The sequence below is a fragment of the Bufo gargarizans genome, chromosome 2 (assembly GCF_014858855.1).
Source record: "Bufo gargarizans isolate SCDJY-AF-19 chromosome 2, ASM1485885v1, whole genome shotgun sequence".
Classification (NCBI taxonomy): domain Eukaryota; kingdom Metazoa; phylum Chordata; class Amphibia; order Anura; family Bufonidae; genus Bufo; species Bufo gargarizans.
Window position 1 is genome coordinate 692,458,750 of NC_058081.1, and position 288,358 is coordinate 692,747,107.

At 44.4% G+C, this 288,358-nt stretch overlaps 4 protein-coding genes across 4 annotated transcripts; 3 read left to right on the forward strand and 1 right to left on the reverse strand.

The window, feature by feature from the left end:
* The first annotated feature begins 815 nt into the window (after window positions 1-815).
* USP2 (ubiquitin specific peptidase 2) lies at window positions 816-106,997 on the forward strand. Its single transcript, XM_044282349.1, is given in 14 exon segments — window positions 816-971; window positions 48,629-49,307; window positions 70,649-70,699; window positions 71,780-71,900; window positions 73,856-73,911; window positions 73,913-73,968; window positions 78,682-78,792; window positions 84,881-84,945; window positions 92,263-92,366; window positions 98,667-98,747; window positions 100,596-100,674; window positions 104,485-104,592; window positions 106,132-106,252; window positions 106,428-106,997. Coding segments are annotated over 13 exon segments (1,677 nt in total). The 5' UTR covers window positions 816-971; window positions 48,629-48,671; the 3' UTR covers window positions 106,516-106,997.
* Window positions 106,998-118,367: 11,370 nt separating this feature from the next.
* Window positions 118,368-203,803, forward strand: LOC122926313 (membrane frizzled-related protein). The gene is made up of 14 exons (XM_044277686.1): window positions 118,368-118,383; window positions 118,760-118,904; window positions 118,993-119,191; window positions 148,597-148,699; window positions 155,816-155,929; window positions 159,480-159,584; window positions 169,949-170,156; window positions 170,236-170,366; window positions 170,438-170,563; window positions 178,011-178,236; window positions 179,108-179,238; window positions 179,456-179,590; window positions 189,087-189,214; window positions 203,258-203,803. Exons 1-14 carry the CDS (start codon window positions 118,368-118,370, stop codon window positions 203,480-203,482), a joined length of 1,992 nt encoding a protein of 663 aa, XP_044133621.1. The 3' UTR covers window positions 203,483-203,803.
* Window positions 203,804-216,761: 12,958 nt separating this feature from the next.
* Window positions 216,762-227,433, forward strand: C1QTNF5 (C1q and TNF related 5). Its single transcript, XM_044278529.1, has 3 exons — window positions 216,762-216,847; window positions 221,818-222,032; window positions 225,769-227,433. Exons 2-3 carry the CDS (start codon window positions 221,822-221,824, stop codon window positions 226,305-226,307), a joined length of 750 nt encoding a protein of 249 aa, XP_044134464.1. The 5' UTR covers window positions 216,762-216,847; window positions 221,818-221,821; the 3' UTR covers window positions 226,308-227,433.
* Window positions 227,434-253,029: 25,596 nt separating this feature from the next.
* RNF26 (ring finger protein 26) lies at window positions 253,030-255,076 on the reverse strand. The gene is given in 2 exon segments (XM_044278530.1): window positions 253,030-254,543; window positions 254,545-255,076. Coding segments are annotated over 2 exon segments (1,317 nt in total). The 5' UTR covers window positions 254,800-255,076; the 3' UTR covers window positions 253,030-253,481.
* Between the last annotated feature and the right edge of the window lie 33,282 nt (window positions 255,077-288,358).

The following is a 288,358-nucleotide window of genomic DNA, read 5'->3' on the forward strand; positions in this document are numbered from 1 at the left end:
TTAAATCTTCTGTGGCACGGTACCGCAAAATGAAAAAGAAAAACAGCCACAATTTTTTTTCCTATATTGAGTTTTCAAAAATACCACTTTCTGACCCAACTACCCCTTTAATGGAAGTACCAGTAAAATAGATGGAACGTATCCATCAGCAGCCATTACATTTCATACATTTCAGGGCTCACACGCACGGCCATAGTTCCTGTCCGGATGTAAACCCATTCATTTCAATGAGGCGGCAAAAGATGTGGACAGCAAACAGTGTGCTGTCCGCATCCACACTCCTGTTCCGTGGCCCCGCAAAAAATAAAATAAAACATGTCCTATTCTTGTCCGTTTTATGGACAAGGATATGACATTTCTACAAAGGTTATAAAATAAATCGTGGCATCCATGTTTTGCAGATCCACGATTTATGGGCCACAAAACACATACAGCCGTAATGACATGTAAACATAGTGACACTTCGAGACCAAACCTCTCCTCCTGAGAGAGCAATAACTCATAAGTGAGTGCACGGTCAGGGTGGTTTGTAGAAGCTTTTTACAGGATCAGGAACTGCAACTCACATTAGGAATAAGCAATTGTCCTCGCAGTGTATCTGCTATAAAGTTGGGAAAAACTAAGTAAACAGAACTGACTCTGATTTTTCTTAAAACCATAGAAGTATTTTTTGACAATTATTTGAGGGCCTCTGTCTGGAAGATGAGTGGTTAATTACCGTGAAAGGCTGGAATTTGAGATAGTGTGCAGAGAGTCAGCGGCTATATATATCCTCACTGTAACCTGACTCAAGGATTCCAGGGGGAAGAGCAGATCTTAGTTGCCAAGGCAGACCCTAACTGGACAGATCTGGGGTTACGTATCTGCTGGAGATCCTTCACTTTGCTATAGATTTCTTCTAGAGAAGAAGTGAATGGCGTTAAAGGAGTTTGAGATCTAACCACAAACTGCTGCTCGCTCCAACAAAGAAGGTGAGATCAGACATGACCAAACAGCATCTAACCTCCTGGACTCACTGCTCGTCTTCTTTTTTTTCTTGGGGTCAAATTTAGTAATATAAATGTTAAAATAGTACCATGGAACTGGGCAGCCAAACAATATCATTGGCTTCAAAAAATATGTAAGGAATAAGGGTGCTTTCACGCATAGCTTTTTTGCTGGTGTTTTTCTGTACTTTTGCATTTTTAGTGGCTTTTTTTTGCAAACTTCTTGGCAGAAAAGATGTCATCTCTAGATGCCACCTGAAAGTCTAAGGAATATAGGAAACGCGGGACAATAAGTGTTTTTCGCCACTGGGGTGTTTGTTAGGGCGGGTTTACAGGACCATGTATTACGATGGAGCAAAACGGAATGCCTGCTAAAAGCTTCCATTTCGCATTCTGTCCTAGAATTCCATTATGTTACGAGTTATAACGGAACCCACCCTTAATTTGTTTTTGTTTTTTATCTTTTTGGCTTTGTTTCACAAATGCAGCAAGCTGTAGCTTTTTGTGGTTTTTTTCAAGCATTTTCATAACACCTTCTCTATAGTTGAAACGCTAGTGGTACAACACAATGTTTGCAGAAAACCACCAAAAATTCATGTCTGTCGGGAAAAATTTTCAGAGTTACTGACATTTAATGGAGATATACTGTATGTGTGAGCATATTTTAAAAAATTTGATTGGGGTCTGAATCGGCCAAACTGACCATTTGGTTTGGTCGTAATAAATTCGACCCTAATCGAAAGTGCTCTGACTGCCTGGAAAAGTCTCTCTTCCCTACCCAAAATTTGGATTCGGTAGAATCAGATCCTTTTTAGAAAAAATTGCATCAAATTTTTGAATTTTAGAATCTATTCTCTGGTATACATCATCTCATTTCCATTCATTTATTCTAGGTTCCACTAAATATGTAATATCCCTTTACTATATTTTGGGAGCACTGTGTTAGGTCTAATAGATGCCCGTTGCCAAGTGTAATAATCTAATGAGGCAGCCGGAGACCTCAACGTCAGAGGGGGCATGAAAGTATTATTGATGTTACAGGTGCATTTATAAATTAAACAACCATACAATACCATTTAGAATGGGATCTCGCAGACATTTTCTAAAAAACGAAATTCAACTGTTTGCATTGTAGTGATTACATAATGGGAATGTTTCTTTGGATTGTAGCTAGGAATCTACATGTGGATCTGAAAAGGTAAAGAAATAAATGACTATTTTAGGTGACTTTTTTATATTTATGATGATGAACACTATATATCGTCTGAATGGAGTCTTGTTGTGCTATTAATAGTAGCTGTTAGAGCCGCTGAATTGTTATGCAGGGTTACATTCCTGCGGCTACTCTTCTGGGTAGAGCTGGCAAACATGCAAACAGAGCTGAATGGTTATTTGGCAGCTATTTCTTCCGACCCCCTAGGCACATGCATGCTCAGGTAATTGCCCATGTCCGTTTTTTGGGGAGGATCAGTTTTTTTCTCCGGATCCCTTGTAATAAATGCCTATCCTTGTCCGCAAATGTGAAAAAAGTAGGACATGCACTATATTTTTTTTGCTGAAGGGGAAACACGGACAACGGACGCGGAACACAAACGGATGAACTATCAGCATTTTTTTTTCCTATCCGCAAAAAAAAACGGAACAGAGGCCGAGAAAAACAACTGTGGTGTGCATGAGGTCTAAACCAAGCGATTGTTGGGCCAACAAGTGTTCGTATCTGGAAGTTTAATACTGCCGCCGATTACCTGATGAATGAGCACGCTCAATCATCGGGCAATCCAAATCTTTTGACAGGTTTAAAAATCCTAGTTTTCTGGCAGCAGATCGTAGTCGACCGGAGTGATGATGTAATCTCGCGCCGCACGGGATTTTGGCCAAAATTGATGTGGTAAATAAGAATTTTTTCAAATTTTTTTTTTTATACTATATCAGGTTAAATCGATTCGCTGACACAAAGCACGAGAAAATTGGGCTTCTAGGCGAATAGAATTTATCCAGAAATTTGGATCGAATTCCACTTGGTGGGATTCAATTCGCTCATCTCTAATCGTAGTGTCTAATCACGATCTGCTGCCGGCAAATAAATAGACAACATGGGGACGAGGGATGGCATAACGATCGCTTCTCCCAATGCTGCAGAGGAGATCACTGCATGTAAAAGCACCAGTCTCCTCCACTAGCGAGCAGGCAATTGCCTGGAGGGAATGCTTCCTTCATGACAATCGCTGGCAGAATCGGGCTATCTAATCCAGCCTTTAGTCACTGCAAGACACCGCCGGTGGCAGCTTATTACCTTTGAAAACAATTTCCATCAGAGGAGAGTCAGGACACCTCCCCATACACATCAGATAACCAGCCACTCTGAATTAAAATGGAGGTTTCCTGTCAGCATCCATCTAATATGTATGAACACCCTAATGGCTATGGAAACCTTTGGGGATATTTATTTTTATTATTGCTGTCACAGCTTCTAACAGTACATATGGCTGGTGACAGTTGAAGATTTATGCTGAGCATGTGTGACCAGCTCAGTGATCTGGACAAGAAATAAGGAAAATAACAAACAGCAGGTGGCGCTATACAGATACATTTTATTGAATAACTCGGCGGCTATGCTACATTTTTAATAACAAGCAATTTAAAAAGTTTTCAGATCCAGGTGCTGGTTTTGAAAATGTAGAAAATTTTCCTTGGCACAAACCCATTAACAGGATTTTCTCATCGTAACCCCATTCCAGTCTGAAGCCGATTCAGCGTCAGAATGTATCAGAAGAAGGGTCAGCCAGCTATTCATTTCTCCTGGCTGTCCATATAATATATGGTTGGATCGGGTCAACTGGAGCAATAGCTGTTCTTTGTTACATGAGACATTCAGTTTCCGCTTTAATCCCAAGGTTTAATAGGATGCTCCAATAATCAGCTGCTTATGATGCAAATTGACATCAGATAACGTAATATCTATATTTGACTCTGCTGCTGTAAGGTCAGCGTCACACACTACAATCAGTCACTGGCTGCAGTGGTGACCCGCCTCGGTCAGTGATTGGCTGAGCAGGTGGTCCTAGCCATTTCCGACATGTCGACCCTCAGACCAGTAAGTAGGGAGGAGCGGGGAAGAGCAGCTGAACAGCAATGGTGCAGGATCGGTGAGCTGAATACTAATGGCTTTCAAAACACCTTTTCTTAATTAAAACTACCCCTGTCAGGTGATCGGCTGCACTTTTAGATAGGCATATTGTCGGGAACGAGCGTTCGTACGGGGACGTGTAAACCTGCCATAAATCTACTCAGTCCAGCGTGTCCATCAAACTGACCAAGCCAGAATGTTATCCAATGAAAGTTGCTATTGAATGACTGCAAGCAGAGGTTTTGAAAGCTGAGAGGAGTTGATAAAGAGAGAATATCAGAAAATGGTGGGAGTTTTCATTATACAAGGAAAATCCTTAAGGCTGCATTCCCACGAACATGTCACTGCCGTGTCCGTTTTGCAGACTGCAAACTGCGGATCTGCGACACAAGGGCACTAGCCACGTGCACCCGGCATCGCGTTGCAGACCTAGTGACTTCAAGAGCTCTGCAATCTGCAACATGCGGCCAAAGATAGGAAAGGTTCTATCTTTTGCAGCGTGAAGGCACAGATCCGGAAGCACACAGAAGGCTTTTTCCTCCCGCTCCTGCAAATCAAAGTGCAGTGGACGCGGCAGTTGCAGAGAGAGCAGAACTTCCAGGTGTAACGGTAACGCCCCCGTTGCTCCTAGAGGCTCACGTGCATATATTAAAACCTCATTTTTCTCAGCGGGCACATATGGACATGGGACCAACACAGATGCCTTCAGCTGCCAAGTGCACATGTAACAGGTCAGCCAGTGTCATAGGTACAAAACTGCTGACAGATGCCTTTTAAGCAAGGCAGCTTTAAAAATATGTATGCCACAGGTAATATTCTTGCTGTATGAGTCATCCAAACTACAGTATGTATGTTAATTACTGGTGTCCCAAACATGTTGTAGAGGGCCCCAATGCCTGCGGTAGTATTGGCCAACCTGGCTGGCACATACATACATTAGCAACATAGGGCTGGCTTCACACATCTGTGGCATTATTGCAATGTTTTAAAAAATTTGTTGTTTTTGTTTAGCAGCGTTTTTTCCTGCCTTTTTTTCGTTGAATTTTTCCATGCTGGCAAGTAAAGGGCATAGCTATAGTGGGAGCAGACGAAGCGGCTGCCACAGGGCAGGGTTGCCAACCGTCTATAAATTTCTAGGACAGTCAGTAAAAATAGGACAACTTTTTTCCTGTGGCCATGAAAAAAAAAATATACAAGTGTCCATGATTTTTTTTTTCAGGCTGGTGGTACTTGACTGGATTATTTTGGTGGTAATTATAATCAATGTACAGCTCACAGTAAAAGCTAATAGTGAGTTCTATCAGTATATTGAGCTATAGACATGGATTACTTATAATCTTTATCATTCACAATGGTTTTCCTATTTGTCCTGTGAGACAGTGACAGGTCTCACACAGGTTAGAGGCAAGGAAGGGGTGGATAGTGTGGTCCACACCCCTATTCCACCACAGGATGAGACCAGCTGGAGGTACTCAGCCTGGCATAAAGCACCTCCCAGGGTGTCAGTAAGGGGGGAGTGTGTTACCCGTGGACAGAGGGCTGGAGGCTCTGCGAATGTGGCCTCAGCTGGGCAAGGCTGAGGGACCAAGAGGCTGGGAGATGGCTTTGTTACAGCGTGGAAGTGAGCTGGACTACGGGCTAAGAAAGCCGCACCTGTGTGTGAACAGTGAGGTATACTTTAGGTGAGTCAGGTTATTATATGTTTAGTTAGAGCCCAGCTGGGCAGGTGTTTGTTTTTGCTGAGGTGCCAAATAAAAGCAATGTTTGGACCTTTAAAACTTGGTGTTTGTGAAGATCTGTGTGGTTGCAACCCCCTGAAAAAGAGCTAACCCCCCCCCCCACAGTCCGGCAAAAATGTTGATTGTCTGTGATTTTGGGATAAATTGTCCAAAAAAGTAAAGTCTGGTTGGCAACCCTGCTACAGGGCCTGAGCTTAGAAGGGGCCCACCTCGGAGGAGGACTGCAATATTTTATTGTCAGGGCCCCCTCAACAATATTATATACATACAGTATATGTGTGTATAAAACGGACAGTGTGGCCGCCGGGCCTGGTCTGAGAGAGCGATCATGACCAGCTGCAGAAGTGGGGGTTGCACAGGAGGAGGGTGTTCCTGGGTGGGGGGGGGGGTGGGGGCCCCCTTCATAAATTTGCTCTGGGGCCAAGTCAGTTCTAGTTATGCCACAGAGCCAAGTCTATAGTGTTTTTTGAATGGCATTTTTGTAAAAACACAGCAGCAAGCATGGCATTTCTTCAGGCTTTTTCCTATCAGGAATCTGAGTGGGAAAACTCCTGTTCTAAGTATACACTTGGAAAGAAAAAAGCGCAAAGAGTGAATAAAACACATTGCCACCTGAAAGGAAAGTCAATAAAATAATTGTAAATCATTTTTTAAATGACTGTCATTTTACAGCATTTGTCAGTAATATACAGCATGGTATGTCGTCATTGTGATAACGCACCTTGTAAAGTCACACGGTAGTTTCTACACACAAGCATATGGTACATGTGGCGTCACAACCAGTCTCATTTATCACTGATTATTATTACGGTGGATGTTGATGGCTTACTGCACCTTGGACTTCTGCCTGGCGGCTATAAATCTCAGTGTTCCCATTCTCTGGGCATACAGGCTGCTACGTATAATTTCTTACTATAAGTACAGGATGCTGTTGCTGTATTGCAGTACCAGGCACGTTGGTATTATCACGTTCCCTGCTTGACTGATGACTTTGTGCGTCATTCTGTTTAGTTTTTACTGACGCCAAAGCTGACTGACATATATTCGTGATTTCATTGTATGTGGCTGGTCTGTGGACCACAAGGCCATAAGTGAAAATTACAATTTGGGTAAAACGACTGACTGACCTTTGCAGTAATCTGTGACCTAGTCTGGTCTTCTGTTGACGGGATGCAGGTTGTTCGTCACAATCGACTTTTCATCCACATCTCCTGACGACTGAAAAATTTGCAGTCCACTACCTGTTCCTGGTAACAGTCAGAAAACGACTCCCAGGAAGCGGAGACGTGTCAGAGCTAGCTGGGATCCTGAGCCTGATAACAGAACTGCTTCTGAATTCACAGGAGCGTTCTACCTTGCTGTAGGTGTGATATCCTTCTCCTTATCTGTTCTTTGGGCTCCGGAACTGAAAACATAGTGGGAAAGGATGTCAAGACAGTATAATGCTGGCAGATTCCACAGAAGGAAGACGCCCCCTGCTTGTGGGAGAAATGCATCTAGCTGTGCAGCTGAAGAGGGGAATAATTAGGCTGATAAAAACATTAGGGGAAGCCCAAAAAAGACCTATAGAAGCACAGCCATGATGCAAACTCTTTTTGAAAAGTCGGGTACACTTTAAAGAGTATTCCAGTTATATCAAGTTATTCACAGGATAGGGCATAGCTATAAGATCAGTAGTTGTCCCACCATTGGAATCTCCATCGATACACAGGGGCCTCCAAAATGAACAGATTGGCAGGTAAAGCATGCACACTGCCACTCCATTCATCTCTATAGATGGTACTGGCGTAAATAGCCTCAAAGCTGTGGAAGGTCAGTAGGCATGCTCAACCTGCCGTTTCACTCATTTCAGGGGGCACCGTGGAGTCCCCTGTTCTCATGATTGTGCGGGTGTTTGGTCAGGTTTACACATGGGGGAGGTGTAGATGTATGGCGAGAACTGTGTGGGTATGACATGGTTATACACAACTATCACGCTGCTGTTGGGAAGTCGATGACTACTGTCCTGCAGAACTATGTGAACACTGCACCAGAAGATGAATGTTTGGCGTTCCATTTTGAATGTGACTGGTGTTTTAAAGAAGAAAAAAAGTTCTATGACAGGTTTCTAGAACATTTTTTTTATATTAAAAAAACAAACAAAAAACATTAAACTAAGTTCACGATAGCAATATGTGCTCAATACCACTAAAATATCCTGCTATTGTCAACATTGGATGTCGGCACTGATATCAGTGCCGATCAACGCAGAAGAGAGCAGAAGGCAACTAGTAAGGATTCAGGGCTTTCCCATTTTATTTATTTTTTCCTTTAATTTGGCTGAAACACTAGAATCAGTGGCATCCAGAAGCATTTGCTTGTATAATATCAGAATTAGCAGTAAATGGCATGCGTAGCCCACAGGGCAGTGCTGTAGAGGTTTAGTCAGTGCATAGTATAGTGCCTTTTGCACTTCAATTTGCTGTTCCATATAATTCTGTGCACAATAAGAGTAATCACATTTGTGCTCAAAGCCCTGCTGCAAATTCCATCACCGATTATTCTTTCTGTCAAAAATATGGACACCAGGAGAGATCCCTGATAGACACCGATGTAAGTCAATAAGGTCTGCGGACACTGGTGGTATCTGTGATGCGACCATCTGGAGCTGCATTGTCCCTTCCGATAATGGAATTTATAATGCAAAGATTAGAGATGAGTGAAGTTGGCAAAAATTCGACTCTGCTGCTTTGCTGACATTCACAAAGAAATTAGATTAGTGATCAATGACTTGGTCAGAAATCAGATTCCATTGTATGTAGCGGGCGCAAGGACTGGGAACGGCAATTGCGCCACCCACCACCTTTGAACCCCTCAGTTGCCACGTTCAACCCTGATCACTGCATCTGACAGTCGCACTAAGGCCTCATGCACATGACTGTTGTGTGTTTTGCGGTCCGCAAATTGTCTCCTGTCCCTCTCCACTGCTCCCTTAAAAGACCATTGCTATGGCTCATCTGTCTCCGGCTAGGAAGACAGAGGGGTGGTCCTTCACACTGCATGACTGCATTAGGCTTCAGAGTGAGGAGGCGTGTGTGACTAATACCGTACCCCAACTGACGTCAGATGTCAACTACGTAGAGCCTGCGAGATACAGTATGGTCACGGGTTACCAAGGCGTGACATTACGTCCTCCTGGAGGAGCGGGTAAGGTCAGTCTTGGTACAGTTTTCAGACTCCTCCCTTCCACACGGGCACAGAGAGGCAACAAGCTGAGAGCCTTTTCACTGCCCCAGTGAAACGGCGCGGTCTCAGCCAGGGTATCTGCCACCAGTTTCTTGTTTGACATAATCCCGGTCCGTAAACAGGATTATATAAGGTAAGAAACCAACCCGCGGTAGCGTATATCTAGGCCGAAACACTGACATGGGGATTCGTGATCGAGGTACAAAGCAGCACAAAATTAAATTATATATTTAATCGCCTAAAGGGCTCACTAGAAATAACACTATACACACAATATATACAGTGGTCTGAGGTTACAAATACAGATGGCGTGGTACAAACAGGGTTAAGCAGAACAAAAGTCAGTTTACCAGATGGATGAGTCCTTTTGGGTTGTGATGAGTCCTTTGCTGTAGATGTAGCTTGAGAAAGACTTGGATGTCGAAACGTTTTTTTTTTAAGTCTATCTACGGTTTTTGGGGGATCCCTGAGGCCGGAACCTGATGCCACGAGCACCGCCGCAAGCACTGAAGTGTTTTCAAGTAAGTGGTGCTGTCCTACTTAATTTTTTTGTTTTGAGTCCTTTGCTGTAGTCACATGGAGGGCAGCAATGTCAGCAGGTTGCAGGTCCCTCTAAACACATGGCACGATGTGACCCTCCTTCAAAGAAAAGACACGCCCGCTTGCTGGCACAAGCCTTTTAACCTGTAGCCGGCCCCTCCCCTTCCAGCCTCAGGGAGGGGTCCACTCCCCCTCTTCTGGGCTGGCAGCAAATGACCCATAACACTTTAGGGTTCATAGCTCCAGAACAGAAGGTCACAGGGAGATGGTTCTGGGACCAACAGACCCGCCTGGGTTCCAGCTACCAGTAGAGTCCAAGCAAGGATTATTTGGTTTCTGTGGGGAAATATGTATAGCCTAGCATCCCACCACCAAGCTATGACCACGGGCCTGTTCATCGTGGCCACAGGGACACATATGCATCTGGTTTATGTTTGTGATGGACGGGCGATTCATAATTCCTTATAAATCGCCGGTTCTGTGATGTCTGATGTGCATTGAACTGGGGAATGGCCTAGACCCCTGCAGAGGTTTTTCCTGTTCAGTTAGCTGGGTTCCTGGCTGGCTGAATGGAGGTGAGAAATTGTAAACAAAGGTGGACTGCTAGAGGTTCTTTGCCATATGGCTGGGCTTTGAAGCAGGGCCCTCCTGTGGAGTTGACTGACTGTGCTATCTTACAGCTGATGGCTGGTGTGGGAACATGGCTGACAGTAAATATTAATCCATATTCCTCAGTGTGTCTCAAAGTAATCCAATCTGATTGGCTGACAGGAAGCTGCTGGCTACAGCAAGTTTGTACGTGTCCTGAGGGAATGCACTGGCAGAGGAGCCATCTTGGGAAGATTCTCATAATGTAGCATTCAAAACCGCCATAACTAATTGAAAACAGTGGTAAGTGAAGACACTAAAGATTGCTTTATGTATAATGCTGCTGCAGCAGTAATACAGATGTAGCAGGGTTAGCACACCAGCTCTTAACACGATGAGTTAAGAAATTTGAGTTATCTTGAGACAAAAGCAATTGAAGGTGTTTGCTGAGATTAGATAACACAACTCAGAAAACAGGAGTGTTAACCCTACGCAGGTTGATATATAGTTTTACGGGAAAAGATTTAGTAAAACTATGTTATCTGTATTTTATTTAAACCACTTTTCTTCCATGCTTAGGAGTAGGCTTGAGTGAATCGAGCCCGGATCATAGTCAATTTCTTAAAAATCCGTTCCGTAGCTACTGTACTGTCAGCATAAGAGGTGTAATTTATTGCCGTCTACATCACTGTGCAGTGCACCAAGATCCATAGCTAATCCATTCTGTTAAACAAAAAGAAAAGCATACAGCACCCTTCAGTAAAGCCAAAAACCCGTGCACACCCCTGCAGGAGCTGTGTCCAAATGGCTCCTTAGTGGAACAAAATATAGAAATGGAGGCAGCGCCAATAAAGTAGTGGGGGGGGGGGGGGGAAGTTTGTTTAATGCATGTTGTGGCAGTCCAAACACATGCTTTTTAATTACTTCTGTTAGCTGTAGATGTAGGCCTCCTGCACACGAACGTGTGCTGCCCATTGCCGTATTGCGTACCGCATTTTCGAATCTGCAATACATGGGCACCGTTCTGTGGGCATTCTCTATCACTGATGCGGCTCCATTCACTTCAATGGGTCCACACTTCCAGAGATGCGGAATGGAAGCACGGAACGGAAACCTACGGAAGCATTACGGAGTGCTTTCATGCGGTTTCGTCCTGTACTTCCGTTCCGCAAAAAGATAGGACATGTTCTATCCTTTTTGTGGATCGCGGACCCATTAAAGTAAATTGGGTCAATGTTATTGTCCGCTCTAATTTAACACTGTGGACTTAACCGTGCAGTGCCCCAAGATTTAAGTAGTGGCCCCATGACAGAATGGAAAGTGGCAGTACGAGTGACATTAATGGCCTCATGACAGAGTGGGGATGGGGGGCCAACAGCAGTGGCAGTAACACAGACAATAGTGGCCCCATGACAGTGGGCAGCAGCAGTGGCAGTAAGTATGTGTTCACATCAGTTTTTTGTTTTTGTTTTTGTTTTTCATTCTGATCTGTCAGAAGAACAGAAAAAAAAAAATCCTGTGTTTTGAGCATCCATGTAAGCCAAAACGGATGATTAAAATTTGGAGGGGGAGGGGGTGATTTTAATTATCTCTTATTTTATATATTTTTAGAAAACTTTTTTACTATTCTCCATCTATTTTTAGTCTCCCACAGGCAAATCTTAAAAGCAACTTTACTATGGCAGGCCTTGGAGCCTTCTGAAGGCCCTAGGCTGCCATAGCAACTGAATGGCTCCTGCGATGCCCACTCAGATGTTGTGATCGCAGTTGACATGGCATCTGAGGGGTCAAAAGTCCGTGATTGGAGCCAGGGCCGGTGCAAGGATTTTTGCCAACACAAGCGAAGCTACATTTTTGCGCTCCCCCCCCCCCACCTCGCAGTTTACCTGGCCCTGGTCCCGTCTGCAGCAGCTGGCTTCTCCTCTGTGTGGTCCTGGTATCTTCTCTCTGCTTCAGACAATCGCTGGTTTGAGGAGCGTATTTTACGCCCTCTAAGATGCACCTAGGTTTTTTACGCTGGGTTCAGACCTGAACGTTCTGAAAGGAGCGCTCTGTATGCGCGATTGTACCGGCGTTTGCAATCGCGCATACAGAGACAAGCGAACGCCCATTCCCAAAAGTCTATGTACGGGAACGCGCGACAAGACGCCCCAAAGAAGCTCATGTAACTTCTTGGGGCGTTTTACAGCGCGATCGTACGTACTGTAAAACGCCCAGGTGAAAACCATTTCCATAGGGAATCATTGGTTTCTCCTTGTTTTAGCGTTTTACAGTGCGTAGGAACGAGCTGTAAAATGCTCAGGTGTGAACCCAGCCTTAGAGGAGGATAATAAGAAAAAAATATTTTCAATTACACCTCAGATCAGCAATCGGACCTCCAATGCCTCAGATCATGCCCCCCCCCCCCATGTCAGCCATCATGCCACTCCATGTCATAGTTCTCCACCTCAAGGCCTCAATGTCACACATTTTTTTCCACCTCCATGTCAAATCACCCCTCCTTGTCACAGTTCTCCCCCTCCAAACCATGTCACATCACCCCCTTCGTGTCACATCATGATTACATCATTACCACCTATTGTGTCACATTTCAGTCCCCCCCCCCGCCCAATTCCCATGCTACAGACATTGTCTCCCCCCCCCCCCCCCCACACAGTCATGTCACGGTCACCCCCCCCCCCCCCCCCATCCTCCATTTATGATTGTTTGTGCAATTTTTTTATACACTTATGCCGTGCACTCTGGTTCTAGTGCGCTCATCGGTGATCAGCTACCCACCTGTCCTGCTGCTACGGCAATCTGGCTGTGAGTCAGACACGGTCAACTCCCGTCCCTGCTGCCGCCCACCGCCGCTGCACCACTCGCTAGTCACACCCCCCCCCCCCCTTGCCTGACCCCATGACCATTTGCTGTGCTGCCGGGCCCGTGCCACACTGCGAGTAAGGGCTGGGGCGGGTGCACGGCGGCGCTGCGGCGCAACTCACAAGTAAGTGATTTAAAAAATAAATAAATAGTTTATTTGTGCGCCCTAAGGACTCAGCCCTATTTCACCTTAAGGACTTGGCCATTTTTTTTGCAAATCTGACCAGTGTCACTTTAAGTGCTGATAACTTTAAAACGCTTTGACTTATCCAGGCCATTCTTAGATTGTGTTTTTTGTTTTTTTTGTTTTTTTTCCCCCGTCACACATATTGTACTTCATGACACTGATAAAATTAAGTCAAAAAAATTTATTTTTATTTATAAAAAAAATACCCAATTTACCAATTTTTTTTTTAAAATGGCAAATTTCCAAATTTCAATTTCTCTACTTCTATAATACATAGTAATACCTCAAAAAATAATTACTTTACATTCCCCATATGTCTACTTCATGTTTGGATCATTTTGGGAATGATATTTTATTTTTTGGGGGATGTTACAATGCTTAGAGGTTTAGAAGCAAATTTTTATTTTTTTTTAGAAATTTTCAAAAACCCAATTTTTAGGGACCAGTTCAGGTCTGAAGTCACTTTGTGAGGCTTACATAATAGAAACCACAAAAATGACCCCATTCTATAAACTACACCCCACAAGGTATTCAAAACTGATTTTACAAACTTTGTTACCCCTTTAGGTGTTCCACAAGATCTAATGGAAAATGGATACAATTTCACATTTTTGGCAGACTTTTCATTTTTATTTTTTTTCCAGTTACAAAGCAGTTAACAGCCAAACCAAACTCCATATGTATGGCCCTGATTCTGTAGTTTACAGAAACACCCCATATGTTGTCGTAAACCGCTGTACGGGCACACTGCAGGGAGCAGAAGGAAAGGAATGCCATACGGTTTTTGGAAGGCAGGTTTTGCTGGACTGTTTTTTTTCACCATGTCCCATTTGAAGCCCCCCTGATGCACCCCTAGAGTAGAAACTCCCAAAAAAGTGACCCCATTTTAGAAACTACAGGATAGGCTGACAGTATTGCTGGTACTAGTTTAGGGTACATATGATTTTTGGTTGCTCTATATTACACTTTTTGTGAGGTAAGGTAACAAGAAATAGCTGTTTTGGCACTTTTTTTTGTTATTTACAACATTCGTTTGACCAGGTTTTTTTTTTATAGACAAGGTTGCCAGGGACGCTGCAATACCTAATATGTATACTTCTTTTATTTATGTAAGTTTTACACAATGATTTCATTTTTGAAGCAAAAAAATCATGTTTTAGGGTTTCCATAGTCTGAGAGCCATAATTTTTCAGTTTTTGGGCAATAACCTTGGGTAGGGTATGATTTTTGCGGGATGAGGACTGTTTTATTGGCACTATTTTGGAGTGCGTGTGACTTTTTGATTGCTTGCTATTGCAGTTTTTATTGATTTACGGTGTTAATCTCAGGGGTTAGGTTATGTGATATTTATAGAGCCGGTCGATACGGACACGGCGATACCTAATATATACATACCAAAAGTTTGGACACACCTTCTCATTCAAAGAGTTTATTTTCATGACTATGAAAATTGTAGATTCACACTGAAGGCATCAAAACTATGAATTAACACATGTTAACACATAACAAAAAAAGTGTGAAACAACTGAAAATGTCATTCTAGGTTCTTCAAAGTAGCCACCTTTTTGCTTTGATTACTGCTTTGCACACTCTTGGCATTCTCTTGATCAGCTTCAAGAGGTAGTCACCTGAAATGGTCTTGAAGGAGTTCCCAGAGATGTTTAGCACTTGTTGGACCTTTTACCTTCACTCTGCAGTCCAGCTCACCCCAAACCATCTCGATTGGGTTCAGGTCCGGGGACTGGGGAGGCCAGGTCATCTGGCGCAGCACCCCATCACTCTCCTTCATGGTCAAATAGCCCTTACACAGCCTGGAGGTGTGTTTGGGGTCATTGTTCTGTTGAAAAATAAATGATGGACCAACTAAACGCAAACCGGATGGAATAGCATGCTGCTGCAAGATGCTGTGGTAGCCATGCTGGTTCAGTATGCCTTCAATTTTGAATAAATCCCCAACAGTGTCACCAGCAAAGCACCCCCACAACATCACACCTCCTCCTCCATGCTTCACGGTGGGAACCAGGCATGTAGAGTCCATCCGTTCACCTTTTCTGCTTCGCACAAAGACACAGTGGTTGGAACCAAAGATCTCAAATTTGGACTCATCAGACCAAAGCACAGATTTCCACTGGTCTTATGTCCATTCCTTGTGTTCTTTAGCCCAAACAAGTCTATTCTGCTTGTTGCCTGTCCTTAGCAGTGGTTTCCTAGCAGATATTCTACAATGAAGGCCTGATTCACAGTCTCCTCTTAACAGTTGTTCTAGAGATGTGTCTGCTGCTAGAACTGTGTGGCATTGACCTGGTCTCTAATCTGAGCTGCTGTTAACCTGTGACTTCTGAGGCTGGTGACTCGGATGAACTTATCCTCCGCAGCAGAGGTGACTCTTGGTCTTCCTTTCCTGGGGCGGTCCGCATGTGAGCCAGTTTCTTTGTAGCGCTTGATGGTTTTTGTGACTCCACTTGGGGACACTTTCAACGTTTTCTTAATTTTTCAGACTGACTGACCTTCATTTCTTAAAGTAATGATGGCCATTCGTTTTTCTTTACTTAGCTGCTTTTTTCTTGCCATAATACAAATTCTAACAGTCTATTCAGTAGGACTATCAGCTGTGTATCCACCTGACTTCTCCACAATGCAACTGATGGTCCAAACCCCATTTATAAGGCAAGAAATCCCACTTATTAAACCTGACAGGGCACACCTGTGAAGTGAAAACCATTTCAGGTGACTACCTCTTGAAGCTCATCAAGAGAATGCCAAGAGTGTGCAAAGCAGTAATTAAAGCAAAAGGTGGCTACTTTGAAGAACCTAGAATATGACATATTTTCAGTTGTTTCACACTTTTTTGTTATGTATATAATTCCACATGTGTTAATTCATAGTTTTGATGCCTTCAGTGTGAATCTACAATTGTCATAGTCATGAAAATAAAGAAAACTGTTTGAGGTGTCCAAACTTTGTCTGAGATATATATTATACACTTTTTTTTTTTTTTTTTTTTTTTTACTTTGGGGAAAATTTAAGTTTTTGTTTTTACTTGAAACTTTAAATTTTTGGGGGGGAAACTTATTTTTTCCACTTTTTTTTTTTTTTTTGTCCCACTTTGGGACTTGAACTTTTGGGGGTCTAATCCCCTTTACAATGCATTCCAATACTTCTGAATTGGAATGCATTGGCTGTATGAGTAATACTGTGTGTATTACTCATACAGCTTCTGGCCTGAGATTCAGGGGGCTGGATCTCACAGGCACGTCACAGGAAGGCAGCAGCGATGCCTCAGGAAGGCATTGCGCTGCCTTTCATGCCACCGGGTCCCCCCTACAGCACCGCCAGATAAGGTCAAACCGCAGGTTTGAATTGACCTGCGGTTTGTGGCGATTGCCGATGCGGGGACCCCCCCCCCCCCCCCCCCCCGGCGTTGACAGGATTCCCACTGAATGATTTCAGGGGACTTCCTGTTGCGATTAACCCCCGCTGCGCCGCAATGCCGTTTTAAAGTTGGGACGTACCGGTACGTCCTGGGTCCTTAAGTACTCGGCAAACATGGTGTACCGGTACGTCCTAAGTCCCTAATGGGTTAAAGAACTGAAATCTCCTGCTCTATATGCCTGTGGATAGCACTATATGTTCCCTTCAACAGTTCATATTATAGATTCATATTAAGATGCACAGATGTGTCCACCCTTCACCTTTGCTCATGAAACAGATTTAATACAATATCACAACATGCTAAAACCCTTTGACAGGCTGCAACACACATCACAACCACTGGGTGGCCACACAAAGACAAATATAGCATGGACGTCTTGTGACACCATATTGTAAAATCATGTTTTTATTTACCTATGGTCCTGTTGACCCAAACTATCAGGATCATAAAGATCAATTGCACAGTTCAGCTCATTAGAACCAGAGGGTGTAAAGGAATATATAGACTGAAGCCGAGGTACAGGCACAGGTTTATCAATCTGGGAACATGTCTGTATGCCTAGCTTTACATTGAACAGGGAATCTGTTCCCACTGACTGATGCTCATTGGCCTGCGCCATTCCCTTAAATTAAACTATTAATGTCACTGCTTGCTCTGGTTATATCCTGATAATCTGTCGTCTGCCAGAGTGTTTACTCCACAATCTTGACAACAGAACATAGTGTACTAAACATCATCTTATGCAAAAATCCTCCGGCAAAATATCCTAGCAGTGTGACAGCTGGTTTTCCCCTCATCGAATTCTCCCTCCAGACGCCCACCCTGAAGATTTCAATAACTTACACCTCCAGTCATCTAACTGCTCCTACAGAAACCACCCACTGCAAAACACTCAAGTCAAATATGCTTATAATAATTTATTTTCTATGAGTTCACTACACTTAATAATTACTTTCCATTGATTGCATACTGTTTTATACTATATGGATAAAAGTATTGGGACACCTACACATTACACCCACAGGAGCTTTTATGACATCCCATTCTACATCCATAGGCATTAATCTGAAGTTGATCCCCCATTTTGCAGCCAAACACACCCAATCATGCCTTAAAGGGAACCCCTCACCATGAAAATGCAAAGTAATCTGCAGGCAGCATGTTGTAGAGCAGGAGGAGCTGAGCAGACTGATATACAGTTTTATGGGGAAAGATTCAGTATAACCTGTATTTCATTCATTCTGGGGTTTGAAGTCCAGGAGGCGGTCCCATCAGTGATTGACAGCTAGCTCTGTATACACAGTCAGAGGGCAGGCCGTCAATCAATGACTTGACTTCAAAGACCAGAATGAGCATGGATATCAATGAGTAAATTGCAAGTTTTACTGAATCTTTACCAATAAAACTATATCAATATGCTCTGCTCCTCCTGCTCTATAACCTGCTGCTTTCTCTCAGGCACCACATTTAATATGTAAGGTTCCCTTTTAATGGACCATGTTTTAATGCTGGAACAGAAAAGGGCCTTCCCCAAAATGTTTCCACAAAGTTTAAAGCATATAAGGTCCCTTCTCTAGGGCTCGTAGGGTGTATGCGCTCTCCCTCCAGCTCCTAAAAGGCCTGAGTGCATGCCCCCCAAATCTTCACCAGCCTGTGAATACTTAAGGCACCTTCCCCAGTGGGATGGTGCCTAACCAATAGGTGTTTTGGCTTGCTAAGCTTCAGCTAGGTGTGCTGCTTCTTGTTTACCTGTATTTGACCCTCTGCTGTCTGACCTGTTCCTGTTAACGGTACTGATCCAACACTGCTTGCCCTGACCTTGGACCATTTAACTGTATTGCATGTGCTCTGCCAGCCCAGACTTCAGGCTGTCTGAGATTGATTCCCCCTGACGCCTCAGTGACTGGCACTGGCGTCTCTAACCATTGTGGGTCAGCAGTTACCCATACAGAGCCTACTCTAAGAGGCAGAGGCCTGGTGGCTTCCCTGCAGGAAAGTCCAGATCCCTGTATTGAGGTTAAAGGGTGAATACTAGCAGGCTGCCAGCACAAAACCCTTAAGTTTACCATGAAGACAAATCTGTTGGTTAACAAAGTGGCCCCACACCCCCTGCCATAACATCCAAACTGCATTTTTATATTGCAGCATAGAGATTTCCACTCACTGGAACTCGGGGGGCCTAGGCCAACAACTGAAAAACAACCCATAGAATTACACCTCCTGACCAAAATTTACAGGGGGCACAATGCAGTCAGGCAGGTAAACTTCTCCTGGCATTTGCCAAACCTAGATTTGTCCATCAGACCGCCAGTTAGAGAAGCATGATTCCTCCCTCCGCAGAACATGCTTCCACTGCTCCAGAATCCAGTGTCAGGGTGCTTTACCCCACTCCATCCAACGATTGGCATTTTGCTTGGTGATGCAAGGCTTGCATGCAGCTGCTCAGCCATGGAAACCCATGCCATGAAGCTCCCAGAACAGCACCGTTTTTGTTATTGCCAGAGAAGGTTTGTAACTCTGCAGTTATGGAGTCAGCAGAGCATTGGTAATTTGTATGTACTCTGCGTTTCAGCACTCGGCGACCCCACTCTGTAACTGTACGTGGTCTGCACTGAGTCGCCGGGGTTCCTAAAAGCTTCCACTTTACAATAATACCACTCAGTCGACAGTGGAATATTTAGGAAGAAAGAAATTGAATGAGCTGACTTGTGGCATTCCATTACAGAACCACGCTGGAATTCACTGAGCTCTTTAGAACGAGCCAGGGGCAGGATTTTATACTCCTGTGGCAATGGGACTGAATGAAACACCTGAATCTAATGATTAATAGCAGTGTCCAATACTGTCTTTGAGGGCAAAACTATTCTTTGTAGACATTTGCTGCTGCCACTAGTGTTGAGCGTGAATATTTGAATTACGAATATTTATCGCGAATATTGCAACTTCGAGAATTCGCAAATATTTTGAATATAGTGCTATATATTAGTTTTTTAGAACATTCGTCTTTTTTTTTTTTTTTTCCATCTGAAGTCATGATTCCGCCCTGCTTAAGTTGCTTGACAAGCCACTTAAGCAGGGAGAATTCATAACTTTAGATGGAAAAAAAATGCAGAATATTCAAAAAAAAAGAATTCGAATATGACCCCTACCACTAATCACTAGCTGTCACGTAAGAAGACTATGTAGCAAGGAGACAACTTGCCAGTTATTTACTGTCATGTGTTTCCAACATTTCTGTGTACTTGAAGATGTAAAGTGTTTCATGAATAACATGTCTTAATATGGTTAGGAGGTCATATTTAGACACCCAGATAAAATGTCTCGCTTTCTCATGTGTTGCAATGTTTTTTAAAAATTTATTCCAATGGATGATTTGTAACCCCTTCCTGACAGCCGATTTTTAATTATTTTTTCCTTTATCATTATTCACTCCCTGCCTTCCCAGAGCCTTAACTTTTTTTTTACTTTTGTATTCAGATAGCTTGTATTTTGCGGGGGTTGTACTTTCTAATGGCACCATTTTAAAAGTGTGTGTGTGTGTGTGTGTGTGTGTGTGTGTGTGTGTGTGTGTGTGTGTGTTTTTTTTTTTTTATTTTTTTTTTTCTGACTTCTAACTAATGACCTACCCTTTGGATAGGTCATCAGTATCTGATCAGTGGGGTTCCGATGCGCTCACAGCCAGGGAGAAGAGAACCGCTCCAGTCTCTGCCTAGTATAACCAAGTTGGCCAATTAGAATATAAGGCGCCAAAATCAGCGGTGACAACAGCGGACGAACAGGGGAAGAGGGTCTTTGAAAAAAGAAAAAAAAGTGCAACGTCATCATTGGGAGCTGCCCTATAAGTTAAGACCCTAATTAGACTAGGGCTAAACAGATGAAAGATCCTCTTTAACCTCTTGGGGACACATGACGTACGGTACGTCATGATGCCCTTGTACTTAAGGACACATGATGTACCGGTACGTCATGTGTATTTCAGATCACCGGCGGGCGGTGATCGGAACTGGGTGCCTGCTGAAATCAATCAGCAGGCACCCTGGGTCAATGCCGAGGGTGGGTCCTGTGACCCCCCCCCCCCCCCTGTATCTGCAATTGCTGCAGATTAACCCCTGCTGACCGCGGCATAGAAGGTGTTTGTGTCGGGTGAGCGCATCAAGTCCCCGCGCCGCTAGGGAACTTCCTTCTACGGGAGCCGAGGAGATCCAGCCTCAGACTGGGTCTCCTAGGCAACCTGTTTGTGTAGTCAGTGTAGTACACGAACAGGCAATGCATTACAATACAGATGTGTAACGACCGGCTCTATAAAAATACCACATGACCTGACCCCTCAGGTGGAAAAAAAAGGTGGAAAAAAAGCCATTTTGTTACCTTACATCACAAAAAGTGTAATAGCAAGCAATCAAAAAGCCATACGCACCCCCAAAATAGTGACAAACTGTCATCTCACCCCGAAAAAAATGAGCCCCCTACGCAAGACAGTCGCCCAAAAAATAAATAAAACTATGGCTTTCAGAATGTCGAGACACTAAAGATTTTTTTTTTTTATGTTTTCTTATGTAAAACGAACAAATAACCCAAAAAAGTTGTCATGCTCTATAAAAATTTCACATGATCTAACCTGTCAGATTAATGTTGTAAATAACACAAAAATAAAAACGGTGCCAAAACAGTTATTTCTTGTTACCTTGCCTCACAAAGTGTTATATAGAGCAACCAAAAATCATATGTACCCTAAGATAGTACCAACAAAACTGCCACCCTAGCCCGTAGTTTCCAAAATCTGCCTTCCAAAAACCGTATGGCATTCCTTTCCTTCTGTTCCCTGCCGTGTGCCTGTACAGCAGTTTGCAGAAACACCCCATATGTGGCCGTAAACTACAAAATCAGGGCCATAAATATAGAGTTTTGTTTGGCTGTTAACCCTTGCTTTGTAACTGGAAAATCTGCCCAAAAAGTGAAATGTTCCATTAATTCTTGTGGAACACCTAAAGGGTTTGTAAAATCAGTTTTGAATACCTTGAGGGGTGTAGTTTGGGGTCATTTTTGGGTGGTTTCTATTATGTAAGCCTCACAAAGTGACTTCAGACCTGAACTCATTCTGAAAAAAGTGGGTTTTAGAAATTTCCGGAAAAATTTCAAGATTTGCTTCTAAACTTCTAAGCCTTGTAACGTCCCCAAAAAATAAAATGGCATTCCCAAAATGATCCAAACCCGAAGTAGACATATGGGGAATGTAAAATAATAACTATTTTCGGAGGTATTACTATGTATTATAGAAGTAGAGAAATTGTAATTTTGTAAATTTACCCAAAATTTTGAAAAGTTTTATTTTTATTCTATAAATAAAAATGAATTTATATTTTTTTTACTCCATTTTACCAATGTCATGAAGTACAATATGTGATGAAAAAACATCTCAGAATGGCCTAGATAAGTAAGAGTTTTAAAGTTATTCACACATAAAGTGACACTGGTCAGATTTTTCAAAAAATGGCCTAGTCCTTAAGGGGTTAACAGTGACCTCACAGTAGCCAGCTGCCTTAACAGTGACCTCCACAGTGCTCGCCCCTTTAACAGTGACCTCCACAGCAGCCTGACAATCGTCCAATCGAATCCCTTTTCTTTCGGGGCATTGTCTTTAATTGACAGTATATAAAAATCCACAGAATTAGTATACACTTAAGGTCATGTGAGTTACATCAGCCTCTACAACAACGTTGGCTAAACATCGCAATTGAAATCATATTAACTCACACATCAGCCGTCTTATACGAAGAATGTCCTTCACTGCCTATAGTAACCAATCAGGGCTCATATTAATGACTTGTTGCAAAGAAGAAGCTGAGCTGTGATTGGTTGCTATATGCAACCTGATGAATATCCATGCTAACTGCCACAACAGCCAACTGCTCCTGGAGTTTGGCGATTAGGTTACTAAGCATATTTTTTGGGCAAATGATTAAAAAGCCCGGGGTGAAAATTTTCACTGAAAACAGTCTGACGAGTCCAGGAGGTGGCTGTGCAAAATTTAGTGGTTGTAAATGCAACAGAGCGGATTCCTTTATATAAAAGATCTAAAAATAAATATATATATATATATATATATATATATATATTATTATTTATTTATTTATTTATTAATTATTATTATTTTTTTAACCTTTCAAACTTTCTTTACGTCCCCTAGGGAGTTTCCACTATGTTCCTATGGAGACCTGGCACAAGCAGGGCTCCAGAGGAACTTTGCTATGGCAGGCCTCAGAGTCTTCAGAAAGCCTGAGGCTGCTATAGCAACCAAATGGCTCCCTCAATCTCAGCACAGGGGAGCCGCTTGGGCCCCCGGGAACACAACCCTCTCTGGGAAAACTCCTCTCAGATGCCCTGGCCGCAATTGACTAGACTTTGCCTCCAGGTGTCTGCTGCATAAAACAGGCTATGACCCCTACTCGGCTCCTCAGGAGGTTCAATCATTTAAGACCCTACATCTGCCGTACATGTACGGCTGATGTCGATAAGGGGTTAAGTATCTGTTCGTGTCATGGCGGCATGTGACTATCTACAGGGTTTCTGCGAAAGACAGCCTGTTCATTCATTTATGTTTTACACAGAAATGTTCACACAGTAAACCATTGTAGAATTTTAATAATTTACTTGCGCTCTAAAAATGCACATGGCAGAGCCTTAGGCACTCCATGTGACTCCAGTGATTTCCCGCATGGCAGAAAGAAGCAGAAATTTCTGCAACTGTTCCATTCATCTGAAAAACGTGCCTGCTGCAGAAACGCCCTCATTCAGATAAATGGAACTGATTTTCAGTAGCAGACATTTTTGCTGCAAATTAACGGTGAATTCGCTCAAAGCGCCACAGTACATCAATGCATCATGGCGACATTTTCTTCTAGAAGCAATATCTCTATAATACAGCATCTGATGGAGTATGTCGGGATTTTTTTTTTTTCTCGTTTTCGATATGAAACCTCCCATATTACAGCTCTATACAACTCGGTAGTGTATTATGGTTGCATTTGGGATCTCTATCATAGATGTAGCACTGGAAAGTTAGATGAGAACAGAAAAGATATCTTGCTATGACCAGTAATGTTACTTTCACTCTAGCGGCAGCCTTTTCCCCTGCCAGAACAGCCTGCCGGATCCGTTCTGCCGCTAGTGCACCGCATTGACTATAATGGGGGCGGGCCGGAGGTCCAGCCGCAGCACGGAAAACCTGCCAAGAGGCGGCCGGAATAAAACTACAACATCCTACCTCCTTAAAATGGGACTTCCACAGCAGCCCATGCCCTTAACTTTGACCTTCACAGCAGCCCGCCCCTTTAACAGTGAGTTCCACAGCACCCCAACCCTTTGACAGTGACCTCCACAGGGGCCCACCCCCTTAACAGTGACCTCTACAGCACCCTCCATAGGGGACAGTTCCCTCAACTATGACCTCCACCATTCCCTGTCCCCTTAACGGATGCCTCCACAGGTATCTGTACATGTCGTAGTTTTATTCCGGCCACCTCTCTGCATGTTTGCCGGACTTCCGGCCCGCCCCCATTATAGTGAATGGGGTGGGAGCGGACTTTCAGCGGCATGCGTGCGCTAGGATGCCGCTAGTGTGAAACTAGCCTAAGATTTTTGCATTAAAAATTATTGTAATCATACAAAAAAAGCATGACAATTGTACAACTTGAACAATTTTTGTTACCCCCTTCCAGACAAATCTGACATATGTCACTTCATGTGGTAATGACTTTGGAATGTTTTCACTTATCCAAGTGATTCTCAGAATGTTTTTTGTGACCCATCCGACTTCATGTTAGTGGTAAACGTTGGTCGATATGTTTTACCATTTTATTTGAAAAAACAAAAATCCAAAATTTACGTAAAGTTTGAAAAAAATTACAATTTAGTACATTTGAATTTCTCTGCTTTAAGACAGATAGTGATAAATAAAATGGCTATTAACATTCACTACTTGTATACAAAATGATAACATAAAGTAGACATCATTTTATTATTTTTAGGACATTAGAAGGCTTGTAATCGGGGTGGGTTCCGAGGTACCAGTCGGAAACAAACCTGAGTTCGGTTTCCAGTTTTAAAGTGGTTTTACACTTTAAAAATCAATTTCCGAAGTTATTCAGTCATGCGTGACTTCGCAAATAATTAACTTCGGCTCATCGGAGCCCATACATTCTAATACTGTAGGGAAACGAATCTCCATAAAGTATCAATCCGAAGTTTTAAACAAAGCGAAGTCTGATGTAACATCTGAAGCTCGTTTTGCTTAACACTACTTATACCTTTTTAGAAGCAATTATTCAAATTTTCAAGAACCGGTTCAGTTCTAAAGTTTGTGTATTTGAGGCCCAATATGGTGACAACTGTAGAAGCTCTATGTTGAAATAAAGTGAATCCCCAAGAGGTGACCCCATTTCAGAGCCTACACCCCTAAAGATTTTTTTTTTTTTTTTTTTTTAAGGGATGGAATGAGCATTTTGACACCACAGGAATTTTTCAAAAAAATACTGAGCATGGGACTATGCAAAAATGAAAATTACAGGTCCCCAATAAGCTGTGCTCAGCTTGTGTCATCTGAGACACGCCACTTCCCTTAAATTGTCCCTTAAAATGCGATAATTGTGAATGTAAACTGTTCAGGTATACTGTAGGGTTCAGAAGGCAAGACCAACTTTTGGCTTTATCCGTGTATTTTGATGGATTGATTTACGGGTGCCATGTTTTATTATCAGCCTCTGTGGGACTAGTACAGCTATTTTCTGAGAACCATATTTTTTATTTATTTTTCCCTCGACATAGCTGTATGAGGGCCTATTTTTTGCTGGATGAGTTATCATTCTCATTGTTTATATTTAGGAGTACATTTGACTTTTTGATCATTTTATTTTGGAAGCAGGACAAAGAAAAGGAAGCAATTCTGCCATTACTTTTTGGGGATTGTATTTACAGTGAACACCGTAAGGGAAAAATGACGTTATCTTTATTCTCCTGATCAGTACGATTAAAGAGATAACGATAAGGCTACATTCACATGAACGTATTTTGTTTCATGTCTGTTCCGTTTTTTTGTTTTTTGCAAATTGGATGAGGATACATTCGTTTCAATGGGTCCGCAAAAAAATGCGGACAGCACACAATGTGCTGTCCACATCTGTATGTCTGTTCTGCAGCCCCGTAAAAATATAGAGCATGTCCTATTATCCATTTTGTGTTACAATGGATCCGCAAAAAAATGGATGCAACACAGGTCATCCGTATTTTGTGCAGATCCACAATTTGCGGACCGCAAAATATATACGGTTGTGAGTGTAGCTTTATATACTGTAGTTAGTTTTACTACTTTCACACAAAGCTAATTTTGAAAGAAGAAAGTCATGTTTTTGTGTCTCTGTTTTTCATTAATTTTTCTGGTGATTTGTGTAAGAGTTTGAGTTGATTATTTCATTGGTACAATTTTGGGGTATATAAGGCTTCTTGATAGCGTGATTTTTTTTTATTTTATTTTTTATTTTTTTTTCTTAGAGGAAAGGTCACCAAAAAAATGAATGTTCTGGCATTATTTATTTTTTAACCCGAGATCAGATTACGGTGAGCCGATGGTATGAGAGAGGAAGCCCCCTCCCTCTATAAAGCACTTATATGTGGTGGTCAGGCTTGACCAGCACATCAAAGGGGATAAACAGCTGGCATCGGCGTTGCCTCCTGTCAGCCACAGTTTCCATGCCCAGAGCTGTGGGGAAAAAGGCACAATATAGAACATGCTGAGATTTTTCCTGAATGCAGAGATAATGCGTGAAAAACGGTGCTCATGGACATAGAGCCATGGAAATGGATCGGTCCGGATTAAGCCGAATGCTATGCGTTCACTGCCTAAATCACATCGAGACGGAAAATGTGCTCATGTGAAAGAGCCCTAAAGCTAATGTCGCACAAGCAAGTTTTCTGTCCGAATGCAATGCATGTAGCAAACACATAGCAGTCGTACTGAACCCTGACCCATTTATTCCAATGGTTCTCTGCACATGAGCAGAGTTTTTCACGCTTCATCTCTGCATTCAGGAAAAATCGCAGCATGTTCTATATTGTGCCTTTTTCACGCAGCCCATGCCCAATAGAAATGAATGGGCTTGTGTGAAAAATGGAGACCTCTGGATGTAATGAGTTTTTCACTGAGCTAGGAGAAATTGTTCTTCGCGTGTGGGAAAAAAAACTGATTGCATCCGCGCGGAAAAAACTGAAACGCTGAATGGAATCATAGACTAAACTGATTGCATTTGCATTCAAAACCATCATATTTTCCCTGAACAAATCCTGATACAATCCGTATCGCTTATGTGAAATAGGCCTAAGAGCAACTTTCTCCCCTCTCCCTCTTCTGGATTGAGCTAAGAGGGCCTAAACATGGGGAAGTCGGGAATACAGCTGTCGAGGCAACAGATATTTAAAGCGCATCTGTCAGCAGATTTGTGCCTATGAATCTGGCTGACCTGTTACACGTGTGCTTGGCAGCTGAAGGCATCTGTGTTGGCCACATGTTCATATGTGCCCGCATTATATTAAAACATCATTTTTCTTTGTAGGCAAATGAGCCTCTAGGTGCAACTGGGGCGTTGCCGTTACACCTAGAGGCTCTGCTCTCTCCAACTGCCGCGCCCTCTGCACTTTGATAGGACCAAGTGTGGTGATGTTTTCACTGCCTGGCCCTGTCAGAGCAGAAGGTGCGGCAGTTGCAGAACCTCTACAGGCTCATTTGCATATATTAAAACCTATTTTTCTCAGCAATGCGGGCGCATATGAACATGGGACCAACACAGATGACTTAAGCTGTCAAGCGCACATGTAACAGGTCAGCCAGTGTCATGGGTACAAAACTGCTGACAGATGCCCTTTAAAGCGTATGGCAAGCCTTATCATCGTTCGAGCTACATTTACCATTATAAGAAGAGAAGTATGTGTGTCACGAGATAACATGTACAGTGCGCGCCTACACGTCAGTCATACCTCGAATTGTTCCCGCAGTCTGGAAAGATCTGTAAATGAGGCAATGACGCCAAGTATCAGGAACTCTATACTCTGATGGCATTTGGAACTTGAAAAAATACCATCAATGTGTACGTAGCTTGGTTGTAAAGATATAATATGCTATGTCCTTAAGGATCCTTTAAGCGCCCTGAATCCCCCTGTTTATTTGTAGGACAGGTCTCTACTTGTTTGACTTGGTAAACAGTAGGTAGACTATGGTAAGTCACTTGTGTGCTTTCAGCTCTTTCAATGAGCAGCATGAAAAGTGTTTGTAATCAGGGTCATTCCCAAGGTAACAGGGACTCAGCAGCCATGTGAGACACAGCGGCTCCTCTTACAGGAGTGAGGAGGAAAACAGGCAGGAGAACCACAGAGAGACAGGCAGACTAACACGCACATAATACAGGGCATCTTAAGACGAGAAGATTCTACGAGAATCCATGGGGAAAAGGAGCTCCTCGGAAATCTGAAGGATGGTAGACTTTAAGATCCAGAAGAGAAACTCAAAGAACTTCTGCATTCACGACACAGCCTAAGAAGACATCAGTCTAGAGGTAAAAAATTTGGATGTACATGAGCAGCTAATATCTTAGTGTCATTAGTCGGGGCTTTAACAAAAAATGTACAGGACATGGATATAATCTAATAGCGGTTGAAGATACAGAACTAGAATTTAAGATTTAGGGTCTGAACAAAAGAAAAGTTCATCCGACGCTCTGTGAAGAAAGTGAGAGGCGTCCATGTGCAGGACAAAGAGTTGAGCTATAGCACTGGAAAAAGGGCCTACAAGAGGGGGTGAGTGTTGTTGTGGATGAAGCCTTCTCCTTCTGGATTTGCAGGCCAGGAGCACTAGCACCAGGGGTAGGTCAGCTTATTCTTATCGTAACATGATGCCACAAAACTTTCTCATATGCAAAGTTGTGTTCAGCAAGTATCTCGGTCAATCCTCTGTTTTTCAGGGACATTGTTTATGCTAGAATGTGCAATCATCTCACGTGGACTTTCTATTTGTAGCTTTGCGAGATTATTTTTTTTCTGAACGTGAGGGTTACACAAGTCTCAGGTTCACGACAGGGTGGGCTGCTTGAAAGCACGCCAGGGACTGTAATTTAGAGCTACTAGATCTATTTTGCTGCTCTCACTTGCAGACTTGAACACTTTGTGACGATGTCAGACTTGTACTACTGCATAAAAAGATGCCTTTTTTTTTTTTTTGGTCAATTGGAAAGATTCACAGATGTAAAAGAGTTGGGACTATCAGGGGACGTTTAGTCTGGGAAAAAAATAGTCCAAAGTTTTATAACAAGCTCCTCATATAAATAAGGCTACTTTCACACTAGTGTTAATAATTTCCAGTATTGAGATCAGTCATAGGGTCTCCATACCGGAAAAACGCTTCAGTTTTGTCCCCATTTATTGTCAGTTGGGACAAAACATAACTGAACAGAATGCTCCAAAATGCATTTCGTTCTGTTCTCATGCTGCGGTTCGCTTTCCGTCCTCTAATGCGGAGCAAGACGGATCCGTCATAATACACAATGCAAGTCAATTGTCATGGACGTTCCTGTGACAGGTGCCAGGAGATCAGTGAGACAGGTTCCTTGTGGATCAATTTGTGTCTGTTTCTGGTAATGGCCACACCCCTTGCCTCAGGTGTTGCTCGTGTGGTCATTTTAACCTTCCCTATTTATTGTGGCTTCTCCCACCATGCTGTGCGGTTTATAGCTTCAGCCTTGTGGATTGCTGGAGTTTGGATCTCGGCAGAGTTCCTGTGCCTCCATAGCCATTTGAAGTTGTCTTCTTCCTCTTTTGTTTATTGTTGGGGGTTTTCTTGTGGTGTTCATTTCCCTGTCATTTGTGTTTAGGCCTGAGGGAGACTCCTGTTCGTCCTACCTTTTTGGAGGAACAGGTTGTCTCTTGTCCTAAGTACCAGGGTCCTAGAGGGCAAGTTAGGACTTTAGGTTCCTGTGTATGAACTCTCATACCTCTGGGGTCAGTTCATACATGCAGTCAGTCAGGACTTTGATTAGAGTTTCTCTAGGAGGTGACCTGCTCCTTTCCCTAGTTTCCAGGCCTTTTCCCCCTCACCCCTTTCCCTCCTAGGTGTGGGAGGGAAACCCACACCAAACGTAAGTGAGACATCAATGGGGCCAGATGCATTATCTGACACGATCGAAAGCAGATCCGTCCCCCATTGACTTTCAATTGAGTTCAGATGTTTGAGAAGACACCGGCCGTCATGATCGGCAGGAGTCCCGGGTGTTGGATCCCCACTGATCAGATACTGATGACCTAAAAAAAAACTTGTAAAACCTCATTAAAATTATTTTTTCAGATTTAAAGATGTCTCCTGACAATCTGCCACCACTGTGTTCTATATGTCTGTAAACAACTAGTCACTGATCAGATTGCCTAATGTGTATGTTACAATTACAATAATCAAAATTTCATAGTATGGCCTCATGCACACGGCCGTTTTGGTCCACATCCGAGCCGCCGTTTTGGCGGCTCGGATGTGGACCCATTCACTTCAATAGGGCCCCACTCCGTGTGCTGTCCGCATCCGTTGCTCCGTTCCATGGCCCCTCTAAAAAAAAATATAACTTGTCCTGATCTTGTCCACGCTTTGCGGACAAGAATAGGCATTTATATTGAAGGCTGTCCGTGCCGTTCCGCAAATTGCGGAACACGCACAGACGCCATTCGTGTTTTGCGGATCTGCGATTCGCGGACCTGCAAAATACACCACGGTCGTGTGCATGAGGCATATGTCAAATAGCTTGAAAGAGGCTGCATGTGGCTCTTAAAGGGGTTATTCAGAATTACAAAAACATGGCTGCTTTCTTTAAAAACAGCAACACCTCTCCATGGGATGTGTCTGGTATTTCAGCTCCAATGAAGTGAATAAGTCTGAGCTGCAATACCACACAACCTGGAGTGGTGCTGTTTTAGGAGAAAAAAAAACACTGCTATGTTTTTCTAATCCTGGATAACCCCTTTAAGCAACACCATGGCCAATCTTGGCATATACATAAGGTTGGGATGACAAATTCCGGTTTTAAAAATTGCACAAAGTGTACTTCAACATGGCTATGTGCACCTGGTATGTTCTGAGGAAATCTTTGCTGGTTTCTCAGGTGTTTCAGAGATGCCAATATGGGAGAGCGCTTCACATGGTAATACTCTGGTGTTGTGAACCTACAACAGGTGTAGTACGTCAGGATAAAGTAGTAGTATCCAATCTATGCTCAAAAAGGGTCAATGAAAACTATTTAAATGTTTTAAATGTCTCATATTGATTTAGCGGATACTTTACTGATATTTTTCCAAGCATGAAATCTTATTAAAAAAAAAGTTTTTAATACAGAAATCAAAAGTATAGACATCAGTTTTGAAATTCTACATGTACAACTTTTCAAAACTATTTATACAGACCAATTAAAAAGTACGGTAAACACTTAAATCCACTTTAGTACCTATTTTTTAAATATTTTTTACTTAATCTACATCTCTTGATGGGTAAATTTTGTAAGAGCTTTACTTTACCTTGGTATTGTTTGCCACATGCGGCCCAACCCGTCTCAGACCCTCTCCAACACTTGCCGTCCCTAGCGGTTTTCCTGTGCTGTCCTGAATGTTGGCACCTTTTGGCATTCGTTTCTTTCAGTTGTGCATTCAAGCACCTATATCGAAGACACTACTACTGTGCTCCCTTTGCCTACCAGTTTGACCCACCATAATGTCCCTCAGAAAAAAACCTCTTGCTGCGCTTAGTCGCTTATTAAATGTACTGTCTCTTCTTAATGGGGTATTCTAGTTAGATTAAGGTATCCCCAAAACCACAGGATAGGGGATAACTAGATTAGATTGTGGGGGGTCGAATTGCAAGAACACACACCAATCTCGAACAAGGGCCTCACACTTTCAAAATGAATGGAGTGGCAGGTCGAGTATGTGCACTGCTGCTCCATTCATTCTCTATGGGGCTACTACAGTACAAGTGTTTGGCTATTTCATACAGTCCCATAGAAATGGAGTCCAAAGGATATTTGATCCCCACACACTGTGTAGAGCTGGCTGGGGTGCCCATGGAGGTCATGCCAAAGTCAGTTATGAAGATAATCCACAGCACTCCCTTGATGTGATGAAAAATGATATGAGCTTTATTGATCCAGACTCAATAGACATACTGTAGTAGAAATTGTATCGTATAAACTATAAAGGGCCCAATGTTCTAGACATTTCGGTCTATTAGACCTTCCTCAAAAATGGGCCTATATAGCGGAACAAAATATTTGATATACAGACAAACATAAAAAGAACATTAATATGATTGGTGAGACTGGTACATCACCGGATCTCGAAAAAAAAAGAAAAGCCTTTGCCCTGGGCGATTCAGCACAGGTCAAAGGAGAGCATGAAATATCAGAGGGACTGCCTCAGTGAAAATGGGGATATGTCTGGGTTCAGCACTGAACCCGGACAACCCTTTAACTGAATCACCCCTTTATTGATGACACATCCCAGCACAATCTAATCATGATGTCGTACAAAAGTGTGACTCCACAGAGGCAAGTGAATTGTGGGTTCAGAGAGACTCCATCTATTTCTTTATTTTAAAGCCAGTTGAGCCTCGGAAAAGTATGTCATAATATCAGTCAGGGGTGTGGTTAGGTCAAAACATTCAGGGCTTCAGCCCCGGATGTTTAGTCCAGTGCCCTGAATGTTATGCTGGCCCGGTAGCATTTTTTTAAATTTATTTGGCTATTCCAGGGCCCTTTTATATTGATTGGACCTGGGCAACCCACCACAGATCATCTCCCCACCCCCCTTGTACTTGTTCCGCTGATCGACTACTTGCGGGAGGCGCGGGCATGGGTTCAGTCACTTCGGTGTGCAAACCCGGGATTATGCGCCACAGGACAGGATTGCGCACCGAAGTGACTATACTCATGCCCTCGCGTTCCGCTACTTGCAGAATGCGCAGGCAAGTACAAGGGGGGGGGGGGGGGGGATGATAATCTGTGGGGTTGCCCAGGGTCCACTCACATCAATATTAAAGGGCCCAAGCAAAGATTTCTGCAGTGGTGAGGAAATGAAACCTAACAGATATTGGAAAGTTACCGAATGTTTTATTATATAATGAATGCAGTCTGCACTTTATTTGCGTAAACCAGAACACCCCTTTAAGCATGCCTTTAATGTGCAATGTCAACAGTAGGCTTGTGCCCCGTATGTTTTCAGACCCTAGCAACGCCCCAGATACCAGTTATGGTTACTAGATTCTGGAGATGCATTTTCAATCCAGGGAGGTCTGATTGAGTAAAATTGGATTCTACCTAACAACAAGGTTTTTTTTTTTTTTTTTTTGCCTTCTTCTGGATCAACAGGCTAAACTGGATGGACACGTCTTTTATGTCCATAGAAACTGTTACTTTATCATAAACTCTGATCATGAAAATATCCCGGCTTTCTCAATCTGCTTTTGGTGTACAATGTACGGCTGTGATTTGGCTCCTCTTAGTTTACCACCTCTGTACATGGCAATCACAGACCGCAACTCCAACATGACTGACGGGTGAAAGCACTGTGCGCCTCACTGTCATTCAACCTGATAAGTATATAGGTGCAAGAAGCTGAGATATAAGATATACAGGAGAGTTGTTTGTGACCACAGATTTTGGGTGAGATTTATTAAATTTTGGCCTTTTATGATGGTCTTTGATATTACTTGTGCTGCCGGAGGATGCGCCTAAATTATGAGGCCCAGCAGTCTATGCGCCAGAATGAAATCAATGTAGCTCCAAGCTGCTGTAGATTATCTTCATTTATGCCAGAAAACTGGTGTAAATCAACATAAATGTCCAGGCCTGCTGGCTGCACCGCCTCCTTTTTTGGAAAAGTGGGGAGGGTGATGTTTAATAAGTCACAAACACATGATTTGTGACTTTTTTACTCCAGAAATCTGGCACAAGGAGATCTCCCCTTTTTGTGTTCTTTGCCCTACAGAATACAAGTTGTTAGTTGATGTAAGAAAATCTCCACTGAAAAGCAGCTCATCCATGCAGGGATCCTAGCAAACAACTGATTGCTATGACTGCGTGAGGGTGATATTGGGAGGAGGTAGATATTGAGCTTTACTCTACTCTAGGGTATTTTTCTGGGGGGTTTGCATAAAATGAAGGCACAGTAAGTGCTTCACTGTACCATACAGTAAATCACTCATAGCTGCACTCACATGGGTTGACCGTCGGATATCCCTTTCAATAGGGCTAATCTGCGTGTGGACACCCGAGAATCGATATGCTCATCCTCTTTTGTCCGCATCCAAGTTTTTTGCGGGTCGGATGCCGACCCATTCACTTCGATGGTGCCGCAGAAGATGCGGGCAGCACCCCGTGTACTGTCCTCATCTGTTTGTCCGTTCCGTGGCACCCGCAAAAATATAGAACATGTCCTATTCTTGTCCGCATTAGACAAGGATAGGACTGTTCTATTATGGGCCGGACATTCCGTTCCACAAAATGCGGAACGCACACGGCCGGTATCGTGTTTTGCCGATCCACAATTTGCAGATTGTGCATAAGCCCTAAATCAGTGGACAGTTAATGTAAGAAGCTTTTTTTTTTTTTTTTTTGCTGTGGATTTAAGCCCAGAAAACACATCTAAATCTGCTTCTAAAAATGCAGCGTGAACATGCCCCTATATCTGCTGATCAAGGTGGCCTCTTGTCCATACCTCGAATATTTCAGTGCAAAAGAAAGCTAAAAATACAATGCAGTTTCAAAGCCTACAAATAACAACAACAAGAGGTTAATTTTATAGTTCAAACTCAAGGAAAGGCCTTATAAAACTTCACCGTTACCTTCCCATCCCTCACTTGTTGCCTACAAAAAAAAAAGGTGAGATCTGCAGCTAAAAATATTTGTTTAGCATCTGTAGAGCTCTAGTAGTTTTATGGTAATTGCTTTACTTTGTGAGGTTGTTGTCTTTCGTGACGTTAGTGAGGATAAAGTTGGATGTAAGAAAAGAGTCACGATGTCAGATGGTGAGAATTCACATTTTACAGGTTGTGCTGCAACACTTCTACCCCACATAGCAGAAATAGACAATGGGGGTCATTTATTATCCTGAAATACACCTACGCCAGGTCTGAAAAGTGGTGTGGCATGGGAAGGGGACGGGCCGGGACCTGTTTTAGGTGTAGAAATAGGTCTAAATGTAAGACAGCAATGAAGCTGGCTTATATTTAGGCTAGATCTACACAACGACATTTACATAGTAACATAGTATATAAGGCCGAAAAAAAGACATCTGTCCATCCAGTTCAGCCTGTTATCCTGCACGGCGCAGGCGCGGGATTTAGACAGATGCAGGCAAATCTGACGTCAATCAAGAGTTGCGGGGCGGGCTAGAAGAACTAAATGGGCGGCGAAAATGGTCAGTAGACGGAGCCTCTAGGTGCTGAATCGACGCCCACATAGCACCTAGAGGCTCATTAGCATATGGATAAAAGTATGTTTTTTAGGTGAACGGCTGCAGACAAAAGTGAACAAAGACTGTTATGTACTGCTGACACTAGCACATCGCTAGTGTCAGTCAGCTACATATGGTAGAAACCCTTTAAGTAGGCTAAGTTTTAGATGACTAATTCTGCCCTAGAATTTTGTGGCAAATATCGGCAACATTAAAGTTGTATATTGGGCTACTCCACTTTCCCGCTAAACCATAACCTGTTCCTGGTAAGTTGAAGAGCTAGGTGCAGTGGATGTTTCTAAAACTAGTTGTGCCAAACTCTGGCACATTTTACAAGAAGGCCTAGGTCCTATCACGTAAGTAAATGTGGGCCATTGTATAAGGGTTACAGAAATCGGGGCAGAGCTTGAGGAATGTGCTGGATCACTAGGATTAAGATCTTCTACCCATCTCTGACCGAGTGCCTTGATTATATATATTTTTTTCCATTATTTCCCTCATTTGACATTTTTCTCTTTAGAATGATTAATTCTAAGTAGCCTTTACCAGATATGTGACCATTTGTGATTCGTTCATCCAAAAAATGGTGCGGAGCAGAGAGCATGGGAGTAGTCGTTGTGGTCCTGAGAGGGGCAGTAGTCCTCACTGTGGTAGTCCTCACTTTGGTGCTTCCCAGGGCCTTGCACTTTGAATGAAGGGCACCCTTTTTCTACCTTCTAGTCACTTCCTGACTTTTTGGGGCTCCTGCCTGATGGTAATTGGGTTGCCCTTGAAGTTAGGTGGTTGTCAGGGTGCAAGGCAGGAGCATGGATGCAAGGTCAGCAGATGTATATTGCAATAAATAGTCTTTCTTAACTAAACTGATGATGGGAGTAGTTGTACATATAGCAGCAAAAGGCACAGTCCTGAAGTATATTACAGTATACTCCCCTCCCAATAGCTGTATATGGGCAGCAACAATGGCAGTAGTCGCCAAACAACCACATGCATGCTATTCCGATCTTAAACTCCAGAGCTAAGGGGTGCAGAGTTTAGATTTGTATGGCCAGTCTGTCTCGAAGTGGGTAGTTGCCGGAGGCGGTACCTTAATGACATTATTTTTCACAGCCTTGAAGGTTATGAACCTTCTAAGATCACTGATCACTTTCTTTCAGGGGTACTCTGATGATATAATATCATCTTCAGCAGCTGTAGAGAGATATATATATATATATAATATATATATATATATATATATATATATATATATATATATATATATATATATATATATATATATATATATATATAATTATAATGAAAAAAACGGACAGCACTCCAGACGGTTTCTTCGGTAAAGCAAGTGGTGTTTAATCACCCATAAGGTGGCAGCAAAAAAGCAACGTTTCGGCTCTACATGAGCCTCTCAAGCTTGAGAAAGGCTCATGTAGAGCCGAAACGTTGCTTTTTTGCTGCCATCTTATGGGTGATTAAACACCACTTGCTTTACCGAAGAAACCGTCTGGAGTGCTGTCCGTTTTTTTTTTTTTTTTTTTTTTTTTTGTTTTTTTCATTGTCTTTAACAACAACATTTAACTCATCAATATTAAATGAACCCTTTTAGCAGCACCGAAGAGGGCATTTCTAGAAGGTAGACTATGACGTGGGGAGGGGGTGGAACCGTTTGCCGGGCTGTGGGAGGTTATTTGAGGATCAGCAGGCGTTCTTGGGCACTGCAGGGGGGCGTCACTGGGCACCGGAGAAGGAAAACAAAGCCCCTCTGGACACCTTGGAGCCTCATTAGCATATCATAAAAAGCGCTTTTATATCAAAAGGACAAAACGAAATAAAGTAAAAAGAAGACTGCTGGAAATAAGGTACTTGAGTGAACATGGTGGTGGTGACAGCTTAAAATGGTAAAAGCAGGTGACAGATTCCCTTTAACTAACGACTTTTAAACTGAAATGACAGACTATTGTAAATTAGGTGAACGAGGTCAGTGGATCTTCAAAGGTTCTCAGGGCGGACATTTTTACTTTTATAACTATGCACTACTGTACTTTGTGCTATGCCAGTGATGGCCAACCTGAGGCTCTCCAGCCGTTGCAAAACTACAACTCCCAGCATGCCCAGGCTACCTACGGCTATCAGCCTACAGCAGGGCATGGTGGGAGTTGTAGTTTACAACAGCTGGAGAGCCTCAGGTTGGCCATGCCTGTGTATTGCTATCTATTAGTCTCTAAAACAACTACAATTAGATATATACCATAAATAACTTATTGTCCAGTACCACGGCTGCATCAGTAAGTAGGCAAGAAATATTATATAAACCCCTGCGTCTTGGTAGAACCAATGTCCTGCGTTCTGGTAATAGGGGTAGAGAGTCCCTTTAAATGAAAGCTGTTCATTCAGAACGAGTATTCCAGGACATTGCATGTCATTACCACATTCCTCTGCGTCATCCAATTCAGAGTCAGGGAGGTACTTTTATATAATACATAATTTAGGAATTTAGACTTTTCACCTAATCACTGGTTCATGTCGCCTCTAACCAGTGTCAGACTGAGGTACCTAGGGCACACCAGTGTAACTGATTCTGGGGCCCACTATAGGGGTCCTGCACACAAACTTTTTTTTTTTTTCGTGTCCGTAGCTTTTTTTTTTTGTGGCCTGTATGTGAAACTATTCACTTCAATGGGGCCGAAAAAACCCAGGAAATGACTCCATGTGCATTCTGTGTCCGCATGGCCGTTAGGATATGTTCTATAATTTAGCATATCGTCAGCATTACAGACAAGGATAGGACTGTTCTATTAGAGGCCGGCTGTTCTGTTCCGCATAATGTGGAATGCACACACCCGGTATCCATGTTTTGTAGACTGCAAAACATCCAACAATCGTGTATTTCGGGCATAAGTCCAACCCCCTTAGCAGGTCACAACCTTTAACAAAGCCCAAGCAAAGGTGCTAGAGGATCAAAGTGAGCAAAGGGCATGAACTGAGGGTCATAGCTGAAACAGAGGCGTTGGGGTCACCTGAGGCAGGGTAATGGTGGGGATTCTGGAGCAGGGGTAACTGGAGAAGAGGGAATATTAGTGGTCCATTTAGAGTGGGGGCATCTGGAGCTGGGGCACTTATGGGGGTGCACCTAAAGCAGAGGCATTAGGGTCACCTGAGGCAGGGTAATAGTGGTGATCCTGGAGCAGAGGTATTAGGGGGGCAACTGGGGAAGAGGCAATATTAGGGGTGCATTTAGAGTGGGGGGGGGAGCTGGGGCACATATAGGAGTGCACCTAAAGCAGAGGCATTGGGGGGACCTAAGGCAGAGTCCCCCCCCCAATACCACTCTGAACTCTGCAGAGAGCAGCACATAGTCATAGATCTGTGTCTACTATAAACAAATCCCCTATTCCCCCTTACAGTCTCCTACAGCTCACTACTGTCACACACCTGAGAAATCAGCCCAGCACCGCAGAGGAGTCCTTCTCTCCAGCAATCAGTTTCCTGACAGCAGGGAGGGCAGGAGGACGCAGACATGTTCTCTCCTCCTTCACTGCCAGCAGCCCGGGAAGTTTAGAAAATACTGCGGGGCCTCCTGTACAATGTACACCAGTAGGAGGCTGCATCACTGTGCGATACTGCCACCTAGTGGTTACAATAATAATCTCTCCTGAGAGAGGAGAAATAATTATTCCTCCAATCTTATCTCTGGCGCAGGAGACTGGGGGCCCACCGATGACTCCCCGGTGGGCCAGTCCAAGCCTGCCTCTAACACTTATTTTTCAATCATTAATTTATTTTGCCAACCAGGTCTTTTAACTTGTGATTACAAAGCAGATTAACGTAACCTCAGAGAAACCGTAGAAGACTGTCCTTTGTCATGTCCGAGAAGGTATAAAATAACCACAGAGGACTGGTAATTAATATTATAGCTTTTGATAATGAGAGTTCACTTTTTATAACGCTATATTAAAAGTCAATAAAGTAAAACCTAACCTTCCAATATTTTACATTGTGGGGATTCGCTCTGGTAAACAGGATAAGCGGCACCAACCAGTTTGTAAACCAAAAGTTCAGTGTTTTTATTCACACGTTAGAAAATTCACAGAACAAAAAAACACTTTCAAGCAAAAAGTCACCTTGCAGTATTGGTGTCAGTTCACACCATGCAGCCTGTTCTGCCAACAAGTCCATCAGCAGGCTTTAGTCGGCCTGTTTCCCCGCACATGGGTCTCAGCCCTCCACCCTGGCACAAGCCTCAGATCCCAATACAGAGATCCCCTCTGCATGAACCCAGCTGTCTTTTAAAGGGATTCTGTCACCTCCCCTAACCCAAAATCCGATTTTAAAGCAGCCATGCAGCACAGCTTACCTTGATTAGGCTGTGCTCTTCTATCTTGTAATCCGTCCAGTAGTTTCTGTAAAAAACGACTTTTATGGTTATGCAAATTAGCCCTGAAGGTGCCCAGAGGGGCGTTTTGTTCCCCTTAGTGAGCCCAGTAACGCCCCTCTTACAGTGCCCAGCCCGCCTTCCTTGCGACTGTCTAACCGCCCCCAGCCTCTCCTCTCCCTCCCTCACGGCCGAACGAACTCTCGCACAGGCGCAGTACCCACTGAGGGCTGCGCCTGTGCGATCAGCAGGAGACTGAGGGCAGGAGCTTCATCCTCGTCACTGGGCATGCGCCGAGCCCAGTGACGTCCGATGCTCGCTCTTCCCTGCTGACTGAGGGAAGAGCGAGCATCGGACGTCACTGGGCTCGGCGCATGCCCAGTGACGAGGATGAAGCTCCTGCCCTCAGTCTCCTGCAGATCGCACTGGCGCAGCCCTCAGTGGGTACTGCGCCTGTGCGAGAGTTCGTTCGGCCGTGAGGGAGAGGAAGGAGAGGCTGTGGGCGGTTAGACAGTCGCAAGGAAGGCGGGCTGGGCACTGTAAGAGGGGCGTTACTGGGCTCACTAAGGGGAACAAAACGCCCCTCTGGGCACCTTCAGGGCTAATTTGCATAACCATAAAAGTCGTTTTTTACAGAAACTACTAGACGGATTACAAGATGGAAGAGCACAGCCTAATCAAGGTAAGCTGTGCTGCATGGCTGCTTTAAAATCGGATTTTGGGTTAGGGGAGGTGACAGAATCCCTTTAAAGGCAGCTAGGTGTTAACAAAAACCCGGACCGGCACCTGCGATCCAGTCCGGTGTTTGACCTTACCTGACTGCTAATTAGTCCAGCAGCACACACTGGGAGGAAAATACCTGCCTCCACATACAATTCCCTTTACTGTGCCACAATATCTACAAGACCCTTATTTGTGGCAAATCTACAGTATATTTGGACTTTGGAATTTGTGTTATGGAAGTATTCAGACAGTGCGGTTAAAATACATCACTGGGCTCTGGAGCAGTAGTACCATGTTTTCTGGAGTGATGAATGGTGTTTCATTATTTGGTGGTCTTAAATTCGGTTTCCAAGTCTGGGTGTGGTGGACTCCTCAAACACTAACAATGGACAGTGCATAATGTAACATTTGGTGGAGAAGAAAATTTGGCATTGGGCTGTTCCCAGACACACTCCAAATGGTTATCAAAACTCTTCTCAGACTAGGGGAGGTTGTTATAGCTGCAAATGGGAGCCCAGCCCCAAATTTAAAGGGGTTCTACAGAAATTTCATTAGTTATAATGGCTCATTTTGTCTGGGGCGCAATCAGGAGAAATAAAATAACCACTGTCCTATTAGTACACGCAAAACCTGTCCTACTCACACAGCAGGACAAGTTCCTTCACAACACTGAGGTAAAGAGCTGCCTCATCCTCCTCACTGCTCTTCTTGTCAGGGGATATTATAATGAATACAGCTGATAAGATCTTCTGCTCAGTCTCTGTAGGAATGGAGTTTGAGGAGACATGAAGTACAGAGAGGATGGACAGGACAGACGGTGGCAATGTGGGGCTCTGGTAATGGGGACTTCATACAAATGCTCATTACCACATCCTCTCTGCATTTCATGTCTCCTCATGAACTCCATTCCTACAGAGATTCAGCTAAAGATCTTCTCAGCTGTATTCAAGATAATAATCCCTAGATTAGTGCAGAGAGGAGGATGAGGCAGCTCTGCAGCTCACTGTTCAGAAGTATTAGGACAGGTTTTGTGGTACTTATAGGACGGCAGCCATTTTATTTCTCCTGATTGCTCCCCAGACAAAATGATGAAACTAATGAAAGGTATTTGGGAATATATTTAGAATAAAGTAATTATTTTAATTTTCTTAATGAATGAGAACCCCTTTAACATGATTTTGAAACAGGATGTCCAGCAAACTCGTATAGGTGTGATGTACAAGCTTTTGGCCACATTGTGTATATACTGTATGCTAGAGTGTAAGACCCTCTTTCAACAACCATAGCAGAGAAGATCTATGACCTAATACAGTGTTTCCCAACCAGTGTGCCTCCAGCTGTTGCAAAACTACAACTCCCAGCATGCCTGCACAACCAAAGGCTGTCCGGGCATGCTGGAAGTTGTAGTTTTGCAACAGCTGGAGGCACACTGGTTGGGAAACACTGACCTAATACATAGAAAAACTATATTTCATTGATTACCTTATTCCCTCAGCTGTTGGCTTAGTCCTGAGGCTAAATGAAAGGGCAACTACTCCTATTCATTCTTATGGCTCTCTCAACAGTGTTTGATACTAAAGAAAGCATACTTCAATCTACCGGCCTCAAAGGGGTTGGCATATCACTAGGATATGCCATCAAAGTCCAATAGGTGAGGGTCTCCGCACCTATCTCTAGAAAGGGCCCTGGAAGCATGCTCTCTATTCATTTCTATGGGAGTTCCAAAATAGCTGAGCTAGCGGACGTTCCATGGAAATGGAGAACACACTAGGCAAGCGCGACCACCACTCCATTCTTTTCTATGGGACTGCTGGAGACAGCAGAGCAAGCACTCTATTTTCGGCAGTCCCATAAAAATGAATGTAGGGCAGCTGTGCATGCCCTCCATTCTCATCGCCTCTTCGGGGGTCCGGTTCTGGAGACAGCTACAGGTTCCACTTCTGAGAGATGCCACCAATGTCTATGATGAGACAACCCCTTTAGGCACAATACTCTTGTTTTTCTTCCTACTTTGACTGCTTATTCAGTGTTTGCTGGGTATACCTTTCCTCTTCCCCTTGCTATTGAGGTTCCTCAGGGTTCAGTCCTAGGTCTTCTCCACTTGTGTCTCTACACTGCTCCTTTTGGACAAACTATCAGCAGATCTGGCTTTCAATACCATAGATAAAATAGTAAATGAGGGTTGCTCACTGCACTGCACTCCTCTGCATGCCCCAATGTATACATGATATTTCCACTTTGTGGGGCTACCATAACTCCTATGCAGCATACTTACTGTCTTAAGGTTATGCATGACTCAGATCTTTCCCTCCTTATATTCAATCATTTGCTTGCTTTTCACCCTTTTTCTTACTGTGGAAACGGCAAGAACTCTTAGGCCTCTTTCACACTACCGTATGGCTATTTCAGTGTTTTGCAGTCTGTTTTTCACAGATCCGTTTCGTTTTTTTGTTTCTGTGTTTACGTTTCCTTTCCGTGTTTCCTTTCCATTTTTCGTATGCCAGATACAGTAATTACATAGAAAAAATTGGGCCGGGCATAACATTTTCAATAAATGGTTCCCCAAAAAACGGAACGGATACGGAAGACATACGGATGCATTTCCGTATGCATTCTGTTTTTTTTGCGGACCCATTGACTTTAATGGAGCCACAGAACGTGATTTGCAGCCAAATATAGGACATGTTCTATCTTTGCACGGAACGGAGATGCGGAATGCATACGGAGTAATTCAGTTTTTTTTTTTTTTTTTTTGCGGACCCATTGAAATGAATCGTTCCGTATACGGACCATATACAGAACGCAAAAAATGGCCCACAAAATGAAAAAAAAAAAACGGTAGTGTGAAAGAGGCCTTAAGGTGCCCATCCAGATTAGCTGGAAGCAACTGCAGCGCCGTTCAGCTCCATTCCCTACAATGAGGACCGGTGGAGATCCGGCCGCAGCCCACCAAATATGGTCGGAATTGGCCAGACAAAAAATGCTGTGCACAGTGGCTGTTGTCCAGCCAATTCTCGCCATGTTTCCCGGGTTACAGCCAGATCTCCAGTGTTCCCCATCATAGTGGATGGGGCCGGAAGGTGTCAGGTAGCGTCCAGCTATGCCAGATCCAGACATCTTCCGGCAAGCTGCTCCATGTCTAACGTTGGCGTGAGACTAGCCTAAAATAAATCAAAACGGAGAATTTCAATCAAAATGATTGTTGGGTGAAATTTATGAACGATTGCTTTAGAATAGTATCTTCTGAAAAGAAGTTGGCTGTGTTTAAAACATTCACACAATAAGCAGACAAAAGATCTTTAGCTCAGAAAACGATTATTGTGGAGGGAAGATCTTTCTTGCAAAGAATGTTCTCAAAAAGATTGTTCATCCTTCACCCTGTGTCAATGAAAACACAAGGGAAATTTGAACAACTGTCTGCAAAATGATCATTCATTAGATGATCATTCATTCCATCATCAATTTTCTTCTACCTGATGTGTATGGGCACCTTTATTGTGCTCTGATTCATTCTTGTCTTGATCATGCCCTAAAACCAAATCTTTTAAGGGAGGCCTAACATTCCCTAATCTAACTCTTTTTTTTTTTTTTTTTTTACATTTTTCCCTCTAATATCTAAGAACCAATTTCCATGGACCAATCTTTCAGCCAGTTGTTGAGAACCAACTAAAAGTTAGTTATAATTACTTTATTATCTTCATAAATGAGAGCTGCATTTATATGCAGCAATCACTTCTGCTGTATGGGGACAGGCAATTCATACAGCGCTCGCTTGTCCCCATAGCAATTCATTGTTCCTATGCAGCAGATTGCTCTTTAGACAGTGCGGTCTTCTGCACAGCAACAATGATTTTTGGGGCTGGCAGAATGACATGATCACCCCATGAACGAGCGCTTGTTCATTTATCAGGTGATCGTTGGAACCCTTTACATAGGCAGATTATCGGGAACAAGCATTTACTGTATGAGAGAAGTTATTCAATAAAGTCACGCGCGACCGCTCATCTGAGCCCATACTACTCCCATCTCTGTACAGTATTAATCAGAAGTTATGAAGCGACTTTGGATGTAACAAAGGCTCATCCCCCCCATAATTTGCCAGATCATGGGTCCGTGTAAAAGAACCCTAACTCTTTATTTACCCCCCTTCTGATCCCTTCACTAGATAGCGGTGCATATAGAGACACACTGGCTGGATGACTGCAGCTGTATACAGTTGCAAGAAAGTATCTGAACCCTTTGGAATGATATGGATTTCTGCACAAATTGGTCATAAAATGTGATCTGATCTTCATCTAAGTCACAACAATAGACAATCACAGTCTGCTTAAACTAATAACACACAAATAATTAAATGTTACCATGTTTTTATTGAACACACCATGTAAACATTCACAGTGCAGGTGGAAAAAGTATGTGAACCCTTGGATTTAATAACTGGTTGAACCTCCTTTGGCAGCAATAACTTCAACCAAATGTTTCCTGTAGTTGCAGATCAGACGTGCACAACGGTCAGGAGTAATTCTTGACCATTCCTCTTTACAGAACTGTCTCAGTTCAGCAATATTCTTGGGATGTCTGGTGTGAATCGCTTTCTTGAGGTCATGCCACAGCATCTCAATCGGGTTGAGGTCAGGACTCTGACTGGGCCACTCCAGAAGGCGTATTTTCTTCGGTTTAAGCCATTCTGTTGATTTACTTCTATGCTTTGGGTTGTTGTCCTGTTGCAACATCCATCTTCTGTTGAGTTTCAGCTGGTGGACAGATGACCTTAAATTCTCCTGCAAAATGTCTTGATAAACTTGGGAATTCATTTTTCCTTCGATGATGGCAATCCGTCCAGGCCCTGACGCAGCAAAGCAGACCCAAACCATGATGCCCCAACACCATACCACCATACTTCAGTTGGGATGAGGTTTTGATGTTAGTGTGCGGTGCCTCTTCCAAACAACTCAACTTATGTTTCATCTGTCCACAGAATATTTTGCCAGTACTGCTGTGGACCATCCAGGTGCTCTTGTGCAAACTGTAAACATGAAGCAATGTTTTTTTTGGACAGCAGTGGCTTCCTCTGTGGTATCCTCCCATGAAATCCATTCTTGTTTAGTGTTTTACATATCGCAGATTCGCTAACAGGGATATCATATGCAAGAGACTTTTGTAAGTCTTTAGCTGACACTCTTCACCTCATTGAGCAGTCTGCGCAGTGATCTTGCAGTCATCTTCACAGGACGGACACTCCTAGGGAGAGTAGCAGCAGTGCTGAACTTTCTCAATTTTTAGACAATTTGTCTTACCGTGGACTGATGAACAGCAAGGCTTTTGGAGATACTTTTATAACCCTTTCCAGCTTTATGCAAGTCAATAATTCTTGATTGTATGTCTTCTGAGAGATCTTTTGTGCGAGGCATCACTCACATCAGGCAATGCTTCTTGTGAAAAGCAAACCCAGAACTGGTGTGTGTTTTTATAGGACAGGGCAGCTGTAACCAACACCTCCAATCTCATCTCATTGATTGGACTCCAGTTGGCTGACACCTCACTCCTATTAGCTCTTGGAGATGTCATTAGTCTAGGAGTTCACATACTTTTTCCACCTGCACTGTGAATGTTTACATGGTGTGCAATAAAAACATGGTAACATTTAATTCTTTGTGTGTTATTAGGTTAAGCAGACTGTGATTGTCTATTGTTGTGACTTAGATCAAGATCAGATCACATTTTATGACCAATTTGTGCAGAAATTCATATCATTCCAAAGGGTTCATATACTTTGTTTTGGTTCATAACCTTGTTTAATAACAGGTAGCTAGATCATTGTACAAAACAAGCACTTTTACATTTGTGTTGCGCTACTTTCAAATCTGCAATTTCCCTTTCCGCTTTTGAGATTAGTCATAGGATCTCAATAGCGGGGGGAAAACGCTTCTGTTTTGTCCCCATTCATTGTCAATGGGGACAAAACTGAATGAAATGGAATGCACCTGAATAACGCTGCAAGCATGTGGTGCGGAGCAAAACGGATCCTTCATGACTCAGTGTAAGTCAATGGGGATGGATCCCTTTTCTGACATAATAGAAAACGGATGCGTCCCCCAATGACTTTCAATGGTGTTCATGACGGATCCGTCATGGCTATAGAAGACATAATGCAAACGGATCCGATCATGACGGATGCATGCGGTTTTATTATTGCAATGGAAGCGTTTTTGCATGATGGATCCGAAAAAAAACGCTAATGTGAGAGTAGCCTTAGCCTGATGCCAGCAAATTGTATAAAACTGAAAATAATTCTATACTTATCTTTTTGTTTCTATGCAGTTCCCAACGCCATTCTTTACAAGACCTGAGAGGTGGCATGACCACTGTTGCTTATCACTGGTCTCAGCGGTGTTGTGCCATATTTATTATTAAAGCACCATTCATCGCATGGCAGTGTAAATATGATAAGGGGTGTAGATACATAATACAGACAATTGCAATAAGCATAAACGAGACGCGTTATAAACTGGTACAGAAGGAGAGGGCCCTACCCGCAAGGGCTTGCATATACTGATCAGGCTAGTGGCCTTGACATAGACCTTGAGGTTGCTGTGGTCCTGTATACAAAGAACGGGGGGAGGGCCAGTGGTGGGACACTGAGAATGGTGCAATAGAAACGGTATAGGATTTTCTGCCATCAGGCTACATTTTAAATAACTTGGACAACCCCTTTCAGAATTTCTCCTGCCATCAGTTTACTAAAAATAAGCTAGCTGGCGAAGTATAAGGGCCAGTTAACAGAGTTTTTTGGAACTGATTTTGGCATGCTTCTGCCTAGTGTTGGACTGGGGCGCCTAGGGCCCATCAATTAAATGCATTCTAGGGGCCTGCTGTACAGCTGCATGCAAGTATCGCCGGCCCCTCTTAAACTATACCACCACATGTGTTTTTTTCAGTAGTGGTCCACTCTCTAGATCAGGGATGTTCAACCTGTGGCCTTCCAGGTGTTGCAAAACTACAACACCCACCATGCCCGACTAGCTGTAGGCTCTCCAGGCATGCTGGGTGTTGAAGTTTTGCAATAGCTGGAGGGCCACAGGTTGGGCATCCCTGCTCTCTAGATGGTGCCTCAGAAGTACATTTCCAGGAAACCTAGTCAGTTTCCTGCTGATTGGCTCCTGCCTAGCTATTCGTGCCAGGAACACCCTAGCTGTGCTACTGTACGCTGTATGTAGTGCAGTTGGTTTACTGTGCCATATGTCAGTTGTGGGGGACTAGGGGCCCACCTTGGCTCAGGGCACACCAGGGGATTTACCTGGTTTCCTGTGGGCTAGTACGAGCCTGCTTCCGATTCAAAATCTGCAATAAAAACATCTCAAAACCGATTCATTTCAATAGGAAGCAGCAATAGTTTTTTTTTCAAAATGGGGGGGGGGGGGGAAGCAGCATGCCCTATCTTGGGGAGGAATCGGTTTATTCTGAATACTACAGTCCGATATACTATATCTTCCATGTACTTTATGCTTTAGCTATAATAGCCTGCCTACATTCAGTGCGCTGCCTGTGCCAGTCATGGCGTGCCCTAAGCTGATGAATGGCATGAAAAGTCTAAGGCATATTAGTACACCATAGACTTTTTCCAGGGTGCGGGTGTCCACAGAGAGGGCTCTAAGTGCCGCCCAGGGCACCCGTGCCATAGGTTCGCCACCACTGACCTAGACCAATTGGAGCAATGAATGTGGAGCTCTCTGGACCCATGTGAGGTACGGGCTGGTTCTAGCTTTGTTGGAAAGGTATTGTCATGTCCAATATGATGTCTACTTATCATTTTTTACATCAATCACGGCTTAACCCTTTAAATGTTGCCGCTTTATTTTACATCCTGAGTCATAGGCCTTGATATATCATAGCTGGTGTCAAAAAGTCACAAAAATAGGGCTTTTGCAACTTTTTACCACTCACTCCAGTTTTATAATGTGGGTGTTAGCTATGTTAATAAGTTTGACTCCAGATTTATCATAGAGACTTTATTTTTTTTAAGTCACAAAAAAGTCGCAATCTCACTCCAGGAGGAGGATGGAGTAGGAAAACTGGAGGAGCTTCTCTAGACAAGTGTTTGGTCTAAGAATAAGCCAAATTTATGAAGTAACATGAGATATTTGATAAACGTGGCATAAAGTACTACAACACAGACCCCCCCCCCCCCCCCCCCATTGACTTTGTGTTGAAATCTCAAGAAATATATCCTAATGAGCTGTTACTGTCAAATGCAAATTAAAGAAGTGATACGTGTCAATCTGTTAATTTTACATCTTCATATAATCTACCAAATTCTCTTCCTATAGGCCAAGCTGGGACTTCCACTTGCAGCGCTTGTTCGCTTCCAGTATGTCTCACACATCGTCTACCCTCAAGAGATATACGGACACAGACTACTCAAAAAGTTACGTTGGATATGGTTCCTATGCTTCCAACCACAGCTCTTCATTCAGTGATCGAAATAAACTGTCTTACAAGTCCACTATGAACAGCCCATATTACAGCGGCGCTCCTCTTCGTTCTTACGGAGATCTTGACCGAAGCCTTCCACCCTTGGACTTAACCATAAAAAGGACAGACATCTTAGCGCGTTCTCCATCTAAATATACACCGAATGCCTACTCTTTCGGCTACAACAGCAGTTATTCTATCTATCAACCATCCCCCATCTCCTCACTGACTCGTAAAAAGTCATCTAGTCATACAGACCTGTCTCTTGGGTTCTCTGAACTACGTACCTCTGATGCTTATTGCCCTCGTAGCCCAGGACTGACACGATCACGCCATGATTTGGATAGTACTTCTAGGACTACCCGTGCATCCAACTATGCTGAGTATAGTGATATCTATGGTAAAAAAAGAGGCTCCACTAACGGGTTTGGACTGTCTTGTGCAGCAGCACCAGAACCTGTCACTTCACTCGCAAAGTCCCGATTCACATACTCATACGAGAAGAATGAGGGATCCAGTGGTAAAGAGGCGCCGGTATGTGCAATTTCCTTATAGCATGAATGTGTGTAAAGAAACTAAACATAAAAAAAACCCACAAAATATTACTATAACGCAATCGACTACTTGTACTAATGAATATATACAAATGTGGCTTTATTTTTTTCAATGCATTTAGCAATAATCAAAACCTGGTGTAAAGTAGAAATGGCTGAGGCTACTTTCACACGTGTTTTGTGCGGATCCGTCATGGACTGATCCGTTCAGATGATACGAGCGTCTGCATCCATTCAGAACAGATCCGATTGTATTATCTTTAACATAGATCCGTCTTGAACACCACTGAGAGTCAATGGAGGACTGATCAGTTTTCTATTGTGTCAGTGAAAACTGATCTGTCCCCATTGACTTACATTGTGTGTCAGGACGGATCCGTTTGGTTCAGTTTCATCAGATGCCTCCAAAGCGGAATGGAGATGGAACTGATGCATTCTGAGGGGATCCTTTTCCATTCAGAATGCAAACTAATCAGTTTTGGACTGCTGGTGAGAGCCCAGAACTGATCTCACAAACTGAAAGCCGAAACGAGGGTGTGAAAGTAGCCTTAGTTGCTGTATCAATCAATCAATCAATCAGATTCCACCTTTTATTTTCCAACAGAATTCTGAAAAATTAAAGGTGGCAACTGGTTGGTTGCTAAGGGCAACTAAGCCAGTTTATACCAGTTTGATAAATCTCTCCCTAAGACCTCATGTGCATGAGCATATTTTTGGTCCACGTTCGATCCGCATTTTTGCCATTAATTTGCGTTTGCATTTTTTGTGGACCCAAAAGTCCTGCAAACTCTAGAACATGTCCTATGCTTGTCCGTTTTTTGGACAAGAATAGACATTTCCAGTATTGGGCTAGTGAAAAACGCAGCATGCACATGGCCGGTATCCGTACTTTATGGATCCATGGTTTGCGGACCGCAAAATACATACGGTTTTGTGCATGAGGCCTAACTATATCACGAGAATCGGGCCTCAAGCACATGACTATCTTGAATCCGCATTTTTTGGGCGGATCACACACGGACCCGTTCATTTCTATAGGTCTGGAAAAAAAAAAACTGACAGCACATATCATCTCTGTGCTGCCTGCATCCGTGTGTCTGTCCCCCAAATTATAGAACATGTCCAATTTTCTCCGTTTTGCAACTGGGACTGAGAAAAATGCAGCTTGCACATGGAAGGTCGAATAAGTAGAGGGCCACAGCAGCATATCCATCCAAGCTTCTTTATTGTGCGAAATTCCAAGGCACAGTGTACAGAAAAAATGTTTCGGCTAGACTAAGCCTTGATAAATTTCGGGTCATTTATTAACCGCCTCCGGACCAGCTAACGCAAGGATGCGTCCTGGAGGCGGTCGATTCATTCCTCCTGGACGCATCCGTGCGTCATCTCGCGAGAGGCGAGACTTCCTGTGAACGCGCGCACACAGGCGCGCGCGCTCACAGCATCGCAAGGTAAGAGACAGGATCTACAGCCTGCCAGCGGCGATCATTCGCTGGCAGGCTGTAGATGCGTTTTTTTTTTTTTTTTTAACCCCTAACAGGTATATTAGATGCTGTTTTGATAACAGTGTCTAATATACCTGCTACCTGGTCCTCTGGTGGTCCCTTTTGCTTGGATCGACCACCAGAGGACACAGGTAGCTCAGTAAAGTAGCACCAAACACCACTACACTACACCCCCCCTGTCACTTATTAACCCCTTATGAACCCCTGATCACCCCATATAGACTCCCTGATCACCCCCCCTGTCATTGATCACCCCCCTGTAAAGCTCCATTCAGAGGTCCGTATGTGTTTTGCGGATCCACGCATCCATGGATCGGATCCGCAAAACACATACGGACGTCTGAATGGAGCCTTACGGGGTGTGATCAATGACAGGGGGGTGATCACCCCATATACACTCCCTGATCACCTCCTGTCATTGATCACCCCGCTGTCAGGCTCCATTCAGACGCCCGTATGTGTTTTACGGATCCACGCATCTATGGATCGGATCCGCAAAACACATACGGACGTCTGAATGGAGCCTTACAGGGGGGTGATCAATGACAGGAGGTGATCAGGGAGTGTATATGGGGTGATCACCCCCCTGTCATTGATCACACCCCGTAAGGCTCCATTCAGAATTTTTTTTGGCACAAGTTAGCGGAAATAGATTATTTTTTTTCTTACAAAGTCTCATATTCCACTAACTTGTGTCAAAAAATAAAATCTCACATGATCACCCCATATACACTCCCTGATCACCCCCCTGTAAGGCTCCATTCAGAATTTTTTTTGGCACAAGTTAGCGGAAATAGATTATTTTTTTTCTTACAAAGTCTCATATTCCACTAACTTGTGTCAAAAAATAAAATCTCACATGAACTCACCATACCCCTCACGGAATCCAAATGCATAAAATTTTTTAGACATTTATATTCCAGACTTCTTCTCACGCTTTAGGGCCCCTAAAATGCCAGGGCAGTATAAATACCCCACATGTGACCCCATTTCGGAAAGAAGACACCCCAAGGTATTCCGTGAGGGGCATATTGAGTCCATGAAGAATTTAAATTTTTGTCCCAAGTTGGCGGAAAGGGAGACTTTGTGAGAAAAAAAAAAAAAGAACTATTTCCGCTAACTTGTGCCAAAAAAAAAAAATTCTATGAACTCGCCATGCCCCTCACTGAATACCTTGGGGTGTCTTCTTTCTAAAATGGGGTCACATGTGGGGGTATTTATACTGCCCTGGCTTTTTAGGGGCCCTAAAGCGTGAGAAGAAGTCTGGGATCCAAATGTCTAAAAATGCCCTCCTAAAAGGAATTTGGGCACCTTTGCGCATCTAGGCTGCAAAAAAGTGTCACACATGTGGTATCGCCGTACTTGGGAGAAGTTGGGGAATGTGTTTTGGGGTGTCATTTTACATATACCCATGCTGGGTGAGATAAATATCTTGGTCAAATGCCAACTTTGTATAAAAAAAATGGGAAAAGTTGTCTTTTGCCGAGATATTTCTCTCATCCAGCATGGGTATATGTAAAAAGACACCACAAAACACATTCCCCAACTTCTCCTGAGTACGGCGATACCACATGTGTGACACTTTTTTGCAGCCTAGGTGGGCAGATGGGCCCACATTCCAAAGAGCACCTTTCGGATTTCACAGGGCATTTTTTACAGATTTCGATTTCAAACTACTTCTCATGCATTTGGGTCCCTAAAATGCCAGGGCAGTATAACCACCTCACGAGTGACCCCATTTTGGAAAGAAGACACCCCAAGGTATTCCATGAGGGGCATGGCGAGTTCCTCGAATTTTGTTTTTTTGTCACAAGTTAGCGGAAAATGATTTTTTTTTATTTTATTTTTTTCTTACAAAGTCTCATATTCCACTAACTGGAAGTTTTAATTTTTTGTCACAAGTTAGTGGAATATGAGACTTTGTAAGGAAAAAAAAAAATTCATCATTTTCCGCTAACTTGTGACAAACAATAAAAAGTTCTATGAACTCACTATGCCCATCAGCGAATACCTTAGGGTGTCTACTTTCCGAAATGGGGTCATTTGTGGGGTTTTTCTACTGTCTGGGCATTGTAGAACCTCAGGAAACATGACAGGTGCTCAGAAAGTCAGAGCTGCTTCAAAAAGTGGAAATTCACATTTTTGTCCCATAGTTTGTAAACGCTATAACTTTTACCCAAACCATTTTTTTTACCCAAACATTTTTTTTTTTTATCAAAGACATGTAAAACAATAAATTTAGGGAAAAATGTATATATAGATGTAATTTTTTTTGAAAAATTTTACAACTGAAAGTAAAAAATGAAATTTTTTGGCAAAAATTTCGTTACATTTCAATTAATAACAAAAAAAGTAAAAATGTCAGCAGCAATGAAATACCATCAAATGAAAGCTCTATTAGTGAGAAGAAAAGGAGGTAAAATTCATCTGGGTGGTAAGTTGCATGACCGAGCAATAAGCGGTGAAAGTAGTGTAGTGCAGAAGTGTAAAAAGTGGTCTGGTCATTAAGGGTGTTTCAGCTAGGGGGGTTGAAGTGGTTAAGGAATTTGCGACTATTTTAGTACAAAAATAACAATATTAAATACCAAATAACAATACTTAGTTGCAAGGCTGGTTTCACGCCGTGTTTGGCAGTTGAGCAGGACTGGGGCGTGTCCTGGCCCCGAAAAATATACTAATATTTAGGCGTCGTCCACATTTTCATTTTCCATGGACGTGTGCTCTCTGCATTTTCTGCGGCCAGCACACGTACCCATTGATTTAAGAGTGTCTGTCTGTTCACACACGAGTATTTTTTTTTACTGCCCATGGGTCAGTAAAAAGATTACAGAAACATGCACTACTTTGGTCCGTGATGCGGACCAAGCATGCCCATTGAAGTCTATGGGTCTGTGAAAATCGGACACAACACAGATAACATCTGTGGTGCATCCGTTTTTCACGGAAGACAAAGAAAATGCTCTTGAAATTGTCATCTGAGCAACGTCCATAGATTACGGATGACACATGGAGGGTAAAAACGGACACACGGACCAACCACTGATCCTTCAAACATGGAGCTGCCATAGATTCCCTGAATTACTGATGAGGTGTGCACTAAATTAGCCAAATCTTACAGCAGGGGAAGTAAAAAGCCAGTCTTAGTAAATTATCCTATTCTGTTTTGCTGTGTTCTAAATTTGAAAAAACACCATAAACGCAGGTATGTTGTAAAAACCATATTCGTTTTTCAATGCATTTTTCTGTGGCGCCGTGTAGTCGTGACCTAATAGTTTCCATGTAGACAGGCATGTAGTAGCCTTCTAGTGTGGCTCTGCAGCAGGTACAGTCCGTCCGGTTATGGATCTAGGACATCCTGTCACCACATCTGGATCTTTCTTACATAATACATAGCAGAATGAGCAGAGCACGTTTACGAGGCTTTTATTGCGCATATTAAACTGACAATTCATGCGCTTGTCCTTGATTCTGAATAATATGTATGTTTGAAAATCTAAATTATGCCCAAAAACTTGAAATGCCCATTACTCCAGATGCTTACTATCCAGAAAGAGAATAAAAGGGTCTTCTGAGCTAAAGAAAAGTTTCACCACAGGCAGGGCCTGATGTTAAATAACAAAATAAGCAGCACTTACCCACTAAACCATCCACCTTATTTTTCACCCTATAAGATGCACCTGCCCTTAAGAGGAAAGTAAGAAAAAAATGCCCCAATATTAATCAGTTATGTTAATACCCCCAGTCAGACCTCAGATCAGACCCACATGTTAATTTAAACCGCAGTGCAGACAAAACAAATCGACTTACGGTACCTCTCCTGCTCTGACTCTGCGGTCGCACCTTATATCCAGCACTATTCCTATCGAGCTACGACGCCACACAAAAGGACACAGAGCACGCCGGCGTCCTCTCGCTATGCACAGGATACAGCACAGTGTGTAGCCGAGGAAGACCGTGAAGCGCTGTCTTCACACCTCCCCAGTCCTCCTGTACGAATGAGCGCTTCCATTATTTATTTATATATATATATATATATATATATATATATAATTTATAATCTCGACATGGAGAATTAAAAATAACCACCAAAAATTCTTAAAAAATGTATCATAAAAACATGATTTAAACAATAGGTAATTTTCTGACACCTTCTCTGTTGCAAAATAAATTTTAAAAAAATGCCATCAAAGATACTTGGTCTGGTGTGTTTTTTTTTTTTTTTCTTTTATAGTGTGGAGACCTTAGGGTACATGCACACGTTCAGGATTCATGTGCGGAGAATCCGCAGGTGTTCGCAGGCAAATCTGTGCGGTCAATCCACATCAATTGGTGCGGATTTTACTAAGTGAATGAAGAAAATCCGGTCAGGAAAAATAAAAAAAATTGACATGTTGCGGATTTTAAAATCTGCACCGCAGGTCAAAATCCACGCAGAAAAAAAATCTGTATCGTGTGCATTGAGAATTTCAAATTGTCATAGAATACAATGTACATGACCTACGGTGCAGATTTTCCGCACGCAATCCTGATGTACATTTTTTTTTAACGGCCATCACAAGTCTGTTTTAAGACCAATGGTAGTCTATGGGGTTATTCAGTTTTTTTGACCATCAAAAAATAGAACATGTTTTATCTTGTCTGTTTTTCACTGACAGACTGCCCCCATACAATTTAATGGGTCTATTTTTAACGTCCGTTTCTCAGAAAGGAATCCGTGAAATAAATGTCAGTTTTTAACAGACCATTTTTATTTTGTAGCCTTACAGTGATCATGGCCCCACTTCCGCTGCGTTTAGATGCCATTCTGCGCTTGGCAACAGGGAGTGAGCTGCACATTGGCAGACAGTTGGCGCCCGCTCACATGCCCCTTCTTCCTACAGATCAGTCTTAAAGGGCTTCTGTCACCCCACTAAAGTCATTTTTTGGCTACTTAAAATCCTTATACTGCGATTTATCAATGTATAGTCCTCTTACTCTTTCGTTCAGCAGTTTCTTCAAAAAATGCACTTTTATAATATGTAAATTGGCTCTCTACCAGCAAGTAGGGCGGTAACTTGCTGGTAGCAGCCGCATCCTCTTTTCAAATAAACGCCCCCTCCTGTTGATTGACAGGGCCAGCGAGCGCTCTCGTCCTCTGGCTAGCCCTGTCGCCTTCTAAATCTCGCGCCTGCGCTGCACCGGTCTTCAGTCGGCGCAGGTGCACTGAGAGGAGGACGCTCGCTCGGCCGCTCCATCCTCAATGCGCAGACAGGGCTAGCCAGAGGACGAGAGCGCTCGCTGGCCCTGTCAATCAACAGGAGGAGGGGGCGTTTAGGCTAGGTCTACACGACTACATGGTAGATGGTGCACAACTACACCGCAACATTTGTCGCTCAACATTTTGTTGCACCAATGTCGCGCGGCAATTTTTATAATGGCAGTCTATGGTGTCACACTGCAACATGCTGCGGCTGCAACGTGACAGTCGCAGAATAATCCATCTCGAATGGATTTTCTGCGACTGTTGCGTCGCAGTATGTTGCAGTGTGACACGATAGGCTGCCATTATAAAAATTGTCGTGCGACAAATGTCGTCGTGTAGACCTAGCCTTATTTGAAAGCAGGATGCGGCTGCTACCAGCAAGTAACCGCCCTACTTGCTGGTAGAGAGGTAATTTACATATTATAAAAGTGCGTTTTTTTTTTTTTTTAAAGAAACTACTGAACGAAAAAGAGTAAGAGGACTGTATATTGATAAATTGCAGTATAAGGATTTTAAGTAGCCAAAAGAAGAAAAATGACTTTAGGGGGGTGACAGAAGCCCTTTAACCACTTCAGCCCCCCTAGCTTAAACCCCCTTAATGACCAGACCACTTTTTACACTTCTGCACTACACTACTTTCACCGTTTATCGCTCGGTCATACAACTTACCACCCAAATGAATTTTACCTCCTTTTCTTCTCACTAATAGAGCTTTCATTTGGTGGTATTTCATTGCTGCTGACATTTTTACTTTTTTTGTTATTAATCGAAATTTACCGAAATGTTTGCAAAAAAAATCACTTTCAGTTGTACATTTTTTTTAAAAAAACGACATCTATATATAAATTTTTCTCTGAATTTATTGTTCTACATGTCTTTGATTAAAAAAAAAAAATGTTTGGGTAGAAAAAAAAAAAATGGTTTGGGTAAAAGTTATAGCGTTTACAAACTATGGTACAAAAATTTGAATTTCCGCTTTTTGAAACAGCTCTGATTTTCTGAGCACCTGTCATGTTTCCTGAGGTTCTACAATGCCCAGACAGTAGAAAAACCCCACAAATAACCCCATTTCGGAAAGTAGACACCAAAGGTATTCGCTGATGGGCATAGTGAGTTCATAGAACTTTTTATTTTTTGTCACAAGTTAGCGGAAAATTACGAATTTTTTTAATTTATTTTTTCCTTAAGTCTCATATTCCACTAACTTGTGACAAAAAATAAAAACTTCCATGAACTCACTATGCCCATCATGAAATACCTTGGGGTGTCTTCTTTCCAAAATGGGGTCACTTGTGGGGTAGTTATACTGCCCTGGCATTTTAGGGGCCCAAATGCGTGCAAAGTAGTTTGAAATCAAAATGTGTAACAAATGGCCTGTGAAATCCGAAAGGTGCTCTTTTGGAATGTGTGCCCCTTTGCCCACCTAGGCTGCAAAGAAGTGTCACACATGTGGTATCGCCGTACTCAGGAGAAGTTGGGCAATGTGTTTTGGGGTGTCATTTTACATATAACCATGCTGGGTGAGAGAAATATCTTGGTCAAATGCCAACTTTGTATAAAAAAAAAAATGGGAAAAGTTGTCTTTTGCCAAGATATTTCTCTCACCCAGCATGGGTATATGTAAAATGACTCCCCAAAACACATTCCCCAACTTCTCCTGAGTACGGCGATACCACATGTGTGACACTTTTTTGCAGCCTAGATGCGCAAAGGGGCCCAAATTCCTTTTAGGAGGGCATTTTTTTAAATTTGGATCCCAGACTACTTCTTGCGCTTTAGGGCCCTTAAAATGCCAGAGCAGTATAAATACCCCACATGTGACCCCATTTTGGAAAGAAGACACCCCAAGGTATTCAATGAGGGGCATGGCGAGTTCATAGAAGATATATTTTTTTTTTTAGCACAAGTTAGCGGAAATTGATTTTATTTTATTTTTTTTTATGACAGTCTCCCTTTCCGCTAACTTGGGACAAAAAGTTCAATCTTTCATGGACTCAATATGCCCCTCACGGAATACCTTGGGGTGTCTTCTTTCCGAAATAAGGTCACTTGTGGGGTATTTATACTGCCCTGGCATTTTAGGGGCCCTAAAGCGTGAGAAGTCTGGAATATAAATGTCTAAAAAATTTTACGCATTTGGATTCCATGAGGGGTATGGTGAGTTCATGTGAGATTTTCTTTTTTGACACAAGTTAGTGGAATATGAGACTTTGTAAGAAAAAACAAACAAAAAAAATCCATTTCCGCTAACTTGTGCCAAAAAGTCTAAATGGAGCCTTAAGGCTCCATTCAGAGGTCCGTATGTGTTTTGCGGATCCGATCCGTGGATCCGTAAAACACATACGGACGTCTGAATGGCGCCTAACAGGGGGGTGATCAGGGAGTCTATATGGGGTGATCACCCCCCTGTAAGGCTCCATTCAGACGTCCGTATGTGTTTTGCGGATCCGATCCATGGATTCGTGGATCCGTAAAACACATACGGACGTCCTGAATTGCGCCTAACGGGGGTGATCAATGACAGGGGGGTGATCAGGGAGTCTATATGGGGTGATCACCCCCCTGTAAGGCTCCATTTAGACGTCCGTATGTGTTTTGCGGATCCGATCCATAAAACACATACGGACGTCTGAATGGCACCTGACAGGGGGGTGATCAGGGAGTCTATATGGGGTGATCAGGGGTTAATAAGTGACGGGGAGGGGGGTGTAGTGTAGTGTTTGGTGCTACTTTACTGAGCTGCCCGTGTCCTCTGGTGGTCGATCCAAACAAAAGGGACCACCAGAGGACCAGGTAGCAGGTATATTAGACGCTGTTATCAAAGCGGCATCTAATATACCTGTTGGGGGTTAAAAAAAAATCGCATCTACAGCCTGCCAGCGAACGATCGCCGCTGGCAGGCTGTAGATACACTCTTACCTTCCGATCCTGTGAACGTGCGCGCGTTCACAGGAAGTCTCGCGATATGACGCGTAACTGTGCCTGGGACAGCCGCCTCCGGACCGCAATCCTGCGTTAGGCGGTTAAAGTAACTGTCAGGCCACTGACCCAAACGTGCCACTAATGCAGCGTATAAATAGCTATTAGTGAAGTAAAATTTTGGGTGAATTTTATTCCTTTATTTCATTTTCTGCCTAGTGAATTTTTATAAACGAGCTCACAAGCAATTCTGATTTCCAAATCGGCTGTGTGCAGCTCAGGGCATTTCTATGAAACGTAAAGTCACGCGATCGCTACTAAGCGCATACTCTGAGGCACATGGAAAACCTTTTGTTGTCCGTGCCCCTGCACCGCAAAGGATAGAACACGGCCTATCTTTCACCACATCTTGCTGATCGCAGACCCGTTGAAGTCAATAGGTCCACAGTTTGCGGTCCACCACAAGGGCACAGCGGCACCACGGTCGTGTGAATGGACGCTTATAAGTAATGTCTATAGCTCAGTATAGTGATAAGATCTCGGTACCAGCATTTACTGTCAGTGGTAAAAGAATAATTACCTCAGAAATAATCTACTCAAGTACCGCCAGCCTAAAAAAAAAAAAATCAGACATCTATTTATTTATTTTTTTTAAGCCGCCTATTTTTACGGACTGTCCATAAGTTTCGTGAATGTTGCGTGGTACCTGTGGACCAAGCCGTTTCATGCATATGGATATCTTAAAGGGGCGATCCCACTTTCCGTTTTTAAACTTACCTGCTGCCACCGCGCGTTCACTTCCTGGATTCTGGCTGGGGGCGGGCTTCAGCTTGATTGAAGTCTTCTCCCGGCCGTGCCGCGCGCTGGACTGAATGCGCACGCCGCCGCACATTGGTGACTTATTCCTGCCCAGTATAGTACAGAGCCGGCGTGTGCGTTCGCAGCTCTGTACTATTCTGGCCGGGAAGAAGTCACCGTCGCGCATGTGCGCGTTCAGAACAGCGAGCGGCCAGGCCGGGAGAAAAGGAGTCTTCTGGGCAAGCGTGACCATCGGGATTTTGGAGAAGAGCGGTGGTCGTAACCAGGGGAGACCGAGTCACAACAATAAGGTAAGTGGGGATGAATTTTATCCTAATCGGTGGGAATTTGTTAAAGTATATTTACAAAAATTATCACTGTCAAATCATTAACAGATTTAACAGTGATCATTATGATGGGATAACCCCTTTAAGGGCCCAGGTAGAACTGTGGATTCACCGTCGTAACTACCATAGCGGCAAATCAGGCGACCGCTATGGGGCCCAGGGAAAGAGGGGCCCAGTCTTAGTTGGGATCATCTCCTCTTCTACTGGAGGTGAAACCTTGGTCAGGACTCTACCCTCTGAAGAAACAACTTTTAGCAAAGGAGGGGAAAAGGGTCATTGAAAGGGGTTTAGGCGGAAACCCTTCTGTCCTGTGTGGGGGGCCTGGTTTGATCCTTGCTATGGGGCCCTTCTCCATGTAGGCCACTGCTCAAGTGTATGTGGAGCCCCCGACTTTCCTCTGACAGATGACTATCGGCTAAAAAGGGTGCTCCATTCTTTCACCCAAAGCAGGACTGTTTAGTGGTAAAATAGTCCGTTTTGACCGACGTTACGGCCACCTATGAGGTAAATGTCGGTGCCCTGGTCCCTTGTGGACATCCTGTGTGAGCTCACAGGTATCAGTATGTGCGCCACGCGTGTTGTGGGACATTTCTCTGCGCCTCGTCTCCCTCAGGCGACAGGCGCCTCTCTGGGAACATCGGAGGATTTCCCGCCCTCTGACGTCACGTGACACTTGTCACACTCGCCGGCCGCTGGTGGTGGGAGGGGCGGGCCAAGGGGACTCAAGTACCGCCGCCTGCACCACCGCACAGTACTGCCCAGCTCTGCACTGTCTGCAGCACCGGGGACGTTACCGGCATCAACGCCTCTCCTAATGCCTTCCGTCTACACTATCGCCATGACCGGACTGGGCTCCCGCAGCCGCCACCAGCAGCACAAGCAGCCGCCGCCGCTTCCTGGCGCAGTGGTGATATCCAGCCTGGTGGACTTCATGCTGCACAGGACCAAGGTGAGTGCCTGGCAGAGGACACCTACCGCTCCTAGGCAGTGCCAACTACAACTCCCAACAGGTGCAGCATTGAGCCCTGACATGTACCTGGGGAGGATGGCTCAGAATGATTATTACCTGTGTATTATATCATATATGCAGTATTATCTATATATAGAGTATTACATATCATATATGCAGTATTACCTGTGTATTATATCATATATATGCAGTATTACCTGTGTATTATATCATATATATGCAGTATTATATCATATATATGCAGTATTACCTGTGTATTATATCATATATATGCAGTATTACATACCATATATGCAGTATTCCATGCGTATCATAGAGTATTACATATATATTATATAGAGTATACAGATGTATGCTGTGTATTGAAAGTATACAGGGGTAATGCTTTCACTTGGCTTTAAAGGGAACCTGTCACCGGGATTTTGTGTATAGAGCTGAGGACATGGGCTGCTAGATGGCCACTAGCACATCCGCAATACCCATAGCTCTGTGTGCTTTTATTGTGTAAAAATAATACAATTTGATCCATATGCAAATTACCTGAGATGAGTCCTGTACGCGAGGTGAGTCAGGGACAGGACTAATCTCAGGGTAATTTGCATATGTATCAAATGGTTTTTTACACAATAAAAGCACACAGAGCTATGGGGACTGGGTATTGTGGTTGTGCTAGTGGCCATCTTGCAGCCCATGTCCTCAGCTCTATACACAAAATCCCGGTGACAGGTTCCCTTTAAAGCCAAGTGAAAGCATTACCCCTGTATACTTTCAATACGCAGCATACATCTGTATACTCTATATAATATATATGTAATACTCTATATATGATACGCAAACCTGCCAATTTCAGCAGCGGCGGCCAACCATCTAATGTGTAAGGTGGCACGTGTCTGCGCAGAGAAGGATTGGGCTGTCCGATGTCAGCATGCCCAGTCACTTTGTTCTCAGGGCAGGCACACCAGGTTAGGGTACTTTCACACTAGCGTTAGAAGAATCCGGCAGGCCGTTCTGTTGCCTGGAACTGCCAGCCGAATCTGTAAATCCGTATGCAAACAGATTAAAAATATAATTTTTATTTTTTTTCTTTCCCAGATACGGATCCTTTAGACTTTTGCATTGAAATACCGGATCCGACTTTCTGGAATAACTACTCCGATACTTATCTTTTTCACATCTAGAAAGCACTGCGCATGCACAGATCTGAAAACCGCAGTAATTTCTGGAACACTTAGTACCGGATCCGGCATTAATACATTTCAGAGGATCCGGCAAGTGCAGTAGTGTTCCGGGATTTTGGCTGGAAAAGAAACCGCAGCAAGCAGCGGTATTTTCTCCAGTCAAATACCGTAAAAGGGACTGAACGGAAGACATCCTGATGCATACTGAACAGATTGCTTTCCATTCAGAATGCATTGGGACAAAACTGATGCGTTATTTTCCGGTATTGAGACGCTGTACCAGATTTCAATACCGGAGAAGAATAACGCTAGTGTGAGTAGCCTTACTCCCCTCTCACTATGTAGTACCCATTCATATTCCGCTGTGAGGCGGCAGATACGGGCTCGGCGGTGGCTGCTGTGTGGAGATAGTCGTCATCTGCCCCCCACCGTCGGGTGTGTTGCTCAATCACTATGTTACAGTGTGTGCACAGAGAGATTGTGATCTGGAGAGTGACTTGGGTGTAATTTAGGGCACACACGTGGCAACGCCATAAGTGACTGTAGACTATGGCACAGGATTATTCTTTGGCCTTGATCCAGCGACCCGCATGAACTGCGCTCTGAGACCTGTTCACACTAGCGGCCGGCGCAGCATTATCAGCTCCCGTGAACTTTTATCACCTCCTTAGTGTTTGAACTGCGTGACTCCTCTGTTCCTGCTAAGACCAGTGCATTCCAGCTCCAGTGTCATGAATTGGGCTGGGATACTGGGAAGTGGAGGAGGAGGAGAAGCAGTTTGTGGATCAGCTGACTGAATTAACCCCCGGAGCTCTAAAAAGTTTCATCATTCAGATTACGGCAGGGACATTAGGGGTTAGATATATAAGAAATAAAGAGGGACTAGTACATACTGTAACCTAGCTTTAAAGGGGTTCTCCGGGTTCGGGCTTTTAATATTGACATCCTTACACGTGGGAATTTGGTGCGTTTATTTTTTAGGGCACAGTTTTTTTGCCTTTGTGGATTTTTTTTCAGGCATTTTTTGCAAAGAGAACGTGATGTGACATTCCTCCTGCAACAGCATGCTGCATTTTGGAAAAGAAACCAAAAAGACAAAAAAAAATTCCACGAAGGCTACATGCACACTAACGTTAGGGCTCCGTGCCTGTGCTGCGGCCGCGGACCCGGTCTGCACTGCAAAAAAAGTAGTGCATGCGCTTCTTTTTTTTGCAGTGCGGAGGCACGGCCAGAAATACCAAGGAAGAACTCCGTAGTGCTTCTGTGGGGTTCCGATCCGAGACTGCAGACCCATTCAAGTGAATAGGTCCGTGATGCGGAATGCACATGGCCGGTGCCTGTGTATTGCAGACCCGCTGTATGCAGGCCGCAATACGGCCACGGAGGGGACCCGGTCGTGTGCATGTAGCCTTAATGAACAAACGCCTGTAGCAAAAAAGGAGAAAAAAAAACACCCTCGTTTGTCCAGCAATTCATATTTCCCACAGACTCCAGCTAGTATCTGGAGCTGGCATTTTGACTGCAAAAAAATAATGCAAAAGGGCATAAAAACAGCAACAAAAACCTGTGAATGCACCTGTGTAGTGGTTTTAGTGCCATTTTTAAAGGGCCTATCCAAGACCTATAATGCCCCCTATATTTCCCTGCCCCTCACACAGATAGGGAGGGGCAGGGACATCGCGGATGAAGCTAGGGAGGCTCATTCCCGTCGGACTGCTATTGGCTGCACCATGACCCTCACTGTACATCAGTCACATGGCCTAGGCGCAGCTCAACCCCATTGAAGTGAATGGACTGAGCTGCAATACCAAGCACGGCCACTATACAGTGTACGGCGCTGTGCTTGGAAATCCTCCGGGAGCCGTTTGCGGTCACCAGAGCTCCAGTGAGTGTGGCGGCTCCCTGAAACGGCTGAAAGGTGGGGGTCCGATTCCCAGCACCCCCGCCAATGTAATAATGATGATCATTATCATTTCCTAGATGATCCCTTTTAAAGTCTATGACCAGCCTCAGGGCTGTATGCAGATGAATGATTGCTCTCATGATCATTCATCCCCATATATTACTGCCGCTGGCGAACAATTTTAAGGGCCCTTTACACAGGTTGAGAATCCGCCAGATAATCGCTGACGAGCATTCATAGGAACGCTCATTAGCAATTATCTAGCGGTGTTAAAGTGCTGCCAATTACCCAATGAACGAGTGAAACGGCAAGCGAGTCAGTATAGGGATTAGCGATGGCATTAGCGATCACTCTTCCTCGTAATGTGGAGGAGATCGCTGCATTAAAATGCAGCGCTCTCCTCCACTGACGAGCAGGAGATTGTGGGGGAGGGAAGAGTCCCTTCCCCACAAACAATTGCCTGCTAAATTGTCCCATCTAAAGGGACCTTTAGTCCCATACTGTCCCTAATCACGATGAAAAATATTTTTCGGATTGACGTAACTACAAATTACCCCTAGAAATAGGGCTACCTGCTGTTGTGTTACGATACATTAGTTTCTGTGGCACGACATCCAGCAAGTTGGTGTTTCTTCGACTGTCGCGGTTACAGCAACTTGCGGGCGACAACGCAAACCCGTCTTAGCCTTAGGCTCGGTCTACATGACGACATATGTCGCGTGACAGAGGGCACAACTACACTGCAACATTTTGTCGCTCCAATGTTGCGTAACAATTTTTATAATAGCTGTCTATGGTGTCGCCATGCGACTGCGACGCGACAGTGTGACACCATAGACTATCATTATAATTGTCGCACGACAAATGTCGTCATGTAGACCTAGCCTTATGGAGACCCTGGCAAAATAATGCCGCCATATCACCAGATGAACATTCGGTTTCTAATAAAACTATAAACACCTGCCACGATGCAGTTGTTTTTAGAACAGTATAAAGTACAGTACGTTCAGTAGCGCAGTCTCATAAAGCCTGTGACAGTCGCTGTGTGCAGTATTGTGGAATGAGACACCGCATATCTCATCCTGCAGGCGACAAGCATATTCCAGAAACACAATACTCAGAAAACAAAACAATTCATATCTGAAAAGCACATTTTTAACGTAAAAATATAAGCAACCATATATTAAAATATCGGGCCACCACCGATGGCAACCCACACTTCGAGGAGGACTGTCTAAACTCTTCTGCTGGCATCTGGAGCAGTGGAGCCTATAATATAAAACACTGAAATATAGGTACTGGAGAGGGTACTTTTCGTGTCCTTAAACACTAGAAAACAGTTAACAAGGAAAAATTGGACCCTTAAAACATAACTTTTAATAGAGATAAAACTAAGATTGATAATCGTGGGCCAAACTGTGTGTGTATATGTGTGTATGTATATATATATATATATATATATATATATATATATATATATATATATATATATATTACACATACATACACATCTATAACAATACCCAGACGCGTTTCCTCAGGGGCTCGGTAATGACTGGGTACATTTCATCAGTAATGATGGCATACTCAATCCAATAGATCTGACCCAAAAGATATATAACAGATAAGGCGGACTTTACTATGAGTACTGGATACATCACATGTTCCTCGTGGCTAATGGGGGTGGATGCAACAGGTGATGTGCCCCACACGTTACCAGACTACCTCGGGTCGGGTGCCTTATCGAGCCTATAATATACAGGTGGGTAGACTGAAATTGCCCATTATAGAGGTACCGTATGCAATGGGGTATCCTGAAAAGAGCCACTCAGATACCAGACCAGATCCTCACCCTGAAGATTCCCAGAAATGAAGCTCACATTTTGTCCCTGATGAGAAGGTTGGTTTCATGGGAGATGAGCTTGCTTCTACGGTAGGGTAGGGTCTTGAGTGGCAGCACAATGCACTGTCACCACAAAGGGGTTAATAAAATGGCCTGGAGATGGTAAATTCTTCAGATGTTTGCCTTACAGGACATGCCATTCAGAGGTTACCTCAGCTCCTCCTTTCCTTGTACCAGCACACATACTGAACTTTGTTTGAGAAGTTCCTAGAATTCGCCGGCTATTCTAGTGCATTTCCAGCAAAAGTATCTGAAATTCTTATCCTTACAACCTAGGCCATTATAAGCCGGACCCAGACTGAGGCGGAAGGTTTCGCCTGCAGCCTATATATGCTACATATGGCTATAGCAAGCTTTATTGGGATCTCTAAGGGCCCCCGAAAAATGACGGCAGGGACCTGGCGCCTCTATTCGTGGCAATAGACACATTTTCATTATTAAATCGTCCTGGACTTTGCCATCTCTTTGTGATTTCCGCATCATTGCGTTACTTGGTAATAAATGTACTACTGCCAGACTCGTGTCTCCGGGAGGCTGGCACACTGGCTCTGGGGTGGATCAGTATTTGAGTTTCGTTATTCTGACATGGTATTTTTAGTGTAGTCTGATTTATTTTGGCATATGGCATTTTTTGACTTTGGCTCAGTGGGGCGTGCGCCCATTTAGTACGTTTAGAAACTACAGAATTGGGCATGTCATGAAACTAGGTTCTTTTCGGCACCAACATATATGTGGGGGGGGGGGAAGCCATAAAAGAGGTTTATTTCACGCCAAAAAACAGACCTACATGGTAATAAATCCTCCATTGTATGGGAAGCCATGTTGGAAATTCCTCCTGAGTACTTGTGCTGCAGATGTGAAACTAGCCTAAAGCTGGATTTACACAGGCCGACTGAGCGGCCGATTGTTGGGAAGGAAGCGTTCCTTCCCAACAGTTGGCTGCTCGCTCAGTTTTGCTGTCCGCTTGATGAAACTGAGCCAAACGTGACACATAATGTAAGTCAATGGGAACGGATCCGTTTTCTCTGGCACAATAGAAAACTGATCCGTCCCCCATTGACTTTCAATGGAGTTCATGACGGATCCGTCTTGGCTATGTTACAGATAATACAAATGGATCCGTTCATGACGGATGCATGCGGTTGTATTATTGTAACGGATCCGCCCAAAACGCAAGTGAAAGTAGCCTAAATTGTATGGAGAGCTCCCTAGTCCCTACTGTCCCCCCGACAGGTGATGCTACTTCTGTTCTCCTGCCACTAGAGGCTTTTTCATCCTTCCACATCAAAATCACATACACACGTGACCAAACACGAGTGCATGAGTATGGGGGGCCAGGAGAGGGCTGTCGGTGGAGGGAGAGTTTGGCTGACGGCTATTGCAGGTTTATGGGTACCTTAGGACTTCATTATATCATTGGCTGACTTCACTGAAATTGATGGGATCGTCCAGAAAATGTCTGAAGTCTTTTTGCTGCCTGTGTTTTGCCTGGGAATCATGAAAACGATGAAACTGGGCTTTGTAGAAGAATGCAGCAGTAAAGTGTAGTGATATCTGTACTGGTGACTACTGTAAATGAGATGACGGATAATACTGCGGTGAGAACAATAGGGAATTAATGGCACCAGGTTCAGTGCACTAGAAAGTGATTGTTCTGCAGACAGCAGAAACCTCCATGAGGAAGGGGAGTTCACATGCACACGACCGTATGTATTTTCTGGTCCGCCAAAAATATGGATGACTTCCGTGTGCATTCCGTATTTGGCAGAATGGAACAACCGGCCCCTAATAGAATAGTCCTATCCTTGTCTGTTAGGCTACTTTCACACTTGCGTTCAGGGCGGATCCGTCTGGTGTCTGCACAGACGGATCCGCACCTATAATGCAAACGCTTAGATCCGTTCAGAACTGATCCGTTTGCATTACCATGAACAAAAAAATATATATTTTTTTTTATATTTTTTTTGTTCATGATAGTGCAAACGGATCCGTTTTGACTTTACATTGAAAGTCAATAGGGGACGGATCCGTTTGAAAATTGAGCCATACTGTGTCAACTTCTAACGGATCCGTCCCCATTGACTTACATTGTAAGTCTGGACGGATCCGTTTGCCTCCGCACGGCCAGGCGGACACCCGAACGCTGCAAGCTGCGTTCAGGTGTCCGCCTGCGGAACGGAGGACAAACTGTGCCAGACTGATGCATTCTGAGCGGATCCGCATCCACTCAGAATGCATTAGGGCAGTACGGATGCGTTCGGGTCCGCTTGTGAGAGCCTTCAAACGAAACTCGCAAGCGGAGCCCCGAACGCAAGTGTGAAAGTAGCCTAATGTGGACAATAGGGAATGTTCTATTTTTTTTTTTTTTTGCAGAACAGATATACAGAAACGGAATGTACAGAAAGAAAATAGGCCTCATGCACACGAGCGTATCTCTGAGATCCCCCTTTTTTTTTTTTTTTTTTTTTCTGCACGCAGTACTAGTTTTTTACAGGATGTTTTTTCGTTTTTTCTTTCTGTTCTTCTGACGCATCAGAAGAACGGAAAATAAAACGGAGATGTGAACGCCTCCTTAGCTCGGTAAGGGCACTTTCACATTAGCATTATTTATTTCCATTCTCCTGCTCTGTCGCAGTGCGACACCATAGACTACCATTATAAAAATGGTTGCGCTACATTGGTGCGACAAATGTCGTCGTGTAGACCTAGCCTTATAGGAGCAGAGCAATGAAAAAAATGGGAGTGTTGGATTTGGCACATGACTGACAGGAATGGAGCCAAACACATCCTGTTGACTATAATGGGGTCTGTTAAGTTTCTAATAGGTAGAATGTTTTTTTTTTTTTTTCTCCACTGTTTTTGCCAAACTCTGTGACTGAGGCCAAAACGGAGCTTCCATCGCAGATGTGAACGTAGCCTTAGCCGTGTGTGCAGAGGCTTTGATAGGCTCCATGTATCCACAAGATGTGCACCAGTCTAATATACATGGATTCCTGATCATATACCATCAGTATTGTTTCAGTATTTCATCTGGATTTACATGTGTATTCCCTCCTTCCTGCATTATTTTTTTTTATGCACTTCCATAGACTATAATGGGTGAAATTTGAAGCAAATATGCCTAAAACTAGGACAAGCTGAGGATTTCAAAAACCGATGGAAAATATATGTGATTAGCCCTACTCATTCCTATTAGCAGCGATTCCGATACACAAAATACGTGTCATATACGGATTACAAATACGCTTGTGTGAGAGAGGCCTTACAATAGGGTTTCTAGGTACAGGTTTTATGTTCCCCGAGATGTCCTTGAATAAATTGCGCAATTACCTTTCTGTCTTTTCCTTTTGTTCTTTATCACACTGCAGTTGTCAGCAAGGACGTACACCTCATGTTGACCCTGTACACTTTATGGCTGTAAGCAGAGCCCATTGTTCTCCTACTTGTCTATTTGCAAGTAAAGACTAAAGGTGGATTTGCCCGGGGGCGAGGAGCTGCAGATTATCGGGAAGGAAGCGTTCCTTCCCGACAGTCGGCTGCTCGCTCAGTGGAGTTGAAGCTCTACATTTACATGCAGCAATTCGCCTCCACAGTATGAGGACGAGCAGTCGCTATCGTGATCGCTGCTCCTGATACAGCTGCCTTGTTTCCGGGCAGCAGATTGCTGTTTAGACATCACGATCTGCAGCCCAGGAGCGATAATTTATTTGCCTGCACAAATGACAGTTTCACTCAATAAACTAAACATTTTGCTCATTGTCGGGCAGATTGTCAGGAATGAGCATTCGCAGGAAAATTTGTTCCTGATAATCTGCCTGACTATCAGGACATGTAAGTTCACCATAAGGTTTCTATTAGACGGAAATATATATATGCAGCGAGGGACTATTTAGTGAGTCATTTGCTTTCAAAGGACGTTCAATTACACGGACTAATAATCCCTAAATATTTTTCGCTATTTGCTTATTATTGTGATTGTTGCACCTTTGCTGCTCGTACACTGCTAATGACTGGCAGATTTTCCATTAGACGAGGGCATGTGGTAGTGACTAATGCTAATCCTCCAGTCAGGCAGATTTGTCCCATACAAAGGATTAAGGGCCTTTCATGTGGACCGATGTTTAAGGCAATTATCAGGAATGAACCAAACATTCCTGATTATTGCCTGATCGTCGGCAGAGATAAAAACTGCATTTACGTGCAGAAATCGCCTCCGCTGTGGGGGGACAAGTGATCGCCACAATGAACAAGAGGGGGGGAAAATGGTCTTTATTAAAATCCCACCCCCATGCCCCTTAAATTTGCATATTGTCGGCAAGACTTCCTCTCTTCACACTGGCCAATATACTGTAGACATACGGTGAATTTATGTAGCACAGGAAAGATGCCATCACCTGACAACCTGACAAGTGAGTAAAATGTCTGCACCTTTACACAAATGTTCGTTCCTGATAACCTAATCCTCGGTGTTAAAGGGCCGTTACATGTGTAGTTTCCTGCCAGTTATAATTGCATGGACTAGTTTAGAACTAATTTAATGTGCTTATGTCTTGCAGCCTGCCAAAGTGGTCCAAGGTTTGGTTGGTTTAAGAAACCTGGGTAACACGGTGAGTTTCCTTGTTTACTTTTTTCAATTGGGGCACAATCTGCAGCTTGTGAACTAGACATTTGCACGGATGTGCCGTACAGGCTGCTAACGAAGGTAGCTCAATTTAGGCCTCACAGAGCTCCTTCAGTACACACATTTTTCAGTAAAACGTTGAAGTCAATGTGGCAGTTTTTTTAATGCATTTTTATTTTATTTTATTTTTTATTTGGGCCAAAGCCAGCAGTGCATTTAAAGGACTGGATATATAAAGGAAGAGGATATGTAATGGAGAAACTTCTACTTCTCCCTTCTGCTAGATCGAGCATTTCTAAATATGTTGTGTAACATTGGTGCGACATGTCACCCTAGCCTGAGGATGCATTTCAGTGGTGTAGTTAAAGAGGGAGTGCAGTCTGTATTGACCACCTATCCTCAGCATAGATCATGAGTATTTGATAGTCAGGGGTTGATACCTGGCACTCCTGCTGATCGGCCATTGGAAGAGGAGGTGGTCCTTCAGTATGTACAGCCTGCACAGGCCCTGAGGATAGGTCCTTCAGTGTGTACAGCCTGCACAGGCCCCGAGGATAGGTCCTTCAGTGTGTACAGCCTGCACAGGCCCCGAGGATAGGTCATTCAGTGTGTACAGCCTGCACAGGCCCCGAGGATAGGTCCTTCAGTGTGTACAGCCTGCACAGGCCCCGAGGATAGGTCCTTCAGTGTGTACAGCCTGCACAGGCCCCGAGGATAGGTCCTTCAGTGTGTACAGCCTGCACAGGCCCCGAGGATAGGTCCTTCAGTGTGTACAGCCTGCACAGGCCCCGAGGATAGGTCCTTCAGTGTGTACAGCCTGCACAGGCCCCGAGGATAGGTCCTTCAGTGTGTACAGCCTGCACAGGCCCCGAGGATAGGTCCTTCAGTGTGTACAGCCTGCACAGGCCCCGAGGATAGGTCCTTCAGTGTGTACAGCCTGCACAGGCCCCGAGGATAGGTCCTTCAGTGTGTACAGCCTGCACAACTCTTTAATTCTGATCACAAGCCACTTGTGGTGTTGATAACCTGGGTTTGAGGAATCTGACATGTGTATCCTTGTTTTCAGTGCTTCATGAACTCCATTCTTCAATGTCTGAGTAACACTAAGGAACTGAGGGACTATTGTTTGCATAACTCACATAAACGCGACCTGAACTCGAAGACCTGCAGCACAGCAATTATGGAAGGTGGGTGACAGATGCATAAAGCCTCCGTGCGCAGCAAAGTGTGATTCCTGTAAAATCAGTCATTTCAACATGATCTGTGTATCCTGGACAGAAAGCTTATTTGTTGTTTGGATTTCTGCTGTAAATATCTTTGTATGATTTCATAGTCTATTGATCAGATTGCTTCTTAGGCTAGCCATACACCGTAGATGGCTGTCGGACAGCTGTTCATGTCGACCCCCTCCTACACATGCACACTTGACTTGGCTGAATATGAATGTGTTCTGAATAGGGAGAGGAGTAGGCTGCTGCCAGACACCTCTGCAAGGGGTTTACCAAACAAAAGGATTGGGCATGTTTACCACCAACAGCCCAATCCTTCTTTCCCCCCCCTGACATTTGCCATCGTATTAATGGCAGGGAAACCCACATACATATTAGGTGGTTAACCAGTCCAGCCGAAATCCACGCTTTTAGGAGACCTTCCTCTAATATACAGGACCAGCTTATACTGTGGTAAATGCAATTTCCTGTAATATAAGCGTATGACACACTTTACAGTAGTACTGCAGGTAATGCTTCATGTAATGCTATCTCCACAGGATGAGGGATAATTAACAGAGTGCTGGGAAGGTCCGACCACTGGGACCCTTACTGGTTCTGACAACAGGGGTCTTGTTTCCCCAATCTGATAGAGCGGCAGGTCGGGCATGTGCCCTGCCGCTCTATTCACTCTTTATGGGACTACCGGAAATAGGCAAGGGCTGTACTCTATCCCATAGAGAATAAATGGAGTGTCAGAGCGCATGGTTGACCTGCCACTCCATCCTACTGGGCGAACGGGACCCTCGTTCTTGGCATCAGTGTCTCCCAGCGATCTGTTAGTTATCCTCTATCCTGTGGATAGGTAGTACCTTTTAAACTTGGCACAACCACCGTAATGTAAACTGATATACACCAGTTAAGTAAAAAGGATAGACGGCTCTACCACTTAGGCAAATGGTAGAGGTGATATACACCAGTGTGGACAGGATCTGGAAACTGGTATCCAGAATCCTTGCGTCGCTCAAAGAGCAAAAATTTAGTTAAACTACAGGGATCGTAACACAAGGGTGTACCCTACAGTAAGATTCTAGCAACTTTGCTTTAGCTTGTCTGGAAATTCCATCAATCTGACACGAGACAAAGATTGTCCCATGGCAGATGAATAGAACAGTCATTTCATCATCTGGCAGCAACTAAGGGGTCATTCACGATATACATGTACTGTGCTTACCTATTTGGGCCTTGTAGGTCACTATATAGCTAGCATCAAATAGTTATGACCCCCTTATTGCTGGGGGCCGCTAGCAATAAGGGGGTCATAACTAGTTGGTGCTAGATACAGTATATAGTGACCTACAAGGCCCTCTGAGAATTTGGTGCCTGATAAGCCACCCAGGGAGTATACATATCTACACGCGTGTACTGTATATCGGCGTTGGAAGAAGCCGTGGCTAGCCAAACGTTTTCCAGACATGGCCATTCATACCTGATATTACATGCTGTCCATGTATCGTAGGCACATGCAGTCATAAAACAGACCTGTTATTTGTGTTCAGCAGGCAGTGACGTAGTGATGAGGGAACACACGCCGTGTATAAGTCTGTGGACAAGTTTTATACGGCACATTTCTGTCTGCTGAACGCAACAAGCAGCATTGCTCCTGTTTTTAATATGAGTCAGGAGCAGAAATAGACACAGACACCAACCTGCTAAGAGCTGAATCTAAAAAACTGTAATTAGGACAACACCGGTGAGTCACAGGCACACCTAGCAATAGGCTCCAAACACTGACTAGCAGGATCTGGAGATACAGTGACACTGCTGACGATTAGCGATATATGTGCGGACATACAGATTGTGTGTGTGCATTCATAGATGTCATCAAGATATTGACTGCGTGCCGGCTCATCTTTTTATATTCTGTCCTCTAGAGCTTGCTCGCCTGCTGCAGGCCATATGGACCAGCTCAGTCAATGAGGTCGTGAGTCCCCTCTGAATTCAAAACCCAGATACAGAGATATGCTCCGCGCTTCATGGGATACAAGTAAGAGGCTGTCTAACTCGTTTGTGCACGCTGAAGCTCCACGATCTCCCTCCACCAACTATATTTTTGTAAAGATTTTTATTTTGCTCTAGCTGTTTGGTGCTATTCCTACGTTATTCCTCCTAAAAAATGACAAATACAGTGACAACTGGGTGTTGCCTTGTAAAAGACAGACTGACAGTGTTAGACAGTAAGGGCACAGCCCCAGCTGGTAACACCCAGTGGTCAGTTTATTCTTAGGCTCCCTTCAGCATGGTACAGAAACTGTAGCTAGAACGGATTCCATAGTTTTCTAGGGGATCGTTCCTATTTCATCCGGCACATCAGTTGTGATGTTGGATGTAAAATAGCACTGGACAGAAAAGCTGTGCATGCTGCGTGTTTGTCTGGCATTGTCAGTCTATAGAGGCCGGAACATGTGCACTATAGTGCAGTACACATACATCAGTGGTGTCTAGCTCTGCAAAAAAAAATAAAAAATAGCCAGACACAATTGATGTATGTGCACCCAGCTTAAAGGGGTTATCCTGGAGAAGATAATGATGACTTATCCTCGGGATAGGTCATCATTATCACATCAGCGGGAGTCCAAGTCCCGGCACCCCTAATCATCAGCTGTTTCAGGGAGCTCTGGTGAGAGATGCACCTTTCCAGGGATGGCGCCATACATCGTATAGTGGCGGTGCTTGGTATTGCAGCTCAGCCCCATTGACTTGAATGGGGCTGAGCTGCAACTAGGCCACGTGACCAATGCACAGTGATGTCACTGGCCTAGGAAGAGGCTGCGGCGCTGAAGGCCTCTTCTAACAGCTGATCAGTGGGGGTCCCAGGTGTCTGTCCCCTGCAGAACTAATAGTAATGATAAGTCATAAAAATCTTTTCCTGGAAAACCCCTATAGAAATTCAAGGAGGAATAAGAGGAAAAGCACAACACAACTTCTAAGAAAAAATGCTCCGGAATCGTTGTTTTATGGGGGTATACAATTTACTAAAATAGTCATGTCAGGAGTGGTCGCAGGCCCTCTTTAAAGGGGTTCTCTGGGCCTTTAATATTGATGATCTATCCTTGGGATGGGGCATCCATATCAGATCGGCGAGGACCTGGCATCCCGGCCGATCAGCTGTATGAGGAGATGGCGCACGCAGTGTGCACGTGCCATCTCCTTTCCTGCTTGCTGCTGCTTTGCCATAGACATAGCAGAAGCAGGAAGATAGACGGGAGACGGAACGTGCACACTGCTCGCACAGTCTCCTCATACAGCTGATCAGCCGGGTGTCGCACCCCCACTGATCTGATATTGATGATCTATCCTGAGGATAGGTCATTATATTAAAAGCCCAGAGAACCGCTTTAAAAGGACACTGACAGGCTTTCTGAGCATAATTAGCTTTTATATGTCCCCCCTAGGTCTTATAATAAGTTCCCAATTCATATAAGTATTATCCCTGTGCGCATTATAAAACGTTAAAAATAATCTTTATAATCACCTGTCCTTTCTGCCCAAGGGGCGTTCTTTGTGCCGCATTTGTGCCCAGCCGCGTCCCAACTGCCGGATCCTTAGAGACGCCCATCTCATTAGTATTCACTTGGCGCAATGTGAGCCCGGCGAGCGAGGGTGCCGGGCGCATGCGCAGGATCTCCGAATGTCGGGGACTGGAAAATACCGCCCAGCGAAGTGAATACTAATGAGATGGGCATGTCTAAGGATCCGGCAGTTGGGACGCGGCTGGGCACAAAGAACGCCCCTTGGGCAGAAAGGACAGGTGATTATAAAGATTATTTTTAACGTTTTATAATGCACACAGGGATAATACTTATATGAATTGGGAACTTATTATAAGACCTAGGGGGGGGGCATATAAAGATCTAATTATGCTCAGAAGGCCTGTCAGTGTCCCTTTAAGCCATATGTGCATCCTTTTTTTTTTTTTTTTATTGTAATCTTATGCTTGTATTCTAGAAGAAGACTTTTTATATTTTGCCAAATATATTGTTCCCTTTCTTCCAGTTTTTAAAAGTTGCTGACTAGGAGTCTGAATAGTAACCCCAGTACATAGCGTAGGCTATAGCCATGTACATCATTTTCTATACACATTAGTGTAAGGACATGTTTATCTCCTTTAGGCTAGGCTCGCATATGTGTTGGAGCCTCTCACAGGTGCTAGTAAAAGCCCAATGGACCCTGATCTAGTCAAAGGGGTCCGTCGGGTGCTGTTGGGATCCATCGGGTGACAGATGCAGCACTACTACTATTTTCATTCTTCCTATAACTGAGCAGAACCACACAATGTGAAAAACACTGATGTGAGCTTGGCCTTATCCTGTTTTATATTCAGCTAATTTTGTCACAATTTCGCTGAAACTAGTTAAACCCAAAATAATATAATAAACACAGCAAATACAATGGAAGCGGTGACTAATCTAGTGCCTAATAGTAACTCACTGCCATTACTATTGTGATTGCACGGCAAGAGTGTTTTACATCATAATCCCGTATTACTCAAGTGTCCTCCAGAATGATTGCCCCATTGTCATTATTGTTATATCATAATGTGGGAGAAGTACATTCCACTTCAAAGGGATGCACACAAGCCTGTTCTTGTAACTCCCATAGACATGAATGGAGGGAACGCCCACCTGTATTCTCTCCCCACATGATATGGTCCAGATGCATAGGGGTGAGGTTACCCCCCCCCCTCCGCTATAAGTCTGTATATGCCATAAGTGTCTAAGATGGGAATATGCCTTTTATTACATACGTTGTGCACTATAGAGCAGCATTAAATCTCTGTGTAAAGTGAAGCACATTGTATGTGACTAATGGGAGTGATCACAGCAGTGACTGGAACCACAATCTGGTCATGAAACTGACGGCTTGTAAACATTTACTAACGCATGAGAATTGTGTCCATGTTTTCCTGACATACACACGACTGGAGCTGTGATAATAATATTAAGGTGGGCCCATCTGACATGTCTGTTTTAGTAAATAACAATTCTGAAGTGTCTTTGTGTCATTCCGCTGTTATTCCTACTGGAAATGTAGGACTTAATTGACAACAGTTGCCATTCCCCTTGTCCTGGCACAGTCTGTCAGACCTGATTGAGCGGATGGCCCCTGTCACAAGAGCAGTGGTAACAGAAGAACGGCACAGGACCGTTGTAAGAAAAGACGCAGCATTTGGATTTTATTAGGAATTCAGGTATTCAGGTAAAAGTACGTAGTGAGGAAATATCTGTTGTCCTTCAGGTATCTACACACGTAATGACACAGGCCTGTGACTAGAAAGGTATTAGGGTTGTTTCGGGTATCGAACTTTTGATACCCAATCAATACTTTTATGCCAGCATCGATTCGGTATCAGGATGTTAATTTTTTTTCAATACTAGAGACTCCTCTTATGGCTATGACGCGGCCGCGCTGAGCCCATCGAAGTGAGCGGGCTCTGAAGCTGCCCACACCACTGCCACCAATGAATGTGCCACTATTAACTAAAGCAGGAGGCGGGACGGGGGAGGGAATACACTGCTGCGCCGTCTGAGCTAGTGAGCTGTGCGAACGGCAGCAGCCTCCTCCTCCTGAGTGTCCTCTCCCAGAGTCAAGCAGCCAGCCTAGCAGGTGCCTGGCCACTGCGCCACCAATGATGATTAACCTTTAATACAAAACAGGAGGCGGTATTAAAATCATTGGTGGCAGTGGCTACAGGGTCCCCTCTCCCCTCCTCATTGGTGGCAGTTCTAATCGGAGCCCCAGCAGTGTAATCCTGGGGCCCTGATCGGTTACTATGGCAGCCAGGACGCTACTGAAGCCCTGGCTGCAATGGTAAGCTCCCTGCTGCTGTGTGTACTATGCACAAGGCAGCAGGGAGAGTGTGACATCCTATTCACCCTAAGGCTTCATTCACATGTTCGAAATTCTGTTCCACATTTTGCGGAACGGAATTGCGGATCAATTTATTTCTATGGGGCCGCAAATGTGGACTCACACTTCCGGGTCTGCAATTTCGATCCCGAAAATAAAATAGAACAATTGCGGACAAGAGTAGGCATTTTCTATTAAGTGCCGGCGATGTGCCGTCCACAAAATGCGGAACGCACATTGCAGGTGTCCGTGTTTTGTGGATCCACACGGACGTGTGAATGGAGCCTAATAGAGATCTATTGAGGTGAATAGGACAAGGGATTAAAAGATCCCAGGTTCTAGCCCCTAAGGGCAATAGTTATTAAATAAATAAAAAAACACCAAAATATTAAGTATAAATCGCCCCTTTCCCAATTTTACATATAAAATATATAAACAATAAATAAACATATTACATATCGCCACATCTAAAAAGTCCAAACTATTAGAATATAAAAAAAACTCCCATGCTGTGAACACCAGAACTAAATAAATAAAAACCGCACGATTTGCAATTTATTAAAAATTTGTCACTTTTTTTCCCCCGCATGGTATAGAGCAGTGTTTCCCAACCAGTGTGCCTCCAGCTGTTGCAAAACTACACCTCCCAGCATGCCCGCACAGCTAAATGCTGTCCGGGCATGCTGGGAGTTGTAGTTTTGCAACAGCTGGAGGCACACTGGTTGGGAAACACTGGTATAGAGTATCGCAATACTTTTTTATGGTATCGAAACAACTCTAGAAGGTATAATTGCAATATCTTATACAGAAAGATTACAGGTATCGCTATTAAAGCCTTTTCCTTCCACAGCCAGCAAGATGCACAAGAGTTCCTGAGATTTCTTCTGGATGGGCTGCACAATGAAGTCAACAGGATAACAGTCAGACCAAGACCCTGTGCTCAGGAGTTGGACCATTTGCCGTAAGTTGCAGACATCTGTTGATCAGATCAGCCTGGTAGCATTGGGTTAAAAAAATAAATAAATAAACTGCAGAAATGACAGATTATTTGAAATAAAATGTTCCTAGCTGGGGATTACATAGCTGAGAGAAGATCCATGGACAAAGATCAACCTGGGTCCTCCATGATGGAGTAAGGTGTCACAACATGGGCCAGAAGTGGCTGGTGCTAACAATACAGTTCCTCTGGAGAGAGAAGTCAGCCATAGGTATTGGTCATCCGATATCAAAGCACAAGGTTGACCCTTCTTTCTCCAAAGGCCATTAGGCAGCCACATGGACTGCCCCAATGGTACCTACACCCTTGGCCGCATAAATATTCTCTGCGTCTCAAACACTTTTTTTCATTGGTGATCTATTTGGTCACTTAATACACACAAACCTGTTCTTGGATTATTGTATAATTATCTTATCGGGAATGTGTCATCAGAAAATGACCCAAGTTTATATGAACTTTTTTTAAATAATTTTTTTTTTTTTTTTTTTTTTCCGCAGCTGTATCTATAGATTAAAGGAAATCCTAAAACTAGTTTCCACTCTGAACACTAGCCCCCTATTATGTAGAGATTACTTCTTAGCAGCCATCTCGTATCACAGGATTACAATGGCAGATAACATGTAAACGTATGTGTATATATACACACAGTGCTGCCCATAATTATTCATACCCCTGGCAAATTTTGACTTAAAGTTACTTTTATTCAACCAGCAAGTAATTTTTTGACTGGAAATGACATGGGTGTCTCTTGTGGGAAAAAATATTTTTCAGCTTTTATTTACATTTGAGCAAAAAATACAAGATGTTCCGCACTGTGGAAAATCTCAGAGGACGTAGTCGGAAGCCATAAGTGACACCTGTGCTGCCAGGAGGATAGCTAGAGAGGTGAAAGAATCCAAGGGTCACCACCAAGGCCATCCTGGTGAATCTGGGCTCTGCTGGTGGCAATGTCTCAAGGCAGACAATCCAATGGACACTGCACACTGCTGGGTTCCACGGATGCAGACCAAGTCAAAATTTGCCAGGGGTATGAAAAATTATGGGCAGCAGTGTGTGTGTGTGTGTGTGTGTGTGTGTGTGTGTATATATGCATATATATATATATAACTTATAGTGAAACTCGAAAAATTTGAATATCGTGCAAAAGTCCATTTGTTTCAGTAATGCAAATTAAAAGGAATTGCATTAATGCAGCTTAAAATTTTAATTTTGTGAAAAGGTTCAATATTCTAGGCTCAGTGTCACACTCTAGTCAGCTAATTAATCCATACCCCCTGAGCAAAGGGTACCTCAAAATTGAGACTTTGGGGGTTCATAAGCTGTAGGCCACAATCATCCAAATTCTAACAAATAAAGGCTTGAAATAGACTCATTACATGCAAAGCGAGATATCTCCTATATTAGTTTCACCTTTTAAGTTGCATTACTGAAAATAATGAACTTTGCACGATATTCAAATTTTTGGAGTTTCACCTATTATATTACAGGCTTTAAAGCATAACTATAAATACTGTTAACAGCATTGTAGGGAAGAAACGCTCACCCCCTTAATCATCTACAGAAAATAGAATGAAAAAATCTAGAATCAACAAATAAAAGGATATAATAAAATAAGGCTAGTTTCACACTAGCGGTAGGAGATCTATGGATCCAGCATTGCCGGACAGTACCTGAGTGCCCACCAGCCCCGTTAACTACAGCCTGCCGGATTTCTTACCACTCGTGTAAAACTAGCCTTATATGTATCGAAGTAAAAAATTGTATAGGCGATACATTCCCTTTAAATACACGTCCTCAGGGCTCATGCCCTTAGAAAGAAGTAGTGCAGTCCACGTATACTTTTGTGACACTTTGGGCATGTGTCTATGTAATCTGGCCGGGTGCATGAGTCCTTAGGCTACTTTCACACTAACTTTTTGGCTTTCCGTTAGTGAGATCTGTTTAGGGATCTCAGAAGAGGTCCAAAACGGATCGGTTTTTCCCTAATGCATTCTGAATGGATAAGGATCAGTTCAGAATTGGAGGCTGACACCAAAACGTTTTGGTGTCCGTCTGACGAAACTGAGCCAAACGGATCCGTCCTGGCACACAATGTAAGTCAATGGGGACGGATCAGTTTTCTCTGACACAATAGAAAACTGATCTGTCCACCATTGACTTTCAATGGAGTTCATGACTGATCCGTCTTGGCTATGTTACAGATAATACAACTGGATTCGTTCATGACGGATGCATGCGGTATTATTGTAATGGAAGCATCTTTGAAGATCCATGACGGATCCGCAAAAAAATGCGAGTGTGATAGTAGCCTTATGGTGTATCCACTCTTGTTTTGGTCACATTTTGCAAGACCTCACTATTTATTTCTTGTCGAGATTATGACAGTCTGCAAACGTGAATACACCTCAGGTGTTGACCCAGTTTCCTGAATACATTTTGCAGAAATAAATCCTAAGTATCAAGTTCTGATGTGACGGAGATGATCCCCGACGCGTCTGATATTTCTGGCGTGCTGCTGCAGTAATAATAAACCATATGAAAAGGAGACTGAAATCTGCATTAGTGCATTGCGCAGGCAGGGAGCTTATTACCAGGCTTCGTATTTTTCCACTCCCGTTTGTGACTCTCTTATGCGATACCCCTGCCAACGGCAAGCTGGCCTCATTGAAATTGTGGTGTATACAAAGCGTAACCAGAAATTCAGCTTTCACAACACCACAAATACCTGGAGTCCTGCCAGGCTCGTCATTTCCCTGCCTACTAGCATCCATACTGATTTCTTTTTCATTATGTAACTGAAATCACTCGTTCTTATATAATTGCATATGTCAGCTCTCCGCCGTTTCATTCTACTGAGCAAATGCACAAGACGTCTGTTACATCATACGGCAGAGACTACGAGCCTTCTCTTTCACGCTCAGAGCCTTCATATTCTCTTTCGTATCGAAGTGCATTTACATATAGATTACTGGGCAGTTCCCCAAACTGGAAGCCTCTTGTGACTTGTTCTTACACAACACATTTGTAGGGCTGAGGTTTCCCAAAAACTTCCCTGTGTAAAAGTACCGCTGAGCACTCGACAAACAAGCAAATGCTAATTCATTGGGTGATTTGCATCTTTCATTGCAGCATCTTAACAGGGATGTGCTGCTGACAAGAGATCAATCACAATAGCGATCATTCGTTCCCATACAGAGGGGATTATTCCTTTGTTTACTGCAGTAGAACTGTATTTATACTATCGTTCATCGCCCAGTGCATCGGCCCATGTAAATGGGCCCTTGAGCAGATCATATAGGTTGGAGGAATCTTACATGAGCGTATTACGGGTATGCTCGCCCACCCATAATAGGACGATAAGCCTGACCACGAGTCAGAAATATAGGCGTTCGGTTAGTAAAAAGTGACGAATTAAGGCTGCTTGTTTGCGTCGTTGCCCCCAATATTGTGTGTCGTGGTCTGCCGTGAGGGTACGCCCATCGTTCGTTTTAATGTTTTGTCAGTGCGACAGTGGAGCGATTTCTGTTGCAGTTAAAGGGGTTGTGCAGTTGGTTAAAAAAAGACACTATTTTTGTTCTCATAATAAAAGTAACTTTTTTTTTTTTTAGGCTTATTGCACACGTGTGCCATCCGTGGCCGTATTGCAGACCGCATTTGCGGATCCGCAATACACGGGCACCGTTCCGTGTGCATCCCGCATCACGGATGCGAACCAATTCACTTCAATAGGTCCGGAGATGCGGAAGCACTACGGAGTGCTTCTGTGAGGATTTGTCCCATACTTTCGTTCCGCAAAAAGATAGAACATGTTCTATCTTTTTGCGGAACGCCCGAATTGCGGACACATTAAAGTGAATGGGTCCGCGATCTGCTGCCTCAGCACGGCCACGGGGAGCACATGTTCCTGTGCAAGAGGCCTTAGGGTGAGATTTATCAAAACCAGCACTTTCTGCTTTTCTTGATATCCCCTGCGCTGCTGTAGGAGGCACCTATGTAATTTGAGGCGCATGCCTCATTATATGTTAGGCGCATGCTCTGGGAGTCCCTGAGCCTAGATATATATAAAATATAATCACTTCCACCAAAAAACTGGCATATATGAAGATTAATTTGTCACCACTTTTTTCAAAAGTTGAATTTTAAAAGTTGCAGACACACAGTTTGCAGCTTTTTAACAATATGTTTGTGGCGCAAACTAAATGATAGATTACCCCTTTAGTTTGGGCTGCGGCTCCCACTTCTGCCCCGCGGTCACCTGACCGGAAGATCGCATTGTCTTGTCTAGCGGTGCAGCATTTTGTGGGGGCAGGGCAACATGGAGGAGAGATCACATGATTGTAGACAGGACGTCTCGCTGCAGCATTGAATGCTGGAATCTTATAGTCCTGTCACCGCGGGGCGGAGCGGGCAGCCGCAGCTCACTGTGTAAGCTGAGTGTCATTAATACGGTATTGGAACACCAGCAGTGCTCTTATTTTTTAACTTGCTGCATCACCCCTTTAAGGCCTCATGCACACGACCGTTGTTTCATTCCGTGTCCGTTGTTTCGTTTTTCGTGATTTTCTGTGTACCCATTGACTTTCAATGGGTCCGTTGAAAACTCTGCTAATGCACAGTTTGTCATCCGCGTCCGTGATCCGTGGTTTCAGTCCGTCAAAAAAAATAACCTGTCCTATTTTTTTTCACGGAAACGGTTCGCGGACCCATTCAAGTCAATGGGTCCATGAAAAAACGCGGAGGCACACAAGATTGTCATCCGCGCATCCGTGTTTTTTTATTTATTTTTTATCATTTGCATGGCAAACTTGACTTAGATTTTTATTTATTTTTACTTTTCTTCGTCTGGAGATCCTCCAAAAATAAAGGAAGACGCACTGATCACAGAACCCCATTTTGCAGACCGAGAAAAACTGTCGTGTGCATAAGCCTAAGGCCCCTTTCACACGGGCGAGTTTTCCGTGCGGGTGCGATCCTTGCGGCGAACGTATGGCACCCGCACTAAATCCTGACCCATTCATTTCTATGGGGCTGTGCACATGAGCGATGTTTTTAACGCATCACTTGTGCGTTCAGTTGAAATCGCAGCATGCTCTATATTTTCCGATTTTGACGTGACGCAAGCCCCATAGAAGTGAATGGGGTGTGTGAAAATCGGATGGCATCCGCAAGCAAGTACGGATGCCGTGCGATTTGCACGCATGGTTTCTAGGAGACCATCGGGATGGAGACCCGATCATTATTATTTTCCCTTATAACATGGTTATAAGGGAAAATAATAGCATTCTGAATACAGAATGCATAGTAAACCAGCGCTAGAGGGGTTAAAAAAATAAAATAAAAAATAATTTAACTCACCTTAGTCCACTTGATCGCGAAGCTGGCATCTCCTTGTGTCTCCGCTGCTGATGAACAGGACCTGGGGTGAGCTGCTCCATTAAATAGAGCTTAAGGACCTTCGATGACGTCACTCCGGTCATCACATGGTCTTTTACCATGGTAAAAGATCATGTGACGTACCATGTGATGACCGGAGTGACGTCATCGAAGGTCCTTAACCTGTATTTAATGGAGCAGCTCACCCCAGGTCCTGTTCATCAGCAGCGGAGACACAAGGAGATGCCGGGCTTCGCGAGCAAGTGGACTAAGGTGAGTTAAATTTTTTTTTTTTTTTTTTTTTTAACCCCTCTAGCGCTGGTTTACTATGCATTCTGTATTCAGAATGCTATTATTTTCCCTTATAACCATGTTATAAGGGAAAATACAGTCTTCAGAACATCAATCCCAAGCCCGAACTTCTATGAAGAAGTTCGGGTTTGGGTACCAAACATGCGCGATTTTTCTCACGCGAGTGCAACGCATGACAATGTTTTGCACCTGCGCAGAAAAAATCGCGTATTTTCCCGCAACGCACCCGGCTCTTATCCGGGCAAAAAAACTCACGCCCGTGTGAAAGAGGCCTTAGAGTTAGGCCATGTTCACATTTGTGTTTTTTTTCTTCTTGATTTGTTACTATGTCATTTTTATATATATTTTATTTAATTTTTCTCCTAAGTGATTCAGAGAAAGGCAAGCAAATGTGGAAGAGGTACCTGGAGCGGGAAGACAGCAGAATTGTGGGTAAGTTGAAATAATGGACATCTAGCCTTATTCACATGAACATAATTTACATCCGTGTGTTTAGTGGACAGCACACGGATCCATAGGAGAAGGTGCTGCCACTTCACACCACTTCACATGCACTATTCTGGTCTGTCAAGGACCTGAAGACAGGTGCCTCAGTGGTTGCCAGATCTGTATCCTAAGTGGACATACAGACATAATAAAAATTGTCTGTGTTCTCCGTCTGCAACGGGCAATTTTTTAAAATATATATATATATATTTTATACATCTGAGTGGATAATGTAATTTAGTTCTTAATTGTTCGTGCTAAGGATATTTTCATTGTGCTTTAATTTGCCTTTTCTTCAAAACTTGTAAATCATTTTTTCTTGCCGCTCACACAGAATGTGTTTTTTGGTTTTTTTGGGTCATTTTCCAAACCAAAATCGGCGACAAAGCTGCTTACAACACACTTCCCTTTGGTTTCAATGGGAAAATGCAACATTTGTGCATATGGTGTATTTTGTCCAATATCAGGGATTGAATTCAGTTTAACCCCCTTCACGAATGCCATACGGCTAGGGACGTGCTAATTGCACATGCCCCGTGCAGCTAGCACGTATATAAACGTTATGGCACCTCTTTAATCAAAGCGCTTGAATTAAAGCTTATGCCCCTGCACTGCTGCTGTCATGGACAGCATACAGTCCAGTAATGCTGGCAAGGGACCAATCAGGGTTGTCCCTTGCCAACGATCGCTCCGATTTGGTTAGTCTGCCGCAATCTAATTGGTTAGTCTGCACAGTGTTAAAATGCTGGTGTCAGGCTCTGATCTGCAGATCAGAGCCTAAAATCAGGTACCATATCCTCCGTGCCCCTGATATGTGAGCACCCTGCCTTCAGCTTTGCCAGCTATGCACTGTGTAGGTGCTGGCTGGCCTGCCCCAGCCCTTGTCTGTGCCCCCTTATACGGTCCCCCTTCTGTATCTGATGGCGACGGCTCTGTTCCTGAGCTGCCACCATCAGCAGCGAGTGTCAGCTGTATGCTGACACTCTGCTGTAACCCCTTAGATGCTGCTGTCAGCGGCATCCAAGGGTTTAACAGAGGGAGGGGGCTTCCTCTAAACCATCGGGCTGCTGTGCTGAGATGGCAACCGTACGCTTTGCAAAGGAATCATCAGTGTAAAACCGATAGTATTATACTTGGCAATGCAAGAGCATTACAAAGTATAGTACAGCCATCAGCCCCACTGGATCTTCAAGATCCAAGTGGGACTTTCTAAAAAAGTGTGAAAAAAAATAAAAAAAAATAGGTAAATGTAAATTAAAAATAAAATTGCCTTTTCCTATATCCACTCATTTATAAGAGATTAAAAAATGAAATAAAATAAACTGCACATATTAGGTATCACCGCATCCTTAACGACCGGCTCTATAAATATCACATGATTCACCCTGTCCGATAAACACCATAAAAAAAAAGCCATTTTTGTCATCCTCGCATCACAAAAAGTGCAACACCAAGCGATCAAAAAGGCGTATGTGCCACAAAATGGTACCAATAAAACAGTCACCGCATCCGGCAAAAAATCAGCCCCTACATAAGAAAATTGGATTAAAAAAACTATAGCTCTTAGAACGTGGAGACTCTAATCCTTCACTTTTTTTTTTTTTTTTTTGTTTCAAATATGCTATTATTGTGTTAACGTGAAATAAATTAAAGTAAACCTATTGGGTATCGCTATGTCCGTAACAACCAGCTCTATAAATATCACATGACCTAACCCCTCAGCTGAACACCGTAAAAAATTAAAATAAACTGTGGGAAAATTTATTTTTTTGGTCACCTTACTTCACAAAAATTGCAACACCAAGAGATCAAAAAGGCATATGCCCCCCCCCCCCCCCAAAAATAGTACCAATCTAACGGTCACCTCATCCCCCAAAAAGAGACCCTACCTAAGACAATTGGTCAAAAAATTAAAAAGCTATGGCTCTCAGACTATGGAGACACTAAAACATCATTTTGTTTGGTTTCAAAAATGCTATTGCGTAAAACCTAAATAAATATGAAAAACTATACATATTGGGTATTACCAAGTCCGTAACAATCTGCTCTATAAAAATGTCACATGACCTAATCCTCAGGTGAACGCTGTAAAAATAAATAAAAACTGTTCCAAAACAACCCATGTCACCTTGCCCCATAAAGTGTAATAATGAATGATAAAAAAAATCATATATACCCAAAAATGGTACCAATAAAAACATCAGCTTTCTGCAAAAAACAAGCCCCTGCACAAGACTATCGGGTAGAAAAATAAAAAAATAAGCCGTTCAAAAAATGGAGACACAAAAACAGAATTATTTTTTTTGAATGCTTTATTATGTGTAACTAACAAAGTAGACCTATTTGATATCATTGCGTCCGTGACAACCTGCTCTATAAAAATAGCATATGATCTATCCTGTCAGATGAATGTTGTAAAAAATAAACTGTGCCAAAACAGCCTTTTTTTTTTGGTTACCTCTCCTCACAAAAAAGTAATGTAGAGCAATTAAAAATCATATGTACCCCAAAATAGTACTAATAAAACCTGGCACCTTATCCCCTAGTTTCCAAAATGGGGTCACTTTTTGGGAGTTCCTACTGTAGGGTTCATCAGGGGGGCTTCAAATGGGACATGGTGTCTAAAAAACCAGTCCAGCAAAATCTGCCTTCCAAACACCATATGGCGCTCCTTTTCTTCTGTGCCCTGCCGTGTGCCCATACATCATTTTTACGACCACATGTGGGGTGTTTCTGTAAACCGCAGAATCGGGGTAATAAATATTGAGTTTTGTTTGGCTATTAACCCTCGATGTGTTAAAGAATGAATTAAAATGGAAAATCTCTATTTTCCAATAATTCTTGTGGAACACCTAAAGGGTTAACAAAGTTTGTAAAAGACGTTTTGAGTAACTTGAGGGGTGTAGTTTCTAAAATGGGGCCATTTATGGGGGGGTTCCACTTTGTAAGCCCCACAGAGTGACTTGAGACCTGAACTGGTCCTTAAAAAGTGGGTTTTAGAAATTTTCTTAACCCCTTGGCCACCAGAGGTTTTTTCGTTTATTTTTCCCTATTTTCCGTGAGCCGTAACCTTTTTTTTTTTTTTTTTTTTTTTTTTAATATTTCCAGTGACATGGCTGTATGAGGGCTTATTTTTTGTGGGACGAGTAGAACTTTCTAATGCCACTATTAATTATGGCATAAAATGTAGTGGGAAGCGGGAGCAAAACTGACCCATGCCCTTCATTCTCCGGGTCAGTAAGATTACAACGATGCCCCATACGTATAGGTTTTTTTATGTCTAAATAGTGTATAAATAAATTTTAAACTGAATTTTTATTTAATTTTTTTATCACCATATTCTGACCCCCGTAACTTTTTTACACTTATGTCTACTGAGCTGTTTAGATGCTATTTTTTTGCGGAACAATCTTTACTTTCTATTGATACCATTTTGGAGTGTGTGTGACTTTTTGATTACCTTTTTTTTTTTTTCCCGGTAAGAGAAGCGATGAAAAAATGGCAAATCTGCCATTTTGACCTTTTTTCCGCTACGCTATTTGCTGTATTGGAATTATTATTTTTTTCTATTTTAATATGGGCGTTTTCAGTCGCGGTGATACCCATTGTCTGTGTGTATATTTAAAAAAAATAAAAATAATTGCTCATTTTGTGCCTCATATGAGTGTATTAACTATATATTTTTTTATTTTGGTTTGGTTTTTTGCATTTTATATTTGCCATTTACAGTCAACTTTGCTCATTTCTTATCCTGGCCTGCCATCTGGTGGCCAAAATAAGAATTGCAGCATAAACCCTTTCAGCCTTAGGCCTCATGCAGTGTCCGTTCCGTTTTTTTGGGGCTTTTTTGCGGATAGGACGCGGACCCGTTCATTTTACTGTCCGCATCAGTATGTCCGTTACGCAGCCCTGCAAAAAAAAAAATAACATGTCCTATTCTTGTACGTTTTAGGCATTGTTACACTGGATCAACCCAAAAAACTGATGTCATCCGTGTTGTGTGTGTTTTTTTTATTTATTTATTTATTTATTTTCACGGACCCCAAAACACATACGGTTGTGTGCACATAGCCTTATCAGCGAGGCTGAGAGTGTTCAGCCCGACTACCGATGCCCGAATTAGCCACCCGGGACATCGGTAGTAAGCCCGGAAGCGCGAGCTTAGGGGTTTTTGTGCATTTAGGTGCCGTGATCTCACTTGATCACGGCATCTAAAGCATTTTAATTGGTGATTTGGCATTATTGCTGGTTACAGTAATTAGCAGAGATCTGTCTGCCATGACGCCTGCTGCACATGTGAGCGGGCGCCATGTTCGCACATCACCCCAGCACCGTACGGTGCTGGTAGCGAACGGGTTAAAAATTTTAAAGAATTGCTTCTAAACTTCTAAGCCTTCTAACGTCCTAGAAAAAAAAAATTACATTTACAAAATGATGCCAACATAAAGTAGACATATGGGGAATATTAAGCAATAAATATTTTGAGGTATCGCTTTCTGTTTTAAAAGCATAGAAATGAATTTTGAAAATTGCGAATTTCAAAATATTTGGTAAATTTGGGATTTTTTCATAAATGGGAAATATATTGACTCAAACTTGTGACTGTCATGAAGTACAATGTGTCACAATAAAACAATCTCCAGAATGGCTTGGATAAGTAAAAGCTTTCCAAAGTTATTACCACATAAAGGGACACATGTCAGATTTGCAAAATTAGACGTGGTCACGGGGGCATCAATGACCCTTGGTCATGAAAGGGTTAATTAAAAAAAAAAATAACACGTCAGTTTTTGGCACAGCGGTTAGTAACTTGCTGTGGTTTTGCACGCAAAATCTGAAATTTTATTATAAAGTTGTGGAACTCTTAATTAATTTATTTTTTTATAGTGGTTGAGCCTTGTTTGCATAAGGGCTCATGCACATTTTTTGCAAGGTCGGATGCGGACCCGTTCATTTCAAGGCGGCTGCAAAAGATGTGGACAGCACACAGTGTGCTGTCCTCATTCATCCGCAAGTCCGTTCAGCGTTCTTGTCGTCCGTCATACGGAGAAAGATTGGACAGGGGGCAGGACGTTTCGTTCCACAAAATGCAGAACGCACACGGCCGGTCTCCGTGTTTTGCGGATCCGGAATTTGCTGTCTGCGCAAACGCCAACGGTGGTGTGCATGAGCCCTAAGACTGGACAAGCAGTAAGAGTAAAGAGGCTCTGGGCTTCTTATTATTAAAACGTCTCTGCTATGGGAAGCATGCAACTTATCTGATCCGTCAGATGACGGTTAATAACGAGTGGTGCTAGAGGTAGCGCAGGTTGTTGCATGCATGTATTAATTCTACTTTAGATTACTTTAGTCTTAGTGGAGGGGGGGGGACTGATTGTTGGGGTTCATTCACACATGCAGTGTTTTAATTTTTCATTTTCCTTTGGTGTAGTTGTGTGAATTAAACCTTTTAGGTGCAGAATATAAAACCTGTAGGCAGCGCATGTTTATAGTGGCATACACCCAAAGCTATTAAAAGAGCTTAGCGGTGAACTAGCAAAACCATTAACAGATTTAGTTAACCAATCACTGGTAACAGGAGTCGTCCCAGAAGATTGGAAATTAGCAAATGTTGTGCCCATTCACAAGAAAGGTAGTAGGGAGGAATCGGGCAACTATAGGCCAGTAAGCCTGACATCAATAGTGGGGAAATTAATGGAAACCATACTTAAGGAGAGGATTGTGGAACATCTAAAATCCCATGGATTGAAAGATTAAAAACAGCATGGGTTTACTTCAGGGAGATCATGTCAAACTAATCTTATTAGATTTTTTTTGATTGGGTGACTAAATAATAGATGGAGGAGGTGCAGTAGACATCGCTTATCTAGACTTTAGTAAGGCTTTTGATACTGTCCCTACATAGAAGGCTTATCAATAAAGTGCAGTCTTTGGGCTTGGACTCCCATATTGTTGAATGGATTAGGCAGTGGCTGAGGGACAGGCAACAGAGGGTTGTAGTCAATGGAGTATATTCAGACCATGGTCTTGTTACCAGTGGGGTACCTCAGGGATCTGTTCTGGGACCCATATTGTTTAATATCTTTATCAGCGAAATTGCAGAAGGCCTCGATGGTAAGTTTTGTCTTTTTGCTGATGACACAAAGATTTGTAACAGGGTTGATGTTCCTGGAGGGATACACCAAATGGAAAAGGACTTAGGAAAACTAGAAGAATGGTAAAAAATCTGGCAACTAAAATTTAATGTTAAGTGCAAGATAATGCACCTGGGACGTAAAAACCCAAGAGCAGAATATAAAATCAGTGATACAGTCCTAACCTCAGTATCTGAGGAAAGGGATTTGGGGATCATTATTTCAGAAGACTTAAAGGTAAACAGACAATGTCATAGAGCAGCAGGAAATGCTAGCAGAATGCTTGGGTGTATAGGGAGAGGCATTACCAGTAGACAGAGGGAGGCGCTCATGCCGCTCTACAGAGCACTAGTGAGACCTCATTTGGAGTATTGGGCTCAGTACTGGAGGCCATATCTCCAGAAGGATATTGATACTTTGGAGAGAGTTCAGAGAAGAGCTACTAAACTGGTACATGGATTGCAGGATAAAACTTACCAGGAAAGATTAAAGGACCTTAACATGTATAGCTTGGAAGAAAGACGAGACAGAGGGGATATGATAGAAACTTTTAAATACATAAAGGGAATCAACAAGGTAAAAGAGAGAATATTTAAAAGAAAAACTGCTACAAGAGGACATAGTTTTAAATTAGAGGGGCAAAGGTTTAAAAGTGATATCAGGAAGTATTACTTTACTGAGAGAGTAGTGGATGCATGGAATAGCCTTCCTGCAGAAGTGGCAGCTGCAAATACAGTGGAGGAGTTTAAGCATGCATGGGATAGGCATAAGGCCATCCTTCATATAAGATAGGGCCAGGGCTATCCATAGTATTCAGTATATTGGGCAGACTAGATGGGCCAAATGGTTCTTATCTGCCGACACATTCTATGTTTCTATGCAGTCAAAGTGTTTGACACGAGTCCTGATGGTGAAATCTGCAGCAGCACACCTCTTTAATGTGAAGGTTTATGGATGGGAGGAATAGCGTGTAGCCTGTACGGGAAAATTAGTTCTGCTGTCAGGTCTTGGTATACAGTAGCTGTTCTGCGTTTTTACCTGTGTCTTTTGACATTTGTGCTGTTTGCCTAATGTTGTCTTATTTCATGTGATTACTCCCTGATTGCCGCATGTTTCCATCTTCTTACAGAGCTGTTTGTAGGGCAGTTGAAGAGCTCCCTGACATGTACTGAATGCGGATATTGTTCAACTGTATTTGATCCCTTCTGGGACCTGTCTCTGCCCATTGCTAAGGTAGTATTAAAATACATTGTGATTGTACAGGGGGGATCTGATCTATGGGGTTTGGCAGTGCCATTGATCAGATGTTTGAAGAGGTGCTGCGGCCTCTGCACACCATACCAAGCACAGCTCATATAGTGGTTGTGCTTAGTGTTGTAGCCCAGGTACTTTCACTTGAATGCGCCTGAGCGGCACATAGGCTATAAAAATGATGAATTGTGACGTCACTGGCATAGGAGGAGGCCGCAGCATTGCTACCTTTTCAACCAGGTGAATAGCAGGGGTGCTAGGTGTCAGACCAGATATTAAAAACCTATCCTAAGGATTCCTAGAAAACTCCACCAAACATGTCCTTTACTATTGGGGCACCGAATAGATACCCTCACAAAGGCACGCTGAAGTCGAGTCATTCATGCCATATGACAGATCTGATCGGATCTTCAATGGATGCCCAGACCAGGCCACAGGTCATTGATCTCTGCATCAATCAATCAGTAAATGGTGGATTTAACTTGTGACATTGTTCAAGACGGCCACCTTCATAGACCAACCAAACTTTAGCACAATACAGTTTTTGATATTTCCCTTTTTAATCTCCTAGCAATCATCAAAATATATAACCATATAAAAATCTAATTCTCCTATGGAAATTACACCGGCATACCTGGAAAATCCTGCCACAATGTGAACCACCCAACTGTGACATCAGCTTAATCATACCCATTACATAATAACTGGTTAGTTGGAGAGTTCATTCCTGAGCTTTTTCAACCACACCGAGACATGACTGTCTGCGAGAGAGACCGCTCAGTGGTTTAATAGTATCCCAAAGCAAACATAATTTATTTTTTATTTTTTTTCCCTAGGGGTCTAGGTGCTCCTTTTCTGGAGAAGTTTAAATAGAGTGATGGTTACACACGTGTCCTGCTGAACGATTCAATGTCTCAACTCCAACATTAAACAAATCGCAGCCAATAATGTGTGATAATGCAACAACAAACACCAGTTTCAAGAGCACACCTATTCAAAATATCATATTTTATTACATACCATAATTACATTATAAAACCCATAAGGGACAGATTATGCAGGAGAGAATATGGAATCAATGTGTGTCCCCTGATTACACTGAACTGGTAAGGGCACAAAGGCAATAACATCAAATTATAACCATCATGGTTAAGTAAAAAACACTGCCCGAATCCTACACCCACCCAGAATCCATCAATAACACTCCATCTCAGAGGGCACAATGCCTAACTGTGCTAACAACAAGTCCCCAACACAATATTACTCTTGAGCAGCCTAATAGCCTACACATACATGGACACAGCTGTGGGGACACCAACCAGCGATCAGGAGACACACCACCCCATCACGATTCAATGTCTGTGGGACAGATGGAGCTTGTTTCCTTTAGTCCTATAGACTTTCAGTGGATCAGCAAGTATGATCTTCACTCCATGAAAACTTCTCCACGTTATCGTGTGCTTAGAGGAGCAATGGGTGGCTCAAAGCCCATCCTCTAGTGATCGGTGGGGGTCTCTGTTGGATGACTCTCCACAGAGCCGAGTGAGCGGAGTACATCCCCTCAGCCCACGCACAGCACACAGCTCTCACTGAGAGCCAGTCAAAGACCAAGAGGCATGCCCTTTGTGTCCCTTGGTTTTTACAAATGACAGAGGTCTCAGAACCTAGACTGAAATGTCTCTCACGTCACTGACTTGTCCAAAGTTATAAATGTAATGTCATAAATGTAGTCGGTTCAGAAGAGCCTTGGGAATTAAAATTGTGAATGCATTTAACTTTTATGTCATTAGAGCAGAGATCAAACCTGTCCCCTCACATAGGGCATCATCAGATCTGCTTGCATTGTGTGTGTGTGTGTGTGTGTGTGTGTGTGTGTGTGTGTGTAAAATTGACTTTCAAAGTAGTTAAAGGGCGTCTGTCAGCAGATTTGTACCTTTTTGAACCTGGCTGACCTGTTGCATGAACGCTGCTCTGTCTGCATTTGCCGCACCCTTTCCACTTTGGCAGGACTAGGTGTGATGAAGTCTACACTGCCGGGTCCTGTCAAAATTCAGGGGCCGCTGCAGTTGCAGAGAGAGAGCCCTTTAAAGGGCTATAGAGCTGAGGACACGGGTTGCTAGATGGCCGCTAGCACATCCACAATACCCAGTCCCCATAGCTCTGTGTGCTTTTATTGTGTAAATAAACCGATTTGATACATATGCAAATTAACCTGAGATTAGTCCTGTATGTGAGAGGAGTCAGAGACGGGACTCATCTCAGGTTAATTTGCATATGTATCAAACCGGTTTATTTACACAATAAACGCACACAGAGCTATGGGGACTGGGTATTGTGGATGTGCTAGCGGCCATCTAGCAACCCGTGTCCTCAGCTCTATACACAAAATCCTGATGACAGGTTCCCTTTAAGTGTTAGGGCAGCACCCTCCTTGCTCCTAGGGGCTCAATTCCATATAGTAAAACATCATTTTTCTCAGCGATGCGGGCACATATGAACATGGGACCAACACAGATGCCTTCAGCTGCCAAGTGCACATGTAACAGATCAGCCAGTGTCATAGCAAGCACTACATTTTGCTTTCTGAAAGCTACACGGAAAACTGCAAAATATTCTGCTTGTAAAAGTCGGACGGTTAGCTAGGACGGCTCATACAGTACCTACGTAGTATAGATAGACAATAATGACATCACTGGAATCTATGTTTTTCTATCTCTGAACGCGCTCAAATGGGCCCATGCTCTGTATTGCTAACGAGGCATCTCTGGGATTACACGAGCCAATAACCGTCCAGATCATCGGAAACGACCAAAACGCAAGCGAAACACTTCATCAGGTGATCCTGTAGGCACCACCAATCATAGTTTCTGGGCAGCAGATTGTGTGGTCTAAACAGCTATCTGCTGCCCAGAAACAATGAGTCTGTATGAGGACGAGGGACCGCAATGCAATGTAAATGTGCGGTCTCCTTCACGGAGTGAGCAGCCGGCTGTCGGGATGGAACGCTTCCTTCCTGACAATCGGCTGCAGAATCGTCCCGTGTAAATCCAGCTTCAGAGTCCAGGGGATACAATACAGGGTGCAGGCTGTTTGATGGCTTTCTGCGGGGGAGTGAAAGGGATAATAATTGCATCCTTGGACTATCCGTACATTATAAGAACAAAGAGAAAATGGAGCTCAAGACGCCAGAAATAGAAATAATTATAAATATTTATTTATGTCGTAAAAAAATTCATCAAGATTACATATAACAAAATGCAATGATACAGGGACAAGAAGAGAACAGGGAAAAAATGGCTAACAGCGCCACCCTGGATGGAAGGCTCTGGTCATGAATGTAAAAAAGGCACAATCAGCGAACTAGGTACATAATATGTTGGTACATAATAATGGCATAATAGCACCGCAGATGTCAATAATTACAGTGGTGAGGGTGAGTCTACAGGTATAGATAGAAAAGATGGGTCAGAATGGAAAAACCCATATCCCAAAGGGCAAAAAGCATCCAGTTTCTAAATCAATGCCTAATGGCACAATGGAAATCCATATGAAAAAAACCGGAATGCACATAATAAGGAGGGACTCACCACAATCACGAACCAAGAGAGAACCAGCCAGGATGGCGCCACCCCAACGCGCGTTTCGGCGTACCTTCGTCAGGGGGTAGCGCCATACTGAGGATCAGACATTTTAAAATCATGGTGAACCAATCACACCCCAGCATTTGCTCGTCCCCAGGTGCGCTGTCTCAGGCGCGCAATCACTCCGGGCAAACCACATCCGGACATCCCGAGCCCGGCGTCAAGTCAGTGACACGCCCCCCACGTGACAAGGCACATGATTGGGCGTGAATGACGTATAGACGCACAGGCCCGGGACGCCGGAGGCGGCCCCAGATGACGCGCGCACGCATCACACTAGGGGAGGAGCTGCAGACACCCGTCTGCCGCGATGAAGGCCCAAACCTGAGAGCGCTCCTGCGCACAAGAACAAAGGACAGAAGGAGACCAAAGGGAGGGGAAGGAAAACAGAGAGCAAGAATGCCGAGTGTTATAGGTGGGCAACCAATGTGATGCATACTTGCATGAGTATAAATAACTCAAATACATGCAGTAGTGTGCCCAATACAATAAACGGCATCCGTTGATATACACATATATAGAAGATTATAATATACTTAACAAATGCAAGTACCCACTAAGACCATATATAAAGTGCAAGTGCATGTATGTGCATATTATACATAAATTGGCCTATACATGTCAAAACATTATTGCCCATATCAATAAAGTCCTATATATATAGTGTACACGCTATATTGTTTGGGTCTTTCATTGGTCCTCTGTATTGGGCTGGGAACATTCTTAATATATGGTTGAAGCTATAAATATCTACAATTGAAGCTATACCAACATCTTGACGCATCAAGACTTCCCTTCTATTTACTTCCTCTTCTCACCCCACTTTCCTGCACTCATGTTCTGCCACACCTTTCGGACATATGCCTTTCCAGGCTGTTCTTCACCCGGTGTTCCCCACACTTTTACCATCTTTGCTATATTGCACTTTGCACTTTACATAAATAACATATAGGTTCTCTTGTAAACCTTTTAATTAACTTCTTTAGTTCACCAGTTTCCACCCTTACATGGATCAGGGTATGATCCTCTTCATGCGTAATGTTCATCACCTCTACCACATTCATCTGGTCTCACTTTTTCTCTCCTTTCCTATATTATGAATTTATTATATGGTCTATTTTTAGAATTATATATATGTCTTTATACATGTTCATGTTTTATTGTGACATCATTGTCCGAATATTCAAGACTTACTAAAGTGTGGGTGTACACTATATATATAGGACTTTATTGATATGGGCAATAATGTTTTGACATGTATAGGCCAATTTATGTATAATATGCACATACATGCACTTGCACTTTATATATGGTCTTAGTGGGTACTTGCATTTGCTAAGTATATTATAATCTTCTATATATGTGTATATCAACGGATGCCGTTTATTGTATTGGGCACACTACTGCATGTATTTGAGTTATTTATACTCATGCAAGTATGCATCACATTGGTTGCCCACCTATAACACTCGGCATTCTCGCTCTCTGTTTTCCTTCCCCTCCCTTTGGTCTCCTTCTGTCCTTTGTTCTTGTGCGCAGGAGTGCTCTCAGGTTTGGGCCTTCATCGCAGGCAGACGGGTGTCTGCAGCTCCTCCCCTAGTGTGATGCGTGCGCGCGTCATCTGGGGCCGCCTCCGGCGTCCCGGGCCTGTGCGTCTATACGTCATTCACGCCCAATCATGTGCCTTGTCACGTGGGGGGCGTGTCACTGACTTGACGCCGGGCTCGGGATGTCCGGATGTGGTTTGCCCGGAGTGATTGCGCGCCTGAGACAGCGCACCTGGGGACGAGCAAATGCTGGGGTGTGATTGGTTCACCATGATTTTAAAATGTCTGATCCTCAGTATGGCGCTACCCCCTGACGAAGGTACGCCGAAACGCGCGTTGGGGTGGCGCCATCCTGGCTGGTTCTCTCTTGGTTCGTGATTGTGGTGAGTCCCTCCTTATTATGTGCATTCCGGTTTTTTCATATGGATTTCCTATTGTGCCATTAGGCATTGACTTTAGAAACTGGATGCTTTTTGCCCTTTGGGATATGGGTTTTTCCATTCTGACCCATCTTTCCTATCTATACCTGTAGACTCACCCTCACCACTGTAATTATTGACATCTGCGGTGCTATTATGCCATTATTATGTACCAACATATTATGTACCTAGTTCGCTGATTGTGCCTTTTTTACATTCATGACCAGAGCCTTCCATCCAGGGTGGCGCTGTTAGCCATTTTTTTCCCTGTTCTCTTCTTGTCCCTGTATCATTGCATTTTGTTATATGTAATCTTGATGAATTTTTTACGACATAAATAAATATTTATAATTATTTCTATTTCTGGCGTCTTGAGCTCCATTTTCTCTTTGTTCTCATTTATGCTCGGGAGCTTTAGCCGAGTTACTCTCATTAGGGGTGTCATTTTGGGTATATTGGGGGAGCACTGGCCCCCCTGGACCTCTTGTCCCCATTTTGGACGCCCCCAGGGTCACCCCCCATCTTTTCTATCCGTACATTATAGTAGTTCAAGGCTGTTTTTTTTTAATGGTGACATTCTCTTTAATCACATTTTGCCCTATTGTCTCTGTACATTCAATCAATAACGCTCCCACGCTCCACTGAATGTCTCTTCTATGCATCTTTCTTATACAGAAAAGTGTTCCTGAGGTTTCCCTCATGGACTGCATTCGTCTCTTCACCAAGGAAGATGTTTTAGATGGGGAAGAGAAGCCAGTAAGTGTCTCTTGTAATGGTCCTCTGAACGGTTGCATTTAGATGTAGTGCCTGATGGATGTCAAGTGTAGAAAGATATTCGTAGAAAGAAGCATATGCTTCATGGAAACGCAAGAAATCCACATGACATGGCTGAAAGGATCCTCAGCATAAAGCGAATGTCAGCCTTGTGTGGAGGACACGGTAGGACAGACCTAGCACTGCCCAGTAGGTATTACTGCCCTGACTGTGATAGCCTCTATAGTCTTAAAGGGGTTGTCAAGCCGTTAATATTGATGACCTATCATCGGGATACGTCATCAATATCTGATTGGTAGAGGTCCCAATCGGCTGCTTGAACAGAAGGCTGCGCTCAATGCATTGCACTTTGTCTCAGAAGTGCAGTCTAATACCAGTACCCGCTGCATTCAAGTGAGTGGAACGAGTACTTGTAATTACACTATGCCGTCTCCTTGTCAAACAGCTGATTAACGGGGGTGCCAGGTGTCGGGCCCCCTGGTCAGATATTTATCCTATCTAGAGGATGTCATCAATATATATGGCCGGACAACCTCTTTAAGTTGTCCATACACATTAGATGAATGTTGCCAAAGATGCTACCAGTAATTTTAGAGGAACCAATCGACCATCTAATGTGTATATGGCTTCCCAGCTGTAAGGGAAGAGAAGGCAGCAATTTTATTTTCCTGAGCATGCATGTGTATGGGAGAGTCGATAGAAATTGGACCTAACAGGCGTTATATTGAAATTGACTGATGCAGTGCATGCCTCAGCAGGAATTCATTGCCACCATATTTGGGTCCATATTACACGTATCAGCCATGGGCCGAGCCCTCAGTATAGTAATTACTTTTGCTACTCAGTCTATTTATGTAAGGCTACCTTCACACTAACGTTTTTTGCAGATCCGTCATGGATCTGCAAAAAAAGTTTCCGTTAAAATAATACAACCTCATTCATCCGTCATGAACGGATCCGTAATAAACACCATTGAAACTCAACGGGAGACGGATCAGTTTTCTGTTGTCAGAGGGGACAGATCAGTCTTGCTTCGCACCACATCTGGGACAGAAAAACACTGCAGCGTTATTCTGTCCGTGATGGGGATGCAACCGAACGGAATGCATTTTGGTGAGTTTCGTTCAGTTTTGTCCCCATTGACAATGAATGGGGACAAAACTGAAGCATTTTCATCCGTTATTGAGATACTATGACAGATCTCAATAGCGGAATTAAAAACTCTAGTGTGAAAGTAGACTTATACGTATCTGCCGTCATTTGCAGACCACTTGTAAGTGTCTGAACATCACTACAGAGTCATTTTAAAGGGGTTGTCCAGCCTTGGAGGTGAACAACCCAATCCTTGGAACCTGCAGCCAGAAAAAAAATGCGGTCCCACCCTTCCCGTGCTGTGGCTTCATCCCCAGCCTCTTTCAGGTCCCCACCTGGGCAGAAGTTGCTTGGGCATGTGACCACTGCCACCAGTCACTGGCCTGAGTAAACACGTGTCCTAGAACAGCACATCACTGGCAGTGACCATGGAGACTAGTGATTGGCCTCAGTAGTTATAAGACCAAGCCAATGATGTCCAGAAACAGGGGAGTGTTTTATTTTTATTTTTTTATATTGGTCACAGGTTCCAACGATTAGGTTGGTCGGCTCCTAGACCAGACAACCTTAAGACTGCTTTTTGTATTCAGTCTGACATTTACAACTAAAATGTTATGCACATTAAAATGTGAATATAAGTGACCCTGGATTGTGTAAAGTGAGACCAAGGCAAAAGAATATGTATGCACATCAACATCTTGTACCACCATCTCTAAACTCCTCCATTTCCTTTCTCAGACCTGCTGTAGGTGTAAAGCTCGACGAAGATGTACCAAGAAGTTCACCATCCAGAAATTCCCCAAGATCCTTGTGCTACGTATCCTTTCCATGGAAAAAATGTGTGAGCTTATTGGCCCTGATTCCTGTCCTTGGCTCTACCCTCTAAATATTCCGAAATCTTTTCAGATTTCCAAGTACACTACAATAGTCCCACCATGGGATTGAGATTAACTGTATCATAAATAACTATGATACAGACTGTTCGGATCAGGGAAGTCGTAGTCGGCCTAGGAGATGCAGCTGAAACACCGACTTGGTTTCCCAGGCCAATCATGGTCGTATGCACGAGCCCTTAGAAACCCCTCATGATCAGCTGTTATTGTGAGGGGGAAGGAGTAGCAACTGACAACCATATAATCCAAGGAAGGGCTGGAGCTATTGGAGCAATAGTCGCTCTATGTGATCTGACTGTCCAATCAAATATCAGCATAATATAATCTTTACCCCCATCCCATTCAACCCCTTTACCAGAACTATCAGTCACCACTATTGGCTTCACACTTTCCCCAGTCTCATGTGTTTACTTCCTCAGGATAACATTTAGGGCTCATGCCCACGAGCGTAAGCGCTCATTGCACGGGCACGACCGCGGGGCAGCCGCATGCGGATCGTGGAACCATCCACTTGAATGGGGTCCACGATCCGCATCCTTCGCTCCGCACCGCAAAAAAGTACTGCGTGCACTTCTTTTTTGCGTAACGGAACCCCATGGAAGCTCTCCATAGTGCTTCCGTTTCGCACCGCATCTCCGGACTTCCTTCCTTTACCACCTCTCCTCTCTGCCATTACTTCCGCAATTACTAGCACAGAAAGTGGATTTCTGAATACTGACAATGACATACATGGCCGTACACAACCTGTCCCCTCCATACGCCTCTGCCCCAATCTTCCAATACAGCCCCATGCAAAATTTCTGGTTTCACAAGACCTTCTTTGCTGTCCATCGGTGATGCGATGTCAGCCGTTTAACCCTTTCCATACAGCGGTCCGTACGGACCGCTGTATGGAAAAGGTTAACCGCTCAGGGAGCACCCTCCCTCTCCCATTGGGGAGCTGCTGTGCCTTTGCAGCCCCCCGATGGGAGAGGGAGAGAGCCCCATCCTTACCCTTCCCCGTCTGCGAAGTTGTGGCTAGAACTGAGCAGACGGGGAAGGTTCCCATGGCAACAGGACGCCTTCTCAGGCGTCCTGCTGTCCATGGTGCTGAACAGATCTATGCTAAAGGCATAGATCTGTTCAGTGCAAGTAAAATACAGTACAGAACCCTATATAGTGTTCTGTACTGTATTATACAGACATCAGACCCACTGGATCTTCAAGAACCAAGTGGGTCTGGGTCAAAAAAAGTGATAAAAAAAAGATAAAAAAGAAACACATTTATCACTGAATAAAAAAATAAAATACACTACACATATTGGGTATCGCCGCGTCCGTAACGACCTGATCTATAAAACGGTCATGTTACTTTCCCCGCACGGTGAACGCCCAAAAAATAAAAACTATGAGAAAATTGAAATTTTGCCCACCTTACTTCCCAAAAAAGGTAATAAAAGTGATCAAAAAAGTCGCATGTACGCCAAAATTGTAACAATCAAACAGTCATCTCATCCCGTAAAAATCATACCCTACCCAAGATAATCGCACAAAAACTGAAAAAACTATGGCTCTTAGACTATGGAAACACTAAAACATGATTTTTTTTGTTTCAAAAATGAAATAATTGTGTAAAACTTACATAAATAAAAAAAAGTATACATATTAGGTATCGCCGTGTCCGTATCGACCGGCTCTATAAAAATATCACATGACCTAACCCCTCAGGTGACCACCGTAAAAAAATAAAAATGGTGTAAAAAAAGCCATTTTTTGTCATCTTACGTCACAGTGTAATAGCAAGCAATCAAAAAGTCATATGCACCCCAAAATAGTGCCAATCAAACCATCATCTCATCCCGCAAAAAATGAGACCCTACTTAAGATAATCGCCCAAAAACTGTGGCTCTTAGACTATGGAGACACAAACTTTTTTTTGTTTTAAAAATGAATTCATTGTGTAAAACTTACATAAATAAAAAAAATTGTATACATATTGGGTATCGCCGCGTCCGTGACAACCTGCTCTATAAAATTGCCACATGATCTAACCTGTCAGATGAATGTTGTAAATAACGGGAAAAAAACGGTGCCAAAAAAGCTATTTCTTGTTGCCTTGCCGCACAAAAAGTGTAATCTAGAGCAACCAAAAATCATATGTACCCTAAACTAGTACCAACAAAACTGCCACCCTATCCCGTAGTTTCTAAAATGGGGTCACTTTTTTTGGAGTTTCTACTCTAGGGGCGCATCAGGGCGGCTTCAAATGGGACATGGTGTAAATAAACCAGTCCAGCAAAATCTGCCTTCCAAAAACCGTATGGCATTCCTTTCCTTCTGCACCCTGCCGTGTGCCCGTACAGAAGTTTACGACCACATATGGGGTGTTTCTGTAAACTACAGAATCGGGGCCATAAATAATGAGTTTTGTTTGGCTGTTAACCCTTGCTTTGTAACTGGAAAAAAAATATTAAAATGAAAAATCTGGCAAAAAAGTGAAATTTTGAAATTGTATCTCTATTTTCTATTAAATCTTGTGCAACACCCAAAGGGTTAACAAAGTTTGTAAAATCTGTTTTGAATACCTTAAGGGGTGTAGTTTCTTAGATGGGTTCACTTTTATGGAGTTTCTACTCTAGGGGTGCATCAGGGGGGCTTCAAATGGGACATGGTGTCAAAAAACCAGTCCAGCAAAACCTGCCTTCCAAAAACCATATGGCGCACCTTTCACTCTACGCCCCGCTGTGTGGCCGTACAGTAGTTTACGGCCACATATGGGGTGTTTCTGTAAACGGCAGATAGTCTTGTTTGGCTGTTAACCCTTGCTTTGTTACTGGAAAAAAGGGGTTAAAATGGAAAATTGGGCAAAAAAAATTAAATTCTCATTTCATCCCCATTTGCCAATAACTCTTGTGCAACACCTAAAGGGTTAATGAAGTTTGTAAAATCAGTTTTGAATACCTTGAGGGGTGTAGTTTATAGAATGGGGTCATTTTTTGGTGGTTTCTATTATGTAAGCCTCGCAAAGTGACTTCAGATCTGTAGTGGTCCCTAAAAATTGGGTTTTTGTAAATTTCTGAAAAATTTCAAGATTTGCTTCTAAGCCTTGTAACATCCCCAAAAAATAAAATATCATTCCCAAAATAATTCAAACATGAAGTAGACATATGGGGTATTACTATGTATTACAGAAGTAGAGAAACAAACTTTGAAATTTTGAAAAAATTTCCCAATTTTTGGTAAATTAGGTGTTATTTATGTTTGCAAAAAAAATTTTTTTTTTTTACTTCATTTTACCAGTGTCATGAAGTACAATATGTGACGAAAAAACCATCTCAGAATGACCTGATAAGTCAAAGCGTTTTAAAGTTATCACCACTTAAAGTGACACTGGTCAGATTTTCAAAAAATGGCTTGGTCCTGAGGTGTAATAAGGCTGTGTCCTTAAGGGGTTAAGATTTATCCTGTGCATTCCCCATTGTGTTTCCACAAGTCGAAAAACTCTGCAGGAATTCATCAAACTGACCCACATAAGAATCATTTACGTATGAGCCACACAGGATTAAAACAGATTGCAGGTCACAAGCTGTAAGTACAGGGGATGATTCAGCATGGTCTCAAACACAGCAATTAGACCTATAAACAGATTAACCCATGACCCAGTTTTTCTACCATCTCCCATTTACCTGGAGGCCACTGTCTTGCCCTCGTTTTACTTTTTCACGAGTTCTTTCCTTAACCCTTACACCCATCAGATCTGAAAAGGTTCTCGGAAGGTCGCATCAGAAGCGGCAAACTTTCTACGTTTGTGAATTTCCCACTGAAAGATTTAGACCTGCGTGAATTCTCCTCAGAACCAAGCAGTAAGTGCCTTTTCATGTATTTTTTTTCGCAGATGACACTACGTACGTGTTTACTTCAGATGACAATTAGGGATGAGCGAATCGACTTCAGATGAAACATGTTTTTTTACAGTAGAAATTGATTCATGAAGTTATTATGCAAAGTCTCGCAAGACTTCGCAAAGTAATAACTTCGGCTCATAGGAGCCAATACATTCTAATACTGTACGGATCATCATAGTTCCGTGGGCGGCCCGACGTGCACAGCATCATTGTAACCTATGATTACTCCCGTGCCCACGATCAATGCCGCTCCAGGACATATGGCCACTCACAGACCGTATATCACGGACGGCATACGGTTGTGTGCAAGAGGCCTAACAGAAAAGTTGCCCCTGTCTTTCCCCTAGCAGATGTCAGGTGAAGGAAGGAGCGAGCATGCTGAAATTTATAATGCCCAATTCTTGGCTCAACCAGGAGAGGTGTCTTACTCTCCTCTTCCTGATAAAAATGCATGCATGCCCGGACAAACCAAGAATACATGTCTGCGAGGTAAGGCTCCATTCACACGTCCGCAATTTCGTTCCGCAATTTGCGGAACGAAATTGCGGACCCATTCATTCCTATGGGGCAGCACAATGTGATGCCCGGACACGGAATTTGCGGATTTGCACTTTCGGGTCTGCACTTCCGTTCCGCAAAAAAAATAGAACATGTCCTATTCTTGTCCACAATTGCGGACAAGAACAGGCATATTCGATTAGTGCCGGCAATGTGCGGTCCGCAAAATGCGGAACGCACATTGCCGTTTTGCGGCTCCGTGGATCCGCAAAACATGTTGCGGAAGTGTGAATGGAGCCTAATGGTCAAACAGTTTGGAAATTCCTCTGCAGGAATTGTTGCAGATTTGCTGCAATTTGCCATGGACTTCACCCTGTGGAAATCTACAGCATAAATTGACATGCCGTAGATTTAAAACCTGCACCGCAGGTCCGTTTCCTCTGCAGATTCAATTTGCTGGTACATTATAAGGCCTCTTTCGCACTACCGTATGGCTATTTCAGTGTTTTGCGGTCCGTTTTTCACGGATCAGTTTTTTTTGTTTCCGGTCCGTTTTTCCGTATGGCATATACAGTAATTACATAGAAAAAATTGGGCTGGGCATAACATTTTCAATAGATGAAATGGATACGGAAGACATACGGATGCATTTCCATTTATTTTTTACGGACCCGTTGACTTGAATGAAGCCAGGGAACGCAATAATAGGACATGTTCTAGCTCTCAACGGAACGGAAATACGGAAACGGAATGCATACGGAGTACATTCAATCTTTTCTTTTTTTTTTTTTTGCGGAACCATTAAAATGAATGTTTCCGTATACGGAACGCAAAAAAAGCCTGCAAAACAAGGGGGAAAAAACGGTAGTGTGATGAGGCCTAACACTGCCGTTTTCCTGCACACGAGTAAAAAGATGTGGAGTTTTATATACAATCTGTATAACAAATAAACGGCTGAATTTCTTCATTTTACACATTTCTCGTTCTGTCTCTTCGCAGCTCACACTACCTATAATTTGTATGCAGTATCCAATCACTCGGGTACTACCATGGGAGGACATTATACAGCTTACTGCAAGAACCCAAACAATGGAGAATGGTACACGTTTAACGACTCCAGGTAATTATTAAGCTACAGTATTTGTCTAGAAATATTGCCAAATTTACTTTACATACCGTATGTAGGATGCTGTGCCACGGTACAGTGGATGGCCTTATTAAACCGTGTCTCCAAGTGGCCAAGTCTTGTCCCTTTTTTGTAAAACCACATACCTTTTTTGTCTTTGTCTCTTCAGAGTCACAGCAATGTCTTCCAGCCAGGTCAGGAGCAGCGACGCTTACGTCCTATTTTATGAGCTATCGGGACCGTCCTCCAGAATGTAGCCTGCCGTCCAGTGCCGACTGGAGAGAAGAGACTCTCGCGATCACCAGTGACACCTACAAGGAGGCTCACACATAAACCTACAATTGCATATTGTAGTGAGAAACACCAGCATTACATTCACTCACCAGCTGCCTTACCTGCGCAGCCAAAAAGAACTAGGATTGTTGCCTTAAACCGGGTCCTTGTGACAGTGGACGGATATCGCAGCAAAGATTTCAGAATCAAGACGCGATAAAGTTGCATTGGCTACTCGGTAATCTCTGTGATGTGTTATCGCTGGCTATCCTATCCGGCCAGCATCTCTCTGCCTCTTCTGGTTTTGCCCAGTGATGCTGCTCCAGACACCATATTGCTGCTGCTCTATTTGGGTGGTGTTAGGACAGGATTCATCATAGATATCAAGGACCGATCATAATTGTATTATTCTCAGGAAAACGTCTTTATGTGACTAACATCTCGTTAACGTGAGACATCCTCTGGTTTTTACAAGAAGAGTGTGTGTTAACTCAATTGTGGCGCCTTCAGTGAGAAAAAAAACTACATTTCAAGAACCACAATGGGGAAGGAGTCTCTATATTGAGAGATATCAGATCCAGAGGTCACCACTGTAAATATTAATGCTAATTTGAAGTGATGTGTGTTTAATGTATCCACCAGAGTCCTCAGCTCAGGACGTATCGCAGTCATATGAGATGAAACTTGCTACTGTTTTCCGTGACCATTCGTAACATCACTCCATACTGAGGGTTTGACGGTGCCTAGGATTCCCATCAGACGAAGCTTGGGGGGGGGGTGGCGGCGGCCATACGAACAGAATGATTCATGCACTGCTTGAGAGTTGTCTCCACAACAGTGTTATATAGATGGACTGAAGACAAAACTGGATTATTTTTTGCAACTTTTTTTTTTGTATGTTTATTCATCGACAGGCACAATGAAGTGTGCGGTCATATTTATTCTGAAGCGTGATTCGGTGGAAACGAATCACAATTTATTATGTATTTAAGGTCAAATATCTGGAGCTACTGATATGAAAATCACTTTATTGGACAGGAAATCTAATGTTACAGGGCAGATTTACCAGTAGTGTCCTACTTTACACTGTCTAAGAATACAAATCCCAGTCTCAAGGTGAGAAAAATGTTCTATTCTCTCCATGGACCTTTAGAAGTTGTCCTTGCACAATAAATTCTGTCCACATGGAGTGCCCCCCCCCCCCCCCCAAAAGAAAATCTGTCCATGCGCCCCAAAAACTTTTAAATGAAACTTAATAACTGAATCCCTCCTATTAGTTGGTGTAGTTTTACTCCAAAAATGCAGTTTTGGCGCATGGAGGTGCATTTAATTAATGCCCCATTTCTTGTGACACAATGCCCCTTTTATCAAAGCCCTACCCCCTTGTCAGACGAGGCAGCAAAAGCTTAAAGTGTGCAAACAGCTTGTAAATGTGATGCAAATCATGCACACCATTTTAAGTAGTAAATGTGCCCCAGTAAAGTGGTATCCCGGGTATATTTAGTTATGAGGTGGTCCTATCCCTGGAACCCCCACCGTTCACAAGAATGGAGGCTCTGTACTCCGTTGGGTGCCCTGAATTGAACAGAGTAGCCCTTTAGGCATGCGCTCAGCTGCTCCATTCATTTCCTTGGGAGTTCCAGAAATCGCAGAGTACAGCGACTATCTCCAGAAATCCCATAGAAATGAATGTAGCGGCTGAGTGTATGTCACACTGGCAGAGCCATTCATTTTGTATGGCTTTACAGGATATGGGGCATCCGTTCTCCTGATCGGTGAGGGGTCTCAACAATAGTATCCCCACCATTCTAATAGTTATGCCTTATCATGAGGATAGGGGATGGCCTAACATAACAAGAATACCCCTTTCAAGGTAATGTCGGCTGAACCCGGCAGATGTTGGTGGAGAGAAGGATCAGTCTGTTGTATTTCAACCTGCACTATCCTTTTGTTCTCTGAGGACATAAGCCTCTGTCAGATGTGTCTGGCAGCCCCTTACTCCCTCTTCCCATGTGAAACAAAGCTGAGCATTTATGTGGAGGGGGGAGGGGGGGGGGGTGTAACTGTCCGCCAAGTAAGTTAAGAGTTGCCCTAGAAATAGGTGATCTCTCTAAGGTTACTTTCACACTAGCGTTAATATTTTCCAGTGTTGAGTCATAGGGTCTCAATACCGGAAAAAAAAAACGCTTCCGTTTGTCCCCATTCATTGTCAATGGGGACAGAATGGAACGCTCAAATGCATTCCGTTCTCATACCGGAGAACAGCATGCTGCGGATTGCTTTCCGTCCTGGGATGCAGAGAAAGATGGATCTGTCATGACCCACAATGCAAGTCAATGGGGACAGCTTTTCTCTGTCACAATAGAAAACTGATCTGTCCTCCATTGACTTTCAGTGGAGTTCACGACGGATCCATGTTGGCAATAATAAAGATAATACAACTGGATCCGTTAATAACGGATGCAGACGGTTGTATTATCAGTAACGGAAGCGTTTTTGCTGAACCCTGCCGGATCTAGCAAAAAACTCTAGTGTGAAAGTAGCCTAATACCTATCATAAGCATCTTGGAAGACGTGAAAGAGTGCGCCGCCGTGAGGCATTATTGCTGATTGCACTGATGTAGATTGGATGAAGGATTGTTTGATCTGATAGAAGGTCTCCAGACATTGACCAGGTAAACCAAGCTAATTGCCCAGCCAGTCGGTGGCACTAAGTAAGTGGATACACTACAGAAACATCTCCATTTTTCTTTTGCACTGGTTTTGACAAATCTCCCTCCGCGTGTGAAATCGGTTGCTTCTATTCGTCGCTCACATTGAGGCCTCCGCTCTTTCACTTCTCCTGTGGATTCGTCAGCATTTACTCCATACAGCGGATCATTTTGTTACATTTGATCTAGCAGTGTTAGCAATAAAACCATTGTATTTGCACTGTAAGAAGTACCGTCTCTGTACTGTAGAGACCTGCATGTTGTGCCGAGCCGTGTAACGTGTAAGCATGAGATACGAGTGTGTGTAATATATTATGTACTGACAACTATGTAGAGAACTGGAGCTAAACCTTCTGCGTATCTCCTAGACAGTGAGTATTTTGGGGTCACCCACAACCCCCTCTCAGGCCACACTGAGCTGGTGCTTACCATGTAAGTGTGTAGGATTTGTAAAGAGTTCTGCTGTAACCCTAAGGACCTTATGTGTTCTATGCAATTGTACAGATCTTAATTATACTCTGTTTTGAAGACATGGCCGCCTCTTGTGCTTTGTTGGGTACGTTCATGTGCACACGATATTTTACCTGACGGAAGAGAGAAATTGCACTTTATTTCCTCAGTTTCGTCGCTCAGTGGTACTACGTGACTGCGCTGCTACCCTGGCGACACCGATAAAGAATGCACTCTACATATAGAATTGTAAAAAATAAGGTACTTTCATTATGATGCACGATTTAAAAACTAATATAAGGTATTGACACACACCACAGGTGAGGCACCAAACGCGTGGTCATAAATGACACAATAATAGTAAAGCATAACATCCATCCAAATTGGCGCCTCAAAACAACCCCAACACGTGTTTCGCGTTGTGCTTCCACAGGGTGTAGAGAAAGATAAAACACACCTACCAGATATAAATACCTCCCCTAATAGAAAACCAATCTGCACCTGGGTGGGATTCAGGATTCACAACACCATCAAGACACGGGCGCACTTGCTGGGGCGCTGGTTACGTGACGAGGCCGAATCACTCGATATCCCAACCCTTCATCCCTTGTACGGAAATAGGTAAATAAACATAATTTATCACTATTAAGCACTCAAAAAGGCTAAGGCAAACATAAAACCCATAGGAAAAAGACCTTTTGGGTATGAGCCCGAAAACGGAGAAATTAAGTCATGATCATCTCAAAAAGTGATGTCACAAAACTAGAGGTGGCCTAATTCAGTCATGGGAGCAATAGTCATGTACCAGATCAAAATAACAACAAAAAAATATATGATCATTTTATATGAAACTCACAAAATCCTATAACAATGAGTGAAACAAAACAGAAGGTGCATCTGTATAAGGCTACTGTCACACTGCCGTTTCTGGGTTCGCTTGTGACATCCGTTCAGGGCTCTCACAAGCGGTCCCAAATGGATCAGTTCAGCCCCAATGCATTCTGAATGGATAAGGATCTGTACAGAATGCATCAGTTTGGCTCCATTCCGCTCTGGAGGCAGACACCAAAATGCTGCTTGCAGCGTTTTGGTGTCTGCCTGGCGGTGTGGAGCCAAACGGATCCGTCCTGACTTACAATAGAAGTCAATGGGGATGGATCAGTTTACATTGACACAATATGGTGCAAGTCAGGACTGATCCGTTTGACTTAGATTATTATTATTATTTTTTACTTAGTTATGCAGACGGATCCGTACAGAACAGATACCGGCATTTGCATTTATAGGTGCGGATCCGTCTGTGCAGATACCAGACGGATCCGCACCTAACGCAGGTGTGAAAGTAGCCGAAGGCAACTCCGCCAAGTGCAAAATGCCGCTACCCTCAATCCAGCATGTGGAAGCCAGATTCTGTGCATGCTTATGGCCAGTTTCACATGAGCGCCTACAAACATACAGTAACAGAGATGCAGGCTACACTTGAAAACTGGAACTCTGCATGTTTTTGTGGCAATCCATAATAAAGATGCAATGTGATACAGACCAGGATGGCGGCAATACCAGAACAGTATTTAATGGTGTTTTCATTAAAACTCCTTTTAAATTCAAGATGACCTAGTGATCGGCTGATAGACATGGGTCCAGCTTTAGGGATCATGCACACAGCCGTGATTGGCCTGGGAAATACGGTCTGTGTGGCGGCCAACTGACCTGAAATCACTGAATGTAAGTCTAATGCATAGAGAGACTGATGTCCAGTCCACGCTGAGGACGCTGTGTAATTCCAGTGTGGTCACGTGGCACTGCTGAGGAATGGCGATGAGGATGATGCATCAAAAAAGAAAGTGTTTGGTTAAAAAAAAAATTTGCTGCACTATGTATGGAATTATATACATAGTTTTTAACTACAGGGGCCTTGTAAGCAGTATAGCTTGCTGTACTACACTGTTTCCGTAGCTTCCATGCACCACAATGAGAGCGACTGAAACAGCGGAGCACCAGTCCGCTTCACCATGTCCCGACCACCTGGTGGTCAGTACTTAGTCCCATTTTGACTTGGTAATGGCAAGATGGAACAATCCCTTCAAGCCATACTTCTATACCCCCAATGGTTCACAAGATCCCACCTCAGGCTTCCTTAGTTCCCTGTGGTCATACTTGACTGTCACTTTACCCAAGTGTTGTCTTTCTGCCTCCTCTGCTGTCTCTCCTGGAGATTGGACGTACATCTGGGAGAAAATGGAATTGGAGCTGGAACCGAGGTTACTGATGGTGTCCATGGGGCGGCTAAGACGAGACCGGTAACAAAAAACCAGCACAGGTAATGAGAAGTCAAATGCCAGGTGAGCAAAGACAGACTGCCCATCTGCAAAAAACAGAAGTGACCAGAAATAAAAACAGGTCCCCATAGACCATCTGCACTCTATATAAGGAGGTGATATGGCTGGACTCTACATGGGGGGGCGGCACTGTACCAACACTGCATGACCTGCCCGCAGTAAGCTGGCCACTAAGTCAGTGCTGGAGAATATTCTTAAGCTTGTCAGTAGTGATTGACGGGATGCTGACTATTGGTCTAAATAATGTAAAGTGCACACTGTAATACTGTCCAAATAGAGATTAGATACCAGTATATACACTATATGGACACACACCTACAGGAGATTTTATGACATCCCCCCCCATCCTAAAGCCAAAGGTATTAATATGGAGTTGGTCCCCTCACCGCTTTTTGCAGCTTCTGGAAAGGCTTTGTACAATATTTTGGATGTGTCTGGAAATTTTTGCCCGTTCATTCAGAAGAGCATCTTTAAGGTAGACACTGATGTTGGAGGAGAGGGCCTGGCTCACAATATCAATTCTAGTTCATCCCAAAAGTTTTAGATGGGGTTAATGTGAGGCCTCTGTGCGGCCAGTCAAACTTCCACACCAAATTCACCCCACCATGGCTTTATGAACCTTGTTTTGTGCACTAGGGCACAGTCGTGATGGGAAATCAAAGGTCCCTCAGCAAACTGTTCCCACAAAGTTGGAAGCATACAATTGTTCAAAATGTCTTGGGATGCTGGCTCATAAAGATTTATGTTCCTTGGAATTAAGGCCGACCCCTTAAAAACTGTTGGCACAATGCAGTGAAGCAAGTCAAGTTCTCCTGGCATTCACCAAACCCAGACTTGTCCATCAGATTGCCAGATAGAGAAGAGTGATTCGTCACTCCACAGATGTTTCCACTGGCGGCGTGTTTTATATCGCTTTATCCAAAGTGTTGTGTGTGGTGATGTAAGGTTTAAACAAAAATCACACAAAAAAGATAAAAAAACTAAGAAAACCATCCTGCACGATATGATAAATAAATATGCGGATGTCCATGGCTACAGTTATGAAAACAATCACAGAAAACAAATAATAATGCACTAACACAATAGATGCAAACATTATATATGGACTAAGACCTCACTCTGATATAATAAAATCTGAGACTCTTAGCCAATATATTTTGATCAAAACACATCTGTGCCCACCTACCCTCGCCAAGGTGGTCTCAAACCTACCTATACCGTTGGGCAGCTATGTTCAGGAGAGCAGACCCTGCACATATAGTGTGCTGCTCCTAGTCACCTTCTCTCATCGGGTGCTGGATGCACATACAGGTGAGTAGGAGCAGCACACTATATGTGAACATAGATGCCCAACGCATAGGTAGGTTTAGAGTAGGACCTGCCTGATTGATACCACCTTGGCGAGGGTAGGCGGGCACAGATGTGTTTTGATCAAAATATATTGTCTCAGATTTTATTATATCAGAATGAGGGCTTAGTCCATATATAATGCTTGTGCAACGGGCTTCTCCCCCTAGGACCCTTTATATATGACGACCCAGGTGTAGGAATGCCGAGTGGTGTGATGCGGCCTAAATGTTTCTTTATGTGTGTCACGGTGCTCCTACCTGGATACGGCTGGACCCCAGTCTTTGGCTCCGAAGCAATAAATAGGGGGAATAATTGAGGGATTTTGAAAGAAAGATTGAGTCCGGACCTTGTATGTAGTTGAACAGCAGCTTTACTTGAATAAACGTTCATCAGAAACAGTCTTCAAGCTTTGTCTTGGTTCCAGCAGGCTTTAGCATTAAACTGGCAAGTTTCTTCAATAACTCTGCTTGCTTTTTCTCTCTCTGCTGTACTGACAGGCTTGCTTAATACTCTGCTTCTTCTGTATGCTGCACTACACTTTGTAGTCTCACTCTAAGTTATACCAGGGAATTTTCCTCCTGGCTCCTGAGGCGTTAAGCTTTGGCCTCCATGGCCAGCAGAGCTTAGGGTGCTCTGGCTGGCGTGGGCACGTCCAGCAGAGACGTTCCCCTTGCACACCCTCCCCTAGTAGGGTGTGGGTCCCACCTCTGAGACCTGCATCTATCTCCAGAACGAGCCCTTGAACGTGCACCGCACATGCACTGTGTGCTCTCCTTTAATTTCTACGGAGTTCAGAAGTTCCATAGAATTGAATTGAGAGCACAACATGCAAGAGCGGCATCACTCCATTCACGTCTATGGGAGTGGCGGAGATAGCCGAAAGAATGAAGGGCGGCCACGCATGCACAGCTGCTCTACGTTGGCTTTGGGGTCCCATTCTGGAGATGGCTGTGGGTCCCAGAGATGGAACCGACACCTATCTGACATTGATGGCATATAATACAGATATGCCACCAAATATCTGAGATGAGACAACCCCTTTAGGCTACTGTCTATATTCCCTACATATATATGAATTTGTGGATAAAACCATACAAAAGTCCAATGCAAAGAGTACAGCGAAGTCTCTTTAATCACAGCAAGTCTATGAGGTAGTAGTAAACATTCATGATTGAAAACATTGGAGTTAGTTTCCTCAGCAGTAAAGGGAGGGTTACTCACCTGACTCGGATTAGACTGTCTGGCACATTTTCTTACGGACCCCTGCTCTGTCTTTGGCACTCTGCATAAGGCTTAGGAAGTTTCACAACTAGAGCAAAGTTTGCTTGGAATCCAAAACTGGTAAGTACTATTTACTCTGGTATGCCAGCATGTAGAGATTCAGATGTAGGTACGAGCAATGCAAGACTTGGGTTGTTTTTTAGCATTGACCTGTGCCCACTTGCACAGTAGTTTGGTGGTCACATACTCCAGATTCAGGAATGCTCCATGTCCTTGTCAAGGTCATCATGGTCTTCTGGTCTTGTTAGGTCGCATGTAATATGCTATGGGGTTTTTAACTATATGATAATCGGAGTTCAGGCTAAAACTTGCTTCAGTCACATCATATTCTTAGTACATCCGCTTTCAGGGGGTGATTTTGTGTCATAAGTAATATAGTGAAACCTCTCCCAAAGACCACCACCTTTGAAAAAAAAACACCCAGTTATCCAGACTGGATTTTTTTTTGCACCATGTTTTCAGTTCCTTCATATGCTGATCATAATGTTTGAGAAGACCTTCTCCTAGAAGACCATTCTTTAATGCAATTTTTGGTGGTTGTCTCATAGGGGTTTGACTGTACTGTATGACAGGTTTAATAAGAGGTTGAGAGGGGAAATAGAACAAGGGCGAATCTCCTTATCAGGGGCATTTCTAGGGTCTCAAAAGACCTGGAACCCAAGCACAAGGTATATTTGCTAAATTCTCGATCCCCCCAGGCCTTGTGCTATATATGGATGGACATTGCATTCAGCACTACACACCTATTTCAGACAGTGATGTCTCCTCTGATTATATACAGTCTCTTTCCCTCATCTTCTCCTTTTGGCCCAGACTGCCATGATGACTTATTTCAACCACGTCTCATCTCTGGCCGCTCTGCAGAGTTTGCCACATAGACATCTTCCTCACTTTTCCATCATACTCCCCTTCCTGGTGCCACAACAGTGTCATCCTGCAGCTACTGTGCTACCCAAATACTATACTGCAGAAATATTAGTGCCACACAGATAGCCCCCCTCCCCAAACAGTTATAGTGCTCCCAAAAGTACCAACAATAGTAATTATTCTCTCCCAGAGTGTCCTAATTAGTGTCCCTACAGTTCCCCCAATAGTGATAATGCTCCCCATAAGTTCCCTATTAGTATCCTCCATGTTCTGCTCAATAATTATAATGCCCCCCCCCATAGTAACCACAGTAGTTATATTGTCCCTGCTGTGCCCCCAATAGTGATAAGGCCCCTCTTTAGTGCCCCAGTAGCAATAAGGCCCCTAAAGATCCCCCAGTAGTAATAAGGCCTTCTAGAGTGCCCCCAGTAGTTCTGGGGGCTGTTGTGTCCCAGTAGTTATAATGCCCCCTGTATTGGCCCCAGTAGTTATAATCCCCCCTATAGTGACCACAGTAGTTATAGTGCCCCCAGTAGTATATTTCCCCCGAAGTGACCACATTCAACTGTATTGTCATCCGGAAGGCAGAGATACAGTTGTGTGTACCGCGCCCACCACATTCGGGCTCTGGGGCTGTTTTGGCTTAGCGAGACCCCTGCTTCTGACAAATTGCAAGTGATACGGCCACATACAAGATATCTGTCGTCTGAGAGCAGCATTCTCTCCCAATTCCCCAATATCAGGCATGTGTTGTGACTGGGAATAGAGAAGAATTACAATTACATCCAGACACCATATCAAATATTCCTGACCCTTCTTTCCCTGGCATTGGGGAGATTCTAGAAGCTTCTATACACATTAGATGTTCAGCCGAGATATGTCCAAAGTGCATGGCCAGTTTAAAGAGCATCCATCAGCATGATCAACCCTATTAAAACCAGGCATACCATGTAGTAAGGGTGATCCTGCTGATTAAAACAATGACTGGCTGTGGTATTCTCTAGAAAAAAGACTTTTATATGTGAATTTATATTTTATGCAAATGATGGCTTCAGGGCACCGAAGGGCAGGGCCTAGCCCCTTGGAGCACTTTATCCCTTCAGTTTTCCAGTGGCAGTCATGCCCCTTGGTGCATTGAAGCCCTTATTTGCATATAAAATAAGGGTCATTCCTCTCGGGAATGCCGCAACCAATTTTCACAAAACAGGTATCATTTTAGTCAGCAGGATCGACTCTACCAGGCAGTAGGTCTAGTTTAAGAGGGTTGATCCTGCTGACATGTATTCTTTCAGATTACAGGGCCAAACAAAATTCAGACAATGTTTTCCTACTTCTTGATTTCTTTCATAAATAGCAGACTTGCAGTTGGTTAGATATTACACTTCTTACTGTTGTTGGTATGTTTTTAGTTTTTTATGGGATAATCTAATGGGTTCTCCACTTTGGACAATCCCTACTGGTTAGAGCGACCTCTTGACAATAAGATGATCACAAAGTATCCCCTTGCTAGGCAACCTGGCAGCAAGTGTTCAGTTTTTCTGCAGCACCCCCAAAGGTGAAATTAAGAATTACACAGTGTCCATCCAAATCAGTGCAGCGTCTGTCTAAGGCCTCATGCACATGACCGTAGAAAGTCCGTGGGTCCGCAATATACGGGCCCCGGCCGTGTGCGCACTGTAACACGGATGTGGACCCGTTCACTTGAAGGGGACTGAAATCTGGAAGAAACAGTGCGGAACGGAGGCACTACAAAGTTTTCTGTCTGTGCCTCCGCACCGCAAAAAAAGTAGTGCATGCACTACTTTTTTGCAGTTCAGAATGTCTGATGCAAATCACGGACCCCATTTAAGTGAATAGGTCTGCAGACGGCGAGCACGCAGTCTGTACCTGTGCAAATTGTGGTCCGCAACACGGGCACGGCCGGCACGCGGCTGTGTGCATGAGGCCTAATACAGGACAGGTTCTCCAGAGTGAGAGACGATCTCTGTAACAACTCTGACCAAGAAAAAAGAATCCGCGGTGCTCTGCTCTCTTCCTAGACCAGTGACGTCATACTCATCAGTCACATGCCCCCTGTTCAGCTCAGTCCCATTCAAGTGAATAAGCCTGGGCTGCAATACCAAGTACATCCACTATACAATACACGGCGCTGTGCTTGGTATGCTGTGAGGGGAGGAAGCTACTGCATTCACCTGAGCACCGTGGCCTCTCCCCCCAGTGCACCATGCATCAGGTTCATCAACAGGGTACAAGCCCTACTGGCCCATCTGTCAATAGTGAAAAACAAAAGCAGAGGAAAGAACAGTATATGTCAAAACCAATGCACACCATATAACAACTGGACAACCATAAAATCTATGAAAAACAAACGGGGGTCTCCAATGTGATATACTGTATGTAAGACCACCCCCTCACAGCATAGTACAAATAATAATGTGGAGGTCTGAAAAGTAGAGCAATAGATCAGATAACTACCCTATAGTGGAAAAAAATTCCATGATAACCAGGGATGGATTGGCTATAGACCGTACAGGGAAATTTCCCAGTGGGCCGATGCCCGGAGGTCGCCCAAGCCCCCATCTCTGCCGTTGGCTGGCTACATAATAAGCTATCATTGGTAATTAACTCTGTGAGAATCAGGTACGCATGTAACTGGCCAGCGACATGCTCTCCTGAATTCAACTATGGCCCGCATGTCACCTCCTAAGCCCCCTGCTCCATATCTTAATCAGAGACAACTGGAGGAGGAGGAGGAGAGAAAGTGGCCTCTATTGGTGGCTAATTCAGAGGGACAACTTTTGTTGCCCAGCCGCCTGTTAATTTAGACCCTCCTACAACATGGGGACACTTTTAGGTATGTTTTTCCAGGGCCACTTTAGGTTCCCAATCCTCCCCTGATGATGACAGAACATCTCTATCCAATACACATAAAGATGCGCCCAAAAAGGAAAAAGAATAATAATGAAGCAATATAAAATGAAGTAAAATCAGAATAATTCATTATAGAATATCATATATTGGAAGGATATGTTGGTTTCTTTTGGCCTATTTTATATTCTATATTAGATTATAGATCATTCAGATATTATTTTATATCATTATTGGCCATGTAAATCGGGGATGTGCTGCCGACAAAAATGGAAACGAACAGCCACACAATCATAACCACTGAATGATCGTTAATGCAGCCATTTGTTCGCATAATTAGCGGTTCATATTTTCTTTTTCAGAGAAAAAGATTATATCTTATATCTTATTTCATCAGAGAAAAATGTATATCTGTGATGACACATATTGCTGTTTTATATCCCAGCGGTTAAGCAAAAAAGCCCCACTCCAACAAACCAGACATCACAATTTCCATGTAGGATCCTGGTAAATAGTGTGGTAAGATGTTCAAGAAGCCAATGCGAGATACCCATCCTAGTACTGTGAATAGACAGGACGTTGTTTTTCTTTGAAGGCATCACATCTACATCCACTTGTCTTCACAGAACCATTTTACTCCATTCATGACTATAATGAAGCACATCCAGAGCTGGGTGACTTTACATCCTTCAAACCCAGAACCTGGAGGCTCTGGAGATACAGAACTGATACATCAGGAGCAGGCAATGAGTGAAAACAGCTGCATTGCTATCTACGGGATGCCTGATGATGAGGTAAGACACATATGTTTGTAAAGGGTCAGACATATTTTTTTGGGCTGTGACTGCTAAGTGTGGCTCCCAACTCTAGGATGGAAGAAATAATCAGATGGACACAGTTGTAATTTAAATAAGGAGGTTTTTATTGGTCTCAGCTGGGGCACCAAGCTTAATGGTTACAGTTGTTTGATAGGCAACACGCTTAATGGTTGCAGTCTCTCATTGAGTGCACAGTCTTGTTCAGAGGCAACAGGTTAATCCTCAGAGTCAGTAATAAACACAATTGTACTCGCAGTTATCTCCATGGCTTCCTTTCCATGTCTCGCAGTACCAAACTAATTGCACAGTCGCAGTGTGCCCTCCATTGCAATCTACAGTATTGCACAGTCAGTCTCTCACCCAGGGTTGATTACAGGGGGCGCTTAGTTGTGTGTCTGCTCGGTTTAGACTGACCCTTCGCAACTGGTCTTTGCATTACAAATTTCCCTTTAAGCACTCTGGCCATTAATTACCACTTCTTTCTATTGCCACTTCTATGTGCTGGTCTAAAAAGTGACTTTTATTTAATCCTTTTTCTTTTAGATGATTGAGTAAAAGTTACTTTTTAGACCAACACATAGTAGTGGCAATTGAAAGAAGTGGAAATTAATAGCCAGACCGCTTATAGTGAAATCGACTCCATTTAGGACCTCAGTGCACTTTTATGGCTAGTATCACTCACCTCTACTGATAGCTAGCTACATTCAGGAATCTGCAGCTTTCTCCAGCTCACACTCCTGCCTCTCTCTGCTTTGATTTGCTCATGAGGCTTGCCTGCACTTCTATTTATTCTCTCCCAGACATGTTCTCTCGATACATCTAAAAGCAGCTGATTGACATTGCATGCTGTTATTTAGTCAATGATCTACAAGTATACCCAAGTGACCCTTCCAGTGATACTCCCCCTGGGATAGAAAATGCATGTAAATTATTTGTACCCACATGCATTGCCTTACAGTTATACACATTAAAGCTCATTTGCCAAGTGGATACCTAAACACTCACATTGGGGTGCACCACTTATAACCGGGCACCATTCACATACATATAAACACATACAGACACACTCCTCCTCCTTATAACATACAGACACACTCCTCCTCCTTATAACATACAGACACACTCCTCCTCTTTATAAAATACAGACACACTCCTCCTCCTTATAACATACAGACACACTCCTCCTCCTTATAACATACAGACACACTCCTCCTCCCTATAAAATACAGACACACTCCTCCTTATAAGATACAGACACACTCCTCCTCCTTATAACATACAGACACACTCCTCCTCCTTATAACATACAGACACACTCCTCCTTATAAAATACAGACACACTCCAACTCCTTATAACATACAGACACACTCCTTCTTCTTATAGCATACAGACACTCTCCGACTCCTTATAAAATACAGACACACTCCTCCTCCTTATAAGATACAGACACACTTCTCCTCCTTATAACATACAGACACACTTCTCCTCCTTATAACATACAGACACACTCCTCCTTATAACATACATACACACTCCTCCTTCTTATAGCATACAGACACTCTCCGACTCCTTATAAAATACAGACACACTCCTCCTTATAAGATACAGACACACTCCTCCTCCTTATAACATACAGACACATTCCTCTTATTAAGATACAGACACACTCCGGCTGATTATGACATACAGACACACTCCTCCTCCTTATACCATACAGACACACTCCTCCTTCTTATAGCATACAGACACACTCCGACTCCTTATAAAATACAGACACATTCCTCCTTTTAAGATACAGACACACTCCGGCTGATTATGACATACAGACACACTCCTCCTCCTCCTTATAACATACAGACACACTCCTCCTCCTTATAACATACAGACACACTCCTCCTCCTTATAACATACAGACACACTCCTCCTCCTCCTTATAACATACAGACACACTCCTCCTCCTTATAACATACAGACACACTCCTCCTCCTTATAACATACAGACACACTACTCCTCCTTATAACATACAGACACACTCCTCCTCCTTATAACATACAGACACACTCCTCCTCCTTATAACAGACAGACACACTCCAACTCTTTATAACAGACAGACACACTCCAACTCTTTATAACAGACAGACACACTCCTCCTCCTTATAACATACAGACACACTCCTCCTCCTTATTACATACAGACACACTCCGACTCTTTATAACAGACAGACATACTTCGACTCCTTATAACTAGAGATGAGCGAATCAAAGTTGACGAAGTGGAATTCGATCCGAATTTCAGGAAAAATTCGATTTGCACCGAATCCGAATTTCCTCATGCTTCGTGGTAACAAATCGCATTTTTTCATAAAATGGCTGCTGCACATGTTAGGACATGGAGCAAAGAACTCTGGGAACAGGGGATCACCCACAATGCCATGCATGCGGCCAATCAGCAGCCAGCCAGCCCTGTGATGTCACAGCCCTAAAAATAGCCTTAGCCATCTTGGATTCAGCCATATTCCAGTGTGTACTTAGTGCAGGGAGAGATGTTAGCAGGTGCTAGGGGAAGTGCTAGGGAAGACTTGAAAACTTTTATTTTGCTGAATAGAAGTTCAGGGAAAGAGCATTAGAAGTGTAGGGAAAGGATAGGGAGGAATTATTCCACACTATAAAAGAAGAACAGGGTCCAATAGGGGAGTGTACATCCTGGGTAATAGGAACAATTACACCTTGCTGCACTGACTGGGGATCCAAATTGCCATTATACTGCTGCTTTTAAGTTTGCAATAGATGATACCTCTGTAATTCCAGCAAACCGTTCTCTTTATTGGGGTGCAAGTGCTGTGTGATACAGCCATTAACTGGGTGTATTAGGAAATATTTCCAAGTCTTATTAGCCCTTGTGCGGTGCAGTTATATGATCTAAAGCCTTTATTGGCGTGTATAAATGGGAAAAAAGGGCTTATTAGCAGTTGTATTGTGAAAAATTACAGCCCTTTTTGGCATGTATTAGTGGTAAAAAAAAAGTATTTGCCGTTCAGCGGTGCAGTTATATGTTCTAAAGCCTTTTTTGGCCGTTCAGCGGTGCAGTTATATGTTCTATTCTAAAGCCTTTTTTGGCATGTATTAGTGGGAAAAAAGGGCTTATTAGCCGTTGTGTGGTGAAGTGACAAAATTACAGACCTTTTTGGTGTGTATTAGTGGGAAAAAAATGTATTTTCCGTTCAGCGATGTAGTTATATGTTCTAAAGCCCTTTTTGGCAGTTCAGCGGTGCAGTTATATATGTTCTAAAGCCTTTTTTGGCGTGTATAAGTGGTAAAAAGGGCTTATTAGCCTTTGTGTGGTAAAGTGACAAAATGACAGCCCATTTTGCATGTATAAGTGGCAAAAAAAAGTATTCGCCGTTCAGCGGTGCAGTTATATGTTCTAAAGCCTTTTTCTGCGTGTATTAGTGGCAAAAAAGTATTATTTGCCGTTCAGCCGTGCAGTTTTATGTTCTAAAGCCTTTTTTTGGTGTGTATTAGTGTAAAAAAAAAAAGGGCTTATTAGCCGTTGTGTGGTGAAGTGACAAAATTAGAGCCCTTGTTGGCGTGTATTAGTGGCAAAAATAAGTATTTGCCATTAAGGGGTGCAGTTATATGTTCTAAAGTAGGGATGAGCGAACCCGAACTGTTTTGGGGTGTCCGTGACACGGACCCGAACCCGAACATTTTCGTAAAAGTCTGGGTTCGGGTTCGGTGTTCGTCGCTTTCTTGGCGCTTTTTGAAAGACTGCAAAGCAGCCAATCAACAAGCGTCATACTACTTGCCCCAAGAGGCCATCACAGCCATCCCTACTATTGGCATGGCTGTGATTGGACAGTGCAGCATGTGACCCAGCCTCTATTTAAGCTGGAGTCACGTAGCGCCGCACGTCACTCTGCTCTGATCAGTGTAGGGAGAGGTTGCAGCTGCTGTTAGGGCGAGATTAGGCAGTGATTAACTCAGCAAAAACACTTAATTCAGTGATCGATCTACAGCTGTGGATCATTGAACTGCTGCTATTTAATAGCTTACTGTTTTTAGGCTGCCCAGAGCGTTTTTATGTCACTTTTTTCTGGGGTGATCGGCGGCCATTTTGTGTCTTGTGGTGCGCCAGCACAAGCTGCCACCAAGTCCATTTAACCATCAATAGTGTGGTTATTTTTTTGCTATATCCTACATCAGGTGCTTGGCTGTGCTTGCTATTTTATTGAGGGGTGAAATACAATTGCCAAAATAGCAGTACCCTAAATCTGGTGTTTCAGCTGTGGCTAGCCAATTGTAATACTGTCTGCTGCCTGGCAAAGGATATATTTTTGTTCTGGGTTGAAATACAATTCCCAACTTAGCAATTCCCTAAATCAGTGGTTTCTGCTGTATCAGGCCTACTTTAAATCTATCCATAAAAGGGTATATTAGATTGAAGGTGCGGATAGTGTCATCCTCAATAACTTCACACGCTACCGTGCATTTCCAAGTCTAATTCTGTCCGTAAACATATACCTGTCACCCAGCGCCTAAATACTAGGCCTACAATTTATATTCAGCTAAATCTGTCATTATTGCTGTGGCTGGTCAATTCATTTAGTGTCCGCCAAAGCACAGTTTTTGTTCTGGGTTGAAATACAATTCCCAACTTAGTAATTCCCTAAATTAGTGGTTTCTGCTGTATCAGGCCAACTTTAAATCTATCCATAAAAGGGTATATTAGATTGAAGGTGCGGATAGTGTCATCCTCAATAACTTCACACGCTACCGTGCATTTCCAAGTCTAATTCTGTCCGTAAACATATACCTGTCACCCAGCGCCTAAATACTAGGCCTACAATTTATATTCAGCTAAATCTGTCATTATTGCTGTGGCTGGTCAATTCATTTAGTGTCCGCCAAAGCACAGTTTTTGTTCTGGGTTGAAATACAATTCCCAACTTAGTAATTCCCTAAATTAGTGGTTTCTGTTGTATCAGGCCAACTTTAAATCTATCCATAAAAGGGTATATTAGATTAAAGGTGCGGATAGTGTCATCCTCAATAACTTCACACGCTACCGTGCATTCCCAAGTCTAATTCTGTCCGTAAACGTATACCTGTCATCCAGGGCCTAAATACTAGGCCTCAAATTTATATTCAGCTAAATCTGTCGTTACTGCTGTGCCTGTATTAGTGTAATACGGTACCTAAATAGATAGCCAGATAGTGTTAGGTGTCTGTAAAAAAAGGCCTGAATTTGAATTCAATACATTGGGCCAAATAATTTTTTCTTATTGTGGTGAACAGTAACAATGAGGAAAACATCTAGTAAGGGACGCGGACATGGTCGTGGTGGTGTTAGTGGACCCTCTGGTGCTGGGAGAGGACGTGGCCGTTCTGCCACAGCCACATGTCGTAGTGAACCATCTACCTCAGGTCCCAGTAGCCGCCAGAATTTACAGCGATATTTGGTGGGGCCCAATGCCGTTCTAAGGATGGTAAGGCCTGAGCAGGTACAGGCATTAGTCAATTGAGTGGCCGACAGTGGATCCAGCACGTTCACATTATCTCCCACCCAGTCTTCTGCAGAAAGCGCACAGATGGCGCCTGAAAACCAAGCCCATCAGTCTGTCACATCCCCCTCATGCATATCAGGGAAACTGTCTGAGCCTCAAGTTATGCAGCAGTCTCTTATGCTGTTTGAAGACTCTGCTGGCAGGATTTCCCAAGGGCATCCACCTAGCCCTTCCCCAGCGGTGGAAGACATAGAATGCACTGACGCACAACCACTTATGTTTCCTGATGATGAGGACATGGGAATACCACCTCAGCATGTCTCTGATGATGACGAAACACAGGTGCCAACTGCTGCGTCTTTCTGCAGTGTGCAGACTGAACAGGAGGTCAGGGAGCAAGACTGGGAGGAAGACTGGATGGAAGACGATGCAGGGGACGATGAGGTCCTAGACCCCACATGGAATGAAGGTCGTGCCACTGACTTTCACAGTTCGGAGGAAGAGGCAGTGGTGAGACCGAGCCAACAGCGTAGCAAAAGAGGGAGCAGTGGGCAAAAGCAGAACACCCGCCGCCAAGAGACTCCGCCTGCTACTGACCGCCGCCATCTGGGACCGAGCACCCCAAAGGCAGCTTCAAGGAGTTCCCTGGCATGGCACTTCTTCAAACAATGTGCTGACGACAAGACCCGAGTGGTTTGCACGCTGTGCCATCAGAGCCTGAAGCGAGGCATTAACGTTCTGAACCTTAGCACAACCTGCATGACCAGGCACCTGCATGCAAAGCATGAACTGCAGTGGAGTAAACACCTTAAAAACAAGGAACTCACTCAGGCTCCCCCTGCTACCTCTTCTGCTGCTGCCGCCTCGGCCTCTTCTGCTGCTGCCGCCTCGGCCTCTTCCTCCGCCTCTGGAGAAACGTTGGCACCTGCCGCCCAGCAAACAGGGGATGTACCACCAACACCACCACCTCCGTCACCAAGCATCTCAACCATGTCACACGGCAGCGTTCAGCTCTCCATCTCACAAACATTTGAGAGAAAGTGTAAATTCCCACCTAGCCACCCTCGATCCCTGGCCCTGAATGCCAGCATTTCTAAACTACTGGCCTATGAAATGCTGTCATTCAGGCTGGTGGACACAGACAGCTTCAAACAGCTCATGTCGCTTGCTGTCCCACAGTATGTTGTTCCCAGCCGCCACTACTTCTCCAAGAGAGCCGTGCCTTCCCTGCACAACCAAGTATCCGATAAAATCAAGTGTGCACTGCGCAACGCCATCTGTGGCAAGGTCCACCTAACCACAGATACGTGGACCAGTAAGCACGGCCAGGGACGCTATATCTCCCTAACTGCACACTGGGTAAATGTAGTGGCGGCTGGGCCCCAGGCGGAGAGCTGTTTGGCGCACGTCCTTCCGCCGCCAAGGATCGCAGGGCAACATTCTTTGCCTCCTGTTGCCTCCTCCTACTCAGCTTCCTCCTCCTCTTCTTCCACCTGCTCATCCAGTCAGCCACACACCTTCACCACCAACTTCAGCACAGCCCGGGGTAAACGTCAGCAGGCCATTCTGAAACTCATATGTTTGGGGGACAGTCCCCACACCGCACAGGAGTTGTGGCGGGGTATAGAACAACAGACCGACGAGTGGTTGCTGGCGGTGAGCCTCAAGCCCGGCCTGGTGGTGTGCGATAATGGGCGAAATCTCGTTGCAGCTCTGGGACTAGCCGGTTTGACGCACATCCCTTGCCTGGCGCATGTGCTGAATTTGGTGGTGCAGAAGTTCATTCACAACTACCCCGACATGTCAGAGCTGCTGCATAAAGTGCGGGCCGTCTGTTCGCGCTTCCGGCGTTCACATCCTGCTGCTGCTTGCCTGTCTGCGCTACAGCGTAACTTCGGCCTTCCCGCTCACCGCCTCATATGCGACGTACCCACCAGGTGGAACTCCACCTTGCACATGCTGGACAGACTGTGCGAGCAGCAACAGGCCATAGTGGAGTTTCAGCTGCAGCACGCACGGGTCAGTCGCACTACAGAACAGCACCACTTCACCACCAATGACTGGGCCTCCATGCGAGACCTGTGTGCCCTGTTGCGCTGTTTCGAGTACTCCACCAACATGGCCAGTGGCGATGACGCCGTTATCAGCGTTACAATACCACTTCTATGTCTCCTTGAGAAAAAACTTAGGGCGATGATGGAAGAGGAGGTCACCCACGGAGGAGGAGGAGTCATTTTTAGCACTTTCAGGCCAGTCTCTTAGAAGTGACTCAGAGGGAGGTTTTTTGCAACAGCAGAGACCAGGTACAAATGTGGCCAGCCAGGGCCCACTACTGGAGGACGAGGAGGACAAGGATGAGGAGGAGGTGGAGGAGGATGAGGATGAAGCATGTTCACAGCGGGGTGGCACCCAACATAGCTCGGGCCCATCACTGGTGCGTGGCTGGGGGGAAACGCAGGACGATGACGATACGCCTCCCACAGAGGACAGCTTGTCCTTACCTCTGGGCAGCCTGGCACACATGAGCGACTACATGCTGCAGTGCCTGCGCAACGACAGCAGAGTTGCCCACATTTTAACGTGTGCGGACTACTGGGTTGCCACCCTGCTGGATCCATGGTACAAAGACAATGTGCCCACCTTACTTCCTGCACTGGAGCATGATAGGAAGATGCGCGAGTACAAGCGCACATTGGTAGACGCGCTACTGAGAGCATTCCCAAATGTCACAGGCGAACAAGTGGAAGCCCAAGGCGAAGGCAGAGGAGGAGCAAGAGGTCGCCAACGCAGCTGTGTCACGGCCAGCTCCTCTGAGGGCAGGGTTAGCATGGCAGAGATGTGGAAAATTTTTGTCAACACGCCAGAGCTAACTGCACCACCACCTGATACGGAACGTGTTAGCAGGAGGCAACATTTCACTAACATGGTGGAACAGTACGTGTGCACACCCCTCCACGTACTGACTGATGGTTCGGCCCCATTCAACTTCTGGGTCTCCAAATTGTCCACATGGCCAGAGCTAGCCTTTTATGCCTTGGAGGTGCTGGCCTGCCCGGCGGCCAGCGTTTTGTCTGAACGTGTATTCAGCACAGCAGGGGGCGTCATTACAGACAAACGCAGCCGCCTGTCTACAACCAATGTGGACAAGCTGACGTTCATAAAAATGAACCAGGCATGGATCCCACAGGACCTGTCCATCCCTTGTGCAGATTAGACATTAACTACCTCCCCTTAACCATATATTATTGTACTCCAGGGCACTTCCTCATTCAATCCTATTTTTATTTTCATTTTACCATTATATTGCGGGGCAACCCAAAGTTGAATGAACCTCTCCTCTGTCTGGGTCCGGGGCCTAAATATCTGACAATGGACTGTTCCAGTTTTGGCTAACATGAAGCCTGATTCTCTGCTATGACATGAAGCCTGATTCTCTGCTATGACATGAAGCCTGAATCTCTGCTGACATGAAGCCTGAATCTCTGCTATGGGACCTCTCTCCTCTGTCTGGGTGCCAGGGCCTAAATATCTGACAATGGACTGTTCCAGTTTTGGCTGACGTGAAGCCTGATTCTCTGCTATGACATGAAGCCTGAATCTCTGCTATGGGACCTCTCTCCTCTGTCTGGGTGCCGGGGCCTAAATATCTGACAATGGACTGTTCCAGTTTTGGCTGACATGAAGCCTGATTCTCTGCTATGACATGAAGCCTGATTCTCTGCTATGACATGAAGCCTGATTCTCTGCTATGACATGAAGCCTGATTCTCTGCTATGACATGAAGCCTGATACTCTGCTATGGGACCTCTCTCCTCTGTCTGGGTGCCGGGGCCTAAATATCTGACAATGGACTGTTCCAGTTTTGTGTAACGTGAAGCCTGATTCTCTGCTATGACATGAAGCCTGATTCTCTGCTATGGGACCTCTCTCCTCTGTCTGGGTGCCGGGGCCTAAATATCTGACAATGGACTGTTCCAGTTTTGGCTGACATGAAGCCTGATTCTCTGCTATGACATGAAGCCTGATTCTCTGCTATGACATGAAGCCTGATACTCTGCTATGGGACCTCTCTCCTCTGTCTGGGTGCCGGGGCCTAAATATCTGACAATGGACTGTTCCAGTTTTGTGTAACGTGAAGCCTGATTCTCTACTATGACATGAAGCCTGATTCTCTGCTATGGGACCTCTCTCCTCTGTCTGGGTGCCGGGGCCTAAATATCTGACAATGGACTGTTCCAGTTTTGGCTGACATGAAGCCTGATTCTCTGCTATGACATGAAGCCTGTCACGGCTGAGGATGGGGAAAACCCTCAGCCGTGCGATGCCAGAAGAAGTTAGGCTGCTCGGCCAGGACGACAGGATTAGGGAGCAGGTCACCTCCTAAAGCGTCCCTAACCTGACCCTAACTCCTAGCTGCATGGGCCGACCTCTAAGGTAGGAGGGCTCATGCTCAGGAACCTCGGATCCCTAACTCACCCTCCGACCGGTCCCTGAACTAGGAGTCAAGGTAAGACGGCCTGTTCCTTCTGGACACGGAGGAACAGGGGTCTCACTGGCCAAGCTACAAGGAATGGGGAAACACATACAACATACAGATATGACTGGCGAACTACTAGTTCCACACGTACCTGTCACAGCCACGCTGACTGGAACCCATGCATGCACTACTAATGTCCACAGAACAACTAGAGGACACAGCACACATAACACACAGGTAACCAGGACATCCGTAGTTGCAATAAACAGAGACAAAGGAAAACATCAACTGAACATCAAGACATAAACTTCACAGATAAACCTATGACCACAAGGGTGGCCCCCACTGGCAGATGATATACACAGGAGGCTGCTCCAGCTAAGCATGGCTGAAGCAACCCACTGACACATGCCAAACACTGAGGCTTTATAGGCCTAAGAGGCCACACCCACACAGACACACCCAGTGTCTCACACACACAGAAAGGGAGTTAACCCTTCCAACACCAGGGAAGGGAAAACACCACTTAAAGGGAAAGTGTCCAAACCAAGATCACACTGTGGCTGTTGCCGCAGGCAACGACATGGGTGGCAACCATGTCCTGGGAGTCAGCCCGAAGGCCGGGACACTGCCACCACATGTACACATCCAACCAAACGTTGCCACGGGCAACCACAGTGAAGGGAAGAGTCCTAGTGCACACACAACACAAAACGCAGTGCACACCAGACAAACAAACACAATACCCAACATGAAGGTTGTTAGGTGCAATCGCATGCCATGCAGCAAGCTGCCCAGCACCGCTCAGGCTGCTCTGCTGAAACCAAGACATACAACTAGTTGCCCGCGGCAACCACAAGTGAGGCCACAAACCAGCGGCCCTCACCTGTGATTGAACACCAAAACCAAACCGCAGGCAACCGCATGCGGTTGAGGAGTCACGACCATAACCGTGGCCGTGACAAAGCCTGATTCTCTGCTATGACATGAAGCCTAATTCTCTGCTATGGGACCTCTCTCCTCTGTCTGGGTGCCGGGGCCTAAATATCTGACAATGGACTGTTCCAGTTTTGGCTGACGTGAAGCCTGATTCTCTGCTATGACATGAAGCCTGATTCTCTGCTGACATGAAGCCTAAATCTCTGCTATGGGACCTCTCTCCTCTGTCTGGGTGCCGGGGCCTAAATATCTGACAATGGACTGTTTCAGTTTTGTGTGACGTGAAGCCTGATTCTCTGCTATGACATGAAGCCTGATTCTCTGCTATGGGACCTCTCTCCTCTGTCTGGGTGCCGGGGCCTAAATATCTGACAATGGACTGTTCCAGTTTTGGCTGACGTGAAGCCTGATTCTCTGCTATGACATGAAGCCTGATTCTCTGCTGACATGAAGCCTAAATCTCTGCTATGGGACCTCTCTCCTCTGTCTGGGTGCCGGGGCCTAAATATCTGACAATGGACTGTTCCAGTTTTGTGTGACGTGAATCCTGATTCTCTGCTATGACATGAAGCCTGATTCTCTGCTATGGGACCTCTCTCCTCTGTCTGGGTGCCGGGGCCTAAATATCTGACAATGGACTGTTCCAGTTTTGGGTGACGTGACGCCTGATTCTCTGCTATGACATGAAGCCTGATTCTCTGCTGACATGAAGCCTGAATCTCTGCTATGGGACCTCTCTCCTCTGTCTGGGTGCCGGGGCCTAAATATCTGACAATGGCCTGTTCCAGTGGTGGGTGACGTGAAGCCTGATTCTCTGCTATGACATGAAGCCTGATTCTCTGCTGACATGAAGCCTAAATCTCTGCTATGGGACCTCTCTCCTCTGTCTGGGTGCCGGGGCCTAAATATCTGACAATGGACTGTTCCAGTTTTGGCTGACGTGAAGCCTGATTCTCTGCTATGACATGAAGCCTGATTCTCTGCTGACATGAAGCCTGAATCTCTGCTATGGGACTTCTCTCCTCTGTCTGGGTGCCGGGGCCTAAATATCTGACAATGGACTGTTCCAGTTTTGGGTGACGTGACGCCTGATTCTCTGCTATGACATGAAGCCTGATTCTCTGCTGACATGAAGCCTGATTCTCTGCTGACATGAAGCCTGAATCTCTGCTATGGGACCTCTCTCCTCTGTCTGGGTGCCGGGGCCTAAATATCTGACAATGGCCTGTTCCAGTGGTGGGTGACGTGAAGCCTGATTCTCTGCTATGACATGAAGCCTGATTCTCTGCTATGACATGAAGCCTGATTCTCTGCTATGGGACCTCTCTCCTCTGTCTGGGTGCCAGGGCCAAAATATCTGACAATGGCCTGTTTCAATGGTGGGTGACGTGAAGCCTGATTCTCTGCTATGACATGAAGCCTGATTCTCTGCTATGGGACCTCTCTCCTCTGTCTGGGTGCCGGGGCCTAAATATCTGACAATGGACTGTTCCAGTTTTGGCTGATGTGAAGCCTGATTCTCTGCTATGACATGAAGCCTGAATCTCTGCTGACATGAAGCCTGAATCTCTGCTATGGGACCTCTCTCCTCTGTCTGGGTGCCAGGGCCTAAATATCTGACAATGGACTGTTCCAGTTTTGGCTGACGTGAAGCCTGATTCTCTGCTATGACATGAAGCCTGATTCTCTGCTATGACATGAAGCCTGATTCTCTGCTATGACATGAAGCCTGATTCTCTGCTATGACATGAAGCCTGATTCTCTGCTATGACATGAAGCCTGATTCTCTACTATGGGACCTCTCTCCTCTGTCTGGGTACCGGGGCCTAAATATCTGACAATGGACTGTTCCAGTTTTGGCTGACGTGAAGCCTGATTCTCTGCTATGACATGAAGCCTGAATCTCTGCTATGGAACCTCTCTCCTCTGTCTGGGTGCCGGGGCCTAAATATTGACAATGGACTGTTCCAGTTTTGGCTGACATGAAGCCTGATTCTCTGCTATGACATGAAGCCTGAATCTCTGCTATGGGACCTCTCTCCTCTGTCTCGGTGCCGGGGCCTAAAAATATCTGACAGTGGCCTGTTCCAGTGTTGGGTGACATGAAGCATGATTCTCTGCTATGACATGAAGCCTGAATCTCTGCTATGGGACCTCTCTCCTCTGTCTGGGTGCCGGGGCCTAAATATCTGACAATGGACTGTTCCAGTTTTGGGTGACGTGAAGCCTGATTCTCTGCTATGACATTAAGCCTGAATCTCTGCTATGGGACCTCTCTCCTCTGTCTCGGTGCCGGGGCCTAAAAATATCTGACAGTGGCCTGTTCCAGTGTTGGGTGACATGAAGCATGATTCTCTGCTATGACATGAAGCCTGAATCTCTGCTATGGGACCTCTCTCCAATTGATATTGGTTAATTTGTTTTGTTTTATTTTTATTTTTATTCATTTCCCTATCCACATTTGTTTGCAGGGGATTTAACTACATTTTGCAGCCTTTTGCAGCCCTCTAGCCCTTTCCTGGGCTGTTTTACAGCCTTTTTAGTGCCGAAAAGTTCGGGTCCCCATTGACTTCAATGGGGTTCGTGTTCGGGACGAAGTTCGGGTCGGGTTCGGATGCCGAACCTGAATATTTCCGGGAAGTTCGGCCGAACTTCTCGAACCCGAACATCCAGGTGTTCGCTCAACTCTATTCTAAAGCCTTTTTTTGGCCGTTCAACGGTGCAGTTACATGTTCTAAAGCCTTTTTTGTGTGTATTCGTGGGAAAAAAAGTATTATTTGGTGTTCAGCGGTGCAGTTATATGTTCTAAAGCCTTTTTTGCCGTGTATTACTGGCAAAAAAAATGTATTTTCCATTCAGCTGTGCAGTTATATGTTCTAAAGCCTTTTTTGGCGTGTATTAGTGGCAAAAAAAGGGCTTATTAGCTGTTATGTGGTGAAGTGACAAAATTACGGCCCTTTTTGGCGTGTATTAGTGGCAAAAAAAAAGTATTTGCCATTATGGGGTGCAGTTCTAAAGCCTTTTTTTGGCTGTTCATCGGTGCAGTTACATGTTCTAAAGCCTTTTTTGCGTGTATTAGTAGGAAAAAAAGTATTATTTGGTGTTCAGCGGTGCAGTTATATGTTCTAAAGCCTTTTTGGTGTGTATTAGTGGCAAAAAAGGGCTTATTAGCCGTTATGTGGTAAAGTGACAAAATTACAGCCCTTTTTGGTGTGTATTAGTGGCAAAAAAAAATATTGTTTGCCGTTCGCGGTGCAGTTATATGTTCTAAAACCTTTTTTGGCGTGTATAAGTAGGAAAAAAGGGCTTATTAGCCATTGTGTGGTGAAGTGACACAATTACAGCCCTTTTTTTGGCGTGTATTAGTGGCAAAAAAATATATTATTTGCCGTTCAGCTGTGCAGTTATATATTCTAAAGCCTTTTTTGGTGTGTATTAGTGGCAAAAAAAGGGCTTATTAGCCATTGTGTGGTGAAGTGACAAAATTACAGCCCTTTTTGGCGTGTATTAGTGGCCCAAAAAAAGTATTTGCCGTTCAGCGGTGCAGTTATATGTTCTGAAGCCTTTTTTTTACGTGTATTAGTAACAAAAAAGTATTATTTGCTGTTCAGCTGTGCAGTTATATGTTCTAAAGCCTTCTTTGGTGTGTATTATTGGCAAATAAAGGGCTTATTAGCCTTTGTGTGGTGAGGTGACAAAATTACAGCCCTTTTTGGCGTGTATTAGTGGCAAAAAAAAAGTATTTGCCGTTCAGCGGTGCAGTTATATGTTCTAAAGCCTTTTTTGGCGTGTATTAGTGGCAAAAAAGGGCTTATTAGCTGTTATGTAGTGAGGTGACAAAATTACGGCGCTTTTTGGCGTGTATTAGTGGCAAAAAAAAAGTATTTGCCGTTCAGCGGTGCAGTTATATGTTCTACAGCCTTTTCTGGCGTGTATTAGTGGCAAAAAAAGGGCTTATTAGCCGTTGTGTGGTGAAGTGACAAAATTAGAGCCCTTGTTGGCGTGTATTAGTGGCAAAAATAAGTATTTGCCATTAAGGGGTGCAGTTATATGTTCTAAAGCCTTTTTTTGGCCGTTCAACGGTGCAGTTACATGTTCTAAAGCCTTTTTTGCGTGTATTAGTGGCAAAAAAATGTATTATTTGCTGTTCAGCGGTGCAGTTATATGTTCTAAAGCCTTTTTTGGCCGTTCAGCGGTGCAGTTATATGTTCTAAAGCCTTTTTTGGTGTGTATTAGTGGCAAAAAAAGGGCTTATTAGCTGTTACGTGGTGAAGTGACAAAATTACGGCCCTTTTTGGCGTGTATTAGTGGCAAAAAAAAGTATTTGCCATTACGGGGTGCAGTTATATGTTCTAAAGCCTTTTTTTGGCTGTTCAGTGGCGCAGTTATATGTTCTAAAGCCTTTTTTGCGTGTATTAGTGGAAAAAAAGGGCTTATTAGCGGTTATGTGGTGAAGTGACAAAATTACAGCCCTTTTTGGTGTGTATTAGTGGCAAAAAAAAGTATTGTTTGCCGTTCAGCGGTGCAGTTATATGTTCTAAAGCCTTTTTAGGCGCAAATAAGTGGGAAAAAAGGGCTTATTAGCCATTGTGTGGTGAAGTGATACAATTACAGCCCTTTTTTGCGTGTATTAGTGGCAAAAAAATATATTATTTTCCGTTCAGCGGTGCAGTTATATATTCTAAAGCCTTTTATGGCGTGTGTTAGTGGCAAAAAAGGGCTTATTAGCCTTTGTGTGGTGAAGTGACAAAATTACAGCCCTTTTTGGCGTGTATTAGTGGCCAAAAAAAAGTATTTGCTGTTCAGCGGTGCAATTATATGTTCTAAAGCCTTTTTTGCATGTATTAGTGAGAAAAAAGTATTATTTGGCATTCAGCGGTGCAGTTATATGTTCTAAAGCCTTTTTTGGCATGTATTAGTGGCAAAAAAAGGGCTTATTAGCCGTTATGTGGTGAAGTGACAAAATGACAGCCCTTTTTGGTGTGTATTAGTGGCAAAAAAAAGTATTGTTTGCTGTTCAGTGGTGCAGTTATATGTTCTAAAGCCTTTTTAGGCGTGTATAAGTGGGAAAAAAGGGCTTATTAGCCATTGTGTGGTGAAGTGGCAAAATTACAGCCCTTTTTGGCGTGTATTAGTGGCCAAAAATAAGTATTTGCCGTTCAGTGGCGCAGTTATATGTTCTAAAGCCTTTTTTTGCGTGTATTAGTGGCAAAAAAAGTATTATTTGCCGTTCAGCTGTGCAGTTATATGTTCTAAAGCCTTTTTTGGTGTGTATTAGTGGCAAAAAAGGGCTTATTAGCTGTTGTGTGGTGAAGTGACAAAATTACAGCCCTTTTTGGTGTGTATTAGTGGCAAAAAAATGTATTGTTTGCCGTTCAGCTGTGCAGTTATATTTTCTAAAGCCTTTTTTGGCATGTATAAGTGGGAAAAAAGGGCTTATTAGCCATTGTGCGGTGAAGTGACACAATTACAGCCCTTTTTTGCATGTATTAGTGGCAAAAATATATATTATTTGCTGTTCAGCGGTGCAGTTATATGTTCTAAAGCCTTTTTTGGTATGCCACATAGGTGGGAAAAAAGGGCTTATTAGCAGTTGTGTGGTGAAGTGAGAAAATTACAGCCTTTTTGGCGTGTATTAGTGGCAACAAAATATATTATTTGCCGTTCAGCGGTGCAGTTATATATTCTAAAGCCTTTTATGGCGTGTGTTAGTGGCAAAAAAGGGCTTATTAGCCTTTGTGTGGTGAAGTGACAAAATTACAGCCCTTTTTGGCGTGTATTAGTGGCCAAAAAAAAGTATTTGCCGTTCAGCGGTGCAATTATATGTTCTAAAGCCTTTTTTGCATGTATTAGTGAGAAAAAAGTATTATTTGGCATTCAGCGGTGCAGTTATATGTTCTAAAGCCTTTTTTGGCATGTATTAGTGGCAAAAAAAGGGCTTATTAGCCGTTATGTGGTGAAGTGACAAAATGACAGCCCTTTTTGGTGTGTATTAGTGGCAAAAAAAAGTATTGTTTGCTGTTCAGTGGTGCAGTTATATGTTCTAAAGCCTTTTTAGGCGTGTATAAGTGGGAAAAAAGGGCTTATTAGCCATTGTGTGGTGAAGTGGCAAAATTACAGCCCTTTTTGGCGTGTATTAGTGGCCAAAAATAAGTATTTGCCGTTCAGTGGCGCAGTAATATGTTCTAAAGCCTTTTTTTGCGTGTATTAGTGGCAAAAAAAGTATTATTTGCCGTTCAGCTGTGCAGTTATATGTTCTAAAGCCTTTTTTGGTGTGTATTAGTGGCAAAAAAGGGCTTATTAGCTGTTGTGTGGTGAAGTGACAAAATTACAGCCCTTTTTGGTGTGTATTAGTGGCAAAAAAATGTATTGTTTGCCGTTCAGCTGTGCAGTTATATTTTCTAAAGCCTTTTTTGGCATGTATAAGTGGGAAAAAAGGGCTTATTAGCCATTGTGCGGTGAAGTGACACAATTACAGCCCTTTTTTGCATGTATTAGTGGCAAAAATATATATTATTTGCTGTTCAGCGGTGCAGTTATATGTTCTAAAGCCTTTTTTGGTATGCAGCATAGGTGGGAAAAAGGGCTTATTAGCAGTTGTGTGGTGAAGTGAGAAAATTACAGCCCTTTTTGGCGTGTATTAGTAGCAAAAATATATATTATTTGCCGTTCAGCGGTGCAGTTATATATTCTAAAGCCTTTTTTGTTGTGTATTAGTGGCAAAAAAAGTATTATTTGCCGTTGTCTGCTGAAGTAACAAAACTATAGCCTTTTTTTGAATGTATTAATTTCCTTTTTATTTACTTATTTGATCTAACAGTATGTCAGACATAGAAGTGACAGGCCCTGCACAGGGGAGGGGCAGAGTCCTACATGTTTCTGGCGCAGGCACAGCTCGTAGCAGAGTAAGGGGGTCTGGCAGCAGGGGTCACTTCGAGAGGCCTGAGCTCCTGGTGTCATCTAGCGGTCGTGTCTTGACCAGCAACCCAGCGGTTCTTGAATGGTTGACTCAGACATCCACTTTGTCCCAAGTGACATTAGACACCCCTAGCCAAGAGTCGGTGGGTTCGTCAGACACAACTCTTAGTTGGCATGGCCCGGGAGCATGACTTGTGCCCTCAACTGTCCTCAACCTGCCTCCGGTAGGTGGGCAAGTAGTGATGAGGCATGGGATCTGGTGATGCGAGCGGTCAGGCTCCTGGCTCAGAGACCGTTGAGGAGGACATCAGTGACGTGCAGACAGTACTGGATGATGATGTAGCCGCTGCAATTAGGAGCCGGGTGATGAAGGGGCTTCATCATCATCGGGAGAAGAGGGTGGCAGCTTGCACGTAAGGCAGTGGCGGGCCAGCAAGTCGGTAGAATGGCCAGGAGTCAGCAGGGTGGTAGCAGTGGAAGGTCGGGAGCCAAAGGTGCCTGGGGTAGACCTCCCGCTTCGCAGGAGCCTACCTGCCCAGAAAGTAATGGTGCAGGGGTTCACGAAGGCAGCGGCGGTAGCAGGCAGTCAGTGCGGAGTGTTGGGGGTAAAATCACCTACTCGGCGGTGTGGCAGTTTTTTGTTAAGTCACCGGAGGAGGTGAACATGGCCATTTGCCGAATCTGTGAGCAGAAGGTGAATGTTGGCACCACAGCCCTGCGTCAACATATGCAGCGTCACCATAAAGTGGCCTGGGAGAACCGTGGCTCCAATGTGGTGGTCCAGCCTGCTGCAGCAACCGCTGCATCACCCAGTGGCAAGCCTTAGATTTCAGGCAGTCAAGGCTCCACCACCTCAGCCAAAGGGAGCTGTCTGTCCTTCCCATCATCTACCGGTCCTGATGCTCCTGCTCCTCGTCCTCCTACCCCTCGTCAGTCATTCCATCAGCAATCAATCACCAAAGCAATTGCCTAGAGACAACAGTATGCGTGCACTCATCCAGCGGCGCAGAAGTTGAACGTGCTCCTGGCCAGGTTGCTGGTGCTGCAGTCCCTCCCTTTCCAAGTGGTGGACTCTGCACCTTTCAGAGTACTGATGGCTTGTGCCAAGCCGAGGTGGAGAGTCCCAAGCCGTCATTTCTTTGCCAAAAAGGCAGTACCAGCCCTGCACAAATATGTAGAACAGACGGTGGGCCAGTCCTTCAGCCTGTCGGTGTCTGTCAAAGTGCACGGCAGCTCCGACGTGTGGAACTATAACTATGGTCAATGACAATATATGTCCTTTATTGCCCACTGGGTAAATGTGGTTCCTGCCCAGCCAAAGCAGCAACTTGGCCAGGTGACGCCGCTCCTGCCTCCACATTCTCACGCTGTTGGTCCTGCGACAGTGTCCGCCTCTGCCTCCTCATCCTCCACCGTGTCCTCAGCCCCCACTGCAGGTACAATTCACAGTGCTCCTCCAGCATACCACATGTGCAGGACATGGTGGTGTTATGCTGTTCTACACCTCGTTTGCCTGGGCGAATGGAGTCACACAGGGGAGGAACTGCTCCATGTCCTTAATCAAGAAATCGAATCCTGGCTTTGTCCGCGACAACTCAAAATCGGAACCATGGTGACCGACAACGGAAAGAACATGGTGTCGGCGCTGCCTCAAGCCCTGCATGGCGCACATGTTCAATCTGGTTGTCAAGCGGTTTCTGAAGTCTTCCATCCATCTGCAAGACATCCTAAATATGGCCAGGAAACTTTGCATGCACTTCAGCCACTCGTACACCGCCAAGCACACCCTCCTTAAGCTGCAGCGGCAGAACGGCGTCCCCCAACATAGGCTGATATGTGACGTTTTCACCCGTTGGAGTTCCACCCTCCATATGTTGGACCGACTATACGAACAGAGAAAGGCCATAAACTTTTTTCTTGATGATCCAAGCTGACAGGAGTACACCCCTGTGTAACTTCGATGTCAGACAGTTGTAGCTTATGTATGATACCTGCCGTTTGCTCAGGCCCGTTGAGGATCCCACGTTATTTGTCAGTCGTCAGGACTATGGGATGAACGTCATTCCACTGCTTCATATCCTGGAACAGATGCTGGTAAATCTGGCTGGTCAGGGGACTGGAGACGTAGCCCCTAAATCTCATGGACACATGAGCCCTGTGGGGGCTGAACTGGAGGAGGACATTGGAGCACAAGCAATGTTTAGCGAAATGGGTGGTTTTTCTACACAGGTGACAGGAGAGGCGGAGCAGGAGCAGCCGGAGGAGCAAGAGGGATATAAGGAAGATGAGGCAAATGACCCAGGCACACCGTGGCAGTATTCAGTGGAGATGGAGGCAGGGAGTCCCTTTGAGTCAATTGAGCAAATGGCCCGCTGCATTGCATGCTCACTTGCTTGGGTAGTGACAGCTGAATTGTCACCATATGGCAGAGAGATGACTTCTGGCTCTCCACCTTATTGGACCCTCACTACCGGTCCAAAATGGGGGCCTTTTTTTTTTACACCCACTGAGAGAGAGAACAAACTGAACTACTATATATCCTATGTAGTCAGTTGGCCGCTGCCTATCTGCGCCATAGTCTTCTCGCAGGTCTGACCGGGGGGGCCCTCAGTGCTCTCGTTCCACTGCTATGGCTGCTGTGGCAGGGTGGGGGGGTAGGAGCAGTTCCAGCTCCATCAGCAGCAGCTTGAGTCTAGAGTCGATAATGAGCAGCTTTCTTAACCTGCCTAGTGAAGAAACTACTCACCAGCAGCAGCTAAACCTGGAGCAGAACCTGAACCAGCAGGTGGTGGCATACTTGGACAGCACCCTGCCAACCCCACATTGAAGATCCGCTGAACTACTGGGCAGCCAAACTGGATTTGTGGCCGCAACTGGCCGAGTTTGCCCTGGAAAAGCTGTCCTGCCCGGCCAGTAGTGTGGCATCAGAGCTGGTGTTTAGTGCGGCAGGGCCTTTGTCAAGATGAATCAGGCGTGGATCAGCCAGGATTTCCACCCACCAATGCCTGATGCATCAGATTAGATCCTCCATGCTGCCTCACCCAAACCCTGACAAAAGAGACCGGTTTCTTCTGGCTACCTGCCTCAGCTACTATTCTGATGCTGCCACCTGCCTGATGCCACACATCTGATGCCAAGTGCTCCCTCTTACACCCACCATCGTCAGCGGGTACTGTTATTGCCACCCACCTCCCCTTTCTGTCACCAGGTCACTATGTGGTCTCCTGATGCTGCTGCCACCTCACCACTCAGATCTCCTCATGCTGCTACTGCCGCCTCCACACTATGTCACCTTGCCAGTCTGTGGCCTCCTCATGCTGCTGCTACCTCCACACTATGTCACCTTGCCAGTCTGTGGCCTTCTCATGCTGCTGCTGCCACCTCCAAACTCTGTCATTGTGCCACTCTGTGGTCTCTTCATGCTTCTGCCACCTTCACACTCTGTCATTGTGCCACTCTGTGGTCTCCTCATGCTGCTGCTGCCACCTCCACACTATGTCACCTTGCCAGTCTGTGGCCTCCTCATGCTGCTGCTGCCACCTCCACACTCTGTCATTGTGGCACTCTGTGGTCTCTTCATGCTGCTGCTGCTACCACCTCCACACTATGTCACCTTGCCAGTCTGTGGCCTCCTCATGCTGCTGCTAACTCAACACTATGTCACCTTGCTAGTCTGTGGCCTCCTCTTGCTGGTGCTTTCACCTCCAAACTATGTCACCTTGCAAGTCTGTGGCCTCCTCATGCTTTTGCTACCTCCACACTATGTCACCTTGCCAGTCTGTGGCCTCCTCATGCTTTTGCTGCCACCTCCACACTCTGTCATTGTGCCACTCTGTGGTCTCCTCATGCTTCTGCCACCTCCACACTCTGTCATTGTGCCACTCTGTGGTCTCCTCATGCTGCTGCTGCTACCACCTCCACACTATGTCACCTTGCCAGTGTGTGGCCTCCTCATGCTGCTGTTAACTCAACACTATGTCACCTTTCCAGTCTGTGGCCTCCTCTTGCTGGTGTTGCCATCTCCACACTATGTCACCTTGCCAGTCTGTGGCCTACTCATGCTGCTGCTGCCACCTCCACACTATGTCACCTTGCCAGTCTGTTGCCTCCTCTTGCTGCTGCTGCCACCTCCACACTATGTCACTGGGCCACTCTGTGGCTTCCTCATGCTGCTGCCACCTCAATACTATGTAAATAGGCCACTCTATGGTCTCCTCATGCTGCTGCTACCTCAACACTATGTCATTGGGCCACTCTGTGGTCTCCTCATTATGCTGCTACCTCAACACTGTCATTGGGCCACTCTGTGGACTTCTCAAGCTGTTCTCCCACCCTCTCCACTCCATGACTGTGCCACTATTTTGCCTTTTTGGCTTGGTTGACATCATTTATTTGACCCTTCTTCTGATCTGTCAGAAGGAAGGAAAAATGAGACACACAACGGATCCTGTCTGTGTAGCAGCTGTAAGGCCTGTATGGTCCCATCAGAATTGGCTTATGATTTGGTAGCCAAAAGCAGGAGTGGGTACAAAACACAGAAGACATGCAAATATTCCATTCACGTGTCATCTCTGTTTTGGATCCACTCCTGTTTTATTTTTGATTTAGCAATACTGCTGGATTACTGACCAAATGCTGACCGAGTGAAGGCAGATGCTCAACAGACAGGATGCGGTTTTTGGGGGGTTATTGTTCTGATGGATCAGAGGGGTTGGTGTTGGGTATATCTGTAAAAACGTGTTGGTTCTCTTTCTCTCTCTCTCTCTCTCTCCTTATACCAAGATGGATGCTGTTACAGTTTGCTGAAATGTCTTGTATGTTTGGAACTTAATCCACACAAGTAAACCAAGTCCTCCCTCATCACAAGCTACTTGTGTCTTCTCTAACCCACAACCAACAAGAGGAAGGGCAAAACAATCGGTGACGTCAACGCAAACTTACTGCAGACACCCTCCTCGATTCTGTCAGGGGGCTCTACTTGTATAAGCGTTTAACAAAACAGGTTCTGTAGACATCTATGTGGAATCAGCTGACGACGGTGTAAAAGGGGTGCGCTCTTTCACGCTACAATAGGATCTTGGGCCTCTGCATGGTTCTTTATACCTGGCGCTAACATCGACCTGTAAGGCAGAGTTCACACTTGAGGTATTTGGTCAGTTTTGGCCCTGTGACTGCCCTAATAAGTGAAGTTTCCAGTGATTCTAAGAGTGATGCCTGTCATCTGCATGTCATACTGAATCACAGTATTGTTTCACTATCACAGCAGACTCCCTATATGTGTTACTGCAAGGCACAATGTTCTACACCACTATAAAGGCTCAGCCAGGAAATAGCTGTTTTTTAACACGATTCGTCGTAAGTAAATTCGAATCAAATCGAATCTTTTCGGAAAATTCAGCGAACCGGCTGAATCAAATTTTTGAGAAATTTGCTCATCTCTACTTATAACATACAGACACACTCCTCCTTCTTATAGCATACAGACACACTCCGACTCCTTATAACATACAGACACACTTCACCTCCTTATAACATACAGACATACTCCGACTCCTTATAACATACAGACAGACCCACTCCTCCTTATAACATAGGCTATTTTCACACTGGTGTTTTGTGCAGATCCATCATGGACGGATCCGTTCAGATAATACAACCATCTGCGTCCGTTCAGAACGGATCCGTTTGTATTATCTTTAACATAGCCAAGACGGATCCGTCTTGAACACCATTGAAAGTCAATGGAGGATGGATCCGTTTTCTATTGTGCCAGATTGTGTCATAGAAAACGGATCTGTCCCCATTGACTTACATTGTGTGTCAGGACGGATCCAGTTGGCTCAGTTTCATCAGACGGACAGCAGAATGCTGCAAGCAGCGTTTTGGTGTCCGTCTCCAAAGCAGAATGGAGACTGAACTGATGTAAACTGATGCATTCTGAGCGGATCCTTTTCCATTCAGAATGCATTAGAATGCAAACTGCTCAGTTTTGGACTGCTTGTGAGAGCCCTGAACGGATCTTACAAATGGAAAGCCAAAACGCGAGTGTGAAAGTAGACATACAGACACACTTCTCCTTATAAGATACAGACACACTCATCCTTATAACATACAGACACACTCCTCCCTCTTATAACATACAACACACTCCTCCCCCTTATAACATACAGACACACTCCTCCCCCTTATAACATACAGACACACTCCTCCCTCTTATAACATACAGACACACTCCTCCCCCTTATAACATACAGACACACTCCTCCCTCTTATAACATACAGACACACTCCTTCTCCTTATAACATACAGACACACTCCTCCTTATAACATACAGACACACTCCTCCTTATAACATACAAACACACTCCTCCTTATAACATACAGACACACTCCTCCCTCTTATAACATACAGACACACTCCTCCCCCTTATAACATACAGACACACTCCTCCTTATAACATACAAACACACTCCTCCTTATAACATACAGACACACTCCTCCCTCTTATAACATACAGACACACTCCTCCCCCTTATAACATACAGACACACTCCTCCCTCTTATAACATACAGACACACTGCTCCCCCTTATAACATACAGACACACTCCTCCTTATAAAATACAGACACACTTCCTATAACATACAGACACACTCCTCCTCCTTATAACATACAGACACAATTCTCCTTATAACATACAGACACAATGCTCCTTATAACATACAGACACACTTCCTATAACATACAGACACACTCCTCCTCCTTATAACATACAGACACAATTCTCCTTATAACATACAGACACACTCCTCCTTATAACATACAGACACACTCCTCCTTATAACATACAGACACACTCCTCCTTATAAAATACAGACACACTCCTCCTTATAACATACAGACACACTCCTCCCTCTTATAACATACAGACACACTCCTCCCCCTTATAACATACAGACACACTCCTCCCTCTTATAACATACAGACACACTGCTCCCCCTTATAACATACAGACACACTCCTCCTTATAAAATACAGACACACTTCTTATAACATACAGACACACTCCTCCTCCTTATAACATACAGACACAATGCTCCTTATAACATACAGACACAATGCTCCTTATAACATACAGACACACTCCTCCTTATAACATACAGACACACTCCTCCTTATAACATACAGACACACTCCTCCTTATAATATACAGACACACTCCTCCTTATAACATACAGACACACTCCTCCTTATAACATACAGACACACTCCTCCTTATAAAATACAGACACACTCCTCCTTATAACATACAGACACACTCCTCCTTATAACATACAGACACAATGCTCCTTATAAAATACAGACACACTTCCTATAACATACAGACACACTCCTCCTCCTTATAACATACAGACACAATTCTCCTTATAACATACAGACACACTCCTCCTTATAACATACAGACACACTCCTCCTTATAACATACAGACACACTCCTCCTTATAACATACAGACACACTCCTCCTTATAAAATACAGACACACTCCTCCTTATAACATACAGACACACTCCTCCCTCTTATAACATACAGACACACTCCTCCCCCTTATAACATACAGACACACTCCTCCCTCTTATAACATACAGACACACTGCTCCCCCTTATAACATACAGACACACTCCTCCTTATAAAATACAGACACACTTCTTATAACATACAGACACACTCCTCCTCCTTATAACATACAGACACAATGCTCCTTATAACATACAGACACAATGCTCCTTATAACATACAGACACACTCCTCCTTATAACATACAGACACACTCCTCCTTATAACATACAGACACACTCCTCCTTATAATATACAGACACACTCCTCCTTATAACATACAGACACACTCCTCCTTATAACATACAGACACACTCCTCCTTATAAAATACAGACACACTCCTCCTTATAACATACAGACACACTCCTCCTTATAACATACAGACACAATGCTCCTTATAAAATACAGACACACTTCCTATAACATACAGACACACTCCTCCTCCTTATAACATACAGACACAATTCTCCTTATAACATACAGACACACTTCTCCTTATAAGATACAGACACACTCATCCTCATAATAACATACAGACACACTCCTCCTTATAACATACAGACACACTCCTCCTTATAATCCTCCTTATAACATACAGACACACTCCTCCCTCTTATAACATACAGACACACTCCTCCCCCTTATAACATACAGACACACTCCTCCCTCTTATAACATACAGACACACTGCTCCCCCTTATAACATACAGACACACTCCTCCTTATAAAATACAGACACACTTCTTATAACATACAGACACACTCCTCCTCCTTATAACATACAGACACAATGCTCCTTATAACATACAGACACAATGCTCCTTATAACATACAGACACACTCCTCCTTATAACATACAGACACACTCCTCCTTATAACATACAGACACACTCCTCCTTATAAAATACAGACACACTTCTTATAACATACAGACACACTCCTTCTCCTTATAACATACAGACACACTCCTCCTTATAACATACAGACACACTCCTCCTTATAACATACAGACACACTCCTCCCCCTTATAACATACAGACACACTCCTCCCTCTTATAACATACAGACACACTGCTCCCCCTTATAACATACAGACACACTCCTCCTTATAAAATACAGACACACTTCTTATAACATACAGACACACTCCTCCTCCTTATAACATACAGACACAATGCTCCTTATAACATACAGACACAATGCTCCTTATAACATACAGACACACTCCTCCTTATAATATACAGACACACTCCTCCTTATAACATACAGACACACTCCTCCTTATAATATACAGACACACTTCTTATAACATACAGACACACTCCTCCTTATAAAATACAGACACACTTCTTATAACATACAGACACACTCCTTCTCCTTATAACATACAGACACACTCCTCCTTATAACATACAGACACACTCCTCCTTATAACATACAAACACACTCCTCCTTATAACATACAAACACACTCCTCCTTATAACATACAGACACACTCCTCCTTATAACATACAAACACACTCCTCCTTATAACATACAGACACACTCCTCCTTATAACATACAGACACACTCCTCCTTATAATATACAGACACACTCCTCCTTATAATATACAGACACACTCCTCCTTATAACATACAGACACACTCCTCCTTATAACATACAGACACACTCCTCCTTATAAAATACAGACACACTCCTCCTTATAACATACAGACACACTCCTCCTCCTTATAACATACAGACACACTCCTCCTCCTTATAACATACAGACACACTCCTCCTCCTTATAACATACAGACACACTCCTCCTCCTTATAACATACAGACACACTCCTCCTCCTTATAACCAGTGGCGTACATACAATCCATGGGGCCCCTGTGCGAAACTGATCCATGGCCCCCCCCCCCCCCCCGCCGCCGCCCCCCCAGTGGCAGATCCAGAGCCTGGTCTCAGGAGGGGCACTTCCCCGGGCAATAGGAGATTATGGGGCCCCTGTGTCCCAGCCCAGTCGGCCACACCTACGCACAGCCCTACCTATATATCGCGCCCATACCTCTTACATCCAGTGACGTCTCCTTTGATATACAGTAGATCTTTCTTCATTTTCTCCATTCAGACCGGACCACCATGATGATTTCTTTCAGCCATCTCTCATCTCTGCAGAGTTTGACAGACAGACAGACATCTTAGTTTCCTACCCCCATCAGACCTCAGATCAGCCCAAAGACCCCCATCAGACACCCAGTCAGCCCACAGATCAGTCCAAAGACGCCCAGTCAGCCCCCATTAGACCTCAGATAAGCCCAAAGACCCCCAGTCAGCCCCCATCAGACCTCAGATCAGCCCAAAGACCCCCATCAGACCTCAGATCAGCCCAAAGACCCCCACTCAGCCCCCATGCCCATCAGACCCCCCCACTCAGCCACCAGATCAATCATCAGCCCAAAGACCCCCAGCCCCCCCAGTCATCCCCCATGCCCATCAGACCTTAGATCAGCCCAAAGACCCCCCATCAGACCCCACACATAGACACCAGATCAATCAGCCCAAAGACCCCCAGCCCCCCATGCCCATCAGACCTCAGATCAGCCCAAAGACCCCCCCCATCAGCCACCAGATCAATCATCAGCCATATTGCTGAAAGCAAAGACCCCTCAGATGATCAGATCAGCCCAGGCCCCAAAACCCCCAATCTGGCAATCCCATCAATAAATTCAGCCCCCCAGGGCCCCACTGCTGCTGGTCATTATTCTCAGGCCAGGGCCCCCACTACTCGAGTCAGTGCCCTGAGGCAGGCTTTTCCTGCCAGAGTGCCAGTGCCAGTGCAAACCCTCCCCCACCCGGTCATCTGCCAGGGGCCGGGGGGGGGGGGGGGGCCTGGGGGCCCTCACTACTACTCCAACAACTCCAGTGTCATAGTGAGTCAGAGTCAGTGCACTGTGCCGCGGGCCGCTTTTCCTTACTTACCGAGTTACCGGCTGGCGGCTGCTGCGGCGCTGTCTAGGGCAGGGGAACTTCTGTCTTCACTCTTCTAGTTGGCGGTCCTCACTCTTCGTCCGTCCTCTCTCACGTCCGGATCCCGTCTGCTGCGTGAGTTCAGGCGCGCGCGCATGTTCCCGCGAGACCTGCCACAGGAGTTCACAGGTCTCGCGGGATTGACGCCGTGCTCACTCCTGCCCGGGCCCGGCGCTGATCACAAGGGGGCAAGTAATAATAAAGTCAGACGCAGCAGCAGGGGCCAGGGGTCTGCAGGTGGCCGGGCCCCCTGGGGTGCTGGGCCCGGTCGCAACTGCGACCCCTATATGTACGCCACTGCTTATAACATACAGACACACTCCTTCTTATAACATACAGACACACTCCTCCTTCTTATAACATACAGACACACTCCTCCTTATAACATACAGACATACGCCACCTCTGTATAACATACAGACACACTCCTCCTCCATTCCTCTGTTATTTCTCCCTGAAATGTATGAATAAGTGGACAACTGGGTGTTTCCACTCCAGTTGTGAAAGGGTTGTGTCCCTACACAGTCTGCTACTGTCAGCACTTATTGTACAGGGCCAGACTAGGTAGAGACACCCACCCCCCAACTTGTAACACCTAGTTGTTAATTCCCTATAGTTTTTTTTAAATATATATATGGATCAATAAGAGGATATTTCTCCAAGCAACCCTTTCTTAACCCTGAGGAAGGCACTGATTGGTTGTTATCTCTCCAACCAATCGTAACAAAAACACACACTAACTTACGATGGCCCATGAGAGGCCATTGTCAGTTCAGTTACTCACATGTTGAGGCCTTCAAAAGTTTGGGATCACCGAACAGTCTAATTGTGTCCTGATATTGTCATGATAATTCTATCTCCTAAAAATAAATCATTCAATCTGAGTTTTTCCATCTGTGACAGGTGAAGTACTGCAACCTTGTCTTTGACCCTGTATCAGAGCTGTTAACAACGGGATCGTCCGTAGAGAGGGACTTCGTCCAACATTCCTGTCAGCTCAGCACTGGTAAGAAAAACTTGGAAAGTAAAATTTGATAATATATTTTAGAAACTTATATAAAAGGAGAAACAGTAACCAAAGAGCACAATGGGAAGACATGAAAGACGTAAAGAAGGGTGCGGTGGGGTAAGGGGTTGGTCTCGAAGGAGATTTGAAATTAGTTGCGATAACCCACAAAGCAAAGCTTTCAACTTTCTTTCTCAGGGTAAGGAGGCATTCACAGGACTGTGGGGCCGCCGTGCCCGTGTTGTGGACCTCAAACCGCAGGTCCACAAAACACGGACCCAGAAGCCCATGGATCACGCGTAAGCCCTTCCCTGGACTTCTAGGTCGGTGCCTCCGCACCGCCAGAGATAGAACATGTCCTATCTTTCGCCACATCTTGCGGATCACGGACCCATTGATGTCAATGAATCCGCTCTGCAATGCACAGCGCACAAGGCCAGTGCCCATGTTTTATGGACCTGCAACACGGCAGCCCTACGGTCCTGTGAATGCCCTGTAAGGTATACTGCTGTAATCATCTATCAAGAATGTTATATCAACTTCCCCTGGCACTGCTGTTCTGCCACTGCCCTGGTCCCTGCTTCTCTCCACCTCCTCGTCTGACACATAGGAAATGGCTTGGACTGACTACTGCAGCAGTGATTGGCTCAGTGGGCAGTCCAAGCCATTTCCTGAGTGTCATGCCCAGGATCATGAAGTGGAGAGGAGCGAGGACTGGAGCAGCATTTTAAACAGCAGCGGAAGGGGAACCAGTGAGGTGAGTAACGATTCTTTTTTATTTTTAAACCATTCTACCTCCTTTATAAAATAAAATTGTTCCCCTGGAAAAATTCCTTAGAGTCTTTTTTTTTCCAGAATTTTGGAGATCAATAATTCTTTCATTGCTCTCTCAAGAAATTACAAAGAACATCCCTCTGCAGCCTGCATTACATGAACAGCCTATTTCAGTGGGAACCATGTACTGCAGGGCTATTAAAGGGGTTGGTCAATTTTGAAAACTAATTTTTATGTACCCGATTAGGGAATTTGGCATTAATAGAGTGTGGTTCTTTGTTCAGGTGCTTATCTGTTGTACAGTAGTTATACAGAGCGTCTCTGGCTCTAGAAGACCTGTATGTCCACCCTTATACAGACAGCCCATAAATACCAGAAAAGGCTGCATGGCCCAAGAAAACCACAACAGAGTGCACATCCACTAGATATAAAAGCAATATAACAATTTTATTAGAACACATAGACATACAGACATTATTAAAAAATTGTATATAATCAGTCATGTGCTGGTATAAAATAAGACCAAACACAAACACAGAATCCACCAAGGTCCAAAAATGAGGACTCAGTGTGTATAGCCCAAGATGAAATAACAAAATAACAATCAATGCAAAACCAAACAAAGAAAATAGAAAATTGCAGCTCTCACCTGTTGCACCTGTTGTGAGCACGGACGCCAGCCTGGACACGGCTGTTACTTAGGACTTGCAAGAAAATCGATGAGAAAATCCAGCTCTTTTAAACAACAGGAAACACTTTATTTATGCGGTAAAAACTTTCCAATCCTCATACGCAAAAAACAATCTACGCGTTTCGGACCCTCATGTTTCGGTCCTTAATCATGACATAAATGACATATACCAAGCAGTTACTTATATACTCCTCCCACACCAGTCCATAGTGGTTTAGATGTCACATGACTAGAAGCTGCTTGATAAGATCAGAACACATAATATTCATTTTTTTTTTTTACTTTCACAGTCTAATAAAATCAAGTCAAAGAAAAATCTTCAATTCGGCTACAGACATATAATCAGTTATACTGCAAGATCAAATCCTGTCTTTTATTTAGACTTATTGGAATACATGTACTTAGTTGGAACATCCAGAAAGCCTCTTGTTTAGAAGCTTCCTCCGATGGTCTCCACCTCGCAAGGGAGCTGTAACCCTTTCTATACCTTGTGCAGTCAGGGCTGAAAAGTCGCCTCCGTGTACTACAGCAAAGTGCAGACTGGCAGCAGAGACGTTTCTTGTCTTGAAATGGGGTACGTCAGAAATATGTTTTCTTATTCTGGTTTTGATTTCATTTGTTGTGCTGCCTACATCCTGAAGTGAGCAGACCTCACATGTGATGAAATACACGGCAAATCTGGTATTACAGTTCAGATAAGCCTTCATCTCAAATTTCTTACCGTTTGCCGTGGATTCAAAGGTTATGCTCCATTTCATGTGGCTGCAACAAATACATCTGCCATGCCCGCACTTATAGCTTCCTCTGTTGGTTAACCATGTCAGTTGTGTTGTGGGGATATCGACATAGAGACTGGGGCTCAGCATATTTCCCAGTGTTAGCGCCCGTCGCGCCACACACTTAATACCGCTTCTTGTGTTCTTAGACCAGTTTTTATCATAACTTAGTACAGGAAGATGTTTTTTAATAATTTGGCATATATTCCCTAAACTCCTCACTGTAACACGTGGAGAACATAATAGCATTGTCACTAGATGAATTGTTCTTATCTCGTTTACAATTATTATTATTACTTTTATTTTCCGGAAAAAACTGAACTTTTCTATCCAGTGACAATGCAAGATCTCTATGGCCTGATATCATCTTTGGTGCATATAGTCTGTGTTCCAACCTTTTCTCAACCTTATTGGACTCCCTCCTAAATGTATCCGCATCAGTGCAATTTCATCTGGTGCGGATCATCTCCCCTTTGGGAATGTTGCGAAAAACATGGGGGGAGTGACATGAAGTTGCCAGTAATATTGTATTGCCCGCTGTGTCTTTCCTATATGTGGAAATATGGATACCCGACACAGATACATCACCCCTAAGATATAAATTCAGGAAGTGAGTAGACCTGGCATCATATTGGCAATCAAAGGAAATGGTGTCAAGACATTGATTCAGATAGGCAAAGAAAGGTGGTATGGCCGCCACATCACCCAACCAAATGAACAACAGGTCGTCGATGTAACGGCCATACCATCTAATGGACTCAGAAAAGGGATTGGTGTCCACGAGGAGAAAACGCTCCTCCCACAACGCCATAAAAATGTTGGCAATGGATGGGGAGAACTTGGCCCCCGTGGACACGCTTGACCTCTGTAAATAATATGTGTTTCAAGAGAAAATCTGTCACCATTTCGATGTATTCCTGCAATACCAAAGTGTAATCACTATATGCATGCAGGAACCATCGAAAGGGCCATCAATGCAAAATTGTGTGGGATGTTTGTATATAAGGACACCACATCTGACGTAATCCAGGCATATGTATCCTTCCATTCTAAACTTTCGAATGCCTGTAGCACAGATCCGATGTCCTTAATATATCCAGGAATTCAATGAACAAGGGGTTGGAGAAGTGAATCAACCCATTCAGAAAGTTTTTCCAAAAAGGATCCTATCGACACCACAATGGGTCTCCTAGGTGGGGGAAAAAACGTTCTTATGAATTTTTTGCGGCGCATGAAAGATGGAAATAATTGGATATTGTACAGTTGTGGCCAAAAGTTTTGAGAATGACACAAATATTAGTTTTCACAAAGTTTGCTGCTAAACTTCTTTTAGATCTTTTTTTAGTTGTTTCTGTGATGTAGTGAAATATAATTACACGCACTTCATACGTTTCAAAGGCTTTTATCGACAATTACATGAAATTTATGCAAAGAGTCAGTATTTGCAGTGTTGGCCCTTCTTTTTCAGGACCTCTGCAATTCGACTGGGCATGCTCTCAATCAACTTCTGGGCCAATTCCTGACTGATAGCAACCCATTCTTTCATAATCACTTCTTGGAGTTTGTCAGAATTAGTGGGTTTTTGTTTGTCCACCCGCCTCTTGAGGATTGACCACAAGTTTTCAATGGGATTAAGATCTGGGGAGTTTCCAGGCCATGGACCCAAAATGTCAACGTTTTGGTCCCCGAGCCACTTAGTTTTCACTTTTGCCTTATGGCACGGTGCTCCATTGTGCTGAAAATGCATTGTTCTTCACCAAACTGTTGTTGGATTGTTGGAAGAAGTTGCTGTTGGAGGGTGTTTTGGTGCCATTCTTTATTCATGGCTGTGTTTTGGGGCAAAATTGTGAGTGAGCCCACTCCCTTGGATGAGAAGCAACCCCACACATGAATGGTCTCAGGATGCTTTACTGTTGGCATGACACAGGACTGATGGTAGCGCTCACCTTTTCTTCTCCGGACAAGCCTTTTTCCTGATACCCCAAACAATCAGAAAGAGGCTTCATCTGAGAATATCCATTTACAATATTTTCTGCAGAAGATCAATCTGTCCCTGATGTGTTTTTTTGGAGAGAAGTGGCTTCTTTGCTGCCCTTCTTGACACCAGGCCATCTTCCAAAAGTCTTCGCTTCACTGTGCGTGCAGATGTGCTCACACCTGCCTGCTGCCATTCCTGAGCAAGCTCTGCACTGGTGGCACTCCGATCCCGCAGCTGAATCCTCTTTAGGAGACGATCCTGGCGCTTGCTGGACTTTCTTGGACGTCCTGAAGCCTTCTTAACAAAACTTGAACCTCTTTCCTTGAAGTTCTTGATGATCCTATAAATTGTTGATTGAGGTGCAATCTTAGTAGCCACAATGTCCTTGCCTGTGAAGCCATTTTTATGCAACGCAATGATGGCTGCACGCGTTTCTTTGCAGGTCACTATGGTTAACAATGGAAGAACAATGATTTATTTACAGAGGTCAAGCGTGTCCACGGGGGCCAAGTTCTCCCCATCCATTGCCAACATTTTTATGGCGTTGTGGGAGGAGCGTTTTCTCCTCGTGGACACCAATTCCTTTTCTGAGTCCATTAGATGGTATGGCCGTTACATCGACGACCTGTTGTTCATTTGGTCGGGTGATGTGGCGGCCATACCACCTTTCTTTGCCTATCTGAATCAATGTCTTGACACCATTTCCTTTGATTGCCGATATGATGCCAGGTCTACTCACTTCCTGGATTTATATCTTAGGGGTGATGTATCTGTGTCGGGTATCCATATTTCCACATATAGGAAAGACACAGCGGGCAATACAATATTACTGGCAACTTAATGTCACCTCCCCATGTTTTCCGCAACATTCCCAAAGGGGAGATGATCCGCACCAGACGAAATTGCACTGATGCGGATACATTTAGGAGGGAGTCCAATAAGGTTGAGAAAAGGTTGGAACACAGACTATATGCACCAAAGATGATATCAGGCCATAGAGATCTTGCATTGTCACTGGATAGAAAAGTTCAGTTTTTTCCGAAAAATAAAAGTAATAATAATAATTGTAAACGAGATAAGAACAAGTCATCTAGTGACAATGCTATTATGTTCTCCAAGTGTTACAGTGAGGAGTTTAAAGAATATATGCCAAATTATTAAGAAACATCTTCCTGTACTGAGTTGTGGTAACAACTGGTCTAAGTACACAAGAAGCGGTATTTAGTGTGTGGCGCGACGGGCGCCAACACTGGGAAATATGCTGAGCCCCAGTCTCTACATCGATATCCTCACAACACAACCGACATGGTTAACCAACAGAGGAAGCTATAAGTGCGGGCAGGGCAGATGTATTTGTTGCAGCTACATGAAAAGGAGCAGAACCTTTGAATCCACGGCAAACGGTAAGAAATTTGAGATGAAGGCTTATCTGAACTGTAATACCAAATTTGCCGTGTATTTCATCACATGTGAGGTCTGCTCACTTCAATATGTAGGCTGCACAACAAATTAAATCAAAACCAGAATAAGAAAACATATTTCTGACGTACCCCATTTCAAGACAAGAAACATCTCTGCTGCCAGTCTGCACTTTGCTGTAGTACACGGAGGCGACTTTTTTAGCCCTGACTGCACAAGGTATAGAAAGGGTTACAGCTCCCTTGTGAGGTGGAGACCATCGGAGGAAGCTTCTAAACGAGAGGCTTTCTGGATGTTCCAACTAAGTACATGTATTCCAATAGGTCTAAATAAAAGACAGGATTTTATCTTGCAGTATAACTGATTATATGTCTGTAGCCGAATATTGCATTGAAGATTTTTCTTTGACTTGATTTTATTAGACTGTGAAAGTAAAAAAAAAAAAAGAATATTATGTGTTCTGATCTTATCAAGCAGCTTCTAGTCATGTGACATCTAAGCCACCATGGATTGGTGTGGGAAGAGTATATAAGTAACTGCTTGGTATATGTCATTTATGTCAGGATTAAGGACCGAAACACGAGGGTCCGAAACGCGTAGATTGTTTCTTGCGTATGAGGATTGGAAAGTTTTTCTTCATTTAGGTTTTATTGAAATTTTTTCGGTATAACCAAAATAAAGACAGGCGCAAATTCAAACAGTGTGAACAGTTCAACTATGATGTCTACAACACTGTAGTGGGAATACACACCCGTCAATACACAGTGCAAATCATGGAAGAAGAGGATTGGAAAGTTTTTACCGCATCAATAAAGTGTTTCCTGTTGTTTAAAACAGCTGGATTTTCTCATCAATTTTCTTACAAAACCAAACAAAGAATCCTGAATAAAAAGACGATAGTGTGGCATCAAAGCAACTAATACCTGAAAGAAACAACAAATGTGGAAATCGGACTATATGGGTGGACCTGAGTAAATAAGGTAGCGCCCCATGCGTATCGCCGGTGAAGTCCGGCTTCCTCAGAAATCTGATTGGTCACTGTGTAATACATAATTTTTCCTGTTGTGGCGATGCAGGAAAATTTTATCCTTACAGCTACTGTAGGTTTCCTCACAATTTATAGATGCTCCCTGGAGGTCCCAGTTGGGGGACATATTATGATCAGCTTGTCAAGGGATCCTTCGAAAGCAGAAAACCCCTTTAATCATGACTGGTTCCCCCACTGATTAAGATATACCTGAGTATAAAATGCTTGGTTTTTAAATGACTTTTTCAATACTCATCTATAGATGCTTCAGTATTTAAATGGTCATCAATGAACTTGTTTGACACTAGAGGAGGATTTAATTATGAAATATTAAATAATGTGATCTCTTTAGGCCATCAATTACCCTAAGTGCAAACTATATTAGTATAGTAGGCGTAGTAGTAGCTGAGTACTGGCTGTAAATGGACATTAGATGTATTTCTTCTATTAGTTTCTCTACAGAGCAGAAGACTTCAGATGAATCGTCTCACCATACTCATTATTACCACCATTATTCTGGTCTTTGTGTTGATTTTTAGCCTCACGATTGGGATTCTGATGAACAGTGAGTAATGACCAGGACTTGGATTTTCATATTTTTCACATTGGGAACCTATAGGTCGGAGGGCTGACGGGTGTCAGACCCCCGCCAATCTGATATTGATGACCTGTCCTGAGGATAGGTCAACAATTATAAAGTCCCAGAAAACCCCTTTAATAACTTAAATATAACATTCAGAAAATGGAATAACAAGGTCATTCATCCTTTCTGTTTTCTGATGGGGCAAGATCTCTATGAGATGGATTCTATCCAAGAGATTCATGAACCTCCTAATAGTCACGTTAAAATTGGAGAAACCCTCCAAAAAATGTCACTTTTTTATTGTACATTTTTAATGTGTGTCTGCAGTAAATCTTGTTGGTGCACTATTGGACACGATTGCATTTTTAACCCCTTAGTGACGTCATTAATTTTAGCCTTAAAGGGGGTTGTCTCACTTCAGCAAGTGGTATTTATCATGTAGAGAAAGTTAACACAAGGCACCTACTAATGTTTAATGTTATTACCCATTCTGCTTCCTTTGCTGGTTGGATATATTTTTCCATCAAATTATACACTGCTAGTTTCCATGGTTATGACCATCCTGCAATCCATCAGTGGTGGTCGTGCTTGCGCACTAAAGGAAAAAATATGTCAGCCTCTCTGATGACTGGGCACCGTAGGAACGCACATAGGCTGGTGTTTTTTTTATAGTATGCAAGCACTACCACCACTGCTGGATTGCAGGGTGGTCGTAACCATGGAAACGAGAAGTGTATAATGTGATAGAAAAATGAATCCAGCCTGCAAAAGAGGCAATATGGATAATAACAATACATTAGTAAGTGCCTTGTATCAACTTCCTATACATAATAAATGGTATTTGCTGAAGTGACACAACCCCTTTAAGGACCAAAAATATTTTTCCCCTTTGTGTTCTAATAGTCATAACTTTTTTTCTTCTATATTTTTTTATTTTATTTTATTTTTAGGGGAAAGAAAGCATTTTTACATTATTTTGTGAAATTTATTTACGACGTTCACTATGTGGTAAAAATAGCATAACTTTATTATGTGGGTCTGTATGCTGGTGATAATGTCACACTTCTATGTGTTTTTACTATTTTTCCTTTCCTCCTGCAGCCTGTCAGCTCCCCAACTGCCCCCCTTCTCATCCAGACTGAAAGGGAGTGGGAGCGGCTGCTGTAGCTGCTCATATCTCTGGTTTGTATTGTTTGCATGCTAGCATTCCAAGCATCCATACAATACCAGAATGACAGCAATATCTTCAGTACATGGGAAGATATCACTGTTAGAAATCGGGATGTAGTGTATACAGCTGAAAGTGAAAGTAAGAGCAGGTTTTACACACAATTATTCCAGACTCAATTTCTAACAGTGATATCTCCTGTTTAGCTTGGGCTAATGCTGTCATTTTGGTCTTGAATGCTAGCTTGCAAACAAGTTCTATGCTTCCAGTTCCATGCTTCTAGCTGCTACCTTTGAGGAGATATCAGCATCAAAAGCAGCCCTTCCCCCTTCAATTTTTGCCCGAGCTGAGCTCGGGCAGAACAGTTAGGCGGTTAAAGGGATTATCAAAGCTACATACACTGAAGACCTACCTTTAGGATAGGTTGACAATATCAGATCGGTGGAGGTTAGACACTTGGAACCCCAAATGATCAGCTGTTTAGGGCACTCAGCCAAGGTGAATGGGAGCTGAGCTTTAGTACACCAGCACCAGAAACTACACAAAGTATAGAGCTTTCTGCTTCTGTTAGCTTCCAAAATGACTGATACTGAGAATAGGTCAACCATATCTGTAGCCTGGAGAACCCCTTTAAGTCCTGCTTTATCTAAGGCCCTGTTGACATCTCCATGTCCGTATGAAATCTGTTGACAATCGGCCAGTGTTTCATCCATGAAGATATCTGTGAAGAATCCGTGTTTGATCCATATGTCAGTTTTTTTCTCTCCATGTGTTATTTGTCACGCTCAGGTGTGGGAGGGAAACACCACATTGAACATAGGAGGGAAAGGGGTGAGGGAATAAGGCCTGGAAACTAGAGAAATGAGATGGACACCTCCTAGTAAAACCCTAATCAAAGTCCTGACTAACTACCAGTATAAAAAGACCCCACAGGTAGGTGAGTTCATACACAGGAATACCTAATGTTCTAACTTACCCTATAGAACCCTGGTACTAATGTCAGGACTGAGACAACCTGCTCCTCCTAAAGGAAGGATGAACAGGAGTCTCCCTTAGGCCTTAATACAAATGACAGGAAATTGCAACACACAAAATAACCCAAACAAAATACAAAAGGGAAAGAAAACACTTAACTTCAAGTGGCTATGGCAGCACCAGGAACTTAGCCGAGATCCACACACCAGCTTTTCACAACTCAAAAAGAAACTATAAACCGCATAGCATAGAGGATGACCATAATATCCACACCTGGGGAAAGAAGGCGAGGCAAGCACCAAAAACAACACAGACGTCATTTGATCCAAACAGAACACATGTCAGATCAAACCACGTGTTGCCAGTCTCACCGATCTCCTGCCACCTGTCGCGGGAACGTCCGTGACATTATTCATATCCCACGGACACTGCTCAGCTGAAAATTTATTTCCAGAGCATCTCCTTTCAATAGTCTGGTAAAAATCACCAGCAGAACACTAATGCCATTCGTGTTGTGTTGGTGGGTTTTCACTGACCCATAGACTTCAAGTGAGCATGTTTGGTCCATATCACAGACCACAGTGGTCTATGTCTCTGTGATTTTTCCACTGACCCATGGTCATCAGAAAATCACTGACGGGTGAACAAACAGATTAAAATCAATGGGTAAGTGTGATGTCAGCGATTCACTGTAGTGTGAACAAGGCCTAATAGAGAGAAATGGAGTAGCACACACCTTGTAGCACCATGTGCTTTAGAAAGAGCATTCTGCAGACTTATTTATCCCTGAATGTTCATCCAACGACTCAGAAAAGAACATCAAAGCTTGTTATTTTTAGCTTTTGGGGCCAAAATCAAAGCGGATCAGATCTCTCATCCGCAAAATGATTAGCCAATCCAGATGGGAATATCATCTTCCCAGGCTGAATAATCCTGGGTGGGAACATGAATGAACTCATATGTCTTTGTTTTCTACAATGTGCACGTTCTTCTTCATAAGTGCTTACTGTAATAAGTGTTATTATGCCATGGGCTGTACGTGCAATTAATTCTGGAACCCCTCCAGGTAAACCTATCTGGGCTTATTGAACCAGCTCTAGGGGTAATAATTATATTTTTTTCCTGAATTGACTTTATCCATTATCCACAGAATAAGTGATGTGTCTGATCGCCTGATCGCTGGGATCATGCTGATCACAAAAATGGGGGTGTTGTGTTCCCTTCTTCTCCCAACTGCACCCCTCACAATGAGGAGGAACGTAAATGTAGTAGTGGTTCAGCACTCACTTTGCCACTCCAGTCAAAGTCTATGGGAAGAATGGAAGCTAAGTGCAGCGTGGTTGTTCCGTGTGTTTTGTGAAACGTCTATTACTTTTATCCTAAATGCAGAATATAAAGTTGAAGATCTGAAAGCGGTTGTTCTATTGTCCAATCACAGTGCAGCTACTGCCTCGGAAACCAATGTGATCAAGGAATTTACAGAAACACCTTCTGGTAAATCACGGGCTTTTCATTTGACCTTCCGTCTAATCCTGCAATCATGGATGTTGTTAGCATTTCTGTATGTCACACTGTGAACAGAAAAATGAAAAAGTTATGGCTCAAGGAAGATAGTGAAGAAAAAGGAAAACTCAAAAATGAAAAAAAAAAAAAAAAAAACTCTGGTGGCCTAAGTGAAAATCGCAGCATGTTCTATATTCTGCGTTTTTCACGTAACGCAGGCCCCATAGAAATGAATGGGGTTGCGTGAAAACCGCAAGCATCCGCAAGCAAGTGCGGATGCGGTGCGATTTTCACGCATGGTTGCTAGGTGACAGTCTATTCACTGTATTATTTTCCCTTATAACATGGTTATAAGGGAAAATAATAGCATTCTGAATACAGAATGCATAGTACAATAGTGCTGGAGGGGTAAAAAAAATAAAAAAATTAACTCACCTTCTCCTCTTGATCGTGGATTTTTCCGCGCGAGTGCAAAACCTTGTAATGCGTTTTGCACGCGCGTGAGAAAAATCGCGCATGTTTGGTACCCAAACCCGAACTTCTTCACAGAAGTTCGGGCTTGGGATTTATGTTCTGAAGATTGTATTATTTTCCCTTATAACATGGTTATAAGGGAAAATAATAGCATTCTGAATACAGAATGCTTAGTAGGTGATCAATTGAGGGTTAAAAAATAAAAATAAATTAACTCACCTTCTCCTCTTGATCGTGTAGTTCCCGGTCTCTTCTTTACTTCTTTAATGATGAGCTGTTGGCTAAAGGACCTGTGGTGACGTCAGATCACGGTGATGGACCATGTGATTGGAGCATGTGATCTGACGTCACCACAGGTCCTAGCCGGTAGTTCATCATTAAAGAAGTAAAGAAGAGACCGGGAACTATGCGATCAAGAGGGGAAGGTGAGTTAATTTATTTTTTAACCCTCAATTGATCACCTACTAAGCATTCTGTATTCAGAATGCTATTATTTTCCCTTATAACCATGTTATAAGGGAAAATAATACAATCTTCAGAACATCAATCCCAAGCCCGAACTTCTGTGAAGAAGTTCGGGTTTGGGTACCAAACATGCGCGATTTTTCTCACGCGCGTGCAAAACGCATTACAATGTTTTGCACTCGCGCGGAAAAATCGCGCGTGTTCCCGCAATGCACCCGCCTCTTATCCAGGCCAAAAATATGACGCCCGTGTGAAAGAGGCCTAAGGGTTAAAATCTAAAACATGGTGTCGATTTTAAAGTTTAAAAATCCACCTATCACTTGTCTAATCACCTGTATCTGCCTTCCCAGAAAGTAAATACATTTGAAAAAGATGTAGAACAAAAGACCTCTTAGCTCCCCGCATCAATATTATCTTCCTGTCATCAGTTCAGCGCAAGCAGACGTCAAGAGTATGAGGCAAAAGTCGCAAAATTTTGCAAATCAGCCTCCAAAATTCACTCATCTGCTGCTTTGGGATGTCGCAAATAGCTATGAAAAGTCACATTTTGATTTTAAGCATTAAAAAAGTCGCAATATGAGGAAAAAGAGACTAATTAAAAGTTTATATTTAGCAAAGACATATTTTAAAAGTGCCGTGCACCTTTTTAAAAATGAGGTGAAATCATATTGCTACTTTTTATTTGTAATGTTAGTATTTTACTGGCGCAAAATACGCCATTATTGATAAACGTCCCTACCACCTAGCCACTTCAAGCTTCTGTAAAGCATCCCTCCCCTTGGTGGTCCTAGTTCTTCTGCTCTGGACCCAATACACCTGTATGTCTACTCAAACTGCTTGCCACACGCCAACTGATTTAGCGGGAATGGGACTAACCTATAGGCACTCCGGATAGGGTCACATGCCCACATTGATGAGCACATGCAGTGCCCCTTCCTCCCCATACTAATATGGCGTCTGCAACTACAAAACCCACTCACATGGGGAATGCAGCATCTCTCTATGGCCGCCTCTACACCTCCACCAACATGGCATCTGTGGCCGGACACTCCCAGGCACAGTAACCCCAAAAAATACACTACAGGCAGATAGCTGGGAAGGACACCTCCCTCTACTTACAGTTTGATTTCCCCTAATGTGTCCAGTGCTGGTGGTCACACATGCTTAGTAGCTTAGCCCCACTGCCCAGATTCTCTTGTACTGATCCATCCACTGAGAAGTATCAGGCCACTAGATGTAACGTCTTCTCACCAGTTAGTTTTCTGCTTGAGCATAGACTTTTTGGGGAGTTCTTTTTTTTGGATCAGAACAAAGTCGTATCAGCTAGGATATCTGTAAGTCTGGTATACAGTGCTGCCCATAATTATTCATTTTACAAGGAAAGATTAAAGGATAGAGTGAAAGAAAGACGAGACAGAGGGGATATGATAGAAACTTTTAAATACATAAAAGGAATCAACAAGGTAAAGGAGGAGAGAATATTTAAAAGAAGAAAAACTGCTACAAGATGACATAGTTTTAAATTAGAGGAGCAAAGGTTTAAAAGTAATATCAGGAAGTATTACTTTACTGAGAGAGTAGTGGATGCATGGAATAGCCTTCCTGCAGAAGTGGCAGCTGCAAATACAGCGGAGGAGTTTAAGCATGCATGGGATAGGCATAAGGCCATCCTTCATATAAGATAGGGCCAGGGGCTATCCATAGTATTCAGTATATTGGGCAGACTAGATGGGCCAAATGGTTCCTTATCTGCCGACACATTCTATGTTTCTATGTTTCTATGTTTCTATACCTCAGGCAAATTTTGACTTAAAGTTACTTTTATTCAACCAGCAAGTAATTTTTTGACGGGAAATGACATAGGTGTCTCCCAAAAGATAATAAGACGATGTACAAGAGGCATTATTGTGAAGAAAAAAAATACATTTCTCAGCTTTTATTTACATTTGAGCAAAAAGTGTCCAGTCCAAAATTATTCATACCCTTCTCAATAATCAATAGAAAAGCCTTTATTGGCTGTTACAGCAATCGAACGCTCCCTATAATTGCAGACCAGCTTTTTGCAGGTCTCCCCAGGTGTGTTTGCCCATTCATCTTTAGCAATGAGCTCCAAATCTTTCAGGTTGGAGGGTCTTCTTGCCATCCCCCTGATCTTTAGCTCCCTCCACAGATTCTCAATTGGATTCAAGTCTGGACTCTGGCTGGGCCACTCCAAAACGTTAATGCTGTTGTCTGCTAACCAGTTCTTCACCACTTTTGCTGTGTGTTTTGGGTCATTGTCATGCTGAAATGTCCACTGGTGCCCAAGGCCAAGTTTCTCTGCAGACTGCCTGATGTTGTCGTTGAGAATCCTCATGTATTGCTCTTTTTTCATGGTGCCGTTTACTGTGATTAGGTTCCCTTGTCCATTGGCTGAAAAACACCCCCAAAGCATTAGGTTCCCACCACCATGTTTGACAGTGGGGATGGTGTTCTTTGGGTTGAAGGCTTTTCCTTTTTTACACCAACTGGACACTTTTTGCTCAAATGTAAATAAAAGCAGAGAAATGGGACTTCCGTTTCCGGCGCTCGCATGGAGAGACGCGAGTGAGCGACTCTCCGTTCTGCCGGCCTGATTAACAGGTGAACCGCCGCATACCGGGACCGTAAGGTACCCTCAGAACCCCCTAACAGTGTCGGGGGCATCGATGGAGAAGTTCATTGTCAGGGGCGGTTCGCAGAAAGAAGTGCGGGCAATACTTCCTCCGGGTGACGATCTGAAAGTGAGGGGCAAGATGGCGCCGGTGGCTGAGAAAAGACACAGGCTTACCCGCTCGGCATCGCAACTGACTCAGAAAAGTGCAGAGGCATCAGGCTCTGAGGGAGAAGAAGGGGAATATGAGCTTACCACAGCAGAAGAGCTGACAGCCTCCTGTAAATCCATGGCCATAGAAGTGGCTAAACTCCTGGCGCCGGACATCAAGGCCTCCCTGGAAGCCACGGTCTCGTCGGCCCTGCAACAATTACAGTCTGAGGTGGCTCAGCATACCACTCAGATCGCTGATGTTGATCAGCGGGTGGTAATAGTGGAAGAAGAGCTGGAAAAAGCTCAGAGCAATATTAGAGACCTCCTGCGTGATAATCAGTACCTGAAAGAAAAAATGGACGATTTGGAGAATCGATCCAGGAGGAATAACCTGCGAATTATTGGCCTTCCAGAATCGATCCCTTCGAACCAGCTGGCGGATATTTGCGAGGTGGAAATCCCGCAAGCCCTGGGGCTGCGGGGCACATGTACGGTGGAGAGAGCACACCGCCTGGGACCAACGCTACCTGCGGGGTCGCGGTCCAACAATGCAAGACCGAGAGCTGCTATAGTTAGGTACCTGAACTATGCCGCCAAGGAAGCTATTTTGACGAAGTACCGTCGCAATGTGCGGCCCTTAACGATTCGGGGCAGCAAGATACTCCTATTCAGCGACTACTCAGCAGAAGTGGCGAAGCGCAGGAGGGAGTTTTCGCAAGTATGTTCGGCTCTGGCTAGAAACAAGGTCAAGTTTGCCCTGCTGTACCCTGCAACCCTGAGGATCTTTCGTCAAGACGGGACGGTGGATACTTTCTTTTCACCGGGGGAAGCAACGGAGGTGTTGGAGTCGGATCCCTTGTTCTCAGATATCATACCGGCGTCCTCCCAGCGGTCCATATCCTCGGTCAGGGGGAGAGGAGGCAGCCAGAGATCGGGGAGATCGATGCCCAGACCTGCAGACTTGGATCGTCAAGATCCGGATCCTAACTGAAAAGGACATCCGTGAGGTCGGACAGCATCTGTTGAGGTCGCCCTGGAGGGTCACGTGAGATAACACTGGACTTTTTGGTTCATTCATGTTACTGTGTTGAAATCTATGTTTAAGCCATACACTAAGGGCTGGCAGGCGGAGTAGAATTAGAGGTAGTTAATGAATCTGTTTAGCATAAGTAGCGACAACGGCTACACAGTAGGATGCGCGAAAAAAGCGAAGTCAATAAGTGATTTGTTAATGTTGTGGGGTTGGGCAGGGGGGCATGGGTGGGAGGGAGGGGAGGGAGGGAGAGGGGGGGGGAGGGGTGAACGCCGATCTAGAGGAGTTAGGATTGCTGCTACCTAAGTGCCAATATGTGAAATACCGGTTTAGCTTGTTCCTGATGGATTCTCCTGCGGAGAGCGTAAGCACAGAGTACCATCAATGAGAGTGGCCACGTGGAACGTTAAGGGCCTAAGGTCCCCGGCCAAACGCATGGCTGTGCTACGCCACCTTAAAAAACTCAGAATAGATGTGGCGTTCCTGCAGGAGACTCATCTGGAAGAGGCGGATTTTTGTAGGATGCAAAAATTGTGGGTGGGACAAGTGGTAGGTTCATCCTCAATGGGCAGGAAGTCAGGCATCATGATCCTGTTCCATAAACGCCTACGCTACGAGATTTCTTCGGTATCTACTGACAATCAGGGTCGATGGATGCGAGTGAGCTTAGATTCTCCGGTGGGGCAGATAGTCTTGCACAATGTCTATGCGCCCAACACCTCCCAGATGGACTTTTACAAGTCCTTGGAGAAAGATATCTTAGGCGAGGACTCACAGATGCTATTAGTGGCAGGAGACTTTAATAGGGTGCATAACGAGCAGGAGGACAGGAAACGTGGTACCTCCGAAAATAATACTCAGCAGTATAGGGCCCAGACGTTACTCCCTCTGATACAGAAAACGGGTCTGTATGATGCCTGGCGTTACCATCACCCAGTGGATCGCGAATATACCCATTATTCCCATGCCCAGGGGTCATGGTCCCGGATTGATTATTTCTTGACATCACAGAGGATGCTGTCCAGAGTTAAATTGGTGGAAATCTCTGACTTGTTAATCTCGGACCATGCTCCAGTGGTTATGAAAATCATGGATACAGTCCCCAGAGGGCAGGATTTTACATGGAGAATGCCTCTGCACTTATCCAAGGATAGGGATTTTACAGACAAGCTAAAAGGGTGGTGGTGGGAATACTCGCAGGACAACGCGGATCAGGCGTCGAACCAGAATCTATTCTGGGATGCGGCCAAAGCGGTGCTCAGGGGCCGAATAATGTCATATTCGATAGGGAAAAAGAGAGAAGCAAGGAGGAAATTTGAGGAGGCCACCCAGAAGGTGCGGGAGACGTACACTGAATTCCTACAAAATCCCACGACCTCCAATAAAGTCCTATGGGTCACAGCCAAGCACAGTTTTGACTACTGTCAGGAAAGGCAGGAAAAGTGGTTTGGGGATTATCAGAAGGCTAAGTTCTTTCGGGTGGGCAACAAGGCGGGGCGGCTGTTAGCAAATTTAACGCGTCCATACGTTAGGCAGACGACCCTACATCCCCTTAAAGATAAATTGGGAAAGTTATGCTCCCAGCCGAAAGATATTGTGGGAGTATTGGGCGACTACTTCCAAGCGCTATATGCGAGCGATCCCCCCAGACCCCAGGAAGCAAGGAATCTCTTAGACATGGTAGACCTGCCACGCCTGTCCACCGAAATGCTGGAATCGTTGAGCCGAGACGTCAGTGACGAGGAACTAGGGTCGACAATCAAATCCCTGTCGAATGGCAAAGCCCCGGGCCCGGATGGATTCCCTGCGGAATTCTATAAGGCCATGATCCCAGAACTATCCCCGACGTTGAGTGGTTTATTCAATAGCATTATGGCTGGAGGTAATTTTCCTGACTCAGGCAAGACGGCTTACATTAAGATCCTCCCTAAGCCGGGAAGGGATTTGACGCAGCCCAGCACATACAGGCCGATCTCCCTGATAAACCAGGACGTGAAGATCCTGTCGAAAATCTTGGCCAACAGATTGGCTGATTGTGTGCCCAATTTAATTGGTTCGCATCAGGTAGGGTTCATGAAAGGGAGATCTGCAGTGACTAATATACGCAAGGTGTTAGCAGCCCTGAGTGGATATAAAGATTCTAAAAGCGGACCTTCTCCAGCGTTGTTGGCAGTGGATGCCGAGAAGGCATTTGACAATGTCAATTGGCAATGGTTAGACATGGTGCTGGACAGGGTTAACATCACAGGTCGCTTCAGGAATTTCCTGAGGGCGCTCTATGATAACCCCCAGGCACGAGTGAGTGTGCCGGGCTTTTTATCCAAGCCAATCACCCTGGAAAAAGGCACGCGGCACTGCTGCCCCTTGTCCCCGTTGCTCTTCAACCTGGCAATGGAACCCCTGGTGAGATGGCTGATTAAATCTGACACCTTTGAAGGCATTAGAATAGGGTCCAAGGAGCTGAAAGTTAGCTGCTTTGCAGATGACATCTTGTTATATCTTAGATACCCAGAGCTTCAATTAGAGAGGACGTTAGAGGCTTTAAATCTCTATGGTGGTGCTACGGGCTATAGGGTCAATGCGGCAAAAAGCCAGCTGCTGTTCCTGGATCACAGATCCCCCGTGGCGAATGATTTACAAAATAGGGTGGAAATTCGGAAAGACTATTTGACCTACTTGGGAATTAAAATTGGGCGTACCCCTGCGTCAATATACGCTCTGAATTACCCCCCTCTCTTCCTCAAAATAGAAAATGAACTGGAGAGATGGCAAGATCTGCCATTGTCGGTGTGTGGGAGGGCCCATTTAATTAAAATGGTAAGCTTCCCGAAGCTACTCTACCCGCTCCAGACGATTCCACTGCTGCTCAAGCACACTGATGTTGTTAGGATGCAGAGAGCGTTCAACCGCTTCCTCTGGAAAACTAAGAGGCCGCGCATCGCCTATGCCAAATTAACGATGCTGAAAGACGAGGGGGGGCTGCAGTTACCAAATATTCGTCACTACAACCTAGCGTCGCTATTCAGGCATGTGCGAGACTGGGTGTGGGGCACGGGTCACTATTCGGCGACTGCTTTCGAAAGGGAACTAGCTGAGGGTGAGGATCTTGAGGCTTTGCTTCACTCCAGACTGAAAGACATTCCGGTGTCAATAAGACAGTCCATTCTATTGAAAGATACCATAATGGCGTGGAAGGCGATAAGGAAGATTTATGGCCTTCCCTGCTATTTGTCGCCCAGGCTCCCACTGTGGTCTTTGCCGGCGTTCCCCCAGGGTAGAGAGAACACTATGTTCCAGTCATGGAGGGAAAAGAACATAATGCGGCTTAAGGACTTGCTACAGACTCCCGGCCTTCATTGGCTACCTTGGGAACAGGTAAAAACGCAGTTTGGCTTCCAGGAAGCCCACTATCTCCCTTACCAGCAAATTAGAAGTTATTGTAGGGCTCAAGCGCTCTCGGTTGGGGACTCGGAGAGGTTGGCATGGTTTGCGGCATTGCTAGGTAGTGATGGCTCCCATGTACCCCTCTCTGAATTACATAGGCGACTTCACGGCATTCAGACAATAGGCTTGGTGAAAGGGGCATACAAATCTTGGGAAAGGGAGTTATCTGACTTAAATATAGCAAAGAAAATGAGGGCAGGGAATGGAACTGGTTAGGCGAGCAATATACAATGAACAGTGGAGGGAGACGCAACTGAGGCTGATGCATAGAGCAACGTACGCTTTTAATTTATCCTACCACGATGCCCCCGCTCATTATCTGCGTGAGTGCCCTAAGTGTAATCTCCCGAAAGCAGGACTACTACATGCCATTTGGGAATGTCCAATGGTGCAGCCATTGTGGAGGCAGGCCATTGACTCGATAGAGGACATTTGGGGAGAGATAGTGGGCCCCACGCCACAACAGTGCATATTCCACTATATACCTTTGAACCAGGAAGAGGAATTGGGATCGGTGGTTGCTAAGCCGGGTGTGCACCTTCTATTGATGTCGGTAAAAAAGTCTCTTTTACGGCACTGGCTAGAGAGGGAGGTTCCTGTGTGGGAGGAGGTCATTGGGACGATGAAGAAGGTTCTTTACCTGGAGAAATTGGAGGTGGAACAGGACAAGGAACGCCTAGTTGAAAGGTTCATCAAAAAGTGGAGGAAGTTCGTAGAGAAACGGTTATCCGATATCGAAATACAAGAGCTTATAGCTCCATTTAAACAGACTGGCTGGTATCTAAAGGCCCGGCTTGCAAATAGTTTAGGGAAGCTGGAGGTGTAACTTGGCACTTAGGGAGTGAATCTTGGGGGGGTAGGAGGAGCGGCTCAGTGCTGATACCGCTTCCAGTCCTAAGGTCCTGGATTGGTGTTCACGGGTGGGGAGTTAGGAGGGGGGTTCGGGATGGGGTCACGAATAAGGGGGTTGGGGTGGGGGGGGGCTTAAATTGTAAAAATGTGATTTGAGGATTCCAACTTTAACAATTACCTGTACAATGTGCTTTGATGCTATTTTTGTGCACGATGTTCTTTGTCCATGGATGTACTTGTGGATTCTCATTTCAATAAAAAGATCTTTAAAAAAAAAAAAAAAAAGCAGAGAAATGTTTTTTTTTCCAGAATAATGCCTCTTGTACATCGTCTTATTATCTTTTGGGAGACACCTATGTAATTTCCCGTCAAAAAATGACTTGCTGGTTAAATAAAAGTAACTAAGTCAAAATTTGCCAGGGGTATGAATAATTATGGGCAGCACTGTAGATACACTACTACATTTGGAAAGTCAGGTTGAGTTCACCTATTCCTAAGTTCCTATATTCTCTATAAAATCTCAGTTCTGGAGCTAATTTATTAGTACACTGCCCTGTGCCATTCCTGTTATTCCTCTTAGAGATGTCTGAATACATTGACAACTGGGCCTTGCCGAAGAGGTCTATATACAGGTTGGCATCGGCAGCACTGATTAGATAATATCAGGGTGTGTCGGGCACCCCCCCCCCCCCCCTCAACTGGTAAAACCCATTTGTCAATTTCTAGAAAGAACAAGAAAGGCATGATAGGGAGTTATAAGAAAACATGCTCTTGAATTGCTGTGTCATGGGGTATGCAAGTATCTACTAAAACAGACATGTCAGGAGAGGTGACAGGTCCTCTTTAGAGGGGTTGTTCCAAGATATAAACCTATAAGTAACTAATTGGTGGAGGTCCAACTGCTGTAACCCCCACGTTCATAAGAACAGGTGTCCCAAGTTACCTGAATGTATGGAGCTTCGGTTGAGCATGCGTGGTGCTGGGCTATTCATTCTCTATGGGACTGCCAGGTATAGGCGAGCACTACAGTATACTCAGACCACCACCAATCGGGTACGTATCCCCTATCCGATGGATATCTTGGGACAACCCCTTTGATAAAAGAGAGCTACTTATCAGTCTATGGGTGATGCAGGAAAAAGAACCTGCTTCACAAGTGATCTATGATGAGTAGAAATAAGTCGTGCCCACGTAGCGCCACTCATCCTCGTATATTTGGCATTAACACACATTTCTGAAAATTTCTGTGTAATTTCTCATTTGTGTATTATTTTTAACATTTTCTCTTATGTCCATCTCTAGCATGTGGTGGATTTTTGAGGAGCTCTGAAGGATCACTGAGTTCCCCCAATTACCCGTTCTTCTACCCCCCAAACTGTCGCTGCTCTTGGATGCTGGAGGCAGGTGAGGGGCGTCTTGTCCAGCTGAAGGTCACAGTCTTAGATGTGGGACGTTATGGCTTCTGCCTCTTCAACTGGTTGGAGGTTCGAGATGAAAACAGGTCGCAAAGGTAAAATTCTCAGTGTGCAATAATTCAGCTAATAATCGTGGCATAATGTTACCTGTGACGACTCATGCCATTTTTGCAGATTCTGCGGTCCTGTGCCGCCCACCACTTTCATTTCCAGCTCCAGTTGGTTGCAGGTTCAGTTTGTCTCTGATGATCACACTGGTGGTACAGGCTTCCATGCTACATACCGGATGGTTGAAGTCACTCAGGGTAGGTAAGGCTGTGTGACTCTTGGAAAGATTTACCGCTTGTTCATCTTCGTTGGTCTTCTTTTGCGCCAGGGAGCTGTTCCTGGGATGAGTTCTTGTGTGACGGAAGACGCTGCCTCTTACTTCCTTCCCTGTGTGATGGCATTTCCGATTGTGCTGACCATAAAGATGAAGAGAACTGCAGCCAGTGGCACTGGGGTATGTCTGCAAGGAGCAAAGGCGTAAGAAATTATAAATACAACAATAATGTAATGGTAATAGATGGACAAAACGTTCATTTGACCGACAGCTATTCCCATGCACATATCAAGCATGCTTGTCCTCTGAAGGGTGAGAGGGAGTAAGCTGCTGCCTGGCACCTGGTTGGGGCTTATTTAACCTGAGAATAAACGGATAGGGCATGTGAAATTCAACATGACCAATCCTTCTTTCCTCTGACATTGAGTTTTGGAACACCCCCATAGTACATCAGATGGTTGGCCTGCTCTGCCGAAATTGGCATCATCAGTGTTAAGATTGGCTGCCTTAAAGAGTCACATAACTTTAACACAATTTCATTTTATTTAATAGAGAATGGTGTAACGCACAAATTTCTAAATCACTTAATTTACTAAATCTGCCTGCATCCACCTGATGCACCAAATCCGAATTTCCTGACGATTTGTGGTAACGAATCAAATTTTTTCCTAAAATGGCTGCTGCACGTGTTAGGACATGGAGCAAAAGAACTCTGGGAACGAGAGATCACCCATAATGCCATGCATGCAGCAAATCAGCAGCCAGCCAGCCATGTGATGTCACAGCCCTATAAATAGCCTCAGCTATCTTGGATTCTGCCATTTTCCAGTGTGCTTAGTGTAGGGAGAGACGTCAGCAGGCGCTAGGGACAGTGCTAGGAAATACTTAATTGTGCTGAAAAAACGATTTACAAGTTCAGGGAAAGATTATTCAAGGAGTAGGGAAAGGATAGGGAGGAATCATCTACACTATAAAAGGAGAACAGGGTGAAATAGGAGAGTGCACAGCCTGGGTAATAGGAGTGATTACTATTACTATTTCTTGATAATACAGGCGGACAGAGATACTCCCCTATGTAAGTATAATGTTAGCCAGTGGCAACTCATGCGTGAAACCTGCCGTTTGCTCAGGCCCTTTGAGGAGGCCACTTTATTTGTCAGTCGCCAGGACTATGGGATGAACAACGTCATTCCACTGATTCATGTCCTGGAACAGATGCTGGTAAATGTGGCTGGCCTGGGCACAGAAGACGTGGCGACTACATCTCATGGCCACATGAGCCCTGTGGGGGCTGAACTACAGGAGGTGGAGGAGGACATTCGAGCACAAGCAATGTGTAGAGAAATTAGTGGTTTTTCTACACAGGTGACAGGAGAGAAGGAGCAGGACCGGCCAGAGGAGCTACAGGGCGATGAGGAAGACGAAGCAGAGGACCCAGATGCACAGTGGCAGTATACAGTGGAGATGGAGGCAGGGAGTCCCTACGATTCACTTGCGCAAATGGCCTAATGCATGCTCACTTGCTTGCGTAGTGACAGACGAATTGTCACCATTCAGCAGAGGGATGACTACTAGCTCTCCACCATGTTACACTCTCGCTACTGGTCAAAAATGGGTGCCTTTTTTACACCCACTGAAAGGGAGGACAAACTGAACTACTATCGAGACATCCTATGTAGTCAGTTGGCCTCTGCCTGTCTGCGCCATCGCCCATTCTCACGCAGGCCTGACTGGGGGGCCCTCTGTGCTCACGTTCCACTGCCATGGCTGCTGTGGGGGTGGGTGGGCAGGAGCAGTACCAGGTCCATCGGCAGCAACTTAAGTCTAGAGTTGCTGATGAGCAGTTTTCTTCACCCGCTTACTGAAGAAACTACTTACCACCACCAGCAGCTAAACATAGAGCAGAACCTGAACCAGCAGGTTGTGGCATATTTGGAGTGCACCCTGCCACCCCACATCGAAGATCCCCTGGACTACTGTGCAGCCAAACTCGATTTGTGGCCACAACTGGCCGAGTTGCCCTGGACAAGCTTTCCTGCCCGGCCAGTGGTGTGGCATCAGAGCTGTGTTTAGTGCAGCAGGGGCCATAGTTACCCAAGGAGAACTGTCCTGTCCACCCAAAATGTGGAGAAACTGGCCTTTATGAAGATGAATCAGGCATGGATCAGCCAGGATTTTCAAACACCAGTGCCTGATGCATCAGACTAGATCATCATGGTGCCACACCAACACTTTGACACAAGAGACCTGTTTCTTCTGGCTACCTGCTTCAGCTACTATTCTAATGCTGCCACCCGCCTGATGCCACACCTGCTGCCAGGTGCTCCTACTGCCAGCCACCATCTTCAGCTGTTACTGGTATTTCCCCCCACCACCCCACTCTGTCACTGGGCCACTCTGTGGTCTCCTCATGCTGCTGCAACCTCAACACTATGTTACTGGGCCACTCTGTGGTCTCCTCATGCTGCTGACACTTCAACACTATGTCACTGGGCCACTTTGTGGTCTCCTCATGCTGCTGCCATTTCACCACTCTGTGGTCTCCTCATGCTGCTGCCACCTCACCACTTTGTGGTCTCCTCATCCTGCTGCTACCTCAATACTATGTCACTGGGCCACTCTGTGGTCTCCTCGTGGTGCTGCCACTTCATTACTATGTCACTAGGCCACTTTGTGGTCTCCTCATGATGCTGCCACTTTACCACTCTGTGGTCTCCTTATGCTGCTGCCACATCACCACTCTGTGGTCTCCTCATTCTGCTGCCACATCACCACTCTGTGGTCTCCTCATACTGCTTCCACTTCCCCACTATGTCACTGTGCCACTCTGTGGTCTCCTCATGCTGCTGCCACTTCAACACTATGTCACTGGGCCACTTTGTGGTCTCCTCATGCTGCTGCCACTTCACCACTCTGTCGTCTTCTCATGCTGCTGCCACATCACCACAATGTAGTCTTCTCATGCTGCTGCCACATCACCACAATGTGGTCTACACATGCTGCTGCCACCTCATCACTCTGTGGTCTCCTCATGCTGCTGCCACCTCACCACTCTGTGGTCTCCTCATGCTGCTGACACCTCACCACTCTGTGGTCTCCTCATGCTGCTGCCACCTCACCACTCTGTGGTCTCCTCATGCTGCTGCTACCTCAATACTATGTCATTGGGCCACTCTGTGGTCTCCTCATGCTGCTGCCACTTCATTATTATGTCACTGGGCCACTTTGTGGTCTCCACATGCTGCTGCCACTTCACCACTCTGTTGTCTCCTCATGCTGCTGCCACATCACTACTCCGTGAACTCCTCATGCTGCTGCCACACCACCACTCTGTGGTCTCCTCATTCTGCTGCCACATCACCATTCTGTGGTCTCCTTGTGCTGATTCCACTTCACCACTATGTCACTGGGCCACTCTGTGGTCTCCTTATGCTGCTGCCATCTCACCACTCTGTGGTCTCCTCATGCTGCTACTACTTCAACACTATGTCACTGGGCCACTTTGTAGTCTCCTCATGCTGCTGCCACATCACTACTTTGTGGACTCCTCATGTTGCTGCCACTTCACCACTCTGTGGTATCCTCATGCTGCTGCCACCTTAACACTATGCCAATGGGCCACTTTGTGGTCTCCGCATGCTGCTTCCACATCACCACTCTGTGGTCTCCGCATGCTGCTTCCACCTCCCCACTATGTCACTGGGCCACTCTGTGGTCTCTTCATGCTGCTGCTACCTCAGCACTATGTCACTTGGCCACTCTGTGGTTCCCTCATGTTGCTGTCACCTCAATACTGTCATTGCACCACTTTGTGGTCTCTTCATGCTGCTGCCACTTAACCACTCTGCGGTCTCCTCATGCTGCTGCCACCTCACCACTCTGTGGTCTCCTCATGCTGCTGCCACCTCACCACTCTGTGGTCTCCTCATGCTGCTGCTACCTCAATACTATGTCATTGGGCCACTCTGTGGTCAATTCATGCTGCTGCCACTTCACCACTCTGTGGTCTCCTCATGCTGCTGCCACCTTAACACTATGTCACTGGGCCACTTTGTGGTCTCCGCATGCTGCTGCAACTTCACCACTCTGTGGTCTCCTCATGCTGCTGCTACCTCAACATTATGTCACTGGGCAACTCTCTGGTCTCCTCATGCTGCTGCCACTTCCCCACTATGTCACTGGGCCACTCTGTGGTCTCCTCATGCTTCTGCCACTTCCCCACTATGTCACTGGGCCACTCTGTAGTCCCCTCATGCTGTTGCTACCTCAACACTATGTCACTGTGCCACTCTGTGGTCTCCTCATGCTGCTGCCACGTCACCACTCTGTGGTCTCCTCATGCTGCTGCTACATCAACACTATGTCAGCATGGTGGCTCGAATCCGACCAAGGGCAACATCTGCATGGAGTTTGTATGTTCTTGTGGGTTTCCTCCGGGTACTTCTGTTTCATCCCACGCTCCAAATACATACTGATAGGGACTTTAGATTGTGAGCCCCATTGGGGACAGTTGGATGCTAATGTCTGTAAAGCGCTGCGGAATATAGTAGCGCTATATAAGTGCATAAAATAAAGCCACTTTGTGGTCTCCTCATGCTGCTGCCACTTCACCACTATGTGGTCTCCTCATGCTGCTGCCACCTCACCTTTCTGTCATTTGGCCACTCTGTGGACTTCTCATGCTGTTACCATCCTCCCCACTCCATGACTGGGCCACTATTTTGCCTTTTTGGCCTGGTTGACATAATTTATTTGACCCTTCTTCTGTCGGGGGCTTTACGTGTATAAGCGTTTAATAGAACAGGTTCTGTAGACATCTATGTGGAATCAACTTACGACGGTGTAAAAGTAGTGCGCTTCTTCTAGATGCTAACATCGACCTGTAAGGCGGAGTTCACATTTGAGTTATTTAGTGAGATTTGGCCCCATAACTGCCCAAATAAGTGAAGTGTGCATTGATTCTAAGAGCAACGCTTGTCATCTGCGTGTCAGACTGACTCACAGTATTGTTTCACTACCACAGCAGACTCGTTATGCGTGTTACTGCAGGGCACAGTACAGTCTCTCTGCAGCCAGGAAATAGCTGTTTATAACGCAATTCACCACAAATAAATTCAGATCGAATCTTTTTGGAAAATTTGGAGACCCGACCAAATCTAATTTTTGAGAAATTTGCTCATCTCTCGTTATGGCCACTAGGGGTCTCCCTTCTACCCAAGTTGCAGTCCACTACCTGCTGTCATGCACGAGCAGTCCCTGGTAAGAGAGACACAGAAGACAGCTGAGAGGAAGTGGGGGTGTGTCAGAGCTAGCTGAGATCCAGAACCTGGAAAAGGAACTGCTTTTAAGCATCATAGGAGCTTCCTGTGTGTCTGTAAGTGTGATTTTGCCCTCCTTATTAGTGTTTAGTGCAAATATTCGTATTACACATTTTTATTGCGAATATCGGCACTTCGAGAATTTGCAAATATTTAGAATATAGTGCTGTATATTCGTAATGACGAATATTCGTTTTTTTTTTTAACACAATACACATCAGGTGATCATCTCTCCCTTCTTCTAGCTTGTGGGCCAATGAGAAGGCTTTGTCACAGCTTAGCAACATCCCTAGCAACCAATAGGAAAGTTGCCTACCCCTTACTATATAAGAACCTCCCCAGCAGCTTTTTTCTAAAGTTTATTGCAGTTATGAAAGAGACAGCAGTGTCATTGCTGTGCTCTGTGCTTTGTTGTATTACATTAGACAGTTAACTTATATATATAATTCAGATAGGGAGAGATAGTCAGTGTTAGATTGATCTATAGTGTAGCTGATAGGCTCCAGTGCAGGGTGTTAGGCAGTGTAATAGGTTCTGCTGTCCATACATACATGCTACAGAATAGTGCTGTGATGTCACAAGTTGCACGTATTGCGATAAAATATGCGTATCATTAATTGCCAAAAATTCGTAAGCGCAAATATATTGGAGCACTCTATCTGCATATAAAGCTGATGTAATGTTCTGCCGTGCCGACCATTTTCTCCAGTCTCAGGAAACGTATACCAGCTTGAAAAATGTAGCATAAGTCACCCACTCCTATATTTCGCTTGCATTACGCGAGTATTACATTGCCGATTTTGGCAATTAAGAATATAATCTTGAATTCTCTAATTCGCGAATATATGATGAATATTCTACAAAATATTCACGAAATATCGCAAATTCGAATATTGCCCCTGCCGCCCATCACTACATCCTTATCTGTTCTGTGAGCTCCAGAGCAGAAAACAAACATGGTGGGAAGTAAGGGAAAGGACATCACAGCAGTACAGTGCTGACAGATTTTAAATAAGAAATACGCCCCCCACCCTTCTGAGTGAAATGCATCTAGCTGTGCAGCTGAAACAGGGAACACTATGGCTGAAAAAGACATCAGGGAAGCCTAAACATAACTTTTCCTTCACAGTTATGATTGTGCAAAGAAGCAAATTATACAATAAAAAAAAAAAACTCTGGTACGCTTTAAGATGGCCATATCTTAGCAAGGAATTGGTATGTCAAAAGTCATTAGGACCACAACTGGATGAGAAGTTTTGGTTATTCCAGATTTAATGGGGAGAATTTAGTCATGATTATCTGATAGATCATAGATACAGAAGACAAACTTTCAATGGTGAAATCCATATCACACACCACCACCCTAAACCCTTTTGGTACTGCTGAGAGATATGTTTCTGAAAATCTGACACAACATGCTACGCACACTGTCTTTGAGTGGTCCATTGCTGTGTTTAATTTCCAGTAACAGAAATCTCTGTGCCGTACCAAAGGACTTTAAAGCAGTTTCCAGGATTTAACAATTGATGACCTATCCAGATCAATGGGGGTCCGACACCCCACACCCCTGCTAATCAGCTGTTTGGAAGTAACTCCAGTACCAGAACTACACAGCACCGCCCATTGTGTAGTATACGGAGCTGGTTACTGTTCCCGTTGAAGTGAAAGGGAGCAGCATTGAGGTTACTAGCTCCATCCACTGCACATTGGATGGAACTGTGTAGTTCCGGCATCTACTTCCAGAACCTGAGCTACACCCGAAGAGCTGATCGGTGGGGGGCTGACAGGCCATCAACATAAAAGTAGTGGACAATCCCTTTAATTTCTGTATAGTGCTCTTTCATTCTAGTTAACAATGGTGGTCTGAAATCACAGACAAATTATTTTGACTGGATTTCCTCCTTGAAATTGATATGAATTTTTAAGACACTCCATGGCGGTGTGCAAGGCACAGTTAAATTTATCTCAATGTCTCTCTATAAGGAGAAAAGTTGGTGGTTCGACCACACATTTTTCCTACAAAGGGAAAATTTTATTTGATTCATGCAATTTTACCGCCACTCAGGGGTGACCAAAAGTCACTGACGAGCTCTAAGCCTTGCTATGACTGAATGACTTTCCCTTTGGAATATGTCCTACATGTTGGAGAAAATGAATTCTTAACAACCGGTTATACCGTTACCTATCCAAATGGAAACAAATTCCATTACAAATCCCATTTAGCCATGACCTGCATTACATGTGAATTCCCATAAATACATTCAGGGACACAATACGATTATGGAATAACATTGTATTTACCATTTTAGATTGCGGGGGCTCGCTCAGCAGTCTGCAGGGATCCCTCTTCTCCCCCAATCATCCAGATCTCTATCCTGGGAAAACAGTATGTCGATGGCTTATCTCTGTCCCTGAAGGACTAATCATTCAAATTCAGTTCCACAATTTCAGCCTAGAATCAGAAAAGGGATGCACGTATGACTATGTGGAGGTCCATGACAGTGCTGGATTGGGAATTGCCAGCTTATTGGGACGGTAAGTAAAACACCAAAACGGAGGTAAGAATGATGACTTCACAATCATATTGGACTAAAATGTTGGTGGGAGGCTTTTTTCAGTCTGTGTCTTATCACGTCAGTAATGGAGGAAAAAGGTTTGTCTAGATTAAAAAAGCAAAGAGAGTCTTGCACTCTGAAGGACATAGAAACCCTGTAATGCTTTATTTCCCCTGTGGTGGCACTGCAGTGAAATCGAAGACCTCTTCCACAGATTAAAGTTGATCACTGACGATCCCTTTGATCTGCTTATAAAAGAAAATTGTCCAAAGGGGGTGTAAACGTCATACAACAATTTGCTTGTAATAAATAAACCTAATTTCTATTGTACAGTTTTAAAAAAAATAAAATCTGTATATGTCAGTATATTGACTACAAATCACAGGATAAAACATATATGCAAGACACTGGACATATTCTTGAGTAAAGTTTTATTTATATAAGTTTATGATTCCATAAAGGGGTATTCCCATCTAAGCAATATATGGCATATGCTCAAGATATGCCATAAATGTTTGATAGATGCAGGTCCCACCTCTGGGACCTACACCTACGTCCAGAACTAGGGTCCCCCAAGTCCATTCTCACCTGGGGGCCACCACAACCAGGTAGTGACTAATAAGAAAGTTGGCCACACAGTGTGTGACTCTCTCCATTCTCTTCTATGGTATGGAAGTGTCATCATTAGTTGTTTCCGTGACTCATCAAACAGGTCAGATGGGGGTATGGGATCCCCATTCCCAGATGTGAGACCTGCATCTATCAGTGTCCTATGGCATAGCCTGTGGATATACCATAAATGTCTATGACTTTTTGATTCTTGCTTCTAAATTTTGGTCCTGTGGATTTAGGTTCTGTGGGTCTGATGTCCCACCTACCCTCACTTCCTCTGGGGCACAGATGACCATTTTGTTTGCAGCAGATGAAGAAATAGCAGACGTAGGATTTTATGCTACGTATAAAGCTTTTAATGCCACAGAAAGTAAGTGCCATCATGTATAAAATAACCAGAGCTTCTCTTCAATGATTCTAATCTTTTATCCCAGATATGGACCCATTTTATGCAACTCTAAAAAAAACTATTCACCCTACAATGAGTTCCCCAAAAAGGCTCACCTGCTGGGGATTACAGTAGTACCTTTTCTAAAGTATAGTTGTGCCAGATGCAATTCTAAGTGTTATAAATCTCCCCCTATTAGATGAATGTGGTTCCATGGACTTGAGGTGTGACAATGGAAAGTGTGTACCATTGCAATGGGCCTGTGATGGGTGGCTGGACTGTCCTGATGGAAAGGATGAGCAGGGCTGTCTGGACATACCAGATCCTGAACCAGGTAATTATTAAAATTATTACCAATGTCAGTGAATTGCTTAGAGGAGTCGTAAAATGTGCCAGAAATTGTCCAAATTGTGCCAACATTTTGGTGCAAAATATTGTTCTCAAATAAGCCAACCAACAAGTGGCGTAAGCAGAAGGAAAATGTCTAGCAAGATGCAATAAATCTGTCACACAGAGTGAACCATTGTAAATAATTTGCCTGCTTGGTCTAGTTTTAAGCAGTCTAAATTATTAAAGGGTTTTTCCAGGCTACTGATATTGATGACCTACAGTGTCTTTAGTATAGGTCATCAATAACAGATCAGTGGTGGTTTAGCACCCAGCACCCTGACGATCAGCCCTTCTTGGCACAAACACATAGAACAGAGCTCCGTATAGTGGCCGTGCAGGTTACTGCAGCTCAGCTTCCATTCATGTGAAAGAACCTGGTATTGGACCCCCGCCGATCTGATATTGATGGCCTAGTCTAAGTAGCCCGGAAAACACCTTTAAATATGCAGTTATTAAATAGAGTGGAAAGGCTGTGTTTAAAAAGGGATTAGTGGTAAGGGGGTTCTCTGGCTACAGATATTAATGACCTATCGTCAGCTATTTTGGCCTGCCACGGAGCTAAAATCTAGCAATATACAAGTCAGAAGCAGAAGGTCCCGTACATTGAACAGTTCCAGGTACCACGGCAGTCCGAAACAATTGATCATGAGGGTGCCGGGTGTCAGATCCACATCAATCTGATATTAAATACCTAGTAGCCCAGAGAACCCATTTAAAGGTGTAGTGCAAGAATAGGGGGAGGGGTTGGCAAATTCCCCTTTACCGGACCTGTAAGACTGCAGGGACTGTTCACCCAAACCTGCCTCTCACTGATCCTCATTGTTAACCCCATTGAATAAATAGTCCAAACACCATTCTTGTGGTTATGAATAGAAAGGGCCACAGCTTTATAATAGTATGAAGATCTTGTCCCATCAACTTATGCCCATGACAACGTCTTTGGAGATCACCTCGCATGCCAGGCCAAAACAGCCGTGGTGGGCATGTCTTAGATGTTCTTGCAGATGACCTACTCCTTTGTGTGATCGCCAGTACAAGGTCTACCACACCTGCCAAAGGAGACGGGTGTAAGCCTACACCGTGCTCCAACCCCCATTCCCCCAACAAAATGAACAAGGCCCTCTCAATGGCGTCTTGTAAGCCAGACAAAAATATGTCCAAACCTATTTCGGTAAGGTGAACGCCATCCTGCAGCATTAAACTCCTATTATCACCTTCAAGCTGTCTGTGTCGTATAACCTCCAGCCCCCCCCCCCCCCGCAAGACCTGACATGTCGGGAAACTCTCATATTTAGGAGACGGCGCGCTTTCTCTATGGCTGCATAATTACAGGCGCCACTCCAAAGGACCCGAGGTATAATTTCGGACCACACGACCACCAATTCTGGAAAGACGGCAGCAAAACGGTCCTTGTCAGAATGAATAATGGACAACAATTCCAAAACCCGCACTGAACACAGATCATTGCCTCCGGCATGTATAACAAGCACCGTAGGAACCTGAGATGCCCTACTGATGGCCACAACTTCTGGAAGGACTTGAGCCATCTTAAACCCCTTATCCCACGCCAAGCGACATCCACATGAGAAAAAACAATGTGGAGTCCACCAGGGCCATGAAAAGGCCCTCTGAGCCGCCCAGTAAACGTAAGAGTGACCCAAAAGCCACACAGCCGGTCTTCTATGACATGTAAACAAAAGAAAACAATCAAGTAAGTAAATTAGGACGAATATAACGACGGTAACAATCAGATTTCCATCGACCGATCTGTTTTACCTGCACCTCCGCGACCGTCGCCGCCCCGATCCGGAAAGAATGTGACCCGAATTCAGAAGGTGAAAGCCTGCTTGAAAATCGACACAAACTGGTATTTTGTCAATGGAGAACCATCGTCGTGCATTAAAAAACAAGGGACTAAGGAACGCACAAACATATATTCCCGTATGCATGAAACCGGGCATAGAGGGCCGTCGATTTTCGCAATCGATAACCATTCGCCGTTGCTGTAAACATCAGTTTTTGACCTTCGAATACAAATTTACCGGCAGTTCCCACAGGCAGGACGGGCAAGGGTAACCCTCCTGGTCTGCAGACGGCAGATGTTCCCTGAAACTATGCCACTGGAAACGAGACAGAGCGCAACAACATTAGAATTACCAAGAACATGCTTAGTATTTAACCCATTAGTGACCAGCCTGTTTTGGGCCTTACTGACCAAGCGTTTTTCTTCCTTTTTTCATTGTCGCGTTCCAAGAGCTACAATTTTTTTATTTTTCAGTCTATATAGCTTTATGAGGGCTTGTTTTTTGCGGGACAAGTTGTAGTTTTTAATGGTGCCATTTTGGGGTACACATAACTTTCTGATTAACTTTTATTAACTCTTTCTGGGAGGGAGGTGGGAAAAACAGCAATACTGCCACTGCGTTTTTACGTTATTAATTTTACAGCGTTAATTTTTTCGGTATAAATAACATAATATCTTTATTCTCTGGGTCACTACGATTACAGTGATATGAAATATATATAGTTTTTTTACGTTTTACTACTTTTTTGCAATAAAACCCCTTTTTTTTAAAGAAAAAAATGTTTTTGGATTGCCACTTCCCAAGACCCATTACTTTTTTACTTTTCTTTCTATGGAGTTGTGTGAGGGCTTGATTTTTTTGGGACGACTTATATTTTTCATTGGTATTATTTTGGAGTAAATGGCGCTTTTTGTTCGCTTTTTTCGGTGGCAACTAATAATAGATTAGCAATTGTGTCTTTTTTTTTTTTTTTTTACGGCGTTCACCGTAGAGGATAATTTATGTGATATTTATGTAGTCCAGGTTGTCTACGGACACGGCGATACCAAACATATGGAGAAGATTTTTTTTTGTTGCAATTAGCGTATTTTCTATGGAAAAAAAAGCGTAATTTATACTATGTAACAGACAGCTTTTTGATTGCTTTTAAAATGCATCGCACTATCCCTATAGTGCCTTGCATTTTAATGGCAATGCTAATCTGACATTGACCAGCAGGCTGCGCCAAAGTGGCGCAGCCTGCTGCAAATTACTTAAAATAATATAGCACTGAAAATCTGATATATAACTGAGCTAAGCAAGTTTTATGCAAAAAAATATATATTTTTCCTCATTTCCCTGGTTCTTTTCTGGGCCTTTGTTTGCATGCAATAAAAACAATCTCTGCCCCTCCCCTGCTCTGCTAAGGGAGTGAATACAAGTGCTGCCCTGAGTGACATGTCTGCCTGCTGGAAGACTCTGCAGCATGTTGTATGTGTAGGACTACAAGTCCCAGCTGTATAATGACACTGGTAAGGGAGTGGATACAAGAGCTGCCCTGAGTGCTGGGAGACTCTGCAGCATGTTGCATGTGTAGGACTACATGTCCCACCTGTATAATGACACTGCTAATACACACAGGATCTTCCCCCTACCTTCTTGTGTAATGTTCTCTCTAGTATATCAGCTCCAGTGCCCAGAATTGTCCCTGCCTGCAGAGCTGTGCATCTGAAAGGGTTAAGAATCCTAGCAGAGAGTAGACGGCAGTGAAGGGGGCGTGGCCAGCACAGTGACTTCTAGTTTACAGGCTTGTAAAGGACCTTTATCAGAGCAGGGAGAGAAGCTGACATCACAGGTCATGTGACCCTCAGTGAAATCTGAGACCAGCCACTGCAGATAAAGTGAGTGAATTGGAAAGCTGTTACATTTGCTTAGGAACATAGAAAGAACAAAAAAAATAACTCGGATAACCCCTTTAAGGCTGGTCTTGGTCCTACATTAGACCCCAGGCAGCCTTCACACACATCGGGAACCCGAAATCACATTTGTGGGGTGCCGATGGGAGACAGAGTGAGTCTGCTCCCTCTGTCAGCACTTTACATGCGGCAGGCGCCATTGCCTGCAGCATGTAAAGTGTTAAACAGCCCGGATCTGCACTCCTGCCGGTCCTGGCTTTTAGAGCAGGGCCACAGCTCTCATGTGAGAGCCGGGTCCCCGCTCCCCGGGCGACCCATGCAGCGCTTAGACTGGGCCGCCATAAAAAAAGCGGTGGTCCAGCCTAAGGCCCCTTAGTGACCGCCGTAAAAAGGCGTATGGGTGGTCCCTAAGGGGTTAAAAACCACATTAAAAGATAAGCATTTCAACACCAAATGTCAAAGCAACGCAAGCACCGTCAAAAAAGATGATGTCAATTCATTGATTGCTACTACTGCGCCATCATTATCTGACCAAAAATCGATTTGTTTATTTTTCATTAGGTGACCCCAAATTTCAATTGCCACAACTCCAATAACGTAAGGTTTCTAGCCAAACCCAAAGCAACCCACTGACAAGGCAGCTGACCAATGATCGCCAAAAACCGCACCACAGCCCTGAGAGCAGGCCGACAAGCGACAAGAAATAGAACAGCCCATTGGAAGGCACATGTCAACTTAATAGAAACCGTTTAGGTAGCAACCTAGCAATTGAAAACAGTCCACCCGGACCAGGAGAAGTCTAAACGCGGATTCAATGTCCGATTTTGCAAGTAATGCATGAGGGCCCACCTTAAATCAACAGAGCGACCCCGTTAAAGGACATGTAAGACACCCCAGACTCCTCTGGAGCAATTGCGTCACTTGTCATCTGCCGGGAATGACAAGTGATGAATCATGTGGAATTTACCCTTTTCTTTCTTAGGCCCCTTTCACACAAGCAAGTTTTCCACGCGGGTGCAATGCGTGACGTGAACGCATAGCACCCGCACTGAATCCTGACCCATTCATTTCAATAAGTCTGTCTACTGGAGCGTTTTTTTTTACGCTTCAGTTCTGTGTTGCGTAAAAAACGCAGCATGTTCTATATTCTGCGTTTTTCACGCAGCCCTGGCCCCATAGAAGTGAATGGGTCTTCAGTGAAAAATGCATTGCATCCGCAAGCAAGTGCTGATGCAATGCGTTTTTCACTGATGGTTGCTAGGAGATGTTGTTTGTAAACCATCAGTTTTTTATCACATGCGTGAACAACACATCAAAACGTATTGCACCCGCGCGGAAAAAACTGAACGCAATCGCAGACAAAACTGACTGAACTTGCCTGCAAAATGGTACGAGTTTTACTGAACGCATCCGGACCTAATCCGTCACACTCGTGTGAAAGAGGCCTTAGGCACCAAACCTAGGACAGAAATCCGAAGGTTTTCTAATGGTGGTTCTAAAAATCCGACCAAGTTTCACTTCTTTGTCTAACTTGTGCCACTTCCGGGTGTTCCAAAACCGATTTCAAATTAGGTGAAAAAACAACTGTGTGACTATGAACATGTGGTATATAAAAGCCGACCGTAAAACCTTCAAGGAGCATGGCGGCTTCTTGCTTCCGGGGGTATTGGTCGAGCCACTGTTGCACCTCTAGGACGTTTACTGGCGTTCTCTGACTTAGAGCCTGATGGTCTGGAAAGGAACTTTATTTTCTTAAAACACTGTATGACTGAGTGGGAGCCTCCGCATAGAGAGCACTCATGCCGGAATTTACATGTTGTAATGAAACGGCAGTGGCCTTCATTAAAGAACCAGCAGGTCGTCCTCCTGCCGCATGCTGGACCGCAGCCCAAGAAGACAGAAAGGGTGAGGGTTGTTTTTGCTCCAGCATGGACTGTATATACATGTCCGTGGCCTTAGCGGCCCAACTGACATCTGGCCGCAAGGCCAGGCGCCTCCTGAACTCCTCGTCATACCTCCACCATGCCGTGCCACCATGCAACGTATAAGCAGAATAAATTGTGTCTATATAAGTAAATAATTAAAATGCTTTTTCCGGGCGGTTTTGGCTGAATATACTAGCTATAACCGCAAAAACCTGAATCCAAATCCGAAACGTTTTTGCAACTCGCGAGACTTCACATAATAACTTCAGAAATTGATTTATACTGGAAAAAGACATTTCCCAAACTCGGGTTCGGTTCCAAGGTACCACGAGGTAATAACTTCGGCTCATCGGAGCCAATACATTCTAATACTGTACAAAGAGCTCGCTCTGTACAGTATTAAAACAAAGTTTTATGCGAATTGACTTTGGATGTTTCATCCTAAGTCGATTCGCTCATCCCTAGTTTTAATACGTCTAACATATGACCGCTATTGCCACCAGAAGCATCTGTCCATGCTTGCTTGCAAGCCAACTCAACCAGAGGAGTCACCAACGGAACATCATGGACTGGAGTAGGAGACTGTAGTAGAGCCGTGGAAGCCACTACTGCTGGTGTCGTCATATCGGTAACGGGCATCTGGCTGTCAGACACGCGCCTTCCTTCCCGTCTCCGCTGTGTGTGCTTATATTGCCTATCACCACTGTCCACGCTGGAGTATGATGAAGGCGAGACCGTGCGTCTTCTGTGGGAACTGCAGGACCGCCTGTTACTGCGGCTTCTAAGCAAGCGGCGTCTGTAAGACTCCCTGCTGCAACCATGCGACCTAAATGGCCGGCTGTGTCGCCTCTGGGAGCGTCCGTAAAAGCTAGAGGAGGATGGCGTGCGATGGCGGCCGCAATGATAATCGCTTGCCATGGATTCCCGTCTACTAACTACGCACCTACCATCAATAGGGACATCAACATGAGCCCGCTGAGAAGTGTCTGGAATTATATCAGCCTCAGGCCTCATGCACACGACCTTTGTGTGTTTTGCGGTCCGCAAATCGCCGATCCGCAAAACACGGATGGCGTCCATGTGCATTCCGCAATTTGCGGAATGGCACGGACAGCCTTTAATATAACTGCCTATTTTTGTCCGCAAAGCGCGGACATGAACAGGACAGGTTATATTTTTTTTGCAGGGCCATGGAACGGAGCAACGGATGCGGACAGCACGCGGAGTACTGTCCGCATCTTTTGCAGCCCCATTGAGGTGAATGGGTCCGCATCCGAGCCACCAAAACTGCGGCTCGGATGCGGACCAAAACAACGGCCATGTGCGTGAGGCCTCAAACATATTCTCAGCACTGTCAAAGTCACTGTCAACTGCTGGCCACTAGTTGTAACTGCAGCCCCAATAGCAGATGCGGGCAGAACGGCAAGGGAAGCCACTTGAGGAGCCCAGGGAGCAAAGAGGCTGGAACAGCAGGAGCTGCAGACTGTTTTCTCCCGAACCACCTAGCTAGCCTAGTGGCAGGGATACAAGAGGGAGCTCTGCTCCTCTTTCTCTGCACCGAAGGAGAAAGAGTTGCAGGACGGCCTAACAGGCCTTGTGCTGGGAGATGTGTGACGCACAGCAACGGCCATGGGTCCTTTAAAGCAAATGTTTTTCATGACGCCAGTTGCAGTGAAGCAGCAAGGGCACCAGGCCCCTTTTTAGTGATATAGTAGATGGTACCCAAGTGTAGGAATGCCAGAGTGGTATAGGGTGGCCTAAATGTCCCTTTATGTTTTGTGCACGTGTCACGGTGCTCCTACCCGCATACGCTGGATCCCAGGTGTTGTCGTCCGAAGCAGAGCAAATAGGGTTAATAATTGAGTCCAGACCTTATGATGAAGTTCAATAACAGCTTTACTTGAATAAACGTCTCTCCAACAGTTTCAAGCTTAGTCTTGGTTCCCAGAAGGCGTTAGCATTAACTCTGTCATGAAAACAAACTCTGCTACATCTGTTTCTCTCTGGCTCTGCTGTACTAACAGGCTTACTGTATAACTTTGCTTCTTTCTTTATGCTGCAACTTCTCTCTGCAGTCTGTCTCTAGATTAATACCAGGGAATCTATACCTCCAGGCTTCAGGCTTTGGCCTCTTTGTCCAGCAGAGCTAAAGGTGCTCTAGTTGGCCTAGGCAGGACACGTCCAGCAGGGACGGGGACCAGCTTCCTTCCCCAAGCAGGGGGTACTCTCCACTGACCTCTAACTAACTAAACCCTCCTTAGACGGAGAAAAGAGAATGGAAAGAAGGTTTCATCCTCTGCAAATGTAGCTCTGCCATGCTTGCTGCCACCTTCTGGTGAACCAGGTACATTACATGAACATTAGCAGTTACATAGAAATAGCAATGCACATTGTAGTGGACCTGCAATAAATGCATAAGATGACACTGTGTTAGCCCATAGGAGACAGTAGCGGGGTACGGAGTGGTAATGGCACTCTGGGTCATTACAGATGCGACCACCTGTGGGGCCACTGTGCACTCCGTCGCACCAGACTCCAATAAAGGAGCCAACCAGCCTGACCCCATTGAAAATGAATGGGTCCGCACCTGTTCCGCAAAATTGCGGACCGGATGTGGACCCATTTTGCGGACGTGTGAATGGACCCTAAATATTGCTCAGCAGCAGAGTGACCCACTCACAGACAATGAGGATCCGCCCCCTGCCGCCTTCACTTTAACCCCTTAACTACCCTATGCCCTCCAGTCAAGAGCTCCCAAGCTTAACACAGCCTGGGAGCTCACAAGAGAATATTACTTCCCGGCGCTGGCTCCCCGATCCTTCTCGTTCAGGCCTGCCATGCTTGGCTGGGCCCCCACTATATAAACATCCAGTTTGACATCGCCAATCCCCCATCGCGTCATGTGGCCATTTGGCAGTCACCTCAACAGCCAGCGATTGGCTGCAGGTGGTGTGAAACCAGATGAGGAAGCCCTTCGGAGCATCACAGGCCTGGAGAAGGTGCAGGGAGCAGTCATTGGGAAGCAGGTAAGTAATCTCTGTACCAGTAAAGTGGGGTGGGGGTTGCTAATCACCCCTCCCCCTTCCTTGCACAAGCCCTTAAAGTATGACATTAAATATCTTCCATTATATAATCTACAAGCTCTTTTGGGACCATTTTCACTGTTATTATTAGCATTGAGCAAATTGAAGTCCACAAATTTCAATCCGAATTTCAAGATAAATTTGATTTTCCGCAAAGCCGAATTTCTTCGTGACTTCATGGTAGAGAATCAATTTAACTTGAAATAGTGTAATAAAATAAATAAATCATACTTTCATGATCTATTTGCTCGCGACGGCCCGGCTGGAGAAGCAGCCAAATCAAATTTTTGAATTATTTGCTTATCACTAATTATGATTGTAAGATAAAAAATAAAAAAAATGTAAACAACTTTACAAATAATCTTGATGAAAATGATCCTACTGTTTTGTATATGCAGTTCCAAAGCAGATCAATGTGTCTCCATGGTTACAGACTACAAACAAATCCTACACACCTGATTAGCAAGAAGAGATGGAAGATAAATGGGAAAGGAGTAACACATCACCCCCACAGGATCGGTCCACTGAAGTCTGTATGTTTTACGGTAGTCATGGATACACAAGTGTCCGTATAGGAGCTGCATGCACAAAGTAATAGGAAATGTTGAATAGTAATAGTAAATGAGGAATAATAAATGGTTGCAAAAGTATATTTAATCTGACCCTCTTTTATGTTATATACGACAGTTGTAAGCCGCTTTTCACGTAATCACTTTTTTTGTACTCCCGTAGAGAACCCCTGCCAGCCACTAAAGGTTCCTCTGTGCCAGGGCCTGTCTTACTCTCTCACTGTGTTCCCAAATCTCTGGGTTTCTCTTCTCGAGCAGCCAGCGATCAGCGAGCAAATGAAAGGTTATCAGGTAAAGTCCTTATATTGTAATTTCTAGATTGGAATGAAGCATTGTCTGCTCAAAATACTGGAAATTGGGATCATTTCTACAGAACATTTCCAGCTTTCATCCTAGAAATAATTGTGCAGGTCCAATAGCATGGGCATGACTGCCAGGGTAGCGGGCAAAACAGTGTCTATGGGGTCAGACAACTAAGGGTACCCAACCCTACACATGGGAAGGTGCAGTTAGTGATGATTATCAATGATGATTATGGAAGGTTGCGTGTAAAATTTGAATGTGGTGGTCTAGTGTTTTACTATGGAGCCCAATGTTTACCCGGCTGTATGCATCATCACTGACTGCTGTGACATCATATGTGCATTATACCTGCATGTGACATCACCGTCTTTTTTTTTTTTTTTCCTACACTGCAATGTCACTGTACATGGTGATCTTTTCTGTGTTCGTTATTCCTTGATATTATAGTGGTCATTAGAATATCATGGTCACTTCACTGTGCATTACCCTGTGCATATTATCCCTTTACTGTGACATCACTGTGTATATTATCCCTGTACTGTGACATCACTGTGTGTATTATCTCTGTGCTGTGACATCACTGTGTATATTATCCCTGTGCTGTGACATCACTGTGTATATTATTCCTGTGCTGTGATATCACTGTGTATATTATCCCTGTGCTGTGACATCACTGTGTATATTATCCCTGTGCTGTGACATCACTGTGTATATTATCTCTGTACTGTGACATCACTGTATATATTATCCCTGTGCTGTGACATCACTGTGTATATTATCCCTGTACTGTGACATCACTGTGTATATTATCCTTGTACTGTGACATCACTGTGTATATTATCCCTGTGCTGTGACATCACTGTGTGTATATTATCCCTGTGCTGTGACATCACTGTGTGTATTATCCCTGTACTGTGACATCACTGTGTTTATTATCCATGTTCTGTGACATCACTGTGTATATTATCCCTGTACTGTGACATCACTGTGTGCATTATCCATGTACTGTGACATCACTGTGTATATTATCTCTGTACTGTGACATCACTGTGTATATTATCCCTGTTCTGTGACATCACTGTATTTATTATCCCTGTACAGTGACATCACTGTGTGTATATTATCTCTGTACTGTGACATCACTGTGTGTATTATCCCTGTACTGTGACATCACTGTGTATATTATCCTTGTACTGTGACATCACTGTGTATATTATCCCTGTACTGTGACATCACTGTGTATATTATCCCTGTACTGTGACATCACTGTGTTTATTATCCATGTACTGTGACATCACTGTGTATATTATCCCTGTACTGTGACATAACTGTGTATATTATCCCTGTGCTGTGACATAACTGTGTATATTATCCCTGTGCTGTGACATTACTGTGTATATTATCCCTGTACTGTGACATCACTGTGTGTATTATCCCTGTGCTGTGACATCACTGTGTGTATTATCCTTGTACTGTGACATCACTGTGTGTATTATCCCTGTACTGTGACATCACTGTGTGTATTATCCCTGTGCTGTGACATCACTGTGTGTATTATCCTTGTACTGTGACATCACTGTGTATATTATCCCTGTACTGTGACACCACTGTGTATATTATCCCTGTACTGTGACATCACTGTGTATATTATCCCTGTGCTGTGACATCACTGTGTACATTATCCCTCTACTGTGACATCACTGTGTATATTATCCCTGTGCTGTGACATCACTGTGTATATTATCCCTGTGCTGTGACATTACTGTGTATATTATCCATGTACTGTGACATCACTGTGTATATTATCCCTGTGCTGTGACATCACTGTGTGTATTATCCCTGTACTGTGACATCACTGTGTGTATATTATCCCTGTACTGTGACATTACTGTGTGTATATTATCCCTGTACTGTGACATCACTGTGTATATTATCCCTGTGCTGTGACATCACTGTGTATATTATCCCTGTGCTGTGACATCACTGTGTATATTATCCCTGTACTGTGACATCAATGTGTTTAATATCCCTGTGCTGTGACATCATTGTGTGCATTATTTCTGTACTGAAACATTTTTGTGCATGCTTCCTGTACTGTGACAAAACTGTGTGCATGCTCCCTGTGTTCTGCCATTGCTGTATGCATTAGTCCTGTGCTGTGCAACCACTATCTACATTATTCCTGTGACGTGACATCACTGTGTATGTTATCCCTGTACTGTGACATCACTGTGTATATTATCCCTGTACTGTGACATCACTGTGTGTATTATCTCTGTGCTGTGACATCACTGTGTATATTATCCCTGTGCTGTGACATCACTGTGTATATTATTCCTGTGCTGTGATATCACTGTGTATATTATCCCTGTGCTGTGACATCACTGTGTATATTATCCCTGTGCTGTGACATCACTGTGTATATTATCTCTGTACTGTGACATCACTGTGTATATTATCCCTGTGCTGTGACATCACTGTGTATATTATCCCTGTACTGTGACATCACTGTGTATATTATCCTTGTACTGTGACATCACTGTGTATATTATCCCTGTGCTGTGACATCACTGTGTGTATATTATCCCTGTGCTGTGACATCACTGTGTGTATTATCCCTGTACTGTGACATCACTGTGTTTATTATCCATGTTCTGTGACATCACTGTGTATATTATCCCTGTACTGTGACATCACTGTGTGCATTATCCATGTACTGTGACATCACTGTGTATATTATCTCTGTACTGTGACATCACTGTGTATATTATCCCTGTTCTGTGACATCACTGTATTTATTATCCCTGTACAGTGACATCACTGTGTGTATATTATCTCTGTACTGTGACATCACTGTGTGTATTATCCCTGTACTGTGACATCACTGTGTATATTATCCTTGTACTGTGACATCACTGTGTATATTATCCCTGTACTGTGACATCACTGTGTATATTATCCCTGTACTGTGACATCACTGTGTTTATTATCCATGTACTGTGACATCACTGTGTATATTATCCCTGTACTGTGACATAACTGTGTATATTATCCCTGTGCTGTGACATAACTGTGTATATTATCCCTGTGCTGTGACATTACTGTGTATATTATCCCTGTACTGTGACATCACTGTGTGTATTATCCCTGTGCTGTGACATCACTGTGTGTATTATCCTTGTACTGTGACATCACTGTGTGTATTATCCCTGTACTGTGACATCACTGTGTGTATTATCCCTGTGCTGTGACATCACTGTGTGTATTATCCTTGTACTGTGACATCACTGTGTATATTATCCCTGTACTGTGACACCACTGTGTATATTATCCCTGTACTGTGACATCACTGTGTATATTATCCCTGTGCTGTGACATCACTGTGTACATTATCCCTCTACTGTGACATCACTGTGTATATTATCCCTGTGCTGTGACATCACTGTGTATATTATCCCTGTGCTGTGACATTACTGTGTATATTATCCATGTACTGTGACATCACTGTGTATATTATCCCTGTGCTGTGACATCACTGTGTGTATTATCCCTGTACTGTGACATCACTGTGTGTATATTATCCCTGTACTGTGACATTACTGTGTGTATATTATCCCTGTACTGTGACATCACTGTGTATATTATCCCTGTGCTGTGACATCACTGTGTATATTATCCCTGTGCTGTGACATCACTGTGTATATTATCCCTGTACTGTGACATCAATGTGTTTAATATCCCTGTGCTGTGACATCATTGTGTGCATTATTTCTGTACTGAAACATTTTTGTGCATGCTTCCTGTACTGTGACAAAACTGTGTGCATGCTCCCTGTGTTCTGCCATTGCTGTATGCATTAGTCCTGTGCTGTGCAACCACTATCTACATTATTCCTGTGACGTGACATCACTGTGTGCTTTATTCCTGTGCTGTAACATCATTGTATGCATTATTTATATGCTATGACATCACTGTTTGCACTTCCTGTTCTTTGACATCACTGTGTGCATTTTGCCTCTATTGCTACTTCAAAATAATTATGAACTAACTGCTGAATGTGGTCATTGTGAGGCCCATTCCTAGTTTTGCTATCTTTGTGGTTACTCGTTACTCCATTGTCAAACAGATTTGTCAAGGTTTTTTAAATTGTGTGTACATTTTTCTTTTTTGGGATTTGAACTTTTACTGGGAATAAAACTGTAGAAAACGGCGTTTAATGCAGCAGAACAGAGACACCTCCTGTGCCGTCCTGTAGCCAGGAGGAAAACCTCTGTCCGTAGAAGTAACATTTCACTTCATTGATGTCAGCGCTCTGCATTCACTTTCTGAGGAAGTGGAGGAAATGGAGTGTAGAGAGCTGCTGGAGGTGTAGTGTGCGGACAGAGCGCCGCCGGGACAGCACCGGACCACTGATCTCGTCTTGCTGGCATTTCATATTCACTGTGTCAGACGTAAAACGGATCAATTTATGAAACTGCCAGCTGGAAACGTGATGCTCTTAAGATCTGTGCCACATTGCTTATTCCTTCTGCTCCATTAACAGCCTTTTAAATAGGAGCTGAAGAATAATCGAGAGGTGCCTGGAGCGTGCTTGAAAATGTCCTGATATGGCGGAAAATAGATGACGCCAGTGCAGTGACTACACGTTGGCTACATTTTGCCCAATGTCCTGAGAGCTTACCCAGTGCATACAGATGTAGTTAAGTTTACCTTGACACTTTATATGCTACATACAGTCGTGGCCAAAAGTTTTGAGAATGACACAAATATTAGTTTTCACAAAGTTTGCTGCTAAACTGCTTTTAGATCTTTGTTTCCGTTGTTTCTGTGATGTAGTGAAATATAATTACACGCACTTCATACGTTTTAAAGGCTTTTATCGACAATTACATGACATTTATGCAAAGAGTCAGTATTTGCAGTGTTGGCCCTTCTTTTTCAGGACCTCTGCAATTCGACTGGGCATGCTCTCAATCAACTTCTGGGCCAATTCCTGACTGATAGCAACCCATTCTTTCATAATAACTTCTTGGAGTTTGTGAGAATTAGTGGGTTTTTGTTTGTCCACCCACCTCTTGAGGATTGACCACAAGTTCTCAATGGGATTAAGATCTGGGGAGTTTCCAGGCCATGGACCCAAAATGTCAACGTTTTGGTACCCGAGCCACTAAGTTATCACTTTTGCCCTATGGCACGGTGCTCCATCGTGCTGGAAAATGCATTGTTCTTCACCAAACTGTTGTTGGATTGTTGGAAGAAGTTGCTGTTGGAGGGTGTTTTGGTACCATTCTTCATTCATTGCTGTGTTTTTGGGCAAAATTGTGAGTGAGCCCACTCCCTTGGATGAGAAGCAACCCCACACATGAATGGTCTCAGGATGCTTTACTGTTGGCATGACATAGGACTGATGGTAGCGCTCACCTTTTCTTCTCCGGACAAGCCTTTTTCCTGATGCCCCAAACAATCGGAAAGAGGCTTCATCTGAGAATATGACTTTGCCCCAGTCCTCAGCAGTCCATTCACCATACTTTCTGCAGAAGATCAATCTGTCCCTGATGTTTTTTTGGAGAGAAGTGGCTTCTTTGCTGCCCTTCTTGACACCAAGCCATCTTCCAAAAGTCTTTGCCTCACTGTGCGTGCAGATGCGCTCACACCTGCCTGCTGCCATTCCTGAGTAAGCTCTGCACTGGTGGCACTCCGATCCCGCAGCTGAATCCTCTTTAGGAGACTATCCTGGCGCTTGCTGGACTTTCTTGGTCGCCCTGAAGTCTTCTTAACAAGAATTGAACCTCTTTCCTTGAAGTTCTTGATGATCCTATAAATTGTTGATTGAGGTGCAATCTTAGTAGCCACAATATCCTTGCCTGTGAAGCCATTTTTATGCAACGCAATGATGGCTGCACGCGTTTCATTGCAGGTCACCATGGTTAACAATGGAAGAACAATGATTTCAGGCATCACCCTCCTTTTAACAGGTCAAGTCTGCCATTTTAACCCAGTCAGCCTGACATAATGATCTCCATCCTTGTGCTCGTCAACATTCTCACCTGAGTTAACAAGATGATTACTGAAATGATCTCAGCAGGTCCTTTAATGACAGCAATGAAATGCAAATTGCTATTATAAAAACTTAAGCAGCAACTTTTCCAATTTCCAATATTTATGTAATTCTCAAAACTTTTGGCCACGACTGTACACAGTTGCAGCAAACTTTAAAAAGGTTCTCCAGTAGCCTATCCTCAGGAAAGGTCATCAATATCAGATTGGTGGGCCGGGGCGGATTGGCCATAGACCCTACTGGAATATTTACTGGTGGGCCGATGCCTAGGAGGGTCACCCAAGCCCTCCTCATGGCCATCAGTCGGGTACATAATGATCCGATTCTCTCATATGCATCTGGCCAACAGCCTTAGATTGTCTCCTGAATTCAACTGTATCAACGTCCTCAGGACAGCAATACAGTTGAATACTGTGGTGCAGGTAGCACTATTTTGTGCTGCACTGTGGTATTTGGTACAGCTGGGGTGGTATATTGCTCTGTACTATGGTATTGCTGGCCCTGCCTACTTCTGTTGGTTCTGCCTAATTATGTTGCCCACTTTCTGTCAATTTAGACCTATCTGCAACATGGGGCCACTTTTACCTTTTTTTCCAGGGCCACTTTTAGTTCCCAGTCCGCCCCTGTTGGTTGGTGCCTGACACCTAGCACTCCACTAATCAGCTGTTTTCGGGCAGCAGCTGGCGACGGAAACTACAGAGGTTGGAAGGATCCATCCATCCAAGGTGTGATTTCCACTGCGGGAGTACTGCAGCTCAGCTTCCATTCATTTGAATGCAGTACCCTGGCTCGGCCACTACACTGTGGATGGGACCTTGTGCTTCTGGTGTCATCCACTGTATAGTTTCTGTATAGTGCCTAGTGTTGGAACCCACATATCCAATATTGTTGATCTATCTATAGATAGATATAAAAAATAAACAAATTCTGCGGCACTTCCGTGAATCTACGTTGATTTACCCGGTATAATGCGACGTTTCAGTCCTCTCAGTGGGACTATTCTCAAGCAGTGGTTACAAAGACAATGAGGCTCAATACACATATAAATAATGCCCCGTCATAATGAGGCAATTAAGGCAATCAATTGATCACAGTGATAAGAAGTGTGTAAAAAATAAATTATAAAAATACAATAGCAGTGATACATTCATTAATATATATTCCACATTTTAAACATACAGAAAAAAAAGTGATGTGCAAATAATGTAGAAAAGTACATGATTAAATGTTAATAGGCTAATTAAAAACAATGTGAGGACAACCAGTGCATAAAATATAAAATCACCAAAACGGGAGAATGCTGTTGAACCCAGCGTGTATGGAGTAACATGGATACCAGCGCGTCTGCAATGTCCAAGACTTACTTAGGGTGAAGTGTGAGCACGTGACGTCCACATGACAAATCACATGATGCTCATTTGATCACAGACGGCAAAAAATTGCCGAAAAACCCGCAGGTCCTGCACGTACACGAGAGTTGTAACGCGCAGAAGTCATGTGGTCGAGGTTAGACAATCCACTAATGAACAAGTGAATTTGAATAGCATGTCGATAAGTAAATGCCCACTACTTAAAAAAAAATATATATAATGTTAAACATGTAAAAATGTATGGATGTCTGAAGGATATTGGCTACAGCCTATGACATAACATCAAATATGCAAATATGAATATTCTAGAAAATATAAAAATGTGAATTCCAACTATCCAAATAAAATATATATTTTTTTTTTTACGTATTCATAAACCAAACTAATAATACTAAAAGGTAATTAAACATTTGGGAAACGATCAAGAGTAAATAAAGATTAAAGGACAAATGGACAACCATGTTCAGCCACCCGTCAGGGAAGCTGAAGGACAAGTGTCCACAGCAAGAATATAAATTAAATGGAGTACGTATGCAATAGGCTGTCACACTATGGATGTCCGACACAGGATGCACTCAATGCAAAGGTCACCGTAAGAATAAACACTGACCTAAGAGGCACTACTGACCCCCATGCCATTGAGTTGCACGAGGGACAATAAATGCCATAGTAAAATGAGAGTAACACCGTGGTAGCGGCAAGAGACTCACATTTAGACAGGTCAGTATAATAGAAGAATGTAGCCCAAATTGATCATTCCTCAATTCCACTCCCCCAAAAACAATTTTTTAAGGAAATATACGACGAAAAGAATACACCATATAGTGATACATAAACAAAAAACATTTTTATATATATACAGATGTAGCAGGGTTAACACTCAAACTCTTAACTCAGATTTCTTAACTTATTGTGTTATTTTGAAACAAAAGCCATTGAAAAGCAATTGAAGGTGTTTGCTTAACGCATTTAGTTTAGATAACACATCTCATAAAGCATGAGTGTTAACTCTACTACATCTGTATATGTCATCTGCAGTAGTCAGATGATCAGAAATCCAAAATGTAGATTTTCAGGAATAATGGAAAAAACTTGCTGGTAGTATTCATCCCATTGTTCACCATCAATGTACAGACCAAAATCAATGTCTCATTCAAAGAGTTTTCTTTATTTTCATGACTATGAAAATTGTAGGTTCACACTGAAGGCATCAAAACTATGAATTAACACATGTGGAATTATATACATAACAAAAAAGTGTGAAACAACTGAAAATATGTCATATACTAGGTTCTTCAAAGTAGCCATCTTTTGCTTTGATTACTGCTTTGCACACTCTTGTCATTCTCTTGTTGAGCTTCAAGAGGTAGTCACCTGAAATGGTTTTCACTTCACAGGTGTGCTCTGTCAGGTTTAATAAGTGGGATTTCTTGCCTTATAAATGGGGTTGGGACCATCAGTTGCCTTGTGGGGAAGTCAGGTGGGTACACAGCTGATAGACCTACTGAATAGACTGTTAGAATTTGTATTATGGCAAGAAAAAAGCAGCTAAGTGAAGAAAAACGAGTGGCCATCATTACTTTAAGAAATGAAGGTCAGTCAGTCGGAAAAAGTGGGAAAACTTTGAAAGTGTCCCCAAGTGCAGTGACAAAAACCATCAAGCGCTACAAAGAAACTGGCTCACATGCGGACCGCCCCAGGAAAGGAAGACCAAGAGTCACCTCTGCTGCGGAGGATAAGTTCCTCCGAGTCACCAGCCTCAGAAATCGCAGGTTAACAGCAGCTCAGATTAGAGACCAGGTCAATGCCACACAGAGTTCTAGCAGCAGACACATCTCTAGAACAACTGTTAAGAGGAGACTGTGTGAATCAGGCCTTCATGGTAGAATATCTGCTAGGAAACCACTGCTAAGGACAGGCAACAAGCAGAAGAGACTTGTTTGGGCTAAAGAACACAAGGAATGGACATTAGACCAGTGGAAATCTGTGCTTTGGTCTGATGAGTCCAAATTTGAGATCTTTGGTTCCAACCACCGTGTCTTTGTGCGACGCAGAAAAGGTGAACGGATGGACTCTACATGCCTGGTTCCCACCGTGAAGCATGGAGGAGGTGTGATGGTGTGGGGGTGCTTTGCTGGTGACACTGTTGGGTATTTATTCAAAATTGAAGGCATACTGAACCAGCATGGCTATCACAGCATCTTGCAGCGGCATGCTATTCCATTCGGTTTGCGTTTAGTTGGACCATCATTTATTTTTCAACAGGACAATGACCCCAAACACACCTCCAGGCTGTGTAAGGGCTATTTGACCATGAAGGAGAGTGTTGGAGTGCTGCGCCAGATGACCTGGCCTCCACAGTCACCGGACCTGAACCCAATCGAGATGGTTTGGGGTGAGCTGGACCGCAGAGTGAAGGCAAAAGGGCCAACAAGTGCTAAGCATCTCTGGGAACTCCTTCAAGACTGTTGGAAGACCATTTCAGGTGACTACCTCTTGAAGCTCATCAAGAGAATGCCAAGAGTGTGCAAAGCAGTAATCAAAGCAAAAGGTGGCTACTTTGAAAAACCTAGAATATGACATATTTTCAGTTGTTTCACACTTTTTTGTTATGTATATAATTCCACATGTGTTAATTCATAGTTTTGATGCCTTCAGTGTGAATCTACAATTTTCATAGTCATGAAAATAAAGAAAACTCTTTGAATGAGAAGGTCCAAACTTTTGTCTTTACTGTATATATGAGTACAATATAACACTAAAACAAAAGGCAAGCTATCAAAGAGAGTGTCCACAAGGGAGAGGAAGGCAGATCAAAACATGATCCAAGGTCTAAATTCCACATTTAGGCCCACAGTTTTCAAAGTATTGAGTATTAAAATCCAATGCATCTCTCGTTTAAAAAAAAAAAATATGTCTATCACCTCCTCTACGGGGAGTTGGAATATGGTCGATTATCATACATTTAAGATCCCCTTCCTTGTGACCGGCATTGACAAAGTGTTTAGATACTGGAAGATCCATCCGTTTTTTCCGGATGGTGTAACGATGCTGGTTACGAGTCTTAAATTCTAGCGTTGTCTCACCAACATACAATAATTTACAAGGGCACCACAGTACATATATGACGTATGCAGAATCACACGTCCGATAGAATTTAATAGTGTATTCATTAGCGGTAATCGGATGAATAAATTTACCGCCTTTGTGTATAGATCGGCAGTTGATACAGTTTAAACAAGGAAAACAGCCCATTGCTTTTGTATATAGGAAACTCTGTTTTATTTTTTTCTGTGGACCAATATCAGTATGGACAAGTTTGTCCCTTAAGTTGTTGGGTCTCCTAAAGGATAAAAGAGGAGGAACCTTAAATTCTTCGATGGTATTGTGTACACTGTTTAAGACTGACCAATGTTTTTTTAACAATATCCCTGATGTGATGACTATCTTCAGTATAAGTGATCACTAAAGGGATTCTCTTAGGTGGTTCCCTCTCATGTTTTTTATTCAGAAGCTCAGACCTACAGTGTGATCCAACAGTAGTGCGGTGGGCATTCAATATTGTGCTGGGAAAACCTCTGGAATTAAATGCTTTAGCCATATTATTCAGTGTCGTATTGAGTAACTGATAATCATTGACAATTTGTTTTGCTCTTAAGAATTGGCTCAAAGGAAGCGATCTGACCATTGCCCCTGGATGGGCACTGTCAAATCGTAATAACGTATTACGATCCGTCGGTTTTACATAAATGTCCGTCAGGACACATCCCTGTTGTATTTTGACCTTTGCATCTAAGAAACGAAGCTCGTGCCTAGAATAATTGAGTGTGAATTTAATGTCCTCATCTATGGTATTAAGAAAGGCAAAAAAAGAGAAAGAAGTTGTGCTTCTGAACCTGTCCAAATAAAAAAACCATCATCTATGTATCGCCACCACTTCAACACATGTTTAAAGTGGGGCGACACATAGATGAATTCCTCCTTCAAGAAGGAGACCGCCATGTTGGCATACGTAGGTGCCACATTGGACCCCATGGTGGTCCCCCTCAATTGTAGGTAAAAAAATTTACCAAATAGAAAATAATTAGATGTTAGTATCATATGTAAGAGTGTCAGAATAAAATCCTGACAATCAGTGGAGAAGTCAGCCTTTTTACTACATTAATACCACATTGATGTCTTATGGAGGTGTAGAGGCTCACACTATCAAGTGAGACCAGAATGGCATTAGAGGGAATATCAGTAATTGCAAGTTTGTTAAGAAAATCAGTGGTATCTTGTATGTATGATTTTGCATACGTACTCCGTTAAATTTTTATTCTTGCTGTGGACAATTGTTGTTCAGCTTCCCTGACGGGTGGCTGAACATGGTTGTCCATTTGTCCTTTAATCTTCATTTACTCTTGATCGTTTCCCAAATGTTCAATTTCCCTTTTAGTATTATTAGTTTGGTTTATGAATATGTAAAAAAAATATATATATTATTTTTATTTGGATGGTTGGAATTCACATTTTTATATTTTCTAGAAAATTCATATTTGCATATCTGACGTTATGTCATAGGCTGTAGCCAATATCCTTCAGACATCCATACATTTTTAACATTATAAATTTTTTGGAAGTATTGGGCATTTACTTATCGACATGCTATTCAAATTCACTTGTTTATTAGTGGATTGTCTAGCCTCGACCCCATGACTTCTGCACGTTACAACTCTCGTGTACTTGCGGGACCTGCGGGTTTTTTGGCAATTTTTTGCCGTCTGTAATCACATGAGCATCATGTGATTTGTCATGTGGACGTCACGCGCTCACACTTCACCCTAAGTAAGTCTTGGACGTGCGCAGTCTGTAATTGGAGACGTGCTGGTATCCATGTTACTCCATACATGCTGGGTACAACAGTATTCTCCCGTTTTTTGTGATTTTATATTTATTTTGCACTGGTTGTCCTCACATTTTTTTAATTAGCCTATTAACATTTAATCATGTACTTTTCTACATTATTTGCACATAACTTTTTTATTTATGTATGTATAAGGGTACTTTCACACTTGCGGCAGAGGATTCCGTCGCCGGAACTGCCTGCCGGATCCGTCAAAACGTATGCCAACTGATGGATCAGGATCCTGATCCGTCTGACAAATGCATTGAAATGCCGGATCCGTCTCTCTGGTTTAATCCGGAAAAACGTATCCGACATTTATTCTTTTTCAAATTTTGTTGCAGTCTGGGCATGTGCAGACCGCAATGCCGGATCCGTTTTGCCAGAACACTCGGGGCCGGATCCGGCATTAATGCATTTCAAATGGGAAAAAATGCCGGATCTGGCATTCCGGCAAGTGGTCCGGAATTTCGGACGGAGATAAAACCGCAGCATGCTGCAGTATTATCTCTGTCCCGAAAAGTCAAAAAGACTGAACTGAAGACATTCTGATTGGATTGCTCTCCATTCAGAATGCATTAGAATAAAACTGAAGCGTTTTTTTTTCTGGTATTGAGCACCTAGGACGGAACTCTATGCCGGAAAAGAATAACGCTAGTGTGAAAGTACCCTAAAATGTGGAATATATATTAATGAATGTATCGCTGCTGTTATATTTTTATAATTTATTTTTTACACGCTTCTTATCACTGTGATCAATTGATTACCTTAATTGCCTCATTATGACGGGGCATTATTTATATGTGTATGAGGTCTTTGTAACCACTGCTTGATAATAGTCCCACTGAGAGGACTGAAACGTTCCATTATACCGGGTAAATAAACGTACATTCACGAAAGTGGCGCAGAATTTGTTTATTTTTTGTATTTTGGGGTTCAGGGATCGCCTTTCAGCCGCTGGCATTCCAGTTATTTTTATTATAGCTGTGCTCCCTGATTAATCTACATTTTATAGATAGATATAGATAGATATAAGATAGTTATGAGATAGATAAATAAACTTTTTTGTATATAATATGTCTTTTCTCCTTTACGTATAGTCTTTAATACTCTTCTCTTCCTAAGGGCTCATGCACACGAACGTATTTTCTTTCCTTCTCCGTTCCGGGTTTTTTGCGGACCGTATGCGGAACCATTCCCTTCAATGGGTCCGCAAAAACAACGGAAATTACTCCGTTTGCATTCCGTTTCCATATGTCCGCTTGGCAGTTCCGCAAAAAAGTAGTGCATGTCCTATTATTGTCCGCAAATCACGGTCCGTGGCTCCATTCAAGTCAATGGGTCCGCAAAAAATACAGAATGCATGCGTATGTCATCCGTATTTTGTGGATCCATGCCCACTTTGCCCATGTGTTTACTGTTTGCAAACATTACAGTACATTACAGTAATGATAACAAACTTCCGCAAAAAAAGGATCGCATACGGAACCATACAGATATGTTTTGTGGCATAACGGAATGGATGCGGCCACAAAACAGAAACCTCAGATACAGAACGGATCCGTTAAAAACGGACCACAAAACTACAACGGTCGTGTGCATGAGCCTTAAAGCAGATAGATAGATAGGTTAGATAGACAGACAGACAGACAGACAGACAGATAGATGTATGTGTATATATATATACCCTAACTCAGTGCTGTTTTATTCCCTGACAGATACTTCAAGAACTGCCATGTTTCCCTGCCTTGCGCCCATTATTGTGTGCCTTGCTGCTTCCCAGTTGTTCACCTGATGGGGGCGCTCTGCAACCGTGTCGCTCCGTCTGCCTGAACGCGATGAATCTATGTCTGACACAGTTAGAGCAACTTGGTCTGTCATGGCCATTTAACTGTGACCACCTACCACCCCAGGGTCAGCAGTCAGAGTGTGTGATTCCCTAGAAACCCTCTGATATATTCAGATCACTGAAATCTCAGTATAATGCGTATAATGGTGATAAATCTGTATCGTATCTACTGATAACTAATCCGGAAAACTGTTTCTGAAACGTCAGGTGTAGCCATGGTCAGCAGCACTAGATTCGTGAGAACTTTGTTTTACTCCTTACTCCTGACATACACTGTAATTCTATTTTCCACAACCTTTCACATTTTACATGAAAATATGAGTCATTTGGCAAACGCTGGACCAAATGCCTGATGAAAAAAGCCTTTGTTGCCCATAGCAACCAATGACAGTGCAGCTTTCATTTTCCAAGAGCACTGTAAGAAATGAAAGCTGCGCTGTGATTGGTTGCTATGGGCAACACAGACAGCTCTACTTTTAGGCCCTTTCATAATTCTCTTCACAATTTGCTTTACGTATCTTGTGCTAATTAATGGTTCATATCGTGTATATTCCTCTATTCCTATGTATAGCTTTAGTGTTTATCTATGGAATAGTATGATTTCCGATTAAAATGTGGAGTTTCCCGTCAAAGACCATTTTTCTTCCAAATAAAGTTATTTTAATGGTGAATTCGTCTGAACTGTTCTAATCTGTCAAAATGTTTGGCATTTATTCATTGTATCTGTTTCTTGGAAAGCTGGATGACAAGTAATATGGCCGGCGTTACAACTCCCAGGTCTCCTCCAGCGCATGAATGACATACACCACTGGAAAATGAAGAAAGACCACCTAGAATGATTTAAAGGGGTTGTCTCACCTCAGACATTGGGGGCATATTGTTACGGTATGCCCCCAATGTTTGATAGGTTCGAGTCCCACCTATGGGACCTGCACCTATCTTTAGAATGGAACCCGTAAAGTGAAGAAGGGCGCACCACGCATGAACAGCTGCCCTCCATTCATTCCTATGGGAGTGCCAAAAATAACCGAGCCAGCGTCCGGCTATTTCCGTCAGACTCACTGAAGTGAATGGAGCGATGGCGGTGCACTTCCCATTAATTTACAATCCAATTTCATATCCTAGCGATATGCCCCCAATGTCTGAGGCGAGACAACCCCCTTAAGATAAAAAGCCTGTTTTACAATATGACGATGATGATGTATAGTCTTGTGTACACGCAGTCTTACCCTTTGGGCCTCGATGCGCTTAGCTGACTAATTCAACAGGAAGGAAAAAAAGAAGGTATGACACTTTGCCATGGGCCACAAAGGCCTAGAGAATAAGGCACCTATTCCAGAGACCAATTTCCTAGCACTTATCAAATGGAAGAGTCAAGAAAAATGGGAAGAAGGTAGGGGATCTCAAGGTTCAAAGGGTTCGGACGAGATATAGAGAATGTGAATGAAAACAATTTAATAAACGTGGGGAAAAAGTATCTTTAAAATAAAAGAACATTACCAACCGTGAATTTATAGACTAAGATTTAAGAAAATCCCCAAAATTATATAAACCAAATAAGTGTTATATAGGAAGATCAAACGCCTGTTTGAAAAGTAAGGTTTTCAGTGCACGTCTGAATGAGAGAAGACTAGGAATCATTTTCAGGGCCAGAGGTAGGTGGTTCCAAAATCTGGCCCCTTGAGCCGAAAAGGATCTACCTCCACGTCTGATCTTGTTAACTTGCGGGATGTTAAAATTCGCAGAGTTACTAGACCTCAATGTCCTCAACCAGGTGTACCTGGTGAATTTACGTCGCAGGTACAAGGGCCCCACACCATGGAATACCCTATGCATGAAGCATCCAATCTTGAACATCACCCGTTGTTGGACGGGGAGCCAGTGCAAGGCATTAAGAGAGGGAGTGATATGCTCTCGGCGGGCAACACCCGTTAGGAGCCTTGCTGCGGCATTCTGCACAAGTTGAAGTCTATGCAAGTTCTTCTTAGGGAGTCCCATGTACAAGGCATTACAATAGTCCAACCGACTGCTGATCGCTGCTCCGACCAAGGCTTTCCTGAGCGGGGATTCGATGTATTTTAAAATCCTCCCCAGAAGTTTCAGCTGGTAGTGGCAGGTACTAACCACCTGATTTATCTGAGGGGCCAGGGTTAATCTGGAGTCCAAGACCACTCCCAAGTCCCTGACCTCGATAGTCCCTGACCTGGGTGGCTGTCTCAGGGACAGGTCCAAAAGACAATGGCCATTGGGGTGCTGAGGGTGTAATTTTCTGGTCACTGAAGGTAATACATTCAGTTTTGGTGCCATTAAGCTTAGATAATTGGCACTCATCCAGTGATCGATCTCCAAGAGACATCCGGCCAGATCGACTTGATCAACTGTTCCTTTGGCAAGCCTAAAATACAGTTGTGTATCATCCGCATAAACATGAAACTGAAGATTGTGGCTCCTGATGATGTCGGCCAATAGGTCTCAGATAGATGTTGAACAAGACTGGGGATAGTGCCGAGCCTTGTGGTACTCCACAGGACAGTGAGAGATCGGTTGAGTGAAATACCCCCAGCTTCACTCGTTGTACCCTGTCCTGGAGAAATGAGACCATCCATGCCAAGGTCTTTCCATCTAATCCGGCTACCACTTTCAACCAGTTCAATAACACTTGATGGTCAATAGTGTCAAAAGCGGATGATAGGTCCAGAAGGACTAGGACCATGGAGTCGTTCTGGTCTAATGCCATCAGTAGATCATCCTGGACATTGACCAGAGCGGTCTCAGTACCCCTTCCGGGTCGGAATCCCGACTGGAAGTCGTCAAGAATGTGATTGGCCTCCAGATATCCCTGCAGTTGTGCAACAACCTCCCTCTCGCCTATCTTTGCAACGAACGGCAGTCCCGAAATCGGTCTAAGGTTACTCAGATCGGTCACAAATAGCGCCGGTTTCTTAGGCAGAGGTGTTACCACTGCCTGCTTCAGAATAGCCGGTACCTGACCGCTGGAAAAGCAACTATTTATAATGTCTCGAATGTATGGTGCCATTGCAACCGCGGCGGACTTCACCACGGCCGCCGGGCATGGGTCTAGAGGCGAGGAGGAGGATCTAAGAGCTCCAATGATTTCAATCGTTCTCTCCTCAGAGATGGGCTGAAATTCTGTGAAGGAATAGGGTAAGGTTGAAAATGAAGAAGAAAGTGTCTCGTCCGTCCTATGAACCGTTGGGATATTGTCCCTAAGTTTCTGAATTTTTTCAGCAAAGTAGTCGGCCATTTGCTGGCACAGTGCTTGAGAGTGCTCCGTCGTTGCAATCTTACATCTAGGATTGGCTAGTTCTTTAGCCACTTTGAAAAGTTCTCTGGAGTTGTTAGCCGCATTGCCTATTTTATTTGAGTAGTATGTTCTTTTGGTATTTTTAATATTATCTCTGTACTTTCTCATACTTATTTTGTATTTAATTTTGGTGTCTTCTATGGGATTTTTTCTCCAGGCCCTTTCAAGGGCTCTGGTAGTCTTTTTATCCTCTCTTAATTCAGCAGTGAACCAAGGCGGGGTTTTATTAGGGGGACGAGGTTGCTGTTTATGTTTCATAGGTGCTAAGGTGTTTAGTGTAGCCTCTATGTAATCATTAAAAGCTGTTAGCTTTGCTTCCATGGATTCTATGGAGCGGAATAAATATATATTCAGATTCTCCTTAAAGCTGTTGCCAAATTCCTCCAAATTAAGAATTTTCAAATTTCTTTGTTGGGTGAGAGTCTTATCTCTCACTGGAAAATGGGGAGCTTTTTTTAAAGGGGGGATAGTTTGATTAAAAAGTACATTTTTATGATCAGTCCACACCAGATCATGTATGGATTGGACCTGTATCTCCACCCCGGATGTCAGAATCCAGTCCAGGATGTGGCCGCCCCTGTGAGTCGGGGAGGTCACCTCCTGCATGAAGCCAATGGTCTCAAGAGATGTTAATAATTGCTGGGTTTGGATGTTGGACACATCATCGGCCCAACAATTTATGTCGCTCACAATGATGTTCTTTTGACTATCTAGGAAGGCCGATGTGGCCAATTCCAGCAGTTCATAATCAAATCCTGTTTTTAAATCTGGGGGGTGGTAGACAATATAGATAGAGAAGGTCTCTTCTGGACTCTTCTGGCATGTGATAGCTAGGTGTTCAAAAGTTTAAAAAAATTAGCCATTCTTAAGGGCTGTCATCATTAGATGCTCACGAAAGACCATTGCAACACCTCCACCTCTAGTGGCCCTGTCTTTGTGGAGAATTTTGAATAAGGGGGGGGGGGACCAATTCATCCAACATAGGATCCACCCCCTCCGAAAACCACGTTTCAGTTAGGCACAAATAATCTAGATTATTAGATAAAATCAAATAATAAATGTTGGCTGCATTCTTAACCGCAGAACGGCAGTTTAGAAGTGCCCCTTTCAGCAAATGCTGGTTCTGAGTTGGAATCGGCCCCGAAGGTGTCATCATTTTCGGGAAGCTTTTCCTTCTTCTAAATTGCCTATGGGTTTTTGGCAAGATGGCAGATTTCCACAAATGATGTGTGGTCAATTTCCTTGTTGTTTGTGCGGGCAATAGTGACAATGTGGCCCCATTCAGAACAATTAGTTCATAACATGTGTACATAATCATATCACTAACCATCCTAAAAAATCAGTTATTGGAGTAAAATTACTGTAAAAGTCATAATAAAAATTAAAACAATAACAGGCTACATTCACAAGACCATAGTGCCGCCGTGCCCTTGTTGCGGATTGCAAACTGCTGGTTTGCAAAACACAAGCACCAGCCATGTGCGCTGCACATCGCGGTGCGGTCCTATTGCCTTCAATGGGTCTGTGATCCGCAAGATGTTTCGAAAGATAGGACATGTCCTGTCTTTTGCAGCGCTGAGACCCAGTCCCAGAAGCACACTGAAGGCCGCGTGTTTCCATGGGCTTCCGGGTCTGTGCCTTTGCGTCGCAAAAGATATGACATATCCTATCTTGTGACTCACAGACACATTGAAGGCAATAGGTCCACACTGCGATGCGGAGCACACATGGCCGGCGCTCTTCATGGTATTCGGCAGCTCCTATCCCCAGATCTGGAGATCCAGCTGGTGTGGTGCATGTTACACGCAATGCTTCCTAAAAAAGGGTATGCAAATTAGCTCTCCTCCAGAAGGAAGACTACTGTCTCTCTAGTGTCACCTATAGGTAGCTACCAACCCATTAAAGAGCCTTGAAACATGTCTTGGGATATCAGTCAATCCCAAGTGCATTGGACATTGACTTACAAGGTATCTTTCTTCCATTGGAGGAGAGTTATTATAATTTGCATGGGGAGTCCAAAAAATTTGCTAGGTAGATTTTTCAAGTGGGGGGGGGGGGGACAATAGCAGGCTGCGACGGGGACAAGCCTCCCTAGTGTCACCCGCTCTTTCCCGTCGCGGCCTATTGGCTAAATGGCCTCCGACGTGGGTGCCAGGGAGCAAGGTAAGTACTATTTGTGTGAGAGGCCCGGGCATATGGGGGCCATTATAGGTTTCGGATAACCCCTTTAAACATTTTTTTTAGTTTTTATGTCCAAAATGCTATCACACATCTTTTTTTCAAGCAAATTCTTTAGTAACTGATTCACTTATGGATCTGTAGCAGTTTTTTTTTTTGCAGTGAGTGTACGGACATGCTTCATTTTACTCTGTAATTCTTTTGCTTTTACTCACTGCCCAATTTACGCCAAGTACTATACTGTTACATGATGTATGCTACTGTTATATACTCACTTGCTTACTTTTTAGTCACGTGTTTTTTCCCCAAATCGCTTTCTGTAAGGTTTCCATTTCAAAATTTTTGTCTTTCCGGTTTAATCCGGAAAAACGTATCCGGCATTTATTATTTTTCAAATTTTTTGCAGTCTGGGCATGTGCAGACCGCAATGCCAGATCCGTTTTGCCAGAACACTCTTGGCCGTTTCCGGCATTAATGCATTTTAAATGGGAAAAAAAATCCGGATCTGGCAAGTGGTCCGGAATTTTGGATGGAGATAAAACCACAGCATGCTGCGGTATTATCTCCGTCCTGAAAAGTCAAAAAGATGGAACTGAAGACATTCTGACCGGATTGCTCTCCATTCAGAATGCATTAGAATAAAACGGAAGCGTTTTTTTCTGGTATTGAGCACCTAGGACGGAACTCTATGCCGGAAAAGAAAACGCTAGTGTGAAAGTAGCCTAAAATGTGGAATATATATTAATGAATGTATCGCTGCTGTTATATTTTTATAATTTATTTTTTACACGCTTCTTATCACTGTCATCAATTGATTACCTAACTGCCTCATTATGATGGGGCATTATTTATATGTGTATGAGGTCTTTGTAACCACTGCTTGATAATAGTCCCACTGAGAGGACTGAAACATTGCATTATCCCGGGTAAATAAACGTACATTCACGGAAGTGCCGCAGAATTTGTTTATTTTTTGTATTTTGGGGTTGAGGGATCGTCTCTCAGCTGCTGGCATTCCAGTTATTTTTTTCTATAGCTGTGCTCCCTGATTAATCTACATTTTATAGATAGATATAGATAGATACAAGATAGTTATGAGATAGACAGATAAACTTTTTTGTATATAATATGTCTTTTCTCCTTTACGTATAGTCTTTAATACTCTTCTCTTCCTAAGGGCTCATGCACACGAACGTATTTTCTGTGTCCGTTCTGGTTTCTTTGCGGACCGTATGCGGAACCATTCACTTCAATGGGTCCACAAAAACAACGCAAAAAAGTAGTGCATGTCCTATTATTGTCCGCAAATCACGGTCCGTGGCTCCATTCAAGTCAATGGGTCCGCAAAAAATACAGAATGCATACGGAACACATGCGTATGTCATCCGTATTTTGTGGATCCATGCCCACTTTGCCCATGTGTTTACTGTTTGCAAACATTACAGTACATTACAGTAATGATAACAAACTTCCGCAAAAAAAGGATCGCATACGGAACCATACAGATATGTTTTGTGGCATACCGGAATGGATGCGGCCACAAAACAGAAAAAAAGAACCTCAGATACGGAACAACGGATCCGTTAAAAACGGACCACAAAACTACAATGGTCGTGTGCATGAGCCCTAAAGCAGATAGATAGGAGATAGATAGATAGATAGACAGATAGATAGATAGGTTAGATAGACAGACAGACAGACAGACAGATAGATGTATGTGTACATATATACCCTAACTCAGTGCTGTTTTATTCCCTGACAGATACTTCAAGAACTGCCATGTTTCCCTGCCTTGCGCCCATTATTGTGTGCCTTGCTGCTTCCCAGTTGTTCACCTGATGGGGGCGCTCTGCAACCGTGTCGCTCCGTCTGTCTGAACGCGATGAATCTATGTCTGACACAGTTAGAGCAACTTGGTCTGTCATGGCCATTTAACTGTGACCACCTACCACCCCAGGGTCAGCAGTCAGAGTGTGTGATTCCCTAGAAACCCTCTGATATATTCAGATCACTGAAATCTCAGTATAATGCGTATAATGGTGATAAATCTGTATCGTATCTACTGATAACTAATCCGGAAAACTGTTTCTGAAACGTCAGGTGTAGCCATGGTCAGCAGCACTAGATTCGTGAGAACTTCGTTTTACTCCTTACTCCTGACATACACTGTAATTCTATTTTCCACAACCTTTCACATTTAACATGAAAATATGAGTCATTTGGCAAACGCTGGACCAAATGCCTGATGAAAAAAGCCTTTGTTGCCCATAGCAACCAATGACAGTGCAGCTTTCATTTTCCAAGAGCACTGTAAGAAATGAAAGCTGCGCTGTGATTGGTTGCTATGGGCAACACAGACAGCTCTACTTTTAGGCCCTTTCATAATTCTCTTCACAATTTGCTTTACGTATCTTGTGCTAATTAATGGTTCATATCGTGTATATTCCTCTATTCCTATGTATAGCTTTAGTGTTTATCTATGGAATAGTATGATTTCCGATTAAAATGTGGAGTTTCCCGTCAAAGACTATTTTTCTTCCAAATAAAGTTATTTTAATGGTGAATTCGTCTGAACTGTTCTAATCTGTCAAAATGTTCGGCATTTATTCATTGTATCTGTTTCTTGGAAAGCTGGATGACAAGTAATATGGCCGGCGTTACAACTCCCAGGTCTCCTCCAGCGCATGAATGACATACACCACTGGAAAATGAAGAAAGACCACCTAGAATGATTTAAAGGGGTTGTCTCACCTCAGACATTGGGGGCATATTGTTACGGTATGCCCCCAATGTTTGATAGGTTCGAGTCCCACCTATGGGACCTGCACCTATCTTTAGAATGGAACCCGTAAAGTGAAGAAGGGCGCACCACGCATGAGCAGCTGCCCTCCATTCATTCCTATGGGAGTGCCAAAAATAACCGAGCCAGCGTCCGGCTATTTCCGTCAGACTCACTGAAGTGAATGGAGCGATGGCGGTGCACTTCCCATTAATTTACAATCCAATTTCATATCCTAGCAATATGCCCCCAATGTCTGAGGCGAGACAACCCCCTTAAGATAAAAAGCCTGTTTTACAATATGACAATGATGATGATGATGATGTATAGTCTTGTGTACACGCAGTCTTACCCTTTGGGCCTCGATGCGCTTAGCTGACTAATTCAACAGGGAGGAAAAAAAGAAGGCATGACACTTTGCCATGGGCCACAAAGGCCTAGAGAATAAGGCACCTATTCCAGAGACCAATTTCCTAGCACTTATCAAATGGAGAGTCAAGAAAAATGGGAAGAAGATAGAGGGATCTCAAGGTTCAAAGGGTTCGGACGAGATATAGAGAATGTGAAGAAAACAATTTAATAAACATGGGGAAAAAGTATCTTTAAAATAAAAGAACATTACCAACCGTGAATTTATAGACTAAGATTTAAGAAAATCCCCAAAATTATATAAACCAAATAAGTGTTATATAGGAAGATCAAACGCCTGTTTGAAAAGTAAGGTTTTCAGTGCACGTCTGAATGAGAGAAGACTAGGAATCATTTTCAGGGCCAGAGGTAGGTGGTTCCAAAATCTGGCCCCTTGAGCCGAAAAGGATCTACCTCCACGTCTGATCTTGTTAACTTGCGGGATGTTAAAATTCGCAGTTACTAGACCTCAATGTCCTCAACGGGGTGTACCTGGTGAATTTACATCGCAGGTACAAGGGCCCCACACCATGGAATACCCTATGCATGAAGCATCCAATCTTGAACATCACCGGTTGTTGGACGGGGAGTCAGTGCAAGGCATTAAGAGAGGTAGTGATATGCTCTCGGCGGGCAACACCCGTTAGGAGCCTTGCTGCGGCATTCTGCACAAGTTGAAGTCTATGTAAGTTCTTCTTAGGGAGTCCCATGTACAAGGCATTACAATAGTCCAACCGACTGCTGATCGCTGCTCCGACCAAGGCTTTCCTGAGCGGGGATTCGATGTATTATAAAATCCTCCCCAGAAGTTTCAGCTGGTAGTGGCATGTACTAACCACCTGATTTATCTGAGGGGCCAGGGTTAATCTGGAGTCCAAGACTACTCCCAAGTCCCTGACCTGGGTGGCTGTCTCAGGGACAGGTCCAAAAGACAATGGCCATTGGGGTGCTGAGGGTGTAATTTTCTGGTCACTGAATGTAATACATTCAGTTTTGGTGCCATTAAGCTTTAGATCATCCAGTGATCGATCTCCAAGAGACATCCGGCCAGATCGACTTGATCAACTGTTCCTTTGGCAAGCCTAAAGTACAGTTGTGTATCATCCGCATAAACATGAAACTGAAGATTGTGGCTCCTGATGATGTCGGCCAATAGTCTCAGATAGATGTTGAACAAGACTGGGGATAGTGCCGAGCCTTGTGGTACTCCACAGGACAGTGAGAGATCGGTTGAGTGAAATACCCCCAGCTTCACTCGTTGTACCCTGTCCTGGAGAAATGAGACCATCCATGCCAAGGTCTTTCCATCTAATCCGGGTACCACTTTCAACCGGTTCAATAACACTTGATGGTCAATAGTGTCAAAAGGGGATGATAGGTCCAGAAGGACTAGGACCATGGAGTCGTTCTGGTCTAATACCATCAGTAGATCATCCTGGACATTGACCAAAGCAGTCTCAGTACCCCTTCCGGGTCGGAATCCCGACTGGAAGTCGTCAAGAATGTGATTGGCCTCCAGATATCCCTGCAGTTGTGCAACAACCTCCCTCTCTCCTATCTTTGCAACGAAAGGCAGTCCCGAAATCGGTCTAAGGTTACTCAGATCGGTCACAAATAGCGCTGGTTTCTTAGGCAGAGGTGTTACCACAGCCTGCTACAGAATAGCCGGCACCTGACCGCTGGAAAAGGAACTATTTATAATGTCTCGAATGTATGGTGCCATTGCATCCGCAGCAGACTTCACCACGGCCGCCGGGCATGGTTCTAGAGGCGAGGAGGAGGATCTAAGAGCTTCAATGATTTCAATCGTTCTCTCCTCAGAGATGGGCTGAAATTCTGTGAAGGAATAGGGTAAGGTTGAAATGAAGAAGAAAGTGTCTCGTCCGTCCTATGAACCGTTGGGATATTGTCCCTAAGTTTCTGAATTTTTTTCAGCAAAGTAGTCGGCCATTTGCTGGCACAGTGCTTGAGAGTGCTCTGTCGTTGCAATCTTACATCTAGGATTGGCTAGTTCTTTAGCCACTTTGAAAAGTTCTCTGGAGTTGTTAGCCGCATTGCCTATTTTATTTGAGTAGTATGTTCTTTTGGTATTTTTAATATTATCTCTGTACTTTCTCATACTTATTTTGTATTTAATTTTGGTGTCTTCTATGGGATTTTTTCTCCAGGCCCTTTCAAGGGCTCTGGTAGTCTTTTTATCCTCTCTTAATTCAGCAGTGAACCAAGGCGGGTTTTTATTAGGGGGACGAGGTTGCTGTTTATGTTTCATAGGTGCTAGGGGGTTTAGTGTAGCATCTATGTAATCATTAAAAGCTGTTAGATTTGCTTCCATGGATTCTATGGAGCGGAATAAATCTATATTCAGATTCTCCTTAAAGCTGTTGCCATATTCCTCCAAATTAAGAATTTTCAAATTTCTTTGTTGGGTGAGTCTTATCTCTCACTGGAAAATGGGGAGCTTTTTTTAAAGGGGGGATAGTTTGATTAAAAAGTACATTTTTATGATCAGTCCACACCAGATCATGTATGGATTGGACCTGTATCTCCACCCCGGATGTCAGAATCCAGTCCAGGATGTGGCCGCCCCTGTGAGTCGGGGAGGTCACCTCCTGCATGAAGCCAATGGTCTCAAGAGATGTTAATAATTGCTGGGTTTGGATGTTGGACACATCATCGGCCCAACAATTTATGTCGCTCACAATGATGTTCTTTTGACTATCTAGGAAGGCCGATGTGGCCAATTCCAGCAGTTCATAATCAAATCCTGTTTTTAAATCTGGGGGGTGGTAGACAATATAGATAGAGAAGGTCTCTTCTGGACTCTTCTGGCATGTGATAGCTAGGTGTTCAAAAGTTTAAAAAATTAGCCATTCTTAAGGGCTGTCATCATTAGATGCTCACGAAAGACCATTGCAACACCTCCACCTCTAGTGGCCCTGTCTTTGTGGAGAATTTCGAATAACGGGGGGGGGGACCAATTCATCCAACATAGGATCCACCCCCTCCGAAAACCACGTTTCAGTTAGGCACAAATAATCTAGATTATTAGATAAAATCAAATAATAAATGTTGGCTGCATTCTTAACCGCAGAACGGCAGTTTAGAAGTGCCCCTTTCAGCAAATGCTGGTTCTGAGTTGGAATCGGCCCCGAAGGTGTCATCATTTTCGGGAAGCTTTTCCTTCTTCTAAATTGCCTATGGGTTTTTGGCAAGATGGCAGATTTCCACAAATGATGTGTGGTCAATTTCCTCGTTGTTTGTGCGGGCAATAGTGACAATGTGGCCCCATTCAGAGCAATTAGCTCATAACATGTGTACATAATCATATCACTAACCATCCTAAAAAATCAGTTATTGGAGTAAAATTACTGTAAAAGTCATAATAAAAATTAAAACAATAACAGGCTACATTCACAAGACCATGGTGCCGCCGTGCCCTTGTTGCGGATTGCAAACTGCTGGTTTGCAAAACACAAGCACCAGCCATGTGCGCTGCACATCGCGGTGCGGTCCTATTGCCTTCAATGGGTCTGTGATCCGCAAGATGTTTCGAAAGATAGGACATGTCCTGTCTTTTGCAGCGCTGAGACCCAGTCCCAGAAGCACACTGAAGGCCGCGTGTTTCCATGGGCTTCCGGGTCTGTGCCTTTACCTCGCAAAAGATATGACATATCCTATCTTGTGACTCACAGACACATTGAAGGCAATAGGTCCACACTGCGATGCGGAGCACACATGGCCGGCGCTCTTCATGGTATTCGGCAGCTCCTCTCGCCAGATCTGGAGATCCAGCTGGTGTGGTGCATGTTACACGCAATGCTTCCTAGGAAAGGGTATGCAAATTAGCTCTCCTCCAGAAGGAAGACTACTGTCTCTCTAGTGCCACCTATAGGTAGCTACCAACCCATTAAAGAGCCTTGAAACATGTCTTGCGATATCAGTCAATCCCAAGTGCATTGGACATTGACTTACAAGGTATCTTTCTTCAATTGGAGGAGAGTTATTATAATTTGCATGGGGAGTCCAAAAAATTTGCTAGGTAGATTTTTCAAGTGGGGGGGGGGGGGACAATAGCAGGCCGCGACGGGGACAAGCCTCCCTAGTGTCACCCGCTCTTTCCCGTCGCGGCCTATTGGCTAAATGCCCTCCGACGTGGGTGCCAGGGAGCAAGGTAAGTACTATTTGTGTGAGAGGCTCGGGCATATGGGGGCCATTATAGGTTTCGGATAACCCCTTTAAACATTTTTTTAGTTTTTATGTCCAAAATGCTATCACACATCTTTTTTCAAGCAAATTCTTTAGTAACTGATTCACTTATGGATCTGTAGCAGTTTTTTTTTTTTGCAGTGAGTGTACGGACATGCTTAATTTTACTCTGTAATTCTTTTGCTTTTACTCACTGCCCAATTTACGCCAAGTACTATACTGTTACATGATGTATGCTACTGTTATATACTCACTTGCTTACTTTTTAGTCACGTGTTTTTCCCCAAATCGCTTTCTGTAAGGTTTCCATTTCAAAATTTTTGTCTTTCCTAATTTTCACCCCCCATTAACCTCATCGTGTGCTCAACCGCATTTCCTGTCTCTCATTCCCTTTCTTCCCACTGCACTGAATAGTTTTCCCCTGTGATTTTTGGCTCCTTGATAGAATAGTTTGACTCACTAAAGGGGGGGGGGGGGAGAGGGGTGGAAGCGTCGCGGCTGGAAGAGAGAAAGAAGTAGTTTAGGGCTGGATCAGACATTAAGGGATCAAGACAAAGAGCAGAGTGAGTACTGAGTGTGAGTGAGAGGCCGAATGCGAGGAGATTTTAGGGTGGTTTGACACGCAGCGTTTTTGGAAAATTGCCACTGCAGTTTTTGATGCTGTTTCTTGAGCCAAAGCCAGAACTGGATCCTGCAGGAATCAGAAGTCCTTATTCTTTAATCCTGCTTCTGGCTTTGGCCTCAAAAATCTGTGTCAAAAACTGCATTAGAGATTTTCAAAAAACTCTGTGTGGAACCACCCTTCCCTTGTCAATTGAATTTTCATTTTGTGCGTTGGGTAATAGTTAATCAGGTTTACCGTGGTATTCACAGCTATGGGCAGGAAGCTTACACTGAGTCATGTGGGGTAGACATGATGGGGAACATTTATTAAGACTGGGTTTATTAAGCTCTCCCCCGCTGGGGTCAGATATGTCAGAGGCACACGCCTCTTAATAGTTGTGGTGCATCTGTGAAGGTCTGTGTGCCAGAAAGGGAACTGGTGTAGATTTCAGGCATATTCTATGTCAGTTTCCTGGTGTAGATTATAATATATCTGCCAGGCTACGTCCAATGCACTGCCCATTTCGTGCAGTTTTTGGAAAAGTGGCAATTGGGTCTGAAAGTCCGTAAAAAGTCACTCATTTTTGTACAAGTGGAGGCCTGCACCATACTTTGCAACTTTTTAATGATAGTTTTCTGGCATACACATAAATCAACCCCATTACCAGGGAGCGAGAATTTCTCATCCTTCCTTCTACTCTATTTCACTGTGTTTCTTTTTTATTGTGACAATTGCTTTTCAACTTTGCTTAACTAACTAACTAACTAACTAACTAACTAACTAACCCCATGGTAAAAGTTCCATGTGCACCTAGGATACAGTGATCATCAATAATATCATACTGTATGTAAGTGCTCACCATCAGGAGTGCTGAGAGACAGATTCCCTCCTATCTATTGACGGCCTATCCTAAGGATATCAATAACTTGGATAACCCTCTGAAGACAAATACTCTTTTTAATACAGTGCATTCAGAAAGTCTTCAGATCCCTTACAATTTTTTTAAAGTTGAGTCCTTGTACTAAAATAAAAAAAATATATACGTTTTCCCCATCTATTAAAAAGGAAAATTACTACAATTTCGCCTGGACATAACTATTCAGACCCTTTGCTATGACACTTAAAATTTAGCTCTGGGGGCCTCCCATTTCTCTTGATCATCTTTGAGATGTTTGGAGTTGACCTGTGGTAAATTAGTTGCTTGGACATGATTAGGAAAAACACATTCTATCTATATAAGGTCTCACAGCTCACAATGCATATGAGAGCAACAGCCAAGCCATAAGGAGGAAAGAACTGCCTGTAGAGTTCAGAGATAGGACTGTGTGGAGGCACTAGATCTGGGGAAGGGTACACTACTAAGTAATCATAAGAGAAGGGCCTTGAAAAAAGAGGTGACCAAAACCCAATGGTCACTGGCTGAGCTCCAGAGATCCTGTGTGCAACCATGTTAGAAGGGAAAATTATACAGTGAATTGACTTGCACAGTTCCTTCCCTGAGGCTCACACCAGCACAGGGAAGGAACACTATGACGACACTGCGCATGCGCTAGCTCGCGCATCGCGATATTACGTAGCTCTGGCTTTCTGACGTCAGGGAGCAAGGAGGAAATTCTGAGGATGTGGGGCGGTGCTGGCCTCCTTCACGCTGGACTCATCTCACGTACAGGACACATTTCAGGTTAATTTGGATATGGATCAAATCGGTTTTTTTACACAATAAAAGCACACAGAGCTTTGGGGACTGGGTATTGCGGATGTGCTAGCCGCCATCTAGCAACCTATGTCCTCAGCTCTATACATCAAATCCTGGTGACAGGTTCCCTTTAATGGGGTCTGGGGTTGCTTATCCCTATTTACTAACATAATTTCCTAGCAATCATTTAGTGAAAGTCGCACCGCATCCGCACTTGCTTGTGATTTTCACTCAGCCCCATTCATTTCTATGGGGCCTGCGTTGCGTGCAAACGTAGAATATAGAACCTGCTGCGATTTTCAAGCAACGCACAAGTGCTACGTGAAAAACAACGCTCATGTACACAGCCCCATTGAAATGAATGGGTCACGATTTACTGCTGGTGCAATGCGTTCACGCCGCACGGAATACTCGCCTGTGTGAAAGGGGCCTAACACTTCTGAACTGAGATGTTATTCCACTTTCTATGCTCCGTTGCAATTTACAAATCTGGTTTCCCCCTTTTTAATTAGGCCCTAGAACGTGATCCACATAAAATCTGAAATGTACTCATCTGTTCTGCATCGCGCCTAGGGTCTGTTCAGCGATGCCTCCTGTCCCATGACCCAGCAGTGACATGCTGCTTGGGGACACATCACTGCTGAGATCAGGCGATGTCTGCAATGGCGTATTTGACCCCATTCAGAGGTTTACAGGCCAAGAGGTGGTACCATCGCTGAACAGAACCTCTGCTCTTGGAACCAAGCTGTGGGGATCAGGTGAGTTCATTTTTTATTTAATGTGGATCAAATTCTGGGGGTTTAAAGCAGTAAAACGTTCCTTAACCACCTCCCGACCGCTGTACGCACCGATGCGTCCGGGAGGTGGTTGATTTACTCCTCCTGGACGCATCGGCGCGTCATCTCGCGATAGCCGAGATTTCCTGTGAACGCTCACAGGAACGGAAGGTAAGCGAGTGGATCTCCAGCCTGCCAGCGGCGATCGCTCGCTGGCAGGCTGGAGATGTGATTTTTTTAACCCCTAACAGGTATATTAGGTAGCTGTGTAAAGTAGCACAAAACACCACACCACACTACACTACAGCCCCCCCTGTCACTTATTAACCCTTTATGAACCACTGATCACCCCATATAGACTCCCTAATCACCCCCCTGTCATTGATCACCCCCCTGTCATTTATCACCCCCCTGTCATTTATCACCCCCCTGTAAGGCTCCATTCAGAGGTCCGTATGATTTTTACGGATCCACCGATCGGATCCGCAAAACGCATACGGATGTCTGAATGGAGCCTTACAGGGGGGTGATCAATGACAAGGGGGTGATCACCCATATAGATTCCCTGATCACCCCCCTGTCATTGATCACCCCCCTGTAAGGCTCCATTCAGACGTCCGTATGATTTTACGGATCCACTGATACATGGATCGGATCCGCAAAACGCATACGGACGTCTGAATGGAGCCTTACAGGGGGGTGATCAATGACAAGGGGGTGATCACGCATATAGACTTACTGATCACTTCCCTGTCATTGATCACCCCCCTGTCATTGATCACCCCCCTGTCATTGATCACCCCCCTGTCATTGATCACCCCCCTGTCATTGATCACCCCCCTGTCATTGATCACCCCCCTGTCATTGATCACCCCCCTGTCATTGATCACCCCCCTGTCATTGATCACCCCCCTGTCAGGCTCCATTCAGACGTCCGGGTGAGAGAAATATCTTGGTCAAATGCCAACTTTGTATAAAAAAATGGGAAAAGTTGTCTTTTGCCAAGATATTTCTCTCACCCAGCATGGGTATATGTAAAATGACACCCCAAAACACATTCCCCCAACTTCTCCTGAGTACGGCGATACCAGATGTGTGACACTTTTTTGCAGCCAAGGTGGGCAAAGGGGCACACATTCCAAAGAGCACCTTTAGGATTTCACCGGCCATTTTTTACACATTTTGATTTCAAACTACTTACCACACATATGGGCCACTAAATTTCCAGGGCAGTATAACTACCCCACAAGTGACCCCATTTTGGAAAGAAGACACCCCAAGGTATTCCGTGAGGGGCATGGCGAGTTCCTAGAATTTTTTATTTTTTGTCGCAAGTTAGTGGAATATGAGACTTTGTAAGGAAAAATAAATAAATAAAAAATCATATTCCGCTAACTTGTGACAAAAAATAAAAAGTTCTATGAACTCACTATGCCCATCAGTGAATACCTTAGGGTGTCTACTTTCCGAAATGGGGTCATTTGTGGGGTTTTTCTACTGTTTGGGCATAGTAGAACTTCAGGAAACATGACAGGTGCTCAGAAAGTCAGAGCTGCTTCAAAAAGCAGAAATTCACATTTTTGTACCATAGTTTGTAAACGCTATAACTTTTACCCAAACCATTTTTTTTTTTTGCCCAAACATTTTTTTTTTATCAAAGACATGTAGAACAATAAATTTAGCGAAAAATTGATATATGGATGTCGTTTTTTTTTGCAAAATTTTACAGCTGAAAGTAAAAATTTCATTTGTTTGCAAAAAAAACGTTAAATTTCGATTAATAACTAAAAAAGTAAAATGTCAGCAGCAATGAAATACCACCAAATGAAAGCTCTATTTGTGAGAAGAAAAGGAGGTCAAATTCATTTGGGTGGTAAGTTGCATGACCGAGCGATAAACGGTGAAAGTAGTGTAGTGCAGAAGTGTAAAAAGTGGTCTGGTCATTAAGGGGGTTTCAGCTAGCGGGGTTGAAGTGGTTAAAGGTCATCTGTCAGCAGATTTGTACCTATAAAACCGGCTGACCTGTTACATGTGCGCTTGGCGGCTGAAGGCATCTGTGTTGGTCCCATGTTCATATGTGCCCGTATTGCTCAGGGCTATGGGGGCTTTGCTGTTACGCTGTCTCCACTTTTATTGACAGGGCCCAGCAGTGAAAACGTGATCACACCGTGCCCCCTTACTTATGCCTCTGCTTTCATTATGTTCCCTCTACACACAAATAGTGCTCCCTTACTGACCTTCACGCTAATTATACCTCCACACAGTAAAAGCTCCCCTCAAAAATAAAATCTATACTCACCTAACCCCATTGCAATGATGAACAGAGCTGCTCAGGAGACAGGCTTCTTCCAGTCAGTGACTCGGCACAGGAACTTGTCATGATGTCTTGTCAGACGCAAAGGGAAAATGAACATCTTGCATTTCTGATTAACTCATAGTGATTTTATTTTTTGGCAGAACAATGCTCCTTCGTGTTATTGTTATATTTTCCTTCATATCAAGTTCTTTACAAGTAGAAGATAATCAGATAAAACCACCTTGCTGTGGCACCCCTGGAATTCCTGGGGTTCCCGGGATACCTGGCAATGCAGGATCATCAGGAAGAGATGGTCGAGATGGTCGAGATGGACCACCAGGGATAAGTGGACCCAAAGGAGACCCTGGGGACCCAGGTAAAGAACGCTTCCCAATACTGCTATTCATTTTCGTCTTTAGGGCAGAAGGACCAGAAATATAATGTCATCAACAGTGACATCACCTCTGTAGGTCACAACTGGCCAATAGCGTCATCAGGACGGACGACACATCAACAGTCAAATACTATGAGTGGCCAGATAACGCATATAACCCCTTCATCAGACCACAAAATGTAGTAATTCACAATTCATTTAGATTTTCATTTTCCATCCACTACCCCCCAACCTACTTCCCAAGTAGTGCACGTAAACCCTTCATCAGACCACAAAATGTATTTTTTTTTCCCACAATTCATTTAGTTTTTTCCATTTTCTTCCAGAAACAGCAGCACAAGTTTATATGGGTAGCGTCATTACATCTCAGCTGTACTGAGCTTAGCTGCAATACCACACATAACCTGAGAACAGGTGTGGCATTGTCCTTTGGAAGACATCAGTCAGTTTTTTCTGGACAAACCCTTTAATTCAGACGATAGACCTAAAAAATAAATTCAGACCCCGAAATTAATCCAGACACCAGACCAGACACCAAACCTTAAGGGGTTGTCCAACTTCCTTCAAAATGTACTGAAAATGTGTAAAAAAAATAATAAAAGGTCGTATACTCACCACTTAATCTAGTACGGTTTCTTTCACATGGCTGCAGTGATGACCACCAGTTACTGGCCTCAGTGGTCTACGACACAGGACTCCTGAGGTCAGTGATTAAGCAGTGAGTATTCATTTAGGGGCTTTGGGGAGCTTTTGAAATGAGTTGGACAACCCCTTTCATTTAGACACCAGACCCCCAAAGTAAACTCACATCCTTGACCAGACCCCACACTTAATTCAGACCCCAACCTTTACTGCTCTCTTTGCTCTTTGGGACCTTTTTCAACTCTTGATGCAGCACCTGGTCCATATTCTATTCAGTGTCAGGATATTAAATGGGTCGTCTCACTTCAGCAAATAGCATTTATCATGCAGACAAAGTTAATACAAGACACTTACTAATGTATTGTGATTGTCCATATTGCTTCCTTTGCTGGCTGGATTCATTTTTCTATCACATTATACACTGCTCGTTTCCATGGTTATGACCACCCTGCAATCCAGCAGCAGTGGCCGTGCTTGCACACTATAGGAAAAAGTGCCGGCCAATGCGCGGTCCCAGCCCCCAGAGAGGTCAGCACTTTTTCCTATAGTGTGCAATCATGGCCTCAGTGGTCGGAACCCCTGGAAACGAGCAAGTGATGGAAAAATGATTCAAGCCAGCAGAGGAGGCAATATGGACAATCACAGCGCATTAGTTAAGGCTATATTACACAGCCTGGTGAGGCACACGATGCTGTATAGTGGTTTGCTGGCGGCAAATCGTTATTAGACACCACGATCTGCTCCTGCAAACGATAATTTTGTAACATGTCAAAAGATTTAGATTGCCCGATGAACAAGACAATTCATTGGGTAATCAGCGGCACAATTATACTGCAAGATGATCGCTAACGAGCACTGCCAAAAAATCGTGCAGATTAATACCGGCTTAAGTGTCTTGTAGTAACTTCATCTACATCGGGGATGCTCAACCTGTGGCCCTCCAGCTGTTGTAAAACTACAACTTCCACCATGCCCTGCTGTAGACTGTCTGGGAATTGTAGTTTTGCAACAGCTGGAGGGCCACAGGTTGAGCATCCCTGATGTAGATGATAAACACCATTTGCTGAAGTGAGATGACCCCTTTTAGTGCTGTGGGACACACAATGCACTAACACTGGATGACATCAAGACCAAGTGTGGTGGCGTCTGGGGCTGTAAAAAACCTGACTCGGTAGTGAGGAGGGTAATATGTGGAGGTCTTACTGTGGTAAAACAGGGCCATGTAGTCTTATCTAAAGGAAACTACACAGGCCCCGGTTACTACTCTATCTCCACCTACAGATGTAAGGAGAAAGGGGGCCGAAGGTCACAACTCCGACCATTGCGACTGCTATAGCTATGCCATTGCACAATCTGGATGCACCCTAATTGAACGTGACTTTTCACATGTAGTTGAGTGTAGGGCCTACACTTGGGAAAATACGTTGTATTGAACCGCACTACAACTGTCCTTCCCCAAGGTAGTCACCGCATCCAGGTACGGAGTGAAGGTCAAACATATACAGTACAGACCAAAAGTTTGGACACACCTTCTCATTCAAAGAGTTTTCTTTATTTTCATGACTATGAAAATTGTAGATTCACACTGAAGGCATCAAAACTATGAATTAACACATCTGGAATTATATACATAACAAAAAAGTGTGAAACAACTGAAAATATGTCATATTCTAGGTTCTTCAAAGTAGCCACCTTTTGCTTTGATTACTGCTTTGCACACTCTTGGCATTCTCTTGATGAGCTTCAGGAGTTAGTCACCAGAAATGGTCTTCCAACAGTTTTGAAGGAGTTCCCAGAGATGCTTAGCACTTGTTGGCCCTTTTGCCTTCACTCTGCGGTCCAGCTGACCCCAAACCATCTCGATTGGGTTCAGGTCCGGTGACTGTGGAGGCCAGGTCATCTGGCGCAGCACCCCATCACTCTCCTTCATGGTCAAATAGCCCTTACTTTCAAAGTTTTCCCAATTTTTCGGACTGACTGACCTTCATTTCTTAAAGTAATGATGGCCACTCATTTTTCTTTACTTAGCTGCTTTTTTCTTGCCATAATACAAATTCTAACAGTCTATTCAGTAGGACTATCAGCTGTGTTTCCACCTGACTTCTCCACAACGCAACTGATGGTCCCAACCCCATTTATAAGGCAAGAAATCCCACTTATTAAACCTGACAGGGCACACCTGTGAAGTGAAAACCATTTCAGGTGACTACCTCTTGAAGCTCATCAAGAGAATGCCAAGAGTGTGCAAAGCAGTAATCAAAGCAAAAGGTGGCTACTTTGAAGAACCTAGAATATGACATAATTTCAGTTGTTTCACACTTGTTTGTTATGTATATAATTCCACATGTGTTAATTCATAGTTTTGATGCCTTCAGTGTGAATCTACAATTTTCATAGTCATGAAAATAAAGAAAACTCTTTGAATGAGAAGGTGTGTCCGTACTGTATAAGCGGCTTTCTCCATTCACTTCTGTGGGAGGTTACAAAAACATCCTTGACTGTGCCATGCTTGGCCACCTCTCAGTGATCATCTCATCTTTCTGGATGATGTGGCCAGCAGCCACCTCACTGGGCAGGACACGGGTTGGTAGACTCCTGTCCTTTGGTGCAGGTCCTAGAGGCGGGACCCACCTTTATCAAAAATCTATGGCATATCCTGTGGATTAACCGTAGAATGTCTGAGTTGGGCGTACCTTTTACGAAGAATGGCTTGGGGCCACTTAACTATTGTGAAATACAAGTCTTAGGCCTCATGCACACGACCGTTGTGTGTTTTGTGGTCCGCAAATTTTGGATCCACAAAACACTGATGGCGTCCGTGTGCGTTCCGCAATTGAAGGAAGGGCTCGGACAGACATTAATATAACTGCCTATTCTTGTCCGCAAAGCGCGGACAGGAATAGGACAGGTTATATTTTTTTTGCGGGGCCACGGAACAGAGCAACGGCATCCGAGCCGCCAAAACTGCGTCTCGGATGCCGACCAAAACAACGGCCGTGTGCATGAGGCCTTATAAATATGTCTGTTTAAAATAAAAGGGATTAATCCTAATACGTGTAAACTGTTGTCCTAACAGGAGTTCCTGGAGCCAGGGGCCAAGCAGGTGATGCCGGGACCCCTGGTCTACAAGGAGAGAGGGGCAAGCAAGGAGAGTGTGCAGTTTCTCCCCGTTCTGCTTTCAGTGCCAAGCTTTCTCAGTCGCGGAGTCCTCCTATTCCCGGACAACCGGTCCCATTTGGGAAAGTTCTTACCAATGAACAAGGGCATTACAACCCAGAAACTGGTCGTTTTAAATGTGTCGTCCCTGGACTGTACTATTTTTCTCTCCATGGCACAGTATACCGTGGAAATCTTCATGCACAGCTGATGAAGAACGGACACTCCCAGGCCTCTTTTTTCCAGCCAGGGGATGCAGCAAAGCCGGGAGGGTTGTGTGGGGGGGCGGCATTTCACTTAGAGCCTGGTGATGAGGTATGGGTACAGCTGGGAGACTATCCGGGTCTTTATTCCAGTAGTGGCACAGACAGCGTATTCACCGGATTTCTGATCTATTCCGACTGGGAACCAAATCCCGTCTTCCGCCCTTTGACGGTAGACGATCATAAAACAGTGTAACATAAGATTATCAGATGAAATGCCGGTGGTTGGCGTTATTAGTGAAGTATAAAAAGACACATACGTTGTAGTTAATACATTTAAAGGGATTGTCCAACCCTATGAATTAAAAACCAAAAACCTGCAGATCCCATAAGGAAGCTTCTCTGGTGCCTCATGGGTCCTTTTTTAGCTCTTGATGCCGCACCTGGTCCATATTCTATTTAGTGTCAGGATGTTAAAGGGGTCGTCTCACTTCAGCAAATAGCATTTATCATGCTGACAAAGTTAAAAGGCACTTACTAATGTATTGTGATTGTCCATATTGCTTCCTTTGCTGGCCGAATTCATTTTTCGATCATATTATACACTGCTCGTTTCCATGGTCATGACCACCCTGCAATCCAGCAGCAATGGCCGTGCAAGTCATATGAACCCTGCAGCCAATCAATGGCCATAATGAGGCTTCAGTGGTGTTGATTGGCTGCAGTGGTCACATGTGCCGACACGTCATCACTGGGGGCAGGAGAAAAATAAAAAATAGGAAGAATCACAGACCAGCATGATACCAAGGAAGCATCGGTAGGGGATTTGTCAGGTATTACTTATTTTGATACTTTACACCATTGTAAGTGGTTTGGCATGGTTTGGACAACCCCTTTAAGGTCTCATGCACGTGACTGGTTTTTCTGTGTGCTGCCGAATTAAAATAATAGCGCCTTTCAGAAATGGAGGACGTATAGGCGCTGATTTTCTCCATAGAAGTCAATGGATACTGGAAGGATCACCATATACTAGTCTGAGTATGAAAACCTATTATACCAGTAACAATATTCCAGCCTAAACTGCTGGCAGTTCATAGGACGGTACCAGGCAGATCCGCACGTCTGTACACAGTGGTGATTTTTCCAATGCTCGTGTGCATGAGGCCTGATTGTTAGAAACATAATCTACCGGACCTTCAGATACACTTTTACGACTTCACGTAAATGTGGTATTGTGAACATAATGGGACATGAAAATACTTAATGTGCAATGATCTCAGCTTCAATATGATCAACAAAATGGAAACACATGGCTAGAGAGCGCTGTAAACCATGTACGTTACACGCACAATAATGCCAATAAAATACAATGGTATATACTACAGTGAGTGCCGTATCTACAACCTCAAAACTGATGTAACAATGATCATCTAGTACATGACAATCTCTTTCTAACAAAGTTACAACCAGCCCTGTACCTCACATGGATCCAGAGATCTCCACATTCATTGCTCTGCCCTGGGAGTGTGTCCTTTCTGCTGCAGCTCTCTCCCTGTAACAGCTCAGGGGGCATGTCCTTTCTGCTGCAGCTCTCTCCCTGTAACAGCTCAGGGGGCATGTCCTTTCTGCTGCAGCTCTCTCCCTGTAACTGCCACAGCTTCTAACAGAACGTATGGCTGGTGGGAGTTGAAGATTTAAACTGAGCATGTGCGACCACCTCAGTGAGGTGAACAAAAAAATAAGGAAAAGAACAAACAGCCGGTGGCGCTATACAGACAGATTATATTGAATAACTTAGAGGCTACACTGAATTTTTAATTACATGGAATTACAAAAGTGTTCAGATCCAGGTGCACCTAAAATATCATCCAATGTGCTCAGGGCCGTACTTACATCTCAGGCTCCTGTAGTCGCTGGGATTGAACGCGCCCCATTTAAAAGGCTGCCACAATTTTTGTGTCTTCTAGGAACATTTTTTTTTTTTAGGCTGAATTCACACAGTTTATAACTGCCTTTTTTCTGCACTTTTGCGGTTTTTAGTGGTGTTCTTTGCACCTGCTTTTTTGTACTAAAAACACCGGCTGCAGATGTTAGCTGAAGGTCTATAGAAATATGAAATGCAGGACACACAAGTTTTCTTTTTTGCTACTGGTGCTTTTGTTCATTAGATGGTGTTTTGTGTCTTTCTTGCTTCTTTTCCAAAAAAAAACAAAAAAACAGCATGCTGGAGATCTTTTTTTTTTTTTTTTAGCCAACACACTTACGCTGGTTTCACACTTGAGCGTACTCTGTATGCGCTCTGTATGCGCGATTTTATCAGGCGTTTACATACGCGGCTCCGGAAACAAGCAAACATCCATTGTCGCGCGTTCCCGGAAGTCTATGTGCGGGAACGCACGACATTACGCCCCAAAGAAGCTCCTGTACTTCTTGGGGCGTAGGGCGTTTTACAGCGCGTTCGTACGAGCTGTAAAACGCTCAGGTGAGAACCATGCCTATAGGGAATAATTGGTTCTTGCCTGTTGAGCGTTTTACAGCGGGTAGGAACGCGCTGTAAAACGCTCAGGTGTGAACCCAGCCTTAGGGAATCTATTAAGGCAGGCATGCTCAACCTGCGGTCCTCCAGCTGTTGCAAAACTACAACTCCCATCATTCCCGGACAGCCTACATTTATCAGCCTACAGCAGGGCATAGTGGGAGTTGTAGTTTTACAACGCAGGTTGAGCATCCTGTATTAGGGTAAAATGGCATGAATAAAACGGAAGTGGTAAGACACGCTGGCTGAGATTTACTAATGCGTCTGCTCCACAAGCTCGTCTAAAAAATGGCAAAATTGGCGCATGCAGGGTGGGGAGTGGGGATTAGCTGAAAGGGGTGGTGCTCTGTGAAAAGGCCCCATTTTGCGCCATTATTTTCGTAATTGTTGTAAAATTCGGTGTCAAAGTAAGTCAACCAATAGTTGGCATCCGTCGACTTTCACCTCAGGGCAGGTAATCTACACAAGGTAAATCAGTGTTGCTCTAAAGTTGACTAAAGTTGGAGAATATCAGAAAATTTCGGATGATACAATATTGAGACAGAGCTAATGATAAATATATATCACAATATCGGGCCTACAAAAACCGACGCACACATAGCCAGTGTGGAAAATGTCCAGAGAGTAAAATCTTCAAGCTTTATTTCATAATGGATTAAAATACATCTCCACAGATCCCATCATGTTCACAGGCAACGCGTTTCAATCAAAAGAGCGTTCTTAAAGAGGTTCTCTGGGCTTTTACTATTGATGACCCCCGCCGATCAGCTGTATGAGGTGACGGCGAGTGCAGTGCGCACGTGCCGTCTCCCGTCTCTCTTCCTGTTCACTGCTGCTGTCTAAGGCAAAGACCATAGACCGCAGCAGCGGACAGTTAGAGAGATGGGAGACGGCACGTGCGCACTGCACGCGCCGGCTCCTCATACAGCTGATCGGCGGGGGTCATCAATAGTAAAAGCCCAGAGAACCTCTTTAATCATGGCATAAGTATGATAGTATGATTCTTAGGGCTCATGCACATGAACGTATTTGCTTTCCGTGTCCGTTCCGTTTTTTTTGCGGAACGTATGCGGAACCATTCATTTCAAGGGGTCCGCAAAAAAAACGAAAGTTACTCTGTGTGCATTCCGTTTCCGCATGTCCGTTCCGCAAATAGATATAACACATCCTATTATTGTCCGCATTACAGACAAGGATAGTACTGTTCTATTAGGGGCCGGCTGTTCCGTTCCGCAAAATACGGAATGCACATGGACGTCATCTGTATTTCTTGCGGATCCATTTTTTGTGGACCGCAGAATACATGGGATCGTGTGCATGAGCCCTTATACCGTGATTAAAGGGGTTGTCAAGGTTCAGAGCTGAACCTGGACATACCCTTATTTTCACCCAGGCAGCCCCCCTGATGTTGGCCTTCGGAGCATCTCATGCTCCGATGCGCTCCCTTGTCCGTGCTACATCGCGCAGGGCAAAGGCTCTTTTGTTTACAATAACACACTGCCGGTTAGAAGCTTCCGCCCAGCAGTGTGTTCGGTGACGTCACCGGCTCTGATGGGTGGGCTTTAGCTCTGTCCTAGCCGTTTTACTGGCTAGTGCAGCGCTAAAGCCCGCCCATCAGTGTCGGGCTTCCGTCACCGGGGTTCCTGTCAGCCCCATGGAGAGTCCGGTACGTCACTGGAACTCCTAAAAATGCCTTTGCCCTGCGCAATTTAGCACAGGGCAAAGGAGAGCATCGGAGCATGAACTGCTCCGATGCTCATGTCAGGGGGGCTGCCTGGGTGAAAATGGAGGGATGTCCGGGTTCAGCTCTGAACCAGGACAACCCCTTTAAGATCTCTCTTTTGATTGAAACGCGTTGGTTGTGAACATGATGGGATCTGTGGAGATGTATTTTAATCCATTATGAAATAAAGCTTTAAGATTTTACTCTCGTGCTGGACATTTTCGACACTGGCGGGTCTTGTGCACAGAGGCTGGCGGGAGTTTCTCTAGTTTGTTTGCACACACATATAACTTACCTGCACGCACAGCGCACATTGACATCAGACAGGTTTACACACACATGCACACTTACTTTCTACAGGCATTCACTTTACACAATATGCAAGCACACACATCTGCACACCAGGGCCGGACTGGGACAAAAAATAGGCCCGGGCATTTTTGACTGAGCAGCCCAATCACATGACCCACAACAGGCCCCACCCTCTTGCAGTCTAGGGGCGGAGCCAAAACCGGAAGCACAATTGAGAGGCAGGGCCAGCCACCAGTAACATAGGAAGGCTTCAGCCAACACACAAGGTTCTTTGGGGGTCCCCAGGTGACATTAGGGGTCTTAGTACGATCCGGCCACCTAATCCGGCAGAAAATGCAAGGAATCGACTGGACACAAAGCACAGCATGCAGCGGTTTATGTCCCGCTGATTCTCTGCATTTTTCCCAGATTGTGGACCTGATTTCTGCCGTACCCCATTATAGTTAATGGGACTGGCGGGCATTCCGTCAGCATCCAGCAGTGCCGGATCCAGTGAATTCTCAGCTGGAACAGCCGCCAGGATCACTATCGCAGATGTGACAGTAGCCTCATACAGCGCCCCATACCTCTTATATCCAGTGACGTCTCCTCTGATGTAGATGTTCTCTTTCTTCATCTTCTCCATTCAGACCAGACCACCGTGATCATTTCTTTCAGCCATCTCACGTCTCTGCAGAGTTTGACAGACATCTTAGTTTCCTACTTTTCCATCATCCTCCAATTAACATCCCATCATGCACCCCCAATACTGAGAAGCTGTGCTCCCCAAAACTATACTGCAAAAAGAACTGTGCTAAACTGATGCTGTGCCAGGGTGCCCCCAAAGTAATGGTGCTCCCAAAGTCAGTAATGTGTCCCACAAGTAATAATGCTCCCATAGTCCCCCAGTTGTAATAAAGCCCACCATAATGCCCCGATAGTAATAATTATCTTTATAATGTGTGACAGTAGAACCCCCCCCCCTTATAATGTGCACCAGTACAAAAAATGCTCAGTCGTGTGGCAGTAAAAAAAGAAACACCTCCTCTTAGTGCCCCCAGTAGAGCCAATGTCCCCAGAGTGCCCTCATGTGTTCCAATGACCTGTACTGTGTGCCACTACAAAAAACACTTAGTGCCTAGTTGAGCTTAGGTGCCCATAGTGACCTTATAATTTGTGCCTGTATAAAATACTCCTATATAGTCCCCCCAGAAGATGCCCCCATAGTGCTCCTTCCCCGTCTCCATAGTGCACTCCATAATGTGGCACTATAAAATGCCCCACATAGATACCCCCATAATGCTCCTTTCCTCCCTTCCCCATAGTGGCATCAAAATGGGTGCCAGTATTAAATGCCCCTATATAATGCCCTCATAGTGCTCTTGTCCCCCACTTCTCCATAGTGCCCACCTATAATGCGTGCCAGTATATAGGGCCCCCAGTAGATGCCCCCATAGTGCAGTCATACACGCACTCTCCACGTACATGGACGCAGTCATACACGCACTCTCCACGTACATGGACGCAGTCATACACGCACTCTCCACGTACATGGACGCACTCATACACGCACTCTCCACATACATGGACGCAGTCTCCACATACAAGGACGCAGTCATACACACACTCTCCACATACATGGACGCACTCTCCACATACATGGACGCACTCTCCACATACATGGACGTACTCTCCACATACATGGACGCACTCTCCACATACATGGACGTACTCTCCACATACATGGACGCAGTCATACACACACTCTCCACATACATGGACGCACTCATACACGCACTCTCCACATACATGGACGCACTCATACACGCATCTCTCCCATACTGGACGCACTCATACACGCACTCTCCACGTACATGGACGCAGTCATACACGCACTCTCCACGTACATGGACGCAGTCATACACGCACTCTCCACATACATGGACGCACTCATACACGCACTCTCCACATACATGGACGCAGTCATACATGCACTCTCCACATACATGGACGCAGTCATACACGCACTCTCCACATCCATGGACGCAGTCATACACGCACTCTCCACATACATGGACGCAGTCATACATGCACTCTCCACATACATGGACGCAGTCATACACGCACTCTCCACATACATGGACGCAGTCATACATGCACTCTCCACATACATGGACGCAGTCATACACGCACTCTCCACATCCATGGACGCACACATACACACACTCTCCACATACATGGACGCACACATGCACACACTCTCCACATACATGGACGCACACATATACCATACACATATATAGACACCCAGCTTTCCTGCTGTGCCTCTCCCCCATACTCTAATACCTCTGCACTTGTGCCATGCAGGATAGCAGGGAAGCTGGATGACATTTCATGATATAATTCACCCAGCTTTCCTACTGTACTGCAGGTCACATGTGCACAGTCTGGGAAAGCTGAATATAACCCCAGTTCCCCTGCCACTCACATCACTGGTGCAGTTAACTGGTGACAATCCAACTGATGTTCAGCTTGCTGCTGGGCAGGAAAGGTTCAGGCTGCAGGAATCGCTTCGCGGGTAGAAAAGGGGCGGGGCTATGATAGCTCCGCCCACATCGGGCGGTCCTGTTGCTGGCTGCTGCCTGCCACATTAATAAAAATAAAAAATAAAACGTCTGATTGTGTTCGGCCCGGCCCACCAGGCGGCCCGGCCCACCGGGCAAATGCCCGGTCTGCCCTATGGCCAGTCCAGCCCTGCTGCACACTCACTACTAGTGTCGAGCGAATGGAAGTCCACAAAGTGGACTTTGATCTGAATTTCAGGGAAAAATTGTTTCTCCACGAAGCCGAATTTCCTTATGCTTCGTGGTAGCGAATCGATTTTCACTGAATGGAGGTAAAAAAACAACAACAAAAAAAGAAATCATACTTACCTTATCCATTTGATTGCAACAGGCCCGCTGCCACCATCTTGATTGACGTAATCACGGGCCGCGCTAGATCTTTAATCAAGATGGCAGCAGCTGGCTCTTCGCGAGCAAATAGATGAGGTAAGTAGGATTTAATAATTTTTTTCATTTTACTTTTACACTGTGTTATTACTGTCGGGATCAGCTGAGGGCGCAATCGCCTCTCCCGGTCATCGCACCCACTACTTACAAAGAAATCCGCTTTGTAACAAAGTGATTCATCACAAAGCTAATTTTTTTGTAAAATTCGGCGAAGCAGCCAAATCGAATTTTTGAATCCTTCGCTCATCTCTGCTCACTCCCTACAGTCAGACACACTGGGCCAGATTTATCATGACTCTGACAGCTCACTCCACTTTCACATGTGGCTAAAGTCAGTTTTATGATCGGCCCTTTAAGACTGTAATGAATGTGGTTTGATGGTACGGTAGCAGTTTATCCGTCAGTAAGCAGCTTTCCGAAAAAGTCGCATGTTCTATTAAAAAGTCTCATAAAATAAACATGGTTTCACTGGAGTGAAATTGCGCATTTTTTTCTGACTTTTTAAATAGTCGCAATAGTAAATCTGTCTAGAGATTAATTTACATAAGAAAACACGCCCACTTTCAGAAAACTGGCGAGCATAGTGCAGAGCAGAAAAAAGTCGCAAATTTTTGTGCAGTTTTAGCGATTGCGCAAAAAATTGCAACTTTTTCACTCCATTATTCTGACTTGAGCTAATGATAAATCTGGCCCACTGTATCTACACTTGCATAAATGTGTGAAGACCTGTATACACTTGCACACATACAAATAATGGTCGGGTGGTGGCAACTTCTTGTCTTTATTTTTTCAAAAAATTATTATTAGAGCGCTGCCTCCTGGATTTAGTTGCCTTTGTATGCCCAGTGGCAAATACAGCCCTGAATACACTGTGCGGCCTTCAGCAGCAAAAATCAGCTCCTTCCTCATCTAACAACAGTGGTGGAAATCAGGGGTGTAACAAACAACCATGGGGCCCCATCAGTGGCGTACATAGAGAAGTGAGGGCCCCATAGCAAGGGTCAAACCAGGCCCCCCGCACAGGACAGAAGGGTTTCCTCCTAAACCCTTTTCAATGGCCCTTGGGCCCTTTTTCCACTGCCTCGTTTGCTAAAAGTTGTTCCTCTAGAGCAGGGATTATATTTTACATTTAGTGGTTACACTACTGATTGCCTACTCTTGACGTGCACTTATTTTTATTTATATGGTAAAAATTAACTTTTAATGGATCAAATTTAATAGATAATACAAACTTATAACTAACCTACTTAAATCTTACATTTAAAACTTTCATCAGTGGGCCTATGCTGAACCTGTACTGAATATATTAATTCACTAACAGCCATTTGACAATGGTAACTGTAACTTGTAACAGCTAGCTATTTGCCTCCCTGTATACTGAGATGGATATTTGTATCAATTATAGCATAGCAGTAGTTTGTAACATTGTCAGCAGGCCTGTTTGGCACTGTATCGTAATGTTTTATGGTAGTGCAGATGCTGGAGTGGCTGCCTGCTGCCTATCTAACTACTTCAGTTCGGTCTGTTATTAACATTGCAGCACTATCTTTTACTATCCTGCCTTCTTATGACGGCGCAGTCACTCGCTAGAACTACCAGCTCTCTGCTCATAGGCCAGCATACCCTAAATAGGTCCACTGTGATCTAAAATCTTAAACGCTGCCCCCCGACATGTTTCGCCAAAGATATGGCGTCCTCAGGGGATCGGGCAGTCTATGGGGAGAGTGGCGTGACCAGATGTATTTAATACCTCCTACTGGTAGTACTTTCCAACCAATGGTCATGCTCCTTTTAGAAAAGGTCATGCTTCCTTTTGCGCAGAAAAGGAAAAAGTATAGTAAAATCCCTAAGGCTGGGTTCACACTTGAGCGTTGCGCAAACGCGCGTTTTACGCGCGTTTTTGACGCGCATTTTTATGCGCGTTTTTGTAATAGTAAACGCGCGTTTGACGCGCGTTTGTGTGATTCACTACAGTGTCCTATGGCCACAAACGCCCCAAAAGTCGCTCATGTACTTTTTGGAGCGTCGGGCGTTTTACAGCACGATCGTACGCGCTGTAAAACGCCCAAGTGTGAACCATTCCCATAGGGAATCATTGGTTTCTCCTTGTTGAGCGTTTTACAGCGCGTAGGAACGCGCTGTAAAACGCTCAGGTGTGAACCCAGCCTTAGGGATTTTACTATACTTTTTCCTTTTCTGCGCAAAAGGAAGCATGACCTTTTCTAAAAGGAGCATGACCATTGGTTGGAAAGTACTACCAGTAGGAGGTATTAAATACATCTGGTCACGCCACTCTCCCCATAGACTGCCCGATCCCCTGAGGACGCCATATCTATGGCGAAACATGTCGGGGGGCAGCGTTTAAGATTTTAGATCACAGTGGACCTATTTAGGGTATGCTGGCCTATGAGCAGAGAGCTGGTAGTTCTAGCGAGTGACTGCGCCGTCATAAGAAGGCAGGATAGTAAAAGATAGTGCTGCAATGTTAATAACAGACCGAACTGAAGTAGTTAGATAGGCAGCAGGCAGCCACTCCAGCATCTGCACTACCATAAAACATTACGATACAGTGCCAAACAGGCCTGCTGACAATGTTACAAACTACTGCTATGCTATAATTGATACAAATATCCATCTCAGTATACAGGGAGGCAAATAGCTAGCTGTTACAAGTTACAGTTACCATTGTCAAATGGCTGTTAGTGAATTAATATATTCAGTACAGGTTCAGCATAGGCCCACTGATGAAAGTTTTAAATGTAAGATTTAAGTAGGTTAGTTATAAGTTTGTATTATCTATTAAATTTGATCCATTAAAAGTTAATTTTTACCATATAAATAAAAATAAGTGCACGTCAAGAGTAGGCAATCAGTAGTGTAACCACTAAATGTAAAATATAATAATAAGTGCCTCTACGTGTGCTGGGTATACAGTATTGTAATATTTATTCTAGAGCAGGGATGCTCAACCTGCGGCCCTCCAGCTGTTGTAAAACAACAACTCCCATCATGCTCGACTGTAGGGTGATAGCTGTAGGCTTTCAGGGCATGCTGGAAGTTGTAGTTTTGCAACAGCTGGAGGGCCGCAGGTTGGGCATCCCTGCTTTAGAGGGTAGAGTCCTGACCAGGTTTTCACCTCCAGTAGAAGTGGAGATAATCCCAACTAAGACTGGGCCCCCTCTTGCCCTGGTCCCCATAGCAGTCCTATAGTCTGCCGCTATGGTAGTTACGCCCCTGAGCCCCATTCCACCATGATTGGTCTCTAATGCACAGGGCTAAGGCACACATTGATGTCACATGCAAACATAATGCACTTAGTGATGTCACAGTACAGGAATAAAGTAGTGAGGTCATACCACAAATAGAAAATGCCAAAAGTAATGCCACTGGATGGATAAAGCAAACAGCAGTAATCATGAGGTTTCATAATAAACCTTAGAAAGGGGTCATATTAAATTTTCCATGGCACCTTATATACACTTTACCACTAGCTGCACCTTATGACAGGGCGCAAATGGGCCCCCTTAGTTGCGGGGCCCCATAGCAGCTGCTATGCCTGCCACCCTGGTAGTTATGCCCATGGTGTAAATGGCTGATGTAGGTCATTTCAGCTGTGTATGTACTGATTACGACCACAAGGTGGCGCAAAAGCCATAAAGTGATACAAGTTTTCGTGAACTCCTTGGCTGTTGTGGGAAGCTTCCAACCCCATGTCCTTCTTCCGTCTATACAGTCATACACCCTCAGGTTACAATGCATACGTTCCAGGACCACCATTGTGACGTGAAACTACAATACCTAGAGATGAGCTAATTTTAGCAAAATTCGATTTGGCTGCTTTGACGAATTTTACCAAAAAATGTGCTTCGTAACGAATTACTTTGTCACAAAGCGCGTTTGTTTGTAAGTAGCAAGTGCAATTACATGATCGCAGCATCTGAGAGTAATAACACAGTTTAAAATTAACAGAAAAATTATAATTAAATCATACTTACTGCCTCTATTTGCTCGCGACTGACCGTCCGCCACCATCTTGTCTGAAGATCTTGAGCGAAATCTCGTGTGGCCTGAGATGCACGGAATTTTGGCCAAGATCTTCAATCAAGATGGCGGCGGCCGGCCCGTCGTGAGCAAACGGAGGAGATAAATATGATATTTTTTTAGTTTTTTACACTATTTCAGTTTAAAATTGATTCGCTACCACAAAGCATGAGGAAATTCGGCTTTGCGGGGAATCAAATTTATCTTGAAATTCACATCGAATTCCACTTCGTTGGATTCGATTCGCTCAACTCTAATAAGAGCCTGAGACCATAGTTGTGAAAAACTAGTAACTGAAGCCCCCAAAATGTCAACTCAAAATAATACATAATGAAGATTAACCCCTTAGCAACATTTAGCGATGTTGGGAAGTGGGTGCCAGATGTAACATCAACTCTGATGTCAACCTTTTAACCCCATAGATGCCTGAATCAAAGAGGTAGTACCATCTGAACATGTATGGCATATCGTTAGGATATGCCATAAATATCAGATAGGTGTAGGTCCCACCTCTGGGACCTGCTCCTACCTTCAGAACAGGGCCACAGAAGTGTTCACCGCTATGGGACGGCCAGAAACAGCTGAGCACTTTCAGAATTCCCATAGCAGTGAATAGAGGGTGGCTGTGCGGGAATGGTGCGCTTTGCTTTCACTTCGGGGGCCCCGATCTGGTGATAGGAGCAGGTCCCAGATGTGGGACCTGCACCTATCTGACATTTATGGCATGTCCTAGCAATATGTGGAGATGGGACAACTCCTTTAATAGTGACCACGGCATCTAAGTGGTTAGATCAGGCTTCCTCTATCATCCCATCAGTGGCCTCGTGATGTAATCATCAGGGTGGCGATCAGCTGCCATAGTGGCTAGAGGCCTAAGGAAGACACCCTGGTCTGCCATCTTTGTCCTGTCACAGCCTCACACAGGCACTCAGTCCTCAAATAACACCTTGTCGTAATCGTATCTTCCTTCTAGTGAGGACAATTATTACCTCCCCCCTCCATCGGGCATATGCGTTACAGGCACCCATAGGCCCCCATGCACCCAGCCGTCCTTTTGTCATACACGAGGCTGGTATCGACATACCTTTTTTCCACTGTATAGGACAGTAAGAATGTATAGGCCCCCCAGAGCCTTTAGCTTGGGGGACACATGGAGGGCACACACACCCTTAGGTTTTAAGGTATCGGTTTTGGCGGTTTTTCTCTCCCCCCCCCTGCTTTTATTTCTGACAGGAAATTTTACCTCAAGTGGATTACCTGAGAAGAGAAGACCGGTTTAATCTGGCCAGAAGTGGCGCAGGGTCCAGGTCCTTGGTGATTGGTTGCCACCGGTTGCTGGGGGAGAAATCCTGGATGTTGATTTGTTGTTGTTGTCAACGGCGGGAATTTTATTCCTTTATAAGGCGGCGTTTGGCTGAGCTGGGGTGCCAGTTTGAAGAGGACCTGATCTCAACCGTCCGTCCCAAAAAAAATAAATAAAAATAAATAGTTTTTATTGTCGCATGCTTTATTACTGGGATGACAGGTAAAAAAAATCCCAGCAGCTGGGATTTTTTACCTGTTATACATTGGAGGTTGCTCCTCTCCCGTGCAGCGTGCAACACAAGGTGAAGTGCTGACCTGTTTCTTTCATTGATTATTACTGGGATGAACTGGTATTGGAAATGTTCATTATTTATTTTTTAAATTATTTATTAATTTATGATATGGTAATTTGTTTATGTATTAACTTATAATAAAGCATTGCGGTCGTTTCATCCAACAAATAGTGTTATGTTTTTATTTATTTCTTAGGTATTTATTAGTTCGTTTTTGTGGGTGCAATGTGCCTCCATGAACACCGCACCACATATGGAAGTCAATGGGTGACACATCACCTCCTAAGTAACCCAAAAAATTAAATGTGAACAGAGCCCTACTCATCTGGTGAATTGCTTTGCCCATGGGTATAAATATAGCCATAGCAGCTGCTATGGGGTCCCGAGGTTGAGGGGACCCAGTCAGATGCATTGTAGGAAATTACAATATGGCAGCTTTTTGCTATAATATGTGTTTTCTGATATATTGTGCACCTTTAATTATTGCTATCTAAGCAGCTATTTTATTTTTACACTAGGTGTTGGGGGCCCCATTATATATATATCTACATAGGCACCCCATGTAGGTCACTTTGTGAGAGGGTGCCGACTAGCTTTGCACTATACATGCGGGGGCCATGACTGCCTCCATCTGTCATGGTCCCTCAGGTGACTGGTGTCAGGAAATCAAGGAGATTGGCTGAGCGTGGAGGAATCTAACAGCCTCCTTGATGTCTCTTGATTCAGTGCCGATAGGGTTAATGACCACTTCCCTTTTCTCAGCTGTTGCTCAGTGGTCATCACTTCTACCCTTTATAGTGTCACCCCACCCTTCTGACTATGCAGTTGATAGCTTCATTTGGGTTTGGCTGAGCTGGTGTGAGATCCTCTCTGGTGTTCCTGTTCTTCCATCTCTACAGAAGTGAAGTGTTGCGTTTGTTTGTATTTGTTATATTCCCTGTTGTTGTATCTGGGCCTAAGACAGAGACTTCCATTCGTCCATCTGGGGAAGAATGGGTTGTTGTCTCTGGTCCTATACTTATTCCAGGGCCTTATAGGGAATTCAGGGTCTAGGTATCCTGCTTATGAATATACCTTCAAGGTCTATCAATATTGATAGGTAGTCAGGGCCCGGATTAGGGATGTCTAGGAGGTGACCTGTTTCTTTCCTAGTTTCCAGGCCCAGTTACTGTTCCCCTTCCCTCCTGATCGTGACACCATCTTTGTCATGCGCTCCTCCCATCTGTCCAAGGCAGTTTTTCATGAATATAGACAAAAACTGCTTCCTGCCTATCCTGAGTTTACACTGTAGTCGACCTAGGAACAAGAGAGAGGTACGTTTCCTTATATACAGGAACAATGGGGGAGCTTTATCAAAATTGGTGTAAAGTAGAACTGTCTTAGGTGCCCATAGCATCAGATTGATCCTTTCATTTTCCAAAGGAACTCTGAAAAATGAAAGGTGGAATCTTTATTGGTTGCTATGGGCAACTAAGCCAGTTTTCCTTTACAGCAGTTTTGATAAATCTCTCCCATTTCATGTGTTCAAGAGACACTAAGGTGAAAGATATAGGAAACGCTCATCAGTGAAGACGTATTGGATACTTCCCAGTGTTAAGTGGCTCGGAGACACGTCAGGATTCACCCTACCAGAGTGATATTACGGCTCTCAGACACTGTAAACATTATTAGTGTTTTACAAGGACCAGCACCATATAGAAAATATAATTTTTTTTTAATTCTTCCTTTATCAATTTTCTGAAGCAAAAAAAAAAAAAAGACACCCATGGAGTTCAGTTATATTTTAGAATTTAAAGGGGTTATCCCATGAATAATGTAAATAATGAAAATCAGACATCATATAGGACATGACAACCTCTTTCTAACAAAGCTAGAACCAGCCCCGTACCTCAGGCCTAGTTCACATGATCGTTTTCTTTGCGAGTGTACGGGCTGTTTTTTGTGTTCCGTATACGGAACCATTCATTTCAATGGTTCTGCATTAAAAACGGAATGTGTTCCGTAAGCATTCCGTTTCCGTATTTCCGTTCCGTTGAAGGATAGAACATGTCCTATTATTGCCCGTCAATCACGTTCCGTGGCTCTATTCAAGTGAATGGGTCCGCAAAAAAAACAAAAACTGAACACATACAGAAATGCATCCGTATGCCTTCCGTATCCGTTCTGTTTTTGCGGAACCATCTATTGGAAATGTTATGTCCAGCCCAATTTGTTGTATGCAATTACTGTATATGCCATACTGAAAAACGGAATGGAAAAACAGAACGGAAACACAACGGATAAGTGAAAAACGGACCGCAAAAAACTATAAAAGCCATACGTTTGTGTGAACTAGGCCTCACATGGTTCCAGAGATCTCCACATTCATTGCTCTGATAGATTTATAGGATGCTGGCAGCTCAAGGGGACTGTCTTTTCTGCTGCAGCTCTCCCGATCACAGCTCAAAGGGCGTGTCTCAGCTCTCCCTATCACAGCTCAAAGGGCGTGTCTCAGCTCTCCCTATCACAGCTCAAAGGGCGTGTCTCAGCTCTCCCTATCACAGCTCAAAGGGCGTGTCTCAGCTCTCCCTATCACAGCTCAAAGGGCGTGTCTCAGCTCTCCCTATCACAGCTTTGAAAGGAGTTGAAGGATGAAACTGAGCATGTGCGGCCATCTCAGTGATCAGGTCAAAGAAATGAGAAATTAAGTGGCACTATACAGATACATTTTATTGAATAATTCAGTAGTTAGTCAAAATTTTTAATTACATGCAATTACAAAAGTATTTAGATCCAGGTGCTGGTTTGAAAACTGTAGAATATTATTCGTGAGACAACCCCTTTAACTCATTCGGAGTAACACGAGCATATTCAGCCCATGTAATACGCTCTGTGTGACAGCAGTATTTCCCAGACTCAACGCTGCTCCTGTGACACAAACTCACGGCATTATTAGGATTTATAATGCTGTGTGTTCCTGCCTGACCTCAACTGTACTGAATTGTACTCACATAATGCCATCAGTACAGATGCGGTCGCTCAGGAACACACAGTACTTTAAATCATTAGAATGCCATGAGTTTGTGTCACAGGAGCAGCGTTCAGTCCGTTCAGCGTTCAGGCTCGTGTAAAATTGGTGTTACTCAGAATTAATCAAGGTATAAATTATATGAAGCTGAACTCCATGGGTCAAAATCATACCCCGGCTGCTTTTTGGGCAGGCCCCCCATAGTGTGGCCAGACCTGATCGCCGCCACTGGGTTCTGACTCCTATGCAATTCCGCCGCTGCTTCATATCTCTGTGGCCGCTGCAGCCAATTAGTGGTAGCAGGGGTGACGTTCCCCCATGTGTCATGTGATTGGCTGCAGCAGGCACTTGACCCACATCAACCCAAACACTGATGAAGGGACGCTGGAGATCTGCAGTGGTGGCAGGGGACCGGAGAAGCCGGAACTCAGCGGCGGGGATCAGGTATGATTCCCTCTGTAGGTCCGGCCACACTAAGGAGGGGTCTGCCCAGAAGACCCAAGGGGTGAACAACCCCTTTATTGCCATAGAAAAGCAAGGTCACTATATGGCTTAAAATAGTGAGAAACAGACACTGTCCCGAGGTAGATAACCCTCCTCCATGTGTGCCGGGGGGGGGGGGGATTAAAATTATCTGCAAACTATTATAAAATTTCTCTTTTTTTCACAGCTCTCTAAAGACATTTATTATTTTAATCATGTATATATCGATTGCATATGCTGCAGCGCTGTACAGAGCTCACTCACATCAGTCGCTGTCCATTTTGGACCATGGGAGGAAACCAGAGTCCCTGAAGAAAGCCACACAAATATGGTAAGAACATACAAACTCCATGCAGATGTTGACCTCTGTAAGATTTGAACCCAAGACCTGCCCTTTGTAAGATTTGAACCCAAGACCAGCCCTTTGTAAGATCTGAACCGAAGTCCTGCCCTTTGCAAGATTTCAACCCAAGACCGGCCCTTTGTATGATTTGAACCCAAGACCTGCCCTTTGTAAGATTTGAACCCAAGACCTGCCCTTTGTAAGATTTGACCCAAGACCGGCCCTTTGTAAGATTTCAACCCAAGACCGGCCCTTTGTAAGATCTGAACCCAAGACCTGCCCTTTGTAAGATTTGACCCAAGACCGGCCCTTTGTAAGATTTCAACCCAAGACCGGCCCTTTGTAAGATCTGAACCCAAGACCTGCCCTTTGTAAGATTTGACCCAAGACCTGCCCTTTGTAAGATTTGAATCCAAGACCTGCCCTTTGTAAGATTTGAATCCAAGACCTGCCCTTTGTAAGATTTGAACCCAAGACCTGCCCTTTGTAAGATTTGAACCCAAGACCTGCCCTTTGTAAGATTTGAACCCAAGACCTGCCCTTTGTAAGATTTGAACCCAAGACCTGCCCTTTGTAAGACTTCAACCCAAGACCTGCCCTTTGTAAGATTTGACCCAAGACCTGCCCTTTGTAAGATTTGACCCAAGACCGGCCCTTTGTAAGATTTCAACCCAAGACCGGCCCTTTGTAAGATTTCAACCCAAGACCTGCCCTTTGTAAGATTTGACCCAAGACCTGCCCTTTGTAAGATTTCAACCCAAGACCTGCCCTTTGTAAGATTTCAACCCAAGACCTGCCCTTTGTAAGACTTCAACCCAAGACCTGCCCTTTGTAAGACTTCAACCCAAGACCTGCCCTTTGTAAGATTTGACCCAAGACCTGCCCTTTGTAAGATTTGACCCAAGACCGGCCCTTTGTAAGATTTCAACCCAAGACCTGCCCTTTGTAAGATTTCAACCCAAGACCTGCCCTTTGTAAGATTTCAACCCAAGACCTGCCCTTTGTGACATTTGAACCTAGGCCCCCGGCGCTGCAAAGGAACTCAACTACAGAGAGCAAGCTATGAGTATACTGTACTAACAACACATCTGCTTTATCATAATTCACAGAGTTTCAGTAAAAGCAGAGGAAATGAAGATGACAATATAGGCTGAAGTATCACAGTAAGTTCTTGGGAGTTTTGTATATACAGGTTTCATTAGCTATTTCCAGGTCTTTGTCACTGCAGTTCCTGCTGTAGTCCGTTGCATGTTCACCTTTTACGAACCGGGGTCAGAACCAGACTGCAGACAATAATAGGAAGCCAACAAAGTGACTTGAGTGTTTTCTTAAGGAACAATATTTCCCTTGGAAATTGGCCAAGTGCCATATGACTCCATCACGCTCGACTTGATTTGTGATCAAAAGGGACTCTCTCTCATCAAATACCTTTTATATAAATCCATCTGCTATGGGAGATGTGCGCCGCTCACCACTTTAGAATGTTCTTGGTCCGATCTCCATACGTGCCCCTAATGCGGAGAAATCAGCTTTTTATTTGTATGCATATCGGTCACTGAGTGCAATGAAGGTATTGCTGTTGCACCCAGAGACTCCACTCGTCCTCTTCCATACTGCACCCCCACTGCTTTGACTGACAGGGCCAGGCAATGTAGACATACTGACAGCTTGCCTTTAAGTCTTGCAGTGCACCTGCAGTACAGGGCTGGAGATTGGTGTGAATACGGCTACGCTTCCTGGCCCTGTCAATCAAAGCGGCGGGGGGTGCACCAGCTGGGAAGAGATTGAATAGAACCTTGTGCAACAGCAACACCCTTGTTGCACCCAGGGGCATAAAAATAAAAGGCCGATTTCTTCACATTGGGTGCAAGTATGGAGATCGAACCAAGGGCATTCGAAAGTGGTGAGCAGACATATTGCCTGGTAGGGTTGATCCTCCTGATTACAATCATGCCTGTCTTGTGAAAGTCAGTTGAGCGCCACCGAGGGGCGTGGCCAGCACTGGAAAGAGGACGAACTGAGGCCCCACCACTGAAGACCTCAGTAGCGTAAAAGAATAAGTCTTTTGTTTTCTGAAGACAGGTATCATTTTAATCAGCAGGGTCAACCCCACCAGATAGTATGCCCGTTGTAAAAGGGTTGATCCTGCTAAAAGGCGCTCTAAGAGAATGGGAGCAAGTGCTGCAGTAGTGTTCACTGCTACTACTCAGTATATGGAGCGGCCGCGTGCATGAGGCCTAAGGATAAGTGATCAATACCACAAACCTGGAAACTCCCTTTAAAAGAAGATCCATCGGCAGGATCAACCCTATTAAACCAGACACAGAGCTTTGTAGGGATGATCCTGCAGTGTAAGAGCACGCATGTCTTATGTAAATTGGATGCACCGTTCACATTTAATTAAAAGTTTTTCTTATGTAATTGAGGTGTTTGTGCACCAAGGGACACGCCCGAGCACCTTAGCTTCAATTCTGGGTCTCAGTTGCCACTTCAGCCCTCCTCGGTTGACCGTGCCAAGCATCTCACCTGACCTGCGATGTTGCACAATTTGCTTCCTACAAATATCCTTAGGACATGTTCTATAAATTGTAGATATCCATGTTCTGTCCGTTTTTTTTTTTACTAGCAGACCCTTAGAAATGAACGGGTCCGTGTGCTAGTCGCAATAAATGTGGATTGGGCACAGATGCAAAATACCCCTTTCTGATGGACGTGTCCCTTTAACATGACTTGACCTACACAACATGTCATTTTCCAGTAAAAAAAATTTTTAAAAAGGGGTAAAGGCTATGTACACCTTCAGGGGCTATTTTTTTTTTTGTGATTGCGTTTTACCCATTTGGGGCTAATTTTGTATTTTTTTTTCAGTTGGTCTTTATTAAAAAATGTCTGCCGTTTTTGTAGTATAAGGTTAAAGGGGTTCTCTCACTTCAGCAAATAGCATTTGTCATGTAGAGAAAGTTAATACCAGGCACTTACTAATGTATTGTGATTGTCCATATTGCCTCCTTTCCTGGCTTTATTCATTTTTCCATCACATTATACAGTCGTGGCCAAAAGTTTTGAGAATGACACAAATATTAGTTTTCACAAAGTTTGCTGCTAAACTGCTTTTAGATCTTTGTTTCAGTTGTTTCTGTGATGTAGTGAAATATAATTACACGCACTTCGTACGTTTCAAAGGCTTTTATCGACAATTACATGACATTTATGCAAAGAGTCAGTATTTGCAGTGTTGGCCCTTCTTTTTCAGGACCTCTGCAATTCGACTGGGCATGCTCTCAATCAACTTCTGGGCCAATTCCTGACTGATAGAAACCCATTCTTTCATAATCACTTCTTGGAGTTTGTCAGAATTAGTGGGTTTTTGTTTGTCCACCCGCCTCTTGAGGATTGACCACAAGTTCTCAATGGAATTAAGATCTGGGGAGTTTCCAGGCCATGGACCCAAAATGTCAACAAAGCTGAATCCTCTTTAGGAGACTATCCTGGCGCTTGCTGGACTTTCTTAGACGCCATGAAGCCTTCTTAACAAGAATTGAACCTCTTTCCTTGAAGTTCTTGATGATGCTATAAATTGTTGATTGAGGTGCAATCTTAGTAGCCACAATATCCTTGCCTGTGAAGCCATTTTTATGCAACGCAATGATGGCTGCACGCGTTTCTTTGCAGGTCACCATGGTTAACAATGGAAGAACAATGATTTCAAGCATCACCCTCCTTTTAACAGGTCAAGTCTGCCATTTTAACCCAATCAGCCTGACATAATGATCTCCAGCCTTGTGCTTGTCAACATTCTCACCTGAGTTAACAAGACGAATACTGAAATGATCTCAGCAGGTCCTTTAATGACAGCAATGAAATGCAGTGGAAAGGTTTTTTGGGGATCAAGTTCATTTTCATGGCAAAGAAGGACTATGCAATTCATCTGATCACTCTTCATAACATTCTGGAGTATATGCAAATTGGTATTATAAAAACTTCAAGCAGCAACTTTTCCAATTTCCAATATTTATGTAATTCTCAAAACTTTTGGCCACGACTGTACACTGCTTGTTTCCACGGTTACAACCACCGTGGAATCCAGCAGCGGTGGTCGTGCTTGCACACTATAGGAAAAATTGGCCACCTATGCACACTCCTGTGGTCCCGTCCACCACAGAGGCCGATGCTTTTTCCTATAGTGTGCAAGCACGACGACCGCTGATAGATTGCAGAGTGGTCTGTAACCATGGATACTAGCAGTGTATAATGTGATGGAGAAATGAATCCATCCAGAGAAGGAAGCAACATGGACAATCACAATACATTAGTTAGGCCCCTTTCACACGGGCGAGTATTCCGCGCAGATGCGATCCGTGCGAGTTGAACGCATTGCACCCGCACGGAATACCGACCCATTCATTTCTATGGTGATTTTCACGCATCACTTATGCGTTGCGTGAAAATCACAGCATGCTCTATTTTGTGCATTTTTCACGTAACGCAGGCCCCATGGAAATGAATGAGGTTGCATGAAAATCGCAAGCAAGTGCGGATGCGGTGCGATTTTCACGCACGGTTGCTAGGAGACGATCGGGATGGAGACCCGATCATTATTTTCCCTTATAACATGGTTATAAGGGAAAATAATAGCATTCTGAATATAGAATGCATAGTACAATAGCGCTGGAGGGGTTAAAAAAATAAAAATAAAAATTTAACTCACCTTAGTCCACTTGATCGCGCTGCCAGGCAACTCATCTGTCTGTCTGTCTTCTTTGCTGAACAGGACCTGTGGTGATGTCACTCCAGTCATCACATGATCTATCACATGATCTTTTACCATGGTGATGGATCATGTGATGACTGGAGTGACGTCACCACAGGTCCTGTTCCTGCAATGAATGCTCACCACAGGTCCTGTTCAGCAAAGGAGACAGACGAGATGCCGGGCAGCGCGATCAGGTGGACTAAGGTGAGTTAAAAAAAAAATATAATAATTTTATTTATTTTTACCCCTCCAGCGCTATTTTACTATGCATTCTGTATTCAGAATGCTATTATTTTCCCTTATAACCATGTTATAAGGGAAAATAATACAATCTACAGAACACCGATCCCAGACCCGAACTTCTTTGAAAAAGTTCAGGTTTGGGTACCAAACATGCGCAATTTTTCTCACGCAAGTGCAAAACGCATTACAATGTTTTGCACTCGCGCGGAAAAATCGCGGGTGTTCCCGCAACGCCCATCTGAAAGAGGCCTAAGTGCCTTATATTAACTTTCTCTAGATGATAAATGTCATTTAAGTTTCAACCTGCAGAATATCTTACTTTTAGTTTAACACTTATGTTGCTGCTCTGACGGCTGGATGTGTAGCCCTTACCTCTGAACTCCTGACAGCTCATAAACAGCCATATTTTCAGTTTGATAAGCATTTAGCTATAATGCATTTCCGAGCTGTCAGGAGTTTAGAGATACACGACCGTATGCATTTTGCGGTCCGCAAAAAATACGGATGACGTCCGTGTGCATTTCGCATTTTGCGGAACGGAACAGCTGGCCACTAATAGAACAGTACTATCCTTGTCTGTAATGCGGACAATAATAAGACATGTTCTATTCTTTTGCAGAACGGACATACGGAAACGGAATGCACGCGGAGTAACTTCGTATTTTTTTTGCGGACCCATTGAAATGAATTGTTCCGTATACGGTCCTCAACAAAAAATGGAACGGACACGGAAAGAAAATACGTTTGTGTGCATGAGGCCTAAGGGCTAGACACCAGAGCAGCACCCCGATGGGTTTCAGTATTTAACTGAAAGCAAATCTGAAACTTAAACCCTGTAGAACAAAAACCGCAGAATATTTTTAATAAAGACCAAAAAAAAAAAAAAATTTGTAAAATGCAATCGCACAAAAAAAAAAAAAAGAGAGACAGCCCGAAGATATTCATAGCCTTTACCAATTTCTCACGTCAACCAGCAGTTAATGCAGCTGTCATCTCTACATAATAGACAAACCAGGGGCCGGGCGGCTCAGATCATATTCACAAGGATGAAGGAGGCGCTTTTACAGCAGTGTAATTCATGAATAATTCCTGACTTAGGTGACAGGATATATCAATGCTGTGGATTACCGTATATTTCGCATTATAAGACTCACTTCCCCCCCCCCAAAAAAGATGGGGGGAAATTTCAGTGCGTCTTATAAAGCAAATGGTGCAATTTTTACATGGCTGACACTGATACATCGCCGCTATGCAGTACAGCGTGGCCTGCGATGTGTCAGCTACAGTAAGCGGGGTGGGAGGAGGGGCTGGAGACCGGCAACTGCTGTTGCACTTCGCGGCGGGGCCCGGTGTACTCCATTACACCGGGCCCTGCTCACAGCAGTCCTTATATGTAAAGTTTATTTATTTAATGCTCATGCAGTGGTTCCCTCTTTGTTAAACTACCGTAATCGTCTGTAGTAGTACTACTCACTGAAAGCAGCGGTCAGGCCGGCAGCGTAACGTCACTCAATTAGTCACGCTCCTCCCACTTGATTAATGAAGCTAGGAGCGTGACTGATTGAGTGACGTTACGCTGCCGGTGCTTTGAGTGAGCTAGGGAGTAGTACTACAGACGATTACGGCAGTTTAACAAAGAGGGAGCCACTGCTGGAGCAGTAAATAAACAGACTTTACGTATAAAGACTGCTGTAAATGGAGCCCAGTATAATGGGGTCACTATTGAAACAGGGACATGAGGGGACACATTAATAATGTAATACTGTGACACAGAGGGCCATGAGGGGGACCAGCATAAGATGCTATATGTGTGTCGTCCACACATCCCCCATAGCAGCGTGTCATCCACAGACCACCATTAGTTCAAACCCCACCAAAAGCACACCTTATGGTTCAAAATTTTTTTTTTCTTATTTTCCTCCTCAAAAACCTAGGTGCGTCTTATAAAGCAAAAAATACGATATGTTCCTGATCACATGTTTTCCACTACAAGGGGCTCTCTTAGTGAATAGAATAGTTCTCTGTATTATAATATATAACATCAGCACGCTCACACTGCGCAGGAAAAATAACTATGACAAATGTTACATAAAGAGGTTTATAACATCTACACAGGATGTGCCATAAGTGTCTAACAGATGCAGCTCGCGCCTCTGGGGTCCGCACCTATGTCCAGTATAGGAGTCCACTGACCCTCTCTATCCCTGGTGAGGCGGCTGCTGTTCACAGCATCCAGGCGGTGAGTGAATGGAGAGGGGCCAGGCATGGGCCAAAGTCACCAACGACCTGCTAAGAGCTCTATTAGGGTTAATAGGATCTTACACTGTTCCTGCTGCCCTGTGCATAGTACACACAGCAGCAGGGAGCTGACCATGGCAGCCAGGGCTCAGTGTCCTGGCTGCCATGGTAACCGATAGTAGCCCCAGGATTACACTGCTGGGGCTCCGATCAGAAGCTGCCACTGCACCACCAATGAGAAGGGGTGAGGGGACTCTGTGGCCACTGCCAACGATTTTAATACTGTGAAGAAGGGTTGCACTGCGCCACCAATAATAACTAACGTTTAATATACAAATACAGCCGGCAGCAGAAACACATTGCCGGCACCCGACAGGGTGCTGCGATCAGCGGCAGTTAACCCCCTCAGGTGTGGCACCTGAGGGGTTAATTGAAGCGGATCGCAGCGCCCTGTCAGAGGTCGGGTGCAGGCAATGTGTTTCTGCCGCTTGTATTTGTAATGTATTAAACGTTAGTTATCATTGGTGGCGCAGTGGCCACAGCCCTGCCCCTCCTCCGCGCTCTCACTGGTGGCAGCAGCACAGGGGGGGAGGGAGGGAGAGACTGCTTCCTTCTCCCCTGTGCTGCTGAGGGAACATGGCCGAGCTGAGAGCAGCGCTAATGTTCTCCGACACCGGGCTGTGCAGTAGCGCAGCCTAGTATCAATAAAAGGCAAATCCCGGTATCATATCGATACCGGGACAAAAGTATCGGCTGGGTATCGAAAGTTCGAAACCACCCTATACAGCACTGTGCTTGGTAAGCTGTGAGGAGGCGGCAGCGTTGAACCCCCCCCCACTGATCAGATACTGATGACCTTTCCTTAGGATAGGCCATCAATACCGAACTCCCAGAAAACCACCATGTGATGACGTAGCCCACCCTACTACTGGTTTGAACCTTCTGGCAGTTTTTTTTTTCTCTCAAACAGAACTTAAAGGGTCACAAAGCGTTCAAAAAACCTTTAGGATGCTATAGCGACATGTCAAACGTTTTGGACAATGGGGGTCTGAGCGTTGAGATCCTCAATATAAAAAAAAAAAAAAAAAAAAAAAAAAAATCGCTAAAACGAAAAGAGAGAAGCGCTCACATAGCTCTCTCGCTCTCCTTGCTGCTGGACATGAGCTCGACAGAAAGTCTAAGGCCTGTCTCAGTTCCTCTACTTGTTCTAGAAATCTTTGGGGGTGTCAGTACTCGGACCCCCACTGTTCAAAACCTTTCATATCTTGCCGACATAGCAAAAGTATTTTGAAAACTCAGTGACATCTGTCAGCAGTTTTGTACCTATGACACTGGCTGACCGGTTACATGTGCACTTGGCAGCTGAAGAAATCTGTGTTGGTCCCATGGTCATATGTGCCCGCATTGCTGAGAAAAATTATGTTTTATTATATGCCAGGGGTCAGCAACCTCCATCACTCCAGGTGTGGTCAAACTACATCTCCCATCATGCACACTTGCACGGCTGCTCTTGGAACACCCACAGGAGTGAAAGAAGCTTGCTGGGAGTTGTAGTTTCACAACAGCTGGAATGCCGACGGTTTCTAATCCCTGCTTTAGGAGCAACAAGGGCGTTTCCGTTACACCTAGAGTCTCTGGAACTCCTGCGTCCTCTGCACTTTGACAGGGCCAGGTGTGATGATGTTCTCACTGCCTGGCCCTGTCAAAGTGCAGATGGGGCGGCAGTTGCGGAGAGAGCAGAGCCTTAAAGTGGTTTCACATGAGCAAGTTTAATGCGTTGAACTCGCAGCGTGCGTCTGTGAAAGCTCCCGCTCCGACCTACGTAGCACTGATAGCATAGCATTATATTGATTTCTGATATCAGTGCTACGTAGGTCGGGGCGGGAGCTCTCACAGACGCACGCTGCAAGTTCAACGCATTGAATTTGCTCGTGTGAAAGTGTAATGGTAACGCCCCCGTTGCTCCTAGAGGCTCATTTGCATATAATACAAAAACTCTTTTTTTTAGCAATGCGGCACATATGAACATGGGACCAACACAGATGCCTTCAGCTGCCAAGCGCACATGTAACAGATCAGCCAGTGTCATAGGTACAAAATCTGCTGACAGATGCCCTTTAATGTATGAAACGCCTGGGTGCACGTACGACAGCTGTCACTTTTTGGGTTAACAGAAAATCAGTTAATAAATTCTTTGGTTTTAAAGCAGGTTTAATCCTTGTGTAAAGAACGGCACATACAGTACAGTGCAGAGACTTAGGCCTCATGCACACGGCCGTATGTGTTTTGCGGTCCGCAAAAAACGGATCCGCAAAAAATACGGATAACATCCGTGTGCATTCCGTAATTTGCGGAACGGAACAGCTGGCCCCTAATAGAACAGTCCTATCCTTGTCCGTAATGTGGACAATAATAGGATATGTTCTTTTTTTTTTTTTTTGCGGAACGGAAACGGAATGCACACAGAGCACCTTCCGGTGGTTTTTTTTTTGCGAACCCAATGAAATGAATGGTCCCGTATACGGTCCGCCAAAAAAAAAACGAAACCGACATGGAATGAAAATATGTTCGTGTGCAAGAGGCCTTAGGGCTCATTCACAAGACCGTGGTTTGGTTCCACATCCGAGCACTCCGTGTGCTGTCCGCATCCGTTGCTCCGTTCCGTGGCCCCGCAAAAATAATAGATCATGTCCTATTCTTGTCCGTTTTGCGGAAAAGGATAGTCATTTCTATAATGGGCCGTCCGTTCCGCAAATTGCGGAAGGCACAAGGGCGGCATCCGTGTTTTGCGGACCGCAAAACACGGCACGTTCGTGTGAACGAGCCCTTATACTGAGGCGTGTGGCAGAACAAGGAAGACCAAACAAGGAAAGTAAGCTTGAAATAAACCTCGTCAGTGTCAGTAGGCGGCACATTATGCTTAAAACGCGTGGAATGCTTCTATTCGCTGCAGCCAAACGTGGCAACATGGAAACAACGCAGCAACATTCACAATCCTTTCACAGCTTCGCAGACACGTGGACCTTTACAAGGAGTAGAAAAATAATTTTTCTCTCTATTCTTAAAAAGGATGACCCAGCGTCAGACATAAGTTTAAAAAAAAAAAAATCCGGGGTGTCTTTCAATCCTCCGCAGACCCCTAGAAATCCAGTCCGGCTCGTCTTCACATGTAAACAGTCAGCGTTTGCAGAATCATTTTCCGACAGAGCGGGCAGTTCCGCTGAAGTATTGGCTGCTGCAGGAGGATCTCAGTGCATTGCGCGCACAGGCAAAGATGGCGGCAGGGCAGCAGGAGGACGCTTTTATTTTCATCCTGGCAGATTACGCATTTCTTGCTCTCTTCTTGCTGTTTCAGCAGCCTCCAGGGGTCTTCTGCGGCGGTTTCCGTCTCGCGGGAGGTCGATGAATAGGGTGGTGGAACTTGAGGCACTGCATTCTGAGCTGTGGCATGCTGCACCGGGGCGGGTGGTGGATTGCGTGCCCGCGCGGGTACTGGATTGGGTGCCTGCCTAGCCCCCGCAGGACCTGGTGCCCTGGGCACCCTTACTGGCGTACCCTGCGCTCTAGTCCTCGCCAGGTTCTGGTCTCTGTCCCATGCGGCTCGGTACATTCTGACAAGCTGCAGACACCAGGCAGCAGCCCTCCTCCAAACCTCTGCGCTTAGTAGGTTATGCATTAGTCTCTGGACAACATGGCCGAGCCGGCCTAGTCTTTCTTGGAACGAACGTAATTCCGGTGAGGGCCGGAGGACCATGCGGGAGACCGAAATGAAGAAGAGCAGCAGGAGAACTTCGTAAAGGTGCCTGAAGAGGATTACCCCGATGCCGGTGCTGCAGGATACCAGTAAATCCACGGCTAACTGGAACGGCGTCCAGAACAGGATGACGGCCGCCACCGCAGTGCTGGAAATCTGGGACAACAACGCCACAACCAAATCTTTCCCCACGAAGATCAAGTTGACCACCGTGAACCACAGGCCCAGGGCGGCATGGAAGAGGTTCTGCACCCCGATAAGACACAGGTTCACCAGGCTGTTCACGATGTACGCCACCAAGCCGCCCGCTATGCCCAGGGTCTCCCAAACCTGGCGGTGAAAGTTCTGCCCGGACAGGGCGATGTTAAGGAGGCCGCGCTGCATCATCTCCTTGCTCCGCAGCAGCAGGTGGCACATCAGGTTCCATAAAAGCTGCAGACTATCCAGTCCTGACAGGAGTCCCTCGCACGCCATCGCCCAGCGCGTGCACGGAGGCGAGGGCCGCATTGCCACACGTCTCGCCCAGCAGGGCCAGGGTCATAAGGGCATTGTCCCAGCAACTTAGTAGGCCAAGGGTTATGGTTCCTGGCAGGTGGAGGATGAAATGAATGGTCCAGAAGAGAGAAGACAACAGGAAGGATACCAGCCAGTAATTCAGGTCCAGCACCAGCAGCAGCAGGTCCAGGACCCAGCCCAGGCCGCTGACGACCAGCAGAATGACCTGCATGGCGGAGGGGGAGGGCAGCCTTCATCTACTGGGAAAGCGTGGTCTGGAGATCGGGCTGATCGACGCGCGACATGTCACTCAGGCCAGAATAACGGCTAAGACCTGGTAAGGACCTGCTGACGTCACCACATCACGTGGCTCCCTGCAGTCCGCTCGTCAGCAGGCTGCTAGAAGACTATTCCGCACCGGGCAGTGAACGTCCATGCTCCATTCACGGTGCGCCGAGCAGATCACCGGTCCCAGCAACGACCAACGCTCAGGGCGCAGCCATGTTGGTGCTCCAGCTGGTTATTTTGAAGAAGTAAAAAAAAAAGAAGGAAAGTCGTTCAGACCAGAGCAACGGAACGAAGATTGCATCGATTCAGACACTGAAGTGTACGCGCCGTCAGCCTCTCTGGAGTCGTTGTGGATAGAGTTAATGCTAGGACGTTGCTGATTGGCCGGAGCCCAGCCAATGAAGTTCTTCTGAGCGATTCAAAGTTCGTGCAGCGTCTTGAGTGCAGAGGCGGTGATGCAGCGGAGGGGGCGTGGCTACGTGGGTAGGTGGGCAATGGCGGATTATAATAGGGGCGTTTGGGTCGGCGGCCCCGGGCCCAGTGCTATTACATGTTCAGCTATCACTATGTGCTGGGAGAGGAGAGCGAGCAGCCGCTTCCGCCAATCAGGTAGCAGCTCAGTGGCCGCCCCTCTGTTATCAGCAGTGATAACTGCCCTATAGCCCACACGCTGACGCTCCTCTGGGTCCTAATGCACGTCTGTTTGCTTGTTTAACCCCAGCACTGCCAGTCACTTCCTTCACACTATTACTAGGCTGGGTGAGAGGTCAGAAGGAAGCAGAGCTGACAGGAGGACAGCAGGGGTGTATTCGGGGGGGAGTGGGAAACAAAATTTGGGGTGCATTTTGTCTTGTTACCCCTTGTGAAAGTGAAAAATGTGGGTGTAAAGCAACTCTTTCTGGAAAAATGTGTAATTCTTCATGTTCATAGTCAAGAGTTTCCTAATTCTATGAATTGCCCAATGGCTCAAAGTGCTCTCTACACACCTTGAAATATTCATTGAGCAGTATAGTTTCCGGAATGGGGCCACTTTTTGGGGGTTTCCACTCTAGCGGTACCTCAGGGTGTCTTTATATGCGACATAGCTCCCAAAAGCCAATCCTGCACAATCTGTCCTCCAAAAGCCCTAGCCGCTACTTGCCTTTTGAGCCCTGCCATGCATCCATACATCCTTTTTTGAGCACATATGGGGTGTTGGTGTATTCGGAGGGAAATGGGGAACAAAATTTAAAAAATTAAATTTTTCATTTTCACAGCCAATCATTTCCTAATTCTGTGAAACGCCCGCTGGGTCAAAGTGCTCACTACACACTTTGAAATATTTCCTGAGGGGTGTAGTTTCCGGAATGGGGTCACTTTTTGGGGGTTTCCACTGTAGGGCCTCCTCAGAGTGTCTTCATATGCGACATAGCTCCCAATTATCATTCCAGCTAAATCCGCTCTCCAAAAGCCAAATGGTGCTCCTTCCACTCTGAGGCCTGCCGTGCGCCATACATCAGTTTTTGAGGCACACATGGGGTGTTTCTGAAAACTCCTGATTCAGGGTAATAGATTTTGAGTTTTGTTTGACTGTAAACCCTTGATGTTTTGCAGAAAAAATGATTACAATTTAGAATCTGCAAAAAAAAAGTAAAATTTTAGAATTTTCATTCCTATTTTATTCTTATGGTGCACCTAAATGGTTAACAAAGTTTTTAAAATCAGTTTTGAATACCTTGAGGGGTGTATGGGTGGTTTTAATATGTAAGCCTCAGAAAGTGACTGCATAACTGAACTGGTCCTGAAAAAAATTGGGGTTTGGAAATGTTCTTAAAAATTTTAAGATTTGGTTCTAAACTTCTAAGCCTTCTAACGTCCCAAAAAAATAAAATGTCATTTTCAAAATGATCCAAACATGAAGTAGACATATGGGGAATGTAAAGTGATTGTTTTTGGAGTTATTACTATCTATTATAAAAGAGAAATTCTATTATAAGAAAATCATTATAGAGAAATAGAAATTTGCAAATTTTTCAAAATTTTTGGGTAAATTTGGTATTTTTTATAAATAAAAATGAAATTTTTTGACTCAATTTTACCACTGTCATGAAGTACAATATGTGACGAGAAAACAATCTCAGAATGGTTTGGATAAGTAAGGCCTCTTTCACACTTGCTGGAATTACACGCCGGATCCGGAAAAACGCAAGTGTACTGAAAGCATTTGAAGATGGATCCGTCTTCAAATTGCGTTCAGTGTTACTATGGCAGCCAGGACGCTATTAAAGTCCTGGTTGCCATAGTAGGAGCGGGGGACGGTATACTTACAGTCCGTGCGGCTCCCGGGGCGCTCCAGAGTGACGTCAGAGCGCCCCATTCGCATGGATGACGTGCCATGCGATCACGTGATCCATGCGCTTGGGGCGCCCTGACGTCACTCTGGAGCGCCCCGGGAGCCGCACGGATGGTAAGTATGCTGCTCCCCCGCTCCACACTACACTTTACCATGGCTGCCAGGACTTTAGCGTCCCGGCAGCCATGGTAACCATTGAGAAAAAGCTAAACGTCGCATCTGGCAATGCGCCGAAACGACGTTTAGCTTAAGGCCGGATCCGGATCAATGCCTTTCAATGGGCATTCATTCCGGATCCGGCCTTGCGGCAAGTCTTCAGGATTTTTGGCCGGAGCAAAAAGCGCAGAATGCATTAGGATAAAACTGATCAGGATTCTTCCGGCATAGAGCCCCGACGACGGAACTCTATGCCGGAAGAAAAGAACGCAGGTGTGAAAGAGCCCTAAGAGAGTTTTAAAGTTATTACCACATAAAGTGACACATGTCAGATTTGCTCAAAATGGCCTGGTCTTTAAGGTGAAAAATGGCAGGGTTGTGAAGGGGTTAATCCGCCCCTGTATGCTGGGAGTTGTAGTTCTGCAATGACATGAGATGGAAAACCCCAGTTAGAAACCACTGTGATAGATAGATATTTGATAGATAGATTAAAGATGTGTGAATACTATACAGCAACTGGTGTTCTCTTTGGATTAGTGACTTTAACCCGAAAGCGTGAATAACTAACTTCGCCTCATCGGAGCCCATACATTCGAATACTGTACGAAGAAGAATCTTCGTACAGTATTAATCAGAAGTTGTGAACAAAGCAACTTCGGATGTAATATCCAAAGCTCGCTTCGCTCATCTCTAGTCGCCATAGTCTAACCTGCATAACTTTTTTGTAGTTCCTGTATGTGTACGGAGCGGTGTTAGGCCTCTTTCACACAGGCGTGTCCATATTAGGTCCGGATGCGTCCCGGTGCATTGCGGCAAACCCACGCGAGTAGGTACGCAATTGCAGTCAGTTTTGACTGCGATTGCGTTCCGATGTTCAGTTTTTATCACGCGGATGCAATGTGTTTTGCACGCCTGTGATAAAAAACCAACTGTGGTACCCAGACCCGAACTTCTTCACAGAAGTTCAGGTTTGGGTTAGTTGTGGTGTAGATTGTATTATTTCCCCTTATAACATGGTTACGTCATCAAAGGTCCTATTGCTCACAGATGAAGACAGAAGAGATGCCGGCTGCGTGAACAAGTGGATTAAGGTGAGTAAAATTATTTTTTATTTATTTTTTAACCCCTCCAGCCCTATTGTACTATGCATTCTGTATTCAGAATGCTATTATTTCCCCTTATAACCATGGTATAAGGGGAAATAATAATGATCGGGTCTCCATCCCGATCGTCACCTAGCAACCGTGCGTGAAAATTGCACTGCATCAGCACTTGCTTGCGGATGCTTGCGATTTTCACGCAACCCTATTCATTTCTATGGGGCCTGCGTTACGTGAAAAACGCACAAAGAGGAGCATGCTGCGATTTTCACGCAACGCACAAGTGATGCGTGAAAATCACAGCTCATGTGAACAGCCCCATAGAAATGAATGGGTCCGGATTCAGTGCGGGTGCAATGCGCTCACTATCACGCATTGCACATCAGCGCGGAATACTCGCCCGTGTGAAAGGGGCCTAAGGGCTCAATGACAGATCGGTCATTTTGACTTTTTTCTGTTTGGGATAAATATTTTTATATTTTAATAGTACAGGTGTTTTCGCACACAGCGATGCATTAAGGTTTATTTTGTTGTTGTTGTTGATTTTGGCAAAAGGAGGGCAATGGTCCGGTCTTCCTGCCGCTGTTTGTCTACAGTCTGCAGTGCTGAGGACAGTGATTGGCTCCAGCGGTCACAAGCTGCAGCTTCTCTCGCTCTCGCCAGGTCTAAAAAAGTGAGCAGGAAAGAGGATGGGACTATTTTAGGCGTAGAAAATGGTCTAAATGTAAGAGATATCGGAAGCCGTCTTAAATTTAGAATTGGCGGAGGATCCGCCAAAGTTATGTAGAAGCCTGCGCCTCTTCATAAGGGCTCATGTAGACAACTGTATGTATTTTGCAGATCCGCAAAAAATACGGATGACGTCGGTGTGGATTCCTGTATTTTGCGGAACGGAACAGCTGGCCCCTAATAGAACAGTCCTATCCTTGTCTGTAATAGGGACTAATAATAGGGCATGTTCTATTCTTTTGCAGAACAGACATACAGGAAACAGAATACATACGGAGTAACTTCAGTTTTTTTGAGCGGACCCATTGAAATGAATAGTTCCGCATAAGGTCCCCAATAAAACGGAATGGACACTGAAAGAAAACACGTTCGTGTGCATGAGCCCTAACTCCGTTGGATCCACCGCCAGTGCAGGGGTTTATTAAGACTGGCGTTTTAGACGCCCCATAACATTGTAGAATACAGGCGTAAGAGAAGGCCAAGATGATGTTTACATCTGCATTTTCTGTGGGGGGTTGCCATCAAGGTTTCGGTCTCTTTGGTGGAGAGTGCAGCTCAAGGTTACTGACGCTTATTTATGGCTTACGGTAATGATCCGCACATACCTAGCTTATTATAGGACCAGCGCGCTGTGTCATCTGCTCGACCCCCGAAACACATGTGCCCCATGAGAGTGTGACATGTCCGCAATAGAAATATATAAGTCTATGTGATCGTCTGTCAAGTCTACAAGGGAGTGTAGTTTCATTATGTATGAAATCAGCAGCACAATAAAATGGCTTAAAAAAAAAGCAGTCCAGGCATTTCAAAACCGCATTTTTTTGCTGCATTTTATTTTTTAAAATTTTTCATTGTATTTTTTTGCAGTCAAAAACTCTGCAACATGTTTGGCAATAGGAACATAAAACTTGCTAAAAAACAAAACATCAATTTCATGGTGTTTAAAAATAAATAAAAAGAAAATAAGATAACGTAGCAGCACCCTGAGGGTGCCTGCGCACGGTGTGAATTTCGTGCAATTTTTCCGCTCAGATATTCCCATAGAAAAAAAAAACCGCAACGTAATGCAGTACCAGCAAAGTGAATGAGATTTTCCAGTCTCATTCACACTTTGCTTTTTTATTCCGTGTGGACGTTGACCTGCTGTGCGGATTTAGAAATCTGCAGAAGTTTTCTGAAAGGATGAGATTTGCAGAAAATCTGCATGAAATCCGGGGTGTGACTTCAATTGGAGCTAAAAATGGCTGTTATTTAAATGGCCGTCACACGGCTATTTTTCCCATTCGTGTGAATATGTTCAGGTGTTGGCTGATTGGTGGACTATTTACAAATGATCATCGGCCCCCGACGTACTTTCTATGTGACTGCTGCAGGGGCAGGAGAGGGGTGGGCAAGCACCAGACTCCTTATTCTGTTCCATACTTTAAAAAAACAGCATTTTTATGCAGCCTCCACTAGGGGGAGCTCAGTGCAAAGAGATTATTACAGCTTCTGTTGCAGTCAATGGTAACTGTATAAATTCCTATGCATTGAGCTCCCCCTAGTGGTGGCTGCAGGCAGACAGATTTATAGTACACTGTGGAGGGAAGCACTGTGTATTTATGCCAGTTGTCTGGTGTACATACATTAAGAAATAAGCTATTCAAAATAAGCGCCATATTTTTTTAGCATCTTTGACTTTTTTTCCACCATTAAAGTCGGATAAAGTGGGTGAGGATGATTTTATTCATACAATTCATCAGAAATCTGGGGTGTTAAACTTTGCGCACCAAATTGCTTGGGGGATGCTGGAGATATGTTTACTAGGAAACTGGGTTGTGCAGGGGGGTCCATACTAAGTTTTGCTGTGGGGCCCTATGAGACCAGTGTACGGCTCATGTAAAAGTACCGTAAAGGGGTTATCCCATGACTAATGTAAAAAATGAAAATCAGACATCATATAAGACATGACAATTTCTTTCTACCAAAGCTAGAACCAGCCCTGGACCTCACATGGATCCAGAGATCTCCACATTCATTGCTGCAATTGTTCTTCTAGAATCTAGATTTATTTCAAGCCAGCAGCTCAGGGGCGCGCTCATTCTCAGGGGGTGTATCCTTTCTGCTGCAGTTGATGGAACCGAGCAGGAACGGCAACCTCAGTAAGCTGAAGAGAGAATAAAAAAAAAGACAAACAGCAGGTGGCGCTATACGGATACATTTTATTGATAATCTATCTCGGTGGCTGTGCTAAATTTTTAATTACATGCAATTACAAAAGTGTTCAGATCCAGGTGCCGGTTCGAAAAATGTAGAATATTTTTCAAGGGAAAACCCCTTCACGTGGTACCGATTTACTATAGGCAGTGGATTTCGTAGGTGAGCCGCTGGATTTTCGCTGAGGATGGGCTTGCTTCCGTCTACAAAGACACGTAACATTTTTAGCGCTCCGCTGTTATGACGTATACGGCAATTGGTTATTTCTATAATATATAAAAATAATATATTATTATATAAAATAATAGGAGCACTAACGCCTACAACGACTACCTTTGTCGCTTTCCTGTAGTCTGCTATGCACTTGATACCCGTGTACGGATGGTATACACGAATGTTGCCGGTGTGCACGGTCACAGTCATCCTAGATGGAAGCATGGATTATAGCGTGTTCATTTCTTTCCCCGCTAAGTAACGTGCCTGCGATAAAAGTCCTGGCGAGTTTTTGTGTGTTGAAAAATGAACAGTTGCTAGGGGGGAGCGGGGCTGGGGCGCTGTGTCTGGCGAGAGGCTCGAAGCAGCCCAAATTTAGAAGAGCAGAACTATTTCTGCAACATGCAGATCACGGGGAGGAATGTGGAGGGGGGGGGGGGGGTGTCCGGGGCTGGTATGTGGTGCGGCTGGCAGTGAAGGAGCCTGGCATGATGCTTGTTGATAGAGATGAATTTGGTATGGGAGACGCAGATGTTTATATCATGGTGGGGGGGAGACTAAGGAATGAAACGCGTAGTATTACTATGTGGATTGCGCGTAGGCACCTTGGTGGGGTAGAGATCTACTGTAATAATACAGAAGCTACTGTAATAAAAATGTCTTGTTGAATTAATGGATCTCATAAAATATTTCACCAACTATTTAAATACATCATTTGGCCTTTTTTTTTTTTTTTAACCCCTTAAGGACTCAGGCCTTTTAGGCTTAAAGGAGTTTTCCGGGAGTAGAATATGATGACCGATTGGTGTGGGTCTGACCCCTGGCGCTGCCACCGATCAGCTCTTTGAAGAGGTTGCGGTGCTCTGCTGAGCGCTGAGGTCATCTCACAGCTTACCAAGGACAGCGCCGTCCATTAGATAGTGGCAGTGCTTTGTATTACAGCCCAGGTCCATTCACTTGAATGGGACTGAGCAGCACCTAGGTCATGTGACTGATGACCATGATGTCACTGGCCTAGGAAGAGCACACGGTGCTCACAGAGCTGATCAGGGGGGGACAGGAGTCGGACCCCCATCAATCTGATATTGATGACCTATCCTAAGGACAGGCGATCAATACTGAACTCCCAGCCCCTCTAATATTGATGGCATAGCCTTAGGATAGGACATTCATTTGAGATTGCTGGGGGGTCTGACATCGGGCACCATTGCCAGTCAGTTGTTTGAAGGGTCTACAGCATTTGAGCAAATGTTGTGGCCTCTTTATTTTGCCCATAGTTCATGACACTGGCCGACCTGTTACATGTGCACTTGACAGCTGAAGGCATCTGTGTTGGTCCCATGTTCATATGTGCCTGCATCGCTGAGAGAAATGATGTTTTCTAAGAGCAACGGGGGCGTTACCATTACACCTAGAGGCTCAGCTCTCTCTGCAACTGCTGCGCCCTCTGCATTTTCACAGGGCGAGGCAGTGTAAATTAGATCACGCCTGCCCCTGACTTCTCCCAAAGTCAATTAAAGTGCACAGGGAGCGGCAGTTGCAGAGAGAGCAGAGCCTCTAGGTGTAACGACAACGCCCCCATTGCTCCTAGAGGCTCATTTGCATATTTTAAAACATAATTTTTCTCAGCGATGTGGCCACAAATGAACATGGGACCAACACAGATGCCTTCAGCTGCCAAGTGCACATGTAACAGGTCAGCCAGTGTCATAGGTACAGAACTGCTGACAGATGCCCTTTAAAGTGATTAGGTATTGATCTGCAATACCGGGCACAACCACTACACAATGAACAGGTCTCAGCAATCACCAGAGCTTTGTGGCCCCTTCAGACAGCTGATTAGGTGCCCCACCAATCTGGTATTGCATGCCTACCCTAAAGATACTGTATGGGTGGCCCACAAAAAGTAGCCCCCCTCCAGAGATAGTATGACAACATGAATGAGCAAGTTTATTTTTTTTATTAATTACCCACAAGCCCAAAAAGATCTCTGCATCTTTGGGCAGGTCGGATTATGTCGGCGGATACGGCTTGTAATACTGCAGACAGTGTTTGTGATGTTCTCCTTGAGTTCATCCAGGGGATGTGGATTGTTAGCGGACACAAATAAACGGATAAAAATCGCATGTGGACAAGTCTGGGGAGCGTGGTGGTCTTAACCCCTTACTCACAGTTTGCTCTTCTGTAAACAGTTCAAGAGAGGCCGTACTGGGGCGGTAGCTTAGGGGAGGCCGGCATGATAGGTTTTGGTGCGAGGGGCCGGCACTCCAGGGGTTAAAGTTTTTGAAAAATTAGGGTGTGTGTGATTAGGGGATGGGGTTATAGATTTATAATGGTTTGGGGGGAATTAGGCGCCATTTCAGTTTAATAAAGGCTAGGGATCAAACTCCCATCATCTCAGTAGGCTTACCATTATGCAGGCTGGGGAGGACGTCACCCGGCAGTTGCGGGTGGCAGCGGAGGCACGAGTACCCGAATGGCTGCAGGAACAGGTGTCTGGCTTACTGCAGGGGGCGGCGGCGGTACAGCAAGCCCGCTGTCACGTACAAGATGGCCGTGGCAGGTACGTCCGCCGGCGTGCCTTAGTCCTGATGAGGAGCCCCTCCTGGGACCCTTCACAACAGGGGGGACCACAGGCTGCCTACTTACAGGTCCTCCCGGCATGGGAGGAATCCATATGCACGGCGGGACTCAGTGCAGGGTGGGGGGCAACCCACCCCCCTGTCTTCAGCAGCATTAGACATGGAGGCAGGACCGGGATCTGCGGGCTTTCCCCTGTCGAGGAGGTCTGGGGAGCTCCCTCAGCATGGGAGCAGCGCTAGGCAAGACAAGGCTGTGCATTGTGAGGCAATGGGAGTGCTCAGGCCTCAGCAGAATGTCAGGCAGCATGGTGGTGGCTCTGCCCGCCAGGGAGAAGAAGATGAAGTATGGCCAGCACAGAGCGCATCCAGCAGGGAGGACGCTGGGATGCAGTCCTTCTGTAAAGATTTGGCGTCAGAACAGAGGGTGGAAGGTCGATTATCCCAGGAAGACCACCAGGAAGCAGGACCATCCGGCGGGGTTAACAACGCCCGGGCATTTGCTATTTTAGCAAGTGTGATTGGGGAAAAAACGCTGGAGTGCTGTTTTGCTATTTAGATGCGATTGAAGAGGCATATCAGGTTTATGGGGGGACCGGTTGGCTCCGTTACAACAAACAGTTTAGGCAGAGGAAGGCAGTACGCCGGAATATACGGTGGAACCACAAGGATATTGGGCTTTCGTTGAGGGTGACGGCATCGGTGAGACCTGGGCAGTCCTTTCAGGGGGAGTCAGGAGGGTTGGGTCAGTCAAGTTTTGCATCAGCCAAGTGTTTGTGCTTCCTCTTTAATGAAGGAAGTTGCAAGTTTGGGGCAAAATGCAAATTCAAACATGAGTGCTCGTCATGCAGCGGTAACGGGGCCAATCGTTGTTTTAAAGGAAATAGGACTAAAGGAGGAGATGCCGCTGCAAAAGGGTCTGACTCTGGTGCAGGTGTAAAAGATGGGGAGTATCTAAGTAGATACCCCAATCGCGAGGCGGCAGACTTGTTGAGGAGGGGGTTTACGTGGGGTTTTAGTATTCCGACGTTGCCGGGGCTATGGTGCGTAAAAATTGGCGCTCGGCTCTTGAGCATCCATAAGTAGTGTCCGAAAAATTGGCCAAGGAGGTTTTATTAGGTTGTATGAATGGCCCGTTTTTGGAACCACTGCTGGGAGTAGTGCCCAAGAAGGAGCCGAACAAGTTTCGGCCTATTCACCATTTGTCTTATCCAAAAGGGGCGTCGTTCAATGAAGGTATTGATCCAGAACTTTGTTTGGTGGTGTACACTTCATTTGATGCGGCTGTGGCTTGAGTACGGAAGTTGGGCGTTGGGACGTTATTGGCGAAAACGGACATTGAGGCGGCTTTTTGTCTCTTGCCGGTGAATCCAGATAGCTTGCACTTGTTAGGCTGTTTTTGGGATGGGGGTTATTTTGTAGACAGGTGCTTGCCCATTGGTTGCTCTGTGTCGTGCGCATATTTTGAAGCATTTAGTTCTTTTTTGAAATGGGTTGTAGCGGACGTTTCAGGTTGTTCTTCCATTATCCATTAGTTGTATGATTTTCTTTGTTTGGGTCCGGCGGGGTCTCGGGTTTGTTTGTTGTTGTTAATTACGTTACAATCAATTCTTGCTTTGTTTGGGGTGCCATTAGCGGAAGGAAAGACGGTGGGTCCTACAACGGAATTGAGTTTCGTGGGGATAGTTATAACACTGAAAAAATGGAATGCCGGTTACCGGATGAGAAGGTGCAAGATTTAAGGGTCGTGGTGGACAGGGCTAGGAGATTACCAAAAATGAGGTTGCGGGATTTGCAGTCCTGTTGGGGAAACTCAAATTCGCATGTCGTATTATGCCAATGGACCAAATTTTTGGTCGTCGATTGGCGGGAGCTACGGCGGGTGTTTCGGCCCCCCCCCCCCCCCCTCTTCCCCATCATTTCGTTTGGTTAGGTAAGGAATTAAGGGGAGATCTAGAGGTGTGGGCTGGTTTTCTGGAAAAGTTCAATGGTAGAGCATTAGTGTTGGGTGAGGCTGTGGATAACTTAGATTTTGAGTTGTTTTCGGATGCGGCAGCGGGGGCTGGTTTTGGGGTGTATTGTCATGGGCAGTTGTGCGCGGATCGGTGGCCGAAGTCCTGGGTTTTTAGGGGATGGGTACAGAACTTGGCTCTGAAGCTTTTTCCTACTGTGCTCGCAGTGGTTTTGTGGGGGGAGAAGTTTAGAAATAAAAAGGTTTGTTTCTATTGCTTTAATCTGGGGGTGGTGCAGGCGATTAACAGTATTACTGCATCGTCACCTCCTGTGGTTCGATTATTTCAGCATCTAGTTTTAGTTTGTCTGTTGCTTAATACTTGGGTGGTGGTGGTGCATGTGTCTGCAGTGTCTAATTGCATTGTGCATGCCCTTTCTCGTTCGCAGTGGGAGCGGTTTTGCCACCTGGCGCCAGAAACAGATATCGAGGGGCTGGCGTGTCCCGAGTCCCTGTGGGAGCTCTTGGAGGTACCATAGAGGGGTTGCTACAGGCATCAATGAGTGCGGGTTCGTGGGTGGGACGCTTACGGTAAAGCCTGGCAAGGCTGGCATGATTGGGAACAGTGGTGTGGGGAGCCCGGGTGGATGAGGGGGATATCCCGTTGTTGTTGTTTTTGGGTCATGTAAAGGAGGAAGGCTGGTCAGTGGTGCAGTTAAATAAATGGGTTGCGGGTTTAGCTTTTGGTTTTAAGTTGCAGGGTTTTCCTGATGCTACAAAAACTTTTCTGGTAAAACAGGTTTTGAGAGTATGGAGAAGGGGGAAGAGGGCGGAGGATAGAAAGAGGCCAGTTTCTTTTGCTCTACTGCTAAAAATTGGCTCGCGGTTTGATAGGGTGTGACGTTCACCGGGGGAGGTGAGGTTGTTCAAGTTGGCATTTTTCCATGCATTTTTTGGGGCATTTAGGTTGGGGGAGTTAGTGTGTAACAGTGCTCGGTGTATGGGAGGGTTACTGGGGGAAGATGTTGCTTTTTACCAAGATAGGGTGGTGGTTAGAATTCGCAGAACAAAAACTGATAATTAAGGTAGAGGGAGTAGTGTCTGTTTGCTGTCCAGGGTGTCTGGTATGCCCACTTAGGTGTCTACAAGACTATGGTTTAGTATCAACTTTGGGGGGTGATCCTCTACTTGACCATGAAGATGGATCATTCTTGTCATGTTTTCAGTTATTGGCGGTTTTTAAGCGTTGTTTAAAAGGTTTGGGGATTGACCCGGGGGATTATACAGGGCATTCGTTTAGGATTGAGACTGCTATGGAGTCAGCAAGGTTAGGAATGAGTGATGAGGTAATAAAAAGGATTGGTAGGTGGGAATCAGTTTGGTTTAGGTGATATGTAAGGTTAGGCAGGTTGTGAGTGAAGAGTTATCTTAGTTTAACGTTGCCTTTGTTTGTTTTGCTTTGTTTCAGGGAGTTTTCCAGCGTTAGTCTGGATTCTCTGGCACTCATTCGTTTTTTAGGGTGCTTTGAGGGCGGCTGAACGGGTGGCATATAAAATTGGATTTGTTGAGATTGTGGGCTTTATTCCCGTCCATGGTAACGGTATGGTCGGACATTGTGCCTCGTAGGGTGTGGCGGGAGGCACGTTTGGATCGATTGAATAAGGCTAGAATTAATGTCAAAAGGGCAATAGGTAAGTTCATGGCCAGGAATGGGGCAGTGGCGGTTAGGCATTCTTGGGTGTTGGAGAATTTTGAAGGTTGGACAAGGTTCACCTTAATGCCGTGGGCATAGACTGGTGGTCCCTGGGGCTTCAGGGAGGGATTAAGAGGGCATTAGGGTTGTGGAGGTACGCGCAATCTTGAGGAATAGGGGGGTCAAGTTGTGCGTTGTTGGCGGTGGGAGGTCCTCGAAGTTCATGGTATTGATGGTACGGGAGAATGGGAGGGCCTAAATGGTGGGGCTGGACTCTCATGGTTGGACAGTTGGTTGGTAGTGAGAGGCATCCATCAGTTTGTGTCTCCGAGATGGTGTTTTTACTGCTAGAGGCAAGATGGAAGTGCCATGTTTGGTTTGTTGTGGAAAATAAACTTTGGGGCTTCAAAGACCTCCCTCTTAAGGGTTAATTTATGATATTTATGGTTCTGTATTTATTTTGTTAAGAAAAACGGCTGCTGTGGCCGAATTTTTTTTTTAAATGGTCTCTGTGTATTATTTATGGGGGTTTGTAAGTTGGGAGGTGGTTTTTTAATAGTAGAAATTAGGACCCGAGGGAATTAACCAATAACCTATTCATGAACCTGTGCCGTTAAGTCCTGTGAGGTGCGGCATGTTCCCCATCTTGTTGGAAAAACCAGGACATTTTTTCTTCGGCAGCATCACAAGCCGTAACAGCCAACATAATCCGACCTGCCCAAAGATGCAGAGACGTGAACAGGGACCACTTTTAGCATCTTTTGTGACTTGTGGGTAATTTAAAAAAAATAATCCACTTGCTTATTCATCTTTTCATACTATGGCTGGAGATGGGCTACTTTTTCGTGGGTCACCCTGCATAATTAACAGAAAATACTTTTTTGTCACATTCTGAGTCATAATTTTTTCTTTTTCTATCAATGGAGCCATAGAAGGGTTTGTTTGTTTGCAAGATGTGTTGTAATTTCCAATGCCACTATTTTGGGATACATGTAGCTTATTGATTCCATTTTATTGAATACAAAATCCTTTATTGTTAATTTTTTTCTTATTTTTAGATTTTACCATTTTTAACTGTTTACCTTGCAGCATCAATAATTTAATCTTTATCCTGCTGTTCAGTATGACTACAGAAATAGAAAATTGGTAGTTTTACTAATTTTAAAAATAATATTTTGTGTTGCCATATTTTAAAGGGCATCTGTCAGCAGATTTGTACCTATGAAACTGGCTGACATGTTGCATGTGCGCTTGGCTGCTGAAGGCATCTGTGTTGGTCCCATGTTCATATGTGCCCTCATCGCTGAGAAAAATGTATCTCTAAATATATGCAACTGAGCCTCTAGGGGCCACGGGGCTGGTGCCATTTACACCTAGAGGCTCTGCTCTTTCTGAAACCGCAGCGCCCTCTCTACTTTGATTGCCAGGGCCAGGTGCGGTGACATTTTCACTGCCTGGCCCTTCAATCAAAGTGCACAGGGCGCAGCAGTTGCAGAGAGAGCAGAGCCTCTAGGTGTTACGGTAACGCCCCCGTTGCCCTAGAGGCTCATTTGCATACATCAAAACTTAATGTTTCTCAGCAATGCGGGCACATATGAACATGGGACCAACACAGATGCCTTCAGCTGCCAAGCGCACATGTAACAGGTCAGCCAGTTTCATAGGTTCAAATCTGATGCCATAACTTTTTTTCCATCCATTGAGTTGTGTAATGCCTTGCTTTTTTGAGGGACTCTTTGTAGTTTTTATTGGTATCATATTGTGGTTCATACAATTTTTTTATCACATTTTATTCTGTCTTTATTAGTTGGGATGAACAGAAAAACAGCAATTCTGGCGTTCTGTTTTACAGTTCACTATACCCCATGTGATAATTCTATAATACAGGTTTTTACATGCCTTTTTTGGATGCCCAAAACATTTTCCATCTTTCTTTACAATATTTTTGGTCCTACAGAAGGGACTTTAACATGTGATCCTTATGCATACATAATACCCTGCACCACTCGTAGTTTAACGTGTTTGCCTGTCAGAGTTCTACTGACATGCAGCCGATTACGCCCAGTCTTTGACAAGGGTTAATAGGCCTCTGCACATGTCAGACCTGGAGGCCATTGTCCATCCTGTAGCTACAATAGCACCCCATTGGCACTCTGCAACAGCGTTGCTGGGTGGCATATGGGGTGATGGTGGAGGAACACTACTACCTCCTCCCTGTCTAACCACATATTTTCATGCCACTCTGTAATTGTCTGTACTATGCCGTTTAGCCTGGCCCTGCATTTGGAATATGCATTCCCTTTGGAGGAAATCAGTTTATCACTTGAATGTAAAAAAAAACCTGACCCTTTACAAGAGGAAATGAAGATGTTTCCTGGAAATGCCTACACTCAGACAGAATGACACCTCCCTCAGCAGTGGTCCAGAAGCTTTTCAGATGGACTACCATCCAAGATGAAGATCCTCTCTGGTACAACTCACCTGCTAATTGTAATAATTGCATTCAATATAATGGAGGCATTGTAGGGAGTCCAACCATTCCCCCCCCTGACAGCCAGCTTTCACGCGTAATGAGAAACTCTCATTCCAGGACCCCTACAACGGTCATATTTGGTATCATAACGATCGGCCTGATGATATATGCGCGATTAAAACATGTCGGGACCCGAAAATCCATTAGTGTGGATGGGAAGACATATTTTATGCTTACCAGCTGAGGGATAGGGATGGAGCCAAGGATGGGAGGGAGACTCCTCTCAGCTCCACCCACTGCCGAGGGGGATAAAAATGTGGGATTTGGACCTTTCATTGATACAATTTGGGGATCCGATCAACATTGGGTTGTGTTCCACGTTCTCCTGTCACCAGAACGGACTCTGTGAACCTGCTTGCAAGGGGGGCGCTGTGTTTTTTTTTTATGAGCCCCTAATTAATTGTCATATTAACTTAAATGTCATAGATGGTGGCAGCGTGTTGGGGTGCTTGAGAGGCTGTGTCGGGGTGTGATTTAGGGTCAATCTGAGGCCTGCGTGTAGGGGCGTGAGAGATTGAGTACGTGAAATAGATCGACCTTTGGCAGGGCGGTTCCCGTACGTGACAATCATTTATGAACCCCAGAAAACACAGGGGATTGATACCACATGTTTTTTTAGGAACACCTGATACATAGCACATTGGATGTCCTCAATTTATTAACACTTGGCCTTGGCAAGGATTCAACAAGGATCCAGTACTTTTATAATCAAACATTTGCCTTTGGTTTTCCGACTCATGCCAAATTATTTTAGAACAGCAGGTGGATGGCACTGCACCCAGACGTTAGACATTTGAGGAGTGCAAAACCATGAATCATGTTCGCGGAAGCCTCCTGGGATGGATTTAGCTTGGCCGAATGGTGCTAAAATAATCTTCACCATGAAGACCAGTGGATAATATGGATATAATTACATTGGCATTGGCTAAATAGAGAGAAAGGTCTATATCAGCCCTTGGGAATATAACCGCACGGCACCATACACAGACCTAGTCACCGTGCGGCATTGAGCGTGGACTAAAAGCATACAAACCCTGACAATCAGGAGCACTGCACGCCGTGTCCTACTCCACTATTTTGGGGTCTATGAGACTGATGGAGATAGCCAGCCAAGTAAAGGGATTGGCTGTCTCCATCAGTCACATAGATTTTGAATGGAGAAGCAGTGCGCAGGCTCCACCTTTGTGTCTTTCATATAGGGGCCTAGCGGTCATGCCCCCATAGATCACCCTTTGAGTGATTTTTTTTTTTAGAATAAGCTGTCATATGTGTGTACATAAAAAACTACAAACCGGATTCCAAAAAAGTTGGGACACTAAACAAATTGTGAATAAAAACTGAATGCAATGATGTGCAGATGGCAAATGTCAATATTATATTTGTAATAGAACGTAGATGACGGATCAAACGTTTTATCCGAGTAAATGTATCATTTTAAAGGAAAAATACGTTGATTCAAATTTTCACGGTGTCAACAAATCCCAAAAAAGTTGGGACAAGTAGCAAAAAGAGGCTGGAAAAAGTTAATTTGAGCATAACGAAGAACTGGAAGACCAATTAACACTAATTACGTCAATTGGCAACATGATTGGGTATAAAAAGAGCTTCTCAGAGTGGCAGTGTCAGCCAAGATGGGTAGAGGATCACCAATTCCCACAATGTTGCGCAGAAAGATGGTGGAGCAATATCAGAAAGGTGTTACCCAGCGAAAAATTGCAAAGACTTTGCATCTATCATCATCAACTGTGCATAACATCATCCGAAGATTCAGAGAATCTGGAACAATCTCTGTGCGTAGAGGTCAAGGCCGTAAAACCATACTGGATGCCCGTGATCTCCGGGCCCTTAAACGACACTGCACAACAAACAGGAATGCTACTGTAAAGGAAATCACAGAATGGGCTCAGGAATACTTCCAGAAACCATTGTCAGTGAACACAATCCACCGTGCCATCCGCCGTTGCCAGCTGAAACTCTACAGTGCAAAGAAGAAGCCATTTCTAAGCAAGATCCACAAGCTCAGGCAGTTTTCACTGGGCCAGGGATCATTTAAAATGGAGTGTGGCAAAATGGAAGACTGTTCTGTGGTCAGACGAGTCACGATTCGAAGTTCTTTTTGGAAATCTGGGACGCCATGTCATCCGGACCAAAGAGGACAAGGACAACCCAAGTTGTTATCAACGCTCAGTTCAGAAACCTGCATCTCTGATGGTATGGGGTTGCATGAGTGCGTGTGGCATGGGCAGCTTGCATGTCTGGAAAGGCACCATCAATGCAGAAAAATATATTCAGGTTCTAGAACAACATCTGCTCCCATCCAGATGTCATCTCTTTCAGGGAAGACCCTGCATTTTTCAACAAGATAATGCCAGACCACATTCTGCATCAGTCACAACATCATGGCTGCGTAGGAGAAGGATCCGGGTACTGAAATGGCCAGTCTGCAGTCCAGATCTTTCACCTATACAGAACATTTGGCGCATCATAAAGAGGAAGGTGCAACAAAGAAGGCCCAAGACGATTGAACAGTTAGATAGAGGCCTGTATTAGACAAGAATGGGAGAGCATTCCTATTTCTAAACTTGAGAAACTGGTCTCCTCGGTCCCCAGACGTCTGTTGAGTGTTGTAAGAAGAAGGGGAGATGCCACACAGTGGTGAAAATGACCTTGTCCCAACTTTTTGGGGATTTGTTGACACCATGAAATTCTGATTCAACATATTTTTCCCTTAAAATGGTACATTTTCTCAGTTTAAACTTTTGTTCCGTGATTTATGTTCTATTCTGAATAAAATATTAGAAGTTGGCACCTCCACATCATTGCATTCAGTATTTATTCACTATTTGTATAGTCTCCCAACTTTTTTGGAATCCGGTTTGTACTTTTGGCCATTATATGCACCCTTTGCACTTTGGTTGACAGGACCGGGCAGTGTAAACATCCTCACGCCTGGTCCTGCCAATGAAAGTGCAGAGGGCGCAGCAGTTGCAGAGAGAGCAGAGCCTCTAGGTGTAATGGTAACGCCCCCGTTGCTCTTAGAGCCTCATTTTCATATATTAATACTTCATTTTTCTCAGCGATGCGGGCACATATGAACATGGGACCAACACAGATGTATTCAGCTGCCAAGTGCACATGGAACAGGTCAGCCATGTTCATAGGTACAAAACTGCTGACAGATGCCCTTTAATATTAGTAAAACTGTGTAATCTCCTTTTCTGTCTCACATTAAAACATTTATATTTTGGAAAATGTACTTTTCAGATTCACGTGTGCATATCTATGAAGGACTGGATGGAACTGGGTGGTGGAGACCGTTGGGTAGTTGCCCCTTTTGCCCTTGCTGTAATGTAATCCTGCCCGGGCTTCTAATAATGGGGTGCACATCTGTGGTTTGGCGCATGTGGCTTTCTAAGTATTGCCAGCGACGTTACCTGACAGTGCCTGAAACCGCCCCAACATGGCAGACTTTTCTGCAGATATGTGCCCCCCGGCCCCCCGTCTCTCATGATTCTGTATTCTAGTAATGAGCCGGCTGTGTCCCCAGCTCCTCTTATGCCCTTTGCTGCCGTTATTACGTTGTTATGACTATTTTACGTGTCCTTATGTTTCACCTGCTCCTCGCTGCTTGGAGGACTTAAGGACAGCTGGAAGGAGCTCATACAGGGCAGCCAACAAGAAATCAATAGCAGAGTAGCAGAAGCTATCCGCTTACAGCATACACTTCGTTATATGGCGGCACCTCTGTGCCAAATTATGAATGATAACACCGGTAATGTCGGGATAGATTTATCAAAACTGATGAAAAGGAAAACTGACTCAACTGATAGCAACCAATCAGATTCCACCTTTACTTTTCCAACGTGGTTTAGTTGCCCATAGCAACCAATCAGATCCCACCTTTCATATTAAAGAGCTCCTCTGGAAAATGAAAGGTGGAGTCCGATTGGTTGCTATGGGCAACCAAACCAGTTTTCCTTTACACCTGTTTTGATAAATCTCTTCAGTTATTTCCAGGATATCTGGATCGCTCCATGTTTGCAAGATGTTTGGATGGTCTGGTGTAGGCTCCACAGTTTACCCTTCTCTCATACATAAAAATAGTGCAAGAGGAGCAATCACCATGAGAATGTGTGTGCGTCTTCTGTGCATGGGTCTTGCCTACCAATCATGGCCTACCCTTCTAACAATCATCAGAGGAGCACAGGAACGCCAGGAGATAGCTGTGGGCACAGGGTCATAAGGTGTGGAGTAACAGGACCCCTTACTGACTGAAAGTAATGGGGGTATTTATCAAATTCTCATACATCTCCCCCAGTCAGGGCTGAATTTCTAGCTCATGTTGACCTAGGCTCTGATAACAAATATGCTCCAATAAAGACATTGGAGGAGATTTATCAAACTGGTTTAAAGTAGAACTGGCTTAGTTGTCCATAGCAACCAATCAGATCCCACCTTTCATTTTCCAAAGTAGCGCTGAAAAATGAAAGGTGGAATCTGATTGGTTGCTAAGGGCAACTAAGCCAGTTCTACTTTACACCAGTTTTGATAAATCTCCCCCACTAGAGGTAACAGAAAATTTTGGGCTCCACTGCAAAATTCTAGATCCCTATAGTAATTTATAATCCAGACTACAACCATTTACAGCAATTAATTATATCCAAAACCATTCAGACCCTAAACCAGACCCCATGAACAGACTACAGACCAAACCCCTTAAAGGGTTAATCCGGTTATATTGTTATCCACTATCAACAGGATAGGGGATAACTATTAGATCGGTGTGGGTCCTACCACTGGGACTCCCCTGAAATGAATGGAGCAGCTGATCGGGGATGCGCGTGGCTGCTCCATTCGTTTCTATGGGAATTCCAGAGTACAGTGCTCAGCTATCTCCGGAACTTCCATGGAAATGAATAGAGTGGCCACGTGAATGTGCGATTGGCTGCTCCATTCACTTTAGGGGGTCTCCAAAGTGGTACGGGCCCCCATTCTCTTGATCGGTGGTGGTCACAGTGGTAGGAACCCCAACGATCTAATAGTTATCTCTTAGGCCTCATGCACACGAATGTGTGTCGGCCAGGGCCCGTGCTGCGGTCCGCAATGCACGGGCACCGACCATAGGGCTGCCGCATGTGGATCGCGGACCCATTCACTTGAATGGGGACCACAATCTGCCTCAGACGGTCCGCACCACAAAAAAGTAGTGCATGCACTACTTTTTTGTGGTGCAGAGGCACTCCATGGGGTTCCGTGCCTCCCTTAAGCACCAACCTTCCGTATTGCGGACCCATTCAAGTGAATGGGTCCACATCCATGATGCGGGGTGCACATGGCCGGAGCCCCTGTATTGAGGACCGACTGTTTGTGGGCTACAATATGGCCACGGCCGTTTGCATGAGGCCTTATCCTGTGATAACAAAAAAAACGGAATACCCCTTTAAGTGAATCAGACACTAGACCAGGCCCCTTAAATGAATCAGACCTAGGACTCCATAAGGGTACGGATACATGGCGACATTCCATGCAATGCAACACGACAGACACGACAGTAGCAAAAAAAACCTGACTTGGATGGCCTTTTTGTGACTATCACAGTAGCAGCACCATTGAAATACATTACATGAAATGTCACGCGACACATGTCGCCGTGTAGCCGTACCCTAAACTAATCAGACCCCAGACCAGAGGATTAAAAACTACCCACGTATTCTCTCTGGTCTTCGTTCCCCTTTCTGATCTAATCGCAGTCTGCCGCACTGTGTCCTGATGGTGAAGTAATATTGGTGCCTTCTGGTGGCATTTCCAGACATTTTCTATGCATGTCCTTTTTTTAGGTGTTTTCCCAGAGGTTTCTCCACTGGATATAAAAAACGCTTGAAAAAACACATAAAAATGTATGAATAAAAAAGAAAACCCCACCAAAAATAACACATGTAATTTATAGTGTTCTTACAAAACTAAAAAATGCAAAAAAAATAAACCATGTATAAAGGAAGCCTTAGGGTCCATTCACACATCCGCAATTTCGTTCCGCATTTTGCGGAACGGATTTGCGGACCCATTCACTTCTATGGGGCAGCATGATGTGCTGCCCAGATCCGGACTTGCGGACCCGCACTTCCGGGTCCGCAATTCCGTTCCGAAAAAAAATAGAACATGTCCTATTCTTGTCCGCAATAACGGACAAGAATAGGCATATTCTATTAGTGCCCGCAATGTGGGGCCCGCAAAATGTTGAACGCACATTGCCGCTGTCCGTGTTTTGCAGATCCGTGGATCCGCAAAACACGTTACGGACGTCTGAATGGAGCCTTAAGCCTCATTCACACATCAGTGTTGGGTCAGTGATTTCCATCAGTGATTTTTGAGCCAAAACCAGGTGCAGCTGTAAACAAAGAACAGGTGCAGATCTTTCCCTTAGGCTGGGTTCACACCTGAGCGTTTTACAGCGCGTTCAAACGCGCTGTAAAACGCTCAACAGAACGCCCTTTCAGAACGCTCAGGTGTGAACCCAGCGTAAGTGCTCATGCACACGAATGTATTTTCTTTCCGCTTCTGTTTTTTTTTTTTTGTGGACCATATGCGGAACCATTCACTTCAATGGGTCCGCAAAAACAACGGAAGGTACTCCGTTTCTGTATTTCTGTTCTGCAAAAAAGTAGTGCATGTGCTATTATTGTCCGCAAATCACGGTCCGAGGCCCCATTCAAGTCAATGGGTCCGCAAAAAATATGGAACGCACACGGAGCACATCCGTATGCCATCTGTATTTTGTGGATCCACACTGTAGAAATGCTATGCCCAGCCCATATTGCTCATGTGTTCGGTGATTAATAAGTTACTGTTTCCGTTTCTGATCCGCAAAAAAAAAGATGGCATACGGATATGTTTTGTGGAATAACGGAACGGAAGAGGACTTAAATTACAGAAAAAAAAACCTCAGATACAGAATAACGGATCAGTGAAAAACGGACCGCAAAACAACAATGGTCATGTACATGAGCCCTTATTATACCTTATGTCTGGGGAGGCTCCAATCCTGGTTTTGGCTCGCAATCACTGATCAAACGCTGACGTGTGAATGAGGCTTTAGGGCTGAAGCTGCCGGTGGATCTGCGGCAGATTCTTCCTTTAGGATACATTCACACACAACAGATTTGTTGCAGAAATTTCTGCAGCTGAAAATCAGTTCTGTTCTCCTGAATGGAGGGGTTTCAGCTGCAAGCACATGGATTCCTGCAAGCTCCATTCAGATGACTGGCACAGTGGCAGGATATTCCTGCAACGTGCCAATGTGACCTGAGGCCAGCAGAAAGGATATGTGAAGGATTTGACATAGTAGACGGGTATAGGATAACAGTGACACCATTTAGCGGTGTATTTAGAGGTTGTGAGCACCGGCAGTCTATTAAAGAGCACCTGTCACCGCTCCTGATATGTCTGTGTAAGGGCTCATGCACACGACCGTATGTATTTTGCGGCCTCAAAAAAATACGGATGACGCCCGTGTGCATTCCGTATTTTGCAGAACTGAACAGCTGGCCCCTTATAGAACAGTCCTATCCTTGTCCATAATAGGGACAATAATAGGACATGTTCTATTTTTTTGCGGACCGGAAATATGGGCACACGGGTAACTTCAGTTTTTACTCAATATGGGCACACGGGTAACTCATTGAAGTGAATGGTTCCACATACGGTCCGCAAAAATAAACAGAATGGACATGGAAAGAAAATACGTTTGTGTGCATAAGCCCTTAAGCTCATGCACACGTGCGCCCCCTGCAAATAGTGGTGCGCGATGCACAGGCACTGGCCTTGTACCCGCTGTTTGCCGATGAGGACCCATTCACTTGAATGAGTCCGCGATCCACAACAAAATATTCTATTTTTTTTTTTGCAGTGTGGCGACGCTGACTCCGTAGTGCTCCTGCTCCTCACCACTCTGAATCTCGCTGATTGCGACCCGTTCAAGTGAATGGGTCCGCATCCATGATACGGTGCACACGCATCCAGTGCCCACTGTTTGCAGTCCGCAGTACAGGCACAGGCCACACACGTTCTTGTGCATGAGCCCTTAGCAGATAATTGTATTCCCCATGAATATTTTCTTAGCATTCTAAGCTCTGTAGTTCCTCTGTTAGGCCCCTTTCACACGGGCCGGATGGGTCCAGATTCCGCGCGGGTGCAATGCGTGATGTGAATGCATTGCACCCGCACTGAATCTGGACCCATTCAGTGCGGATGCGGTGCGATTTTCACGCACGGTTGCTAGGAGACGATCGGGATGGAGACCCGATCATTTTATTATTTTCCCTTATAACATGGTTATAAGGGAAAATAATAGCCCTTCTGAATACAGAATGCATTAGTACAATAGCGCTGGAGGGGTTAATTTTTTTAAAAATAATTAAACTCGCCTTAATCCACTTGCTCGCGCAGCCGGCATCTCTTCTGTCTCTTTCTTTGCTGATTGCAGTCAAAGGACCTGTGGTGACATCACTCCGGTCATCACATGATCCATCACCATGGTAAAAGATCATGTGACGGACCATGTGATGACTGGAGTGACGTCACCACAGGTCCTTTTCCTGCACACAGCAAAGAAAAAGACAGAAGAGATGCCGGCTGTGCGATCAAGTGGATTAAGGCGAGTTTATTATTATTATTTTTTTAATTAACCCCTCCAGCGCTATTGTACTAAGCATTCTGTATTCAGAATGCTATTATTTTCCCTTATAACCATGTTATAAGGGAAAATAATACACTCTACAGAACACCTAACCCAAACCTGAACTTCTGTGAAGAAGTTCGGGTTTGGGTACCAAACATGCCTGATTTTTCTCACGCGCGTGCAAAACGCATTACAATGTTTTGCACTCGCGCAGAAAAATCGTGCATGTTCCCGCAACGCACCCGCACATTTTCCCGCAACGCCCGTGTGAAACCAGCCTTATTCCTCCTAGAAATGTATCACATTGACAACTGTATGTTACCAATTGGTAATGTATCCATAGGTTCGCACAACTTAAAGCCATTATGCCATGAATGATGTAAAAAATGAAATCATATAGAACATGACAATCTCTTTCTAACAAAGCTAGAACCAGCCCTGTACCTCACATGGGTCCAGAGATCTCCACATTCACTACTCCAATTGCTCTGCTAGATTATCTTCAGCCTGGCAGTTCAGGGAGTGTGTCCTTTCTGCTGCAGCTCTCTCCCTGTAACTGCCACAGCTTCTAAGAACATATGGCTGGTGGCAGTTGAAGATTTAGGGCTCATTCAGATAAACGTAAGGGCTCCGTGCCCTTATTGGAATTCAGTGCAACATACTTGGCAAAGTCTGCAAAAAAATGTAAATGGGTGGTGTCTCGAAATATATTCTACAGTTGTCAAACCAGCACCAGGATCTGAATACTTTTGCAATTGCCTGTAATTCAAAACTTAGCAAGTGAGTTATTGTATAAAATGTATCTGCTTAGCGCCACCTGCTGTTTGTCCTTTTCCTTATTTTTTTGTCTCCCTGACCTGGTTGAACATGCACGACCATAAGGACTCTGTGCCTATATTGCAGCCCGCAAATAGCAGGTCCCCAATATACGGACACTGGCCGCGTGCACTCCGATTTGCGGTGCAGACCCATTGACTTGAATGAGTCCGCAATCCGCAAGATAGGACATGTTCTATCTTTTGCAATGCGGAGAGGCATGGACCCACAATCCCATGGAAGCTCTCCGTAGTGCCTCCGTTCCACAAAAGATAGGGCATGTCCTATCTTTTGCCGTATCTTGTGGATTGCGGACCCATTCAAGTCAATAGGTCTGCAATTCGGAGTGCACACGGTCAGTGCCCGTGTATTGAGGACCTGCTGTTTGGTGGCTGCAATATGGGCACGGAGCTCTTACGGTCGTGTGAATGAGCCTTTAACCTGAGCATGTTCAACCAGATCAGGGAGACATAAAATCAGGAAAAGAACATACAGCAGGTGGCGCTATACAGATATATTTTATTCAACAACTCACTGGGGCAAATATACTAAAGTGTCTGCGCCATTTTTTTGTCGTATTTTCTCCTCGATATCCTTGTTTTTGTGTCCGCACAATTTATTTACATTGTTGCACCTGTTTTGTTGTGTTTTGCGACGCTTGCACCAATTTCAGATTTTACGACAAATTCTTAAGGCGCATTTAGGTACGGCTTACAAAGAAGCTTAAAACTACAACACTCTGGTGTATTTTTTGTCCACATGTGTATGATTTTGTGGCGCAATTGAGATTTTCAGATGTGTTCTACAATGTAATCTTTGACCTTTACCAAACAGCTTTTTGTCTAATAAACTTGAAGTTTTACTAATTTTATTTTTTTGCTAATGTGTAGGGAAAGGGATAGGGAACATATTTCTAATACACTTTATTTAGGGAAAACCTTAATTTTTGTAGGAAAAAACTAGGGCTGAAATGTCCCTGTAAATAACTCAGGAGCAGTGATGGCCAGTTCGCATTGTTCGCCCGCGAACATGTGCAGGCTGCCATCTTTTTTCACAAGTCCGGCGAGGCACAGGTAAGCCCTTCCCTGTGCCTGTGCCGTGAGCCGGTCTGAAAAAAAATGCGGTCACCGGGAGCAGGCAGTTCCGAGAACAGCCCGATGAAGGCCCCCGGTGGCCCCCGGAACTGCCTTCTCCCGCTAACCGCTCTTGTTTTCAGACCGGTGTAGCGTTACATTACCCTACTTCGTGAGATTTCCCTACCTCCTGACTTCCCGTCGCACTGCTAATGACGTGAGGAGGGTTCCTGAGTTTTGACGATTTGCGCAGCCGGAGTTAGCCGCGCTTGCGCACTGGGCCGTAATATTTCCCTACTGAGGCTCTCCTGCGCATGCGCAGTGTCCCGGTGTAAAGCTGAACTCCGCTGAGATTTTCCATAAACTGTCAGTTTGCGCTTGCGCAGATCGTTAAAACTCAGGAACGCCTCCTCACGTCATTAGCAGTGCGACGGGAAGTCAGGAGGTAGGGAAATCTCACGAGGTAGGGTAGTATAACGCTACACCGGCTCGCGCACAGGCACAGGTGCCTCGCCGGACTTGTGAAAAAAGATGGCAGCCCGCATATGTTCGCGGGCGAACAATGCGAACTGGCCATCACTGCTCAGGAGCAACTAAAGCCAAGACCAAAGATGTGAAACCAAAATTACATACGTTGCAGACAAACAGCTTGCAGGAAAGACGGGGCAGAATATTTGTCCCACACAGAGGCGGCCGTTATATGGGTAATGGATGTGCCAAAAACAAGCCGGACCACATAGACACCTGGCAGCGTGCACCACAATAATACATATGGGTGCAATAGTCTTGCACCACAGTAAAGCCTCATTCACACGTCAGTGTTTCACGGACGTGTGCTGTACGTGTTCTCCACGGAAAGCACACGTCCCCATTCATTTTAATGTGTGTATTCACACATTAGTGTTTTTAGCACGGATGCATGCTCTATTTTGCCCGTGTTCACGGATCCATCACGTCCATTATAGTCTATGGGTCCGTGAAAACCACGGATGCCATCCGTGTTGCATCCGTGTTTCATGGATCATTAAGAAGAGATGCTTTGTAAATTATTTTTCAGTTGTTCAGTATCAGTGAAACACGGAAGCAACACAGACAGCAAAAACGGACACACGGACCCAACACAGATCCTTCACTGATGCATCACTGACCACCTTCTCACGGATTTGAGCACGGACACGGGCGTCTGAGTGAAGCTTTACTAAGTACAATCAGGCGTAAAACTCTTATGCTGCAGACAAAATACGACTGATTTAAGAGCAGCCGTGCGCCAAATAATAAATCAGCCCCACAATGCGTGCACATAATGGGGGAAAAAGAGCAGAAAAAAGGCGAGCTTAGTAAATGTGCTCCACTGGCTATACTAAGTTTTGAATTACATGCAATTACGAAAGTATTCAGATCCAGGTGCTGGCTTGAAAAATGCAGAATATGTTTCGTGAAACAAGCAGTTTACATTTTTTTGCAGATTTTGGCAAGTATACTGCACTGAAATCCATGGGAAAAAAAATGGGAATCTGTATTGCCGCCCGTACGCCCGCTGATTTATTTAGTTGGTAACATATCAGTAGCGTTTTCTCCTCCCTCCGCTGCTACTGAGAAAACTGATAAAAGCTCATTAAATATTTACCTCCAGTTCCTGCTCTTTGTATCCAGGAGGAAGAGCTGGGAGATGAGTTCAGAACTGAAGAAATGGTCTGTGTCAGTCAGGTTAAAGGGTTTTTCCGTGAGTAAAATATTAATGGCCTACTGTATCCTCAGGATAGGTCATCAATATCTGATCAGTGGGGATCCGACTCCTAGTACCCCCGCTGATCAGCTGTTTGAACTGGCTGCGGTGCTCCAGTAATTACTGCAGCCACTTCCTAAAGCCAGTGATGTCACATTCATTGGTCACGTGGCCTAGGTGCTGATCAATCCTTTCAAGTGAATGGTCCGGGCTGCAATACCAAACACAGTCCCTATACAAAGTATGGCGCTGTGCTTGGTAAGCTCAACAGAGCACAGCTACCTCTTCAAATAGCTGATTGGCGGGGGTCCCAGATGTCGGACCTCCAATGATCAGATATTGATGACCTATCCTGAGTAACGTAATCCCAGAAAGCCTCTTTAGCCATTTCCAGTTGTCTATCGTCGTCATTTTGGCTTTCTATTGTCTGCTATTCCATGACTTTAATGGCTATGTAAACCTTTGCAGGCTATTATTTTTTATTAGTGCATTTTTTCAATTGGTCTTTGTTAAAAATATGGAATCCTTTTCTCTGTACAGAGCTGAGATGCTCTACTAGCGGGATCTGAATTTTCTGTATTTTCCGTCAGGCATGGAGCTGACGGACTCCTTATCTTTGCTCTCAGACCTTATAAACACTCATCAAAGCTCAGTTCTTATCCTACTGCTAAGGCCTCGTTCACACCAGCGTTCAGCCTTTCCGTTCTCCTGCTCCGTTATAGGAGCAGGAGAACGGAAAGGACGGATTGGGCACATAACTGAGGCGAGCGGAGCCTACGGACCCCATAGACTATAATGGGGTCCGTTAGGTTTACGCTCAGAAGATGATTTTGGAGCGGAGACGAAAGTCCTGCATGCAGTACTTTCGTCTCCGCTCCAAAATCATCTTCTGAGCGTAAACCTAACGGACCCCATTATAGTCTATGGGGTCCGTAGGCTCCGCTCACCTCAGTATATGTGCCCAATCCTGTCCTTTCCGTTCTCCTGCTCCTATAACGGAGCAGGAGAACGGAAAGGCTGAACGCTGGTGGGAACAAGGCCTAAGAATGTTTACGACCTCGTAGTAATTTAGAGATAAGGGTTATTAGATGACCGAGGCACAAAGTGAAACAGTTATCTCTTTGTGACAGAACGGCTCAATATTTTTTAATAAAGACTAACTGAAAAAATGATTTTTAGCCCCAAATGAGTAAAATGCAATCATTAAAAAAAAAAAAATATTGTCCTGAAGATGTACATAGTCTTTAAGTGTTACCTCATTGGTGTTTGTTATTAGCCATGTAGTTTTCCCAAAAAACATTAAAGGGATTATTCCAGGATTTCCTTAGTATTGAGCAGACAATATAATTAGTGTCAGTGCATCAGGACTTACCACAGGTATTCATTCTGTGGGATATTCTCAAATCCTGAAAGACAGGTGGGCCCTGAGGACGGGAGATGATAAGCACTGATATACTACATAACAATACCATTCTAACAAAGCTAGAACCAGCCCTGTACCTCAGATGGGTCCAGAGATCTCCACATTTACTGCTACAACTGCTTTGATCTATTTGAAGCTGGCAGCTCAGGGGGCGTGTTCTTTCTGCTGCAACTCTCTCCCTATCACAGCTCAGGGGGCATGTCCTTTCTGTTGCAACTTTCTCTGTCACAGCTCAGAAGTTTGTACAGCTTTTAACAGTAGATAACGGCTGTTGGAAGTTGAAGGGTGGAACTGAGCATGTGTGACCACCTCAATGAGGTGGACAAAAAAATAAGGAAAAGAACAAACAGAAGATGGCGCGATACAAATAGATTTTTTTTAGAATAACTTAGCGGCTATACTAAATATTTAATGAAACTGATCTATGTGCTGGTTTGAAAACTGTTACTATTTTTCATGGGACGACCCCTGATAACAATCAGCAACTTATTTTATTAGTAGACCATGTGGACCCACGGCTCTGGGTAGTGACAGCCCATTGGGGAGGGGAGGGTCATTTACTAAGACTGGCTTTTTTCGCCGGTCTCAGATCATGCTGCAGTAAGATTCGGCATGCACCTTGTCATAGATTAGGCGAATCTACGGAAGTCAGTGTGCCTTGCGTAAAAAAGCTACTCCAGCCCCTGGCTGACACATTTTTTCACCAACATTTATGCCTGTTTCCTGATGTGAATGTGTAACATCCCAGAGTATGTTACTAAACTCTGTTTCCCTGCTACAACATGTCAGGTGTATATTTATTGTCATCTTGTGTGATCTAACACTGCATTCTCCATTATGTGCATTTTCTATGCCTGTTTCATATAATTGCTGTGATTTCCATGTACACCAGCAGGTGGCAGCAATGTGTTTAGTTCAGTTTAGCATATCTAGACTGGAATAGTACATTCCAATCTAGCTCCCCCCCTCTTTGAGGAGGTGTGGAATGTTCCCACTTCCTGCCTCATGGGGAGGAAAGAAAGTTCTAGTTAGTGTACCAGCCCCCCCTGCTTGGGGAAGGTTGTGTTGGTAGGAGCTCCCAGAAACAGGGATCCCAACCTAGGATCCAGCCTCGGCTGAGGCAAAGATCACTCTTCCCAGCCTGAGCCATCAGCCTCAGCTGGTTGACAAGAGAAGCAGCCATCTCCAGCCTCCAGGAAGAAGCATCCCCTGTGAGCCAAGCTGTGAGTACATATCCAGAGTCCAGGAGAAGCCAAATTCCTCCTCAGCTAGTCAGGCCCATACTAAGCAGAAGACAGACAGAGCAGAAGATAAATACCTGCCAGATTCTCAAGGCACATAGTATAGAAGCAGAAGAGATACTGATCCCTGCCATACATTGCCTATACCTGCTGGGACCCAAGACTATTGCTGTAACTTGTATGGATTTAAAGCTGCCATTCAGTAAAGACAAGTTGGATCATATTACCTGTTTGGATCTTATTTACTGCTATCAAAGTTCCTCAATTACTCCTACTAACAACACTCATTTTATTGCAAGTGAGCCAGGATCCAGGCGTCCAGCCGTACCAAGGTAGGAGACACCGTTGACACTACCATATCTGCTATACAGAGACATTATCCCCCTCTGGCATTCCTCACCTGGTACGTGAGCTATAACATCTTAAAGGGCCCTGAGACTATAACCTGCGCACATTGCAATTGGCGTCACAAACTAAAAACTATTAATCTTGCGCCAGTGTGCATTAGTCCCAATCCGGCTTACTGCAAATGTTAGCAATTTGCTTGGGCCGGAGTCCCCAGCGCGTCACCGTTCTGCCCCTTTTCCACCCAACTGTCACACATGGTGTAAAACCGGCCATGCGACTAAAATACTTTTGCACGGCTGGCAGTGCGTAAAAATAGGAGATTTTTTTTTCCTGTGTCTGTGAAAAAAAATGGATGCCAGTGATTTTTTGAGGCTGGTGGTTCTTGATTAGGTTAATTTAGTGGTAATTATCATTATTTTCCAGCTCACAGTGAATGCCGGTAATGAGGTTTATCACTACACTGAGCTGTAGACATGTATCACTTAGGCTGCATTCACACGACCGTAGTTCTTGTTCCGCATCCGTTCCGCAATTTTGTGGAACAGGTGCGGACCCATTCATTTTAGTGAAAAATATAGAGCATGTCCTATTCTTGTCCGCAATCGTGGACAAGAGTAGGCATTTCTATCATAGGGCCGGTCGGTATCCGTGTTTTACGAATCCCGCAATATGCGGACCGCAAAACACATACGGTCGCGTGAATGTAGCCTTATAATCTTTATCGTTCATTATGATTTTCCAATTTGTCCATAAAAATACGTCATCTATCCGGGATCTTGGGATAAGTTGTCCAGAAAAAAGAAAAACTCTGGTTGGCGAACCCTGACGGCGGTTCAGTAAACGGACTTGTGACTTTTGTACAAATCAGGGCTCATGCACACGACTGTATGTATTTTGCGGTCCACAAAAAATACAGATGAAGTCCGTGTGCATTCCACATTTTGCAGAACGGAACAGCCGGCCCCTAATAGAACAGTCCTATTCTTGTCTGTAATGCGGGCAATAATAGGACATGTTCTATTTTTTTGTGGAACGGACATACGGAAACGGAATGCACACGGAGTAACTTCCGTTTTTTTTGCATTGAAATGAATGGTTCCGTATACGGTCTGCAAAAAAAAAAAATAATGGAACGGACACGGAAAGAAAATAGGTTTGTGTGCATGAGGCCTAAAGCCTCATGCAGACGTCCGTAGAACTACGGTCCTGTGAGATACTGGACTGGCATTGAAGGAGCGCACGGTGTCATTGGTTGCTATGACGCCGTGCACTCCTGCAATGCCAGTCCGGTATTTCACGGACCGTGTTCCACAGACGTCTGCATGAGGCTTAAGGCTTAGTTCACATCAGCGATCAGCCTTTCCGTTTTTCTGCTCCGCTTCAAAAATCTTCCTCTGAGCGGAAACCTACCTACCTACATACCTCCCAACTTTTGAAAATTGCAAGAAGGGACAATATTTTCGGCAGGCGTCACTGCATTTTTTTTTCATACTAGGCCACGCCTCTAACTCCGCCTAAAGCATAATTATTGACTCCATCACAACTGCAGCAGCTGGGGATCGGTTACGGCGGAGCCCCTGGGACAGTTTCTTTTTCTTGCGCTTTAATATCCATTTAAATATTAGCACATAAATCTGCGGATTATAGATATTTTAAGGTCAATATACAGGTAGAAACCGGAGAGCTTAGTCAGGAGCAAATTAGTAAATTTATTAACGCACATTTATGCTTAATGCCCCAGGTCAAAAAGAGGGACATTTGAGGATCAAAGAGGGACAGAGGGACTTGGGTCAGGAAGAGGGACATTTGGGAGACATGCCATTATAGTCTACGAGGTCTGTAGGCTCCGTTCAGCTCGGTCCTTTCCGTTTTTCTGCTCCTGTAACAGAATGAATGTGAATTCAGCCCAAAAAAAAGTCACAAGTCCCTTTTGCACGGCAAGCAAGCAGAGATCTTGGAAACATCAAAGAATAGACACACAAAGTATATTAGAAAACGGCATCATTTTACGTTATGCGATGAATGCGCTGACTTTTTTTTCCTTTCATTGGGCAGGTGCCTGGCATCCATCACCAGATCCAGCTGTGTACACGGTTCAGGAGAAGAAGAAGCAGGTGCTGTGTGCGGGGGAGGGTGGACGGGGTCTGCTTGTGCAGTTGGCAGGATGAGTCAAGGTTACGTACGATGCAGGGGAAGCACTGGCTTCTTGAATTGCAGCGGCCATTCCATTAGCTTTGATGTGCAGCACACTACGATTACACTTTCATATAGCGTTCATTTAATGCATGGCGTGCGCACAATCATCCGTTATGTTTCCCGCCTTCCTGCATCCTTCCCTAATGCCTTAAGTACAGTTCTGCTCCTCCGAGAATTGCATCTAATTTCCTGTATAATTACACGTAAGACGTGCTTTCTGCAGAGCATTGCTACAAACGCTATTATCTCCAGCAAAACAACAACAAATCCTACAAATGTGAAAATTAAAGCATATTTGTCCCTATAACACTGGCTGACCTGTTACATGGGCGCTTGGCAGCTAAAGGCATCTGTGTGGGTCCCATGTCCATATGTGCCCGCATCGCTGAGAAACCTGAGGTTTTATCACATGCAAATAACACTCTAGCGGGTGCAACTGGGGCATTGCCATTGCCAGTGATGGTCAGTTCGCAGTGTTCGCCAGCGAACACATGCGAGCTGCCATCTTTAGTAAGGTAGAC

Coding starts and splice junctions, on each gene's coding strand:
- C1QTNF5 (XM_044278529.1), top strand. CDS start 221,822: ATGCTCCTTCGTGTTATTGTTATATTTTCCTTCATATCAAGTTCTTTA. Junction 222,033..225,768: donor AGGAGACCCTGGGGACCCAG/GTAAAGAACGCT, acceptor TTGTCCTAACAG/GAGTTCCTGGAGCCAGGGGC.
- LOC122926313 (XM_044277686.1), top strand. Junction 170,157..170,235: donor GATGAAAACAGGTCGCAAAG/GTAAAATTCTCA, acceptor CCATTTTTGCAG/ATTCTGCGGTCCTGTGCCGC. Junction 179,239..179,455: donor AGCTTTTAATGCCACAGAAA/GTAAGTGCCATC, acceptor TCCCCCTATTAG/ATGAATGTGGTTCCATGGAC.